At 44.7% G+C, this 228,589-nt stretch overlaps 3 protein-coding genes across 8 annotated transcripts; all 3 read left to right on the top strand.

The window, feature by feature from the left end:
* Positions 1 to 2,653: 2,653 nt before the first annotated feature.
* Positions 2,654 to 33,250, top strand: LOC144607381 (BTB/POZ domain-containing protein 2-like). 5 transcript variants are annotated; one of them, XM_078424187.1, is made up of 9 exons: positions 2,654 to 3,273; positions 10,681 to 10,897; positions 13,260 to 13,433; positions 17,984 to 18,089; positions 20,810 to 21,007; positions 22,291 to 22,483; positions 25,199 to 25,286; positions 27,094 to 27,240; positions 28,023 to 33,250. In XM_078424187.1, the coding sequence occupies exons 1-9, from the start codon at positions 2,831 to 2,833 to the stop codon at positions 28,182 to 28,184; spliced, it is 1,728 nt and encodes a 575-aa protein (XP_078280313.1). In that variant the 5' UTR covers positions 2,654 to 2,830; the 3' UTR covers positions 28,185 to 33,250. The 5 variants fall into 5 exon arrangements, with proteins under 5 accessions (XP_078280313.1, XP_078280314.1, XP_078280315.1 ...); XM_078424188.1 differs by having other exon boundaries at positions 2,655 to 3,273; positions 10,681 to 10,837; XM_078424191.1 differs by lacking the exon at positions 2,654 to 3,273 and adding an exon at positions 3,503 to 3,592.
* Positions 33,251 to 73,292: 40,042 nt separating this feature from the next.
* LOC144607002 (rho GTPase-activating protein 45-like) lies at positions 73,293 to 211,286 on the top strand. 2 transcript variants are annotated; one of them, XM_078423523.1, is made up of 23 exons: positions 73,293 to 73,417; positions 79,595 to 79,925; positions 151,991 to 152,134; positions 159,395 to 159,479; positions 165,333 to 165,405; positions 171,311 to 171,386; positions 172,936 to 173,073; positions 174,566 to 174,630; positions 175,922 to 176,032; positions 177,756 to 177,836; positions 179,522 to 179,701; positions 182,921 to 183,058; positions 184,167 to 184,357; positions 186,093 to 186,256; positions 191,537 to 191,638; positions 192,454 to 192,543; positions 193,452 to 193,615; positions 195,594 to 195,782; positions 196,468 to 196,605; positions 198,673 to 198,881; positions 199,929 to 200,184; positions 201,121 to 201,223; positions 203,074 to 211,286. In XM_078423523.1, exons 1-23 carry the CDS (start codon positions 73,328 to 73,330, stop codon positions 203,631 to 203,633), a joined length of 3,678 nt encoding a protein of 1,225 aa, XP_078279649.1. In that variant the 5' UTR covers positions 73,293 to 73,327; the 3' UTR covers positions 203,634 to 211,286. The 2 variants fall into 2 exon arrangements, with proteins under 2 accessions (XP_078279649.1, XP_078279648.1); XM_078423522.1 differs by lacking the exon at positions 73,293 to 73,417 and adding an exon at positions 73,626 to 73,751.
* A 7,699-nt stretch (positions 211,287 to 218,985) lies between these two features.
* On the top strand, positions 218,986 to 228,137 carry LOC144607191 (ciliary microtubule associated protein 1A-like). The gene is made up of 4 exons (XM_078423868.1): positions 218,986 to 219,037; positions 224,134 to 224,244; positions 226,131 to 226,244; positions 227,659 to 228,137. The coding sequence occupies exons 1-4, from the start codon at positions 218,986 to 218,988 to the stop codon at positions 228,135 to 228,137; spliced, it is 756 nt and encodes a 251-aa protein (XP_078279994.1).
* The last annotated feature ends 452 nt before the right edge of the window (positions 228,138 to 228,589 follow it).

The following is a 228,589-nucleotide window of genomic DNA, read 5'->3' as shown; positions in this document are numbered from 1 at the left end:
GCTCTCACCTATGTATACTAACTATCTCCCTCTACCCTTAGTTCCATTGCAGGGTTTCAACCTCTAACATAAACAATTCCATTCCTGCCACAGATGCAGCTGGACCCTCTGACTTCCCCCAGCAGGCTGTTTGTTGACTTTCATCGTGAATGCACATGTGCATGCAGTTAGACGTTTGCGGAATACTCATGGGGCTCCCCATCACATGTTTGACACAGTGGTAACAAACAGCTGTGTCCCCAGAACAAAAGAATGAAGGTTTCAATAAATGTAAGATGATTTTTGAAAAACTAAAGATACATTAAAAAAAAACATGCCAAGTAAACCAAAAATACAAAGATACAAAAATAGAAACTGTTGTCATGTTGAACTCCCAATTGCAGACAGAGTGTGACACGTAAACAGGACGGGACAGCGCCAGTCCCAAAGGTCCCAACCGGATAGACTTCAAGTAGGGAATCTCTCCTCTGGGAAATTTACAGGATTCATCTCATTACATAATCAATTTGAACTTATTAATACATATTTACAGCATTGGTCAGCACAGCAGCACGAAGTTGGGTGAAGATAGCCCCGTAGAAAGATCAAATTCCTATTACAATTTCAGGGCAAAATTGGATGATGAGGCCAACACTCATCATTGGCAAGAGCTTCTTGAGGGACTCCATCACATCTGCCATGAAACCATCTACATGTAGGTGCTTGGACTGCAGGAGATCAGTGATGACTGTCACAGTGTTTCTTCACAGATACCGTGGACTCGGGCTCCAAGACCATCTCAGTCAGAGCACACAGATGGACAGATAGGGAAAGCTCTCACACTCTGTCACAGATCGGCGCTGTTCACTCTCAGGCACTGATTGACAGATTGTGGAAGATATTTCATTGCTTCATTGCTCCTTAGTGATGGTGGTCAGGGACAATGGCTGGAGCAATTTCTCTTTCTAGTCCTGAAAGAGAAATTTATTTGGGGTTTGTTCTGACCCCTCTGTCCAATCACTGGCCAGGCACAAAATCTGCTTCTCCCACATTTCCATGACTGATGCACAGCTGTTTAGGCTCATGATCTACAGGCATCCCAGTGCAGCAGCAGTACAGCCTTTCTCCTCTGTTGGCAGCAAACTGCCAAGAGAAGCCAAGATATGAGTGTCTGAGCACTCAGAAAACTCATTTTCCAGGCAACTCATCTTGCAGAGTAACACAGCATTGTCAGGTAGCTGATATACTGGGGCATACTGATGATGTGGAGCAGTGTATATCCTCCTTGCTCTCCAGTTCTGTCAGGAAGAACATCATAGCTTCAAATATTGCAGTTCAATCTTGGTGACACATCTTTATGCAGTGGGAATGGGTTGCCCAAGTTCCTGGAAAGGATATAGTGGTCCAGGATAAAGGACATGATTATTATTCATCGATCCAGGTACCCTCCCTGGGCCATGGCATGAATTATTTCCACCAACATCTTCTTGATGGTGCAGTTGCTGTCCAGAAGCGCTGGTTTGAGACCAGCCACAATCCGAGCCTTGTTGCTCTTCAGCTGTGAGGGCACAGCCCAGATCAGGTGCCTGTGAACCTTCAGTGTTCCCAGTCCAATCTGTGAATCCTGGATGTCCAGCTGAGGCTGGAGAAATTACCCGAGTGAGTTGGCATCATGTTGAACCACAACAGTGAAGCAGCTCAGGATCTCAGTGCGGTTCTCGGTCGCAACTTGGTCATCCCTGTCCCCACCCTGACAAAGCCGAGCGTAGAAGTAGGAAAGAAGAGTATCCATCTTCAACAGATAATTTCTCTTGAACACTGGTGGTTGAGGTGAGACCTGATAGAAGTGCATAAAAATATGAGGGGCATTAGAGGGGGTACACAATCAGAACCCTTTTCCCAGGGTGGAAATGTCAAATACGAGAGGATACAACCTTAAGGTGAGAGGGGTGAAGATTAAACGAGATATGCAGGGCAAGTTTTTTTTTCATACGGAGTAATGAGTAAACTGCCCACCACCATGATGGAGGGAAATATAATTGTGGAATTTCGGAGATTTTTGGATAGGCAGATAGGTATGCAGGGATTGGAGAGATATTGATTATGTGCAGGCAGATAAGAGTTGCTCTTGGCATTATGTTTGATGCAGACATTGCGGGCCAAAGGACCTGTTCCTATGTTGTACCGTTCTATATGCTATCTTCAAGTTCAGACTGGGACAGCCATCCGTGACAGCAGAGGCTACGTTGTTGTACACATTCTGGATGATAGGTAAGTGATGGAATTGGACATGTAATAGAGCCAGAGTTCTGGAGTTTTATTATGGCAGTTCGAGCCCGTCTCTCTTCGGGTTAAGCCAGTGTCATACCCCAGGGCATTGAGGACTATGTTGGTCAACACACAACCCTCCATCACAAACCACATATTGATGAGAAAGTCAAAACCAGTGGTCACGAGGCTGGCAAATAATTATTTGACCCACCACTAGCTGATGGTCTTCCTCTTCACTGCCCTGTTGTTTCAGGATGTTCTTACTAAATGTCCCCAGAGCTGCAGCAGAGGCACATTTCTGAGTGTGTGGCCGTGATTGCTCCAGCTTGGGAAATCATGACTAACATGAACGTTCTTCAGGAGAGGAAAGCAGGGTTGTGAACAACCTTTATTAGGGTTTTCATCAAATAGTTTGTGGGATGCGAAGGTTTGCTTCCTGTCTTTCTTTGCAACCTCAAAGACTTACTGTGCGACCGTGCAGCGGGCATGAGTGGGGAGAGTTAACTACCTCAGCCTCCCCGCTGCCTTTAAGGAGGCCACGCTGCCCAGCTCGCTGTTTGTAAACAGATGCCACTTCAAGATGGCGGCGGGAGGGAGCAACCTCAGCGCCTGCAACAGAGTCAACGTTCCTAATGGCGGCGGTTCGGGCAGCCCGACACTCGGCACCGGCTCGTCGCCACCTCCCTCGATACTAGGGGCCGTCCCGGGAGGGGGTGCGGCGGCGGCGGCAGCGGCCGCTGCAGCCGCCGCCGTGGTGATTTACCGGGAGCCCATGTACAACTGGCAGGCCACGAAACCGACGGTGAAGGAGCGCTTCGCCTTCCTGTTCAACAACGAGATCCTGAGCGACGTGCACTTCCTGGTGGGCAAGGGGATGGGGACGCAGCGCATCCCAGCTCACCGCTTCGTGCTGGCCGTCGGCAGCGCCGTCTTCGACGCCATGTTCAACGGCGGCATGGCCACCACCTCCACCGAGATCGAGCTGCCCGACGTGGAGCCCGCCGCCTTCCTCGCGCTGCTGAAGTGAGTGCGGCCTCGGGACCGGTGCGGCCGTTGTGGCGGTTGACGGTTTAAACATTTAAACGGCGGGCCCGAGGCCTGGCCGGCCGGCTGCTCGGTCGGTCGGTCGCTCGGTCACCGGCAGCGAGCGGCGGCTCCGCTCAGCGGCAGCCATTCACTCGACTCGAGGATGGCGAGCTTTTTAATCTTTCCTCCCCACCATTGTATCGGGTCAGCAGGCAGCTTTGCCGTCTTGTTCCATTCGCCGACACTACTATTCTCGTTTTATTACTTTTAACGGTTACATTTTTCCCATTTTAAAAAAACCCTTTTTGTTTTGACGGTCAGTTTCTCTTGATTCCCATTGTTATGCTTTCTCCATTTTATTATTCGGATTCAGATAAATGTGTTCGTGTACAGTAGAATACAATGTAATTGCTTGTTTCGCATGGGCATTTTTCAATTCCATTATTATTTAAAAAATTAATCAATGGTCTTTCGTGCCAGGATTTTTCTCGACCCGCCGTTATTTAGTCTGCAGCTTTTTTTCTTGGAGAAAACCGCAGGGAAGAGGTAGTTTTCTCTCTGGATCACGCCCTGAGGCAGGAGGAAGGAAGGAAGGAAAGAAAGGAAAGGAAAGGAAAGGAAGGCGGGCGGTCTCTTACATCTCCAGCCATTCATTCAAGTGGTCCGCAAGAGATTGCAGCACTGTCTGATGCCGGGGCTCTCTAGACCAGAACTTTCTTGTTAGCTTACCAACCCCCGTCTTTTTTTTAAAAAAAGGTACTCCCATTAGATTGCCCAAACCTATGACTGTTTTTGTTGGTGACGAGGTATGCTTTTTGTTGGATAATGTATACAAGATTGAGCACTCTTCTGTGGAAACGGAGACATCTCATTTGATTTATTACATTCTCTTCTCATTTTATTTATGAACTCGCAGCGGAGCAACTTAAAGTGGTCCCCATTCGTCAATTGCATTGTTATTTTACAAAGCACTTCCTATTTTGGTTCTTTTCAATATAAGCTATCAATGTTTTGTTTCCCTTTTTTTCTTTTTCAGATTTTTCTGTTTAACGCCACGCCTTCTTTTCACTTGCGCTCTGATGTGGAATTGAACCTCCGTTCCACTGCCCTCCCTCCCACTGTTTTTAAACATTGTTTTGTTTCCCTTCTTTAAGCTTCATGTGCAGCCTTTTAAACACCGCTATCGCAAAATGCACAGCTTTACTGTGCTAAGCTGGGTTGGAGTTTGATCTTACATGTTTTATGTATATCTTGAACAGTGGAGATGTTGACAGCAATGTCTCAATTTTTCTCCTGGTTTCTTAATTATTATGACTTATTTACATTGGTATCTTTCAAAAACGTGCTTAAAAGTGTGGATGCAGCCTACAGTAGAGTGGTAGTTTTATTTGTACACGTATATTAGTGACATTTTATTTTATTTGAACCTGGACAGTGATGGTGGGTTACTCAACTGAGAATTATCACAATTTGTCTTGTTTGATGATATGTACACTCTCTCTGGAACTATTTGGTACAGAGTAGATACAACCCTGAATAATATTTTCTTCCAAAGATAGTTGCATCATAAAGCTGTGACTTGTTTCATTTATATAAAAGGCCATTGTTGTGCAACACAGACGGGCCCTTTAGCTTACTATGTCCTTGCTGACCTTTTTGTCCATAGGCACTAATCCCACATCCACTTTAAGTCCATAGCTTTCTATGCCTTGCATATGGATGCCCTTTACCTGCTAGGTCATTGGGAATGGACACAAAATGCTGGAGGGGGAGGGTGAGAGTGTATGTAGAAGTTACCTAAAATTAGAGAATTCAACGTTTATACCACTGGGTTGTAAACTACCCAAATGAAATATGAGGTGCTGTTCCTCCAATACTAATATGCAATACAAGAACAAACACACTGCTTTACTGTTCTGACTGAATTTAGAGCAGACTCCCATTTAACTGATTGTAAAATGTTTCTTTCCACATCTGAGGAATTTAAAGAAACATTACTGAAGATTTGGTAACTTTAGCCTGATCACACTTTTCTGAATCAGTTTTGGATGTTTAAGTATGTTAAACATTTGATAACAACAATTTGTTAAATACTTGAGTGTATTTTGGTCTTGGATTTGGCCAAGAGTGGATTTGATGAATCTTTTTCTTTCCAAATGGATATTAGATTTCATGCAATAAACATACAAATTGCGTCCATTTTAGGATTTAGAAAGCTTTTTAGGTTAGATTCATATGTGTGTGTTCCTGTTGGTTCCTTGAATAGAATAGGAATGTGACCATGGTTGCTCCAATAAATTGTTCAAGTGCAGTTTTAAAAGTGACTTGCTAATTGGTTGTAAAGTGTTAATCTTCACTTTAAGTGCACTTCCAAATATTTTTTGTAATCTTAGCATTGTATTCTTTTATGTTTAGTTTACTGCCGGCTATCTTTGTTCAGATGTCTTGCAACCAGGATTGGATGAAATAAAATGATTGGCTTTTGTTAGCATAGCTGTAGTTAAACTTTGTCTGATTAAAGGCAGGGTCTCAATTCTCATGGTACTCGGTAAAGTCATCCAGCTGCAACCACCTTGGTTTAATCACATAGATTGTCCTATTTTGTATGGTTAGTGTCACTAATTAGTCACAATATGACAACATTTTGTTGTACATGCAAGGCAACTAATTTGTGCGAAGCTCCTACAAGCATTTCTCTTAGCTGTAAATTCATGTGGACATTCAGGAAAAGGTAGATTTAGCCATCTTAATTGTGGTGGGCTTTATTTGTTAACATTTTGATAAAGACTGTTTTTGAAATGTAATGTACTCGAGGTAGCGTTGATGTGAGTTGTGATTTTATTACTGATAATATTCCTCCTTCCGTGAGACAACCTAGCATCGTTTACAGGAGTTGTTTTGCAATTCTTTTTGAGATTTTCCGATTGCTGTAAAACTTTCTCCAGCAGGCTTGGGATTTTGGTGGTGCCAGGCTGGCAGATTTTCTGGACTGGGATGTTATTCCAGTTAATATCTAGCACATTTAAACCATTTTTCTCAGATGTTGCATAGCATTGTAGTATAATATATTTTCTGGTGCTCTCGTATGTTTCAAGGAAGCAGGAGATACAGAACTAGGTGCGTCTGGAGGGAGCATGGGAATCGGCACTTGTTAAGGCACATGCCAAACCATTGGCATTTCTGAAAAATTGCCTAATGGATTATTAGACTTTTACTGCAACTACGACTTCCTAAAGTGAAATTTTGCATTTTGTTTTCAAAGAGTATTCTGGTAGTGTGAGGTGTTGTCTGAGAAGATGTTTCTATACAGGGTCCATGAGACCTTCGAAATTGATTTTTCTTAAGTCACAATAGACAATAGGTGCAGGAGTAGGCCATTCGGCCCTCCGAGCCAGCACCACCATTCAATGTGATCATGGCTGATCATTCTCAATCAGTATCCCGTTCCTGCCTTCTCCCCATACACCCTGACTCCGCTATCCTTAAGAGCTCTGTCTAGCTCTCTCTTGAAAGCATTCAGAGAACTGGCCTCCACTGCCTTCTGAGGCAGAGAATTCCACAGATTTACAACTCTCTGACTGAAAAAGTTTTTCCTCATCTCTGTTCTAAATGGCCTACCCCTTATTCTTAAACTGTGGCCCCTGGTTCTGGACTCCCCCAACATTGGGAACATGTTTCCTGCCTCTAACGTGTCCAACCCCTTAATAATCTTATATGTTTCAATAAGGTCCCCTCTCATCCTTCTAAATTCCAGTGTATACAAACCTAATCGCTCCAGTCTTTCAACATACGACAGTCCCGCCATTTCGGGAATTAACCTAGTAAACCTACGCTGCATGCCCTCAATAGCAAAAATATCCTTCCTCAAATCTGGAGACCAAAACTGCACACAGTACATCATTTGCGGTCTCACTAGGGCCCTGTACAACTGTAGAAGGACCTCTTTCTTCACTGCCTGCTGTACCTGCATGCTTCCTTTCAGTGACTGATGCACTAGGATGCCCAGATCTCGTTGTACGTCTCCTTTTCCTAACTTGACACCATTCAGATAATAATCTGCCTTCCTATTCTTACCACCAAAGTGGATAACCTCACACTTATCCGCATTAAACTGCATCTTCCATGCATCCGCCCACTCACACAGACTGTCCAAGTCACCCTGCAACCTCATAGCATCTTCCTCGCAGTTCACACTGCCACCCAGCTTTGTGTCATCTGCAAATTTGCTAATGTTACTTTTAATCCCTTCATCCAAGTCATTAATGTATAAATCATGGTTCTGTTTAAATCATGGTTTTGAGGTCAAGGTGATAGAAATAAAAATGGATTTGAAATCTAGAAAGTAGGCGCAGGCCATTTCTCCCTTTAAGCCTGCATCATCATTCAGTATAATCATAGGTGATCATTTACCTCGGTTACTACATTTCCAATCGTCCTCCAAGCCCTTGGATATCTTTTGATCAGTGAAACATATGAAAGAATGCGGCCTGCACTTAACCCTTGTTAAACTGATGTCCTCCACTCAACTTGTACAACACCACTCAATAAAGGTCCTCCGAGACCCTGGAAAATCTGGACCACTTTTTGCATGAAAGCAGACTTTGAAATTCCCATCACTTTTAGTGTGCCAGCTTTTAGCTGTGCAAGAAAATCAAGACCGTAAACTTCTCTCTGAACACATGGTCAAATGATCTGAGACAGTCCACAGTGAGCACTGCCAAAGCACAGGAGAAGTACCAACAATGCTTGTTCTGTAAACCTCTTCAAATCAACGCACAGGATAAGTGAACCACATTAGCGTCCTTTCACATGCCAAATTCCCAGCATAGAGGCCATAATTACACAGTTTGTAAATCCGACAAGAGATCCCCAATTGCTATTGTGTTTTGGCACTGCAATCTGCCACAAGGAAATGTCCCAAGGATGTTATTAGATCCTCCTGGGGAAAAAGAATGACTGGGCATCCCTGGTCCATGGCTGCTCAAAATGGAATAGTTGTATTTGGTCCAGCATTGGAATATTGAGTTCCTCAATCTTTTTGTAAAGGGGAGCAATGAATGATGTACCTTGTCGGGTCAACACAATGCCCAATAACATTGTATTCGCAGATATTGAAGCCGATGTCAGAAAATCCTTCATATGAGGCTGAGCCCAACAGAATCCATCCTTGATGGTGTATCTGATTCAGTTCTTAAAACCTGGAGTGTTTGCACATCTTCAGTCTATCATTGCTAAGGTCCAAGGTTCTCACCTGCTTTAAAAGGGTATCAATAATACCTGTTCTCAATGAGAGTAATGTGCGATGACTCTAACTACCCACTGGTGCAGTGATGAAGTGCTCAGAAAGGCTATTTATGATGTATATTAACTTCCTTTAATAAGGTCCTGGACCCATTACAAATTTGCCTACCACTATAATAGATCAACAGGGAATGCGATCTTGCTGGCTCTCCACTGCACTGGACTATTCGGACAATAAGAACATGTACGTCAGGCTAGACACAAAATGCTGGAGTAACTCAGCGGGACAGGCAGTATCTCAGGAGAGAAGGAATGGGTGACCCTTCTTCAGCCATCTTTCCTGCACTTGTACGTCAGGCTGTTGTTCAATGACTGCAGCTCAGTGTTCAACACCATCAACCCCTCTAAACTTATCAAACTTGGAGAACTGAGTCCCTGCTTATCCCTGTGTAACTGGTTATTTTGATTTCCTCACTGATGGACCACAATCAATGTGAATTGGCAGCAGCATTTCCTCCTCAATAACCATTAGCACAAGTGCACTTCATGGCTGTGTGCTTGGTCCCCTGCTCTAATCTCTCTATCAATGACTACGTATTCAGACACAGTTTCAATGGCATTTTAAAATTTGCTGATGATACCAGCATTGTTGGTTGAATAACTGGTAATAAAGTGTCGAAGTACAGGAGAGAGATTGAAAATCTAATGGAATGGTGCCAGAACAACAACCTTGCTCTCAACATCAGTAAAACCAAGGAACTGATTGTTGATTTTAGAAGAGGAAGGCTGAGGATCCACAAACCTGTCTTCATTGACAGAACAGCGGAGTAGAGTCAACAAGAAGTTCCTGGATGTGCATATATCTGCAAATCTGTCCTGCACCCAGCACATTGGTGTAATGACAAAGAAAGGTCATCAATGACTCTACTTCCCGAGAAATGTAAGGAGATTCAGTATGTCAACGAATACTTTATTGTACTTCTACAGGTAAATGGTAGAATGCATAATGACTGATTGCACCATGGTCTGTCTGGTTTGGTAACTCAAACTCCCAAGAACGAATGAGATTACAAAGAGCGAGGTAGATGCCACCTTGTCCACCACAGGTTCTGACCTCCTCACCACCAAAGAGACTAATTGGAGGTACTGCCTCAATCAGGCAGTCAATATCATTAAAGGCCCACCCCACCCTAGCCACGCTCTCATTTCGCTCCTCCTGTCAGAGAAGGGGTAACCGGAGCCTGAAAACTGACCACCAGGTTTAAGAATAGATTCTTCCTACAGCCATCAGGCTCATGAACATTACATGACACTAACTGCTGCAACAATGAACTTCTCTGGACTGTCTTTGGTTGTACTAAGTATTTTGGTATTATAGTTAATTTATTGAATTAAAAAAACATATAATTTGTGTCTATTGTTTTTATGGGCCTGTTAAACTGCAAGTAAAAATTTAATCGAGGTTTTGTTGGTACATATGACAAACACTTGACTCTCAACAAGAGCGCAGAGATGGCCAGCATAAATGGCGGTAAGCACACACCATGTACCCGCTATGTCAGGCACTCCTACCTCATCTGTGACACTGTTTGCAGGTCCCACATTATAGCCCAAATAACTGCTCATCCTTCATTCCAAGGGATTGCTCAAAAAGACATGCTTCTACCCAAAATCTAGGGGGGGGGGGGGGTATTATTTGACGATTACTGCATGTAATCATCAAATAATTGACCAGTGGTTTCAAATATAGATGCAAATCATGTCCAGTGACCGACCTTAACCAAGCATGTTCCCTACATTTTTTCCAGAATGCAGAATTTCAATATGGTGCACCCTATTAACAGAAAAGTACACAAATTGTGAAGCCCAGACCAACCTTCCAAACTAAATACTTTGGCGTACAAAATGAATTCAAATTATTTCAACATTTCCAAATCAACCTTTTGCTAAGTAATGCAAACTGTCACTATTGCTAATTTGAACTTGGTGAAAAATATTCTTGCAAATTATTTACACTTATGTACCTAGCCTCTTGCAGTGCATTTGCATAGTAAAATCATAGCCCACTTTGTCATAGCTCAATCAAATTCATGTTCTGCCTGTGTGTTATTTTCTGTTTTGGTCAAATAACTGACCATTGACATGCTTTATTTTCCACTCCAGATTCCTGTATTCCGACGAAGTCCAGATTGGGCCAGAGACTGTTATGACTACATTGTACACTGCTAAAAAGTATGCAGTACCTGCCCTTGAAGCACACTGTGTGGAGTTCTTGAAGAAGAATCTCCGAGCAGACAATGCATTTATGCTTCTTACACAGGTACGTTGGAACATTCATGTCGTGCATGATATCTGTCTGCAGAAGAAACTCAGAAAAATGGTAAGTGTTGATCCTATTACTCAAAGTTTATAAGCCTACAATTTTGATTTTGAGATGTGACCTCTGTGCTTAAAAAGCAAGATATTACAAACAGCCTCCAGAATAAACATGACGTTTTACAATGCTGAAGAACTGGCTTTGGTCCACCTTGCTGTTCCATTACGTAAAGGACATTTTCGTCACTGGGCTAATTTATCTTGGATGGGCTAGCTTTAAGAAAGAATGTGCTGGAAAGGAATTCATGATATTTTTTTCCCCCATCAATTTACTTAATCCAGTTCATTGTTTAACTGCTAGAATGTTGACTGACCGTCTCAAGATTGACCTACTTAACCATTGGCAGTGAAGCTGCCAATATTGAGTGTTTCAGAATTTACTAACCAAACTGATGTGTTGCATTAATTCTCATAAATCTTAAACGTCACAATGATGTGATCTTTCCTTGTCCAGTCTCCACATAATGACTTGCATTAGGACTCACAGGGTATCACGATTGGCACTCAAGTTTCCTCCCTTAAACTTGACATCTCTACTTGAGCCCAGCCAACAAAAAAACGAACCATTTCCCTAATCAGCCACTTGGTCTCTGGAATCATCTATTTTGTTTTCAGTTCCAGAAGGTTATTACGATCTAATACTTTTTCTTTCAAAAGTCACCTTTCCTTGATGTGCAAATGTAAAATGTTGTGAATGCTGGAAATACTTGGGTCAGACTTGGTTTGTGGAGGGAGACTTTCAAACCAGTGACCTTTCATCAGAACCTGAAAATATTCTCAACCATAGCCAAATGTCCTAATGGTGACTCTAATTACGTGATGGAGCTCAGACTGGGAACCAAATCTGTATGGCTCCGTATCTGCTGGACATGTTTATTCACAAACCACAAGTAAAGCTTGCCTGAACCTTTTTAAGTAAAGAGATTAGCAAATGTTGGATAAATGAAGAGTAGCTGGTAATTTATAAATTGAAAATACATGTTTTTAAATGGTCACAGCGGGATACACTTAATTTGAATCTGATCATGAACTTGTAAGGAAAGGTAAAAACAAGTTCCTTATCATTTTAAATAATTATACTTTGATACATATTGAATGGGAGGTTTTATTGGTCAAATGTACCTTTATATATCATTGATGTCCCATACCTTGTTTTAAACATAACTGAGATAGTGGTTCAGTTTGCCAATTCTGTTGAGTTCAAAATCTTTAAAGTATGGGGCAGGGAAAAGGTAGTAATTTTAAGTTGTTAATTCTTCCATGGGAGAAAACATAATCTAGGGGAAAATCAGTCTGAGTTGCTCTTGCATGTCATCGTGCTGCTGATTAGGATTAGGCCATGGAGTGGTTTGGTTGTGGTTAAGACATAATTTAAATAAACTAGGCAGAAATGCGAGGGATTCTGTAGGTATATTTCTGGGTTTGAATCATCACATTTGTCAGATACGTTGATTAAAGTAAGCAACTCTACTGGAATTCTGAACTGATAGTAAACTGATAGTTATCAAGTACTAGCTAGATTCTTGGGAACTGTAGTAGCTTGTGTCGATGTCATAATCTGAGCACCTTTAGACTATCCTGCTGTGTTGGGCCTGAGAATTTGAATTTCATTGTGTAAGATCCGATGCAGCATAACCTAGTATTAGAGTTTTTTAATATTGGTGAAAGCCTTGGGCAACTTTTGACCAAACACAAGTTGAATTTTTAACTTTTTGGAGAGTTGCCAAATATTTAAAAAAGCTTACCTCTGCATATCCTAGAGTTTTCTACTTTTGAAATTGCAAAACTGCGCGACAAGACTACCAGAATAGATACTATAACTTTCAAAATATCTGAACGGCAGCATGAAAAACACAAATGCTGTTAACACATACTTTAATGTATTTGAGAAATTGGGTCAGCTGAACATGTTAAAAGTATGGGGAAAGTGGTAGGTGAAACTGAGAAGAAATATGGATAAATGGGTAGATAAGGGATCAATCAAATCTGAAATCCAGTGGGGTAGGCTTGGGAAATTGCCACACAGTTGAAAGATAGGGATGATTTAAAAGCCAATTGTTCAATGGTGGATTCCAGGAAAAGTAGGTAACTAACTATTTTGGTTTAATAGGAAGGCTGGGAAGCTACTTTATTTTTGGAAAAGTCGATGCAGGATATGCTAGGAGTTATTGTATCAGGTACATGGAATACAGCAATGTCTTAGAGGGAACCTTGGGATAAAATCAAGCACAATTGATGTCTTGCAGCTTGATTTTTCTATGCTGAAATTATTGTTCCCTATCATGTGTCCTTTTTGTACCATACATAGCTGTGGTATTTAAATTTTAAAATTTCAGCTTTTAAAACTGTTTTTAATAATATTCCAGAGGCACAGAGCTATATGTGGTAATACCTGCATAAGGTCAGGTGAAGCATTCGTGGGACAGCCATCTGGATCCCAGGGTTCAGTTTCTGTATGGCCACGGAACAGGGAGGATCGAGAGAGAGAACTAAACGGGGACGAGGAAATTAAGGAAGGAGACCAAGTTGGAGAGGGAGAGGTAGGGCAGGAGAGACCTGAAAAGCAATCTAGTAGAAAATTGTTGGTGGATTTTTTTTTTGGAGGGGTAAAGAAGCTGCTAAATTTCCTGTGCTTTCTATTTATCACCTGTAATTATAACTGCATTTTTATTCATTTGTGGAAATTAATTAAACCAAAAAAACAGCTCATTGAAGATCACAATTATAGTATCTTGCATAAATGTATTCAATTGTGATGTGCTAATCTGTGTTATGCTGCATGAGATCACAAATCAATCAAAATCATTTCATCCTGATTATATTTTAAATTTTTGGATATCTGGAAAATAGTTGTTTAAAAATTGGTTGGCAATTTAGTCTGTTTTTTGCTTCAGTGATGGAATTATTTTAATGAAGCAGTATTAGAGACAAGCAGAAGTTTTCACGGTGGCTCATTCGCTTAAGGAGAATTGTTTAACCAGCTCAGTAGTATTTTGGAATGTGGAGAGGTGGACTTTAATTCAAATATTAATATTAATGGTCAAACTTAAAATATAATGACAATACTTATTATCCAGTTGCATTTTATATGCACGTGTATTTTTAGCCTTTCATTTCTGAGATTTAATGATCATATATTTTAATTTTGTCTGCTAGATTACATATTTAAAGAAGTAAGCTTTCAAGATATTTGGAGGGAATGAGTTAGAGTGAATTATGGGTGGGGGGGAATGTGACATGCAGACTTTTGAAGCGGAAAATGCTGGAAACACTCAGCAGGTCAGGCTCTATTGGTGAAAAGAGAAGGGCAAGAACAAGGTAGAAATTGGCAAGTTTTAAAAAAAATTAAAATGGAGAAAACGACATCAATTAAGTTGTCAATCCACCAGACAAGTATTGACTGAAATGAAGATTGATCCATTTATCTCACAAAATGACGAGCATAGTTTGGGCCCGTGAGAGTCCCAATACTTACCTGCACTTTTTGATTTTTTTTTTGAAGTGAGCAAAGTCGACAAAAGTTATTCATTGTGAAAATGAGTTCTTCCGGGTGGGAGAATGTGTTGTGGAGGGAAACTGGTAGGGCCTCTTTCAAGGAAGGACCTTTCAAGGAAGAAGTAGAGGACCTTTCCTGGCATAGAGGGATTGTGCATGAATGGTAAAGATAAACAGGTTGGGAAGAGGTATAGGAAAGTAGTGGACGGGATCAGAAATGTCACAATTGTAGGTGCGGAAAGACCGGACCGAAGGATAAAGGATAGTCAAGAATTGAGAGTGTTTTCTTGTATATCCTGAAACTCAACAATTAAATTTTTACTTGCTGCAGCATAATGGTTCTGTAAACATAGTACTCTGTAAATGCCATAATAAACAAAAAGTTTTGTTTTTATATTTATATATAATGGGGGGCGGGGGTTCAATTGTACAAGATTTTGAGAATCCTTTCCAGATGTGATATAGATTTTAAGGGGAAGAGACTTAAGGGAAAGTCTTTCAAAAAGCAGTTTCACACATGTTGTTAATGGCTATTTTTAACTCTCGGCTTGAGGAAAATGCATTTTAAAATTATTTCATAAAATTTGGCTTTTTAATCAATTCAGAATATTATTTTACAATTTGTTTTCAGCAATCTAAGCAGAAATTTTGATTTAATTGCTGGCATTCTGTACAGATCCAAACCCAATCCTTCATCTGCCATCTTAATGAATGGCCCTGTTCCAGTCGATATTTTGGAAAAATTATGTCCTCTGGATTACATCAGTGGATAACTAGGACTGCAGTATTATTTAGCACTCTTTTCTGATCAGTAAAATTTCAAAATTTCAGATAATAGCATTTGAAGGAATGACTCCATGTGAAGTGAGGTCCAGTGTGTGATGGTACCGAGCTGATTGACATTCTTTCATGTATGACACTGGCCAACATGTGTGGTATGTGAGATAGACACGTTCGTGAGATAGATATGAGATGTTGTTGGTGTTTGGTACATTGTGGCATATGGTAGCATCCAGAAATGATTTGGAGAATGCCCCAAAGGTCAGCATGTTTTGAGATTGATTATACTATCACCATCTTGAACATAAATCAGTACATATAGGAATAAAATCTTTCTCCCTTGAGTTATCGCTTGTGTCAGACTAGGCAACGTTCTTAAGTATTGGGCCTCTAGCTTTAGACTTGAGTTTGTGATCAATTATGAAAGCTTAGTCTACAATATCAAATACTTTAAAAAAGTTCTTTTAGCGAGTGAGTGGCGAACAGTTTTGAACAAGTTTAAATTGAAGTTACCTTATTTTGAACAATCATGGAAAAATTCATTAGCAATGATGCTGACCAACAAATGAAACTTTGACTGGTTCTGCTACGATCCAGTAAACTTACAGTAGTCAGGTTCAGGATATCAGGCTTGCTTCAGTTCATTGAGAAATTGCATATATTATAAATGGTGCATGTTTGGTAGAACAAAATTTAGCAGTAGCAGTCATTCTTATTTTATTAACTTAAAATTTGGCTCGATACAAAGTAAGATTTCTGGCTCTGCGTTAAGTACTGTTTTGATTATTATGACATGATTTCTATCATGACACTTTATCGCACTGAAAGCAAATGATTAAACAGCCAGCTGTTGCTTCCATATAAAGTTTATAGAAGCACAAAAGGATTATGTTGAGAACTATTTTATTGATGCGGGTTGTACATTGAAAATCAGTCCTGAGCAGTCCATTTACGTATCATAGAATAATTAACTGATTACAGTTTGATCTGATTAGCACACTTTTTTGATCAGCAGAAGTCATGTTATTTCAGATTTTTAAAATAGAGTAATTCTTTGAATAGAAATAAGCTTTTTGAATGTACAGTTCAAATTTGCCGTGCTAATTATTTGTGCAGCAGAGATCTGATTTTCTTTTAGTCTTTATTGTCAAATGGAGAACCGTTTCTTCCCAGCTGTTCTCGGGCAACTGAACCATCCTACCAACACTAGAGAGCAGTCCTGAGCTACTATCTATCTCATTGGAGACCCTCAGAGTATCTGTGATCGGATTTTACTAGACTTTAACTGGCACTAAACTTTACTCATGTTATACCCTTTGTCATGTATCTGTTTCCAGTGGATGACCTGATTGTAATCATGTATATTTCCGCTGACTGGTGAGCATGCAACAAAAGCTTTTCACTGTACCACAGTACATGTGATAATAAACTAGACTAAAGCTAAAACAAAGCTAAAATATTTAGTTGCAGAGTAACCTGTTAGTTGGCAATCTATATCCATAAGCCAACTCCAGCATTTACATTGCTGAACCTGGTGTTCTTTATTCTGTAACAGATTTTTAGACCTAAGGAAAAAGATGGGTTGATGTTAGGTCTGGTGTATAAGTAACGTATATGAAGGAAGGAATCAAAATGCACAAGGTGCTTAATACTGTACCCTGAAAGGCTAAGGAAGCAATACATCTGGTTTTAATAATGGTTTCATGTATTTGGCTTTCGTGTATCAAGACTAATCAGATTTTCCACAACTCATTTTAATGTAACTGTTGCAGAAAGGATGTGGTACTACTTCTTAAAGACGTAACTTGATCTCCATTCCAAATATTTTGTGGTAAAATACTGGTACAATTTTTCTTTTGGGTTGGTTAGATTTATAATATTTTCATTGTAGCAAGCTGTTGTAAAATCCGCATTTTCTGTTTATCTGATCCGGTTTACACTTTTCCATCAGCTCATAAGTGAAAAATTGAAGTACAGATCAATAGGGTGCCTCCTGAAATGTGTAATTTAGTTTCATTCTACATATCGTATAGAGGATGAGTAGCAATCTGTTTACTCTTTAACCAAATCTGATCAATTCCGCCCCACTTAATGTAAAGCCATCGTCAGATTACAACATTGTACAATTCGATAACTACATTCACTCGAAAGACCTGAAGTATCTCTGTAAAGTTTTTGCCCTGACATTGATGATTGAAATTAAAGGTGTTAACTTAAAAAAAAATAAGACTACATCAGTAGAAATATTGTAGTTCAGGACAGGCTAAAAAGTGTCAGTTTGGAGCCCAACTCCTTTGTCAGCATTCTGCACTAAGGAGCACCTAACTAACATAAAATGGCAAATGTTAACCAAGTACTAGAGAGATTGCTTTTCCCATGAAATTGTTGTGTTATTTGCCATTTTCTTAAAAGGAATGGGACAGTTTTTTGAGAGGGGGTTGTCGCAGGGTGGGTGGTGATGTTTTGTTTAACCTGCATTGCTTTTCTTTCTCTTCCTCCTCTCCCGATAATTTACTTTGTTTTTGTCATTACATCTGTAAAAGTTTGATCAGAATATAAATTATGCCATTTTGTATGAAACAATTAAAAATTGAATTCCAAATTGACGCCATAAACAGTGGGTTCAGTTGAGATATTTGTGTTTTGCCTAGATTGTTGAAAATGTAACATTCGAGGCTAATGGGAGATCGTTGGCATGGCATATATTTTTGACTAAAATTATTTTTGTCACCAAAACGGTTATTTGCAGAAGCCTTGCAGTGTGCTTGATTGTAAAGTCTATAAAACTAATCCACTTGTTTTATTTGCTTCTCAGGCTAGGCTCTTTGATGAACCACAGCTTGCCAGTTTATGCCTGGAAAATATTGATAAAAATACTTCAGATGCAATCAATGCAGAAGGTTTTACAGATATAGATTTAGGTGAGCATATGGTGAATCTGATATCTTTTAAAGCTTTCTGAACACCTCGGATTATGAGTTTCATAGAAACGTAGGAAAGTAGGTGCAGGCCATTCGGCCCATCGAGACAGCACTGCCATTCAATATGATCATGGCTGATCATCTAAAATCGGTACCCCGTTCCTGCTTTTACCCCATATCCCTTGATTCCTTTAGCCCTAAGAGCTAAATCTAACTCTCTCTTGAAGATATCCAATGAATTGGCCTCCACTGCCTTCTGTGGCAGAGAATTCCACAGATTCACAACTCTGGATGAAGAAAATTTTCCTCATCTCAGTTCTAAATGGCCTATCCCTTATTCTTAAACTGTGACTCCTGGTTCTGGACTACCGCAACATTGTGACCATTTTTCCTGCATTTAGCCTGTCCAATCCTTGTAAGAATTTTATATGCTTCTATAAGATCCCCTCTCATCCTTCTAAATTCCAGTGAATACAAGCCGAGTCGACCCATTCTTTCATCATATGTCAATCCCGTCATCCCAGGAATTAACCTCATGAACCTTCGCTGCACTCCCTCAATAGCAAGAATTCCTTCCTCAAATTAGGAGACCAAAATTGCATACAATACTCCAGGTGCGGTCTCACCAGGACCCTGTACAACTGCAGTAGGACCTCCTTGCTCCTAAACTCAAATCCTCTCGCAATGAAGGCCAACATGCCATGAGCTTTCTTCACTGCCTGCTGTACCTGCATGCCTACTTTCAGTGACTGATGTGCAAGCTCACCTAGGTCTTGTTGTACCTCCCCTTTTCCCTAATCTGACACCATTCAGATAATAATCTGCCTTCCTGTTCTTGCCACCAAAGTGGATAACCTCACATTTATCCAATTATACTGCATCTGCCATGCATCTGCCCATTCACCGAACCTATCCAAGTCACCCTGCAGCCTCATGGCCTCCTCCTCGCAGCTCACACTGCCACCCAGCTTTGTGTCATCCGCAAACTTGGGGATGTCACATTTAATTCCCTTGTCTAAATCGTTAATATATAGTAAATAATGGGCCCCAGCACCGAGTCTTGCGGCAACCCAGAAATTAAGAGGGGGGAATAAAAATTAAGGGGGGGCATTAAAAGATTAAAAGGCAGGTCCCATTAAACAATTAAGGCATGTATATAGTCAAATTGAGGGTGTCCCCCATTAGAAAAAATACCCCTTAATAGTTACATAGTTAATATTTCATGCTAATGACCTTGTATTGAGCCTCCAAAAAACCAGGGTATCTTTCAGCTCTATGATATGGCTCAAATATCCATAAAACTTGCGTCATGATGGAAGGTTATAAGCCTGAAATGTTAAGTTTTATTTGCTGCAGATGTTGCTTGTGGAATTATTGGCATTTTCCATTTTGTTTTACATTTCCAGCAACTTCAACTTTTTGGTATTTGGGTGGAAACAATTCAAATCTACTTTTTGAATAACGGATCAACGTGTTGGAATTTTAACAACAGTTGATTCTTCTAATAATCAGCTCTAAATTAGATTAGATCAATAACTGGGCCACCAAAGAAGTAATAATAATTTGTATTCTTGTAGTAATCCAAAATCAAAATACTGCTGATGCTGGAAATATTAAAATATAACAAACTGCTGGAAATTGGCAGGAAACAATGCCAGTGGACACCAGGTTTCTCCCTATGGACAGTGCCGGATCTGCTGAATATTTCTAGCATGTTATGGTTTATGTTGGTATCTATAAAGTCCCAGGGCCCTTGACAACCAAATTTGACAACAAGCCATGTAAAGGAACATGGGGTAGACAAAACATGTGGGTAGGTTTTACATTAAGAGAAGTGGAGAGATCTAAAGAGGGGATTGCTGAGTTTAAAGCTGTGGTCGCATTACAATTAGAATTACCAGTATTTTGAGAGGACAGAATTGGAGAACAAGGGAAAAAATATATAAAGGTATTTTTAAAATCCTTTGCCCAGTACTTGAATTGAATGTTTTTGCAGCCACATCATATTTGTGATCAATAGTACTTATGAGCAATTTTGTCCATCTGCATGCAAATTGGATACTTTTCCAGTGCTGAGAAGAACTGCTGATGGCTGTTATTTGCAAAATTCAGTTTTGGCAATCTTCTATTTGCTTAATCATCTTTGCCAAGTAGGATAGTAGTCGACTGCTTTCAGAGAAATATTACAGTGCTCCAAGTAGCCAGTTGGCTAGATACTTGGCATTTTTATCAATCTATGTTTCTGGTTTTTGAACTAATTGTGACCTTCACAACACAATACTAATTTAATTTTGAGATAGAGCATGAAAATAGGCTCTTCGGCCCACCGAGTTCATGCTGACCATCAACCACCCATTCACAATAGTTCTATTTTATCCCACTTTCTCATCCATGCCGTACACATTGGGGGAAGCTTTTTTTAAAAAACAGAGGCCAGTTAACCTACAAACCTGCGCGTCTTTGGGATGTGGGAGAAAACACACACAAATTCCACAGACAGTACGAGAAGTCAGGATTAAACCTAGATCCCTGGCATTGTGAGGCAGCAGCTGCAGCATTGTGTGTGCCACCCTGACATCAATTCTGACATTAATGTGAACATTCAGTTCCACAAACGGAGGACATTTTTTGGACACACTCTGAAGAAGTGCATTTGTTAAAATAGATGTATTTCATTTTGTAACTGTAATTGTTGGCCTTAATGTTGATTTCTGTTGCAGATACACTAATGGCGGTGCTGGAACGTGATACTCTAGGAATCCGAGAAATTCGGTTATTTAATGCTGTGGTTCGTTGGGCTGAAGCAGAATGCCAACGACAGCAGCTTCAACTCACTCCAGAAAATAAGCGTAAAGTATTAGGAAAAGCATTGTCGCTCATCCGGTTTCCATTAATGACTATTGAGGAGTTTGCAGCAGGTAATTCTGCAAATTTAAAGATACAAGTTAATTTACTACTTAATATTTAAATTTACGTTATTATAACTCAATGGCATTTTAGAACCAGCAGAAAAAAACTTTAAATTGTTTATTATTTTAATTGTTTTCTTTAGCTGTACATTTTGACATGCTTGGTTTTTGGCATATGACAGGCTAAAAGCCAAAATTTGATATCAACGCATTAGCTTGAAATATTGGAAAAACATGGTAACTTGTTATTTTCCATTATAAATATATTGGCTTGAACAAGATTAGTGATTTATATCTATTCGTTACCTCAATCTTTTGTTTTTATAGTAATGTCTATTTAAAAAAAAAAAAACAACTCTTCCCTCCACCTAGCCTTTTTTTATTGTCTGATTTGTCAGTCTTTAAACTGCACAGGTAGGTTGGCCACTGCTCAAAATCTTAATTGGGTTAATTGTGTGTAAATGTGGCATGAATCTTTTCAACAAATTACAAGACAATTATAAATTCTATCAAATTAGAAACTGACAGTGTTCCTCTCCAATTAAACTTCAGGATAGTACGTGGATCTAAAGGAAATAAATTTTGGATGCCACAAGTTCATTATCCCTCGACAAGTTGCTTACGTCTGCTGTGCATTAATTATCCCTCAGCAAGGTTATTTCTGCTATGCTTTGAGGCTTACATTCAAGATGCCTTTGAAAGAAATTCACATGGGTCACGTAGGGACCTGTAGACTGCTCCAGGTAGTCAAACTCTTCTAATGAGCAGGATGGGAAAATGAACAAAATAAAGCATTTATTGTACTCATGAATAATCTAAATGGTTACTTACTGTGACTATTAGTTTCACTCTGGCAATTTTTTTCCTGGCATTGTTTAGAGCAATCTTCTGATCAGCCGCAGTTGTCATTTTTCAATGATGCCTCTATCAAGCAATGCCATTTTTTTTTTGCTAGCCTTCCAATTCTGTCCTACTTAAATTTGCATGTTTCAACATTCTTTGATGTTATGCTACATTAAATATCCATTCTTGTGTAAATGTGGACAGAAACTACAAACAAGTTATTTGACTGAGAAATATTACAGACAAGCCCATCCAATCCTCAATGATATTCACGCACACATTTTACCATGAGAAAACCATTTTGTTATGTTAACTTCCCTTCAGTCCAGGTATCCTGAAGGCAATGGTCTGAAATTAGTTTCGCCTGAGTAGATGCTGGACAGGAAACTTGTTTGTCTAATTTTGAATTTCAATATAACGATATCAAATAACATGTATTCCCCCCACAGGACCTGCACAGTCAGGAATTCTAACAGACCGAGAAGTTGTTAGTCTTTTCCTACATTTTACAGTCAATCCAAAGCCTCGGGTAGAGTTTATTGACAGACCTCGCTGTTGTCTGAGGGGCAAAGAGTGCAGCATCAATCGTTTCCAACAGGTGGAAAGCCGTTGGGGCTACAGCGGTACAAGTGACCGAATAAGGTATTGTTTCTGTATAGGTTTGCTTCCAGTTTAGTTTATTGTCACATGTACCGAGGTACAGTGAAAAGCTTTTTTTTCGTGCTAACTAGTCAACGGAAAGATAATATATGGTTATAATCGAGTCATTTACAGTGATAAGGGAATAACGTTTAGTGCAAGGTAAAACCAGTAAAGTCTGATCAAAGATAGTCTAAGGGTCACCAATGAGGTAGACAGTAATTCAGGTCTGTTCTCTAGTTGTGGTAGGATGATTCTGTTGCCAGATAACAGGATTCCCTCAGGATTATGTGGGTATCTGCAAGTTGTGATGTAATACTGAGCACTACGGGCCATAATGTCTAAGGATCTAATCATTTTTAATTGAAACATACTGGTTAGTTAATGTTCTATAGACTCTGGATCAGTTCCTGTGGACTGGAGGGTAGCTAATGTAACACCACTTTTTAAGAACAGAAGGAGAGAGAAAATGGGGAATTGTATTTCAAAATTAGACAAACAAGTTAGCCTGACATCGGTAGTGGGGAAGATGCTTGAGTCGTTTATTAAAGATGTAATAGCAGCAGCAGCGCATTTGGAAAGCAGTGACAGGATCGGTCAAAGTCAGCATGGATTTATAAAGGGGAAATCATGCTTGACTAATGTTCTGGAATTATTTGAGGATGTAACAAGTAGAATGGATAAGGAAGAGCCAGTGGATGTGGTGTATCTTGACTTTCAAAAAGCTTTTGACAAGGTCCCACACGAGTTTAGTGTGCAAAATTAGAGCACATGGTATTGGGGGGGTAGGGTATTGACATGGATAGAGAACTGGTTAGCAGCAGGAAGCAAAGAGTAGGAATTAACGGGTCCTTTTCAGAATGGCAGGAAGTGACTAGTGAAGTGCTGCAAGGCTCGGTGCTAGGACCCCAGTTATTTACAATAGATATATTAACCATTTTGACGAAGGAATTAAATGTAACATCTCTAAGTTTGCGGATGATACAAAGCTGGGTGGCAGTGTGAGCTGCGAGGAGGATGCTATGAGGCTGCAGGATGACTTGGATAGGTTGGGTAAATGGGCAGATGCATGGCAGATGCAGTATAATAATGTGGATAAATGTGAGGTTATCCACTTTGGTGGCAAGAACAAAAAAGCAGATTATTATCTGAATGGTGTCAGATTAGGAAAAGGGAGGTGCAACGAGACCTGGGTGTCCTTGTACATCAGTCACTGAAAGTAAGCATGCAGGTATAGCAGGCAGTAAAGAAAGCTAATGGCATGTTGGCCTTCATAGCGAGAGGATTTGAGTATTTGAGCAAGGAGGTCTTACTGCAGTTGTACAGGGCCCTGGTGAGACCGCACCTGCTTTACGTGTGCAGTTTTGGTCTCCTAATTTGAGGAAGGACATTCTTGCTATTGAGGGAGTGCAGCGTAAGTTCACCAGGTAAATTCTTGGGATGGTGGGACTGACATATGATGTAAGAATGGATCGACTAGGCTTATATTCACTGGAATTTAGAAGGATGAGAGGGGATCTTATAGAAACATATACAATTTTCGGGGATTGGACAGGCTAGATGCAGGAAAAAAAATCCCCATCTCTACCTTAATGGTTCCCAGTATCATTTTCCACACCTATCAAGTTCCAGATCCTTTTGTGTCTCTGCTTATTGCCCTCCAGGAGCTATCTCCACCTTCAGCCACACCTATCTTTTTTTTCTTGACTGCTTCCCCCTATCACCCACCTGCCTCTAACTGACAATTCCACCCCTCCCCACCTAGATCCGTCTACCTATCTCTCACCACTCAGTCCACCTATCACCTATTGGTTTCTGTCTCACCCTTCCCCTCTCCCCTTTAAACCAGCTATCTTTCCTCTTCACTGTCAGTAATTCCTTCCCCTGCACAATGTCAGTAATTCCTTCCCCTGCACAGATGCTGCCTGGTCCACTGAGTTCCTTTGGCAGTTGTTTGCTCTAATACTTCACATCTGTAGTCTCTTGTGTCTCAATGATCTGGAATGCCCTGCCTTAAAATAGATTGGATGTATATTTATAAAAAGGAAATTGAATAAGTACTTTGGGGAAAATAGTATTGCAGCATTATACAGAAAGTAGTGATTGACTAGAGTCAGTCATATAGTGTGGAAACAGGCCCTTCAGCCCAACTTGCTCAGACCAACCAACATATCCCATCTACATGAGTCCCACCTGCCTGCGTTTGCCCCATATCCCTCTAAAACTGTCCTATCCATGTACCTGTCTAATTGTTTCTTAAACGTTGTGATAGTCCCTGCCTCAATTACCTCCTCCAGCAGCTCGTTCCATACACTGACCCCACTTTGTGTGAAAAGGACACCTCTCAGATTTCTTTAAAATATTCCCCCTTCACCTTAAACATATGCTATGCTCTCTGGTTCTCGATTCTCCTGCTCTGGGCAAGAGACTGTGAGTCTACCAGATCTATTCCTCTCTTGATTTTATACACCTCTGTAAGACCACCCCTCATCCTCCTGTGCTCCAGGGAAAGGAGTCCCAGCCTGCTCAACCTCCCCCTATAGCTCAGACCCTTGAGTCATTTAGAGTAGGTAGTATACCTTAGATCAGGAGTTCAGTGCCATTTGGGAAGTCTCTCGGATATTTTGTTTATAATTCCTTGGAATACTTGCCTTGGATATTATTTTGAAGAATATATTTAAACTGTATTAATGTATCCTATGTATTTTAATACCGCAGGTTTACAGTGAATAGGAGGATATTTGTAGTTGGGTTTGGCTTGTATGGATCAATACATGGGCCAACAGACTATCAAGTAAATATTCAGGTAAAAAATATGGATTTCGTTACATTTGAGTACCCAAAATGCGTTAAACTCTATATACTATAGTCATTGGTATATTGTTGGAAAGCCAGCAGGCAATTTGAGAATAACAATTCGCACTAACTGCATTGTGACTATATATATTTATCGACAAATGCTGGAGTAACTCAGCGGGTCAGGCAGCAGCTCTGGAGTGAAGGAATGGGTGACGTTTCGGGTCGAGACCCTTCTTCACACTGATGTCAGGGGGGGCGGGTCAAAGAAAGGATATAGGTGGAGACAGGAAGACAGTGGGAGAACGGGGGAGGGGAAGAGTGGGACAGAGGAGCTATCTAAAGTTAGAGAAGTCATTGTTCATACCGCTGGGCTGTAAGCTGCCCAAGCGAAATATGAGATGCTCCAATTTGCAGTGGGCCTCACTATGACACTGGAGGAGGCCCATGACAGAAAGGTCAGAGTGGGAGGGGGAGTTGAAGTGCTCAGCCACCGGGAGATCAGGTTGGTTAAGGCGGACTGAGCGAAGGTGTTGAGCGAAATGATTGCCGAGCCTGCGTTTGATCTCGCCGATGTAGAGAAGTTGACATCTGGAACAGCGGATACAATAGATGAGGTTGGAGGAGGTGCAGGTGAACCTCTGCCTCACCTGGAAAGACTGGATCCTTGGATGGAGTCGATGGGGGAGGTAAAGAGGCAGGTGTTGCATCTCCTGCAGTTGCAGGGGAAAGTGCCTGGGGAGGGGGTGGTTTGGGTAGGAAGGGACGAGTGGACCAGGGAGTTAGAGGGAACGGTCTCTGCGGAAAGCAGAAATGGGAGGAGATGGAAAGATGTGGCCAGTAGTGGGATCCCATTGGAGTTGACAGAAATGTTGGAGGATAATTTGTTGTATATGCTGGCTGATGGGGTGGAAGATGAGGACAAGAGGAACTCTATCCTTGTTACGAATGGGGGGAGGGGGAAGCAAGCGCGGAGCTGCGGGATACAGAGGAGGCCCTAGTGAGAGCCTCATCTATAATGGAGGAGGGGAAGCCCCGTTTCCTAAAGGATACCTTCGATTTGTACCAGCATCTGCAGTTATTTCCCTACATAAATATTTATCGCGTTAGTTGAAGAATAAATATTGATGGCTTACCAAACAGACATTAGTCAAAATACTGCTTCTGAGTCTTTTGCATCCATCCGAAGAGATAACTAGAATCTTTGTCCAACATGGCTGTGATACTAGCTTGGATTATACACCTAAATACTGAAATGGGACTCACCATTTCCTACTCTCACTACAATCAGTCTGAAGAAGAGTTCTGACCCAAAAAATCGCCTGTTTGTTCTCTCCATGATGCTGCCTGACTCGCTGAGCTCCTCCAGAATTTTGTATTTTGCTCAAGATTCCAGCATCTACATTTCCTTGTGTCTTCATTATCTGGAAGATTGGGGGAAGGAGATGTTTGCTACTTTTACTAATGACCAGCTGCAAACATTTTGCATAAGAAATATTATTGAGATGAACCATGATTGTAAAATAGCATAGAGCAAAGGAAATCCAATGAAACAGAAGAATCAATCTCTCATCAGTATTTTTCTTCTTTTGAAGTAGCTTGTTTTTTGGTGTTTCTAATATGAATTGTTGAAAGCACAGTGTTCTCTTACGTGGTGCAATTAACAATTGAGGCTTGTTCTGCTCTTCAGTCAATTTGTATCTGACTGCAAAAAATGTAAATTGAACCATTAGTCATACAAATCATCTTTAAAAGGTAATGTAAAGTTTTCTAGCAATTGTAAAGTTATGTTTATTGTAAAATGTTACATTTTTTAGATTATCCACACGGACAGTAACACAATTTTGGGACAGAATGACACTGGTTTTAGCTGTGATGGATCATCCAACACTTTCAGGGTTATGTTCAAGGAACCAGTGGAGATTTTGCCCAATGTTAATTATACTGCAAGTGCTACATTGAAGGTATGTCTATAGATTTACTTTAAAATAGTTTCCTGTTTAGATTTGATTCAGACAGAACCACTGTGGATTTTCATTTACAAAATTGTTGTTTAATGATCGGAAATCAATATACCCATTGCGTGAAATAATAGTCCAATAATCCCACCATGATTATCAGTGGCAACTATCGGTCAGAAAGAGGATAAAATTTGCACCACATGCAATTGTTTGTTTATAATATAAATTATCTCACTCTAATTTAGTTATGGTGACATTACTTCCTTTGTATATCATGAACAATGTGGTTAAATGCAATCTCTGATTAATGTATTTTCATAGTACCCATAGATGGCCTTGATTTTATTTAATCAAATCTTCTTTCGTCACGCCATAGAAAATGCTCTGTACTAATTTATTAAATCCATTAGATATCATAGTTCCATAAATCAATCCCGCTGTTCCTCCTGGCCACTTTTAAATATCACTTTTCCATAATTCCTTTTCATTGTCTAAATAAGAGAATGCCGACCCCTCGGCACGGGAATGGACTGGTCCAGGGGGGTGGCCCTTTGCTACGGGTATAAAGGACGGGGTTTTAGGCGCGATCACTCTGGCAGACTTGACTGGTCTAGAGAACCCATTAAACACATCGCTCCAGAAATACCCGGCTCCTCGCCTTTATTTCGAGCTTTATCGACGCGCCACATTGTCAGCATTCATTAGTACCATCATTTGTTATATAAAAATATTACTTGTTTTCCACGATCCATGAAACTTTATTTTTAAATTCTTTTTTTGTGTAGGGGCCAGATTCGCATTATGGAACAAAAGGACTTCGTAAAGTCATCCATGAATCTCCCACAACGGGCACTAAAACTGTCTTCACTTTCTGTTACGCTGCTGGAAATAACAATGGAACATCAGTCGAGGATGGGCAAGTCCCAGAGATCATATTTTATACGTAATCAAGCTCTGTGGGACCTCGATCTTGGTTGGTCTCTCAAATACAAACTGATTGTATGCTACTGTATATTTGAAATGACGAGTAATGTGCCTACTACTAGGCACAAGTTTTGAATATTGTGCTTTTAAATTTTTATTGGCTGACAATGTAAAAATGCTTTTTTCCCTTTTTTCTTTCCTTCTCCTCAGCTCTGTATTGTCACAGAATGTGGGAGTATTGATATTGTGGTGCCAATTCTAAGCAAATGTTTTGCTTAATGATGTGTGAAATGCACTTATGTAACCAGGGCTGTAGCAAAGCTGAGTGTTTAAGCCTTGAAGTTTCAGTTTAAAGACCCAGGGCATTATTACAATGAAAAAGGGTCTTGGTTATGGTTAAGGCCAAAGATGTCACACTGCATATGACAAAAGCTTCAAATAAGTGTATAATACATTACTCTGTAACAGCCTTGAAAACCTTGGATTGTACCAGCGGCTTAAGATACAAGAAACAAAATCCAGATCTTTTAACAGGGAATGTATTAACTTGTAATGTTTAATAAAGTGTATTAATAAATAAATCTTTATCAGCACCAAAATATAACTAGAAAGCTGAAATATGTCCAATCTATTTTCAGCTCTTTCTCTCCTTTAACATTTTGTAAATAGTGTAATCCTAACAGTAGAGTGGAAAATCTCTTTTAAACTATTACTGTGATAACATATGTAGCCAGTTATGTAAGGGTCCAATTTCTGGGGAAGTTAACTGCTTCAATATACTAAAGAGTGATGGTTTCCGATACTGGTATAAAATACAAGTCAATCAAATATACACAGCATACCTTTCCAAGTAAAAGGTAATTTTCATGCATTTAGTTTCAGGGACTTCCATTCCACATCTGCAATTTAGATTTTCATTAATATAGCAATTAACCTTTCAGCTGATTATATTGGCAAGTGCAGAACAGCTCACCCTGAGTTTTAATGCAGTTATACTGAGTTACCAGACCTTAAATTGTCTTTAGTTCAGATGATGTCATTTGGGAAGAATTCAAACTGAATAAGAGTAATGTCTATTATAACTTAATGAAACAGGACAGTTTAAATAAAAGATGTCCTCTAAAATATAGCAGGATTAAAGTTAGAGATTTTAGAAAATCATAAGGGTCTTTCTGAGTGATATATTGCATTCTTGCCTCCCTCGTGTAATATATTTGTAAAGACTACTTTATTTTCTTCATGAAATTATTTCAAACAGTTTGAAGAAAATATTCTATTCCTCCAGTCATTAAGGCCACATCTTACCAGCCCTCATGTTTTGTGGGTTTTTCCCCCCCGTTTTTTCAGAAATCTTGCACTACTTTCTTCCAGCCACCACTTTGATTTTGTGCGCACATTTTGTAATAATGTACTTCAGCTATATTAAACACGAGAAAGCATCAGAACATTTTTGACTTGAGGTACAATTTTGAAAAAACTGGTTTAATAGAAAAAACATTGTTATTGTGCAACTACGGAAGAAAGGTTTGATTTTGCTAGATATGTTTAAAGCTATCACAAAACAGTATTAATTTAAACAATGCGTGGATATTCACAATGAATTGTATAAATTTCAATCCTGAAATAATCAGTTCTAGTTCCACACTGGATCTTTCTGTTCAATCCTACTTCACTTGTGTTGTATTGTACCTTTAATTATAAAACTAATCAACTTGTATGTGTCTGGCAGTAATAAACCCAAAAAATTGTAATAACAGAAAAGGCTGGGGTACAGAAATACTCAGCAAGCTAGGCTGCATCTATGGAGCAAGGAGCAGTGTTAATGATTCATATCAATGACCATTCATGAGAACCCAGCAAGAGTTAGAAATCCAAACTGTTTACAGAGAAAGAGAGTAGAGGGAACAAATGGAACATCTATGGTAAGGCTGAGACTGGGAGGGACTGAATGACATGCAAGGGTAGTGATGCTGGCTGAGAAAGACTGGTGAAGACTTGACGAAATTTATATCCAGTGAAACCAAGGAAGTATGGTTTATGATTAAAACTGAAAAGTAATGCATTAAAGTTTAAAAAAAAAGATTCTAAAAGTTTAGACTCGCTACTATATTATATGTGGATGTTAAAATAATTTGCTATTGATTTTGTTCCTTTTATACTTGTTTGTTTTTCAAGGACATGGCTTTCACATGCGCCATTTAACTTTAATGAAATTTAGTCCAAATCTTTTTAACCAACATTGTAATTCATTATGATTAATGTAGTTTTATGGACAAGGCTGGAAAATAATGGTGCTAATTGGTGACCCATCGCTACTTGAGACTGGTGATTGTCGCCATTTTGAAATGTAAAAACTTGCCTTGTAAGTAATCGTTCACAGTATTTTTTTATCTTGCAATCAGCTTTGATGAATACATTTTGACTATTCCATCAAACACAGGATGGCCAAATTTAATCATGAAGTATAGTTTTTTTTCTTGCACACTGTCCAGCTTGGCCGGATAAATCTTCAACTGAAACATTTGTCATTTTTTATCTGCAGTAGGGACTTGCCAAAATAGTTAATTACGCACACCATTTGGTGTAAAAACGCAATTGAATCCTTGTACTTAAAACAGCTTTAGATTTTGTTTTGCTTAAAATGTATTGAACTGCAGCATTTTGTGATAGTAACTGACCTCCCGCACAGAAAAACCTACGATCTTTTCACTCTCATGGCTTCATTTTTGTTTTATGAATTATTTAACATTTTCTCAGGTTCAGACAATTTTGACTTAAATGCCTTTGAGGAAAAAAAAACATAAATCATAAGCAGCAAATTTCCCCCAAGAAGGTAATTAATCTAATTAGCTAATATGTGAAAAAGCAAAAGTGAATAATGGGTAAACATCTCGGTTAGCTAAATAAGTTAGTGATATTTAAATTAGCAAGATGTGGCTAAAGCCTTTTGTCCTTGTGCCTTAATAACCACTTAATTATGAGCCAATCTTTAAAAATGGGCCCACTTAAAAAGGCCATGACAGAAAAATCTCAATTCAAAATAGTGAATCCAAATAAGGACAGCATTTATTCTTTTTTTTCATTGTCGCCTTGAGAATTGAAGATAAATTTACAGTTACCCAGTTTGCTATTGCTTATTAAGTTTTCAGCCCAATGCAAGTTCACATTTTTTGTTAGGAAATGCCCATCTAAAATGTTTACTGATTCCAGGACAAATGAAGAACTGAAGATGTTACAATTGTGTGATACAGCTTAAACAACCAAGTAGGTGGACTAGCAGTCTGCTGTCAGAAATTGCAGAATTTTGTCTGATTCAAAGCTAAGGATCACCTTGGCTGTGATTTCTAAAGTGTCATTTATCTGAAAATTATAGACTAACTGCATGCACTTTAGGCGTTTGGAATCAGCTATTAAGTGCAGTAAACTTTGTATTTGGAAACTGGAATAAGAACACAATTATCTCCCCTGGTGCTGCACTGAAACTTGAAGGCTTGCTGACCAACATTGTTATGGCCCTTTCATCAACTAATACACAAGTCGTGGCATTATTTAAAGATAATTCTTTGCTTATTTAGACTATGAATGTATTGCAAATTTTATTGTAGAAACTCAGAATTTGCAAGTAAATATCATGTAAAATCTTAAAGTACTTAGAATCTTAGTTACAGTGGGATGAATGTATAAACTGATCAGTAAAACCTTATGTAGTAGTCTCACTTAAGCTTTCAGAGCTATCGTGTCAACATGTCTACAGCAATTCAGTTTCTTTGCAGTAAATATGTAGAATGGGAATCGGGCACAACTGTGTCAGTGAAGGTTCACAAAAGAAGAATATTTTAAAGTTGAGGGAGTTTACAAATCGTGGAACAAGATTTTGTTGCAAACTGAAATACATCTATCTACACTCCCAAAGGGACAAAAGGGCAGGATGGTTCAGGCCATACACAAGCATGTAAATTTAAACACAAACTAATTTATCTACGTTAAAACTAAAATACTAGCCTAATTATCATCTACTGGGCAAAACATTTTACCCCTCGTCACATATCTAGGAAAGGCACTAAGGTAGTATGATTCCATTTGTTGCAAATATGTGTTATTTTGAGTGACTTGCAGCTCTCTGAAGCACTTGAATGTTTCAAAAGATTGGAATTCAGTCCAGAGATGTACTGTAGGTTCAGAATTTGTTGGAGTAATTTGGAAAAATAACAAATCAGTAAGTGTAGTAATTCCATTAGTTTTCATGAACACTTAGAATTTTTGAAATAATATGATATATTGATATGCACTTTACAAATTTGCAGAATTACGAATTTAAAGATTGACGTTTCCATTAACGCCGTTATTTGGCCATTGCTGGCAGTGCAATGTTGTCCTTGTACTCCTTGATGACTTAGAACCACAGTGTATTTTTTTAATGTTTGTAATCTCATTTGTTTGTGTCTAACTACACTCTGGAATACAAAAGTTCAATGTTCATGGGTTGTACAGTAATCTAATAGCCCCTTGATGGAGATGGTGGGGTAACAAAAAATGATCAATGAATGTTGGATTGGGAAAGAAAATAAATTTAGGATATTTTGGGTAAAATATTGGATCATCTTCGTTGGCACTGGAAATTTAACCCTGTATGTAACTGAGCATTCAGCCATTGTGAACACTTGTATAATTTATTAATGGCATCCACGTGCATTAGCATTACTTCTGTTTGAGACCATGTTTGATAATGGTTGGTCTGAGGTATTGTACAGACTTAAATAATTAGTAGGAGAGAGTTATCCAGGCAATTAAAACATTAAGAGGATCTGAATGAGGCTTAAAGAACGTGTACACATTATCAGCCCCAGACTCTGCGCTGCACACCTGCTTATTTTGTGATTTTAAAAAAATACATTATTCATAAATGTGTATTAATCCCTGAAATCAAAATTACTTCAAATCCTTAAGTGATGTCAGTGTGTGCATGTTACATTTAAAGAATAACCAATTAGAAAAAGTCATTGGCAAAAATAGTTCCCTATGTATAATGGATGGAATCCAAACATTGTTTCACAAATCTACTTTGTTAAAATAAAACTTTTTAAAATATGTTTTTGTGTAATTCACTTTATTCCCTGTGCATCTTGTACATTGACGACCTAATTATTGCAGTATGTTTTTGTTATTTTGTTTTAGTCTATACTTCTTTCATAACTTTATATATTGTCAGATGAATGACATCTTTGCATTTGCATTATTTCCCCTTTCTTAGAATACATCAAGGACTGCTTCCATGTAAATTAATGTAGCTTCCAGTTTGCAGATATGGTTCTGCAAATAGCACTGAATGATTACACTAAAACTCCAAAGACATGCTATGGACCCTGGTGCCATACAGGCAGATTTTCCAGATTGTTGTTATTCCGCCAAATACCCCTAAGTGCATTTAAAAAACAATGTTCCATAGTATTACAACAGATTTTCCAGTGAAACCAATAAGATTAAAAGTGCACAGCAATTACCCTATTGTATACGAGTTTGTGGCACAGACAGCAGTAGACGTGATCTGATAAACATAATAGAAAGTGGTTACTATGTGATCAAGATTGATAGCTAAATATACTGGGGTTCTGGAAAGGATAGGCAGGTAGCTGTGAATAGGTGAGATTCATGGCTCAGGAAATACAAAATTGCAAGGAAAAGACAATGGGCGAAATAAGTCTTTTGGTCTGCTAGCAAAAGGAACAGCACAATCCAGACCATAATAAATAATGTGGGCAGTTGCAGGAAACCTGAAATAAAGATAAATATTGTTGAAAACCCTCAGCACATCAGACAACATTGTGGAAAGGAATTGTATGCAAACCTATGTTTCAAGGAGAAGAGTTTTCAGCAGAACTAGGAAAGCGTGAAAACAAATGTGTTTTCATTTGCTAAGGGATGGAGAGAACAGTGAGAATATCTGACAAGGTGGTGACCCAAGAGATATCGAAATGTGGTACTAGCTGAAAGGTTTGGGGGAATCTTGCTAAATTGCTATACGCTGACAATGCTGGTCTTTTAACTCTTCAAGCCTCCACCTGACATTTTAATCTCATCAACAAATCCATCTCTCCACACTGACTAAAGATGCTTCTCAATTTTGCATTGGATTTACTGTTTTTTGGCCCATTATTTGTTATTTCGCAGGCAGAAACAACTTTGCTACTTCAATGTTAGTCTATTACTTCAAGCTTTAAAAATAACTTGGTTCCTGTTTCACTTACATTTTTAAAGAAATGACCCATTGCATGTTGAGCCCTCCCTGTGTGGTGCACACTTTCAGTTCCTGCAATTTATGTGATTCTCTGGTGTTCTTTGACCAGCGCTCAGGCTGATCTTTCCTCATTGCAAAAACTGTGCCATACTTGGACTGCATCAAGAAGCCCAAAAATAAGGGACACAGGTTGGTGTGCTTTGCACGTTAATTTTTAAATTGCAACCTTTAAACATGAGATACATTTTTTTCATTTGTCTAAAATTTGGTGCTTTATAACATCATTCCTTTTACAATTGACGACTGGTTATTTCTCATGAATGGGCTATTTCCTTGAACGAAGTTAACTTTCCATTTTCTCGTTGGATAGAGTTGTGTCGCCATGTGGAAAAATATCACCACTATCCTTTTCATATCAGGTAAGGTACTCAATACATTGCATCAAGTGATAATAGAGATGTAGAGATAGATATTACTAATATAATCAGAGACTAATTAATCTTTGCGTACTAATATGCATGTAATAACTAATAGTTTCTCAGCTCGCATAATTCTCTAGAATTACAATAAATCTCAAATAATTTATACTTGGTTATCAGGATTCTTAATTATAAGCTTCACTTGTGTTTCTTTTCTCATGTAGGTTATCCCTATATTTCTGAAAGTGTAACCTACAAGTTTCAGAAAACTGCCAAATCATTTGAAGAAGCTAAAGGATATTGTACCACAAAATTTGATGGACTAGCTTATATCCACAATGCAGAGCAGCAACAGTCGTTATCACGGGTTGTACCTGCAGATGGTACTGCTTGGATCGGAGTGTCAAAATGTGGTGAAAATTGGTGCAATACTGGCTCATCTAGGAGGGTATCCTACACAAACTGGGCAGCAGGAGAGCCGAACAACCACCTCTACTTCATAAAGGGAAAGGAGGATTGTGTTGAGATGCTTAGTAGCCTTGAATGGAATGATGAAAATTGTTCTGCTAAAAAATATTTTGTCTGCCAGGAATGTAAGTAGTACTTTTCATAATCACAAAGACATGTTGAGGTATTACCAAGTGTTCCAGAGGTCTACAAGATCACGTGTCATTGGATTTTATTATTTAGTAACACGGTTAGGATTATTTTAGCCAAAGATTTTTCACTCATTCACAATGTATGTGCGGCATACCAAGAAGGTAAGAGATGATTCTGAGCACTTAACTGTGGTGAGCCCACAAGATAATTGGAAGTAGAGGTTTTTAAAAGGCTTTTGAAAGATCGCGATGAAATATAGCTTGTTGGAATAGTTCCAAAGAGTAGATTAGAGTAGAGCAACATTTAATAGGTAGTATGATAGGACATGCAATAAATAAGAATTGTAGGTGAATAGAGTGAATACAATAACTCAGATTAGGTGGAACAAAATTACACAGATTTTGAATAAAGTGTATGACATTCATAAAACAATGGTTAGAGATTGCAGACTAGTTGGGGAAGCAGGGTTAATGGGTGGGCAGAACCCTGTGCAGCTAATCCTTCTGTAAGTGACAGATATTTATGAAAGATAACATCCCAATGTAGATCGGGCAGATTGCCCGAAAAAGGTTGTACTGTGCATCTTTCTGATTTTAATACCACATAAATGCATGGAAGCAATATGATTTCCGCCCATTTGCGTAGCTGCAGATTCAGCAAATTCAGCATTGTAAATGATTGAGAAAATTGAGAGTTGATTTAGTATTTTTAACCAACTACTTTTTCAGTTCAATGTTCAAAGTTCCATTGAAGGGTCCAGTGTTAAACTGCGTCAGAAATTGTCCAACTTCTATTGAAGTTGTGAATTAATTGCATGTAGATTGCATGGGATCAGCATGTTCATTAACTAGTATCGAGTATCTATTACCACAGGATTTTGTGTAACAGCCGTTGTTCTTCACTATAGTTGTTATTAATGATTTAGATGGTTACTGTATATAGGTTGCTGATTATACAATGGAATGTTTGAGACAATGTGAACAAACTTTGGGGAGATTCCACTCCAGTGGGAGTAAGTCTGAAACATGCCCAATGGTATCAATAGATACATGACTTCAAGATTCAAGATTCAATTTATTGTCACATGTACCAATTATGGTACAGTGAAATTTGAGACGTAAGAAGTTTTATAAAATTCCAGATTTCTATATCACTTATTTTATCTTGTGCAGTAAGTTTGCTGTTTTTTCTTCAGTTGTTGAAAACTATACATTCATTGAGATGTAATGTATTAGGACTGGCTTTTGAGAGGTAGTAATAATAATAATAATAATAATAATAAACATTTATTTTATATAGCGCTTTTCCAAGTGCTCAAAGACACTTTACAAAAGCAGTCATGACATAAAAACAAACAGACGAACTGTCCTGATGGAGAAGCGGCGAACAAATAGCGCCAGCGTCCTCTCACGTCAGGGTCCGGCAGTAGACAATAAAGAACACAAGACACACAATTACAATTTTAACACAAACAGCCATCACAGTGATTGCTTCAGGCACACCCTCACTGTGATGGAAGGCAAAGAAAAGTCTTATCTCCTCATTCTTCTCCCGTGGTGCCACGAGGCGATCGAGGCTCCCGACTTTTGAAGCCCCCACCAGGCGATGGAAAGTCCCAGGGATATCTTCCAATGATTGCTCAGGATAACTTCATGCAAGCCATAAAAAGATACGAGTGCTGGAGTAACTCAGAGCAGCATTTCTGGAGAACATGGATAGATGACGGTTTGAGTCAGGACCCGGCTTCAGTCTGAAAAAGGCACTTTGTGTCTTTTTACCTTTTGTAAACGAGCATCTGCAGTTCCTTGTTTCTTCATGCAAACCATGTCTGAAATGGAATCTTCTGGCCCTTAGCTAAGTACATGCATTTTAAGTGCACATTACCAATCCAAACATTACTTCTGAAATGAATCATTTCAATTTTATATATTTACCTACACTTGCCTGATTACAGCAGATAGAGTATTTTGCATCCCAATTCAGCCAAGAAAGAATTTCATAGAATACATAAAGTCATGGCGGTGCAGCGGTAGAGTTGCTGCCTTACAGCGCCAGAGACCAGGGTCGTATGCAGACTCGGTGGGTTAAAGGTCCTGTTTCTGCGTTGAATCTCTAAACTAAACTTAAAAGCTAAACGAAAATCCTCATGTTTCTCTGAAATTTCTTAAACTTTTGTTTTAATTTTCCTGACTTATTTGCATCTCTGCACAACCCACCACACAACAACCCAAGGTAGAATCCTCTTGAGTTTGAAGTAGTGTCCAAACCCAAAATGTGGTATGTCCATTTCCCTCCATGGATGCTGCCTGACCTCCTGAGTTCTTCCAGCAGCTGTTTTTTTTTTTTTTTGCGCCAGATTCCAGCATCCGTGGGCTATTGTGACCCCCAGAACTAGAATGCCTACAAGAACACGAGGTCCTGCTAAAACTAGAAAACATCATTGAGGACTTTGCTGAAAAGTTGTGTGCAGTTGTACTCACTGCATTACAACACCAATGTAATAACATCAGAAAGGACTTCTTGCAAGAATTTTGTAATTGTGGAGAGTTGAGGTCAGTCTGAAGAAGGGTCTCGACCCGAAATGTCACCCATTCCTTCTCTCCCGAGATGCTGCCTGACCTGCTGAGTTACTCCAGCATTTTGTGAATAAAATGAGGTTAGGGTTGTTTTCTTTGGAACAATGAACACTGAGGGGGGGGGGGGGGGGGGGTTGTTGTGAAGGCTAATTAACACGTCATAGCAGACAGACTGTCTTTGAGGCCGTCCTTTTTAATTTCGAACTGCACTGCTTTCAATGTACATTAGAACAGACAATTTGAAGACTGGTTCTCGTTTTGAATTAATTGATGCCACTTCCACCTAATTCTTTAACCCCCAACAGGGAGATTTAAATGTGGCGTATAGAATTATGAGAGGCTGGGCTAGGGTGAACAAGGAAAATCTATGTCCTTTAAAAGAGGTTATTAATCTGAGGTATACATTGGTTGTTTGGTCAGAGCATCGGAAAAAAACTTAAGAAAGCATCTCACCAAATGAACAGTGGGGGCCTGGAATTCATTGCCTGAAAAGGTGGCAGTGGGAGAAATCCACACTCTTAAAGGGCATATGGAGCAGCAATTGGGAAAGGTTATATCCCTCCTATCCCTTTTTCATGTTTCTCCTTGCACTCTCTCCCTGCCACACACTATCACTCCAGCAGAGGGAATGATATAATATCTATTTTTAGTGGTCATCGTCTGCAGGGGTTGGCTGGCTTTCTTCTGTGTTATACATTTCTGTGATTCTATGATATTTTAGATATAATGTTTTGTTTTATATGGGAATATCTGACTATATACCAGAAGAGTAAGAGAATGTCAAAGGACTCCCCCGAACGGCTTCTACCCTCCCTAGACCTTTTTATTTCTAACTACCGGCGCGACATCAACCATCTCAACCTTTCCACTCCCCTTACCTACTCTGACGTCACCCCCTCTGAACGTACAGCCCTCTGCAGCAGCCCCGACATTATCATCCCAAACTACCCCCTTCCCGGTGTCTCTATACCTCCTCCCTCGACTCTGTCCAGGGACGACAGTCCTTTCAGGTTAGGCAGAGGTTCACTTGCACCTCCTCCAACCTCATCTACTGTATCCGTTGTTTAAGATGTAGAATCTTATACATCGGCGAGACTAAACGTAGACTGGGCGATTGTTTCGCCGAACACCTTCGCTTAGTCCGCCTGGACCTACCTGATCTCCCGGTTGCTAAACACTTTAATTCTCCTTCCCATTCTCACACTGACCTTTCTGTCCTAGGTCTCCTCCATTGTCGGAGTGAGGCTAAACTCAAATTGGAGGAACAGCATCTCATGTTTCGCTTGGGCAGCTTACAGCCCAGTGGTATGAATATTGATTTCTCTAAATTCAAGAAGCCCAAGGCATTCCCTCTCTCCCCATCCCTCCCCATCCCTCCCCCACCCGTCTCACCAGCTTCTTGCTCTCACCCAACAAGCAGCTAACAATGACCTGTTTCCTTTATCATCGTAACTTTTTTGCACATCGTTCATTCAATGTTCTTTATCTCTCTACATCATCTCTTGTTTCCCTTTCCCCTGACTAGTCTGAAGAAGGGTCTCGATCCGAAACACCACCCATTCCTTCTCTCGGGAGATGCTGCCTGTCCCGCTGAGTTACTCCAGCTTTTTGTGTCTATCTTCGGTATATACCAGAGGAGGTAGTTGAGACAGGTGTAATGGCTTTTAAAATTCAGTTGGACATGTACATGGATAGGAAACATTTTGAGGGATATGGACCAAATGCGGGCAAATAGAACGGCATCTCCAGAGAACATGGATCAGTGATGTCTGAATAAGGGTCCCGACTCCGAAACTAGCATCTGCAGTTCCTTGTTTCTAAGTTTTTGTTGGTTCCCTTTACGATCATTGCCAATCTACATTATTGTTTAACTAATAGATTCCCAGCAGTCGTTCGGAGGGTACAGTGTAAAATGTCAAGAGTCGTTTTATTATCATATGTCCCAGATAGAACAATGAAATTCTTACTTGCTGCAGCACAACAGAATATCTAAACATAGTGCACTGTAAACAATATAATAAACAAGAGAGAAAAAAAAGGTTCAGCGTGTGTATATATACACATACTCACAAGTACACACACATACGTACACACAAAAAACAAACAGTTGTAATGTAATAATAACAATAATAGTCTATTGTAGTTCAGAGCTTATTTGAGGTTGTAGTGTTTAATAGCCTGATGGTTGTAGGGAAGAAGCTGTTCCTGAACCTGGACGTTACAGTTTTCAGGCTCCTGTACCTTCTTCCCGATGGCAGGAGTGAAATGAGTGTGTGGCCAGGGTGGTGTGGGTCTCTGATGATGCTGGCTGCCTTTTTGAGGCAGCGACTCCGATAAATCCCTTTGATGGTGGGGAGGTCAGAGCCGGTGATGGACTGGGCAGTTTTCACAACCTTTTGCAGTCTTTTTCGCTCCTGGGCGTTCAAGTTGCCGAACCAGGCCGTGATGCAACCAGTCGACATGCTCTCTACTGCACACCTGTAGAAGTTCAAGAGAATCCTCTCTGACATACCGGATCTCCAAAATCTTCTCAGGAAGTAGAGGCGTTGATGTGCTTTCTTTATAATTGCATCAGTGTGCTGGGTCCAGCAAAGGACTTTTTAGTGAATATATAAAATCTGAATGTTAATGCTTTTGCTAATGTTGTTACAGTGCATTGTATTGCAACAACCTGCAACGGAAGAGGCACATGTTCTGAATTGGTTAATGGCTTTAAATGCAACTGTAAAAGCGGTTATTATGGAGACAAATGTGAAAATCTTAAGAAAAAAAATGAGAATAAAAATGTATTCAGAACAATAATCCAGGCATCATGTGATGTAATAATTCTTCAGTAGTAGATTCAATGAACATTGGTGCTACTCTGGTACCTTGACCTGCTGAGTTATCACACGCTTTGCTTTTTTTTCTCTTGAAAAGGAAAGTGCATCTGCACTTCCTTGTGTCTATTACCTTGGTGCAAGGTCAGAAAGCTAACGGTGATTTTTTAAAGTTCGGAAAGTTAGCAGATCAGGCTGAGGGTGTGAAATCATTTTGCAATGGAGAAGATTTGTATTCTAGATGGAAGTGACTGAGATTTTTGCATAAGTGGAAGGACTAGATTCTGTTCAGGTGAGGTACCGTTTAAACCAAATGGGAGAGGAGCGCTGGACATCATCAATATGTGAATGTTAGATACAACATTGATACGTTTTCTTTTCACGGAGGTCACTGCTATCAGGAATACATCAGTGTAGTGGTGAGGAATTTACTCCTTACCCTTAGAGGAGATCTGGATGAATTTCCATGAATGGAAGGCATATTGAGATAGTGAAAGTTAACACACCAAATGCTTCCACCAACTGGAGATCTCCGATCTTTAGGGATATGGGGATGACATTAGGAGATTAGAGAGATTTTTTTCAGAATCATTTTTACATCTCTGTTTCGGATAAGGCAAATTACCTGTTTTGGGAAGTATGACAGTGGGTTAAAGTTCCATAGATGGGATATGACATCTTGTCTGGATGGGATAAACTAAGGTGACTTCTCTTATTCAACATTTTCTCATACTAACACTTGCTGATCGGCATGGATTGAATGTTAACTCAATACAACTGCCTCTGCAGAGCAATGCAAAGCAACAACCTGCCACAGAAGAGGCACATGTACTGAATTGTCCACTGGGTTCAAGTGCGTATGTGAACAAGGTTTCTTTGGAGACATTTGTGAAAAAGGTAAGGTGTGGAAAGAAAAAGGCTGAAAAAAAACTTTTTAAATTAAGACTATGACGTCTTATTGGAGTATAATTTCATAAGCATTGGTGGTCTTTTGCATCAATGTCCAAATGGACATTCTTTAAAAACATTTCGACTGATACAGTTGATGAACTGTGTACAATCTCTTAATTAAATCTGGTCTTTTCCTGACACCCATGCACTATCATATTCTCCAGTGGTGATGGAAATTTGGCTCATTGTTATCCCCTTCTATAAGCTGGATATTTTTTTAACTTTTGCTCTGGCTAACTCAACACTGGGCGGCATGGTGGCGCAGCAGTAGAGTTGCTGCCAAACAGCGCCAGAGATGGGTTTCGATCCTGACTGCGGGTGCTTGGCTGTATGGAGTTTGTACGTTCTCCCCGTGACCTGCGTGTTTTTTTTTCCGAGATCTCCGGTTTCATCCCACACTCCAAAGACGTACAGGTTTGTTGGTTAATTTGCTTGGTATAATTGTGAATTTTCCCTCCTGTGTGTAGGGTAGCGTAAGTGTGCGGGGACCGCTGGTCGGCGCGGGCTCGGTGGGCCGAACGGCCTGCTTTCATCTCTAAGCTAAACAACCATAGAGCCCAGTCCCACAATAGGCAGAGTCTTTGCATGTGTAAGGAATTGACTCATGCCTTACACATGAGTCAATGCCTGTCATGTTCTGTCCACTAACTCAATATAGGACCCAAATTTAAAAATACTTCCCCTTTGTGACTATTGGGGATTTCACTCATTCCTATTTACATCAATGGCTTTAGCTTTTATGTATTTATTCTGTTTCCAAGCGAACCTAGAATGGATCACAGGGTTCACAAATTTCTATCTATGTATCATCAGGCACTTTCAATTATTGCCTCTCTAGTAGTTTATGATTATTTGGGTATGCTAATAAACAATCTTTTCTACAAAAAGCATTTTGCACCTAATTCCCTGGTATGTCAAAATAATTTTAAAGGCTTCACCATTCAATAAGCATTGAAACCTATCTGTTTACAGCAATAATTTGCAGTGCCTGGTATTACAACTTCATATTTTTGCTCTTTATGTTGAAAACAAGAATTACCTTACATTTCACTTCATCGATCAGCTATGCCTCAGGATTGATGCTATATTAGTCTCTGGGTCTCGGGACCTGACATGGGTGAATAGGATCAGTGTAGGTAGTTGCGACGGACATATTGGGCTGAAGGGCCTGCTTCTGTCTTGTATGAATCTTTGATTGACTCCATAACTCCGTGAGTCATTAGGTCTCAGATTGAAATCTGACTTCAGGAGACAAACACAGAACCTGAGGTTGATCACGTTCTCACACAGGATGCGGCTCATTGTTGGACCCGTTCATTATATGTGACATCAAAGTAAGATTCTGTCTGCTCTCTCAAGTAGGTGTGAAAAATTCCAGGGCACTCTTTCATAGAAAAGGACACGAGATCTCCTTTGTCTTCTGGCCAACATTAATTCCATTCTCAACAATACAACAAAAACTACATGTCGGAGGTTTAGGGTGGACTTGATGGAAGAATATAAAATTGTGAGAGGCATAGATAGGGTAGACAGTCAGAACCTTTGTCCCCAAGGTGGAAATGTCAAACACTAGGGGGTATAGCTGTAAGGTAAGAGGGGGAAAGTTGAAAGGAGACATGCGGGGCAAGTTTTTTTACGCAGAGATTGGGCGGTGGGGGTGGGGGTCTGGAACCCATTGCCAGGGATGGTGGTAGAGGAAGATATGATAATGGCATTTAAAATGCTTTTAGGTACATGGAAGTACAGGAAATAGAGGCATATGGATCAGATACAGGCAGATGAGATCAATTTAACTTGCAATCATGTTCAGCACAAACATTGTTGGCCGAAGGGGCTTTTTCTGTATCGTCCTGTTCTATGTTCCAAAAAATTAGTTATTGGTTGCTATATGGTGTTTACACTTTAAAATGGCTTAATTAGCTATGAACTGCTTCTGTCTGTGTAAAGAAAAAAGCCACCTTTTAAGTTTAACTGTTTTTTAACGTTTTTTTTCAGTTAAAATGTGTCCAGATTTAGTAAAACCAAACAATAGCAAAGTTAAATGCGAAGGCTTGCACGGAAAGAACTATTTCCAGTCAGTGTGCACGTTCACTTGTGATCAAGGATTTATTTTGAAAGGGACCAATTCAACCACATGCCAAGCGTTTGGTGTATGGACAACTTACAACACAGTCTGTCAAGGTTAGTGCGCTCGTCTGTTTAACACAAACTGTGGCATTTGACAGAGCGCAAGAGTTCAATGAAATTGAATAATTTACTGTGGAGTCATGAGGAGCTGTAGGCACTGGAATTTTGAGAAAAGCACAAAATGCAGGAGGAACTCAGTGGGTCAAGCAGCATGGGTGAATGGAATGATACTCGATGATGTATCTCAAATGATGTAGCCTGCTGAACACAACACTACTGAGCATAATTGGACCTTCTTTGCTCGGGAAGCTGGCCTGGGAGGGAGCTCTGACTTTGGTTTGCTTACCTTTCTAGAAAACTTGGGAGTATTTTGTGGACATTCCCTACACAGATGCTGCCTGACCCATTGAGTTTCTCCAGCACTTTGTGCTTTGAATAATTTACCAGTTTCCCCAACACAAACATTTGTACAAATACTGTCAACAATATACCCGCTCAAAAAAAGTGTAATTGCCAGCACTTGGAGGTGTCTGCAGACTGAAGCTTTCGATCCGGCATAAATCTCCTGGTCTACAATGCAACTGTGAACTCTACCCTCCTAAGAGACTGCTCTACCTATAGTTGTACGCAGTGCTGGTGAGGCTTCACTTTGGATACTATGCTCAGTTGGTCCTCTTATCTAGAAAAGCATAGAGCATAGGAGGCAATCCAAAGGAAATTCAGCAAGCTAATTCCTGAGGGATGAAAGGGTTTTGCTATCAGGAAAGATTCAACTTTAAGTTCTGTATTCCTTTGAGTTTGGAAGAAAGATGGGTGACTTTATTCAGATATACAAGATCCTTGACAGGGGAAATGTTTCCACAAGTGGGAGAATCATGAACAAGAGGAGATAGATACAAAATAATGAGCCGGTCATTTAAAACGAAGGTTTGTGGAAATTTATTTTCTCAGAGGACTGAATCTATGGAATTCTCTGCCCCTGAGGTTGGTAGTGGCCAAATCATTAGGTACATTTCAATTGCTCTGAAACATATATCTGTTATTTTCCAAGAACCATTAGTTCTTGAATTCAATTGCACAACCTTAATCCTACATTGGTAACAGAACATGATGGACCACCTCTTCAATGATTTAATGAATCTCTGGATTCCTCTGATTTCTCTGGAACATCGGAGGCTGATGGGAGACCCAACAGAAGAATATAAAATGATGAGAGGCATAAATAGGGTAGACAACCTATGGCGAGTCCGAAAACTTGTTGGTTGTAGAAGAAGTTTATTGCAGCCACAATATTCGAATACAGAGTTAAACAACAAGGTAAAGGACAACCATCAAAAACTTACTGTCTTCTTCGAAGACTTCGCCGAACTGAACATTTCGGGCGCCAAAAGCGCACATGACCACGCTGGCCAATCAGCGATGTCGCTCCCTGGACCAATCCCCATGGTCGCGTTCACACGTGACCTCTCTGGCCAATCCGAGGGTTCGACGACCTGGACCATTCTCTATGGTCGCTACATGACCCCCCCCAGAACCCGAGGTGCGGAACCTAGCAGGGAGCCGGATTTCGCGACCATAACGAGTACGGAGAGGGACAGCCTGAACCACAGGAGCCGGGGGTTCCGGACTTGGCGGAACTGCCGGAACGGGGGGTCCAGGAGGAACTGCCGGAACGGGGGGTCCTGGACTGAGCGGAACTAACGGAGGTCGGCCTCTCCTAGGGGTTTGACCGACCAGGACTGGTTGATCCGGATCCAAATGTGCAGGTTTGAGCCGGGACACCGAGACGAGCTCACTCTTGCCGCACATGTCTAAGGTGAAGGTAGCCGTTCCCTTACGCAAAACCCGGAACGGCCCTTGATAGACCCTCTGCAACGGGGCGCGATGGGAATCTTTTCGCAGAAAAACAAACTCACAGTCCTTCAGGGAAGGCGGTTCATGTACCATGGGACACCCATGACGTGAAGTCGGAACTGGAGCCAGGGAGCCCACCCGTTCCCGGAGAGATGCTAACACTGATGGGACTGTAGGCAGCTGGTCTGAAGGGTCCGGAAACAAATCTCCGGGTACTCGAAGTGTCGAGCCATATACTAGCTCCGCGGACGACGCACCGAGATCCAGCTTAGGAGCAGTCCGGATGCCCAAAAGAACCCAGGGGAGCTGGTCTACCCAGTCCGGGCCTTCAAGTCCTGCACTGAGGGGCTGGCGACCAGGATGTCGTCTAAATAAATAAACAAAAAGGGTAAACCCCGGCCCACACGGTCCATCAGTCGTTGGAAAGCCTGTGCCGCGTTCTTTAAACCGAAAGGCATACGCAACCATTCAAACAACCCGAACGGAGTAATCGTTACAGTTTTCTGTATGTCCTCCGGTCGCACCGGAATCTGGTGGTATCCTCGCACCAAATCGATTTTGGAGAACACCACCGCTCCTTCCAGCCCAGACGAAAAGTCCTGTAGGTGCGGTATGGGGTAGCGATCAGCCGTGGTGACAGCATTGAGACGCCGATAATCGCCACATGGTCTCCACCCCCCAGATGCCTTGGAGACCATATGTAACGGCGAGGCCCACGGGCTGTCAGACTGACGGACAATTCCCATTTCCTCCATCTTCCTAAACTCCGCCTGTGCCACCACCAGTTTGTCTGGCGGTAGTCTCCTGGCCCGAGCGAAAACGGGAGGGCCTTCGGTGCGGATGTGATGGACCACGCCGTGCTTGGCCGAAGACGTGTCAAAACGTTGAATGAGCAGCTCTGGAAACTCCGCCAGGATCTCAGCATACGAGTCAGGGGCCGCGACGACGGCCTGGACAGTAGGGCTGGGTGGGGAGGCGATTGTCGGAGCGACGGGCTCATCTCCGGCGGAGGGTCGGAGGTCGTTACCGCGGACATCAGGGACCAGTGAAAAAGCCCAGAGAAAATCTGCGCCCAGGATCGCTTGTCTGACGTCGGCTATGATGAATGGCCATTCGTACGTGCGGAGGCCTAACACAAGGGACATCTTCCGTATACCGAAAGTGCGAATGGGGCTGCCATTAACCGCGATGAGGGTGGGACCTGTCTTACCCGATCTGGTTTCGAGGTCGGTCGGCGGCACTATACTGACGATGGCTCCCGTGTCCACCAAAAATTCTGTGTCCGTGAATCGATCATGGACGTAGAGGCGTCGGTTCTGGCCAATCGTAACTGCCCCTATGTACGATCGGCCGAGGCATTTCCCGCGAAGGTACAAGGCGAGCGGCAGTTGCGGGATTCGCTACCCCATCGTAGGTGATAATAGCACCAGCCACGCTTGTGCGGATCTTTTTGGCGGGCTTTCGGAGAATTGGCGGGAGACGCGGCGCCATCTTGATGTCGCTGTGGCGTGGTCACTGATGTCGAGACCTTGTTGATCGAACCGCTTGCCTTGTTTTTAGCCGCTATGAGCGCGTCCGCTTTCGCTGCATATGCTTCGGGGTCCTTAAAAGAACAATCCGTGAGCAGCAGTCGGACATCCTCAGGAAGCTTCTCTCGGAATGCCTGTTCGAACATAGGGCAATCCGTATGCTCACCAGCTAGCATCATCATTTCGGACATGAGAACGGAAGGCCGTCGGTCTCCAAGATCCGGTAGGTGCAGAAGTCTTGCAGCGCAATCATGCTTATTAAACCCGAAGGTTCGCAGTAACACTTTCTTCATGGCCTCGTACTTGCTTTCCGCAGGTGGATTAATGATGAACCGCATCACGCGCGTGGACGTCTCCGACGATAGAGCGCTGACGAGGTAGTAATACATCGTGGAGTCGTCCGATATCTTCTTTATATGAAATTGAGCTTCGGTGTGGATAAACCAAGATTGCGGTGCATGCGTCCAAAACAACGGAAGGTGAACGCTTACCGCGCTTAACTCCGGTGTGCCCGGCGTGGCAATCAACAACGAGGCGTCGTGTTCCTGCATAGTTGGTGATCGTCCAGATCACGTCGGGGTCACCAATATGGCGAGTCCGAAAACTTGTTGGTTGTAGAAGAAGTTTATTGCAGCCGCAATATTCGAATACAGAGTTAAACAACAAGGTAAAGGACAACCATCAAAAACTTACTGTCTTCTTCGAAGACTTCGCCGAACTGAACATTTCGGGCGCCAAAAGCGCACATGACCACGGTGGCCAATCAGCGATGTCGCTCCCTGGACCAATCCCCATGGTCGCGTTCACACGTGACCTCGCTGGCCAATCCGAGGGTTCGACGACCTGGACCATTCTCTATGGTCGCTACAAACCAACCTTTTTCCCCAGGATGAAATTGTCAATGAATCATTGAATTGAATCATTAAACTGCACAACCCTAATTCCTACCTTGGTAACAGGACATCATGGACTCCCATGGACTTGATGGTGCTACTTGTGCAATAAAGTATTTTTCTTTATGCTATCTTGTAGAATTTGAGTAATTTCGGTCCAATATGGTTTTTGTTTGTTGTCTGAGTATAAAACAATTGCAAATCATTTAATCTCCAAATCATTGAAAACTATGATCTCTTCCATGCAAGCGCTATGAAGAATTTGGTAAGCTCGTCCCTGTAGAGTTTCACAACTTTCACAGAGTTCGCCATCAAGGCTTGAGACAAAAATGTTGCTTCCTGTTTGCCGAACTTTTATAACACAAATGAAAACAACAGTTCACTGGAGCTGTTTCCCCTCTCCCTCTTTCTGATTTCTTGCCAAATTATCCATGTTTGTGCCAAAAAACCCAACCATTTTTCTCTGGAACATCGGAGGCTGAGGGGAGACCCGACAGAACAACATAAAATTAGAGGCACAGGCAGAGGGGACTATCAGAACCTTTATTCCCCAGGATGGAAATGTCAAGGATTAGAGGGCATAGTTTTAAGGCGAGAGGGGCAAAGTTTAAGGGAGGTGCTCAGGGCGAGTTTTTATTTTTACACAGAAGGTGGTGAGTGCTTGGAATGCACTGCCAGGGGTGGTGCTGGAGGCGGGCACGATCGTGGCATTTAAGAGGCTATTAGATAGGCACATGGATATGGAGGGATATGGATCACGTCTAGGCAGATGAGATTAGTTTATCTTGGCATCATGTTTTTACGCAGACATTGCGGGCTGAAGAGCCAGTTCTCCTGTGGTTTCCTTTTCTATGTTCTATTTTGAACTGAAAAATGAAGTGAAAAGATTGATTAACACCAATTCTTTGAAAGGAGACGCCTCGCCACATGAAGAAATGACAAATGCAGTACATAGAAACATAGAAACATAGAAAATAGGTGCAGGAGTAGGCCATTCGGCCCTTCGAGCCTGCACCGCCATTCAATATGATCATGGCTGATCATCCAGCTCAGTAACCTGTACCTGCCTTCTCTCCATACCCCCTGATCCCTTTAGCCACAAGGGCCACATCTAACCCTCTTAAATATAGCCAATGAACTGGCCTCAACTACCTTCTGTGGCAGAGAATTCCACAGACTCACCACTCTCTGTGTGAAGAAATGTTTTCTCATCTCGGTCCTAAAAGACTTCCCCCTTATCCTTAAGTTGTGACCCCTGGTTCTGGACTTCCCCAACATCGGGAACAATCTTCCCGCATCTAGCCTCTCCAACCCCTTAAGAATTTTATATGTTTCAATAAGATCCCCCCTCAGTCTTCTAAATTCCAGCGAGTATAAGCCTAGTCTATTCAGTCTTTCTTCATATGAAAGTCCTGCCATTCCAGGGATCAATCGGGTGAACCTTCTCTGTACTCCCTCTAAGGCTAGAATGTCTTTCCTCAGATTAGGAGACCAAAACTGTACACAATACTCCAGGTGCGGTCTCACCAAGGCCCTGTACATTAGTGCATTGCAATGCTGTAGGTTCATGTACTGGTAATACTCAAACCAGTGGGTGATTAAGAACTAAATCAATGAGTGCAACTTAATAAGCTAAACTGACACAATGCAGTGGTGTTCCATCAGCTGCCTGAACTGTTAATGCCAAAGCTCATGTGAAATCTCATCGACGGGTCTCGCAATACTTATTCAAAAATTACAGCAAGGCTCAAGGATGAGTTTGAGTTTAGTTTATTGTCACGTGTACCGAGGTACAGTAAAAAACTTTTGTTGCATGCTAACCAGTCAGTGTAAAGACAATACATGATTACAATCGAGCCATTCACAGTGTACAGATACATGATAAAGGGAATAACGTGAATAACTTTTACCGCAAGATAAAGTCAGTAAAGTCCAATCAAAGATAGTCTGAAGGTTTCCATTGAGCTAGATGGTGGGTAGAGGTAGGTAGAATGAGGCTGCATTATCTGCCTGAGCCTTGCAGTGGTCTGGAACCACTTGTGGCATGGATTTGCTCAGCATTGACCATCACTGGAGCTGTGTGGCTTGACATACACCATGATGACATGCATTATTCTGAGCCCCACCTTTAGAACTCCATTGCTATGTTCTCTCCATGGTGGCCATAGTCTGCTGCTGTAATCTGAGAGAACTTGTTGAAGCTGGACTGCATGGTGGCGCAGCGGTAGAATTGCTGCCTTACCGCGCCAGAGACCCAGGTTCGATCCAGACTACGGGTGCTTGTCTGTACCGAGTTTATGTGTTCTTCCCGTGACTCTCGTTGGTTTTCTCCGGGATCTTCGGTTTCCTCCCATACTCCAGACATACAGGTTAAAAGGTTCATTGGCTTGGTATAGTGGTAAATTATCCCTAGTATGTGTAGGATAGTGTTAGTTTGCGCGGATTGCTGGTCAGCGCGGACTCGGTGGGCTGAAGGGACTGTTTCCGTGCGGTATCTCTAAACTAAACTGAGCCTTGCTTTCCATGATTCCTGGTGGGAAGAGAAGATAGAGGTGATTTCTGCAAACTGTTGCCATTGGAAAACTGTGGGTAGCATTTTTAGCAGCAGACAGGGTGAAGACCATCTGAATGATTTTTTTTTCACAGCTTAATTTCACCAATGTTAAGATTTATTGAAGAGAGTTTCCCAACTGGGCACTAAAGATCGCAACCAATAAAAAGTGATTTCCAAATTCCAGATGTTAGTCTTGCATTGATTTTACATGGATCTTGCCACCTGGAATGCAGTGTTGCAAACCCAATATTCTTGGTTTAACTTAGTTGAAATTTAGTTTAGAGACACAGCATGGAAACAGGCCTTTAGGCCTACTGAGTCCACGCTGACCATTGATCAACCGTTCACACCCAGGTTTCAATTTATCCCACTTTCTCATCCACTCCCAACACACTAGGGACAATTTTATAGATGCCAATTGACCTAGAAACACACACCTCTTTGGGATGTGAGAAAAAACCAGAGTACCCAGAGGAAACCCACGCAGTCACAGGAGAACGTGCAAACTCCACTCAGACAGCGCCCATGGTCAGGATCGAACACAACTCTCTGATGCTGCAGCTCTACCAGCTGCACCCAGTGCCACCCTTTCCATTTCCAAAATCCAAGGGCAGAAAATCCTCTGGAATCTGACTTTCTTTCTTGGTCGGTGTGGGCTCAGTGGGCCTAAGGGCCTGTTTCCATGGTGTATCTCTAAACTAAATTTAAATTAAGTTAAACCTTTCTTTCACTTAAAAAAACCCCCACAGAAGACAGTGGAGGCCAATTCACTGGATGAATTTAAAAGAGAGTTAGATAGAGCTCTAGGGGCTAGTGGGATCAAGGGATCTGGGTTACTGATTGTGGATGATCAGCCATGATCGCAATGAATTGCGGTGCTGGCTCGAAAGGCCAAATGGCCTCCTCCACCTATTTTCTATGTTTCTATGAACTCAGCAGTCAAGGCAATGCCCCCCTCCATTTCCCTCCACAGATGCTGCCTGCTGCTGAGTTCCTCCAGCATTTTGTGTTTTGCTGAAGATTTTGTTACCTGCAGTCTCTTGTGTATCTGTTCGTTCTCAAAAGCTGTGCTAATGCATTGGTTGGAAAAATTAATTGACCTAATGCTCATGTTGTTCTTTTGTTATGGAGCTCAAGGTGCTGCCAATCACCACAAACTCATCCTCATCGTTATTACCGTGGGGCCAGGAGCAGTGATTCTTTCAATAATATCAGTGATCATCTGGTGGCGTTGGAGAAGCCGGCAAGGTAACTTGTGTTGAGACCGTAATTAAGCTGCTTAAAATGCTTCAGTCGTTCAGAGTCAAGGGTGACCAGCTCCTGCTTACTGTGCAGTGCTAACACTGTTTTGCAGTTTAGTTCAGTTTAGAAATACAATGTGGAAACTGGCCCTTCCTCCCACCGAATCCGTGCCAACCGATGATCACCCATTCACACTAGTTCTATCCTGCACGCAGAGGGCCAATTAACCTACAAACCTCCACATCTTTGGGATGTGGGAGGAAACTGGAGCACCTGGCGAAAACCCACACGGCCAGAGGTACAAACTCCAGACAGACCGCACCCAAAGTCAGGATCGAACCCAAAGCTCTGGCTCTCTGAGGCAGCAGTTTCATAGCAGTGTTATACCACAATTTTTGTAGTTTCCGGACAGATGTACGAAGTTAATAGCACCAGTGCTTCTGGAACGTCCACAAAGAGGAAGTTGGGAGGTGGAATGACGCGGGGAGGGGAATGTTGAGAGTGGGACTCGACAACTGTCAATAGAAGCATAGTAATTAGGAGCAGGAGTAGACCACTGTTTTTTAAACTTATTCCATTGTTATGGCTGATCTGATTGTCACCTCAGCTTTGTATTTCTTGTCTAACTTGTCGAGAATCTACCTCGGCCTTAAAAATAACCAGACTCTGCAGCCCTTTGAGAAGTGTAAGAAAATAACTGCAGTTGCTGGTACAAATCGAAGGTATTTATTCACAAAATGCTGGAGTAACTCAGCAAGTCAGGCAGCATCTCAGGAGAGAAGGAATGGGTGACGTTTCGGGTCGAGACCCTTCTTCAGTGTTTCTGAGGGTCACAACTCTCTGAAAGAGAAAGAAATGCTGTGTTGCTGCCTCAAATAAATTATTTGTAGACAGTGACTCCTTGTAGCCCATTTGCCAGATCTTTGTGTGTTCTCTACAGGCAAGATCCCAGGGGATTGGAGAATTGCCAATGTTATCCCTTTGTTTAAGAAGGGAAGTAGAGATAATACAAAAGATTATAGGCAGTGAGGCTGAATACCTCAGTTATTTCATGTGGCCTGCTATAAATGGATGATAATTATAATATTTTACCCATGACAGACGTTAATCTCACTGGCCTGCAGTTTCCTGATTTCTATTTTCCTTTTTTTGCTATTTTCCCAATGTAATTGAACCTTCCCAGACTTGGGGAATATTGGAAAATTAAAAACAATGCATCAATTAAGGTGGAAAGGATGTTGCCAGGACTTGAGGGCCTGAGCTATAGGGAGAGGTTGGACAGGCTAGGACTTTATTCCTTCAAGTGTGGTGAAGCTGGGAGGAATAGACAGGGCAAATGCACAGAGTCTATTTCCCTGGATGGGGGGGATCAAGTACTTGCTTTAAGGTGAGAGGGGAAAGAATTAATAGAAAGCCGAGGGGCAACTTTGTCACACAGAGGGTATTGGGTATACGGAGCGATCTGCCAGTGGGTGTAGTTGAGGCAGGTACAGTAACAGCATTGAAAAGATATTTAGATATTTAGATATATTTAGATATATAGAAAAGATTTAGAGGAATATAGGCCAAATATGGTCAAATGGGACTAGTTAAATGGGGCTTCGTGGTCAGTACGGATAAGGTGGGCCAAAGGGCCTGTTTCCTTGTTGTATGACTCAACCTTACTTCTTTTTAAACCCTTGGATACATACAGCCCATCGGGATAAGGAGGCTTATCAGTCTGCAACACCATGACAGGGCAAAGAGAAGGGGTGTATACCGGAAGTTAACCAGGGTGTTGATATTTTTCTGGAGCCACTGAAATAAATACAGAGCAATGACATATTTTGACAAATATCAATAATTTAAGCACAGTAGGTTTGGAGTTTTTATTTTGATAATTAATTTATTTTGTTTTCTCATTTGCTTTAGAACAGGGCAACAGCACCAATGACCTGTGAGTATTGAAATATCAGTGGTCTTGGTTACTCCAGGATTGCTTGCTGTTCAAGAATGCTAAAACAATTGTCACTTTTATAGCAGCATCAAAACAATTTTAGTCTGATGTAAAATTATTGTGTGACTGATATTTGAAAAAATCAGAACAAATTCCTTTTTTGCTGACTTTGGAAGAAATCAGGTACTCTGAAAGTATTGACTTGTATCGAACTAAGATGTGGCGCACAATAGACTCCCAGCTCACGAGACCCGGGTTTGATCTTGACTATGGGTGCTGTCTGTACGCAGTTTGTACATTCTCCCTGTGACCGTGTGGGTTTCCTCCGGGTGCTCCAGTTTTCTCCCACACTCCAAAGACACGCAGGTTTGTAGGTTAATTGGCTTTAGTAAAAATTGTCCCTAGTGTGTAGTATAGTGCTAATTACAGGGGTGATGGTTGGTCAGCACGGACTCGGTGGGCCGAAGGGCCTGTTTCCACGCTGTATCTCTAAAGTCTAAAGTAAAGTCTAAAGCTGCAAATTTGTAAATTAAATGCCCAATTCCTGCTGGCTTTCTGCAGGATGTGATATTCAACCAATTTTTGACCTGTTCTTAATCATATTAATACGGTATAAGGGGAAAATGCGGGTATGAGAAATTTGGTCGGAAATCTGTTGGCTAAATCATTTACTTATGCTTTATGTTCCATGGAATGGAAGGTTAATGCACTCAAAGATCTTACAAAGGTAACAAGCAGAGAATATAAGTGTCAGAAAGTTACGTTGCAGCTTTATAAAACTTTTGTTAAACCGCATTTGGAGTATTGTATGCAGTTCTGCTCACCCCTTTACACGAAGTTGTGGAGGCTTTGGAAAGGGTGCAGACGAGCTTTACCAGAATGCTGCTTGGATTAAAGAATATTAGCTTTAAGGAGAGTCATGCAGTATAGAAACAAGCCCTTCAGCACAACCTTTCCTATCCATGGAGAGATTGGATAAATTTGGATTGATTTCTCTGGAGTTAGGGACTGAGGGGAGACCTGGTAGAAGCATGTAAAATTATAAGCAGAATAAATAGGGTTGATAGTCAGAACCTTTCTCTCAGGGCAAATGTCAATTACTTGAGGGGATAGATTTAAGATGGGAGGGGCAGAGTTTAAAGGATATGGCGATCGAAGTTCCCGTGTCGGGGCGATCGAAGCTCCTGCGATCGGGGCGGTCGAAGCTCCTGCGGCTTGGAGCTCCCGAAGTCGATCCCTGACAAGGGATCGCAAGCTCCACAATGTTAAGTCCACAGGCTCCCGCGGTTGGAGCTCCCGAAGTCGATCCCTGACAAGGGATCGCAAGCTCCACAATGTTAAGTCCACAGGCTCCCGAGTTTGGAGCTCCCAAAAGTCGGTCCCCAACAAAGGGACCGCCAGCTCCACAATGCTAGGCCGTAGCATCTCCGTCGAGGAAAGAGATAAAAAAAGTTTCCCACCCTCCCACATAATCCAAAACTAAAGACACTGTAAAATATACATATAAATAACAACAAAAGAAGAAAAAGACGAGATAGACTGTTAGCGAGGCTGCCATTGTGCGACCAAATAGGATAGTGATGTTTAGATAGGCACATGGATATTCAGGGATGGAGAAATATTGAGCACATGTATGCAGAAAGGATTAGTTTAAGTAAGTGGCCTGATCCTGTGCTGTTCTATGCCCCATGTTCTCTTGATGATAAACAATGATAGCAGCTTTAAAGTGATCTCTATTTGGAAGGAGCCAGTGATGAAAGCTTTAAGATTGGGTGAAAGAAGAGTAGCTAAATGGTTAATCCTAGAACTCATCACATTTGAAAGGACAATTGGGTCAGGAAATGTCGAGGGGAAAATAAAATAGAAAGAATGTTTCTGTGTGGACTGTTCAGGGCTGGAATGGAAGTTAGGATGTGGTTGTCGGTGCAGGGGTGGGAGAATGTTGATCCTTTAAGCATTAACATCCTTCAGCATCTCTCCAAGTGAGATTGGGAGGGGAGGATGCGGAGATCAAAAAGGGCGTATAGGGTAAGAGTGAAGGGTATGAAGATCTATATGCATTGCTTTAGTTTTTAGTTTTAGGGATACAGCGCGGAAACAGGCCCTTTGGCCCACTGAGTCCACACAGACCAGCGATCCTCGCATATTAACACTATTCTACACACACTAGGGATAACTTGCATTTATACACAGCCAAACAACCTACAAACCTGTATGTCTTTGGAGTGTGGGAGGAAACCGAAGATCTCGGAGAAAACCCACGCGGTCATGGGGAGAACATACAAACTCCATACAGACAACACCTGTAGTCGGGATCGAACTCTGGTCTCTGGCGCTGAAAGCACTGTAAGGCAGCAACTCTACTGCTGCGCCACTGTGCTGCCCAAAATGCAAAAAAGGTTTTCTAAGGGTTGATTAGTAAGGGTGTCAGGAGATATGGGGAGAAGGAAGGGGAATGAGGTTGAAAGGGAAAGATAAATCAGCCATGATTGAATGGCAGAGTAGACTTGATGGGCCGAATAGGCTAATTCTGTTCCTAGAACGTGTACTTAAATGGTCCCAATTTACCTTTTTCCTATTCGGATGATTTATGAAGATGCTTAAAAATGTTAGAAATGTTTGCATTGGATAAGATTAAAGTCCTAACCTGGATATTTCTGTCCACTTATTTTTTTCAAAGAAATTAATTAATCCATCTTTACAATTTAGTTCTAGCCCAGCACCACAGGAGATGCCGATATGCCCGAGTTCAGAGGTGTATGGTGTGATGCAATGGGATAACATATATGAAGACATGCATCAGAACGTGAATGCAAAAAGAATCAAGTAACAGTGGATGTTGTCATTCAATCAGTTTTCCTTATCAAAATTTGTGGCTTTTAATCGAAAATGGATCTTCGACACGCCATTAATGTTAAACTGCTGTTAGTGTTGCCCTCACTATTATTTTGACTGAGTCAGTAACCCAGTTAAATTATGTAATGATCAAATAACTTTGTTCAGGTAAAAGCTCGGGGACTGTCTTGGGAATAGGACAAGCATTTGTTAACTTTGCTCATTTCCAGCCTGTGCTTTGTAATTAAATAGGAAGAAAATATTGGATGAAAAATCACGCAAAAAGTCTTGTGGAGAGCCAACAGTTGGGATTTGATCCAAAGTAGGATATGTGTTTGAAGCATGTATGTAACAGTTTTATGATTACATCACAGCATGGCTATAGTTTTCATAGACTTAGAAATATATGTAGGCATCAGCCACGTCTTGATGCACCAGGGCAGCGCAGTGGTAGAGTTGCTGCCTTACAGCGTTTACAACGCCAGATTCGTGGGTTCGATACTGACTACGGGTGCTGTCTGTACGGAGTTTGTGCGTTCACTCCATGACCTTGTGGGTTTTCTCCGAGATCTTCGGTTTCCTCCCACACTCCAAAGACGTACAGGTTTGTAGGTTAATTGGCCTGGTATAAATGTAAACTGTCCCTAGTGTGTGTAGGATAGTGTTAATGTGCGGGGATCGCTGGTCGTCATGGACTCTGTGGGCCGAAGGGCCTGTTTCCATGCTGTAACTCTAAACTAAACTAAACTAAATAGGACGAGGTTCAGTATTTCCAGCCACATTGTGGTTTTCACTTCACCGGCATTTGATAGTGATTTCTCCTGACCGCTCACTACGTAACACAGTGAATTGTTAGGTCCACATACAGTATAAAGGAAGCCCTAGCTTCAGTCTGTATTCACTGTGAGATTACTGCCCTTGCTGGAGGGAGCGGGTCCACTGCTCTGAGCATCTTAGTTTCAGAAATGGTTCGTACATCGAAGAGAAACGCAGTCCACAGTGGTTTGTGCTGGGAGTCCCGCACACAGGCTGACTGTACGAGACTCGTACACGGATCAATGGGCACCCCGGAGTCATTGCTCCCAGTGGGTGTATAAAAGAAAGACGTGCACTAGCGGAGTGCCTTGTTGGGACTGGCTGTGTGGAGGTGAAGTGTTTTGCAGAGGGGAGAGTTGAGGCTTTCAATCGAGAAGCTTCAGCAAAGAAATTGACGGTGGGATAAAGCATGGTCTGTGTTCTTTCTTTCTTTCTTGTCTAGTGCAGCAGAGATGGCAGCTGGGGCAGTGGTAGAAGGTCATAAGTTATAGGAGCAGAATTAGGCCATTTGGCCCATCAAGTCCATTCTGCCATTCAATCATGGCTGATCTATCTTTCCCTTTCAACCCCATTCTCCTGCCTTCTCCCCATAACCCCTGACCCCTGACACCTGTACTGATCAAGAATCTATCTCTTCCTTAAAAATATCCATTGATGGCCTCCTGTGGCAATGAATTTCATAGATTCGCCACCCACTGACTAAATAAATTCCTCCTCGTCTTCCTTCTCAAGGTACTTCCTTTTACTCTGAGGCTATGGCCTCTGGTCCTAGTGGAAACATCCTCTTCACATCCACTCAATCCAGGCCTTTCACAATTTGGTAATTTTCAATGAGGACCCTCCTCATCCTTTGAAACTCCAGCCATATGCTTCTCCTGCAGCGATGTGGGTAGTCAGGGAGATGTCCAGCGTCACTGAGTACTACCCCTGTGGGAGGTAAGTTCACTTGCAGCTCCTTAGGGAACATGAGCAGCAGTAGGATGACCTCCGATCATCTGGGAACACAAGCTGGTTCTCGACAGGAGTTCCACTGAGATGCTCATGCCTTGGGTGCAGGCAGAAAGTTGATGGTTGGCCACCAGGAAAGGGAATAGACCAGTGCAGGAATCTTCTGTAGCCGTTCCCCTCAGCAACAGGTATGCTGCTTCTGTGGATACTGTTGGGGATAGTTGAACCACAATGTCATTTGTTGTTTGACTCATTTGTTATTGTACCGGATCTACCTGCTTGAAATTAGCTGCTGCATTAATCCGTGGGTCAGTAGTCATACATCTACCGGCATAACTCTCAAGTTGTAGTCCTGAAGAAAGGAGGTGCAATAATGAACTGTAGTTATCAATTTATTACACTGGCAACATTAATCCTTCTGCAATGATCCATAATGTGTAAGTGTAAAGGATTTTGAAGTTTTCAAACCTTATCTGAATTTCCAAGTCTCTGTATCTGAGGATCATTGCCCATCATTCTCCAGTGATTAACTATAATCTGTTCAAACCATAGTTTATGACCTTATGATTTTAATGTAACTTTTGTAAATCTATTAAGATAATTCTTTCTGCAATTGTATTTTGTTGCCTTAAATTAGTTTCTATATTTTGCTAGTTTTGTACTGAAATTTATAATATTTTTTTGTATTATTGCCGTCACTGTGACTGTGAAGGTTGGACAGCAGTTTTATTCTTGCTGAATGGATAAATGGTTTTCTTGGCCTAATTAGTTCACCAAATTAGTTTTTCCTAATTTAAGGTCTTCATTACTTATAAATCATTATTTATGCAACAAAATTACTTCTTCAGTCATATAAGCATCAAAATTTTTTTTTGTGATTGAACATAAAGAACAGTAAAGCACAAGAAGGGGTCCTTTGGCCCACAGTGTCCATGCCGAACATGATGCAATCAGCAGCAGCAGCAGCAGCAGCAGCAGTAGCAGCAATCAGTGTGCGTGTGAGAGAGAGCAGAGACCGTAGTATTGTGTGGGGATAGTAAGGAGTAAGACCTGTGTGATCTCCCGGACAAGTTTTGATCGCCTAGCTTGGGGTCGGAGAGGAATTTCCCAGATTTTTTTTCCCAAATTGGCCTGGGTTTTTTATCCGGTTTTTCGCCTCTCCCAGGAGATCACTCAGTTCTTTTGGGTGGGCGGTTGGAGCAGTTGGAGTAGCGTCCGGGCGGTAGTTTTTGGAAACCGAGCACGGGGCTTTGTTCTTACAGAGGCCCAGGAGCGGTTGGAGCAGACCACTCTGCAACGTTCCCAGTTAAGGGGGAGTATGAGTGCTAGGGCAGTTTATTGTTCTGGGTGTCGGATGTGGGGAATCTGGGAGTCTGATAGTCTTCCAGACATCCACATCTGCGCCAGGTGCGACGAGATGGGGCTCCTAAGGGACCATATTAGGAACCTGGAGCGGCAGATTGATGACCTCCGTCTGGTCAGGGAGAGTGAGGAGGTTATAGAGAGGAGTTAGAGAGGTGGTCACTCCAAGACCACGGGAGGTAGACAAGTGGGTCACGGTTAGGGGGGGGCAAGGAGCAGAGGCAGGGACTAGAGAGTACCCCAGTGGATGTACCCCTTGGCAATAAATACTCCTGTTTAGGTACTGTTGGGGAGTACAGCCTACCTGGGGGCAGTGACGGCGCCCGGGCCTCTGGCACGGAGTCCGGCCCTGTTGCTCAGAAGAGTAGGGAAAGGAAGAAGAGAGCGATAGTGATAGGGGACTCTATAGTGAGGGGGTCAGATAGGCGATTCTGTGGACGCAGTCGGGAGACCCGGATGGTAGTTTGCCTCCCTGGTGCCAGTGTTCGGGATGTATCTGAACGTGTCCAAGATATCCTGAAAAGGGAGGGAGAGGAGCCAGAGGTCATGGTACATATAGGTACCAACAATATAGGTAGGATAAGGGAAGAGGTCCTGAAAGGAGATTTTAGGGGGCTAGGAAGAGAGTTAAAAAAAAGGACTTCCAAAGTGATCATCTCAGGCTTACTGCCTGTGCCACGCGATAGTGAGAATAGGAATGGAGTGAGGTGGAGGATAAATACGTGGCTGAGGGACTGGTGCAGGGAGCAGGGATTCAAGTTTCTGGATCATTGGGACCTCTTCTGGGGGAAGTATGACCTGTACAAAAAGGACGGGTTACATCTGAACCTGAGGGGAACCAATATCCTGGCGGGGAGATTTGCTAAGGTAATTGCGGAGACTTTAAACTAGTACGGTTGGGGGGAGGGACTCAAACACAGATAGCTAATAGGCAGTGTGTGAGGCAGGAGGCAGAAAAGGAAAACACTCAGACCCAATATGTAGGAGAGAAAGAAGTGAAAAGAAATAAACTGAGAATAAGAAATGATGGGTCCCTTAAATGTGTATATTTTAATGCTGGGAGCATTGTAAGAAAGGTGGATGAGCTTAGAGCCTGGATTGACATCTGAAAGTATGATGTTGTGGCGATCAGTGAAACATGGTTGCAGGAGGGTTGCGATTGGCAATTAAATATTCCAGGATTTCATTGTTTCAGATGTGATAGAATCGGAGGGGCAAGAGGTGGGGGTGTTGCATTGCTTGTCAGGGAGGATATCACAGCAGTGCGTTGGCAGGACAGACTAGAAGGCTTGATTAGAGAGGCTGTTTGGGTGGAACTCAGAAATGAGAAAGGCTTAGCAACACTTATAGGGGTGTATTATAGACCGCCAAATAGGGAATGAGAATTGGAAGAGCAAATATGTAAGGAGATAGCAGATATTAGTAGTAAGCACAGAGTAGTGATTGTGGGTGATTTCAATTTTCCGTACATAGACTGGGAATCACATTCTGTTAAAGGGCTGGATGGTTTGGAGTTTGTAAAATGTGTGCAGGATAGTTTTTTGCAGCAATATGTAGAGGTACCTACCAGAGAAGGGGCAGTGTTGGACCTCCTGTTAGGAAATGAGACGGGTCAGGTGACGGAGGTATGTGTTGAGGAGCACTTTGGATCTAGTGATCACAATGCCATTAGTTTTAATATAATTATGGAGAAGGTCAAATCTGGACCAAGGGTTGAGATTTTGGATTGGAGAAAGGCTAATTTTGAGGAGATGAGAAAGGATTTAAAAGGAGTGAAATGGGACATTTTGTTTTATGAAAAGGATATAATAAAGAAATGGAGGATATTTAAAGGTGAAATTTTGAGAGTACAGAGTCTTTATGTCCCTGTTCGGTGGAAAGGAAAGAATAATAATTTGAAAGAGCCGTGGTTTTCCAGGGAAATTGGACACGGTTCGGAAAAAGAGGGAGATATACAATAAATATAAGCGGCAGGGAGTAAATGAGGTTCTTGAGGAATATAAAGAATGTAAAAGGAATCTTAAGAAGGAAATTAGAAAAGTGAAAAAAAGATATGAGGTTGCTTTGGCAAGTAATGTAAAAGTAAACCCCAAAGGGTTCTACAGATATGTCAATAGCAAAAGGATAGCGAGGGATAAAATTGGTCCATTAGAGAGTCAGAGTGGACAGCTATGTGCTGAGCCGGAAGAAATGGGGGAGATATTAAACAATTTCTTTTCTTCGGTATTCACCGAGGAGAAGGATATTGAATTATGTGAGGTAAGCGAAACAAGTAGAGTAGTGATGGAAATTATGAGGATCAAAGAAGAGGAGGTACGGACACTTTTGAAAAATATAAAAGTGGATAAGTCTCCAGGTCCTGATAGGATATTCCCTAGGACATTGAGGGAAGTTAGTGCAGAAATAGCAGGGGCTATGACGGAAATATTTCAAACGTCATTAGAAACGGGGATGGTGCCGGAAGATTGGCGCATTGCGCATGTTGTGCCTTTGTTTAAAAAAGGTTCTAAAAGTAAACCTAGCAATTATAGACCTGTTAGTTTGACGTCTGTGGTGGGAAAATTAATGGAAAAGATACTTAGGGACAATATATATAATCACATGGATAAACAAGGCCTGATTAGAAACAGTCAACATGGATTTGTGCCTGGAAGGTCATGTTTGACTAATCTTCTTGAATTTTTTGAAGAAGTTACCAGGGAAATTGATAAGGGCAAGGCTGTGGATGTTGTCTATATGGACTTCAGTAAGGCATTTGACAAGGTTCCACATGGAAGGTTGATTAAGAAGGTTAAATCGTTGGGTATTAATAGTGAGGTTGCAAGATGGATTCAACAATGGCTGAATGGGAGATACCAGAGGGTAATGGTTGACAACTGTATGTCAGGTTGGAGGCCAGTGTCTAATGGAGTACCCCAAGGATCTGTGTTGGGTCCACTGTTGTTTGTCATTTACATTAATGATCTGGATGATGGTGTGGCAAATTGGATTAGTAAGTATGCAGATGATACTAAGATAGGTGGTGTAGTTAATAATGAAGTAGATTTTCAAAGTCTACAGAGAGACTTGGGCCTTTTGGAAGGGTGGGCTGAAAGATGGCAGATGGAGTTTAATGCTGATAAGTGTGAGGTGCTGCATTTTGGTAGGACAAATCAAAATAGGACGTACAGGGTAAATGGTAGAGAATTGAGGAATGCAGTGGAACAGAGGGATCTGGGAATAACTGTGCATTGTTCCCTGAAGGTGGAATCTCATGTGGATAGGGTGGTGAAGAAGGCATTTGGTATGCTTGCCTTTATAAATCAGAGCATCGAGTATAGAAGTTGGGATGTAATGTTGAAATTGTACAGGGCATTGGTGAGGCCGCATCTGGAGTATGGTGTGCAGTTCTGGTCGCCAAATTATAGGAAGGATGTCGACAAAATGGAGAGGGTACAGAGGAGATTTACTAGAATGTTGCCTGGGTTTCAGCACTTAAGCTACAGAGAGAGATTGAACAGGTTGGAGCGTAGAAGGTTGAGGGGGGACTTGATAGAGGGGTAACATGAGGGGTAACTTCTTTACTCAGAGGGTGGTGGCTGTGTGGAATGAGCCTCCGGTGGAAGTGGTGGAGGCAGGCTCGATTTTATTATTTAAGAGTAAATTGGATAGGTATATGGATGGGAGGGGATTGGAGGGTTATGGTCTGAGAGCAGGTAGATGAGACTAGGTCAGAGAAAGTGGTCGGCGTGGACTGGTAGGGCCGAATGGGCCTGTTTCCGTGCTGTAATTGTTATATGGTTATATGGTTATATGATGCCAAGTTACGTTAACCTCCTGTGCCTGCTCATGATCCATATGTTGTATCCTTATTGTTTTGATGCGGTTATGCTTTATTTAGATTTTAGATTTAGAGATACAGTGCGGAAACAGGCCCACCGAGTCTGCGCCGCCCAGCGATCCCCGCACATTAACACTATCCTACACACACTAGGGACAATTTTTACATTTACCCAGTCAATTAACCTACATACCTGTACGTCTTTGGAGTGTGGGAGGAAACCGAAGATCTCGGAGAAAACCCAGGCGGGTCACGGGGAGAACGTACAAACTCCGTACAGACAGCGCCTGTAGTCAGGATCGAACCTGAGTCTCCGGCGCTGCATTCGCTGTAAGGCAGCAACTCTACCGCTGCGCCACCATGCCGCCCTTAATTCTTAATTGTTAACTGTATGTTTGTGTTAGACAATAGACAATAGACAATAGGTGCAGGAGTAGGCCATTCAGCCCTTCGAGCCAGCACCGCCATTCAATGCGATCATGGCTGATCACTCTCAATCAGTACCCCGTTCCTGCCTTCTCCCCATACCCCCTCACTCCGCTATCCTTAAGAGCTCTATCCAGCTCTCTCTTGAAAGCATCCAACGAACTGGCCTCCACTGCCTTCTGAGGCAGAGAATTCCACACCTTCACCACTCTCTGATTGAAAAAGTTCTTCCTCATCTCCGTTCTAAATGGCCTACCCCTTATTCTTAAACTGTGGCCCCTTGTTCTGGACTCCCCCAACATTGGGAACATGTTTCCTGCCTCTAATGTGTCCAATCCCCTAATTATCTTATATGTTTCAATAAGATCCCCCCTCATCCTTCTAAATTCCAGTGTATACAAGCCCAATCGCTCCAGCCTTTCAACATACGACAGTCCCGCCATTCCGGGAATTAACCTAGTGAACCTACGCTGCACGCCCTCCATAGCAAGAATATCCTTCCTCAAATTTGGAGACCAAAACTGCACACAGTACTCCAGGTGCGGTCTCACCAGGGCCCGGTACAACTGTAGAAGGACCTCTTTGCTCCTATACTCAACTCCTCTTGTTACGAAGGCCAACATTCCATTGGCTTTCTTCACTGCCTGCTGTACCTGCATGCTTCCTTTCATTGACTGATGCACTAGGACACCCAGATCTCGTTGAACTCCCCCTCCTCCTAACTTGACACCATTTGTGAGCGGAGCGCCAAGGCACATCCCTTGTATATGCACATACTTGGCCAATAAACTTATTCACTCATTCATTCATTCATTCATATCCCTTCATTCCCTGCATATCATCAAAACGTCTCCTAAATGCCACTGTCGTATCCGCCTCTACCATTAAACCTGGCAGCGCGCTTCAGCCACTCGCTACCCTCTACAAAAAAACACTAGCTCTGCACATCTCTTTTGAACTTTGGCCTTCGCTCGATCACTGAGGGAGCTGAACACACACCAGCCCCAGTTGGTGAGATCTTGTCGCACTGGTGACTGCTGTCAGCTTTGATTGTGGGTTGTACTGCCATCACCTGGTGGGACCAGGAAACGCCCAGCCCATCATTTCCTGGTTATTTCACTTTGTACCAACTGTGCCCTCTACCAGTGGCAACGCTCTTTACATGAGAAAGGACACAAAGTGCTGGAGTAACTCAGCAGGACAGGCAGCATTTCTGGAGAACGTGGATGAATGCCTTTTGCCTGGAAAGACGTCTTTTGCATTCTAAATGCATATTCCCAACATTGTATTGCATTGATTGCAACCACATCAAAACCGGATATGTATTTGAAAAATTATATGGCAATGGAAACTACAATTGTTAATTTTTAAGTAGAATTTCCCCACATATCAGATTTTTAAATTATGTACGTTCACAAAAATTGTGAGTTTCAAGTCGTTAATGAACCCCCTTTCCTCTTGCATTTGGAACCATGTGAACGGACAGCACACCAACACTTCCTCCAAACACACGCATCCATGACGACCGTGACGGCCATTCACGTTCATCCCATTTGCCCACATTAGGCCCGTATCCCTCCAATCCTTTTCTATCTCAGTACCTGTCCAAAATGCCTTTAAACAGGGGCGGCTCGGTAGCGCAGCAGTTGAGTTGCTGACTTACAGCACCAGAGACCCGAGTTCGATCCTGACTGTGGGCACTGTCCGTGCTGAGTTTGTACGTTCTCCCCGTGACCGCGTGGGTTTTCTCCGGGTGCTCCAGTTTCCTCCCACACTCCAAAGACTTGCAGGTTAATTGGCTTTGGTAAAATTGTAAATTGTCCCTAGTGTGTTTAGGATAGTGCTAGTGTACGGGGTGATTGCTGCTTGATGCGGAGTCAGTGGGTTGAAGGGCCTGTTTCCACGCTGTATCACTAAACTAAACATTGTAATTGTATCTGCTCCTAATGTATAGTGAATAAAATCGCTCCTAATGTATAGCGAGTGGATGATTAGCCATGATTACAGTGAATGGCGGTGCTGGCGTGAAGACCCAATGGCCTACCAAAATAAAATCGCTCCTAATCTATAGCGAGTGGAAGCAAAAGTGGGAGAACATAGAACTAGTGTGAACGATGGCCTGCATGGACCCAGTGGGCCGAGAGGCCTATTTCCATGCCGTAGCTTTCAATCTTTCAAACGTTGACTAATTTTCCTGCCTGTGGGTGTTGGGATGCTGCTTACATTGTATTTTAAGGCAATAGTCATTTTCCAGTGAGTTACATGAAATAGATGTCACTTAATAATTCCAATTCCTTTCCTAAATTTGTGCATGCCAGATACTTATGACTCCTTGTTTCCACCAGTCCTTACTTCATCTGAGATTTATGTAGTTCGGTATTGTCTCAGCATTAAAACTAGTCTCTTTATCAGTGTCAGGTGAGAGGATTTGTTGGACTGCATTAGAAACCACACTCAGAAACAATTAGCAGGGGAAGTCATTCACCGCTTGAGTCAGCATCACCATTCACTGAGGCCGTATTATACCTGTGCACCACCTGCCTGTGGTCCCATAATTCCCCTAACCTCCAAGTATACTCCAGTACTTGGGGTATTGTGTTCAATTTTGGTTACCTTGTTTTTAGAAAGGATGCCATTAAGCTGGAAAGAGGGCAGAGAAGATTTAGGAGGACGCTGCCAGGACTTGAGGGCCTGAGCTACAGAGAGAGGTTGGGCAGGCTAGGACTTTATTCCTTTGGTGCACAAGAGGCTGAGGGGTGATCTTACGGAGGTGTATAAGATCATGAGGGGAAAAGAGTTGAATGCAGTGTCTTTTACTCAAGGTAGAGAAATCAAGAACCAAAGGGCATAGATTTACGATGAACGGGGCATAATTTAACAGGAACCACAGGGACATTTTCTTCACTCAGAGGATGATGGGTATATGGAAGAAGATGCCAGAGGAAGTCATTGAGGTAGGTATAACAGCATTTTAAAAACATTTGAGATAGACAAAGTTTAGTCTAGAGATACAGCGCAGAAACAGGCCCTTCGTCCCACCGGGTCCACACCGACCAGTGATCCCTGCACGGTAAGACTATCCTACACACACTAGGTACAATTTACATTTATACTCAGCCAATTAACCTACAAACCTGTATGTCTTTGGAGTGTGGGAGGAAACAAAAGATCTCAGAGAACACCCATGCGTTCACGGGAAGAACGTGCAAACTCCGTACAGACAGCACCCGTAGTCGGGATTGAACCTGGGTCTCTGGTGCTGTAAGGCAGCAACTCCATCACCATGCTGCCCATGCACCCAGTGCTGGAGTAACTCAGCAGGTCAGGCAGCATCTCTGGGGAAAATGGATGGATGACATTTCCGTCCAGGACTTTACTTCAGACCAGCGTCTGGTGTTCCTTGTTTCTATTTTAAAAAACACTTGGACAGGTACATGAATAGAAAAGGTTTAAAGGGACATGGACCAACAACACACAAAAAGGGATTAGCTTATATGGGGCATCTTGTTCGGATGAACGAGTTGAGCCAAAGGGCATTTCTCTGTGCTCTATGCTTCTGAGTAGCAATTTGTTGCTTCTGCTGAGGAGGAGGTGGTGCTTTTCTGTATAAATCCAAAGCTTGTTTTTTTTAATTTTTAACAGTTGCTTTGATGTGGGTAACAGTTGCTTTTCATTAATCGAGATAACAATAAAGTAGTAACACTAGATGGAGTCTACACTGGTGGTAGACTGCATTAGTTTAGATGTTGAAAATGATTTAGCCAATGTAAAAAAAATGTTAATGAAGAAGGGTCTCCTATTCCTTTTCTCCAGAGATGCTGTCTGACCCGCTGAGTTACTCTAGCTTTTTGTGTCTATCTTCAGTTTAAACCAGCATCTGCAGTTCCTTCCTACCGAAAATATACTTTATTGATAAGATTTACGATTTTAAAATGCAGGACATCAAATTATTATCATTCACGATACCCATTTTATCAACATATTTTAGAATGGTTGGATTATTTTAGCACGGATTAATGGCCTTAATCACCCCAGAATTCAATTTTCCACATGTCAGCAGATTTCCTGAGATATTATCGAGGATGACTCTGAATAAAATACAGTGTAACAGTGGATGGTATTTGGTACGTAATATAGCATTGTAACATTGTCATTTACGTTGTCTAAATAAACCAAGTTCTGTTCCATCAAGACAATAATCAGTGATAGGAAAATTGTTACAGGAAGTAGGTGCGACACAGCAGGAAGTACATGCTGCTCTTACACTCCAACATACAGCAAGTGAAATTTACATAATCAAGTGTGGTTGTGCGGGCGTACACAGAGATTGAATTGGCCAAAATAAAGAATGAATGGGGATCCTCGAACATTAAATCAGCATGGAATGACTGTCCATTACGCCAGGAACTGATACAATCACAAGGGTGGAAAATAGGGCCATCTCTGGAGCAAAATGTCACGTTAAAAAAAAAAAAAGCAACTTTCCAAAGCAATGTCGATTATTTCTTTCTCACTCAGACCCATTGAAGACCTATTGCTACAAAATGTTCAGTCTTATCATGTGCTTTCATATCCAAATAGAGTCATGGAGTCATTGTGTCAAACAGCACAGAGACATGCCCCTCAGCCCAACTCATTCATGCTGACCAAGATGCCCCTTCTAAACCAGTCCCATGTATCAGTGTTTGGCCCATATCCCTCAAACCCTTTCCTCTCAATGTGCCTGTCAAAATGTCTTTTACATCTTGTTATTGTAGCTGCTTCGACTATTTCTTCTTGCAGCTCATTCGATACACTCACCACCCTCTGTGAAGAAGTTGGACCCCAGGTTCCTATTAAATCTTTCTCCTCTCACTTTAAACCTATACCCACTAGTTCTTGATTTTCTGACCTTGGGGGGGGGGGGGGGGGGGGAAGACTTCATCCATCCTATCTATTCCTCTCATGATTTTGTATGCCTCATTAGGATCACCTCTCAGCCGCTCAGGGGTTGATGGAATAAAGTCCAATCCTGCCCAACCTCTCCCTACAGCTCAGGCTGTCAAATCTTAGCATCATCCTTATTTATCCTCTCTGCACTCTTTCCAGCTTAAAGGCAAGTTTCCTTTAGCAGTTGCCCAAACATGAGCAAAATACGCCAAGTGTGGCCTCACTAATGTCTTGTAAAACTGCAACCCTATGTCCCAACTTCTGCACTCAATTCCCTGACTAATGAAGGCTGATGTACCATAGCCTCTTCACCACCCTGTTTACCTGTGATGCTACTTTGTACTTTTACTCCGAGATCCTCTACAACACTCCCCAGGGCATTGCCATTCACTTCACTGCCTATGAAGGTCCTACCTGGTTTGACTTTCCAAAATGTATCACCTCACACTTATCTGAATTAAACTCCATTAGCCATTCCTTGGCCCACTTGCCCAGCTGATCAAGATCCCGCTGCAATTCTGGCTAACTATCTTCACCGTCTACCATACCACCTATTTTAGTGTCAACTGCAAACGTACTAATCATGTCTTGTGCATTCTCATCCAAATCCTCAATATTGATGACATACAGTAATGGGGTCAGCCCTGATCCCTGAGGCACACCACCTAGTCACAGGCCTCCAGTCCAAATAACATCCTTCCACCCCAACCCTCCGCTTCCTACCATGAAGCCTGTTCCATATTCAAATGTACCAGGAATGGAAGACTGGAGATCAGGCAAGCTCTTCATGTTTCAGAAATAATTGCACTGCTTATTTTGTGCCTCTGTTATTAATGGTATATTTCTCTCATTTACTTGCTGTGAAGTTGTCTCACGATCGAAAATACTAGCCTATTCATCAGAGTTCATGTTTTTCTATTCTGCTGAATGTGTTGTGTGTAGGACTGTGCCGGCTTCAACCTCCTAAAAAACGTTCACAAAATTGGACGAGAAAAGCCCATTAAAAATAGCAACATGTCCTTTGGCGTGTGGATTCCTGTGCTGATCCGTATGAGCTTTTGTCTCCACGCTGGAGCTTGTATCTTCACCCACCCACTGCTGGGAAGCGAGCCTCTGGAGCTCCACGCCGGAGCTCCACGCTGGAGCTTGCATCTTCACCCACCCACTGCTGGGAAGCGAGCCTCTGGAGCTCCACGCTGGAGCTTGCATCTTCACTACTGGGAAGCGAGCCTCTGGAGCTCCACGCTGGAGCTTGCATCTTCACCCTCCCACTGCTAGGAAGCGAGCCAACATTTCAATAATTCCCTTCTTGGCAGTCAGAGGTTCAGCTGTCGACGGACTGGGAGGGAAGTCACGGCACTCTATCTGGGCAGCCTTCACGCGATGAACTGGCCCCTGTGACAGTCCGTGGGGGGGGGGGGGCTGATCAAGCAGTCAATGATCACCGAAGATCAACACAAAGAGCTGGAGCAACCCACGGGTCAGGCAGCATCTCTGGAGAAAAAGGATCAGGTGATGTTTTGGGCCAGAACCCTTTGCCAGTCGATGATTCCTGCCTGCATCATAAAATAGACTCGCGACTGACTAAAGGATCTCTCAGTGAAGGGCAAAAATATACAAAGTGCTGGAGTAACTCAACAGGTCAGGCAGCATCTGTGGAAGACATGGATCGGTGACATTTCCGGTGGACCCAAAACATTGCCTGTCCGTTTGTATAACCCAGAAAGATACAGCACAGGAACGGGCCTTTTGGCCCACAATGTCTGCGCTGAACATGATGCCAAGCCAAACTGGTCTCATCTGCCTGTACATGATCCATATCCTTCTATCCCCTGCACTTACATGTGCCTATCTAAAAGACTCTTGAATGCCACTACTGTATCTGTTTCCACTACCACCCCTGGCAGTGCCTTCCAGGCCCCCACTCCCCTTTGTGTAAAAAGACTTGTCCTGCACATCTCCATTAAACTTCCCCCTCTCACCTTCTTGCTATGCCTTCTAATGTTGGACATTTCCACCTGGGAAAAAAGGTTCTGACTGTCTACCCAATCTATTCCTCTCATAATTTTACATTCCTCTATCAAGTCTCCTCTGAACCTCTGACAATCCAGAGAATACAATCCGTCCATCCAAACCTCTCCCTGTAGCTGAAACCATCTGACCCAGGCACCATCCTGACTAATGGTGCTATCTGTTCTGAGTTTGTATGTTCCAAAGATGTGCAGGTTTGTAGGTTAATTGGCTTATGTAAATTGTCGCTAGTGTGTAGGATCTTGTTCATGGTCTGAAGAAGGGCTCCACCCCTCCCCTTACTTTCAGGCTGAAGAGGGGTCCCGACCTTAAATGTCACCCATCCTTTTTCTCCGGTGATGCTGCCAGACCAGTTGAGTTACTCCAGTACTTTTTGTCTATCTCCAGAGAGTACAGGACCAGAGCCATCAACCACTCTTCTTTCGTTAACCAATCGTGCCCGGGGTTATTGATGGCCCACTGAGTCCGCGCCGACCAATGATCCCCGTACACTAGCACTATCCTACACACACGATGAACAATTTACAATTTTCACTGAAGCTAAATAACCTACAAACCTATACGTCTTTGGAGTGGAAGGAATCCAGAGCACCCGGAGAAAACCCATGAGGTCACAGGGAGAATGTACAAATTCCGTACGGACAACACCCATACTCAGGATCGAGCCCAGGTCTCTGGCACTGAAAGGCAGCAACTCTAATGCCGTGCCACCCCAATTGTTCCTTGTTTCTACACCTCTACAATTATCTTTTGACACCTTCCTCCAAGCCAATTTTGAATAGAAGTATGGTTGGAAAGCAAAATAATGTAGGGGCATGGAGAAAGAGCAGGCGTTAATTGGATGGCTCCTTCAAAGGGGGAGGCACGGCAATGATGTTATCCGGCATCTGAACCATCCTACCACAACTAGAGAGCCGTCCTGAACTACTATCCACCTCATTTAGACAATAGACAATAGGCGCAGGAGTAGGCCATTCAGCCCTTTGAGCCAGCACAACCATTCAATGTGATCATGGCTGATCATTCTCAATCAGTACCCCGTTCCTGCCTTCTCCCCATACCTCCTGACTCTGCTATCCTTAAGAGCTCTATCTAGCTCTCTCTTGAATGCATTCAGAGAATTGGCCTCAACTGCCTTCTGAGGCAGAGAATTTGGACTATCTGTGATCGGACTTTACCGGCTTTACCTTGCACTAAACGTTACTCCCTTATCATGTATCTGTACACGGTGAATGGGTCGACTGTAATCATGTACTGTCTTTCCGCTGACTGGTTAGCACACAACAAAAGCTTTTCCCTGTACCTCGGTACACGTGACAATAAACTAAAACTAACCCAGACCCAATGGCCCTTTGTCGAAGTAAGAGCACTGGAGTCAGAGAGCTCCAGTGACCCAAGCCGCAAGTATCCAAGATAAGGGGAACATGTTGGGTGGATGTTGCCATAGAGGGAGTACAGAGAAGGTTCACCAGATTGATTCCTGGGATGGCAGGAATTTCATATGAAGAAAGACTGGATAGACTCGGCTTGTACTCGCTGGAATTTAGAAGATTGAGGGGGGATCTTATAGAAACGTACAAAATTCTTAAGGGGTTGGACAGGCTAGATGCAGGAAGATTGTTCCCGGTGTTGGGGAAGTCCAGAACAAGGGGTCACAGTTTAAGGATAAGGGGGAGTCTTTTAGGACCGAGATGAGAAAGTTTTTTTTCACACAGAGAGTGGCGAATCTGTGAAATTCTCTGCCACAGAAGGTAGTTGAGACCAGTTCATTGGCTATATTTAAGAGGGAGTTAGATGTGGCCCTTGTGGCTAAAGGGATCAGGGGGTATGGAAAGAAGGCAGGTACGGGATACTGAGTTGGATGATCAGCCATGATCATATTGAATGGCGGTGCAGGCTCGAAGGGCCGAATGGCCTACTCCTGCACCTATTTTCTATGTTTCTAATCTCAGTGTCTGGCTTCACAGGTATCATCAGGCTGAGCAGACGTTAGGTGGAGTAACGTGCTGAAATGTTGCAAGGAGAGGTGCATGTAGCAGTTTGGGAGCCAATGAGACGAGCGGCCGGGTGTCACATGCGAGGGGGAGGACAGAGTAACGGAATGCCCTGGCTGTCACCAGCAGCTCGCAGGGGCTGTGCCGCCACACTGCATGGGATAGAGGGAGGTGAGGGGCACTGCTGGAGATAGAGGAGGAGGAGGAGGAGGAGGAGAAGGAGACAGCCGCGGGGAGAGAAGGAGGGAGAGCTCGCCCTGGGTTGGAGACATGTTCTCTCGCAAGAAAAGAGAATTGATCAAAACGCCTTCAATATCTCTGAAGAACAGAACAGGAAGTCCCGTGCCGCTCTGCACATCTGTAAGTTGCAAGCATCCGAATGCGTTCAAATCATCTTGGGGGTGGGTGGGTGGTTGTTGCAAAATCATCCGCACTCGCAGCTGCGGCTGGATGAATGCAGGGCGCTGGTGGATGGAGCTGCAGCCCCGAGCCCCAGATAGTAACAGTGCAGTGGGGAGGTGGCAAGTGGGTGGGTGAATAGCTGAGTTACTGGGACATTGAGGGAAGGATGCTCAATAAGCGAAACGCCGGCAAAAGCAGCTACAGCCCTTACACGACAGGGCTGCGGGGCAAGAAAGGCAGGTCAAAGGCGGGGCTGGACGCGCTGCCAAACCGACCAAAGGTATGGCTCACGGTAGGTAGAAAACACCCAGGGGGGAGACCAACTCTTTGTGCAAGACGCCTGCTAAATGTTCCCTCTTGTCACCCACTCTTGGTGATGGACGCAGCACCATGGATAGGCAGGCGTGCATTAGTGGTACATCTACAGTGGTACAGTATCGCCATATCAATCGTCTTACGCTTTTCTTATTACAACGCTGAAAGTAGCTGGAAACGAAATTTTAAAAAAAAACTTTTTTTCTCCAGAGATGCTGCCTGACCCGCTGAGTAACTTTCTTTGGTATAAACCAGAGACAGCAATTCTTAGTTTCAACAGTTAAAGTTTCCTAAAGTTTGTCTACAACAGTTTTTCTCTGCAACAGTTCAGCCCCCGACACGATGATTTAAAGTGTGAGAAAATAACTGCAGATAGATGCTGGTACAAATCGAATTCACAAAAATGCTGGAGTAACTCAGCAGGTCAAGGCAGCATCTCGGGAGAGAAGGAATGGGTCTGAAGAACGGTCTCGACCCGAAACACTCGCCCATTCCTTCTCTCCTGAGATGCTGCCTGACCTGCTGAGTTACGCCAGCATTTTGTGAATAAACACCAATGATTTAGAGTGGACAAGACGGGTTGCCCGCTCTTTGATAGCTTCTATACTCAATGGCCCGGCCAGAAGACGAGTCGCTCCCATCTAACTGTGTTACAAACAGTGCCTTCAGCTCCCAGCGTGCAGTTTCTGGCTCAGGCCCGTTTAATTTTGCTAACGCAAAGAAATCGGTGGCATCAGGTCACACGCTCATTGCCTTTATTTGTTTCAATATCCATTCATTTTGCATTCCAGCACAATTCTGTAGGGACGATGGGGTGGACGGAATTGTGCAGTCAGTGGAGTAACTAACTGGTTGGGGAAAAAAAAAGATTGGTTAAAAAATAGTTGGTAGAAAGTTGGTTCGATAACGCGAAGAGTTCCTATGTTTGACCAGGGATCCCGGGACTGAAACGTTGACTCTATCTCCCTTCCACAGATGCCGTCTGATCCGCAGATGTTAACAAAAAATGTCCCTGTCTCTCTCTTTATTGCAGTTTAAAAAATATATATTATAATTTACTGAACGAAATGTGTGAGAGATACAATTTGCAGACGAGGAAGCATGTAGATGACCCGTAGACTAACTTTAGGAAACTTTAAGTGTTGAAACTAAGAACTGCTGTGGCTGGTTTATACCAAAGAAAGTTACTCAGCGGGTCAGGCAGCATCTTTGGAGAAAAAAAGGGCCTTTTTTATAATCTCCAGAGATGTTGCTTGACCCGCTGAGTTACTCCAGCACGTTGTGTCAAACTTTAACTGTTTCTCTCTCCACAGAAGCTGCTCAACTCGTAGTTCTGACATTTTCACCCTTTAATTTAGATCTGTACTTTTGTTTTTGAACCCATTGATGCACTCCTTTTAACCCATGATATTTCCATTTATCTTCAGACCAATGCATATTGCAACGGGAGCTTGTTAGATTGTTTGCATTTGCGTTTTTAAGCTGCTACATTTAATATTCTTCAAAATGAGAGGAAGGAAAGCAGCCTGAAGTTTGTAATGTGAGAAGAGTATCGCCTGTCGATCGCCTTCTTCTGTGCTTGACTGTGAGGACATTAAAGAAATATCGCCGAGAGTTCCGTTAGTTTCACAAGATGTTTATGAGCAGTAGTTTTAAAAAAAACCCAGTTTTGTTGAGTTTGGTTGTTGCAATTTCATCAAAGATGTGGAAAGAGGAATTGCCTGTGGTCCCATTTACTCAAGAAGATGAACTGGTAGCTTGCTTCTAATTCGGTTGCTGGTCGCACACAAAGTGTTAGTTACAGGGAGTGGCTCAGGTAGCAAGGCAGAGGGAGCCCTGTTTAGAGTTGTTGCAGAAATAATGCTTCCACCTCTGGGGAAGAACAGAACAAAGGAATCGCCAAAATCAGAAAAGTCACTGAGACACTGGAGGGGATTCAAAAGGAATGACAAAGAGGGACTGGAATGTGGAACTTGTCACTGTGGAGAATCATTGTTGCAGTTACTGTGGACGCATCTCAGGGGAGATGGACAGGCCCATGTGGGAAAATGGAAGACAGGGCCACATTTAGGGTGGCACAGCGGCACTGCTTGTAGAGTGCTGCCTCACAGCGCCAGAGACCTGGGTTCGATCCTGACCTCGGGTGCTGTGTGCGTGGAGTGTGCACGTTCTCCATGTGATCACATGGGTTTCCTGTGTGGGTTCGTAGGTTAAGTGACCTCTGTAAATTGCTCCTGGTGTGAAGGCAGTGGATGGGAAAGTAGAGCTATGTGAATGAGCGGCCGGCATGAACTCGATGGGTTGAAGGGCCTGTTTCCATGCAGTCTCTTTCAATCCAACTTGATGTTGATGAGGAAGTCAGAAGTAGTGGAGCATTAATTTGGCACATGCCAAATCTTGGGCTTGAATGGCCAGTTTCTGTATATCTTACGTCATCCTTTGTAAACCCATGAGGATGCTGCATTTCATTGGGATGGTGTTCAGCTGTCATCGTCCTGTGGGCAGCATCGTACCTTTGAAGCACGGCGCCATCCCTAGGTCACACACATGTGGGTTCACTGCCATAGGAAATTGACACCTGCGCAGAACAAGTTCGATAAACCTACGCTACGCAAAGAAAGGCACAGTTGACACCATTTAAGGGAATAATCTGACAGTCACTTTACTGGTCCTTATCTTGAAATCACAAAATTGTACTTTAACTGTTTGTGATTTTTTTATTTCGGACAAAAATCAGCCTTGGGAGGAATTGATGCATGAACTGCAATTCCACGATGTGCGGTGATATAAAACTTTCTTTAGCCGAGTCGATCTGCCTGTTTGTGAAGTCAGCTTCCTGTGTCTGTGTTTGAGTTGCGCTCGGTAGCTCAGCGTTGGCAGTGAGAAGTGAAAATCCATTTCAGATCCATGCGCCTGATATCACCAGGTACCAAAGATTTGGAACGTCTAACTCTGCGGCGTAATTAGCATTGAAAAAAAAAAATCGACTTTTAAAACACTTCGCTACCCTTCTGAAAACAGGAAAAGTGAAGAGAGTCAGTAACATATTGCAACATGACATCTGTGGAAATGTGGAACATGATACTGCAGCTGTCAACGAACATGAGAATGAAAATAAAACAATACGCAGCACACTGAACAATGTGACAACAAAGATGACATATTACTGCGTATATTTTCAACACAGTTGAACAAAATATCATTTATAGCTCGTGAAGTAATCAGGGGTGGGTGCTGAGCTCTGGGGTGCTGAGCTCTGGGGAGATTTTAACTTCAATCTCTCCACGTTCAGTTCCATCACCTGAGGTTAAGTAGCAAAGGCATCAAAACTCTGCTTAACCCTAAAGAGTGCATAGGGAGAATGTTTTATATTCTTGATTATTACCCAAAGACTGAAGATGCAGGAAAGACATAAAGTGCTGGAGTAACTCAGCGGGTCAGGGAGCATCCCTGGAGAACCTGGATAGGTGAAGTTTCGGGTTGGGACCCTTCTTCAGACTGACTGAAGATGCATTACTTTGAAAATGCATATTGGTGCCCATGGGGTTGGGCTGTGTGTTGATTGCCTTCCTGTGGAAAGTTATCAGCCAAAAGTTTTCACTTTTTCCCCTCGACGCTGATACCACCGAACCTGCTCAATAATTCTGGTACTTGTTTTTTTTCTTGGATTTCCAGTTTCTGCATTATTGGACAGAGATTGAGCAAGTTTGGATTTAGTTTAGGTTCGGGTTAGATTCACTTACTATCTGGGTTTGAGATGACTTTGTTGCCTTGTGTCTATCACTCTATGACTCTGTTGTGCCACTGGGCATCTTGGGACTCCACCATTCTGTACTTACCCCACTTTCTGCTGATGTATTTATACTCCACCTGAAGTTGCATAAAGGCGCACGCATTTAGAACTTATTAATAATGTTTCAAAGAGATTTCACTGAATTAGTACAAGTGGAAACACACAGCTTATCACATCGCTTTCCCTGCCTTAAGTTCGACATTCACAACAATGTTTTGATGGTTTTTAGTTGAGATAATCGTTCAGCTTCCAAACAGTCATGTCTCTTGAATGTTCATAATTTAAATAAACCAGGGAGCTTCCGGCTGCTGTCTACAAGTTAGTCTAAGGTGTGAATATGTGGTGAACTATTGGCAGTGGCAGAAGAACCAGGTTGGACAATCAGCAGTCCAACGTCAAGCATTTCCCTCAGTGATTTGTATGCCCATTATAATCTTGGTTTTAAGATGCTGCCTGACCCACTGAGGTTCTCCAGTACTTTGTGTCTTACTCAACTATGTTTAACTGTGACCGAGTGAGCTTCCTCCGGATGCTCTGGTTTCCTGAACAAATTTCTGTTAGTAATTTTCTGTTTTAAAAATTACTGTTTAATTACTAAGTTTAGTTCAGATGGACACCAGGCCCTTTGGCCCACGGAGTCCACGCCAACCATCGATCACCACTTCACACAAGTTATATCTTATCCCACTTGCAACAATGCAACAAGCTGTAGTTGATCCAAACTTGAACATGTGGACAGTGAAAATCCCTCCTTGGGTGGAGTTGGAACGTCAAAGGTTAAACTTTCACTCCACCTGGGACATCTTTAAATGTAAAAGTAAAGGCTAAAGTAAAGAAAGTGCCCACAGGACATCGGTTGTGGTAGCTGTGAAGACTTTGAACATGCATGTGATCTTAGTCAGCATGACTACGGGTGGTGCAGCTGGTAGAGCTGCTGCCCTGATAGCACCAGAGACCCATCCTGACCTCGGGTGCTGTCAGGAAGAAACCTTAACCGATGAAAAATCCAACAAGATATCATCTTCTTGGTATTTTTAATAAGTGTTTTAGTCAACACATATAATTGTAATATTTAAACTTAAACTCTGGCATGAAGGAAAATTACAAAAATTTAACATAGAAAAGTTTGAACTGCATTACATTTGCCTATTCCTTCCCCATATTCTTTCTCAACTTTAACAACGGACCAGTCAAGTTGACTTCCGTTACTGTTATTACTTGATATTTGACGTGGTGTAATCTTTACAGGTGTTTTTTCTCCTTTAAAAAAAATTACCTTTGAATCCTTTGGTTACCTGAAAATCGGTGCTGGTTATTACAAGATAGCAGAAGGTGGCATCAGAAATCTAATCATGATCTATCACATAAACTGTAGTTTGCTAAAAGGTACGCATTACATGTTCACCTGTACGAAGGGTCCCAACCTGAAACGTCACCTATCCATGTTTTCCAGGGATGTTGCCTGACCCTCTGCAACAGCATAATAGTTTTAAATAAGGAGATTATTTCTCCTATCTGACTTCTGAACAGTCCTTCCACCAACTAAGGTACATTGCCAATCCTCCAACCTACCTCATTGCAGACATTGGACTTTTACTGTTATGCTACAATGCTGAGGACTATATTCTGCACACTGTATCTTTCTCTTTGTTCTACCTATGTACGGGTTTGGCTTGATTGGATTCTGATTTGATCGGATAGTATGTAAAACAAAAACGTTTCCCTCTCCCTTGACTCAGTCTGAAAAAAGGTCTCAACCCGACCCGTCACCTATTCCTTTTCTCCAGAGATGCTGCCTGACCCGATGAGTTACTCCAGCTTTTTGTCCCTCTCTTTGGTGTTGTTCCTTCCCACACAAAACCTTTCAGTACCTCGGGACAAATGACAACAATAAACCTAATCCGAAAGCAGTTTGTGAAGTATGGGGTTGAATCAGGACCTGCCTCCTACAGTCGACGTTCATCCCATATTGATTTCTAGTCTTCTGATTATCATGGTTTGGTGACTCTTTCTTATTGCGTTGACAGGAGCTGCCTCGTAAAGATGCCGTCGAGGCACCGGCCTCACTGGCCGGCTCCTTGTCTGAACTATGTGCTGGGAACACCTCCGTGACCAAGCTCAGTTCGAGTCCGAGTGGTGTCAACACTCTCAAGAGGCCCAGCAGCCTGAGCAGACACTGCAGTGCTGCAGCTTCCTCAATCAACACCACCGGGACGTGGGGCAAAGGGTACAAGACCCCTGGCGCTGGCATTCCGGAGGGCAACGAGGGGCTCGAGGTGGAGGAGATCACCCATCTACTGAGGGACGTGGCCAGGTTCGCAGAGTCGGTGGAGACACTGAAGGACATTGTCTTAGAAGGTGAGTGGACATCTCCGGAAATGGTGGCCTGGCTTACCAGGTACCCTGCCTGTCAATGCTGATGGTTTGATCATTTTGCTTGATTACATTTTATTTGCTGTAAGTGGCCAGCTTTCTGCAGTCAGGTTTCAGACCTTGTTTCCTGCGTGCATTTTCCGTTTGCATCCAGTGATGAAATTCTCTCACTCTGTGTATTTGTTCTGAGTGCGGAGAGGGTGTGTAACATGCCACACATCGACAACCAGCTCTATTTAACAATCTCAAGTGGTTTAAGCAAACACGTGTTTAATTCATTATTTATTTTGCATGGTCTGGGTTCATAGAATGATGGTGTTATGTATGTTGCTTTACAATGGTATTGTTAGCTCGTCCAGTGAGACAGGTGGTTAAAGTTTCCACCAAATGTGGTCACAAGGCATAGAAATGAGAAATTCTTGATTCTCTCACTGTGTTCTGGTAGTGGTGGGGCATGGGAGGGGTGATGGTCGCGGGAGGGTGCATTTTATGGCTTAGATATGATTAGCCTCAACATGCCTGTCTCAGGATGGGCAGCTTGGACCAGGAGAAGGCCTTCGACAGGATATCGCACACGAACATGAGGGTCGTGCTCTCCTAAATGGGCTTTGGGGAGGGAATCAGGAATTGGATCCAACTGCTCTACACCGATATCTGTATGCAGTCCAAATCAAAGGGTGTGAATCAGACAGCTTCCCCGTGTGGTCTGGAGTCAGGCAGGGTTGCCCTCTTCCCCCCTGTCTTGTTCATCCGTTGTATAGAACCTTTTGCCGAGTCCATCAGGAAGGACGCGAGCATAAGAGGAGTGACATTGCCAGGCCTGAAGTGGCATTCACCACCATTGCCAGGAGTGACATTCACCATCAAGCCTGAGTTCTTGAAGGTGCTGGGGATCTGGTTCGGAGGGGCTGAGGTGTGTGACAAGAATTACTGGAGCAGACGGCCAAGGTGGGGAAGAAGCTGGAGCTGTGGAAGCAGTGCTGCCGCTCTGTAACGGGAAACAATCTGGTCATCAGGTGTGAGGTGCTCTCGGGGCTGCTGTACTTGGCACAAGTGTGGCCCGTCCCTCCCTCCTACGTCAAGGGGATCACCCGGGCCATCTTCCATCTGGGGGTCGAGGATGGACTGGGTGCGAAGTGCCACAATGCACAAGTCGTCAGACAACGGGGGTAAAAGCGTGCCCAACGGCACCCTCACCCGGATGGCCACCTTCGTGTGTGGCTGCATCAGGCGGAGCGTAGAGCCAAGGCACGTGGGCACCAAGTGCCACTACCTGCTGAGGTTCTACCTGTCTCCGGTGTTGCGAAGGATGGGCCTGGCGCAGATGCCACGCAATGTGCCAGTCAGCTGGACATTGCCGCACCATCTGTCATTGGTGGAAAGGTTCTTCCGGACCAACACCTTTGACCACAAGTCCATCGGGCAGTGGTCAGCACGGAACGTCCTGCAGGCACTGCAGGGGAATGACTCTATGGATCCTGTGGCGTGGTTCCCAGAGCAGACTGCCCTGCTTGTCTGGCAAAATGCCTCATCGCTAGAACTCACCAACAGGCACCAAGACCTGGCTTGGCTGACAGTGAGGGGAGCCCTCCCAGTCAGATCCTTCCAGCACCGCCGGAACCTCACTACCAGCGCACGCTGCCCTCGGGACGGCTGCTGTGAAGAGGAGACGGTTGCCCACCTCTTCGCAGAATGTGGATTTGCAAAGTGAGTCTGGAGAGGTTTGCAAGGGTCCCATGTCACGATTTATTTCGAACAGCTCCGTCACTGTGATTTATGGACTGTTCCCAGGGATGCATTCAGAGAGTGACATTGAGTGCTGCTGGAAGGTCATCAACTCGGTGAAAGACGCTCTTTGGTCTGCCCGAGCTTTGTTGACCTCCCAGCGGAGCGAGCTGTCCATCGGGGAATGTTGCCCTTCTGGCCCGCTCCGGACTACAGGAGCAGGTGCTGAGGGACTCACTGAAGCTTGGTGCAGCTAACGCTAAGGCTCTAAGGGTGAGGTCTGCAGTCCTTCTGCTGCTGGACATGGGGGGCAGGGTGTGGTGTAGACGCCCCTCAAAATAAGGCAAGGGATTCCACACCAGTGGGCCACATGAGTGGCAAGGGTCGGGGGTGAAATTGTGTGATTTGTATAAACAGTATTGAATGTATTGAATATATTGTAAACAGTATTGCCTCTGAGAATATTGGATGGAGTTTTGTAAGGATCATGTATTGTATATATTTATATCTCGAATAAAGTCTATTTTGAAACTAAACTAAATTAAACTAAATTAAATAAATAAATAAACAAATAAAAACAATAAATAAATAAAAAATAGGCAGAAAAATAAACAGATAAATAAATAGGTGAATGAATAAATCAAATTTTTGAAAAAGAAGAAAAAAAAGAACAAAAACAAAAGGAAGAGAGGAAAAATAAAATAAAAAAAGAGAAGACAGCACCCAACGTCAGGTTTGAATGGTCTTTGGTGCTGTGAGGCACCAATTCTACCAGCTGCACCAAAGTGTTGCCAATATGACCTAAAATACCTGGTTCTCGTGGAATCAGAGACCTGTTGAATTGGGCAACTGCAACAAAACTGGGTAACATGGTCCTGCTTACTTATTTGGCTGTTTTCTAATATATCTCTCTTTAAAACATCCAGTGAATTGGCCTCCACTGCCTTCTGTGGCAGAGAATTCCACAGATTCACAACTCTCTGGGTGAAAACGTTTTTTCCTCATCTCAGTCCTAAATGACCTGCCCCTTATTCTTAAACTGTGACACCTGGCTCTGCACTCCCCCAACATCGGGAACATCTACTCTGTTTTTTCCTGCATCTATCCTGTCATGTATTTGTACCTTGTACTTGTCATGTTCTGCACCAACCCATCTGTAGATCCTGGCCATATTGTTCAATACAATACAATACAATACAATATATCTTTATTGTCATTGTACAGGGGTACAACGAGATTGGGAATGCGCCTCCCATACGATGCAATAATTTAGTTAATTTAAACAACAGCAACCCAACGAAACAAATTGTAACAGTTTTAAGACAGAATAAAGTGCAGGTAGATCTGTGCCGGATCACTGTGCGATGTGACCATCCGGCTCAGCAGGACCGGTTCATAGCAGCTATGGCCCTGGGGATGAAGCTGTTCCTGAGTCTGGAGGTGCGGGCGTAGAAGGCCTTGTATCGTCTGCCCGATGGAAGGAGTTCGAACAGACTGTTGCAGGGGTGTGAAGAGTCTTTGTGGATGCTGGTGGCTTTTCTGAGGCATCGTGTGTTGTAGATGCCCTCCAAGTCTGGTAGCTGTGTTCCGATGGTCCTCTGAGCTCTATGGACTACCCGCTGAAGAGCTTTCCTTTCGCTGCTCAATGTTTCTCAATGAATCAGGATTTCTATAAAAGGGGTAAAAAAGAAACGTAAACACTTTATCTCTCAAATTGTTTTACAAACTATAAACAGTACTGCGCACAGGAATCAACACTAGGTAACATAAACCTAATGTCCCTTAATGTGGTGAAACAGCTAAACATGAAATATAAAGATCACTATGGGCGGCACGGTGGCGCAGCTGGTCGAGCTGCTGCCTCACAGCGCCTGAGACCAGGGTTTGATCTTAACCTCGGGTGCTGTCTATGTATCGTGTTTGGTCGCGTAGGTTTCCGGCTGCTCCAGTTTCCCCCCACATCGCAGAGACGTGCGGGTTGTAGGTTAATTGGCCTCTGTAAAAATGAGTGGGCAAGCAAATGTGATAATGTAGAACGAGAGTGAATGGGTGATTGAAAGTCGGCATGGACACAGTGGCCTGAAGTGCCTGTTTCCAAGCTGTATCTCCAAAACTGAACCAAACTTAACTACAGTACGGCTACACTCTGAAGATGTCCACCTACCTTGAACAGCAGTCACTAGAAGTTTTAAGTCCATTGCTTTTCCTTCTACAAAGTCCAAACAATCCTTTATGTGGCCATTCACTGAGTTTCCACTCACCACAAGTCAGGTGTTTGATAAAACACTCCCATCTTGCTCTCTTGAGTATAGCTCAAACAACTTTCAAGAAACTCAGAGCTTGATCAGAAACGACTCCAAATGGCTGATCATTCAGCAAAACACCGTGCTGGAGTAACTCAGTGGATCATCTTCCACTCTAAAGAAGAGTCCTGATCTGAATGTCACCTGTTCATGTCCTCCCAAGATGCTGCCTGACCCACTGAGGGTCTCCAGTACTTTGTGTCTTGCCCAACTATGTTTTACTGTGACCGAGTGAGCTTCCTCTGGTTTCCTGAACGATTATCTGTTAGTAATTTTCTGTTTTTTAAAATTACTCTTTAATGACTAAGTTTAGTCCAGATATACAACAGGCCCTTTGGCCCATGGAGTCCATGCCAACCATCGATCACCACTTCACACAAGTTGTATGTGACCCTACTTGCAGCAATGTAACAAGCAGTAGTTGATCCAAACCTGAACATGTGGACAGTGAAAATCCCTCCTTGGGTGGAGTTGGAAGGTCAAAGGATAAACTTTCACTCCACCTGGGACATCTTTAAATGTAAAAGTAAAGGCTAAAATAAAGAAAGTGCCCAAAAGACATCAGTTGTGGTTGCTGTGAAGACTTTGAACATGCATGTGATCTTAGTCAGCATGACTACAGGTGACACAGTGGTGCAGCTGATAGAGCTGCCGCCCTGATAGCACCAGAGACCCATCCTGACCTTGGGCACTGTCTGGAAGAAGTTTGTACGTTCTCCCTGCGACCGTGTGCGTTTGCTCCAGTTTCCTTCCACACCCCGAAGATGTGTGGGTTTGCAGCTTAAGAGGCCTCTGTAAAATTGCAGGGTGTGGATAAGAAAGTGGGATAACATAGATCTTGAAATCAATGGTCGGCATGGACTCTATGGGCCGAAAGGCCTGTTTCCATGTTGTAGAGCTGAACTAAACTCAGTCATTAAAGAGCAATTTTTTTAAGACAGAAAATTACTAGCAGAAAATTGTGGGGTTACCGATGATGATTAAAGTGAGCGATACCTGTTAACAAAAATTCAGAAGTAAATTCTGATGCCTTTAAACAAAAGTCTCCTCTCTTCCTTCCCTTAAATGATGTTTTTCTACTTGTGACAGCACAAACTTGCACAATACTGACCTTTAGTTTCCTCTCAGCAACGCTGTGGTCTGCCACAGTGAAACAGGAAATTCTCCTTTATTCGCCCTGTGAGTAGAGTCTCTGCAATAACCAGTTCTGAAGCAAACACCTTATCTAAAATGGTCGATATTTTACATCTCCACTCCTGGGCTGCTGCAGCCTTAGTATTTCTGTCAAATGCTTACAGTTACGAAGGGTGGGTAGGGCGCCATAAATTAAAACGAAAGTAACAGGGCAATACTTTTCTTGGAAGTTAATTTTTTGACGTAAGAGAATTGATTTTTACTGGTTTTGCTGTTTGGATGTTGCAGTTGTTCATTCAAGGCCTTCAAGAAGGCACCTCAACACCACCATTTTGTTTCCATGTGGCCTGACTCTTTGACTCTTGGTCTTTTGGACAAGTGCATGGATGGTAATTAATTAGAGGGATTTGGGACAGACTGGGGCAAATGGGACTAGCTAAGATGGGGCATCTTGGCCGGCATGGACACGTTGGGCTGAAGGGCCTGCTTCCATGCTGCATGAATCTATGGCACCCTCTCAAGAACAAATGAGAGATTTCCATCAATCACAAATTAAATTTAATGGAATGAGGTGCCTTTTGAAACACTGCAGTCCTGGTAGTGAAAATACTATCAGGGTGGGGTTGTGTATAACATTCCAGACTCTTTAACCAGTGATGAGAAAGGACCTGGTGGAAGAGGTGGCCGATGGGCTGGTGCTATGAGTTGTGGCAGTACATTTAGATGCAGTGGGTGCACACTATACTAGCAGAGTGGTGCAGTAGTGGTGGATGGAGTGGATGTCTAGGGTCGGTTAGTGAACAGAGGCAGGCACATGGGTTCCACAGTGATAGCGAAGCACATGTGTAGGAAGGAACTGCAGATGCTGGTCAATGTCTATGGTAATCCACCTGCCTGCATTTGGCCCGTACCTCTCTAAACCCTTCCTATTGATTTACCAATCCAAATATCTTTTAAATGTTGTTATCCCGAAGATAGACACAAAATATTGGAGTAACTCAACACCTCTGGTCAGACAGTTTCTCTGGAGAACAAGAATAGATGACACATCGGGTGGGGTCTGAAGAAGTGTTCTGACCCGAAATGTTACCTATTCTTTTTCTCCAGAGGTGTTGCCTGACCTGCTGAGTTATTAAATGGCCCTCCTTGTCTTAGATTATGTGTTGTTAGATGTGTGCTCTTCCACACCAGTGAAGATATTGCTTCATACTGCTTTCTTCGTGTTCCTTCACTTTGGAGTGCCTCCATGCTGGATTAATGAGTTAAACAAAAATTATACAGCACGGAAACAGGTGCTTGAGCCCAACCTGCCCACACCAACCACAATGTCTATGGGAATCCACCTGCCTGCATTTGGCCCGCACCTCTCTAAACACTTCCTATTGATTTACCAATCCAAATATCTTTTAAATGTTGTTATAGTACCTGTTAATGGTGTACAGATTATTAGCACGAGTGTGAAATGAGTTAAACCTATTCATAGCTGGTTCCTGTTGAGTTGGAATCAGCACTAAAGGCCACATAGATGAGAGGGAGTTGAATATGAGAGTTGTCCATGGATACGTCAAGGAGGGAACCTTCCCGCGATATGGTCTGATACATAGGGAAGTTGCAGAATGTGCTTAATATAAACAAGTGGGAGGGCAGTGCATGAAGGCCAATGTGCCGAAAGCCTTCTTGACTACCCTTACTACCTGTGAGGCCACTTTCAAGGAGCTATGTACCTCTGTTATCCCTCTGTTCTTCAACACTCCCCCAGAGTTGGAATAAAAACAGACAACGCTGGAAAGCTCCCAGGCAGAAACAGAGTTATCATTTCAGGTCAATGTTAGTTCACATTTCCAGCGGATTTTTGATTTTTAATTGCATGTAAAATTATATTTGGTTTCGAAGTGCAGAACTTCACAGATAAACCTGAGAATGTGGGATTGATCTCACTGGTTAAAGGAGATCTGGAGGGGACATAGCTGTGGTGTCGGTATTCTACGGCTCTGGGATTTGGGGTGACTTTATATTGGAAAACTGCAGCATCATAATGGATACGAGTCTCAGGTGTGGAGAAGTTAATTCATAGAACACTGAACATGAAACATCGAAAAGTACAACACAGCATAGGCCCTTTGGCCCGCAATGTCTGTGCTGAACATAATGCTAATATAAACTAATCTCACCTGCCTGCAAATGATCCAAATCCCTCCACTCTTTGCATCACTCCTGTGATGTCCAAATCAGATGGGATTTAAAGGAAACACTGCTGACTGGATACTGTAAGAAAATAACTGCAGATGCTGGTACAAATAGAAGGTATTTATTTTCACAAAATGCTGGAATAACTCAGCAGGTCAGGCAGCATCTCAGGAGACATGGGTGACGTTTCGGGTCAAGACCCTTCTTCAGACTGGAACAGCTCAACTGTGATTTGTAGCGGCAAGCTGGTAACATTAATTATATTTGATATGTTCACTCCCCATTCGTGCCAGCATAAAATGCCCTGCATTCTGTCTTGCCTTGGCTGCACCTAGATAGGGTGGGTGTAGATAGAGGGGATGTAGATAGATAGAGTGCATGTGGAGAGGATGTTTCCAATTGTGGGAGAGTCTAGCACCAGAGGACACAGCCTCAAAATAAAAAGACATACCTTTAGATTGGAGATGGGGAGGAATTTATTCAGCCAGAGGGTGGTGAATCTGGAATTCACTGCCACAAAGGTTGTGGAGGCCAAGCCATTGGGTATTTTTAAAGCTAGGCTCATGATTAGGTAGCGTGTCAAAGGTTGTGGGGCGAAGGCAGGAGAAGGGGTTTGAGAGGGAAAAATAGATCAGCCATGAGCGAATGGTATCGCAAACTTGATGGGCTGAATGGCCTAATTCTGCTCCTCTGTCGTGGTCTTACGGTCTCTGACAGCCCTTCCCAATGTGGCAGGATAAGGGCAGCAAGAGAATATCCCCACATGAGGCTTCCTTTCCGAGCTCCCCACAGTCCCAACCTGGAAGTGTGTTGCTATTCCTTGGGGGAGGGGGGGGGGGGGGGGAAGGAGGGGAGGGGAGGGGGGGCAGGCACTTCCTTCACCTAAAGGGTGGCAGTGGCTTTAGAAAGTAGCTCGCCATCATCATCATGGGACGGGCAGAAAATATTCTCCTTGTCAGTGATGCCTCCACCCACAAAATAAAGGGTAAGTTTATAAAAATCAGCTTCGATGTCTTCAAAACAATACAGTCAAGCACCGTGGCCAAGGTTGGCTAGAACAGAGAGGAGGGCAGCAAGGTAGTACAGCAGTAGAGTTGCTGCCTCACAGTGCCAGAGACCTGGGTTCAATCTTGACTACGGGTGCTGTCTGTACGGAGTTTGTTCATCCTCCTGGTGATCGCGTAGGTTTTCTTCGGGTGCTCCGGTTTCCACCCACACTCCAAAGATGTACATGGTTGTAGGCTAATTGGCTTGGTAAAAATGGAAATTGTCCCTAGTGTGCGTGGAATGGTGTTAATGTGCGGGGATCGGTGTTCGGAGTGGATTCAGTGGGCCGAAGGACCTGTTTCCGTGCTGTATCTCTAAACTAAACTCTAAGCTAAACTAAACTAGAGGAGGCTTGAGTACCTGTTTAACTCCCAAACAAATGGCCACCGAATCTTGGAGGTTTCTAGGGTGAAATGTTTTAGTGGGCCTGCCTCCTCATCTGAAGATTGTTACGATGATAAACACCCACCATGCATGGTTTACTCAGCACTTTCCTCGTGTGCCAGTGAAATCAGAATCTGTTACATACTAAATGAGCAGAGAATAATAGGAATAATAGGAATAATGTTGACAGATAGTTTTGATATGAAGAATTCTGTAGATCCTAGTGTTGGGATTATCTTTTTGGCTATCAGGATGCAACCGTTGGCTTTTAATAAACCAATTTTTTAAGTATCCATGGCAACAAATGGTTTCCTTTCTGGTGTGTTACTGGATGCTTCCATGAGTCATCAACTCACTGGCAGTTTATCTAACTAGATTGGTGTTCGATGCTACTTCCTGTTGGCTCTGTTCTAGAGCAGCCATGTGGTTTTTACCCGTTCACAATGTGTTTCTGGTTGTGCTACAGTTCAGAGCACTGAACAGAGCAAAGAAGATTTAACGATGGAATTATTTAGGAAGGAATTAAAGATGCTGGTTTAAACCGAAGATAGACACAAAGCTGGAGTAACTCAGCGGGTCAGACAGTATTGCTGGAGAAAAGGAATTGGTGACGTTTCGGGTTGAGACCCTTCTTTATTTTTGTAATCCAGCATCTGCAGTTCGCTGTGTCTTTAATGCTTCCTCGGATCTGATCACCTTGATGTGCCCATTCACATAAGTTGGTGGAAAACCTTGCTGGAAAACTATTATTTTATTCATTTTGTTCAGGTTTCTCTCCAAGTCTTCTTGTCACTGGAGGATAATTGTCAGAAGTCAGAGCCTCAAATAGCAAGACCAAGAGGCGTTTTTCATGAATGAGCCTAAAAAATGGCCATTGACTATCGATATCAGAGGCCAAACTCAGTCCAGGATTGGAAGCAATATACCGCAAATGTTGGCAATCTGAAACAATCCCTGAAAATGCCACAAAGACTCAGCAGGTCAGGCAGCATCTGTGGAGAGAGAAACAAAATATATTTCAGGTCCTTCCAGCGATGCCCATACCTGAAAGGTTAATTGTCTGAAATCATTTGCTTCTGGTTTGCGATCCTTAGATCAAGAGATCTCCCAAATTCCACATGATTTTCTATGTCATTTAACTCTGGCAAAATCTCTGGAGAACATGGATAGGTGACGTTTCGGTTCTGAACAAAGGTCCTGACCCGAAAAGGTCATTCAAAAAATTATCTTTTTCCTTCCAATGTATAGTAAAGATGGACAACAATTCTTTGGCAATAGTTCTTGAATTCACCTTCATCATTTTGCTTTATTCTTAAATATTTTGTAATCAAACCGCTCCCTTCTCGAGAGATTTAATGGTTCACTGTTACTTTCTTATCACAAGTACCTAGGCGCAGTGAAATTCCTTTTCTGCATACAGTTCAGTAAAAGTCTTACTATACAATGATGTATAAATGATGTAGGATAGTGTTAATGTGCGGGGATCACTGGGCGGCACGGACTTGGAGGGCCGAAAAGGCCTGTTTCCGGCTGTATATATATATGATGATGATATGATATGATGATATGATAAATGATTAAATTATACCCTTAATTATTTCCATCAGAATTATTAATAAGACACAGAATAGATTTTTAAAGACTTTTTTGGACCCTTTATAATAGTAACAAAACAAATTTGTTTTTATTATATTTTTAATTTTGAAAGGGAAAGGGACATTGAGGGTACTTGTAACTCAACATGTCCACCATGGAAGAGTAGGTAGTAACTGGTTCCCCATAAATTTCTGTAAAAATGTTTATTTTACTGAAGGCTGGAGGAGTTTCAAGTGGTGTCTGACTCCTTGTTCAGGTATCTGGGTAATGTCATGAAAAAGCCGTACCTGCAGGCATTCTGGGATGATTCCATAACAAACAGCGGGAGTGAATGTCTGAACCATTTTAGTCCTGAAACTCCAGCTAGTTTTAACGTAAAAATAGCTGAAGGCCAGAGTTGGAGAAGTCAGGTTAGGCTTACTTGCAGATACAGGCAGTTTCATTATCTGACGAGCTGTGAATGGGACTAAACGTCTTAAGGTCATAAGAACATAAGTGATAGACAATAGGTGCAGGAGGAGGCCATTCGGCCCTTCGAGCCAGCACCGCCATTCAATGTGATCATGGCTGATCATTCTAAATCAGTCCGTTCCTGCCTTCTCCCCATAACCCCCTGACTCCGCTACCTTTAAGAGTTCTATCTAGCTCTCTCTTGAATGCATTCAGAGAATTGGCCTCCACTGCCATCTGAGGCAGAGAATTCCACAGATTCACAACTCTCTGACTGAAAAAGTTTTTCCTCATCTCAGTTCTAAATGGCCTATCCCTTATTCTTAAACTGTGGCCCCTTGTTCTGGACTCCCCCAACATTGGGAACATGTTTCCTGCCTCTAACGTGTCCAACCCCTTAATAATCTTATACGTTTCGATAAGATCTCCTCTCATCTAGGAGCAGAATTAGGCCATTCGGCCCATCAAGTCTACTCCACCATTCAATCATGGCTGATCTATCTCTCCATCATCTCCTCGATCTCCTGCCTTCTCCCCGTAACCTCTGACACCCATACTAATCACAAATCTATCTCTGCCTTAAAAATATCCACTGACTTGGCCTCCACAGCCTTCTGTGGCAAATAATTCCTCAGATTCACCACCCTCTGACTAAAGAAATTTCACCTCATCTCCTTCCTAAAAGAACGTCCTTTAATTCTGAGGCTAGTCCAAGACTCACTCTTTTGTCATCATCAGTGAACATCATTATTTGTAACATTTTGAGGAGGACAAATCATTGACCTGGCAGCTGAAGACCTTTCAGTCTACGACTGTACCCTGAGAAATTCCCACAGCGATGCCTGGGACTGAAGGGTCTCGACCTGAAACGTTACCTATCCATGTTCTCCAGAGATGCTGCCTGACTTGCTGAATTACTCCAGCACATTGTGTCTATCTGGGGCTGAGATATTTAGTTTCTAACCATCAAACCTTTTTATTGTTAAGTATAACTCCAGTCCAATCAGTGTTTTCCATTGACTCTGGTAGACTGGAATCTCGTAGACTCCACCATAATCTGACTTTGTACAGAGGATAAGACTCTGACCTCATCTCTAGAATTAATGTTCTTTTTACAAAAGTGTTTGCACCAAACTGATGTTGAGATCTGATTGTTGGTTGTGGGATCACCGCATTCTGATTATAGCTCACTGCTTCCACTGTTTAGCTAGTCAAGTCAAGTCAAGTCAATTTTATTTGTAGAGCACATTTAAAAACAACTCACGGTGACCAAAGTGCTGTACATCAGTTCAGGTACTAAGAACAAACATACAATGGCACACAAACATAACAGCATATACATAAACAGTTCACAGAGGGCCTCAAACGCTAGGGAGTAGAAATAGGTTTTGAGCCTGGACTTAAAGGAGTCGATGGAGGGGGCAGTTCTGATGGGGAGAGGGATGCTGTTCCACAGTCTAGGTGCTGCAACCGCAAAAGCGCGGTCACCCCTGAGCTTAAGCCGAGACCGCGGGATAGTCAGTAGCCCCAAGTCGGCCGACCTGAGGGACCTGGAGATAGAGTGGTGGGTTAGAAGATTTTTGATATGGTGGGGGGGGGAAGCCTGTTTAGGGCTTTGTATGTGAATAGGATGTGAATAGGATAGACTTAGGATGAGGTGCAGACTTTTGCCAATCTGCCTCAGCGGGCACATTCTCCTCACTGAACCAAGGTTAAGTTGCTTGGTTTGAGTGTTGGTGGTATGGGGAGGGATAGACACAGTCAAGATATTACAGATTGCAATGGTGTCAAATTCCACTGTTTCAGGTGGTCCAAAGTACTTCATGAATGATTAGCTTCAACTGGTTGGGTCTATTCTTAATCTATCCCATTTAGCAACATGATAGTGACACAGAATCATCAGTATATACTATTTGACGATGGGACGTCAACTCCACAAGGACAACGTGGTGATCATCCCTGCCAGCAGCAACATGAGCCACACTTCCTCGACACCCTTCATCTCCCTCCGAGATGCAGAGAGGCGTGTCTTGTACGGGCTCCTCCTCCACACCCTGCACTTCCTTGCCCTGGTCCACCGTCCGGACACTAAGTGGCAGTCGGTGTTGCCTTCCGATCACGAAGGGGCCCCCGGTGGGGGTCCCCCTACGCAGGGATTCTGCCCCTCTTGATCGGGGACCTGGGGTGAAGGGTACTGCACCGAGGAGTCCCCTGCAACCTGTTTCTCTCGCGGTTCACAGACTCGCCAGCCGCCTGCCACTGTTGCGGGCTGGAAAAGTCTGTGTACCACGTGTACATGGAGTGTGTGAGTCTGTGTACCATGTGTATATGGAGTGTGTGAGTCTGTGTACCACGTGTACATGGAGTGTGTGAGTCTGTGTACCACGTGTACATGGAGTGTGTGAGGTTGCAGCCCCCGTTCCAATATCTAAAGGGGCTGCTCCTTGCCTTTTGGCTGCACTCCTCACCCACCATCCTCATCTTTGGACACCCTGTGCGTAGGGGAGAGGGTAGGGCCGAAGATGTCCTGGTTGGGTTGCTCCTGGGGCTGGCCAAGCTGGCCATCCATGACTCACGGCGCCAGGTGAAAGAGGGCTCTGCCCGAGCCAGCTGCCTACCCATTTTCCAGGGTTACGTCCGTGCGCCCGGTGGTGTTGGAGAGGGACTACGCGCTGTCCACGGGCACCCTGGGGATTTCAGGGACCGTTGGGCACTGCGGGGGATTGGATGCATCCTGGACAGGGATTGTAATATAGTTGTATAATAGTTTCATTTGGTATATTTGTTTGTATTGTATTCTGGCGCTGGGTTCTGTTTTGTTTTATTGCATTATAAATATTGTTTTTAAATAATTGAATACATTTTTTGATTAAAAAAAAAAGCAGTAATATTGAAGGATATATTTGCCACAGGTGCCACAGTACTCAGCCAGCTCAATCAATAATAGTGTTTCCAAGCTAATCTTGTAGCCTGTTCCAAGTAACATGCAACATGGAGGAAGATCGGTACAAAACCTGTTCATCCTTCCCTTGTTTGACCTGGGCTGAGTCTCTGTGTGGCAATGATAATAATTCCCAAGGTCATTGAACCTGACTGTTCACCACTGTGTCTTTGCCTCAGGTTAACTGTACAGTTGAGGTGGCCATAGATGAGAAATTAGATTTGGAAGTCCTATTCTTCTTCAGCCAAAGTAAATTTGATCTCAGTCCACCCTGTCTTCTACTCAAATGCTTAGAATTGTTTCCGGTCCAATTGTAGCCGTACCAATTTAACGACTTCTTCCCCCAAATGTATCTTGGTCCTTTTCCATTGTTATGCCAAAGCTGAGTGAATTATGGCCATTACCTTCTGAATGTTCTCCAGCTAATATGGTCCATCTTTGTTCGTGAAAGCTTAGCCACTTTGCAGCTCCAGACATGAACAAGTCCACTGCCATGCTGAACTTTGGGTGTTTTTAACTTCAACTGCCCACATTTTGGGAGCTTCACTCCGCTTCACTGCACATGGAACATGACAACAGATTAGGAGAAGGCCAGGCCTAGATGACAATACATCCTGTTGCTGCACTATTTTTGTTGTCACGGTTTCCTGTTTACCCCGTGTGAAGTGTTGCACATCTGACAGTTGGAATTAAATATGCATTTTTAAGCTCCTATTGAAATTTAACAAAAAAAAACAGCCGGAAAGAACTCTCATTGCGTATGCGTTCATCAATAAATTTGGCACCTGAAAAAGAAAACTTATCAATGCCAAACTGCTAATCTGGGTTCCACCAACCGAAACAGGAATTGGCTCCCTTCCTTTCTAAATATTTATGTTAGTAATTATTTTAAATAGACAATAGGTGCAGGAGGAGGCCATTCGGCCCTTCGAGCCAGCACCGCCATTCAATGTGATCATGGCTGATCATTCTCAATCAGTACCCCGTTCCTGCCTTCTCCCCATACCCCCTGACTCCGCTATCCTTAAGAGCTCTATCTAGCTCTCTCTTGAATGCATTCAGAGAATTGGCCTCCACTGCCTTCTGAGGCAGAGAATTCCACAGATTTACAACTCTCTGATGAAAAAGTTTTTCCTCATCTCAGTTCTAAATGGCCTACCCCTTATTCTTAAACTGTGGCCCCTTTTTCTGGACTCCCCCAACATTGGGAACATGTTTCCTGCCTCTAACGTGTCCAACCCCTTAATATCATATCATATCATATATATACAGCCGGAAACAGGCCTTTTCGGCCCTCCAAGTCCGTGCCGCCCAGCGATCCCCGTACATTAACACTTATACGTTTCGATAAGATCTCCTCTCATCCTTCTAAAATTGTGCTTGTAAAGATGACCTTTTGCTACAGATACTAAATAGAATAATGGCATATGTACTTGCTGTCAGTATAAAATTCCTTGTCATAGGGGCTTGATATATAATAGTTTTAGGCATTACTTGCGCATATATATTCGTGACTCTTGAATTTACATTAAGCAGCTTATATTTGTGTTGAGAAGGACACGTAGATTGTGTGTATCGTCACTTTCGTACCTGGTATTTTTTTGGTGTATGGGGGAGGAGAAACTGGAGTTAAACTAGTCAGGACCCCCTTTTGAGCAAATAATCCATGAGCAACTAGCTGACTTTCAAATAAAGCCAATGTGACAGCTCAAATATGAACCATTGCTGCATTCAAGGTGGCACAGCGGTAGAGTTTTTGCCTTATACTGCTTACAGCGCCAGAGACCCATGTTCGAAGGAGAAAATTGAGTTTTCACCCTGACTATGGGTGCTGTCTGTATGGAGTTTGTACGTTCTCCCCGTGACCGCGTGGGTTTTGTCTGAGATCTTTGGTCTCCTCTCACACTCCAACGACGTACAGATTTGTAGGTTGATTGGCTTGGTATAAATGTAAAAAAATTGTTCCTGATGTGTGTAGGATAGTGTTAATGCGCGGCGACCGCTGGTCGGTGCGGACTCGGTGGGCCGAAGGGTCTGTCTCCGTGCTGTATTTATAAAACTAAAACTAAAAACCAAAGATGATTCTTAAGCCTATTGTAGAAAATATTAGTTATTTTTTTAATGGGTATGTAAATTATCAGTTAGAGGAGAGACAAAGTACTGCAGGTGCTGATTTACAAAAAAGTGCTGGAATCGGGCATTGGAGTAATGCAGCGGGTCTGGAGAACATGGATAGGTGACGTTTCAAGTCGGGTCCCATCTTCAGACTGAATTTCCTTTTATATTTTGCTTAACACTCTCTACAAATCAATTTGGACATGCATTTGATGTCAAAGATTGTGAGTTATTTACTCACTAATTTCCCTCATTGATCACTCAACGAGATGACTTCCTAAACAGTGTATCGCCACCGCAACTTTCACCTCCCCCTATCACAGATATTTCCTTTGTCCGAAACATCACCGCCCTTTCTGCAACTTAAAACCAACTTCTTTTCTCTCACCACTGTTGAAGGCCCTTCGACCTCTAATGTTAGCGTTTTTTTTGGCCACACAGATGCTGAGTGTGTTCAGCATTTTCTGTTGTATCCCATGTTGCGTGTTAACAACTTTAAAACTTTGTGCAACAGATCGAAATTAATGATCGAGGCAATTTGATTGCGCGGTCGTTAAAATATCGTGCAGCTTAATGCTAAGAGCATTGAGGGCTTATCTCAACAAGTGAGCGGGAAGAAAACGCATAGATTGCAGGTTCTAGAATAGAGGCAGATCTCTCCTAGCTTGACTCCAAGTTTCTGATTGTCACCATTGACAGTAAGCACATGCAGATGTTGGAAACTCCCATCTAAGTGTGGCCAGCAAGTGAAGTCCCGCATTGTCCCCCACCCCCTCATTTAGCTGAAATGGTCCGTTTTTTACAATACACTTCGGAAGTGCGGAAATTGGCCCTAAGGTTGTTGCCTGGTTTATTTGGATTTGGAAAGTGGATTACAAGCATGACGTGGATTCCCTTTGACGTTTTAAAAATAAACTCCAATCTGCACAAACATCAGAGTTTATTTAGCAATTCATAAACAGTAGTTGAACCTCTTTTCCTGCGCTCCACTATTAGAATAGTGTGCTCTTTTTGATTGAGGAATTTGATGCAGTCAAGCACAGACAGCTTTGAATGACCCCCCGACTGTCACAGATTTGGGAATTCTGCTCCAGGGAGGATGGTTCTTGTAACACAAGGTCGTGGCATCTTTACCCGCAGGGGGTCGGCCTGTGTAGACAGAGGCGCTGCTCATTATGTGGAGAACTACCCCTCTGGGCACACCGTAACCCATGATCAAACTCGGCAGCTTCCTGCACTGTGAGGGGCTCTGAGTGTGTCACGCTGGACATTGGTTTTGATTTCACGCTGAGTTCATTGCAAGAGTTTGACATTTCCCACTGGGTTTACGGGTTATCTGGGGAGGGTGGATGATGCGCCATAGATTGATCACGCTGTTCGTGCCTAATGACATGATCAAAGTAGGAATGTCGAGACCAGGACAGTGGGTCCAGTGGGTGAGAAAATTACAGGGGTGGAGGGATGAGGGGGAGTGTGTGATGGGATGCTGTACACTGCCCTTATGGCCCCCAGGCTAAGAGGGAAAGCCCACTACAGTAGGTGCACCTTAGTGCTTCCTGGTGACTCTAACAGACTGAAGGACTTGAAGATCTCTGTACAAAAGGAATAGGTTTAGTTTAGAGGTACAGCGCGGAAACAGGCCCTTTCGGCCCTCCGAGTCCGCGCCAACATTAACACTATCCTACACCCACTAGGGACAATTTTTACATTTACCAAGCCATTTAACCTACTTACCTGTAGGTCTTTGGAGTGTGGGAGGAAACTGTAGATCTCGGAGAAAACCCATGCAGGTCACGGGGAGGACGTACAAACTCCGTACAGACAGCACCCGTAGTCGGGATCGAACCCGGGTCTCCGGCACTGCATTCGCTGTAAGGCAGCAACTCTACCGCTGCGCCACTGTGCCGCCCCTGCTAGACCCTCAGTCTAAACTCGCATGCACAACTGCCTCTTTGGAAAACTGTAAGCAAACAACTTCGACAGAGCTGTAATCCATCTGAAACGAGAGACGAGTGAAAACTGATGTGAAGATTTTTTTATTAAAAAAAATATATTTCCGTTTCGCTTCCTAAACCATTGGTGCAGCGGGTTGGACCGGTGCAGTGACCCAGGCTCCATCCTGCCCTCCGCTGCTGTCTGCGTGGAGTTTGCGTGTTCCCTCTGTGGGTTTAGCCCGGTAGCTGGCACATTCCCAAAGTTGAGTACGTTGGTGGGGTAATATAGCTCACCCCTTGTGGGTAAGTGACTGGTAGAATATGGGGGGGAGTTAATGGGAATGTGGGCAACATATAATACAGGGGAAATTAGTGTGGGGTGGGGGTGCGATAGGCCAGTGAGCCAACATTGGGTCAAAGGGACTTCCTTCTATATTGGGTGGAAGAATGCAAAACCTGAGATTTGCTTTTTTTTCAAATAAAAAGCATCTTCTGAGTGTATCTTGTACTTTGCTTTGCTTCACTTCCCCCGCTGGCTTCCTCAAGGGCCCCGATGCACAGATTGCTTTCCAACACCCTATCCAAGGGTACAAATAGGTAAATTGTTTCATATCATGGGGAAGGGAAGGAGAGAGAGGGAATGCAAGGGTTACTTGAAATTTAAATTTACTTGAATTTCAAGTAACCCTTGAAATTCCCTCTCCCTTCGTCCCTCTCCCACCCTAGTCGTCGTGCTAGTTTCACTGTTTGTATCCCTTCATTTTAAACCTCTTCTACAGCCAACAACGGACCATTGTGGGCTCCACATTTTCTTGAGTCATTGGTGCCGGCTGTGATTTGTTCTGTGCCTTTTCACACCTCTAGTTTCCCTCTCCCCTGACTCTCAATCTGAAGAAGGATCTCGACCTGAAACATCACCTGTTCCTTTTCTCCAGTGATGCTGCCTAACCCGCTGAGTTATTCCAGCTTTTTGTGTGTATTTTCGCTGACTATTTAGATTCTCTAATTATATTTGCCATTTAGTCAGGAAACATCAATTATCAAACAGGCAAAATAAAAATATCTATATACAATGCAAAGGAGGAAATAATCCAATGGGACTATTGGAAAAGTTTACAGCCAGGATTTTGTCCAAGGAAATTAAGTGATGCCTAATTATGTAAATCATACGTTATAAAACTATTAGTGCACTTGACTGTTTTGAGGAGGTATTATTCAAGAACAAAGTCTGAAAATACACCTGTTACTTTCATATCTTTAACAACCTCTATTAAAATAATTTTATTGATATCAAGTGTGCTTTGTTTTGTTCTTGAGCCTATGAAAAAAAGATATATATTTCGAAGTTAGTGGATGGATTAATGCAGATATCCGGTATTGACTGTAGTTCATGGATTTTGGCCGTGTGTATTTCAGTTTTCCTTAAGGGACGGATTTTGAGATGAGTAGGTTTTCGATGGTCAGTGTTTCAGTACCAACAGCGGAAGCCAAGAAGGGGAAGTGTTTGCAGGTGCCCTGCTGTGGGTCATTCACTTTGATCGATGTTCCCGCGAGGTTTACATGTATCACGCGAAATGAAACTCAACAATGAGTGTCAAGCACGACTATTTCCTACAGCCACTCTTATTAATCAACTGAATCACACTTCTTCGCAAGGCAATAATTCATGTTTTTGTGGAGGAGACCTCCATGATTCAGGAGAGTAATGCGCCTCCAGCAGGAATTCCTATGGGGCCCAGGAATGGAATTTTCCTCCCTCGCATGACAGAAATACTGTATGAGGAGGATTCCACCCCGGAACCAGAAATTGTGTCGTTGAATTGGTCCCAAATCAACGACGCGCACTTTACTGCAGAAATGGAAATACTGGAAGGATTTCCTCATGGCTTCAATAGCCACCTTCAATTCTGTGGGCCAGAAGGTGTTGGAAGTTAACTACAGATGCTGGTTTAAACCGAAGATAGACACAAAAAGCAGGAGTCACTCAGCGGGCCAGCCAGCACCTCTGGAGAGGAGGAATGGGTGACGTTTCGGGTCGAGTCTGAAGAAGGGACTCGGCCTGAAACACCACCCATTCATTCTCTCCAGAGTTGCTGCCTGACCCGCTGAGTTACACCAGCTTTTTGTGTCTATTTTCGGATAGTAGGTGTTACCAGGTTTGGTAAAAGCAACTTCCCCTGTAACAGAGAGTCGACAGAGAAAGGAAAGAGCTCAACATATTCAAGAAACCACATAGGAGAGCCCCTTTATTATTGTTTAAATCCCAGACTCAGCAGGGTGGGCCCAATGTTTTTCACTGGCAAGGCGTAGCAGATTTTTTTGTTTGGGAATGTGCCCCTGCAGCTCTAATCCGGTGGTGCGTTCGGGGGATTGGGAAGGCTCTTTGGGCTTGTGTAGAGGCTGGGCATGGAGGGACTGTAGGATGGTCGAGGAGTATTGGAATGTGATGATAATGGATAGCTGGGAGAGGAGGGAGATGGCAACAGGAACCAGACATTGTTGAGCGGGGAGGGGATGTCACTGGTTGGGGGAATGAGAGTCCAGGACTGAGTCCAGGAGGTTACTGATGCTTGACACTAGTGTAGGAGGGTAGAATTAACAGACACTGCCAGCTATGGGTAGTATCCCCGCCCACAGTCCTGATGGTTGGGCTATCAGGGCCCTCTTCAGACTGCTTCAAGAGGGGTCCCAACCTGAAACGTTACCTATCCATGTTCTCCAGAGATGCTGCCTGACCCAATGAGTTACTCCAGCACTTTGCGCATTTTTTTTGTAAACCATTCTTGTATACATAAGATTTCTGTGCATTTTGTCTTTATGTCAAATGTCATAGAGTCATAGACTCCTACAGCGTGGAAACAGGCCCTTCGGCCCAACTTGCCCACACCAACTAACATATTCCATCTACACTAGTCCCTGCCTGCGTTTGGCCCATATCCCTCTAAACCTGTCCTGGCCATGTACCTGTCTAATTGTTTCTTAAATGCTGCAATAGTCCCTGCCTCAACTACCTCCTCTGGCAGCTTGTTCCATACACCCACCACCCTTGAGTGAAAAGGTCACCCCTCAAGTTCCTATTAAATCTTTCCCTCTTTACTTTAAACCTCTGGTTTTCGATTGCCCTCCTCTGGGCAAGAGACACCTTGCGTCTACCCCATCCGCCAAACGGGGTTAAAGCGCATTTTGCTGGAGCCCTCTCATTGAGCATCGCCGGGCAGTAATTATGGAGGAGTCACTGTTTCTGCTTTTTTTCCACACGCCTCACCCCGACGCTGGGTATCTCAACGCCACAGCCTGCTCACTTCTCCCTATCACAGGAAGCGAGAGCAGAGTGTTGCAAACGGGCTGGGAGTTGGACGTAAGGGGACAATGTCACTTTTAAAAAAACCTCAAAGATAAAAATGAGATGTTTACAAATTTAGAAAATAGCTGCTGCCTTTCCTTTCCGAAATAGAATATTCCAAGTCAGTGGTGCTGGCTCCATGAGAACATCTTTTTTTTAACGTTGTCAGCTTCGTCTATTAAAGATACTGGTGCAATTTCTGATTCTGAAGCCAAATCTAATCTTAGGAGGTGAAGTCAACGCATTCAGTGCGTGGATGTCCAGTCTGTTCATCAGAGATGTCTTTGAGTATTATTTCAGAATTATAAATAAGTGGTTTGACATTTCCATCAAAATAGACAAAGGAATTGTGTCACAGTGCGCAGCTGGGAAAGCTGCTGCCTCACAGCGCCAGAGACCCGGGTTCAATCGTGACCTCGGGTGCTGTCTGTGCGGAGTTTGCGCGTTCTCTCCGTGACCACGTGGATTCCCAGCGAGCGTCCCACGCACATCCCAAAGACGTGCAGATTGGTAGGTTAATTGGCCTCCTCTAATGTGCAGGGAGTGAATGGGAAAGTGGGATAACATAAAGCTGGTGTGAACGGGTGATCGATGGTTGGCTTGGACTCGGTGGGCTGAAGGACGCATGTCCATGTTGTATCTCTAAAGAGAAATTCTACCCACACAGTGATCGCACATGGACATTGTGAAGTTACCACTGCACTCCAGAATATAAACGAACACGGTGGTTAGTGAAAGAAACTGGGTAAAATCGGAATGAATATGTAGAATAAGACTTTTCCCAATGTAGGTCTGAAGGATGGGTTATGGGGATGGGGAGGGGAAAGAGTAGGTCCATACTCTACATGTGGAAGGTGTCAGTATATACCTAATAATATGTACCTAATAATACCCCTAATAAACTCAACTAAACTAAACTAATTCAAGTCCCGGTGGCCCAGCACTTTAACTCCCCCTCCCATTCCCAGTCTGACCTCTCTGTCATGGGCCTCCTCCAGTGCCATAGTGAGGCCCGCCGGAAATTGGAGGAGCAGCACCTCATATTTCGCCTGGGCAGTTTGCAGCCCGGTGGTATGAACGTCGACTTCTCCAACTTCAGATAGCTCCTCTGTCCCTCCCTTCCCCTCCTCCTTCTCAGATCTCCCTCTATCTTCCTGTCTCCACCTATATCCTTCCTTTGTCCCACCCCCGACATCAATCTGAAGAAGGGTCTCGACCCGAAACGTCACCCATTCCTTCTCTCCCGAGATGCTGCCTGACCTGCTGAGTTACTCCAGCATTTTGTGAATAAATCGATTTGTACCAGCATCTGCAGTTATTTTCTTATAATCTAATTCAATCATTGGAATTTGCATTGTAAAGACCAATTAGATTAGGTGCTGTAAAAACTGCAATGCTGGATATCTAAATTAAATATAGAACATGCTGGGAATACACATCACATCCTTCAGCTTGCGTGTCTCCACCCGACAGTGGAATGTTAAGTTCATGCGCCCAGATCGCTAATCATCATTTCCAGCCTTGTTAGAATATCACAAAATAGACTGGTGACAACTCTGAGGTTGAGAGGTTGTAGTTCACTGGAGGTCTCTGCTGGAGGTCTGTTTCCTTCAGTCCTCCCGTTCCTCTTTGGCAAATGAAGTTAGACCGACTTTATTTTGGGCCATGCTGTATTTTTAATTTAAGTTTCCATTATTCACAGTGGAATAAAAGGAAATGAGGAGGAATTTCTTTATCCAGAGGATGATGAATCTCTGGAATTCATTGCCACTGACAGACGGCGGTGGAGGCCAAGTCATTGGGTATTTATAAAGCGGAGATTGATAGGTTCTTGATTGGTAAGGGCGTCAAAGGTTACAGGGAGAAGGCAGGAGAACGGAGTTGAGGGGGAAAAATAGATCAGTCATGATGGAATGGTGGAGCAGACTCAGTGGGCTGAATGGCCTACTTTCTGCTCCTGGGACCTATGGTTTTATTTGTAACTTGAGCAATATAACAGATGAATAACTACAAACTTGAGAAATTAGCAATCCCATTGTGCTGTTCCTAACTTTTTACATCAAATCAGAAGTTTAAGGCCCTTTAGCTACAAGAATATAGACACAAAGTGCTGGAGGAACACAGCGGGTCAGGCAGCATCTCTGGAGAAAAGGAATGGGTGACATTTTGGGTCAGACCAGCATCAACCAACATCTGCTGTCCCTCCCTACACATTTGAGCTACAAGAAGAGTTGAGCCAGACTGATGACACAAGAAACTGGAAATACTGAAATCTTGAGCAAAGCACCAAGTGGTGGAAGTCAGTTGGTCAGGCAGCATCTGTGGAGGGAATTATTCAGGCTGGGTCTGAAGAAGGGTCCCGGCCCGATAGAGGCTGTTTGGAATGTCGTGGTCATGCCAATGAAAATCCGATGCGGTCGTGAAGTGGTTAAATGATCAAACTCGTATCTCGCATCATTGATCCACATTAATAAATTGGAAACCCACCAAAACAGATGCAGATGTACATTTAAATAATTGACTAAAATCTGAATAAAAAGCTAGTATTAGTGGCCTCGGAGCTACTGGATGACTGCAAAAGACTGTTTAGTTCATTGAAAGTTTGAAGAAGGGTCTCGCCCCGAAACATCACCTATTCCGTTTCTCCAGAGATGCTGCCTGACTCGCTGAGTTACTCCAGCACTTTGTGTCTATCTTGTTCATTGATGTCCTTAAGGGAAAAGAATCTGCTGACCAATGTGACTGTAGATTCACCAATGTGGATGACTGCCTGCCAACCCAAAACGTCACCTGTCCATTCCCCCCACAGATGCTGCCTGACCCATTGAGTTATTCCAGCGCTTTGTGTTTTGCTTGGGATTACTGCCCTGTCAGGTTAGGCATGGGCAATAGATGCAGCACCCACACCCACCAGGCCATTGAAACAACAGCCTATTTAAACTAACCCCACTGATCACTAACCTTCTAAACTCATTCATGTAAGTTGTAAACACGCCAGACTTCCACAACTCGCTGGGTGGGAAAAAGTGTCATCACCCTTGTACAAAGCTCCCATCGATTATAGAAACGAAATGCTTGGAGTAACTCAGCGGATCATGCAGCATCTCTGGAGAAAATGGATAGGTGACGTTTCGGGTCAGGACCCTTCTTCAGACTGATTGTAGGGGGGGAGGGGGGAACTGAAAGCAAGAAATGTCGGCACCAGATGACATCAGGCAAGGTGGTTCCGATAGACCGATTGCTTGCTAGGGACGGTGTGCTCCCAAGACGGATACATCATTGTGAACTGTGGAACTGGTTCGCCATGCTTGCATAGAGTGGATGTGGAGAGGATGTTTCAACTAGTGGGAGAGTCTAGGACTAGAGATCATAGCCTCAGAATTAACGGATGTTCTTTTAGAAAGGAGATGAGGAGGAATTTCTTTAGACAGAGGGGAGGGGGTGAATCTGTGGAATTCTTTGCCACAGAAGGCTGTGGAGGCAAAGTCAGTGGACATATTTAAGGCAGAGATAGATAGATTCTTGATTAGTATGGGTGTCAAACCTATGGGGAGAAGGCAGGAGAATGGGGTTAGGAGGGAGAGATAGATCAGCTATGATTGAATGGTGGAGTAGACTTGATGGGCCGAATGGCCTGATTCTATTCCTATCACTTATGATCTTATGATAAATGGAGGAAGGGAGGAGGAGGGAGGGGAGTGTTTGTATGTTACTTAAAATTAGAGAATTCAACATTAAATTCAAGCTCCTGTGGCGGATCAGGCCACTCCTCGGGTCAGCCCCCTCGTTACGTGACGGACAGGTGAAAGGAGTTAAAAGCCAGACCAAGGGAAGGCGTGGATCATCCCTTGGAGAACTACGCTGTGGGCACCAGCTCACAGCCTAATAAAGCAATCTAACAAAACACTGCCTGGCGTCTTGCCTTTTCTCTGGCCTCCGCCAGGCCACTACACTCCTCTGAATTACCTTGAATCTGTTGGCACCTATCGACCAATAGAAAAAGTCACTTCCTGTTCACTCCAACCACTTCTCTCATAATTTGAGACATCTTGATTAAATCTCCCCACAACCTCCATCCAGAAGAAAACAACTCCACTCTGGCTGAAGAAACAACGTGTGGGAGGGGGTCAGCGGGTCAGGCAGCATTTGTGGAGGGAATGGACCGTTGTCGTTTTGGGTCGCATCCCTTCTTCAAACCTGACTCCAAAACATTGTCGGTTTATTTCCTTCACAGATGCTACCTGACAAGCTGAGTTCCTCCAGCACGCGGTGTTTTGTTCAAGATGACGGCATCTGCGGTTTCCTGCGCCTTTAGTCCGGCTGAATTCTTCCCCACCACCTCTCCATCCCAGGCAGGAACGGGGTACTGATTGAGAGTGATCAGCCATGATCGCATTGAATGGCGGTGCTGGCTCGAAGGGCTGAATGGCCTACTCCTGCACCTATTGTCTATTGTCTATTGTCTATCCCCAAACCGACTCTACGCAGAGTTACCACATCCTTCTTGTAATGTCCAAACAAGACTGCTGATGGAAGGTCTGGAGTGGCCCGGCTAGAGTTTCCCAATTCTTCAAGAATGACCCTCCACTCACCCATATCTTCTCTGAATCAATGAACTGCAACATTGATTTGGCTCCTTCATCACTTATCCACCCTTCCTGCCACCATCAAGGATCCTACCAAGGATGAGAGGGGATCTTAGAGAGACTTATAAAATTATAAAAGGACTAGACAAGCTAGATGCAAGCTAGATTTTTTCCCAATGTTGGGGGAGTCCAGAACTAGGGGACACAGTCTAAGAATAAAGGGGAGGCCATTTAAAACTGAGGTGAGAAGAAAACTTTTTCACCCAGAGAGTTGTGAATTTGTGGAATTCTCTGCCACAGAAGGCAATGGAGGCCAATTCACTGGATGAATTTAAAAGAGAGTTTAAAAGGGGCTAGTGGAATCAAGAGATATAGGGAGAAGGCAGGCACAGGTTACTGATTGTAGATGATCAGCCATGATTACAATGAATGGTGGTGCTGGCTCGTAGGGCCAAATGGCCTCCTCCTGCACCTATTTTCTATGTTTCTATCTATGTTTCTATCAAGGATCCAGGAGAATCCAATGTTCCTTCGCACTCACCAATATGCTACATTTATTGTGTCTTTTCTCTTTCCTTGTTCTCCCTCCCTGAATGCATTATCTTGTTCTTCCCCGGATAAATCTTCCATCTACCATTTTTCTCTGCCACCTCACTGGTCCGTTGATTTCCGCTTACAATCCATACCTTTCTTCAACGCAGTCAACCACAGGGACATTTCAGTACGTGTAGGAAGGAACTGCGGATGCTGGTTTACACCGAAGATAGACATAAAATGCTGGAGTAACTCAGCATGTCAGGCAGCATCTCTGGAGAAAAGGAATAGATTCGGGCCAAGACTCTTCTTCAGAAGAAAGGTCTTGACACAAAACATCACCTAAACATTTTCTCCAGAGATGCTGCCTGACCTGTTGAGTTACTCCAGCATTTTGTGTTTATCTACATGAACATTTCTATATCATCTATAAACATCTATATCATCTACAAACAATTTATCTTGGCTCCGTCAATTAAATTTGGGGATGTACAGCATGGAATGGGTAAGACTTATCAGTGAGGCTGGAGAACTCCCCTAACAAGTGGTCCAGCGGTAGAGTTGTTGCCTTACAGTGCTTACAGCGCCAGAGACCCAGGTTCGATCCTGGCTATGGGTGCTTGCCCGTACGGAGTTTGTACGTCTTCCCCATGACCTGCGTGGGTTTTCTCCAAGAACTTCAGTTTCCCCCCACACTCCAAAGACGTACAGGTTTATAGGTTAATTGGCTTGGTGTAAATGTTAAAATTGTCCCTGGTGTAGGATAGTGTTAATGTGTGGGGATCGCTGGTCGGCGCGGACTCGGTGGGCCGAAGGGCCTGTTTCCGCCCTGTATCTCTAAATTCTAAACTCTAAACTCTAAAAGAGAGAACTCTTATTAGGCCACTCCAGGAGTAGAACCATTCCTACCCCAGACTCTGTTTTGGATCCTGCCTGTGACGTTCTCTGCATCCCACGGGCTTTCACTTCACTGATCTGTCAGGCAAACACCTTGCTCAAATCCATATCAATTACTTCAAGTGCTCTCCTTGTTACCTCCTCCAATTAAAAAATAAGTTATTAATCAGATGTGACCATCCATGAACAAATCATTGCTGACATTTACAACCAGGGATTTTTTTTTAAAACACCACAAAGTGCTGGAGTAACTAAGCGGGTCTGGCAGCATCTTTGGAGAAGATGGAGAGCTGACGTTTCGGGTCGGGACCCTTCGTCAGAATGATTGTGGTGGTGGTGATGGGGGGGGGGGGGGGGGGGCTGGGAAGCTGGCAGAGAAGTAGGGGTGAGACAAGTCTGGCAAGTGATAGAAGTGGTATGGTAAGGTCTGGTACTTTACTTGTCACATGTACCGAGGTACAGTGAAATTCATTGTGCGGTGGACAGATGAGGGTGGTTTGGTTGGCGGATGGGTACAAATGAAAAGGAGATAAAAGGGTGTAAGATAAGGAGGAAAGAGGGGTGAGATGTGAACCCAGAGGGAGGGATGCAGGTGGAGGGAAATGGCGGAAGGAGAGGGGGGGAGCGGGATAGTGGGAGAAATGAGTGCATTCCAGGATGGGGCACGGGGAAGAGAGGGGGAAAAAGTGGAGGAGAGGGGAGGGGAGGTGCAACTTAAAATTGCAGTATTCAATGTTCATGCCAAATTTACAACCACAGAATGTTCCAAAATACCACAGCCAGCGAAGTAGTTTGGAAGTGTAATCACTGCTTTAATAGGAAGAGAGTCAACTGTAATGATTAATGGAATGAATGAGCTCCTGGGTGTAGTCAGAGTAGATTGGAGACACAAGAGTTGACGGATTACCTCAATAATTACCTGTCTTAACATCAGAGCATTTGTTTAGAGTCCCCCCTTTGGAAGATTTCCTAACTGGGTGGAATTCCTCACAGATTGAGCAGAGCTTGAGCAGGGACCAGATTTGAGCAGTCTTTTTCGAATTCTTTTATCCCATACGTTATGCAGTCCAAGGAAAAGAATGCCATTCAACCCGTTTCCCTGGCATTCCTATTTCAGACACATCGAGGATTCATGGGGAACTTTGTAGGTGATCTCAGCGTGCAATAAATAACAACGTCTGGAATTTGTAATTCTTGAATGAATTATATGATGTCAAGCTCTCTTTCCATCACTGTTGGGTAATTAATTTACCAGTGTGGAACTAAGTTATGTGGGTTATGTTATACCCAGGCTGCAACGTTATCCATCTTAACTGAACTATCATCAGTGCACTATAATTAGCCTCTCAAACTATGGAAAACCAGACTGAGGTCCCTCCCCTCACAGTTAGAGAAAGATGGCAGCTTTCCTTTTGTTGCAGCGGCCACTATTCTGAGACATTTCACGAGTCAAGAGTTAAGAGTGTTTTATTGTCAAATGTCTCAGATAGAACAATGAAATTCTTACTTGCAGCAGCACAACAGAATATGTAAGCATAGTACACTATAAACAATATAATAACCGAGAGAGAAAAATAAGTTCAGTGTGTGTATATATATACATACGCACAAATACACATATATATAGAGATCATATACACCATATGTGTAGGAAAGAACTGCAGATGCTGGTTTAAATCGAAGGTAGACACAAAATGGTGGAGTAACTCAGCGGGACAAGCAGCATCTCTGGAGAGAAGGAATGGGTGACGTATCGGGTCGAGACCCTTCTTCGGTCTTCGTGTATATATATATATATATATATATATATATATATCTATATATACACACACGCACACATATGTACACACAAAAAAACCCCAACAATAATAACAATAATAGTCTATGTAGTTCAGAGCTTTTTTGAGGTTGTAGTGTTTCATGGATTATTAATACCTGGCTCACCAAAGCTGCTATACCTCACAGTTCCAGCAACCCTAGCTCCATCCTGAATCTGGGGCTGTGTGTGGAGTCTGCGTGTTTCCCTGTAAACGCGAGGGTTTTACCCTAGGCAAACCGGTTTCCTCATTCCAAAAATGTGCTGATTGGGAGTTTAATTGTCTGTAAATTACTCCCCGTGTGGACAGTTAGTGGGAGTATCAGGCGTGTGAGTGAGAGGGTGGGGAGTTAATGGGCATGTGAAAAATAACAGGGAAAATAAGTGGGGTAGAGATAGGATTAATGGGAATGCTTTTAGAGCTGGCATTGTGTCAATGGGCTGAATGGCTTCCTCCCACATTGTAAGGCAATCGGAAATACAGGCGCTCCCCAATTTATGTAAGTCAGATTTTACACAAGTCAGAATCACCTTCCTCATCTCCTGTCTGATATACCTCACTGAGTATTAAGTGTCTCAGCAGGGTCCGGCTGATCCGGGGCACTTTCTGCAGTGTATGGCCTTCTGGGTAGGCACCACCACCATTGCCGGCCAGGTTCCGATGTAAACTTGTGTGATTGTACAGTGTTGTAGAAGTTACAAACGGCCTTGATTGCACTAGGGGATTGAGTATAGAAATGTTTACCTACAGTAAGTGCAAGTTTGCGTAAGACAGGAAGTGTCTCATGAAAAATCCGGGGTAATAGCGGTGTTATTGTAGTAGTCAAAGCCAGGAATATTGATCGAGAAATCTGAGCATGGAGGCTGGGGAATTCACATTCAAGCAAGTGAGTTTGGGCTAAAACGCGAGGATCAGTTCATGATACGCACCTGGTCTGGTCTACATCTGATGCCAGACCCACCAAAATAGTTACTTAACCAAACCAGTACGACATTCACTTTAAAGAGATATATAAAGCAGAAGTTAGTTCTTGGCCTTGTTGAAGATATTTTTGGCCTTGTTGAGGATAATAAGCCTTGAAGCTGAATTAATTGAAAAAAACCTTTTCTCTTGCATTCATTGAGCAGAGTATTGAAGGATAACATTTATTTCTGGTTAGAATTTCACCCCAGAGTTAATTGGGCTGGGCACATCCTGTTGCAACTCTCTGCCTGTTGGTGTCACCTCCCTGCCTTATTTTGTACGTACTGTACTTTAACGTCACCGATCATGTGTTTCAAACATATTGACAGAAATATACTCATGAAATCGCAACATGCCATTGTCACTCACGATGAAGAAAGAATTTGGGGAACTTTTCCAGACAACTGGGAAGTTGATTTTATTTTCAACAACTTTCCTGCCTTTGGGCTTAAATGTGCTGGTGTTCTGGACAGCACTGATATCACAGCAAAACAAAAAGACATAGAGTGCTGGAGTAACTTAACGGGTCAATCAGCATCTCGGGGAAACATGGTTAGGTGACGTTTTGGGTCGGGACCCTTCTGCAAACTGCCTCAGACTGATATCACAGCATCTGACTTCTCCATCTGTCCCCATCACACAACATCACACTGCCCTCCCCTCTCCTCTACACGATTCCCCCCAGCTCCGAATTCCCATCTGTGTGGTAAGCACTGTTTCGCACTGCTAGACTGTTTCCCACCTCAGGCGGGCAGTGAGTGAAAGAGATGGCAGCTGTGAGTTCAGCCACCTGTTGCCCCTTGTTGACCCATAGGTCACCTTCTGATATATTTAAATACACTTAAAATTATATATTTAAAAATCCCACACCATCACATTCCTAAAACCATCAGGTTCTTGAACTGACCTGCACAACCCTAATCCTATCTCAGCAATGGAGCACAACAGACCACATGTGTAAAAAGGAACTGCAGACGGTGGTTTATACCGAAGATAGACACTAAGTGCTGGAGTAACTCAGCAGGTCAGACTGTATCTCTGGAGAAAAAAGATGGGTGACATTTCGGGTCGGGACCCTTCTTCAGATTCACACTGATGAAAAAACGGCTCTATGACATTTGGATATTTTAAAATTCCCATAAATGGAGCTTTCAGCATCTGGTTCTGTATCCTGCCTCCCACGACTACTTCAATCACCTATCAGAAGTTGATATTTCTACAAGATTTCCAAGAAACTGGGGTCGTAGGTGCAAATCAAATTATTAAAAGTGGAAAATAGATTTGCTTTAAAACAATCTTAGAGGGAATGTGCTCCTAACGAAAAGTCTGAGGTGGCTACTGAAGGGAGTTCTCCAAGTAAGGATCTAATCTGATCCTTTCGCATCCCTTGGACCCTCAGGTCTGAGGCCTGAGATGCTCGTAGCTGAGAGACTTCGCCAATTTTTGGTTTAAACCTCATGGGTCAGTTGGAAGGCGATTGGCTGCACAGAGATCTTCTTTCTTGCTCGTTCGTGATATTTATTCTTGCATCACTGTAAGTTCTGAGCTCACTGAGACCATGTGGTGCAGGGCGGCAGAGTCAGAAGTGGGAACTTGGTTACTCGTAGGAACCTTTTTGCATATCTCGAGAGGGTATGTGGTCAGGTGGTGCCTGATGTTATCAGATGCCATTTTACCATTGACCTTGGTGGGATTTAAAGCCTGCATAATGCAAGGAAACAGAAAAAAACTTGAAGTCAAGGACCCAAGGAAGGATTGAGGGGGGGGGGGGGGGGGGGGCGAAGGGGGGGGAGGCACAATTCCATGGGAGATGATGCAGGGCACAGACATGACAATGTCTTTACCACCAGCTCATTCAGCTTAAATTCAGGTCTCCATGCGTATACAACGGTCTGGTGACGCAGCACTTGGGAATCATTGCGTACATTGGGGTACGGTGATCTTTCCCGTTCTCAGTGCCGCCACCAGTCCTATTTCCCCAAATACACAATTACAGGCACACTCCTTCATTTGTGGAATGTTGGTTCTGTGGTACAAGTCAAGTCAAGTCAAGTCAATTTTATTTGTATAGCACATTTAAAAACAACCCACGTTGACCAAAGTGCTGCACATCTGATTAGGAAAAAAAAAAGAAACATACAAGGTTTCCATCATATGAAAAAATCTGAACTACCAGCATTATTCCGGGATTATTTATCAACCAAAATAGATCATTCTGTTCTAGAAGATTTAAAAAATCTAATCTTTCCATTGTTTGGTTCATTTTAATCATTGGAAAATTGCAGGCAAGTTCTGATTTCTGAATGGCTGATTTAAAAAACTGCCAACCCAATTTATTATTACGTTTGCAACGAATTATGATCTGGCAGGGTTAATGCTGTTTGTGAATCTTCCCGTGACTATTCCTTGGCTGATATGAATCACCAGTGTCTTTACAATGGCTGCCTCCAACATTTCTGATCCGTATTCAGTCAACAATTTACCCCAACAACATACATTGACACCGATGGCTTCTGAGCACTGAAAGCGTGTACCTACACATTTCCTGTCCAACATATCTCATCCTGTTCATCTCACTTCCTTTCGCAAACTCTTCTTGCTGCAAGATTGGCTGCTAAACAGCAAGCAATTGGGCTGCATGGAGAATACTTTATAAAATACTGTCAATTAGTAAAAATTCCTAAACAGCAAAATGATTTAGTTTAAGGTTACGTGTAGGATGCATGTTTTTATAATATGTTGATACGGGTACATTGGGCTGATATCCAAAGGTCAATGATTCAGTGATAAGAGCTGAATTCTACCTCAACATTTGCATTTAAAGTCAATTAGTTAACGTCTGGATTTAAGATAATAATAATAACAGTATAGAAGTTTGAAAACGTACACCTCCAGATTCAGGGACAGTTTCTTCCCAGCTGTTATCAGGCAACTGAACCAACCTACCAACTACTGGAGAGCAGTTCTGAGCTAGTACATACTTCATTGGAGACCCTCGGACTATCTTGTACTTAACGTTATTCACATTATTCCCTTTATCATGTATCTGTACACTGTGGATGGCTCGATTGTAATCATGTATTGTCTTTCCGCTGACTGGTTGGGATGCAACAAAAGCTTTTCACTGTACCGGTACATATGACAATAGACTAAATGAAACTAAACTAAAGTTAACATTGCAAGTGAAGAAAGCACAGCAGTGATACCTGTATGTTCCTGTGCTCTCGCTGGAGAGAAGTAGTGCATTGAGTTGAAGTCTCAGTGAGGGTTCTCGTTGTGTATTGACAGTGCCACTGGGGATTGGGAAAAAGAGCTGTTGACAGAATCGAAAGTTCTTTATAAATGAAAGGAAGTCTCTGTGACCCAGAGTCAGCCTCGGACTCTCAGCCTTATTTTTTTAATTCCAAATTTGCGTGGAGCGAATGTTTTTTATTTCCATCCGGTACTCTTGTTATCCTAGTTGAAAGCTGGCGTCATGGAAACAGTGGCAGAAAGCAGGTGGGAGATTGATAGAAGTTTCTAAAGTTAGATGGCATCTCTTGTGTAAATCGTTCTGATAGTTATAGAGTCACACAGTGTGGAAATTGGCACTTCATCCCAACTTGCCCACACCGACCGCTCGACGCCCGATTGGCCCACGCCCCCACGTCAGGTCAAATGATTGGCTTCGACCTCCTCCTCGACGGCCGATTGGTCCGGGTCCCACGTGGGGGGAGCGGTTTCTTCCCGCTCAAAGCAACCGCCGTCGCAGTGGAGCTGACGCTGCTTCTGAATGAGGGCACAGTCTCCAGGATCTCCAAGAGAGGATTTTAACCATAAAAAGCAAAGACATTCCGGATAAGATTTATTTTATTTTTAAGAAAAAAAAATGCCATTTATTTTAAAGAACATAGATGTGTAGGCCAAGTGGCTTGTTTCTATCACGTATTAATCTACGACCTTACTCTGTGACTCTACTGGGGCTGTGGAGGATCGGCGGAGACGAGGAGTGTGGATGACAGAGGATGAATAAAGGGAGGAGGGCCACCCTGAGGACAGGTTCCTCCCAGGATGCAGTGTTTCCAAACTCTGACTGAATCAGGGGCGTTTGCCTCTGATCTCTCAGCGAGCACAATTTACAGTTTATGGCGCACTTGATATAACAAAAGTAATCCATCTTAAATTCATCTTTAGGTCATTATTTATTGATCTGGATGATTTGTAGAGCAGCAGTGGTGGATCTTTAGCCAATCTTTATCTATTGTCTAAAGATAAATGAATGCCAGTGCTCTTCTACAGTTGCTGCTCTTCAGGGAGTCAATTATGTTCCATGATAAACATATAGAAATGGGCAGCCCAGCTGGTCGAGCTGCTGCCTCACAGTGCCAGAGACCCGGGTGCTCCTGTTCCCTCCCACACTCTAAAGATGTGCGGGTTTGTAGGTTAATTGGCCTCTGCAAATTGCCCCTAGTGTGTAGGGAGTGGATGAGAAAGTGGGATAACATAGAACTAGTGTGAACAGGTGATCGATGGTCGATGTGGGCAGATGTGTCTGTCTCCAGCCGGAAGTGGTAGTGCATGTTGGCACAAACGACGTCGGGAAGAAGGGGAAAGAGATTCTGCAGCATGACTGCAGCTGAAAAGCAGGACCTCCAGGGTGGTTATCTCTGGTTTGCTTCCAGTTCCTCGTGCTGGTGAGGGCAGGAACAGGGTGACAGGGGATCTGAATGTGTGGCTGAGGAGCTGGTGCAGGGGGTTAGATTCTTAGACCACCGGGATCTGTTTTGGGGTAAGGGTGAATTATACAAAAAGGACGGGGAACAGCAATGGCAGGAATTTCTGGGCATAATCCAGAAGATGCAGGATCATTTCATTCCAAAGAGGAAGAAAGATTCTAAGGGGTGTAAGAGGCAACCGTGGCTGACAAGGGAAGTTAGGGATGGAATAAAACTAAAAGAAAAGGTGTATAACATAGCAAAGAGTAGCGGGAAGCCAGAGGATTAGGAAACTTTCAAACAGAAGGTAACAAAAAGGTCAATACGGGGTGAAAAGATGACCAAGAATATAAAGAAGGATAGTAAAAGCTTCTTTAGGTATGTTAAGAGCACATGCTATTGCGGGTAGGGTATTGACATGGATAGAGAATTGGTTGGCAGACAGAAAACAAAGCGTAGGAATAAACGGGTCCCTATCAGAATGGCAGGCAGTGGCGAGTGGAGTGCCGCAAGGCTCAGTGCTGGGGCTGCAACTATTTACAATATATATTCATGATTTAGATGATGGAATTAAAAGTAGCACTAGCAAATTTGCAGATGACACAAGCTGGGTGGCAGTGTGAACTGTGGATGCTAGGAGTTTGCAGGGTGACTTGGACAGGTTGAGTGAGTGGGCTGATGCATGGCAGATGCAGTAGATAATGTGAGGTTATCCACTTTGGTGGTAAAAACATGGGGCCAAATTATTATCTCAATGGTATCAGATTAGGAAAAAAGGAAGTGCGACAAGACCTGGGTGTCCTTGTACACCAGTCACTGAAAGTAAACATGCAGGTACAGCAGGCAGTGAAGAAACTAATGGCATGTTGGCCTTCATAACGAGAGGATTGAGTATAGGAGTAAAGAGTCCTTCTGCAGTTGTACAGGGCCCTGGTGAGACCACATCTGGAGTATTGTGTGCAGTTTTGGTATCCTAATTTGAGGAAGGACATCCTTGCTATTGAGGCAGTGCAGCGTAGGTTCACAAGATTAATCCCCAGGTTGGTGGGACTGTCATATGAGGAAAGATTGAAAAGGCTGGGCTTGTATTCACTGGAATTTAGGATGACAGGGGATCTTATAGAAACATATAAAATTATAAAAGGACTGGACAAACTAGATGCAGGAAAAATGTTCCCAATGTTGGGGAGTCCAGAACCAGGGGCCACAGTCTACGAATAAAGGGGAGGCCATTTAAAACTGAGATGAGAGAAAAAAAAATCACCCAGAGAGTTGTGAATTTGTGGATTTGCCACAGAAGGTAGTGGAGGCCAATTCACTGGATGAATTTTAAAGGGAGTTAGATGGAGCCCTATGGGCTAGTGGAATCAAGGGATATGGGGAGAAGGCAGGCATGGGTTACTGATTGTGGATGATCAGCCACGATCACAATGAATGGCGGTGCTGGCTTGAAGAGCCAAATGGCCTCCTCCTGTACCTATTTTCTATGTTTTCCACTGTGTTGCTAAACTAAACTCTAAACGCAACCCAATTTCAGGCACAAGAGGTTTAATCCACAATTTATTTTCTTGATCTGTTTCTTAAAGATGCCACATGAATGCAACAACCAAAGAGCCTGTTTCCTCGCTGTATCTTTCAATTAAATTACACTAAAGAAAACAAAATGGGGACATGCCGGAACAGTGTCTGATAGTCTGAAACCTCTGGGGCATGGGACTGTGTAAATGATATGAAATGCGATCCAATGCCAAAGGAGGTGTATAAAGTCATGAGAGGAATGGATTGGGTAGACGCACAGTCTCTTGCCCAGAGTAGGGAAATCGAGGACCAGATGGCATAGGTTTAAGGTGATGGGGAAAAGATTTTATAGGAAGGGTAACTTTTCCACACAAAGGGTAGTTCAGGAACAAACAAACGCGAGTTTTAGTATATAGATATATATTTATTGAGGATGCTGCATCTTTCATGTTGCTCTGGTTTGACTCTTTCACAAATTAGTTTATATTCCCTATTAAACATAACATTTGATTCAAGGGGTGAAAGAAGATATGACATTGACTCTTAAGTGTGCTGTGAGGTAAAATGTTTGCTCCACTTCACTGGACAGTCATCGGTTCCATTCAGCCGGATGAGAAACACCTAGTTTGTTCATCAGTGAAACAAAGCAAACCCAGATACTTTAACACTTGTGGTTTAACCTACGAATATAGCAACTAAAGTGGCGATCTACTTGTCACGGACAGGCACCAGAACCTTGCATGTCTAGCAGACCAGAGTGAGAAGATCAACTCTTGGTTTAGGTTTGCTTTACTTTGCAATTGCTGTGATTTCCTGAATCTGTTGCAATGTAGATGCAAAATGCTGGAGTAACTCAGTGGGTCGGGATGCATCTCTGCAGAAAGGGATTAGTGATTTTTCGGGTCGGAACCCTTCTTTAGACTGTAAAATGGTGGTGGGGGAAACTGGAGGCAGGAAAAGGTCAGAACAAATCAGGGCCGGCAAAAGATGACCTCAGGAAGGATGGAGTCCATAATGGCCCATTGTTGGCTGGGGACGATGTGATAACAAGAGGCATACAAGGATGCGATCAGTGGAACTTGTGGAGACAATGGAATGTACTTTCCCTGCCTTGAAACATCAGCTACTATGTTAACCATTGCACCACACCTTGCCATCTTTACCACTGCTAAGACTGAACACCCGAGCAGCCTCTTTTGTATCTGAATCTAAAGCATTAAAGTCTTGACATGATTTGGGGATGCGGCAGGCCCTGTACCCCTGCCCTTGTCCCCTGTCCAGATTCAGGATTTTAAACAGGATTCACTGCACAGCATCCAGGAGCATGTTCCTCTTACCTGTAAAAAGCTGCAATGGGGCTGCAACATGCCTGCATGCACCTGTGCCTTGCACTCCAGCATTGTCTTGGTTTAATCCTACCATTCTCCCAACCTCGTGCAGATGCTGGTTTATACCGAAGACCAACACAAAGTGCTGGAGTAACTCAGAGTGTCAGACAGCATCTCTGGAGAAAAAGGATGGGTGATGTTGCGGGTCGGAACGCTTCTTCTGATCCTGAAGAACGTCTGAAGAGGGGCTCTGACCCGAAACATCATCCATCCATTTTCGCCAGGGATGCTGCCTGACCCACTGAGTTACTCCTGCACTTTGTGTGTATCATTCTCCAAACTTTTATGGTCTGCTTTCTTCCATTCAACAACTGTGCGTATTTCTTTGAAGTTCTTTCGGAGCAGCCTGTGGAGTTCATTCTGTCTTCTGCTCAAAGAGAGGATGTATTACCAACATACTGGATCGCTTTGGTGTGGCCACTGTCTACAAAGGGGAAGGGGTGACTCACTCAGTAATGACTGGGAAGTGGTCTATGACTCAGAGGATCATGGGACCACAAAGCAAACAATGAGCCATTTAGCCCATCGTTCCTCTGCTGACCCTTTGAAAGGACTATCTAATGGGTCCCCAGCAACCTCCTATTTCCCTAAAGCCCCACAGTGTTTAACTACTCATTATGCCAAATGGCCCAATTCTACTTCTATCACTTCTGATCTTATGATCTTATGATCTTATGACTTATGATCATCATCTCTTCTCTGAATCTCTCTGACTAAATCTCCTTCCACTGTCCATTGTTGATCACTGCTCAAAAAATGTCTCTTCACGTCTCTGAACATCTGCTAACCATATCCTCTATTTATCAACTAGTGGAAACGATTTCTCCAGCGTTGCAAATAAAGCATAAAGAAGAAGTTGGCATCTGAGGAGGGAAATAGAGATGTTTTTCATAAGCTCATGTTCATAAGTTATAAGAGTAGAATTAGGCCATACGGTCCATCAAGTGGACTCTGCCATTCGATCATGGCTGATCTATCTGTCCTCCTCAAACCCATTCTTCTGCCTTCTCCCCCTAATCCCTAACACCCGTATTAATCAAGAATCTGCCAATCTGCACCTTAAAAATATTTTTATTTTTCTGGTCTGAAGTCTGAAGAAGGGTCTCCTCATCATCCTGATCCCTCCTCATCTCCTTTCTGAAGGTGCATCCTTTTATTCTGTGGTTATGGTCTCTTATCTGGACTTTTTTGGTGTGTACCCATTAACAGAACCACCACCTCTGTAGAAAGAAAGTTATGTTTACATATTTATCAACCTGACGCTTCCTCATTGATCCTGCCTGGACTGCTGTGTATTTCTAGCACTTTTGAACTAAAATGTTTGGTTTCGAGATACGGCATGAAAACATGCTTTTGGGCCCACCAAGTCCAAGCTGACCACCGATCACCCATTCACACTAGTTCTATGTTATCCCACTTTCCCATCCACTCACTAGGGGCAATTTTACAGAGGCCAATTAACCTAAAATCCCACACGTCTTTGGGATGTGGGAGGAAACCGAAACATCGGAAGGAATCCCATGCGGCCACAAGGAGAATGTGCAAACTCCACGCAGTCAGAACCCGAGGTCAGGATCGAACTAGTATCTCTGGCAAAGATACTAGAGGAGCAAGATGGACCACTCCGTTGAAATCGCCTATACTGAAGTGTAGTACGCAAAGGAGTGTAACGTCCGCCATTTTAGTAGGCAAAACCCGCCGTTCGCTATGCCTCTCGCAGTGTAATCAGTGTTTTGGGGGAACAGTATGTGTGATAATACCATTAAAATGCAGAATATATCTCATCTATCAATTAACAGATTTTTGTTATTTTTCTTTTAAATGTTTCTGTAAGTTTCTGCCTACTAAAATGGCGCCATGACGTACTACGGTTTTTGGGGTCGAGTGGTCTATCTTGCTCTGCTCTATTATCTTTAATCTGTGGTGCTGTGAGGCAGCGACTCTATTAGCTATGCCACTGTGCTGCACCTAGCTTGTTTATCGATAGGATTTATCTTTCCTAATTGCTGTGCCCTAATCCAACATTCAGTTCTATCGATAGACACAAAATGCTGGAGTAAGTCAGCGGGTCAGGCAGCACCTCTGGAGAACAGGAATAGGCGATGTTTTGGTCTGAAGAAGGGTTTCGACTCGAAACGCCACCTCTCCAGAGATTTTGCCTGACCCACTGAGTCACTCCAGCATTTTGGGTCGTTCTTCAGTGTAAATCAGCATCTGCAGTTCCTTCTTACACATTCAGTTCTATCAATTTAGTTGGTATTAGTATTAATTTACTTGTTAACTTTATCATGTATGCTATCCGGGACAATCATACCTCACGGTATTTGTGCAAGTGGCCTTCAGAAGGGTGTCATATTGTCAGTCTCGCCCACCTTACATAAATGTAATGCACCTGACAATTACTCTATAAATAAATGATCCTGCATAAAACTGTATCTTTTCTCTTTCTGCACTACCTGTTGTGAAAAGAAACAGTTTTTATGCAGGATCATTTATTATAGAGTAATTGTCAGGTGCACCACATTTATGTAAGGTGGGCGAGACTGACAATATGAAAAACCTCTGAGGGCCACATGCACAAATACAGAAACACACTAATTAACTTCCTGAGAGGAACTTCCTCCCCTTCCATCTCATCTGCCTTGCAGGAAGATCAGGGCAGAGTTTTAACCCCAGGACCAGCCTCTGCCACTGACCTCATGCTCCTTGCTTAACTTAATGGCCAAATGTCTGTTGCTCTCCATAAGAAGGCAGACAATTTATTTTTTCATCTGTTTTCAGGAATCAATCAAAAACACGTTGCTGTAATAACACTTTGTAGGATTCCCCCCCCCCCCCCCCCCCGCACCACTGCACAGCCATTACATTCAGGTACTGAATATTTCCCCCCCCCCACCCCCTCCGCCCCCCAATCTTTGCACATCCCCAATCCTTTCCACTCATCACTTTAATTTCACGTTTCATGTATTTTGTGTTTTTATCACTGTAGGCAGATCAATAAATAAAGTTCTATCGTATCATATCGTATCATATTGTATGAGGCAGATAGAGTTTTAGACCCTAAGGCAATTGGATTGTGAAGAATCGGGTGGGAAACTGGGTGAATTAACAGGTCAGGCGCAATCTTATTGCACGTGTTTGGAATGGTCCACTCTGGCCTATGGAGATTTCAGACTTCTCTTCCGCTCTGTCCGCTGGCAATCTGATCCCATCTCCATGCCAGCTCCTTCACACTGTCACAGCCTAACCTCCATCAACCTAACCAATACCAAGGGATTATGCTTGAAAGGTACTAGATTATGTGGAGAAAAAGACACAAAGTGCTGGATAAGTCAGCGGGTCTGGCAGCATCTCTGGTGGACGCCGAGGACATGTTTGAACAGGAAACCGATACCTCCTGGTCTGAAAGGGTCTTCACATAGAACAGACACAGTAGCCTCCCACTGGAGATCCAAGATCAAAGTGGATCAAAGATAGACACAGAGTGCTGGAGTAGGTCAGTGGGTCAGGTAGCTTCTCTGTAGAAAAAGGATGGTTGACTTTTCGGGCTGGGACATTTCTTCAGATTCGACCTGAAACTTCACCCATTCTTTTTCTCCAGAGATGCTGCCTGACCCGCTGAGTTACTCCAGCACTCTGTGTCCATCTTCGGTATAAATCAGCATCTGCAATTCCTTTCTACATGCAACTAGAGCAAGGGTTCTCAACCTGGGGTACATTTACCCCCCAGGGGGTACATGTCGCCTACCATTATTGGTATTTGAACTTAAAATAATAATGTTAAAAACAGTATTTTTAAATTTCCCCTTTGTCGGTTGCTTTATTATGGTAGAAGTGTAAACTCAAATTACTGAACAAAACAGGGTGGGGATAAATTTACTTTTGAAAAGTTGCCAGGGGTAAACGGGACGGAAAAGGTTAGGAACCCCTGAGCTGGAGAGCTACTATCTACTTCATTGGTGACCCTCGGACTATTCCTGATCGGACTTTACTGGTTTTATTTTACACTAAATGTTATTCCCCTTTCATGTATCTGTACACGAAGGGCTTGATTGTAATCATGCACTGCCTTCCTGCTGAATGGTTAGCATGCAACAATGGCTTTTCATTGTACCTCAGTACACGTGACCATAAACTAAACTGAACTTAACTGAACTGTCAAGGTGGATCATGTCTTTCCTGAGCTGATTAATTCCAAAATCTCCTGTTGGACGTTTCATGTCCTCTAGAGAAGCTCTTTTTTTTTTTAATATCAAGAAATACTTTATTCAAGTAATAAATATTTACAAAACATCTTCTTTTTAACAACCCCATCCGACATTTCCGGAGGTTACACATTCAATACAGGTATTCACTTCCAAATTTACAGACATTTACACAGTATCCCTTATTTGGAGGGGCGTCTCTCTCCACCACACCCTGCCCCCCTGTCCAGCAGCGGAAGGACCCTAGACTGTGGTCCTCCCCCACAGGGCCTTGGCGTTGGCTGCACCGAGCTTCAGTGCATCCCTCAGCACGTAGTCCTGCAGTCTGCAGCGGGCCAGTCAGCAACATTCCCCGACGGACAGCTCGCTCCGCTGGGAGGTCAACAAGAATCGGGCAGACCAAAGAGCGTCTTTCACCGACTTGATGACCTTCCAGCAGCACTCGATGTCAGTCTCTGAATGCGTCCCTGGGAACAGTCCGTAGATCACAGAGTCCTCTGTGACGGAGCTGTCCGGAATGAATCGTGACAGGGACCCCTGCAAACCTCTCCAGACTCTCTTGGCAAATCCACACTCTGCGAAGAGGTGGGCTACCGTCTCCTCTCCATAGCAGCCGTCCCGAGGGCAGCGTGCTGCCCGAACCGACACTGTGCCTCTTTTCTTTGGTAAACCAGCGTTCCCTGATGTCTAGACTGTATGCAGCGTGCTTCCAACACATCAATTACATCCAGGCTTAATCTGGGAATATTATTTCCTACTTTTGTGAATGATAACAGACAGGGAAACAATAGCTGGTAACCTGCTGTGACTTGTATCATTGTCTCAGCAGCCCATCGTTCCCTGAGGAAGTTTTTCCTAATGCCAGCTCCCACGTCAAAGTATTCCAAGTGGGTGGAATTTCCTGCAGAGCGCCAGCTATTGAGGGCGTGCAGCGTAGGTTTACTAGGTTAATTCCCGGAATGGAGGGGACTGTCATATGTTGAAAGACTGGAGCGACTAGGCTTGTATACACTGGAATTTAGAAGGATGAGAGGGGATCTTATCGAAACGTATAAGATTATTAAGGGGTTGGACACATTAGAGGCAGGAAACATGTTCCCAATGTTGGGGGAGTCCAGAACCAGGGGCCACACTTTAAGAATAAGGGGTAGGCCATTTAGAACAGAGATGAGGAAAAACTTTTTCAGTCAGAGAGTTGTGAATCTGTGGAATTCTCTGCCTCGGAGGGCAGTGGAGGCCAATTCTCCGAATACATTCAAGAGAGAGCTGGATAGAGCTCTTAAGGATAGCGGAGTCAGGGGGTATGGGGAGAAGGCAGGAACGGGGTACTGATTGAGAGTGATCAGCCATGATCACATTGAATGGCGGTGCTGGCTCGAAGGGCCGAATGGCCTCCTCCTGCACCTATTGTCTATTGTCTATTGTCTATTGTTGTGCCGCACCGACCGTCATTATTCAGAGAATCTTTGGCAGGATCCTCAGCGATTTGTTTTCAGCTCAGCGCGGACCCTTCTGAGACCGTCGTTATTGTGATGGTCGCTGTGAGCCAAGGCATTTTCTCTGGGTTCAGAGGAGAGGGATATGGGTGATGCAAGTGTTAAATTCCTTCTCTCCGGAGATGCTGCCTGTCCCGCTGAGTTACTTCAGCACTTTGTGTCTATCTTCGGTTTAAACCAGCATCTGCAGTCCCTTCATTCATGTTAAACCCTGCTGAGATGTATTATTGACTGAGTGATTATTGCCTGCTCTGTACTTTTCCCAATGTCATCTAACATCACATGATGTCGATTCCATTCTGGCCCAAGTGGAGGTCAGCCAACTCAAGGAAGACCTGAAAATAGACACAAAATGCTGGAGTTTCTCAGCGGGACAGGCATGGTCGCTGGAGGAAAGGCAGGGGTGATGTTTCGGGTCGAGACCCTTCTTCAGGCTGAGAGTCAGGGGAAGGGAAGGTACAGAGATAAAGAAGTGTCAGGTGTGAGAACGAGACATCAAAGGAGGTGGAGAGCAAGGAAAATGTAGAATAGATCAATGTTAGCCAGGAGAAGGTAACAACAAAGCAAACAGAGATAAATGTAATTGGGGACAGTCAGACTGGTTGGAGAACTGGGAAGGGGAGGGGCGAAAAGAGAGGGAAAGCAAGGGTTATTTGAAGTTAGAGAAATCAATACTCATACTGCTTGGTTGTAAGCTGCACAAGTGAAACATGAGGTGCTGTTCCTCCAATTTGTACTGGGCTTCACTCTGACAATGGAGGAGGCCCACGTTAGGAGATCTCTTCCACTTTAGAAATGAAAGTGGACCTCCAGTGTGAGGCTACTGTCTCAGTTGAATATGAAAACCCTTTCAAACTTGAGTTCAGCCAAAAGAGCAGGAGATTCAATCACAATTGAGCAAGTAGTTTAATAGGGGCGACACTGTGGGGGTAGGAGTGGAGTTGTTTCCTTGCAGCACCAGAGACCCGGGTTTGATCCTGACTATGGGTGCTGTCTGTATGGAGTTTGTATGTTCTCCTTGTGACCGTGTAGGTTTTCTCTGAATGCTCCGGTTTCCTCCCACAATCCAAAGGCATACAATTGGTATAATTGTAAATTGTCCCTAGTGTGTAGGATAGTGTTAGTGTATGAAGAGCCTGTTTCTGCACTGTATCTCTAAACTAAACTAAACGAAGCTAAACTAAACCAAACCAGAAATTCATGGTTCAAACTTCACCTCGGGTTGCTGTCAGTGTGGAGTTTGCACTTTTCCCTGTCTTTCTTTTTCTTTTTCTTTCTTCTTCTTCTTCTTCTTCTTCTTCTTCTTCTTCTTCTTCTTCTTCTTCTTCTTCTTCTTCTTCTTCTTCTTCTTCTTCTTCTTCTTCTTCTTCTTCTTCTTCTTCTTCTCCTTCTCCTCCTCCTCCTCCTCCTCCTCCTCCTCCTCCTCCTCCTCCTCCTCCTCCTCCTCCTCCTCCTCCTCCTCCTCCTCCTCCTCCTCCTCCTCCTCCTCCTCCTCCTCCTCCTCCTCCTCCTCCTCCTCCTCCTCCTCCTCCTCCTCCTCCTCCTCCTCCTCCTCCTCCTCCTCCTCCTCCTCCTCCTCCTCCTCCTCCTCCTCCTCCTCCTCCTCCTCCTCCTCCTCCTCCTCCTCCTCCTCCTCCTCCTCCTCCTCCTCCTCCTCCTCCTCCTCCTCCTCCTCCTCCTCCTCCTCCTCCTCCTCCTCCTCCTCCTCCTCCTCCTCCTCCTCCTCCTCCTCCCTCCTCCCTCCTCCCTCCTCCCTCCTTCCTCCCTCCTCCCTCCTCCCTCCTCCCTCCTCCTCCTCCTCCTCCAGGTGCTCTGGTTTCCTCCCACGTCCTAAAGACACGGGGGTTTGGAGGTTAATCGTCCTCTGTGAATTGCCCCCAAGCATGTGGGGAGTGAATGCGCAAGTGGGATAACATGGAACTAGTGAGAACCGGTGAATCGATGGTTGGCATGGACTTGGTAGGCCGAAGGTTTAAGCTGTGTCTTACAATAAATTAATTTATCAATATTCTTAGAGCTCAAATTAGGTCGGGTGGGATGGTGGGAGATGCTGTTTCTGAGTATGAGCACCATTGTGGGGACCACGATATAGGAAGTGCCTGGGGAAGGAGGAGGTGATCACAACACTAGGCTACTCATCGAGGTTAGAGGAGGGGTGGAGTTGTGAGAGGTCTTTGAATGCCCTCATGTGGCCTTCAATTCCTACCAAGTCAAAGATCTTCTAATTGTGTATAAAAAAGCTAAAGTAATGTTATAAACCCATTCCTTAGGTACCCTTTTCCCCAGTATCGCTGGAAAAATAGCAATTGGAAGTCCCCAGTTTTAGAGGCTGAATTGTGGAATTTTTGAAATGTTCCCTCTCTGTGTGGGAGGTAACTTGTAAAGCGGAATCGGTGGCTTATTCCTTTTGTGTCACACTGTGTTTGTATAATAATAATAATAATAATGTATTTTATTTATATAGCGCTTTTCATATACTCAAAGACGCTTTACAGAGATTTAGAGAACATAGGGAAATTAATAAATAGATAAATAAGTAAATAAATAAACGAACAGAGAAAGGAGACAGAAGGTGAGGTGACCTTCAGTGGTTGAAGGCAGTACTGAACAGGTGGGACTTCAGCGAAGTTTTGAATGTGGTGAGTGTGGAGGAGTCTCTGGAGGTAACCCTGGCCACCTTCTCACTTCACTCCTACCACCTGGAAGAAGGCACAGGAGCCTGAAAACCGTGACTACCTGGTTCAAGAATAGCTCCTTGGCAACACCCATCAGGCTCTGAAACACTACACAGCACTAACCACAACTGTGAACTATGGACTGCCTTTAGTTGCACTGAGGACTTAACGGGCTTTTCTTTGCACCAGTATTGGGAGTACTAGTTTATTGAATTTATATTTATTATATATTACATCGTGCACTGCTACAAGTAAGAATGTCATTGTAGAATGTCAAGGACGTACCTTCAAAATGGAGATGAGGAGGAATTTATTTAGCCAGAGGGTGGCGAATCTGTGGAATTCATTGCCACAGATGGCTGTGGAGGCCAAGACCTTGGGTATTTCTAATGCAGAGATTGATAGGTTCATGAATACTAAGGGTGTTAAAGGTTACGGGGAGAAGGCAGGGGAATGGGGTTGAGAGGGAGAAATTGATCAGCCGTGATTGAATAGCGGAGCAGACACGATGGGCTGAATGGCCTAATTCTGCTCCGATGTCTTAAGAACTTTATGAACTTATGGTCCATTGTCAGTACATATCACAATAATAATAATAATAATAATGCATTACATTTATATAGCACTTTTCAAACACTCAAAGATGCTTTACAGGGATTTCTAGAACATAGAGAATTGAATAAATAGATAAATAAGTAAACGTACAGAAAAAGGAGACAGAAGGTGAGGTGACCTTCAGTGGTTGAAGGCAGTGCTGAACAGGTGAGACTTCAGTGATGTTTTGAATGTGGTGAGTGAGGAGGAGTCTCTGACGGTTTGGGGTAGTGAGTTCCAGAGGGTGGGAGCAGCGATGGAGAAAGCCCTGTCCCCCCAGGATCTGAGTTTGGTCCGGATGGGGGGGGAACAGGAGATTGGCAGCAGCAGAGCGGAGGGTGCAGGTGGGAGTGTGCCTGTGGAGGAGGTCAGTCAGGTAGGATGGGGCCAGGTTATGGAGGGCTTTGTAGGTCATGAGGAGGATTTTGTACTGGATTCTCTGGGGGATGGGGAGCCAGTGGAGTTTGTAAAGGACGGGGGTGATATGGTCACGGATCGGGGAGTGGGTGAGTAGACGGGCAACGGAGTTTTGAATGTATTGAAGTTTTCTGATGATTTTTGAGGGTGCGCCATAGAGGAGGCTGTTGCAGTAGTCCAGACGGGAGGTGATGAAGGCGTGGATGAGGGTTTCTGCAGCTGTGGAGGAGAGGGATGGACGGAGACGGAGAAAGCAATATTTGAATTCCTTCAAAGAATGAGGAAAAATCTTTGTGCGACTTTCAGAACAATTCAGTGTTATAGAGTCACAGTCGTAGAGCGCGGAATCAGGCCCTTCGGCCCAACTTGCCTACACCCACCAACGTGCCCCATCTACACTGGTCCCACCTGCCTGCATTTGGCCCATATCCCACCAAACCTGTCCTATCCATGTTATTCTCAATATTATTTGTGTCATTTTCACCTAATTTCCTCCCCGTTTGTTGTATCCGATTTCATTAACTGCTTCCCCTTTCTGCAGCACCTCTTTGTCTTCCACATACCTGTGTTGCGCGTCCAGCCAACCCGTCTCCACAGTACCTGGAACAGCGGAGGATGCTTGCCAGGGACCCCACTGTGGCTCAAATGGCAGATTGGATTAATTGACTCTCGATTCCACACACATAGCTGTGATGCCGGGTTTCAAAGTAGAACGCTGACCCTTCCTTCCCTCCCTCGACAGATGATCTCGATCCGCTGAATTCCTCCAGCAGATTGTGTTTTACTAGGAAGGAAGAAGTGATTGTGTTGCAGGGAATGCAGAGGAGATTCACCAGGATGTTGCCTGGACTGGAGGAGGTTAGTTATGGGGAGAGACTGGATAGGCTGGGCCTGAGTGAAGGTGGCCTGGGGTGACTTGATAGATGTTTAAACAATTTAAAGAGACATACGTGGAGTATTCAGAATCTTTATCCCATGGCATGGATATCAAAATGAAGCAGGCATAAGTTTAAACCTTAGTAGAATCTCTACTTTGGGCCGAAGTAGAGATAGTTGAAAGCTTCAAGTTCTGAGGAATAAATATCACCAGCAATTTGTCCTGGACCAGCCACATCGAAACAATGGCCAAAAAAAGCATACCAATCCCTCTACTTCCTTAGAAAGCTTAAAACGTTCAGCATGTCCCCAACAACCCTCACCAACTTCTACAGATGCATTTGATCGGGATGCATCACAGCGTGGTTTGGCAACAGCTCCATCCAAGACCACAAGAAACTGCAGAGAGTTGTGGACGTAGCCCAGACCGTCGTACAAACCAACCTCCCTTCCATTGATTCTGTCTACGCTTCACACTGCCTCGGCAAGGCCACCAGCATTATCAAGGACCAGTTTCATCCCGGTCACTCCCTCTTCTCCCCTCTCCCATCAGGCAAGATGTACAGAAGTTTGAAAAGGCATACCTCCAGATTCAGGGACAGTTTCTTCAGTCAAATATTATCAGGCAACTGAACCATCCTCTCAGCAACTAGAGTGTGGTTCTGACCTCCCATCTACCTCATTGGAGACCCTTGGACTGTCTTTAATTGGACTTTACTGGCCTTTATCTTGCACTAAATGTTATTTTCTTTATCCTGTAACTGTACACTGAGGACGGCTTGATTGTATTCATGTGTAGTCCTTTCGCTGACTGGATAGCGCGCAACAAACAGCTTTTCATGGATGTTTGATTCGTGAAATAAGAAGAGGGAGAGATAGGATGAATGGAAGCAACCTGGAGACACAAGGAATTGCAGATGCTGGAATATCGAGCAAAACACAAGGTGCTGGAGGAATTCAGCGGGCCACGCAGCAACAGTGGAGAGAATGGATCCTTCAGACTGATTGTCGTGTGGGGGGGAGGGGGGTTAAAGGTGGAAATGAGAGGTAAGGGCAGGACAAAACCTGGCAAGTGATAGGTGGATACAGGTGAGGGGGCTTTGATTGGCCAATGGGAGGAGAACATGACAAAGGCTAGAGGTGAAAAGGAGACCAAAGGGGGTCGGGTAAGGAGAGAAGACCTGAATCGTCACCAGTCTATTTCCCTCCATGGATGCTGCCTGACCCGTTGAATTACTTCAGCACTTTGTACAGAGGGAATCTACCTCCTTCACTGGAAGGGAGTGGTGGAAACGGGTGGGAGGATGGGATTGGTTGCCTCAAAGATTAATCTTACCAGCAACTCTTATCACACTCAAAGTTGTGAAGTTGGGTCTTATTCAGATGTAATAATTCAGATGTTCATCATTGAAATATTAAGTGACGAGTAGCCTTGAAACCATTATTATGGGTGCCTATACTAAGCTCCTCAATCGGCAAAGACAAGTAACCATAAGCATTTTTTTACCACTCTGCCTACTTGTATTGCCACTTTCAGGGAGCTATGGACTTGCACCCCAAGATCCTTCTGTACACCAGTGCTTGTAAGAGTGCTGCCATGTACTTTCCTCTTGCATTTGACTCATTGAGTTATATTTTGTAACTCTGAAATTCCCATATGAATATTTATATTCTTGTCCCAACTTTGCTCTATTCCTGTTAGTATATTAATCTGATTATTTTAGACTGTGGGTTGGGGAAGGCCACAAAGTACCTTGTTAAATGGGTGTGGTCTTGCAATGAAAATACCCGCTAATTCTGCGCTAAATATAAGGCAGAGTGAATGTGACTAATCATTAGGCCGTCGTTCTACAGGCAGGGAGAGCCCATCTGATGATCATGAGATTGGAGTCTGTCACTGGGTCATTATGTAATCACAGAGTTGTTGCGGTCACACAGATGGAGGCTGCACTAGGACGTTGGCAGGTCTGGAGAAGTCTCAGACCCAACCCCGTCTGGGCGATGGAGATCTCCCATTGAGTTACCTCAGTCTTCAAAACCCATGAACTTCTCATGTTCAGGAAACACATGACGTTCCTTCACAAGTAGAGCCACCATGTGTGACCCTCCGTACAGATTAGCTTAGTTTACTTTAGAGATACAGCATGGAAACAGGCCCTTTGGCCCATCGGGTCTATGTCGACACGCGATCACCTCGTACACTAGTTCTATCCTACACACACAGGGACAATTTTACAGAAGCCAATTGATGCACAAAGTCTCTTGCCCAGTGTAGGGGAATTTAGGACCAGAGGACATTGGTTCATGGTGAGGGGGAAAAGATTTAATAGGAATCTGAGGGGTAACTTTTTCACACATAGGGTGTGGGTGTATGGAACAGCTGCCAGAGGAGGTAGTTGAGACTGGGACTATCCCAACGTTTAAGAAACAGTTTGATAGGTACATGGATAGGACAGGTTTGGAGGGATATGGACCAAGCGCAGGCAGGTGGATTAGGGTAGCTGGGACATGTTGGCCGGTGTGGGTAAGTTGGGCCAAAGGGCCTGTTTCCACACTGTATCTATGAATCTATGACTCAATTAACTTACAAACCTGCACGTCTTTGGGATATGGTAGGAAACCTGAGCACCTGAGGGAAAACTGTGGTGTGACAGAGAGAACGTGCAAACTGTAAGCACATAGTGCCGGTGTTCAGGATTTAACCCATGACCTGCAGCACCACTGTGTCACCCTTCCCAACTTGCTTGCCATCAGTCAGTGTGGCAATAGCATGGCGGCTGTGAGCTGTGCAAGCAGTTGCCATCAGGAAGCGCCCAGCCATAGATTTTGCCCAAAATTCGAACTAGCTAATGGTCCATTAAAATATCAACACATTTCTCCCACATATGTTAAATATTTCACATTAATACCCAGTTAAGCTTCAATGTCCTCTTCATTAAATGCCTAAAATATATACATTTTCTTAGATCTGTACTTATACGGTAATTTAATTCTGATATAAATGATCAGGATGCATCGGCCTAATTATACCAGTGTGTATATTTAAGTTTAGGGTCTCCAAACTTTTTGTTGGAATAGTAAACGTAGCTTGTCAAATCGTACTGCCCCAAATGATTAAAGGAAGCACCTTCTAGGATGAAAGGAACTGTCAAAAGAAAATAGCAAGGGATTTAATGACAGCAGACAAACGAAAAAGAATGCACAAATGTTGGAGGAACTCAGCGGGTCAGGCATCATCTCAGGAGACATGGAGAGGTGACGTTTCGGGTCGGGACCCTTCTTTGGACTGAAGAGTCTGAAGAGGAGCATCAGTCTGAAGAAGGGTTCCGACCTGAAAGGTCACTTATCCATGTTCTCCAGGGATGCTGCCTGACCCGCTGAGTTACTCCAGCAGTTTGTGTCTTTCCTTGGTAAACCACCATCTCTGGTTCTTTGTTCCTTGTTTCTAAATTTAAGAAATCTCGGGGTGATCTATGTGGTGCGACTGTAATGGAGGGCGGTTCCTGGCTAACTGGTGCCCTCTTGTGGGGATGAAGTGTTTTGAAATCCAGATCAAGTGGGGGAAGTGGCAGGGAGATAAAGTGGGAGCAAGGTGAATGCCAAAGTACGTTGTTAATGCAGATAAGGTTGTTTCTGCCATAGCTGTGACCAGACTAAATATTGGCAATTTTGTAAAATCTAAGCTTAACCAGAAATACGGTTGCTAAACACTTTAATTCTCCTTCCCATTCCCACACTGACCTTTCTGTCCTCGGCCTCCTCTATTGTCAGAGTGAGGCTAAACGCAAATTGGAGGAACACCATCTCATATTTCGCTTGGGCAGCTTAAAACCCAGGGGTATGCATATTGACTAGGCTCGGCGATCGTCAGCCTAAACCTACCCGATCTCCCAGTTGCTAAACACTTTAACTCCCCCTCCCATTCCCACACTGACCTTTCTGTCCTGGGCCTCCTCCATTTTCAGAGTGAGGCCCAGCGCAAATTGGAGGAACAGCATCTCACACCTCGATTGGGCACTTTACACCCCACCAGTATGAATATTGACTTCTCTAACTTCAAGTAGCCCTTGCTTTCCCTCTCTTTCCATCCCTCCCCTTCCCAGTTCTCCAACCAGTCTGACTGTCCCCAATTACATTTATCTCTGTTTGCTTTATTGTTACCTTCTCCTGGCTAACAATGATCTATTCTACATTTTCCTTGATCTCCACCTCCTTTGATGTGTCATTCTCACACCTTACGCTTCCTTATCTCTGTATCTTCCCCTACCCTGACTCTCAGTCTGAGGGTCTCAATCCAAAACGTCACAAATTCCTTCTCTCCAGAGATGCTGCCTGTCCCGCTGAGTTTCTCCAGCATTTTGTGTTTATCTTCAGTATGAATATTGATTTCTCTAACTTCAAGTAACCCCTGCATTCCCTCTCTCTCCATCCCTCCCTCTCCCACCCAAGTCACACCAGCTTTCATTCTCACCTAGCTACAGCTAACAATGGTCTGTTTCCTTATCAAAGGTATTTATTCACAAAATGCTGGAGTAACTCAGCAGGTCAGGCAGCATCTCAGGAGAGAAGGAACCAGCATCTGCAGTTATTTTCTTACATGGCCTGTTTCCTTTATCATTGTTACATTTTTGCATATCTTTCATTCATTTGTTCTATATCTCTCTACATTATCGTCTATATCTCTCGTTTCCCTTTCCCATGACTTTCAGTCTGAAGAAGGGTCAGGACCCAAAACGTCACCCATTCCTTCTCTCCAGAGATACTGCCTGGGCTGCTGAGTTACTCCAGCATTTTGTGTCTATAGAGAAATGATGTTGTTTAATCATAGAAACACACTAGGAACTGCAATGCACAACTCATTCTTGACCCCTCAGATCTTGGTGCTGGAGAGTTGGCAGTGACCCAGTTCATGGCCTTATCCCAGGCTCCAGATCAAGTGCAAGGGTTCCCATGAGTTTCTGAACACGACTGATTTAGCTCCTAATGTCAAAGACCCCCAGTTTAAAAAAAACTCTTTCTGGAACTGGTTGTTATTTTGACTTCTGTGGTGCTTCTCTGCAGCACAAACTTGGCTTGGTGCCCGTGTAAGAGCGTGGTGCTCAATAACTGATTTGTCTCGGATCACGATACAACATTGTATATCAACTTCCGACTTTGTGATCGCCTCCCTGGCTGATATACTGCACTTCCAATCATTTCATGTTGAAAGTTAAACATACAGTGTGTTGCCTCATTTCAGTGTAGTTTAGCTTAGTTTAGAGATATGGCGCGGACTCGATGGGCCTTTTCCCAAGCTGTATCTCTCATCCCCGCACACTAACACTATCCTACACAAACACTCGGGACAATTTACACTTGTATCAAGCCAATTTGCCTACAAACCTGTACATCTTTGGAATGTGAGAGGAAACCGGAGCTCCCAGAGAAAACCCACGTGGTCATGGGTGGAGGCTAGTCTGCATGACGTACTTTAAAGAAACAATGCCTTTTTTCAGCAAGTTTTCCTAGATTAAAGGAGTCTATGAAAGGAAAGCATTTTTGCAGTTAAAATCATGTTCAAAGAAGTTTAGTATGTTGCTCCTGTCTTGCGGGGTTTGTTGGACCGAATACCCTTTCATTTTAAGATAGCTTTCTGGTATTTGTGCTTCCTGTATTCACTCAGAGATTCAACTGTCTGCTGAAGGTTTAGGTTTAGTTATAGCTTAGCCATGTGACGGTTTAGTTAGGGTCCAAGTGGTTATCTGAGAGCAAGAACCAGCATTCCTATCACGTCCCTCTTCTGGTTTGTATGCATGTATCATGATGTTGAAGGCTGAGCTGTAGTCAATGAATAGCATCCTGACATATTGTGTTCGTATTGTCAAGCTGATCCAGAGCTGAATGTTGTGCAGGAGCAACGGCATTCCCATGGACCTATTTTCCCCTCATGGCAAGTTGCAAAGAGTGTAGATTACCCAGGACTGGCACAGATATGGGCCCTAACCAATCTTTCAAAGCACTTTATTATGGTGGTGGTACCACTATGTACTGGTCATTGAGATTGGCCAATTTTATTCTGTGGAGGTATTTATTCACAAAATGCTGGAGTAACTCAGCAGGTCAGGCAGCATCTCGGGAGAGAAGGAATAGGTGACGTTTCGGGTCAAGACCCTTCTTCAGACTGATGTCAGGGGGGCGGGACAAAGGAAGGATATAGGTGGAGACAGGAAGATAGAGGGAGATCTGGGAAGGAGGAGGGGACGGGAGGGACAGAGGAACTATCTAAAGTTGGAGAAGTCGATGTTCATACCACTGGGCTGCAAACTGCCCAGGCGAAATATGAGGTGCTATTCCTCCAATTTCCGGTGGGCCTCACTATGGCACTGGAGGAGGCCCACGACAGAAAGGTCAGACTGGGAATGGGAGGGGGAGTTGAAGTGCTCGGCCACCGGGAGATCAGTTTGGTTAATGCGGACCGAGCGCAGGTGTTCAGCGAAGCGATCGCCGAGCCTGCGCTTGGTTTCGCCGATGTAAATAAGTTGACATCTAGAGCAGCGGATGCAATAGATGAGGTTGCATGTGACGGTTGTTATTCTGTGGAGGACTGGAACACATTTTTTGATGAAACCAGTGAAGATTGAGGTATATTCATTCATTTTGGTTGACGTGATCTTGAACATTTTCCAGTCCACTGACTCCAAGCAGTCCTGAAGTAGACCCTCAGCCTCCTTGGACCACTGCAGGGTTATTCTCTTCGTTCATGCCTCACGCTCCATTCTCTGCCTGTACGCCGGGAGGAGCAGCACGGATGGGAGCTGAGACTGGCTGAAATGAGGGCGAGGGGTGGAGTGAGCGGCGTACCTGATGGTGGTGGGAGCTGAGGGGTAGAGATGTAACACCCTGTGTGAGGCAGGAGACACGCTGCTGCACAAACTAAAGCCAGTTGGGCAGGTACCTGGCAAACATCCGATGGCGTATTATGAGAGACATGAGATGCAACATGTCTTAGGTCAGAGGACCATCCAATCTGGTCCGTGTACCCATAGGACGTACAGGTTTTTGCTTAGGTTGAAACAAGGAACTGCAGATGCTCGTTTACCAAAAAAGGCTCCACATGCTGGAGTAACTCAGCGGGACAGGCAGCGTCTCTGGAGAACATGGATAGGCAATGTTTCGAGTTGGGACCGTTCTTCAGACTGATGAAACTGATGGCTTTGGCTTGCTTTCTCTCACATCTTCCTGTGGCAATCCTCCACTTCATCAGAGGCACTGACCTCCCCACCATCGAAGAGATCTGTTGGAAGCTCTGCCTCAAAAAGACAGCCAGTATCATCAAAGACCCACACGACCCTGGCCACCTTCTCACTTCACTCCTACCACCTGGAAGAAGGCACAGGAGCCTGAAAACCGTGACTACCTGGTTCAAGAATAGCTCCTTGGCAACACCCATCAGGCTCTGAAACACTACACAGCACTAACCACAACTGTGAACTATGGACTGCCTTTAGTTGCACTGAGGACTTAACGGGCTTTTCTTTGCACCAGTATTGGGAGTACTAGTTTATTGAATTTATATTTATTATATATTACATCGTGCACTGCTACAAGTAAGAATGTCATTGTAGAATGTCAAGGACGTACCTTCAAAATGGAGATGAGGAGGAATTTATTTAGCCAGAGGGTGGCGAATCTGTGGAATTCATTGTCACAGATGGCTGTGGAGGCCAAGACCTTGGGTATTTCTAATGCAGAGATTGATAGGTTCATGAATACTAAGGGTGTTAAAGGTTACGGGGAGAAGGCAGGGGAATGGGGTTGAGAGGGAGAAATTGATCAGCCGTGATTGAATAGCAGAGCAGACACGATGGGCTGAATGGCCTAATTCTGCTCCGATGTCTTAAGAACTTTATGAACTTATGGTCCATTGTCGGTACATATCACAATAATAATAATAATAATAATGCATTACATTTATATAGCGCTTTTCAAACACTCAAAGACGCTTTACAGGGATTTCGAGAACATAGAGAATTGAATAAATAGATAAATAAGTAAACGTACAGAAAAAGGAGACAGAAGGTGAGGTGACCTTCAGTGGTTGAAGGCAGTGCTGAACAGGTGAGACTTCAGTGATGTTTTGAATGTGGTGAGTGAGGAGGAGTCTCTGACGGTTTGGGGTAGTGAGTTCCAGAGGGTGGGAGCAGCGATGGAGAAAGCCCTGTCCCCCCAGGATCTGAGTTTGGTCCGGATGGGGAGGGAACAGGAGATTGGCAGCAACAGAGCGGAGGGTGCAGGTGGGAGTGTGCCTGTGGAGGAGGTCAGTCAGGTAGGATGGGGCCAGGTTATGGAGGGCTTTGTAGGTCATGAGGAGGGTTTTGTACTGGATTCTCTGGGGGATGGGGAGCCAGTGGAGTTTGTAAAGGACGGGGGTGATATGGTCACGGATCGGGGAGTGGGTGAGTAGACGGGCAGCGGAGTTTTGAATGTATTGAAGTTTACTGATGATTTTTGAGGGTGAGCCATAGAGGAGGCTGTTGCGGTAGTCCAGACGGGAGGTGATGAAGGCGTGGATGAGGGTTTCTGCAGCTGTGGAGGAGAGGGATGGACGGAGACGGGCAATGTTTTTGAGGTGGAAGAAGGCTGTCTTTGTGATGTGTTTGATGTGTTTGTCGAAGGAGAGGGTTTGATCAAAGATGATTCCAAGATTCCGGATGTGAGGGGAGGTGGATACTGGGAGACCATCAATATTGAGGATGAAGTTTTGGGTGGATTTGGTGAGCGTTTTTGGACCAATGATGATGATTTCAGATTTGTTGCAGGTGAGTTTGAGGAAATTTGATTGAAGCCAAGATTTTATTTCAGTGATGCAGTTTGTCAGTGTAGAGTGTGTGGTGGTGGAGATTGACTTGGTGGAGATGAGGAGCTGGATATCATCGGCGAAGCAGTGGAAGTTGAGACCATGACGGCGGATTAATTGACCAAGGGGGAACAGGTAGAGGATGAAGAGGAGGGGGCCAAGGACTGAGCCTTGGGGGACACCTTGGGGGAGGGGAGCGGTGGGGGATTTACAGTTGTTAATGGAGATGAACTGGTGCCTGTCAGAGAGGTAAGATTTGAACCAGGATAGGGCTGTGCCGGTGATGTTAAAGGAGGTTTCAAGTCGAGTGAGGAGAATGGAGTGATTTATGGTGTCAAAGGCGGCGCTGAGGTCAAGTAGGATGAGGATGTTGAGGTTGCCAGCGTCGGAGGAGAGGAAAAGGTCGTTTGTGATTTTGAGGAGCGCAGTTTCAGTACAATGAAACGCTCTTGACTCCTGGCCCACCTGTGTCTCTCTGGTCCTCTCTGTCTGTGCAGTGGGGGGTTGTTTGCATTTACTGAAGGTAACGCTGCTCTTATTTCGGTCTGCTCTTGACTTTCCACCACTGTGTTTGTACACGTGCACCTACAACTGAGTGAGGAGATGCATTCGTCGATGCCACGGAAAGCATGTACCCATTTGGGGCCCTGTTGTCCCTTTAAACTCACTGACTGTTCGAAACCCCGGTGCTGAGCTTGTGACGAAGCCACAAACCTGCGGCGGTTTGAGAGAAGTCTGAATAACAGGAAGCTGCAGAGAGTTTCACGTCGGATCTAATCGACACCTTGAAATGTTCAGAATTTTTAAGAGAAGTTTTGGACATTTCTTTTACCCTAAGATTATTCTGTTTCTCAAGCTGAACCTGAGAGTAAAACGTGTAGGAAGGAACTGCAGATGTTGGTTTAAGCCGAAGAGAGACACAAAAATAACTCAGCTGGACAGGCAGCATCTCTGGAGAGAAGGAATGGGTGATGTTTCGGGTCAAGAAGGGTCTGAGGAGGGTTCTTGACCCAAAAAGTCACCCATTCCTTCTCTCCAGAGATTGCTGCCTGTCCCGCTGAGTTACTCCAGCATTTTGTGTCTCTCTTCTGAGAGTAAAACCATTGGGCAGTAACTGATACTTTACCTGTGCATCAGTAAATTGTGATTTCAATTTCCGCTCTATAGACTTGACCCCAAAGTCCAAGCATTGCAGTACCAAGGGAGTACAGTATTGCCAATAGTAGCATCATGGCAGATCAATTTCCCTCCTGGGATAAATATAGTTCTATCTTATCGTATCCTGTCTTTCATATGAGATGTTAAACTAAAGCATCTTCTGCCCTTTCAGGTAGTTGTATAATTAGATGACAACCTGTTGCCATATTTCCCCCCCAAAGGTTCTTCATTAATAAAATGTACAGTAAATAGAGTCAGGATATGTCTTTCTGTATATTCACTATTGCATCAATTCAATGCAATGTGCTGTTAAACCCTCTCAAACGCGGTGGATCGCAGTAGACTTGAACCCATGTTACCCGGTACCCTGCCATTCCCCCTTGCAATTGTGATAACCCTTACTTTACTGAACAGTGAGGCAAAATGTCCCCTGTAGCTGGTCAGGAAGAAAGTTGCTTTGGTGCCTAGGGGAGCCTGTGGATCAATACAGTAACAGAGAGGCCTAGACTGACGATGCAGACCTATCACCTGCAGAGCAATGGGATTCATCGCCTACATCCAGAATTAAAACAACAGCCCTGATTACTGTGACCATGAAACCGGCAGTAAAGCTCGTCTGGTTGACTGCTGTGAACTGGGGACAGAAGTAGGCCATTCTGCCTCTTCAACCTGCTCCGCCATTTAATCGGACATGGCCTGATCTGATTGTAGTCATTTCTCCCCCCCCCCTTCCCTTGCTTATTATATTCAAACTCCCTGCTGCCACCCCCCTCTCTCCCTCCCCCCTTCCCAAACTTTGAGGAAGAGAGTTCCAAAGGCTCACGACCCCCCTGAGAGATGGTCTGTTGTCTCATTACTGTTTACTGTCTTAATGTGGACGCAAGGAACTCCAGATGCTGGAATATTGAGTAAAAAAACAAAGTGCCAGAGAAACTCAGCGGGTCAGGCAGCATCTGTGGAGGGACTGGAGAGACGACGTTTCGGGTCAGGACCGTTCTTCAGATCCTTCTTCTGAACGGTCCTTCCATAAATCAGGGTACTGTCCGATTCTCCTCTACCCCAATATGAATTCTATACTGCCATCGTAGAGTCTGTCCTCACCTTTTCCATCATGGTCCGGTTTGGCTCAGCCACCAACCACGACATCCGGAGGCTGCAACAAATTGTTCGATCAGCTGAGAAGGTTGTTGGCTGCAACCTTCCCCCCATTGACGAACTGTACACTGCAAGGGCCAGGAAGCGAGCGGGTAAGATCATCTCTGACCCCTCTCACCCTGGCCACTAACTCTTTGAAGCACTTCCCTCTGGAAGGTGACTCCGGACTGTCAAAGCAGCCACAGCCAGACATAAAAACAGCTTTTAACCACGAGTAGTAGCTCTACTCAATAACCAAAAGTCTGTAGCCTCTTTTTGCTCTGGTTTATTTCACTCACATGTTTAAATTATAATTTTTATTCTTACTCTTAAAATGTTTTATGCTTTATTCTTAATTGTTTACTGTATGTTCGTGTTGTTTACATGCGTGCAAAGCACCAAGTTCCTTGTATGCGTACATACTTGGCCAATAAACTTATTCAACTTCAACTTCAACTTCAACTTCAACTTTGGACCTTGCCTCTGGAAGTGTTGTGCTACTGTGCTGAGAACTGTATTTGCCCCTCTGTATCTTTCCCTTTGCCCTACCTATTGTACTTGAGTCTGGCTTGATTGTATTTGAGGATTGTATTCTCTGAAGAAAGGCCCTGATGCGAAACCTCACCCATCCATTTACTCCAGATATGCTGCCTGATCTGCTGAGTTACTCTAACATTTTGTGTATATCTTTGGTATAAACCAGCATTTGCAGTTCCTTCTTATTACATTGTGGAATTATTTGTTCGATTGGATAGCATGCAAGACAAAACTTTTCACTGTACCTCAGTACATGTGACAATAATAAACCTAAACCTAAACCTTAGCATCCCATCTGTTTCACATGCACAACTTTATGAAGCTGAAGGGCGAGGGTTCCCAGCTAACGGGACAGGCAAGTGTTTATGTAAGAATCAGGGTGGATTTGCAGTTGAATGCCAGTTAATGAGTTTGTCTCAGAATGGATGAGTTAACATGCCAATAGGGTGAGCAAGAGTTGACAGAGGTTCAAACAGTATTACAAAAAACATGGCATTAGTGCGCGTGAACTAGATCCTTGTTTTTCCTCTGAGGCTTTTCATAAGGAGCAAGTTCAAAAGTTCAAGTACTTTGTATTAATTTTTTCTAGGCCTCTACCCTCCCTCCCTCACTGAGGTTTGAGCAAGTTAAATGGGCCCTGGCCACCTTACTTTGCAGAAACAGACTGCAAGTTACGCAAGGGTCATGGAGATTCGGAAGAAAAATGGAGGTGGAAGAATGGATTGACTTTGATCTTGCTGAAGATCTGAGCAGGCCCAAGAGTGGATATGTTGTTGCCCTGCTCCTATTACTTAGGGTTTCCAGAATCACAGGCTCAATGACTGCCCTAAATAGGCAGCAGTAGCAGCAACATTCATTACTCACCGCCTCTGAAATTCGGTTCTGTATATCTCATATAAAAGGCTAGAGTGCGTGAGTGCACCACTCCCTCAGTCCCATACTAGGATGCCAGCTTAGGATTGTGTGCGCAAGTCCCTAGGCAGGGTTAATAGTAACTTGAATTTATTACCAGGAGGGTTGTTTTATTAACACTGTTAATTTAAGTCCTTTGTTGTGATTGACCTACCAACCCATGCGTCTTTGTGAAAAACAGAACACCTGGAGGAAACCGGAGGAGAGCTTGCAAACTCTATGCAGGGAGATCCTGAAGCCAGGATTGAACCTGGGTCTCTGGCGCTGTGAGCCAGTGGGTCTACAAGCTGTGCCACTGTGATGGCCGCATGGTTCAAAGTGCATAATGTTGAATTTGTTGAGGATTGGCACCTCATTGAACTTGGTGATCTGACATCCCTGAACTCAACACAAGCCGACCGAGGCTGTGAATGTGGACTCACGAGGTGAAACTTTGGAAACATAGGACAAAGAACAATGAACGGAACAGCACTGGAACAGGCCCTTCGGCCCACAATATCTGTGTCGAACATGGCACCAAGATAAACTAATCTATTGGAGTCACAAGGAACTACAGATGTTGGAATCTTGAGCAAAACACAAAGTTGGAGGAACTCAGTGGGTCAGGCAGCATATGTGAAAGGAAATGGACAGACAACGTTTCATGACCTGAAATGTCGTCTATCCATTTAGCTTCACAAATGCTGCCTGACCCGCTGAGTTCCTCTAGCACTTTGTGTTTTGTTTAGTTTAGTTTAGAGATACAGCGTGGAAATAGGCCATTCGGCCCACCGAGTCCACGCCGACCAGCGATCCCAGCACACTAACGCTATCCTACACACACTAGGGACCATTTACATTTTTACCAAGCCAATTAGCCTACACGTCTTTGGTGTGTGGAGGAAGAAGAAAACCCACGCAAAGACACAAAGCACTGGAGTAATTCAGCAGGTCAAGCAGCATCTCTGCAAGATATGGTTAGGCAACGTTGCTTTGGGTCGGCACTCTTCCTCAAACTTTAAAACACGGTGATAAACTGGAAGAAGGGTCTGAAGAAGGGTCCCGACCCGAAACGTCAGTCCGTAGAAGGGTCCCAACCCGAAGCGTTGCCCATCATTTTTTCTCCAGAGATGCTGCCTGACCCGCTGAGTTACTCCAGCACTTTGTGTCTATCTTTGTGATAATACCGGAAGACCATTGCAGTTGTTTGCAAGCCTTGCAGGCTTAATTTGAAGACAGTGATAAGTGGGTGAAGCTCACTGGATAGAAACTGCAGCAAATGTGACTCCGATTGTTGCTTACTCTTAAATGAGCAAACTTGCTGTAAAGCTGATGGCTGGAGCTAAAGTTGAGAGGTTGGAGGTGAATTTAGGAGAACCTATTGTGCTCACTTGTATTTTTGGAGAGTGTGTTGAAACAGAAGTTTGGTCAGCAAAGAACTAAAAGAGTATGACCAGCTTTCTAAGTTGTTTGGATGTGCACAGATTCCTCTGGATTTATCAGCCGCAGTACCCATGTATTAGTTACAGTTTGAAGAAGGGTCTCGACCCAAAACGTCACCTGTTCCTTTTCTCCAAAGATGCTGCATGACCCGCTGAGTTACACCAGCCTTTTGTGTCTGTCTTCAGTTGCAGCAGCTCGTACGACTTTCCTGTCACCTGCATTTTAATGAGGTGAACCTTTTTAAGAAGCCAGGAGCCAGTTATCTCCTTCCTGTCCTCGTTATTCCCAGCACATTAGCCTGCAGAGTGTGTTGCTCCAGGCAAGTCCAGCATGCCAAGCTTCACCTCTCCTCGGCTGATTCTGTGAGCCTTGGAACAAAGAGCAGAGACTCCAGACCTCTTCACAGTCCCGGTCTCTGCTCCTCAGTCTTAGTGGCATTGATCCGGATTGGACTGTCAGCCGTGCAGCGGCTTGCTTTGGCGAAGATGTGCCTGTGCGATGTGGTTAACTTATTACTGAATGACCCTGAAGAAGAGAAACAACCTTCTTGGCTCCATGCTGCATTGGGTAAGATCCACACTCACTTTCCTTGCAGAGAACTCTGAAAGACAGAATGCATTCCTGGTGAGCTGCTGCCTCTGATGTGTGCATGAAGTTTCAAATTCTGTGGGGGACTCACAAGACAGTCCCCATGGAAAGTAAAAACGGCGGTGCTTTTTTTGATGTCATGGATTTTGTTATTTTATAGATATTTCAAAGCGTGTAATTGTTGCTTATTGAATTAGCGGACTTGCTTTAAAGGAGGAACAAGGAACTCCAGACGCTAGTCTATAAAAAAGAACACAAAGTCAGGACAGGAGAAACTCAGTGGGTCAGGCAGCATCTCTGGAGAACATGGATAGGTGACAATCCTGCTCGTGACTCTTAACGTATAAGATTATTAAGGGGTTGGACACGTTAGAGGCAGCAAACATGTTCCCAATGTTGGGGGAGTCCAGAACAAGGGGCCACAGTTTAAGAATAAGGGGTAGGCCATTTAGAACTGAGATGAGGAAAAACTTTTTCAGTCAGAGAGTTGTGAATCTGTGGAATTCTCTGCCTCACAGGGCAGTGGAGGCCAATTCTCTGAATGCATTCATGAGAGAGCTAGATAGAGCTCTTGAGGATAGCGGAGTCAGGGGGTATGGGGAGAAGGCAGGAACGGGGTACTGATTGAGGATGATCAGCCATGATCACATTGAATGGCGGTGCAGGCTCGAAGGGCCGAATGGCCTCCTCCTGCACCTATTGTCTATTGTCTATTGTCTTCTTCAGTTTAGCGTAGTCTAGTTTATTATTGTCACGTGTACCAAGGTACATTGAAAAGCTTTTTTATTTTCTGCTATCCAGTCATCGAAAAGACAGTGCATGATTACAATCAAGCCGTCCGCAGTGTACGATACAATACAATATCCTTTATTGTCGTTGTACAAGTACAACAAGATTTGTGAATGTCGCTTCCATATCGATGATACAGGATAAAGGGAATAACTTTTAGTGCAAGATAAAGTTAGTAAGGCCTGATTAAAGGTAGTCCAAAGATGTCCTATGAGGTAGAAGGCAACTCAGGACTGTTCTATAGTTGGTGATAGGATGGTTCAGTTGCCTGGTAATAGCTGGGAAGAGACTGTCTCTGAATCTGGAGGTGTGCGTTTTCAAACTTCTGTACCTGAGGGTGAGACTTGTCCTTGATTATGCTGCTGGCCTTGCTAAGGCAGCATTAAGTGCAGATGGAGTCAATGGAAGGGAGGGGAGGTTGGTTTGCGTGATGGTCTGGGTTACTTCAGTGCTTTAGTGCAGTTGGCTGAAGCTAAAGGATTGAAGTTGGGGTTGAATTTTGGAGAATCACTTTGTATTTTTCGAGGACATATTGGTGCAGAAGTGTAGTTAATGAGAAAACATCGAGAGGCTTGTTCTGAAAGGGGCTGCAGGAACACATCAGGTATGTCAATGAAAGCTCCAAGTATTTGAAGTGTAGTCACAGTTGTAAGGCTGGCAACGTCAGCAGCTGTGTTGTGCACCGCCAGATTGCAGTTACATGAAAAGGGCACAAACTGTTGGAGTCATTCAGCGGGTGAAGCAGCATCTCTGGAGAACATGGATAGGTGACGTTTCGGGTTGGGGCCCTTCTTCAGACTCCCGAAACTTCACCTGGCCGCTGGCCCCGTTCTCCAGAGACGCTGCCTGACCTGGTGAGTTACTCCAGCATTTTGCGTCCTTTTGTGTATTAATCAGGTTCTTTATAGTTACCTCGGTTAAGAGACAAATTATAGACAGAGTGCGCCAGAGAGAATCTCCTCCATTATTCTTCTAAACTGTCCAAGAGAATCTGTTACACAATGACTCGAGAAAGCAGGTGATTGCCCCTGTTTAACAATTCATTCAAAATACCTACCTGGTGCAAGCAATCATTTGTCCAAAGGCATTCAAGTCAACACAGTATTGGGGGAATTCATCCCAATGCCCTGTCCAACAGATACCACTGAATAGCCACCTTAAAACAGATGACCTGGCTACTTATTTCATGTTCATGTATGGGAATTGGCTGGTGCATTTCTGAAGTTACTGCAGTTTCAAAAGTAGCTTTTCCCTTGGGACCTCCTGCATCTGTGAAATGCATCGTTTGAATGCAGTTTGTAAAACATTGTACTGCTCTTGTGTGTTTTTGTAAATGCTTTGGAATGGTTTTGCTACGTTGCGCAGATGGCTGTGCGAGAGGGTTGAGAAATGCACTTGACAACGGGATCACTCGCTGAAGGTGTTCACAGGTGAACAGAAACCTAGTGTCGACTAACAGCCAAATCTGGGGACACAGGTGCTGGAATCTGGAGCAAAAAATAAAGTGCTGGAGGAACTCATCGGGTCAGGCAGCATCTGTGGAGGGAAATGGACAGACAATGTTTTGGGACAGGATCCTTTTGCGGGTTGAAGATGGGTTCAAATCCTCCGCTATTTCTTTATTCCTTATTATCACTTCTCCAGCATCATTTTCCAGTGGTTCATGCCCACTCTTGACTCTTTCTTACTCTTTATATGGCTTAAGAAACTTTTGTTATCCTCTTTTATATTATTGGCTAGCTTACTTTTGTGATTCATCTTTTCTCCCCTTATTGCCTTTTTAGTTACCTTCTGTTGGTTTTTAAAGGCTTCCCAATCCTCCAGCATCCCACTAAACTTTGCAATGTTATCTGCCTTCTCTTTCAGTTTTTGTGCTGTATTCGACTTCCCTTGTTAATCACGGCCGCCTCATTCTCCCGTTAGAATCTTTCTTCCTCTTTGGAATGAAAACATCCTGCATCTTTCGAATTGTTCCCAGAAATGTCTGCCATTGCTGTTCCACCGTCATTCCTGCTCGGGTCACTTTCCAATCGACTTTGGCCTGCTCCTCCCTCCTGCCTCTGTCCTTGAATCTGGAGGGATGCATTTGAAAACTTCCGCACCTCCTGCCTGATGGGAGAGTTACAGGATTCACAAAAGTCATAAGTTGCTGCAATGACCTCATCACATGTGAGGAAATACAATGAGGAAATAAAACCACTGCGAAGGGGAATCACAAGTCAAAGTGCCCAGACTCATTTCAATGAGGTGGGCACTCTCCAAAGAGAGGGCAGCAGCAAATGTGCCAATTTTCCAAGCATGTGGGCAGGGTGGGGGGAGGGGGAGGGGGAGGTGGGGCAGATGAACAGTAATGGTCCTGATCCAGGCTCCTTTTACGCAGCCCCAGTCCCAGCCTTCTGAGTCGGAATGGCTTAGGGGCCAGTCCCTCTCCATAAACAAAGATGTTGGCTGACATCCCTGTGCAATGCCGGAGCAAAACTCTGTTATTTATTACCCATTAGATGTCAAACCACAGCCCGATTGCTCAGTTGCATAGAACAATCCGCAGCTCGATTTCGAAGCTGCCCTGAGAAATATTAGAATGGGCACTAGGGTGGCATGGTGGCATGGTGGCAGAGTTGCTGCCTTACAGCACCAGAGACCCAGGTTCAATCCTGACTATGGGTGCTGTTCTGCACGGGGTTTGTATGTCACGTTGCAAGTGAGAATGTCATTGTTCCGTTTTGGGACATATGACAATAAAACACTCTTGACTCCATTTCATTGCTGGGATTCTCACCGGGGAAAGCTGAGAAGAAGGATTCCCACCACGAGTCATGGCAAAGGTTAAGCAGTCATACTTTTGGAACCAAGGCCCCGAGTTTTGTCCCAAGTACAAAGAAAGACCTGGAAAATACCTTCACTGGTTAAAAACAGGGGAGAACTGTGCAGTTCCGCAGGCATGTGCCGTAGAAAGTATTTTATTCAGATGCAACACAGCTTGGTTCTGGAACAGCTCCATCCAAGACCGCAAGAAATTGCAGAGAATTGTGGACGCAGCCCAGACCATCACACAAACTAACCTCCTTTCTATTGACTCCATTTACATCTCGCGCAGTCTGGGCAAGGCCAGTAGCATAATCAAGGACGAGTCGCACCCTAGCCACTCCCTCTTCTCCCCTCTCCCATCAAGGTGTAGAAGTGTGAAATCGCACACCTCCAGATTCAGGGACAGTTGCTGCCCAGCTGTTATCAGACAACTAAACCATCCTACCAACAACTAGGGAACAGTCCTGAACTAGAGAACAGTCCTGAACTACTATCACGGTGGCCCAGCGGTAGAGTTGCTGCCTTACAGCGAATGCAGCGCCGGAGGCTCAGGTTCGATCCTGACTACGGGTGCTGTCTGTAAGGAGTTTGTACGTTCTCCCCGTGACCTGTGTGGGTTTTCTCCGAGATCTTCGGTTTCCTCCCACCCTCCAAAGACGTACAGGTATGTAGGTTAATTTAATTGGCTGGGCAAAATGTTAAAAACATTTTTTTTAATTGTCCCTAGTGTGTGTGTGTGTAGGATAGTGTTAATGTGCGGGGATCGCTGGGCGGCGCGGACCCGGTGGGCCGAAGGGCCTGTTTCCGCGCTGTATCTCTAAATCTAAATAATTGGAGACCCTCAAACTATCTTGGATCGGACTTTACTGGCTTTATCATGTACCAAACATTATTCACGTTATTCCTTCCATCATGTATCTGTACACTATGGACGGCTCGATTGTAATCATGTATAGTCTTTTCGCTGTGGTTAGCACGCAACAAAAACTTTTCACTGTACCTCGGTACACGTGACAATAAACTAAACTCAGTTCTGCAAATGCTGCCTCAAAGACTTCACCTCCATGACCCACCAGCGTAGCACCTGCAACTACTAAACATTTGGGACTGCCCAGTCAACGTTGAACATAATTATTTAAACTAACACTCTCAAACTAAGAACTGACGATAATGGACATAAACTGCTTGAGTGACTCAGTGGGGCAAGGCCGCATCTCTGGAGAGAGGGAATGGGTGACGTTTCAGGTCGAGATGTTGCCTGTCCCGCTGAGTTACTCCAGCATTTTGTGTCTATCTCCGGTTTAAACCAGCATCTGCTGTTCCTTCCTACAAACTCAAGAACTGCCCATTTGTTCCTTTTTTTCCCCCTTTTGTGAAACTCCAAACTCGATGTGAATTACGGTGATTGTGCTGAGCACACACCCACTCGTTTCACTCATGGCCCGGGATTAAAAATGTTAATGAGGGCAGGGTTGTAGCCAGATCGGAACTGTTTCACGTTCGAGTAAGTGTGAGATAATTATGTTAAATTGACCAAAAACAGTTCAATGTAACAACAGTTGGATGGCAGCTTGATGCTGTGCCTGGAGGGCAAATTCCTGTCCAATGTTATTAGCAGCTGAATGGGGAACATATCCGATAATTGCAAAATGTTGGCACCCAGCGGTCTACCACCAACAGGTGTGACTTCTTTCTGCAAATTGAGAGAGCCATCCAGCACAGAAATAGACACCTTCAATGCACTCTGTGCATGCTGGCCTGAAATACGGTCCGACGAAGGGTTATTTTCTGCTTTGATAAAACTAATTATTTGGTTGAAAAGATTTTCCAGAAGTCACATCTTCCCATCTCCACCCCTTTCCGTTTTCTACAGAGACAGTTCCCTCCACAACTCCCTTGGTTAATAGACAATAGACAATAGGTGCAGGAGTAGGCCATTTGGCCCTTCGAGCCAGCACCACCATTCAATGTGATCATGGCTGATCATTCTCAATCAGTACCCCGTTCCTGCCTTCTCCCCATACCCCCTGACTCCGCTATCCTTAAGAACTCTATCTAGCTCTCTCTTTAATGCATTCAGAGAATTGGCCTCCACTGCCTTCTGAGGCAGTGAATTCCACAGATTTACAACTCTCTGACTGAAAACGTTTTTCCTCATCTCCGTTCTAAATGGCTTACCCCTTATTCTTAAACTGTGGCCCCTGGTTCTGGACTCATTGGGAACATGTTTCCTGCCTCTAACGTGTCCAATCCCTTAATAATCTTATATGTTTCGATAAGATCCCCTCTCATCCTTCTAAATTCCAGTGTATACAAGCCTAGTCGCTCCAGTTTTTCAACATATGACAGTCCCGCCATTCCGGGGATTAACCTAGTGAACCTACGCTGCACGCCCTCAATAGCAAGAATAGCCTTCCTAAAATTTGGAGACCAAAACTGCACACAATACTCCAGGTGCGGTCTCACTAGGGCCCTATACAACTGCAGAAGGACCTCTTTGCTCCTATACTCAACTCCTCTTGTTATGAAGGCCAACATTCCATTGGCTTTCTTCACTGCCTGCTGTACTGTACCTGCATGCTTCCTTTCAGTGACTGATGCACTAGGACACCCAGATCTTGTTGTATGTCCCCTTTTCCTAACTTGACACCATTCAGATAATAATCTGCCTTCCTATTCTTACCACCAAAGTGGATAACCTCACACGTGTCCACATTAAACTGCATCTGCCATGCATCCGCCCACTCGCACAACCTGTCCAAGTCACCCTGCAACCTCATAGCATCTTCCTCACAGCTCACACTACCACCCAGCTTTGTATCATCTGCAAATTTGCTAATGGTACTTTTAATCCCTTCATCCAAGTCATTAATGTATATTGTAAATAGCTGCGGTCCCAGCACCGATCCTTGCGGTACCCCACTAGTCACTGCCTGCCATTCTGAAAGGGACCCATTTATCCCCACTCTTTGCTTTCTGTCTGTCAACCAATTTTCTATCCATGTCAGTACCCTACCCCAAAATACCATGTGCTCTAATTTTGCCCACTAATCTCCTATGTGGGGCTTTCTGAAAGTTGAGGTACTCGAGGTTAACTCATCCCTTCCCATCCAAACCACCCCCTCCCCAGGCCCCTTCCCCAGCAACCACAGGAGATGCAACACCTGACCCTATACGTCCTCCCTCGACTCTGTCCAGGGACCCCGACAGCCCCTTCAGGTTAGACAGAGGTTCACTTACATCTCCTCCAACCTCATCTACTGTATCCGCTGTTCCAGATGTGGACTCTTATATATCGGCGAGACCAAGCGTAGATTGGGCGATCGTTTCGCTGAACACCTTTGCTCAGTCCGCCTTGGTCCCACGTGATCTCCCGGTTGCCAAACACTTTAGCTCAGCGGACCGGGCAGCATCATTGGAAAACGTGGATAGATGACTTTGCTGGTTGGGACACTTCTTCAGATTTTGACCTGAAACATCACCTATTTATTAATAATAATAATAATGCATTTTATTTATATAGCGCTTTTCATATACTCAAAGACGCTTTACAGAGATTTAGAGAACATAGGGAAATGAATAAATAGATAAATAAGTAAATAAGTAAACGAACAGAGAAAGGAGACAGAAGGTGAGGTGACCTTCAGTGGTTGAAGGCAGTACTGAACAGGTGAGACTTCAGCGATGTTTTGAATGTGGTGAGTGTGGAGGAGTCTCTAACGGTTTGGGGTAGTGAGTTCCATAGGGTGGGAGCAGCGATGGAGAAAGCCCTGTCCCCCCAGGATCTGAGTTTGGTCCGGATGGGGGGGGATAGGAGATTGGCAGCAGCAGAGCGGAGGGTGCAGGTGGGAGTGTGCCTGTGGAGGAGGTCGGTCAGGTAGGATGGGGCCAGGTTATGGAGGGCTTTGTAGGTTATGAGGAGGATAACCTCATTTATGTTCTCCAGAGATTCTGCCTGTCCTGCTGAGTTACTCCAGCACATTGTGTCTTTCTGTGAAAAAAGTGATCACATCATCTCTGAATTTTTTTGCCTTATCTTAACCCTATACCCTCTGATTATAGATACCCCTCTCATAATCTTGCATTCTTCAATCGGTTTCCTTCCTCAGCATTTTCCACTCCAAGTAAAATAATAGAAGATTTTTCTCCCCCTGAGAAGCAACTGTGAATGAATAATAGATGGATAGAAGGAACCGCAGATGTTGGTTTGCAAAAGCACTACATAATGTGCTGGCGTAACTCAGCAGGACAGGCAGCATCTCTGGGGAACATGGATATGTAACGTTTCATGTCGGGGCTCTTCTTCAGATTGATTATAAGGGAGTGGGGGGGGGGGGGAGGAGCTGGAAGACAGGAGGGGTAGAACAAAGCCCTGTGAATTAATTAATCCCATGTAACTGTATTGAGGATCAGACTGCTTACTAACTAACGGATACAAAGCAATTCTTATTAGTACCTCAAGGGAAGAAAGCACCAGTCTCTGGAAACAACACAGGTATAATTATTGCAGGAGGGTGTTTTTGTGAGAAGGCCCACTCTCACCTGCATTGTTAGTGACAGGGAGGTGCCCAGTTTCAGTCGGGATAATTAAGAGGGTCTGCACTGTAGTAGACATTGCCATGAGCAGTCTGGAAGATGTGAACATGCCACATCACTGCAGGTCTTTCTTCTTCGACTGTTCAACGCCTAGAGCCGACCCAGGTGGAATATGAACGTGGACTGTCCAGAGTTAGTGGAACAGGGACTGCAACATTGGAGAACGTCGGAGAGAGCGGAGGGAAAGGTCCTGGAGACGGTGGAGAAGCGATTTACTGGAACAAACCCAGGGATGAGGGAATTCAGCTGTCAGGTTAGAGTGGAGAAGTTGGGATTGTTGGAGAGCAACTCTACTACCACCTCCACTGTGCCGCCCCTTTTAAGCAATAAGTGTGAATCATTTGTTGGAAAACACAAAAAGTTGGCATGTTTCCCCGCATTTAAAAGGGTTATCAGCACCTGCTGGAAGTTACAATAACGTGCATTTGAACAGAAAAGGAAACAGAAAATGCTGGAAATATTCAGCAGGTCTGGCAGTGTTGATTGATAGAGAAACATTTAGTATAAGAAAATAACTGCAGATGCTGGTACAAAAATCGAAGGTATTTATTCACAAAATGCTGGAGTAACTCAGCAGGTCAGGCAGCATCTCGGGAGAGAAGGAATGGGCGACCTCTCGGGTCGAGACCCTTCTTCCCGAAACGTCGCCCATTCCTTCTCTCCCGAGATGCTGCCTGACCTGCTGAGTTACTCCAGCATTTTGTGGATAGAGAAACATTTAATCATTTGGCCTGCTGGCCCATCTCAAGAATTAGCATTAACCTGATATGTCAACTCCATTACAATCTCCACGGATGAAGTCCTGAGAGACTCAGCCTGACATGTCAACACTCCTTTCGCCTCCACAGATGCTGCCTGACCACTGAGTTCATCCAGCAGCTCAGTTTACTGCTCCAGTCCCCAGCATTTGCAGTCTCTTGTGTCTCCACAGTTGCTGATTGACCTTCTGAGCATTTCTAGCACTTTCCATTTATAATTATTTTAGATTTCCCACCGGGTTGCCACAATGGTGCAGCAGTAGAGTTGATGTCTTACAGCGCCAGAGACCCAGGTTTGATCCTGACCACGGGTGCTGTGTGTCTGTATGTTCTCCATATGACCGCGCGGGCTTTTTCTGGGTGCTGCGGTTTCCTTTCACATTGCAAAGACGTGCAGATTTGTAGGCTAATTGGGTTCTGTAAATTGTCCCTTGTGTGTAGGATAGAACTATTGTATGCGCGATCATTGGTTGGTATGGACTCGCTTGGCAGAAGGGCCTAAACTAAGTGAAATGTGCCAAGGAGGGTCCCGACCTAAGACGTCTCCCATCCATGTTCTCCAGAGATGCTGCCTGACCCACTGAGTTACTCCAGCACTTTGTGTCTATTTGTGGTAAACCAGCATCTGCAGTTCCTTGTGCAGCTATTTTTCTTGCTGTTCGTCGCTAACGTTGGGCTGTCTTTCCCTTCCAGAGAAAACGGAGACGCGGCGACCGGTGGCCCACGAGTGTCTCGGGGAGGTGCTGAGGATACTACGGCAGGTCATCAACAAATATCCACTGCTGAACACCGTGGAGACGCTGACGGCCGCGGGCACTTTGATTTCAAAAGTGAAAGGTACGACTGAAGGGGCACTAGGCTGCTATTAACATGGGATTCGCAAAGTGACCTCCGGGGGAATTCTCAGCTGCCGCACCTACTGAAAGGGGAAATGTAGTTAGGGGGATCTTCATTGTTCAGCACCTGTCGTCTCAGCCTGCGGGGAGAATACAGGTGGATTGTAGATGTCCGAGGTCAGAAGTTCAAATGCCGCTGAGTAAAAGGTGAACTTAACTGCTTGCCTCAGGCAGAGGACCGGTGGAGCAGCGGTAGAGTTGCTGCCTTACAGCGAATGCAGCGCCGGAGACTCAGGTTCGATCCTGACTACGGGCGCCGTCTGTACGGAGTTTGTACGTTCTCCCCGTGACCTGCGTGGTTTTCTCCGAGATCATCGGTTTCCTCCCACACTCCAAAGGCGTACAGGTTTGTCGGCTAATTGGCTTGGTATGATTGTAAATTGTCCCTAGTGCGTGTAGGATGGTGTTAATATGCGGGGATCGCTGGTCGGCGCGGACTCGGTGGGCCGAAGGGCCAGTTTCTGCGCTGTATCTCAAAAGTAAACTAAACTAAAAAGCATCAGTCATGCAATTGAAAATGGTGATCAAACTCTCCCGGGAAGGGCTGCCTGTCAGGAAATTAACTCTACTCCTATCAAGCTCTGTACGCGGAACGGTTGGGTGTGGTGGCCAACGAACCGCTGTGTCACGCCACCGGCACCCACAACAAATCAGAAACAAGCTTCAACTAACCCTTGTAACAGGGGAATAAATACTGGACCAAATATTTCCATGAAATCGTCTCGTCCGGTCAGTGCACCTCATCAACAGGAGACTGGGCTGGTGGACTTGCCCACAAGAAGCCCGGCTTTTACAAAATACTGCAGCTGCAGGAAACCTGAAACAAAATTCTCTACCAATACTATACCTCTACATCAAGGCAGATTATAATCTCAGTCTAGGAGATTCAAGTCTACAAGAGTTAAATGAAAACACTGACTGGACTGGAGTTATACTTAACAATTAAAAAAAAATGTAATGATTATAGACAATAGACAATAGACAATAGGTGCAGGAGTAGGCCATTCAGCCCTTCGAGCCAGCACCGCCATTCAATGCGATCATGGCTGATCACTCTCAATCAGTACCCCGTTCCTGCCTTCTCCCCATACCCCCTCACTCCGCTATCCTTAAGAGCTCTATCCAGCTCTCTCTTGAAAGCATCCAACGAACTGGCCTCCACTGCCTTCGGAGGCAGAGAATTCCACACCTTCACCACCCTCTGACTGAAAAAGTTCTTCCTCATCTCCGTTCTAAATGGCCTACCCCTTATTCTCAAACTGTGGCCCCTTGTTCTGGACTCCCCCAACATTGGGAACATGTTATCTGCCTCTAATGTGTCCAATCCCCTAATTATCTTATATGTTTCAATAAGATCCCCCCTCATCCTTCTAAATTCCAGTGTATACAAGCCCAATCGCTCCAGCCTTTCAACATACGACAGTCCCGCCATTCCGGGAATTAACCTAGTGAACCTACGCTGCACGCCCTCCATAGCAAGAATATCCTTCCTCAAATTTGGAGACCAAAACTGCACACAGTACTCCAGGTGCGGTCTCACCAGGGCCCGGTACAACTGTAGAAGGACCTCTTTGCTCCTATACTCAACTCCTCTTGTTACGAAGGCCAACATTCCATTGGCTTTCTTCACTGCCTGCTGAACCTGCATGCTTCCTTTCATTGACTGATGCACTAGGACACCCAGATCTCGTTGAACTCCCCCTCCTCCTAACTTGACACCATTCAGATAATAATCTGCCTTTCTATTCTTACTTCCAAAGTGAATAACCTCACACTTACCTACATTAAACTGCATCTGCCATGTATCCGCCCACTCACACAACCTGTCCAAGTCACCCTGCAGCCTTATTGCATCTTCCTCACAATTCACACTACCCCCCAACTTAGTATCATCTGCAAATTTGCTAATGGTACTTTTAATCCCTTCGTCTAAGTCATTAATGTATATTGTAAATAGCTGGGGTCCCAGCACCGAACCTTGCGGTACCCCACTGGTCACTGCCTGCCATTCCGAAAGGGACCCATTTATCCCCACTCTTTGCTTTCTGTCTGTCAACCAATTTTCTATCCATGTCAGTACCCTACCCCCAATACCATGTGCCCTAATTTTGCCCACTAATCTCCTATGTGGGACCTTGTCGAAGGCTTTCTGAAAGTCGAGGTACACCACATCCACTGACTCTCCCTTGTCAATTTTCCTAGTTACATCCTCAAAAAATTCCAGTAGATTTGTCAAGCATGATTTCCCCTTCGTAAATCCATGCTGACTCGATTAGAGACCAATCATCTCAGCCACAGGAGGACACAAAGTGCTGGAGTAACTCAGCAGGCCAGGCAGCACTTCCAGGACAGGCAGCACTTCTGGAGAACATGGAAAGGTTTCGTTTCAGGTCAGGACCCTTCTTCAGATCCAAAATGTCACCCATCCATGTTCTCCAGAGATGCTGCCTGTGGTCTGTCCCCTGAGTTAAAGCCAATAAACAAAACTGCTGAAGGAACTCGCTGAGTTACTCCAGGACTTTGTTTCATTTTTTGTAAACCAGCATCTGCAGTTCCCCTGCATCTCTTGAAAATGCTGGAAATCGTCAGCAGGTTGGGCAGTATCCTGAGAGGGAGAAGCAGTGTTAACGCTCCAGCATTTCCAGAATCCAGTTTTTACTTTATCCTGTGGTCTGTCCCCTGAGTTAAAGCCAACAAACAAAACTACCAAAGGAACTCGGTGCAGCATCTGTGGAAGGGGGGGGAGGAATGGTCAACGTTTCAGGTCGAGACCTTGCATCGAGTCATAGAGTGATACAGTGTGGAAGCAGGCCCTTCGGCCCAACGTGCCCACACCGGCCAACATGTCCCAGCTACACTACATGAGTCCTGATGCAGAGCTGCAACCCTGCCTCAACAATTTCCACCCCCCACCTCCCCATCCCACAGATGCTGCTCAACCTGACGAGTCCTTTCAGCAGTTTGTTTTTCTTGCACCAGATTCCAGCAATCTCTCGTGCCTCCAATTTGAAGCCAATGTTTGCACCTCAAATTGATCGCACATTCAAGGCAGCTCCTCCTTTGAGCTGTGAGAATGGCCCCTGTCTGCTGGCCTAAAGTTGAAAACAAAACTGCCAGTGTTCATTCAGACGTGAAATGGACTCTTTGTGATGGGCGTCCTGCTCCCGTCTGAGCCCTGGTAACTTGGCTTCAATTCCCTAACCGTCTGTGGCACAGAAAGAGGCCACTTGGCCACTGAATTGGTGCCAGATCCCATTGGCACAACCATGCCAGCCTCTTACCCGTGCCTTTGCCCCATCCCTCTGTAAATTAAAATCATAGGGTCATACAGTGCGGAAACAGCCCCTTCATCCCAACTAGTCTATAAGACATAGTGGCAGAATTATCCCATTCGGCCCATCAAGTCTACTCTGCCATTCGATTATGGCTGATCTATCTTTCCCTCTCAACCCCATTCACCTGCCTTCACCCCATAACTTTACATCCTCACTGGGTGGTGAAATCGAGAGGCTTCAGAAACAAACTCTAATGCAATCAGTAGAAACAAGACACTGCAGATGCTGGTTAACTAAAAAAAACACAAAGTGCTGGAGTACTCAGAGGGACAGGCAGAATCAGATGCTGCCCGATTCACTGAGTTACTCTAGCACTATGTGTCTAATGAAACCAGTCACAGCTTGTATGACAGATGTTGCGCTGAACAATTGTGCTCGGTGCACTGAGCCCTGCTTTATCTCCACTTCCCATTCCAATACCGACCTATCTGACCTGGGCCTCCTCCATTTCCAGCCTGTCCGACCATGTCAACCAAGCACCCATCTAAGCTAGTCCCATTTGCCCCCCATTTGATCCATATATTCCTCTAAATCTTTCCTGTACATGTACCTGTCTCAAAGTCTTTGAAATGTTGTAATTTGCTCCAATTCATCGGAATTTAGTGGAATAGGATAAAGGTAAAGAATTCTCTACTTATATTCCTAATCTTAATTCAAATATTTTCTAATGACATTTGGCTGCTGGAATCAGTGTTAATATCTGATGATCCCATCAATCTCACCTCACCCTCAGCCCCCTGTCCCCACCCCCGTAACTGATTCTCTTTCATGTCCATTAACATCCTTGAATTCCTCACCATGCGCGGACACATGCGAGTGTTTACAGTGACTAATTGACGCCTCTAGGACGTGGGAGTGAACTGGAGTGCATGAGGGGAACCCACCTGGACACAAACAGTGCCGGTGGGCAGGATCGAACCGGGGTCACTGGAGCTGGGAGGGAGCAGCCTCAACTGCTGCCCTGCTGGGTCACCCAGGCAACATTCTGGGGAGTCTGAAGCTGGTTATTGAATGAATGGCAGATGCACTTTAATGTGGATAAGTGTGAGGTTATCCACTTTGGTGGTAAGAACAGGAAGGCAGTTTATTATCTGAATGGTGTCAAGTTAGGAAAAAGGGACGTGCTACGACATCTGGGTGTCCTAGTGCGTCAGTCACTGAAAGGAAGCATGCAGGTACAGCAGGCAGTGAAGAAAGCCAATGGAAGGTAGTTGAGGCCAGTTCATTGGCTATATTTAAGAGGGAGTTAGATGTGGCCCTTTTTGCTAAAGGGATCAGGGGGTATGGAGAGAAGGCTGGATGATCAGCCATGATCATATTGAATGGCGGTGCAGGCTCGAAGGGCCGAATGGCCTACTCCTGCACCTATTTTCTATGTTTCTATGTTTCTATGGAATGTTGGCCTTCATAACAAGAGGAGTTGAGTATAGGAGCAAAGAGGTCCTTCTGCAGTTGTACAGGGCCCTAGTGAGACCGCACCTGGAGTACTGTGTGCAGTTTTGGTCTCCAAATTTGAGGAAGGATATTCTTGCTATTGAGGGCGTGCAGCGTAGGTTTACTAGGTTAATTCCCGGAATGGTGGGACTGTCCTATGTTGAAAGATTGGAGCGGCTAGGCTTGTATACACTGGAATTTAGAAGGATGAGAGGGGATCTTATCGAAACATATAAGATTATTAAGGGGTTGGACACGTGAGAGACAGGAAACATGTTCCCAATGTTGGGGGAGTCCAGAACAAGGGGCCACAGTTTAAGAATAAGGGGTAGGCCATTTAGAACGGAGATGAGGAAAAAGCTTTTCAGTCAGAGAGTTGTAAATCTGTGGAATTCTCTGCCTCAGAAGGCAGTGGAGGCCAATTCTCTGGATGCTTTCAAGAGAGAGTTAGATAGAGCTCTTAATGATAGCGGAGTCAGGGGGTATGGGGAGAGGGCAGGAACGGGGTACTGATTGGCGGATGATCAGGCATGATCACATTGAATGGCGGTGCTGGCTTGAAGGGCCGAATGGCCTACTCCTGCACCTATTGTCTATTGTCTATGATCGTAGCGCAGGAGAGCAGTGGGAAATACAGTGGGGGAGTAGGGAGAGAGGGTCTCACAGAACTCCCGTTGAAGAGAGGACAAGAACCTCTTCAAAGTCGGCACACTTTGAGGAGATTTTGCAGTGGAGCAGACAAAATGTAGCTTTTTGATTATTAAGGGCGTCTAAGGTTACGATGAGAAGGCCGGCAAATGCCAATGGAATAGTCCAAGTCAAACCTAGTCATGACCTTCGTGGCTGCAGCCTCCCCTCTCAGCTGCTTCAGAATTTGTGCCATTTCAACCCAGCCCCAAGAGTCCAAACTCATCTTGACTCGCCAACAGTTACCATTTAACCCAAACTGTTCTGAAATCAATAGGACAAGGAGAAAAGAAGGGAAACAAGGAGGTTCGTGTTCTGGTCAAAGTCTTTAGTCACAGATGCAGAAGCTGGTGTTTCTCTCAGATGTAGGATAATGTATCTAATAGGATAGTGTTAGTGTGGAGGGTGATTGCTGGTCAGCGCGGACTCGGTGGGCCGAAGGGCCTGCTTCCACGCTGCATCTCTAAAGTAAAGTATTCTAAATCCCATCAGTTGGATTGAAATCCTGCCGAGGTTAACAGTCACAGCACAGTGCAGCACGGGGCGGCACGGGGCGGCACGGGGCGGCACAGTCACAGCACAGTGCAGCACGGGGCGGCACGGGGCGGCACGGTCACAGCACAGTGCAGCACGGGGCAGCACAGTCACAGCACAGTGCAGCACGGGGCAGCACAGGGCGGCACAGTGCAGCACAGTGCAGCACGGGGCGGCACAGTGCAGCACGGGGCGGCACGGGGCAGCACGGGGCAGCACGGGGCGGCACGGGGCGGCACGGGGCAGCACAGTGCAGCACGGGGCGGCACGGGGCAGCACGGGGCGGCACGGTGGCATAGCGGTAGAGTTACTGTCTTACAGCGCCCGAGGCCCAGGTTCGATCCTGACTACGGGTGCTTGTCTGTACGGAGTTTGTACGTTCTCCCCGTGACCTGCGTGGGTTTTCTCCGAGGTCTTTGGTTTCCTCCCACATTCCAAAGATGTACAGGTTTGTAGGCTAATTGGCTTGGTGTAAATGTAAATTGTCCCTAATGTGTGTAGGATAGTGTTAGTTTGCGGGGATCGCTGGTCGGTGCGGTCTCGGTGGGCCGAAGGGCCCGTTTCCGCGCTGTATCTCTAAATTTTAAACTCTAAAAGAGAGAGCTCTTGTTAGGCCACTCCAGGAGTAGAACCATTCCTACTGACTCTGATTTGGATCCAGCCTGTGACTTTCCCAGCATCCCGCGGGCTTTTACTTCACTGATCTGTCAGGCAAACACTGTTTCCATTCTGTATTTCTAAACTAAACTAAACTAAACAGCCCTTCCAGTGCTTTAGATTCAGATTTTACAACACAGAACAGTATAGCACAGGGACAGGCCCTTCAGCCCACAATGTCTGTCCCAAACATGAGATCAGGTTAAACTAATCTCCGCTGCCTCCACATGATCCATTCCCTGCTCATCCGTGTATTTTTCTCATTTTGCTAAAGTATTTTGTTCGAGTGTGCGAGGGGTCTCTTCTGTGCTCTCCGACTCTGTGATCTGCGGCATAATTATTGATGAAATGTTTGGAGCAAAAGTTTTTTCTTTGAATGTAATGATAATGCAATTAATTTTCAAAGGCATCACTGCAAGGCCTCGTGTGTGACGCCACCCAGAATTAAACTGGACCATTTATCGTCTGTCTCTTAAATCTCATCAGTCTGCTTTTAATGTGAGCTTTGCAGAGGGTTTTGTCCCCATTAAGACTTTTGTTTCTTCTTCCTTCAGGCTTCCATTATGAATCCAACAATGAAAATGATAAAAAGGAGTTTGAGAAGGCAATTGAAACGATGGCCGTGGCCTTTAGCAGCAAGTAAGTATATCAGTCCCTCGAGACACTGGGTCCGAAGAAGGGTCCCGACCCGAAATGTCACCCATCCTTATTCTCCAGAGATGTTGCCTGAGCCGCAGAGTTACTCCAGCACTTTGTGTCCATCTTTGGTGTATATCAGCATTTGCAGCTTATTTCTACATATCAGTCACTCGTCTGGATGGAGGGAGCATTAGCAGCAACAACATGTACGGAAAATAGAGAGCACAGTGTCGGAACACAAGGAATGAAACCAGCCTTTCATGTTTGACTATTGAAACCCTAAGTTTGTAAAGCTGCCTCGTGACTGCCTCTCATCAGCATGAATAGCCTCAAGAGTCTTTTGGGGCATGGCAGGACGGTGGTGAGGGCAGCAATGTGGCAAAATGGTAAAGCTGCTGCCTTACGCGCCAGAAACCCGGGTTCAATCCTGGCTAGGAGTGCTGTCTGTATGGAGTTTTGTACGTTCTCCCCATGACCACGTGGGTTTTCCCCTGGTGCTCTGGTTTCCTCCCACATCTCACTGACATACAGGTTTTTGCAGGTTAATCGACTTCAATAAAGATTGTAAATTGTCCCTAGTGTGTAGGATAGTGCTCGTGTACGGAGATCGCTGGTCGGCGCAGACTCGGTGGGCCGAAGGGCCTGTTTCCGCGCTGTATTTATCTACTAAACTAGACCGTGTGGCTGGGGCATTTTGTGCCTCCATTTTGGGCACTGCCGACATTATCTTGGGTGCCGAGGACCCACAGGTAAGATTGTGGTTCGGAAGGAATGGGTAGAAAGCAAGGAGGTCTGTCAAAGAGGCGCACAAAACCAAGAATTAAACCTTCTTTATTCAGAGAGTGTGGAATATATGACCATATCATCATAGATAGACACAAAATGCCAGAGTAACTCAGTGGGACAGGCAGCATCTCTGGAGAGAAGGAATGGGTGATGTTTTGGATTGAGACCCTTCTTCAGACCATATCTTATACAGATGCCTAGAAGGTGAGACTAAAAAAGTACAGAAAGGAGACAGGGTAGTCCAATAATAGAAAAGCAAGAAGTGCTTGAGACGCTCAAGGGAGTCAGGAAGCATCTGTGGTTTCGGTCTGGTACGGTCCCAACCCACTCCATCGCCTGTCCTCCCCTCCACAGACGCTGCCTGGTCTGCTGAGTTCCTCCAGCACTTTGTTTTTCTCTCGATGACACGATTGCTGGGTTTTTTTCCGCTCTGTTTTCCCCCCCGCCTGTCTGACTGGCCCAACCCGTCACCTTGATCCAACTCAGCATGCGTCTCTTTGGCTGTTAAGTCTACCCGGGCATTTTTTACCCTCAAGATTTGAATCCGCAGCAGCAGGTTCACCCACAAGTCAAATGATACCCAACGTTTAAATAACACTGAAAAAATCCGTCGGAGCGGATACGAGCAAGTAAACAAGAGGAAGTGCCTTTAGGACACAAGTGTGGTTAATTTTAGCAGACAAGATCGATGCTTGCATTAGGTCCACCTGCAGATTGGATAGGAGGCAGGTCCTTCGAGATGATAACCCTACTGACGCAATCAGGAACAGCCTGATAACAATGAGGCCGCATGCATCCTGGACCACTGGGCCTTGCACGAAGAACTCACCAGAATGATGGATAGGAAATAATGTCGCAGCAAGGTTGCAGGGAGGGGGATGACATTGTTGCAAAAGGTAAGTGGCTGCCAACCTGTCCACGGTGCGTTCTTTAAAAGCACAATTCTTCTTTGTTCAAATGCACACTTCGTGTTTTCAATTTGGCTGCAGGAAGTGGCTGGTGAGATCTAATGGCTGACATGGAGGCAGGAAGTGGAGTTTGTGTGGGCAGGTTATCAAGTGCTGGCTGTCAAAAGCGAGGAGGTGCATTGAGGGATGGGGGAGGTCTTCAAGTCGTGCGCAGTGTCAAAACACAGCCAGATATCCAGCTCTCTTGGGATCGTGACCTCTGTGGTGCAAGGATTGTGATGAGAACGGATCACAATATTCCCATTGAAATACTGAGCCCATGACCGAAGTGTCCACAGATAATGAAGAAGTAAAACCGATTCTGACGTAAGCGATTGAGTCATACAGGTTTCAGCGCAGAAGCAAGCTACCCTGACTCTCCACTTCATCTCTTTATCCTTGCTTCCCTACAGCGATGAACGTGGCTCTTTTCAGAGAACATGGAGAGGTGATATTCTGGATCAGGACCCTTCTTCGAAGAAGTGTCCCGAATCGTCACCTATCCACGTTCTCCAGAGATTCTGCCTGATCCGACGAGTCACACTAGCACTTTGTGTCTTTTTTTTGTGAACCAGCATCTGCAGTTCCTTGTTTCTTCATGGTTCTTTTAAATTAATCTAATACCTTTTTTAGATGCAATCAAATTATTTTCAGTAAACTCTTCTGACAAAGCTTTGCGTAGCCCAAGGACTTTACATGGAAAGTGATCTTCTGAACTGAAATAGTGTGCTTTGTTCATGAACACTTCAAATCCACTCTGGTGGATAGCACAAAGCTTTTTGACAGATCAGTTCAACATATTGGGTGTTAACATCACATGGTTAACATTACTTTCCTTTCTGACTTGGTCACTTCACCCGCATTACGTTCTTTAGCAGAAGCCTCAGTTCCGCTAACAGCATTTCCCAATGATCAATCATGCTTTAAGCTCTATTCCATTGGGGAAGGAGTGGATGAACTACCCCCGGCTCCTGATCAATATTTATCTCTCTGCAAACGTCACTGAACCAGATTAACTGATCAGGTCCACCGAGCTGAAACGAGGAACTGCAGATGCTGGTTTTCAAAAGAAGATGCGAAGAGTTGGAGTAACTCAGCGGGTCAGGCAGCATCTCTGGGGAACATGGATAGGTGACATTTCGGGTGGAGCTGAAACATTGCTTTTCCATGTTCTCCAGAGATGCTGCTTGACCCGCTGAGTTACGCCAGTACTTTGCGTCTTGTGTATGCCCACCTTGCTGCTCTGAGCAAATTGGCAGCTGCGTTAGTGGCCCAATAGCGAAGGTACATGCCAAGCTCCTCGAGCGGTTCTGATGCAGATGTAAAAGACACCACCAGAGTGCAGCTTTCTATCTGCGTTCTCGCTCTCTTGAACCAGGGCCAGAGTTTAAGAATAAGGGGTAGACATTTGGAACTGAGATGGTGAAATGGTGCAGAAATGCTACTGTTGCTTTTCTCAGTATGGCCACAATTGCAGGGTTTACATTGTACATAATCACATGAGGAAAATGCCCTGGTGGTGACAATACTGGAAAACTGAAGACTATACCAGGTTGAGCTATGGATCCATGCAGCTTCATCAACTACCAGCAACCATGGGGCCATTAAGAATGACTATGGGGGGGTGCAATTGAGCAGTCTATCACTGTCCATTACTACAGTACACTAGGTCGAATAATAGAGGAGCCAAAGCTATTTGACAGATCAGTTCAACATATTGGGTGTTAACATTACATAGATACATAGATACAAAGACAATAGGTGCAGGAGTAGGCCATTCGGCCCTTTGAGTCAGCACCGCCATTCAATCTGATCATGGCTGATCATCCACAATCAGTACCTCATTCCCGCCTTCTCCCCTTATCCCTTGATCCCGCTAGCCCTAAGAGCTCTATCTAACTCTCTTTTGAATGCATCCAGTGAATTGGCCTCCACTGCCTTCTGAGGCAGAGAATTCCACAAGTTCACAACTCTCTGGGTGAAAAAGTTTTTCCTCATCTCAGTTCTAAATGGCCTACTCCTTATTCTTAAACGGTGGCCCCTTGTTCTGGACTCCCCAACATCGGGAACATGTTTCCTGCATCTAGTGTGCCCAATCCCTTAGTAATTTTATATGTTTCTATAAGATCCCCTCTCATCCTTCTAAATTCCAGTGAATACAAGCCCAGTCGCTCCATTCTTTCATCATATGACAGTCCCGCCATCCCGGGAATTAACCTCATGAACATGGGCTGCAACATTGTTGTCGTTTCCCCCTCATCTCCTTTCTAAAGGTGCGTCCCTTTACTCTGAGGCTGTGCCCTCTGGTCCTAGACTCTCCCACTATGGCTCGACCTTTCCATTATATTCTTACTGTTGCCTCTGCCGTCGTAGCAAATGGAGTCCAGAACCAGGGGTCACAGTTTAAGAATAAGGGGTAGGCCATTTAGAACGGAGATGAGGAAAAACTTTTTCAGTCAGAGAGTTGTGAATCTGTGGAATTCTCTGCCTCAGAAGGCAGTGGAGGCCAATTCTCTGAATGCATTCAAGAGAGAGCTAGATAGAGCTCTTAAGGATAGCGGAGTCAGTGGGTATGGGGAGAAGGCAGGAACTGATTGAGAATGATCAGCCATGATCACATTGAATGGCGGTGCTGGCTCGAAGGGCCGAATGGCCTACTCCTGCACCTATTGTCTATTGTCTATTGAATGGAAAATGCTGGAAACACCCAGCATGTCAGACAGCATCTGTGAAGGGAACGGTAGCGCAGCGGTAGAGTTGCTGCTTTACAGCGAATGCAGCGCCGGAGACTCAGGTTCGATCCTGACTACGGGTGCTGCACTGTAAGGAGTTTGTACGTTCTCCCCGTGACCTGCGTGGGTTTTCTCCGAGATCTTCGGTTTCCTCCCACACTCCAAAGACGTACAGGTATGTAGGTTAATTGGCTAGGTAAAGGTAAAAATTGTCCCTAGTGGGTGTAGGATAGTGTTAATGTGCGGGGATCGCTGGGCGGCACGGACTTGGTGGGCCGAAAAGGCCTGTTTCCGGCTGTATATATATGATATGATATGATATGATATGATATGTTAATGAGTTTCACATTTTCAGCATCTGCATTATTTTGCTTTGGTAGCATTTAAACTTTGCAGGTAGAAACAATGAACTGAGTTACCCCTGCACTTTGCGTCCTTAAACCTTGCATTTTGCCCTTGACTTTGGACTGGTTTATTGTGGGGCACTGAATCAGCAATCTGCGGAAAGAAAGCAGTCAATGTTTTGGGGCTGAGAAGCCCTAAAGAACTCTCTAATGAAGGGTCGTGGTCCGAAAACATTGATTGCTTTTCTTTCCACAGATGCAGCCTGACCTGCTGAGTTTTTGTTGCATTTTCTGTTTTTATTTTCTTTCAGATTTCCAGCATCTGCATTTTTTGTTCAATTGTTTTAGACTGGGGCATCATTTTCAGAGGAAGTAGTTGAGTGAAGAAGTGTCTACCTCTGTGGAATGGGAGGATTGAGGGGGCAGGTCAGCAGGAGTTGCTCTGATGTAGCTCCCTGATGACTCTTCACGAAACAATGCTGTCAGCCTTGGAGTAAATGTTTTAGTTTTAGTTTTCGAGGTTGAGCGTGGATACAGGCCTATTGCCCCACCGAGTCCATGCCGACCATCGGTCACCCTTTCACACCAGTTCTATGTGATCCCACTTTTTCGTCCACTCCTCACACACTAGAGGCAATGTACAGCAGCCAATTATCCCACTTGAGCATTCCACTCCCTACACACTTTGAACAATTTGTACAGAGGCGTACTAACCTACAAACTCACACGTCTTTGGGATGTGGAGTGGGGGGGGGGGGGAAACCGGAGCACCCAGAGGAAACCCACGCAGTCACATGGATAACGTGTAAACTCCACACTGACCACACCCAAGGTCGGGATCGAACCCGGGTCTCTGGCTCTGTGAGGCGGCGGCTCTACCAGCCGGGCCATTGCACCGCCCCAACTGTGTCTTTCTGAATTCCAGCTGGAGTTTAACTGAACGAGCATAAAACGTGCAAGAGGGGAACTTTGACTTTGAAAGTAAATGGAGATGTACAAGTTGAGGTTTGCCGAGCGCTCTAACTGTGATTTCCTCTCTGCCAGTGTGTCGGAGTTCCTCATGGGTGAAGTGGACAGCAGCACTCTGTTATCATTGCCACCGGTGGACAAGTCCAGGGTGAGTGGATGGAATGGGCCTGGGGGTGACACAGGAGCGTTGCGTGCGTACACTAACCACTGCCGGAAAGCTCCAAGTCAGTCTAACCTTTATAACTCCTCACTCACCACATTCAAAACATCACTGAAGTCTCACCTTTATTCACAAAATGCTGGAGTAACTCAGCAGGTCAGGCAGCATCTCGGGAGAGAAGGAATGGGTGACGTTTCGGGTCGAGACCCTTCTTCAGACTGATGTCGGGGGTGGGACAAAGGAAGGATATAGGTGGAGACAGGAAGATAGAGGGAGATCTGGGAAGGAGGAGGGGAAGGGAGGGACAGAGGAGCTATCTGAAGTTGGAGAAGTCAACGTTCATACCACCGGGCCGCAAACTGCCCAGGCGAAATATGAGGTGCTGCTCCTCCAATTTCCGGCGGGCCTCACTATGGCACTGGAGGAGGCCCATGACAGAGAGGTCAGACTGGGAATGGGAGGGGGAGTTGAAGTGCTGGGCCACCGGGAGATCAGTGGCGTTAATGCGGACCGAGCGCAGGTGTTCGTTACTCCAGCATTTTGTGAATAAACTGAAGTCTCACCTGTTCAGTACTGCCTTCAACCACTGAAGGTCACCTCACCTTCTGTCTCCTTTCTCTGTTCGTTTACTTATTTATCTATTTATTCACTTCCCTATGTTCTTTAAATCCCTGTAAAGCGTCTTTGAGTGTATGAAAAGCGCTATATAAATGTAATGCATTATTATTATTATTATTATTATTATTATTATAACTTGTCTCCTTGGGGGTTGTGTTTCTGCCGCCAAGTCTTGGAAGCCTGAGGATGGTGAACGACCGAGGCAAAGATGGCATTCAGCTCTAATCAGATCTATCCAGTCTGCCTGCATTACAGTGCCATACATTATTCATTAAGCAGGATTATTCCTGGGGCAACGTCTTTAGTTTTAAAACTCGCTGACCCATGGGATTTAAAAAAAATGTACGTAAAGCAATTAAATAGCAACATATTTATCTAGGAAATGATGGGTCAGTGTAGGGTCATATTTCACAATTAGATGTGGTTTTTATTCGACAGAAGTTTTAGCTATCTATTTTGCAATTCTTTTTGGTGGCGACATTTTATTTTACCTTTGTCCCGCCCCCCTGACATCAGTCTGAAGAAGGGTCTCGACCCGAAATGTCACCCATTCCTTCTCTCCTGAGATGCTGACTGACCCGCTGAGTTATTCCAGCATTTTGTGAAATAAATACCTTTAATTTTACCTTCCTCTTCTCACAACAATTAAACATTAATTTAGGCTGGTCGTTGAATGGACTGTCCCTTTGCCTCACGCATGAAATCTCCTCTCTTGCCATCCTCAATAACGTCGGATAGATCCCATCAGGGGGCTGATCCACCTTACTGCTCTTCAAGAGCCTCGACACCACCTCCTCCTTGATCTCAAACTCCCCACGTTTATGAGTCTCCCCCCACACTGATCTCGCTGTCCTTCTCCTTAGTGAATACAGATGCAAAGTAGTCATGGAATGTTCGAGAGGGGAAACAGGCACTCTGGCCCAGCTTACCCTCACCAGCCAACATGTCCCCTCTACAATAGTCCCACCTGCTTGCATTTGGCCCATATCCCTCTAAACCTGTCCTATCCATGTACTTGTCTAAATGTTTTGGGGAGAAGGCAGGAGAAGTGGGTTAGGAGGGAGAGATAGATCAGGGAGAGGGAGAGATAGATCAGCCATGATTTAATGGCGGAGTAGACTGAGAAGATTGAGGGGGGATCTTATAGAAACGTACAAAATTCTTAAGGGGTTGGACAGGCTAGATGCAGGAAGATTGTTCCCGATGTTGGGAAAGTCCAGAACAAGGGGTCACAGTTTAAGGATAAGGTGCAAGTCTTTTAGGACCGAGATGAGAAAGAGAGTGGTGAATCTGTGGAATTCTCTGCCACAGAAGGTAGTTGAGGCCAGTTCATTGGCTATATTTAAGAGGGAGTTAGATGTGGCCCTTGTGGCTAAAGGGAGCAGGGGGTATGGAGAGAAGGCAAGAACGGGATACTGAGTTGGGTGATCAGCCATGATCATATGAATGGTAGTGCAGGCTCGAAGGGCCGAATGGCCTACTCCTGCACCTATTTTCTATGTTTCTATGTTTCTATATTTCTAGACGTGATGGGCCGAATGGCCTAATTCTGCTCCGACAGCTTATGATCTTATGTTTCTTAAACTGCCTCCTCCGGCAGCTCATTCCATACACCCTCCACCCTTTGTGTGAAAAAGTTACCCCTCAGGTTCCTATTAAATCTTTCCCCCCTCATCTCAAACCTATGTCCTCTGGTTCTTGATTCCCTTACTCTGGTCAAGAGAATCTGTGCGTCTACCTGATCTATTCCTCTCATGATTTTGTACACTCGTTTGGTACCTCGCTTACATTCGCAGATTCATAGCATAAATTCCTTCTATTGTCCTTGAGTTTGATTTCCCTCTTCTTTTTTATGTACATGTAAAAAGCCTTCGGTTATTTTTAACATTTGCCTCACCACTGACATTTCATGGTCACTTTGGGCCCTTCTAATTGCCCGCTTGAGTTCCTGCAAGTTTGCTTTATATTCCTCAGAAGCTCCATCTCATTTCATCTTTCCAAACCCTATATTCACTTCCTTTCACTCTGTGGCCAAGTTTAGAACTTCTTTGGTCATCGAAGGTCCCCTTAGCTCGCCGACCTTCCTTCCTCCTTACTGGAACTTGTCAGTCCTGAACTTTGATCAACTCGCCTTTAAACGTCTCCCACATCAAATGTGTTCTTACTCTATAATATCTGCTCCCAAATGACTCTCTCAAGTTCCTAACTAATAATTTTATAATCTGCATGACCTCAATTTAGTGCCTTTCCCCCCAAATGCAGACTTAACCTTATTCATTACTGCCTTAAATGTTTTGATCACGGTTCCAAAATACCCTTCCATTGAACACTGGTCAGTTTGACAGACTCATTTCCCTGTACAAGGTTCAGTGCTAATGCTACACTTGGCCCCATTTCATTCTCCCTTCAATCTCCCCCACATTCCCCTCAATTCAAGGCATAGAAGTGTGAAAACGCACACCTCCAGATTTAAAGACCGTTTCTTCCCAGCTGTTATCAGGTAAATGAACCATCCTACCAGCAACTAGAGAGTAGTCCTGAGCTACTATCGACCTCATTGGAGACCCTCGGACTATCTTTAATCGGACTTTATCTTGCACAAAACCTTATACCCTTTATCGTGTGCCTGTACACTGTGAGTGGCTCGATTGTAATCATGTGTTGTTCTTCCGCCAACTGGATAGCACGCAACAAAAGCTTTTCATTGTACCTCGACAATAAACTAATTCCCTCCGGAAGTTTCTATTCATCTTTTCACGGGGGGGGGGGGGGGGGGCAATTTACAGTAGCCAATTAACCTGTCAACCTGCACGCCTTTGGGATGTGGGAGACCACCCAGGGGTCCCATGAAGGAGCAAATTCGAACAGAGGCCAGGATTGTGAGGCAGCAGCTCGACTAGTGGCTCCACCGTGCCACCTGCCTGCGTTCAGTAGACGTGAACACTGAAACACGGTGCTAATTTGGCAGTCGGGTGGTTCATTTGCTGAGATTATTACCTGCAGGACCACTGATCTAGAGAGATTGTTTCCGAAACCCACCCTGGCAGCTGAACAGCTTCAGCTGTTAAATAAATGGGAAACAAAAAGCATTTATCAGTGGCAGCAATCACAAAACTACCGGATTGTTATGGAAATTCATTTGGTTCTCTGGGGTCTTCCGGGGAAGCTAATCCATCGTCCTTATACAGACATGGTCCTGACCCATCAATGTGCTTGATTCCTTGGTTCCTGCTCAACCCAGGCCATGACGGGTGGACATTAAATCCAACACTACCTGTGTGTCCACACACTGCAGTTGAAGAAATAGTTACTGCAAAGGAAGCGGAGAGGTCCTGGGTCACCTTAATAAACATTTGGACAGGTGCATGGGGAAGATAGATTTAGAGGGGTATGGGCCAAATGCAGGCAGGTGGGACTAGTGTAGATGGGGCATGTTGGTCGGCATGGGCAAGTCGGGCCGAAGGGCCTGTTTCCACGCTGTATGACTATGACCGCTTCAGAGATGGAGTAAATGATTCCAGATCAGAGAAGTGGGGCAAGATCCAGCAGGTAGTTGGATGAGACAGCACTGGCTGATGCCACTGAGCGTGGTTGGAAGTTAAAGCTGAGAGCTCCGGATATGTAGAAACCAAAGATGGACACAAAGTGCTGGAGTAACTCAACGGGTCAGGCAGCTTCTCTGGAAAAAAACGATAGGTGATGTTTCGGGTCGGGACCCTTCTTCCGACTAAAGACTTCAGACTGTCTGAAGAAGGGTGCTGACCTGGAATGTCACCCATCACTTTTTCTCCAGCGATGCTGCCTGACCCGCTGAGTTTCTCCAGCGCTTTGTGCCAAGCTCCGGATATTTTACTGCCTTGCCTAAAATAGTTTCTAAGAATTGTTTACTCTGGTGTCCTCCAGCTATTTGACACAGTGACTTTGCAACGTGTTAAACCTTCACGACTGAATCGACAAAGTGTCCTACTCAGCAGGCTGACTAACACGGTTACATAGCCACATCTGAATGACACTAATTACAGTTTGTCCCTTCACAATCTTTTCCTGAGGCCAGAGCAACACAAAGTGAACGACATTCTGCTTTGGCCAAGATGTTCCGCGAAGGTGATAAAATAGTCACTCCCCGTTGGTTTGCCTTCCCCTCCATTTCCCCTTGGGGCTCGCTGCGTGCGACAAAGCTCGCCAGTGGCGACTGTATTCTGCTGCCTCACCCACCTGGCTGTGGATCTGTGTGGGAACCGATCCCCAAAACCCGGTCTTCTCCAGCGACCTCGCTGGGCGTAGATCGGGAGCAGTCGGTTTACTCGTTCCTCTTGTTGGGGCGTGGAGCTCGGTACCAACACCACAAGCAGCTCCTTGGCTGTGGCTGGCTGACTGCATACTGCACCAGTGCCTCAACCATGCATGGTTCCAATTCGATGTTTCCCCCCGGATGAGACCTCCCTCTGTTCACTGAGGTGAGGAATTTGCAAAGGATTGTTGTTGCCGCTGATAGATTTCCATGTTTATTATGGGTCTTACCAGAGTAACATGTTTACATATCTGTTGTGCAGCTGAAAGTAAGAATTTAATCGTGTAGGAAAATAACTGCAGATGCTGGTGCAAATCGAAGGCATCACAAAATGCTGGAGTAACTCAGCGGGTCAGGCAGCATCTCCGGAGAGAAGGAATGGGTGACGTTTCGGGTCGAGACCCTTCTTCAGACGAAGCCAAAGTGTTTTGGCTTCAGGAGGGTTTACTCACTGAAGATAAATGAATGCCTTTGATGCTCATTTATTGCGAGCAAAAATCTGAACAGAATAGGATGGCACAGCGGTGTAGAGATAGAGTTGCTGCCTTACAGCGCCAGAGACCCGGGTTCGATCCTGACAACGGGGGTTGTCTGTACGGAGTTTGTACGTTCTCCCTATGACCACGTGAGTTTTCTCCGGGTGCTCCGGTTTCCTCCCACGCTCCAAAGATGTACAGGTTTGCATGTTAATTGGCTTTGGTAAGTTGTAAAATTGTCCTTAGTACACAGGACAGTGTTGGTGTATGGGGTGATCGCTGATCACTGCAGGTTGATGTGCCTGTTTCCGTGCTGCATCTCTAAAATCTAAAGTCTAAATCCTAGTCCAAAATCGCCCCTGTGCTGCTCGACTTGGCATCTTGTGATAGGGTTCAACAACGGGTTTATTCTGGCTTAAGCTGAAGGTTTGTTTAAGTCACTTGTCCAGGACGTTTGGTTTATTCATCGATGCATTCATGAAATCTCATTGTTATTGTTTCCCTCCAGTCGATGGAGAATCTGTATGGCGGGATTGCTGGACAGGGTGACGCTGTGCTACTGAAAGATCAGTTCAGCGATGGAGGTAACCAACCTTTCTGTGCCACTTTGTCTGCACGAATTAAATAGTGAGGCACTTTTAAAACATCATACAAAAATAACTGTTGAAGAATGGCGTTGGGGTTTGGAATGAGGGAAGATATCCTGAGGAGCATCTGTGGAGGGAATGGAGAGGCGGCATTTCGTGTTGAACTCTTCTTCAGACTGATTGTGGTGGGGGGGGAAGAAAGAGGTAGGGACGGCAATGTCTGGCAAGTATTAGGTGGATGCACGTGCGGGTGGGGGGGGGGTTATTGGCAGACGGGTGGAGTAGGTGACGAAAGCTAAAGATGAAGCGGAGATAAAAGGGTGTCGGATAAGGAGAGAAGAGGAATGAAATGTAAAGCAATGGGAGTGATATAGGCGGAGGGGACGGGAAGGGAGGAGGGAGAGAGGGAAGGGTGAAAGGGGTTACAGAGACAGAGAGGGAATATTTTTCATTTGATAATCCTCAGGGACCGCCTCTACATGTTTGAAAGAGGGTGGTGGCGCGGCGGTAGAGTTGCTGCTTTGCAGCGCCACAGGTTCAATCCTGATCACGGGCGCTGTCTGTACGGCGTTTGTACGTTCTCCCCGTGACCTACGTGGGTTTTCTCCGGGATCTCCAGTTTCCTCCCACACTCCAAAGACGTGCAGGTTTGTAGGTTAATTGGCGCTGGTAAAAATAGTAAATTGTCCCAAGTGTGCAGGATATGTGCGGGGATCGCCGGTCGGTGCGGACTCAGTGGGCCAAAGGGCCTGTTTCCCTGCTGTGTCTCTAAAGTGAAACTAAATCCCATCACTTGGATTGAGATCCGGCCCGTGATAACAGTAACAACACTGCCTCTCCAGAGCTTTAGATTCAGACTTTACAACACAGAACAGTACACCACAGAAGCAGCCCCTTCAACCCACGACTCTGGCTTCCTTCATAATCGAGGATGCATACCATCTGTCCAGATGACGTATATCAAGCCCTTCACACAACACGTCATCAGGTTTTAGCCCAGACTAAGCTTAGTCTGGAAATTCCATTTAAAAATAGTTGCAGTGGGGGTCCCGAAACACAAAGTCTCCCTTCCTTTATTGTCTGTGGCCAGGACCAGAGTATTCCCGTCAGAGAGAAAAATAGCCCTAACGTTTCAGGGAACCATTACGATGGCACGGTGGCGCAGCGGTAGAGTTACTGCCTTACAGCGCCAGAGATCCGGGTTCGATCCTGACTACGGGTGCTGTCTGTATGTACGGAGTTTGTACGTTCTCCCCGTGATCGCGTGTGTTTTCTCCGGGTGATCCATTTTCCAACCACACTCTGTAGACGTACAGGTTTGTAGGTTAATTGGCTTTGGTAAATTTGTAAATTGTCCCACGTGTGTAGAATAGTGCTAGTGTACGGGGTTGTAGCTGGTTGGTGCGGACCCAGTGGGCCAAAGGGCACTGTTTCCATTCTGTATCTCTAAAGTCTAAAGACTAGGCGTGCATCTCCCGTGATCCTGCCTGAGGAACTGGATCAAAGTGTCTTTGTTCTCAGTTGGCCTTTCATGTTTGGATTGCAGGCTGCCCGTCCACGGAAGAAGTGGACATCATTCTTCAGCGGTCGGAGGGTGGAGTTGAAGCCGCTTTGCAATACGCCAAGACCGTCTCCAAGTACATGAAGGATCTCATTACTTACCTGGAAAAGAGGATAACTTTGGGTGAGAGGCTGCCGAGTTTATTACAGTTGTAGTCATTGTCATCAAAGAACACAGTCATCAACGTCAGCTCATTCCATGCGGATATTTCAGACATCCATGCTGTTATTGGACAGTTCCATAATAATAGTCTGAAGAAGGGGCCTGACCTGAAACTTCGCCCCCCATGGATGATGGCTGACCTGCTGAATTCCTCCAACGGTTTGCTTTTTGCTTAGGATTCCAGCATCTACAGTTCCATGCATCTCTATCATAATAGTGATTCATTGCTTGCTCCAGCCAGCAGCTTGCCACCACACCCCATCCATAACCCCCACCCACCCCCGCCCCGGTCATGCCTGTCCCGCACCGCACCGCCCCACTCCTGATCATCTGCCCTACCCCACTAATCTTTTGCACCACATCTCCCCTGGACCGGCCTCTGTCCAATTGTCCCCCACCCCACCCCAGCCCCACCTTCAGTTATTTGCCCTGATTCCACTTCTCCCCACCCTCCCACCAACCAGCTTGGTAAATCCCTTGGGAAATTTAAAAGACAAGGTACTGCAGATGCTGGAAATTCCACTTTAAAATAGTTGAGGTGGAGTCCTCCCAAAAAAAAAGACAAAAAGTGCACAAAGTAACAAAGTTACTTACACTGAGTGGAGTAACTCAGCAGGTCAGGCAGCATCACTGGAGAACATGGATGGGTGACGTTTCGGGTTGGGATCATTCTTCAGGGTGGGAAATTTATGGTTGCACTAATACTTGTTGTCGTTTTTGTGATCAGGACTTTGTTGGCAAGGCCAGCATTTATGTCCCATCCCTAAATGCCCTTGGAGCAGTGGTGCTGAACAGTCCTTCTGATGAAGATGTCCCACAGCGTTGCTGGGGATGGAGTTCCCAGGTTTAGACCCAGATATTTATACCCACAGTCTGGATTATGAGTGCAACTTAGAGGGGAACCCATGAGTGGTGAGGGCGGAGGTTTCGGAGATGAGCAGTCTGTGAGTAACTAGTGTGCATTTTGTAGATGGTGCACTCTGTAGTCACTGCACTAGTGACTAGTTTGAATATTGGTTTTGAAAAATGTTTCCAAAAACTTGCTACGAACCCCCTAGAAATGATTTGTACAGCAGAGATTGTGAACTCCCATGTGTAATAATCTAACAAATCTTGATCAAGTGCTGCAGGAAAGTTCCAATACCTGTAGATGTTTGTAAGGTGGAGATTGACAGATTCTTGATTAGTACGGGCGTCAGGGGTTACGGGGAGAAGGCAGGAGAATGGGGTTGAAAGGAAAAGATAGATCAGCCATGATTGAATGGCGGACTAGACTCGATGGGCCAATGGCCTAATTCTGCTCCTGGAGCTTATGATCTAATGAATAATGGGCAGTTTGATAGTGAATGCTTCCACGAGAAATCGGCCATGTTAAAGTGACAGTAGATACAAGATCCGTTATGTGATTCTTCCAGTTTTATAACAATGGTTTTGTTGGTTGTAATTTATACAGAACTGGACTTTGCCAAAGGTCTGACAAAAGTGATCCACACGTGTCGGCAGGCCATCACTCACGAGGTAAGGAACTACGGTGAACTATTGCAGGGTGATTAAACGGAGTTGTGCTGACAAACACCACCATATTGATTGCTGAATCTAGTCATCAACACAGGGATTCATTGTCATGCAGCAGATGGGGATGTTGACCTGTACTTACTCATGGTGTGTTCCAGTTCACTGGGCTGCGTACATGACTGCTTTACCCACAAGGTGTATGATAAATGCCAGTTCTATCTTGAATCCAGGTGTCCAATAGCATATACGGATTTAAGAAGAAACTGGGTACTTAGATGAAGGGAAAAAAAAGGATGGAGGGATGCACTGACAGGATTAGATAGAGAAAGTGGGAAGAGGTCTGGTTGAAGCATATAAAGACGTGCATGGAATAGTTGGTACCAATCTCCCGCTTCCATGCTGTGCACTTTATGTAGTTCCATACAATTGAGAAATCTTAACCAAGCTCGTCTCAGCTGCACTCTCTCGGTCTACGATCCTTAACACCAACAGGCCAAGAGCTACACTGTCACATCCAAGGTTAGGGATGTGGTCTCAACCAGATGTGGTACTTTTCTTGGATGGTGTTGAGTTCGTTGAGTGATGTTGGAGCTACAATCACCCAGGTAATTGGAGAGTATTCCATCACAATGCTGACTTGTGCCATGCATTCGGTGAAATACAGAATTTCTCATGTCCCAAGACTAACTTAACAAACGTAACAAATAAATTGATCATATTCCAAAATTAGTGTAAGAAAATAACTGCAGATGCTGGTACAAATCGAAGGTATTTATTTCACAAAATGTTGGAGTAACTCAGCAGGTCAGGCAGCACCTCAGGAGAGAAGGAATGAGTGACGTTTCGGGTCGAGACCCTTCTTCAGTCTGAAACGTCACCCATTCCTTCTCTCCTGAGATGCTGCCTGACCTGCTGAGTTACTCCAGCAGTTTGTGAAATAAATATTCCAAAATTCGGTCAGAATTGCCAATGCCGTTGACGCTTAATTCGGTTAGTGTTTAATTTCCCTGTTCCAAGTAGACACTACATTTCAATGTTAGTATCTAAGAATAATCCTCAGCTTCTATCCTTCTATTTCCTACCAATAGAAGCACTAAAATTAACAAGAGTCAGTTCAGCCAGTCATAAATCTGAGCTTTGAATGCAAGCACCAGTGAGCAGCCGACCACACTGCGTTATACCAGAGGTAGAGGAAATGTGCCTGTGTACAGCACTGTACATCACTGTGAGTCTTTGAGTGATTCATTGTTTCCCTTCACCTAATGTTTCACGTGCATTCATTGTGTCCTCTTAGCATCAAGTGCCATTTCTGTCGATCTATTCACTGGCACTGGAGCAAGACATCGACTATGGACAGAATGTGGTGCATGGGGTTACCATCCTCCAGAATCAAACCTTTATCCAGGTAAATGAAAGTCCCCCAAAACATCCACAGCCCGTAGAAATTTGAAATGAGCTAGAGAATGCGGGGAAAAGCTCAGTGGAGATCAACACAAAATGCCGGAGTTACTCAGCAGGTCAGGCAGCATCTCTGGAGAAAAGGAATGGGTGACTTTTCGGGTCGAGACCCTTCTTCAGACTGAGAGTCGGGGGAGAGGGAAACTAGAGGTAAAGCTCAGCGGATCAGGCAGCCTCTGCGGAAAGAGAAACAATTAACGTTTCAGGTTCGGGATGTGATCAGAAGTGAGAAAGAGAGAGACAAGCTGGTCTAAGTAGTAGCGAATATAGGGAGGCCGATTGTTGGAACAAAGAGAATTCCTCTGATGGGGTGAACTAAGGTGACTGTTATGGGGCAGATAAAATTATTTGCGTGAGACTTTGCTAATTTTGTATGTTGCTAATTTTATATAACGTCAGTAATGTTGTAAAGGCTAGCACACTTCTAATGTTTCTCCAAGATAGTGGTGTTTAACAGGCTATGAGATAGGCACATTTGGTCCACAATGTCTGTGCCGAACATTATGCCAACTGATCTCATTTGCCTGCACATGATCCACATCCCTCCATTCCCTGCATATCCATGTCATAGAGTCGTACAGCATGGAAACAGGCCCTTCGGCCAGAACTTGCCCACGCCGTCCAAGATATCCCATCTACACTAGTCCCACTGTCTGTGTTTGGGCCATATCCTTCTAGTCTTTTCCTATCCAGGAACGTGTCCAAATCACAACTTTTAAAAGAGATTCGGACAGGTACATGGATAGGAAAGGTTTAGAAGGACATGGGCCAAACAGAAGTTGAGTGCCACCTTTTGAAGCTGTCCATGCCTGTTTTTCGAAAATTGATTTCTCTGTTAATTTACATAGCAACATGGAAAATAGGTGCAGGAGAAGGCCATTCGGCCCTTCGAGCCAGCACCACCATTCAATGTGATCATCGCTGGTCATCCACAATCAGTACCCCGTCCCTGCCTTCTCCCCATATCCCTTGATTCTGCTAGCCGTAAGAATTCTATCTAACTCCCTTTTGAATAGTTCCATACAGTCACCACTCCATGGGAGATGGAGATGTTTTACTTATGATTGTTACTTGAAGCTTGGCACTTGTTTATATTTATAACACAACAAGGTCATTTGGTCCATCAGATCCATGTTAGGTCCTATTTACCATCTCTTTAAAAACCACAGGGAGAAGAGGATTAACATTAGCCATTCAGTCCTCTTATTTCCTTGTACCTCTACAACATTCTCTCTCTCACACATGCCCATCCACTCTCCTACAATTCCCTCTCTTGGCCATGAACCAAGAAAGTTGGTTACGGAAGTTGCTGGAGGAAGTCAGCGGGGTCAGGCAGCATCTGCGGAGGGAATGGTCAGGCAGCCTTTTGGGCCGGGACGCTTCTTCAGACTGATTGTGGTTGGGGGGGGGGGGGGGGGGTGGGGGAGGAGAGCTGGAAAAGAGAGGCCGGTGCGACAGGACAGTGTTTGGACTCTGGTAGGTGAGGAATGGAGCTAAATGTGGAGCGGTGGTGACAGAGGGGGGCAGTGGAGGGAGGGGGGATTCAGTGGGAGGAGGCGGTGTGGATTACTGCCTGCATTAACTGTGTGCGTGTGCGCGTGCGTGTGCGTGTGTGCGCGTGTGCGTGCGTGCATGTGTGTGTTGTTCACGCTGGTTTTGTGTTTGCACAGCCGCTGGCTGGAAGAAGATTGGATCACGAGAAGCGCAGAAAAGAAATTAAAGAGCAGTGGCATCGAGCACAGCGGAAACTGGTATGAGAATCTACCCTGAACATAACTCTCTGTTGTCGGACCAAAGCTAAAACTCCGCTCCATTGCTGATATCATGAACTGAAAACTGATTGTAAAATTTACTGTTGGCAGCGTCCTGCACAGATACTGTGGGCTGAAGGGCCTCCAGCATCAGAAATGTCAAAGACCACGATGCTTTGACCTTAAACGTGACTCAGTCAGTTTTGTTTTTTAATCAGAGTCAATAATGCAATTGATTTGGAGACTCACGAGACCGCAGATACTGCTATCCTGAGAAAAGAAACAGTGTGTTGGGGAACGCAACCGGCTAGGAGGGAATAGTCAGACGATGGTCTGAGTCAGGACTGACCCATTGGGCTTGCCTGCCCCATGTGACTTGAAGGCATTCATGTTATGGGATTAGAATCCAGACACGGTCCAGCAAAGAATCTGAAATTCTGCAGAGTTTTGATTCATCAACCTTTCTTAATTTTAACTTTAGAGGCATAAAACACAAAAACAGATCCTTTGGCCCGACTCCTCAATGCTGACCAAGTTGCTCCAGATAAGCTAGCACCATTTTTCTGCGCTTGGCCCACACTACTCTAAACCTTTCCTCTTTGTGCACCTGTCCAAATGTCTTTTAAATGTCTCCACTCTCACCATAAACCTATATCCTCCAATTCTTGATTCCCTTCCTCTGGATAAAAGATGCCGTGCATTCACCTTATCCATTCCCCTCGTGATTTTATACACCACTATAAGATAACGCGTCAGTCTCCTGCGCTCCAAGAGATAAAGTCCTAACCAGCCCAACCTCTCCCTATAGCTCAGACCCTCGAGTCCTGGCAACAGCAGTAGTTACTGCCTTGCAGCACCAGAGAACCGGGTGTGATCCTGACTACTGGTGCTGCCTCTGCATAGTTTATATGTTCTCTCTGTGACCGCGTGCGTTTTCTCTTCCTGCCCCGGATTCCTCCCACATCCCAAGGACGTGCAGGTTTGTCGGTTAATTGTGAACACTTTATTTTAAAGAAAACAAAAAGGAATGATAACATTTCATTGCAAATCAAAATGCTGAGGTTTGTACAGAAATAATTGCCTGGGGAATTTAATAAAATGGATGTATGAACGACGGTAGGTGGCACCGCGGTAGAGTTGCTGCCTTTTAGCTCCAGAGACCCGGGTTCAATCCTGACCACGGGTGCTGTTTGTACGGAGTTTGTACGTGCTCCCTGTGACTGCATGGGTTTTCTCTGGGTGTTCTGGTTTCTTCCCACACTCCAAAGACGTACAGATTTGTAGGCTATTTGGCTTGGTAAAATTGTAAATTGTCTCCTAGTGTGTGTAGGATAGTATTAGTGTGCGGGGATCGCTGGTCGGTGTGGACTCGATGGGCCGAAGGGCCTGTTTCCGTGCTGTATCTCTAAACTAAACTAAACTAAACTCACAATAGAGTCAGACCTATGAACCTTTCTTGATCAGGTGCATGCACAATGTAAGGTAAGTTTTGCTTTTCACTTCACCTTATTTTGACGTGAAATGTAAGATTTCAGATCCTAAGATTGAAATCTTGCTTCGCGGTGTTGAAAGAAATGTCTGAGTGCATTTGGTGAATTAACAGAGTTTCTTTCATCCGATCTGTGTGACCTGATACCTGATAATTGCCCAGTAAATCAGTCAGCCTCTCTGTTGCCATCTTGCAGCAAGAAGCTGAGGCCAACCTGAGGAAGGCAAAGCAGGTGTACATGCAGCGGTCCGAGGAGCACGAGAAGGCCACGCTGCTGACGGTGAAGGCAGAGGAGGACCAGCAGAGTACCAGCAGCAGCAACACCAGCAAGACTCTGGACAAGAAGAGAAAGACGAAGGAAGATGCACGCAATAAGGTACGGTCCAGGAGCAAGGCTTCTGCAGCGAGCTGGAGCTGAATGTAATCATCTGTCTCTTTATACAAAGAGAAGGGTGGCCCAGCCTTACAGCGCCAGAGACCCCAGACTTTGAAATCGGTGCGTCCCTTTCCCCCTCCTCCAGTTTTAGTAAACAACAGAGGCAGAGACAGAGAACAGAGGCGCCAGATTGATGCAGGCTGGTCAGACATTAGCACATTCACCTCAGGTTGCCTGGGTTCTATTCCACACAGAGAAGGTCTGAAGAAAGGCGGCACAGTGGTGCAGGGGTAGAGTTGCTGCGTCACAGCGCCAGAGGACCAGGTACGATCCTGACAATGGAGTGTGGCTGTGCGTACGCAGATTGTACGTTCTCCCCGTGACCACGTGGGTTTTCTCCGGGTGCTCCGGTTTCCAAAGGTGTGCAGGTTTGAAGGTTAATTGGCTTCTGTATATTGTCCGTTGTGTGTAGGATAGAATGGTGTATGGGTGATTATTGGTCGGCACAATCTTGATGGGCCGGAGGGACTGCTGCCATGCTGCAGTTTAGTCTCTAAACTAAACTAAAAATGATCATATTTTGGTGGAAAATCTGTCCATGGTCACTATGGGAATATTCTCTGCTTGTTCTTGCACCGTCTCATTGGGTTCTGTTGACTTCAGTTGAGCTGAAATTAGGATAGAAGGTGAATCGCTGGCAGCAATCTCAAACACATCGAACTGTCGAATAAGTTGAATTGAATTGAATAAGCTTTATTAGCCAAGTATGTGTACTTACAAAGAATGTGCCTTGGTGCTTTGCTCGCACGTAACAACACGATATACAGTAGACAATTAAAAATAAAACATTATAATTTAAACATGTGAAGAATGAAGTAAAATACCAGAGCAAAGACAAACTCCTCCTTTATTTGAAAGATAAACAGAAAGTGCTGGAGTTACTCTTGAGTGCAGCACAGTGGCGCAGCGGCAGAGTTGCTGCCTTGCAGCCTGTGACCACATGGGTTTTCTCCGGGTGCTCTGGTTTCCTCCCACACACCAAAGACTTGCAGGTCTGTAGGTTAATTGGCTTTGGTAAAATAGTAAATTATCCCTTGAGTGTAGGATAGTGCTAGAATACGGGGTGATCAGTGGTCGGCACTGACTTGGAAGGGCCGTGCTGCATAACTCTCTAAAGTCTCTAAACTGAACTGTGGCTCAGGCAGCAGTTCAGACCCGATGCGAAACGTCACCGATCCGTTTTCGCCAGAGATTGTGCCTCTCTTTGGTATCAACCAGCATCTGCAGTTCCTTCTTATTACATTCTCCTTTACTTGCATGGTTTTATTCAGCAAAGAAAGCAGAGCGGTGTGGCATTTGCTTTATACTGAAGATGGTGAGCAGGCGAACATAGCATTGTAAAAATTTCATCTGTCAAATTACATGGCGAGATATCTTTAGGTTTAGGTTTATTATTGTCACCTGTGACCAAGGTACAGTGAGCAGCTTTTGTTTGCGTGATATTCAATCAAATCGGGTAATACTTTGCATGAATACAAACAAGCCAAACATACATACAAAAGTACAAGGGTGAATAAAAAAGTACTAGAGTACAGAATCTAGTTTCTCAACATTGGTTTATGAGTGAGAGGGAGAGAGAGAGAGAGAGAGAGAGAGAGAGAGAGAGAGAAACAAGAGTGTTCTACTTTGTTATGTCCTGGAAGGAACAATGAAATTCCTATGTGCAGATATGCTGTGCTATTACAAGGACTATTGAGCAGACCGATCCTTAATCAGAGTGTGGCTGGTGTTAAGAGATGTGCTGGGATTTTAATAGGGCCCAGGTGCGTTAAATGTCACCACGGGAGGAATAGATCGGGTAGATGCTCAGAGTCTCTTGCCCAGAGTAGGGGAATCGAGGACCAGAGGACAGAGGTTCAAGGTGAAGGGGAAAAGATTTAACAGGAATCCGACGGGCAACTTTTTCACACAAATGGTGGTGGGTGTATGGAATAAGCTGCCAGAAGAGGTAGTTGAGGCTGGGACTAGCCCATCATTTAAGAAACAGTTAGACAGGTAAATGGATAGGACAGGTTTGGAGGGATATGGACCAAACGCAGGCAAGTGGGACTAGTGTAGCTGGGCCATTGTTGGCCGGTGTGGGCAAGTTTCCACACTGTATCACTCTATGACTCTATTCAGTGAGATCATTCAGACCACAAGCGAGATTAAAACTGTTTCCTGGGGTCAATGTGACACACAGGCAAAGTATTCCTTTCACTTCCTGCTTCATATTGAAAGGAAGATGAACCTGTGTATTCCTTCACTGTGCTTCATTCGTCAGTGTGGAAACATCAGTACAAAATCAGTAGCTGTGAGAAAACACAGCCCGTTTGAGGTGATAGAAAAAGGTGGAGGCCGTTCAGCCCATCTAACCTGTCCGCTGTTCGTGGGTAATCTGTGCCGCATCATGAAGTCTGGCCCAATGAGAAATTATCCGTCTCTTTTCAGAATCAGGGGATATGGGGGAAAAGCAGGAACAGGGTACTGATTCTGGATGATCAGGCATGATGATATAATGAACGGCGGTGCTGGCTCGAAGGGCCGAATGGCCTACTCATGAAAGTAGTTTCTATGTTTTGAAATTTCGATTTGACCTCACCCACGTTTTGGGGGCAAGAATTCCTGTTAATCTTTATGTACTAACATGCATTCTGACATTGGTGGTTATATCTTTAATCCCTTCAGCTGATAGAGTCATAGAGCATGGAAACAGGCCCTTCAGCCCAACTTGCACATGCTGACCAACATGCCCCATCTACAAGTCCCACCTGCCTGCTTTTGGCCCATATCCCTTTAAACCCATCCTACCCATGCACCCGTCTAAATGTTTCTGAGATGTTGCGATAATATCTGTCTCAACTACCTCCTCCGGCAGCTCATTCCATACACTTACCACCCATTGTGTAAAAAATAGTTACCTCTCAGGTTCCCATTAAGTCTTTCCCTCCTCATCGAATACCCGACTCTGGGCAAAAGATTGTCCAACTTGTCCATGCCCACCCACAAAGCCACATCCAAGCGAGTCCCATTTGCTCTTCCCTGGGCCTTACCCCTCTAAACCCTGATGCTGAATGTAATATTTCACTGCATTGGATAATCGGCACAGGCCCTTCGGCCCAGCTCATCCATGCTGGCGTTACCCTCCTCCTGACTGTCTTCATCTCCTCTGTTCTGCAGGCAGACGAAGCAGAAGCAACGTACAGAACCTGCATCGCAGACGCCAAGACGCAGAAACAGGAGCTGGAGGACGTGAAAGTGAACGTACTGCGACAGATCCAGGAAGTCATCCGGCAGAGCGACCAGACGTTGAAATCGGTGCGTCCCTTTCCCCCTCCCCCCCGGCCTCAGTCAAACAAAAGGGACAGAGAGCAGAGAGACATAGGATGGATGAGGGCTGGTCAGAGGTTGACACACATACTTCTGAAGAAGGGTTTCGACCCGAAACGTCACCCATTCCTTCTATCCAGAGATGCTGCCTGTTCCGCTGAGTTACTCCAGCATTTTGGGTCTATCTTCGGCTTAAACCAGCACCTGCAGTTCCTTCCTACAACACTTCACCTCACGTTGCCTGGGTTCTATTCCACACATGGAAGGTCTGAAGAATGGCGACACAGTGGCGCAGCAGTAGAGTTGCTGCTTCACAGCGCCAGAGACCCAGGTTTGATCCTGACTATGGGTGCTGCCTGTACGGAGTTTGCATGTTTTCCCTGTGACCGCATGGGTTTTCTCTGGGTGCTCCGGTTTGCTCCCACATTCCAAAGACGTACTGGTTCGTAGGTGAATTGGCTTTTGTAAATGTCCCCTAGTGTGTAGGATAGAAGAATTGTATGGATGATCGTTAGTCGGCATGGACTTGGTGGGTCGAGGAGCCTGTTTCCACACTGTATCTCTAAACTAAACTAATTTAAACTAAACTAAAAGACAAATCTCCCTCTCGGCAGTCACCCTACACTGGGTCCTCCTTAGATCAAAAAAATTGTCCCTAGTTGGTGTAGGATAGTGTTAATGTGCGGGGATCGCTGGGCGGCGCGGAACCGGTGGGCCGAAGTGCCTGTTTCTGCGCTGTATCTCTAAAAAATCTAAAATCTCTTTCTCAGTGATTCCCCCCACATCGGGCCCTCCTTAGATCTCCTTCTCAGCGATTCCCCCCACACTGGGTCCTCCTTTGATCTCCTATTCGGTGGTCCTTAGATCTCCTCAGCGATTCCCCCCACACCGGGTCCTCCTTTGTTCTCGGCGGCGTGTCCGACCTCTGGCACTCACATGGCCCACCGTTAATTGCCGGATCCCGTGACCTCGACCGCCTTACTCCAGCACTTTGCGCTCGTGGGGATTGTTGCCGTTCAGTTCCGATCACTCCTTTCTTCAAGATACAATCCAGGTTCTGCCTACTTTAACCAAATCTCTCTGTCGGAACTTGCAGGCCACCATCTCCTACTTCCAGATGATGCACATGCAGACCGCGCCTCTTCCAGTCCACTTCCAGACCCTGTGTGAGAGCAGCAAGCTCTACGACCCTGGCCAGCAGTACGCCTCCTATGTCAAGGACCTGCAGATGGAGGCTGAAACAGAAGCACATTATGATTTTGAGGCGTATTCACCGCAGATAGCCTGGTACGTTGATTCTGAACTCGCTCGCGATTCGTTTCTTTGACTCTCCCCTGTGATCGGAGCCATTTGTGTGAGAGTCGGTATGAACAGCCCCAGCACACTTCATATTATGAACAGCCCCAGCACACTTCATACTCCCGTACACTTTGCTCATCATAAGACCATGTGATAGCAGCAGAATTGGGCCATTCAGCCCATCAAATCTACTCCACCATATAATCATGACTGATCTATCTCTCCCTCCTAACCCCATTCTCCTGCCTTCTTCCCATAACCTCTGACACCCGTACTAATCAAGAATCGGTCTATCTCTGCCTTAAATATATCCATTGACTTGGCCTCCACACCCTTCTGTGACAGAGAATTCCACGAATTCACCACTAAAGAAATTCCTCCTCGTCTCCTTCCAAAAAGAACGTCCTTTAATTCTGAGGCTATGACCTCTAGACCTCTAGTGGAAACATCCTCTCCACATCCACTCTATCCAAGCCTTTCACTATTCTGTACGTTTCAATGAGGTCCCCCTCATTCTTCTAAACGCCAGCAGGTATAGGCCCAGTGCCTATAATCGGGGATCATGCTTAGGTATGGCGATACTTTACTGGACTGTACATAAGGAAAGAATCACCCTTAATCACTGAGAGTCAGAATGACCAGCCACAGCATTCTTGTTCCTTTCACACCTTCTCTGCGTGTGGTCAGAGCTCATCATATCAACAAACTGGGCCTAGATAGAAAGTTGGCACGGAGAGGATGTTTCCATTAATGGAAGAGTCTACAACCAGAGGGCACAGCCTCAGAATAAAAGGACGTACCTTCAAAATGGAGATGAGGAGGAATTTCTTTAGCCAGAGGATAGTTGATCTGTGGAATTCATTGCCAGGGATGGCTGTGGAGGCCATGACATTGGGTATCTTTAAGGCAGAGATTGATAGGTTCATGATTAGGAAGGGCGGCATAGGTTACGGGAGAAAGCCAGAGAATGGGTGTGAGAGGGAAAAATAGATCAGCCATGATTGAATGGCGGAGTAGACTCGATGGGGAGATTCAGACCTTGGCAGACAGGGAGCAAGTGTAGAGAGGCCACATTGGGAGTACTCAATGCTACAGATGAGGTTTAAAGAGGGGCATGTAACACCTCTGTCTCTCCTGGAAGGGCAGCTGGGGTCCCTGGATGGAGGTGAGGGAGGAGCTGCAGAGATAGGTATTACATCGCCTGCGGATACAGGGGAAAGTACCTGGGGAGGGGGTGGTTAGGGTGGGAAGGGGTGAGTGAACCAAAGAGTTACAGGGGGAGTAGTCCCCGGGGAAAGGGGAAGAGGATGCGGGAGGGAGGACGGGACGGGTGGTGTGATCTCGTTGAAGGTGGTGGAAACATCAGAGGATGATGTGTTGGATGCGGAGGCTCAAGATGTGAATGTTGAGGACCAAGGGAACTCTATCCTTGTTTCGTCGGGGGGGGGGGGAGGGGAAGCGAGAGCTGAACTACAGGACACAGAGGAGACGTGGGTGAGGGATCCAGCCACAACAGCAGGGGGGAAACCAGGGGAAAGAAAGAGGACATCTTTCATTTGCCCTTTCATTGTTGTTATAGTGGAACTCAATAGTGTACATTTGAAAGCCCAAGTAAAAGAGAGTTCTCCACAAATAGTGAATTGTGTCCCATTTTACTCTTTACGATGCCGGTGTAATAATGTATTAGATTCTACAAATTGCTGTGAAATTCCTCCCTCCCCAGGTCTCCCTATGTGAGAACCCGTAAGGGAAGCTTCAACGCTCATGACTTTCCTCCTCACACGCCAAATGAGTTACAAAGCCAGGCGTCCACGGAGGAGCCCAGCGCCCATGAGGGAGGACTGGTCCAGAGGGAAGCGCGGGCCGGGGGTATCGCTGAGAGACGAGGTGAGTCTTCAAACCCAGATGTCAAGAGAGAGACAAGAGTCAAGAGTTGTAGGAAGGAACTGCAGATGCTGGGTTAAACTGGAGAGAGAGACACAAAATGCTGGAGTAACTCAGCGGTACAGGCAGCATCTCTGGAGAGAAGGAATGGGTGACGTTTCGGATCAAGACCCTTCTTCGGACTGACTCTCAGTACAAACTCCGTACAGGCAGCACCTGTAGTCAAGGTCTCTGGCACAGTAAGGCAGCAACTCTACCGATTCGCCACACATTGTCACATGACCCGAGAAAGAACAATGAAATTCTTGCAGTGGCAGCAGAATTATAGGGTCCATAAACACGGTAGTTTAGTTGACTTTATTATCACATGTACCAAGGCAAAAAGCTTTTTTGTTGCATGCTATCCAGTCTGTGGAAAGACTATACGTGATTACAATCAAGTCGTCCACAGTATACAGATGCAGGATAAAGCGAATAGCCTAGTTAGAGTAAGAAATGCTGTTGTTGGGGTGAGTGGTTTAAAAGAATGGAGCGAATGTCATAATGATCGCAGATCTGCTTCTGGGACCAGCAGGCAGAGAGAGTCACCTGGCTTGGGCTCCATCCTCAATCGATAACATAATAAAGCAACAAAAAAAGAAGTTCAATAAATAAATAAAAAGTCCCTGCCTTGGTGGCACTGAGTAGTAGAGAACTGATAAAACGCACACCTGGACTACTGGGGTAGAGTAATGTCTCAGAGACACAGGAGATCCTAGGATCTGGAGCAAAGAAATCAGGTGCTGGAGAAACACCAGAGACCAAGGTTCAACCGTGACTATGGGTGCTGTCTGTACGGAGTTTACACGTTCTCCCTGTGACCGCGTGAGGTTTTTTTCCGGTTTCTCCTGCTCTGGTTTCCTCCTACACTAAAAAGACGTACATGTTTGTAGGTTAATTGGCTTTGGTAAAATTGCAAATCGTCACTAGTGTGCAGGACAGTGCTATTGCAAGGGGGATCGCTGGTCGGAGCAGACACGGTAGGCCAAAGGGCCTGTTCCCGCGCTGTATCTCTAAAGTCTAAAGAAAGGTAGAAAGGCACGAACAGATCTCCTACAGTTGAGGTGCTGTGCTGCTTAAAACCCTCTGAACATGATGATAAGGGAGTGGCTGCTGCAGGTGGAGTTTAATCATCCGCTGCATTAAGCAAGTGTAACTTCCCCTCACCCCTCTCTCTGCACAGTACTGATCAACAAGACCTGCAAACTTTCTCATCGTTTTGTTCATTGTTTTTATTTGCAATTGCAATCCCCAAGGTTAACTCAGCTCCTGATCCCTACAAAGTGAAAAATGAATATATGGAACGTATTTGAAAACACTGTAAATAAGTACAGCTGCATTGCTCCAAAACCACACGTTTGTGTTTTCATCGTGTGAAACTTCCACCCCTTGCGGTGGCCAATGAAGAGGGGTGTTTTACTAGATGTGCTTGTTTTGTGGTCTTGCCTCTCTGTGCAGTTTATCTGTGTAAAGGGGCAGATTGGAACTGCTAACATCAAGCTAATGTATTCACACCTGTTGTGAGTCTAAAGTTTAGGTTAACGATTTTTTTTGGGGGGCTATTCATTGACCAGTGTTCAAATCATTCCTTCTACGCAGTAAGTCATAAGTAAGTTATTACGATTATAATTCCAATCCGTTCCTAAAAATAATTCCCATCGAACTAATTAATGTTTGAAAAGGAAGAAACCTTGGATTGGCTTGGGTTTTGTGGTGATTGACCCTTCTAGATTAATTGAATTTACTTATGTTTATCTCATACCAACTTTGCCAGAAGGAGCATTTTCGTGCCTTTACTTTAGATACTTTTAGAAATACAGCACGGAAACAGGACATTCGGCCCACCGAGTCCACACTGACCAGTAATCCTCCCATTCACCAGCAATTCACAACTTACAATCTTTACTGAAGCCAATTAACCTACAAACCCGCACGTCTTTGGACTGAGGGAGGAAACCAGGGCACCAGGAGAAAACCCACGTGGTCACAGGCTACATACAAACTCCATACGGACAGCACCTGTTGTCAGTATCAAACCCATGTCTCTGGCATTGTAAGGCAGCAACTTTATCGCTGCACCACTAAGATTTCCTCTTCCTAAAAAAGTCCAGTCAAACTAATAAATGTTTGAATGTTTGAGAAGGAAGAATCGTTGGATTGGCTTGGATTTTGTGCTGAGTGACTCTTCCAGATTAGTTTAATACCAGCTTTGGTGAGGCTTTGGTGAGGCTTTGTAAGTCCCATCACTTTGATGAGGAACAAGTTCTGCCAACAAACTGTTGGGAAAAATATCCCTGGGCATTCCACCTCTCATAGCCAGCTGTTAAAAACTAAGCATGATTCCAAATATCTATAGAAACATAGAAAGTAGGTGCAGGAGTAGGCCATTCAGCCCTTCGAGACAGCACCGTCATTCAATATGATCATGGCTGAATTTAGAAGGATGAGAGGGGATCTTAATGAAACATAAAAGATTATTAAGGGATTGGACATGCTAGAGGCAGGAAACATGTTCCCGATGTTGGGGGAGTCCAGAACCAGGGTCCACAGTTTAAGAATAAGGGGTAGGCCATTTAGAACGGAGATGAGGAAAAACTTTTTCACTCAGAGAGTTGTAAATCTGTGGAATTCTCTGCCTCATAAGGCAGTGGAGGCCAATTCTCTGGATGCTTTCAAGAGAGAGTTAGATAGACCTCTTAATGATAGTGGAGTCAGGGAGTATGGGGAGAGGGCAGGGGTTCTTGTGGATGATCAGCCATGATCACATTGAATGGCGGTGCTGGCTCGAAGGGCCGAATGGCCTACTTCTGCACCTATTGTCTATTGTCATCCAAAATCAATACCCTGTTCCTGCTTTCTCCCCATATCCCTTCATTCCCTTGGCCCTAAGAGCTATATCTAACTCTTGAAAACATCCAGTGAATTGGCCTCCACTGCCTACTGTGGCAGAGAATTCCACAGATTCACAACTCTCTGGGTGAAAAAGTTTTTCCTCATCTCAGTCCTAAATGAGAATAACCCCTTATTCTTAAGCATTTGAAAATAATCTAAAAGCATCAAATATTTATTGAACTTTTTTATTTTTTTGAAAGATTGCATGAAAAAATGGTAAAGCATAGACATTTTAAAACATTGCAATTAATACGAACCTTCCAACAGACCTGACAACAGACCTTCATGGTCAGATCAGGATCCCTGCACTTACTACAACTGGGACTTGAAAATGGCGCCAAACTGACGACCCAATGTATACTGTCCCAATGTGTTACTGCTGTACACTTGGACTGTATCTGAGATGCTTATCTAATAGGAATCTTAAGTGCTTATGTATAGTGATACTTGTACTGAACTGTATACAAAAATGAATTTCACTGTACCTTGGTACACGCAACAATTAAAAATACCATACCAAACACATTTTAAAATACCGCACACCTTAATTCCCCGTTGATGGGGAAAATCAATGTCCAAATCCTGTCTTGGAGACACATACCCAGCATGGAGGCCCAGGTGACTCTCGGTCCATTATGATGGGCTGACCACGTCACTGTCTTGCCGAGCTCAACACCAGACTCCTCAAACAATTCCTAGGAACCTCTGGCCCATGATCGCTTGCACTGGAACCAGCTTCACTTGGAGTTTGAGTTTAGTTTATTAATAATAATAATAATAATAATAATAATAATGCATTTTATTTATATAGCGCTTTTCATATACTCAAAGACGCTTTACAGAGATTTTGAGAACATAGGGAAATGAATAAATAGATAAATAAATAAATAAATAAATGAACAGAGAAAGGAGACAGAAGGTGAGGTGACCTTCAGTGGTTGAAGGCAGTACTGAACAGGTGAGACTTCAGCGATGTTTTGAATGTGGTGAGTGTGGAGGAGTCTCTAACGGTTTGGGGTAGTGAGTTCCATAGGGTGGGAGCAGCGATGGAGAAAGCTCTGTCCCCCCAGGATCTGAGTTTGGTCCGGATGTGGGGGGATAGGAGATTGGCAGCGGCAGAGCGGAGGGTGCAGGTGGGAGTGTGCCTGTGGAGGAGGTCGGTCAGGTAGGATGGGGCCAGGTTATGGAGGGCTTTTTAGGTTATGAGGAGGATTTTGTACTGGATTCTCTGGGGGATGGGGAGCCAGTGGAGTTTATAAAGTACGGGGGTGATATGGTCACGGATCGAGGTGTGTGTGAGTAGACGGGCAGCGGAGTTTTGAATGTATTGAAGTTTATTGATGATTTTTGAGGGTGCGCCATAGAGGAGGCTGTTGCAGTAGTCCAGACGGGAGGTGATGAAGGCGTGGATGAGGGTTTCTGCAGCTGTGGAGGAGAGGGATGGACGGAGACGGGCAATGTTTTTGAGGTGGAAGAAGGCTGTCTGTGATGTGTTTGATGTGTTTGTCGAAGGAAACACATACACGTTTATTGTCACGTGTACCGAGGTACAGTGAAAAGCTTTCGTTGCGTACTGACCAGTCAGCGGAAAGACAATGCATGATTATAGTCGAGACATCCACAGTGTACAGATACATGATAAAGGGAATAACGTGAATAGCATTTACTGCAATATAAAGGCAGAAAAGTCCGATCAGAGATAGTTGGAAGTTCTCCAATGCGGTATTCCATTCTTCAGATCCTTTTTCTCCAGAGATACTGCCTGACCCTCCAGCACTTTGTGTCTACCTTCGGTGTATATGCCAGCGTCTGCAGTTCCTTCCTGCACATTTTGGCCTGCTGTTGATATTTGAATGGAAGTGTTGGAAGTGCGGCACGGTGGCGCAGCGGTAGAGTTGCTGCCTTACAGCGAATGCAGCGCCGGAGACTCAGGTTCGATCCTGACTACGGGCGCCATCTGTACGGAGTTTGTACGTTCTCCCCGTGACCTGCGTGGGTTTTCTCCGAGATCTTCGGTTTCCTCCCACACTCCAAAGACGTACAGGTATGTAGGTTAATTGGCTGGGTAAATGTAAAAATTGTCCCTAGTGTGTGTAGGATAGTGTTAGTGAGCGGGGATCGCTGGACGGCACGGACCCGGTGGGCCGAAGGGCCTGTTTCCGCGCTGTATCTCTAAAATCGTTCTAAAAAAAAAAGATAACTCTGAACCATCTCAAAGCAAAAGACGTTATTGTTTCTCACACATGAAAGGATTGAGAGATAATGATTTCTTCACGAGGCTGCCAGCTGGTGGAGGAGTCAAGTCTTTGAGTGACTCAGTCAGTAAAATGTGACCCTGTCTGGCCCTTTCAGGAATCCAAAGTCATCAGGTACACAAATCCTGGCCCACGACCATGAGTGATACCGACAGCGTCGGAGGAGGAAACAGCCTGGACTCACCCTCTTCTGTCACAGGTAGGATCAGCAGACTCGCCGTTCGTGTAAGAACAATAGGAAAGGTGACTGACGTGACATAATGTCATCAATTGTTTTTTTTTGCTTCAGATGGGAGACTTGATCAAAATGTCTAGGATCCCGAGATTAGAGTGCGGAGGAGATTCTTCCTGTTCAAGTATCTAAAAACGAAGGGTCACTGCTGGCAAAGAAGCAGAGATGAGGCCATTTTTTGTAGCCAGATGGTGGTGAATCCGTGGAACTCGTTGCCACAGATGGCTGCGGAGGCCAAATGACTAGTTATTGTTAAGGCGGAGATTGGCAGATTCTTAAGGGTGACGAGGGTTATGGGGAGAAGGCAGGAGAATGAGGTAGATTCAATGGCAGAGACTTGAAGGGCCAAATGGCCTAATTCTGCTCCAATGATCTATAAACATGCCTCAGCCAAGGGACAGAAGCTGTCTCTCACAAATGTTGGTTCCTGTTCAGTTATCAATGGCATCTAGTATGATCAGGCCAAGATTCCACCAAAGACGTTAAAATCACTGTGACAATGTTAGCAGAAATGATCTTTCAGACAAGCGGACAAAGTGCGATGATTTGAACAACAATATTGATATATAACCCATACCATCTATAGAGCTGAGTGCTGGAACACTCTCAATTTCTCTCAAGACCACAAGCCCACAAACATCTAGAGATGCACAGCATGATAAAGATACAACTCTGGACTTCTCAGTTGCATCTTTTTATCTGCCACCCTTGACTGAAAATGTAAATGAACAAATAATGAACAGTTATCAGCAGTGTCTTACCTCTGATCTCTCGATTGATAGGTGATTTTACTCAGAAGTTGCCCAGGATACCTTCTTCCGGAACCATGACTGCTACTGACGACAAAGATGGCAGCTCCAACTTTGAGCAAAGTAAGTCAAACGATGTTCGCTTCTGAGGCCTGATGCAAAAGTCTGTATCATACCGTATTTGTCAAAAAAAAGCCGGAGCATTCGGCAGGAGCTGTCAGTATTTAAGTTTAGTTTTATTATTGTCACGTGTACAGTGAAAAGCTTCATTTTGCAAGCTATCCAAGGCGATCAGATAATGCCATACATAAACACAACCACGTCAAACTCAGGTACAATAAGTCGAGTGAAGGGGAGCATGCAGAGGGCAGAATATAGTTCTCAGTATTAGACAATAGACAATAGACAATAGGTGCAGGAGGAGCCCATTCGGCCCTTCGAGCCAGCACCACCATTCAATGTGATCATGGCTGATCATTCTCAATCAGTACTCCGTTCCTGCCTTCTCCCCATTCCCCCTGACTCCGCTATCCTTAAGAGCTCTATCTTTGCAGTGTGATAATTGGATAGACACATGCCTCGTTTATGCATCTCATCCAAAGGGCAGGGCCTCCAACACTGACCCAAAGGGACCTGCAAAACACGTGAACCATTCCCCCAAATCTTTTGAGGATTGATTCTGTTGCAGCACCAACCCAGGGAGGGGATGCACATCATCACAAACATTCGATTGTCAATGCAGCTCCTAGTTTTAGACCTGCCCTTGCAGAATGATCAGCACCAAGGCCCCATTATACGTCAAGGTGATTGGTGTTCCAGTGCAGCTTGATCAGTTGTGACATTTGACTACGGGTCTGAAGAAGGGTCTTGACCCAAATGGGTCTCACCCATTCCTTCTCTCCAGAGATGCTGCCTGTCCCGGCGAGTTAATCCAGCGTTTTGTGTCTATCTTCAGCATTAAACCAGCATCTGCAGTTCCTTCCTACGCGTGTTGCTTCTGACTGTACGTCCCGAAATGTGTTTCCGAGCAGGTATTAACGGGATGGCTCCACAGATGGTGGGGTCCACCGGCCCCTTCAGGAACGTCGGTCTGTCGAAGGCTGCCCAGACGCACCGCCTGAGGAAGCTGCGTACGCCGTCCAAGTGCAGGGAGTGCGACAGCTACGTGTACTTCCAGGGGGCTGAGTGCGAGGAGGTAAATAGCACGGAGGAGAACGAGTCGTGTTTTACTCCTGGTTCATTGTGATCCACTGAGGCTTGTCAGAACATAGGGAACGTGGAACGTTACAGCACGGGATCAGAGTGGCGCGGCAGCACAGCAGTGGAGCTGTTGCCTCACTGCGCCAGAGTCCCAGGTTCGATCCTGACCACGGGTGCTGTCTGTGCAAAGTCCGTGCGTTCTCCCTGTGACCGTGTGGGTTTTCTCCGGGTGCTCCGGTTTCTTCCCACATTCCAAAGAAATGCAGGTTTGCAAGTTAATTGGCTTCTGTAAATTGCCCCTGGAGTGTAGGATGTGACAGTGGGATAACATAGAACTAGTGAACGGGTGATTGTTGGTTGGCATGGACTCGGTAGGCCGAAGGGCCTGTTTCCACGCTGTATCTTTAAACTAAACCAAAAGGAACAGGCCCCTTCAGCCCACAATGTCTGTGCTGAACGTGAAGCCAAGATAAACTATGCAACTAACCTCCTCTGGCAGCACAAGATCCATATTCCTCCATTCAGTGCATTTCCATGTAACTATCCAAAGGCTCCCCCCTCATCTTAAAGCTATGCCCTCCAGCCTTTGATATTTCCACCCTATTGACTCTATCTATGCATCTCATAATTGTACATGCTTATATCAGGTTTCTCCTCAGCTTCCAGCAGTTCAAGGAAAACAATTCAAGTTCTGTCCAACCTCTCCAGAAAGTTAATGCCCCCTAATCCATGCAGCATCCTGGTAAACCTCTTCGGCACCCTCTCTAAAACCTCCACAACCTTCCTGTAATGGGGTACTGCACTAATCAGATTCTCCTCTAATTCTGTGATTGTCACCACATTAGACTTTGCACCAGCAGAACCGCCCCCGTTTTGTACCAATTCTAATGGGATTTTAACAGCAGGAGACTACTCTTTGATCTTTTCTTTTAGTGCCGGTAGGATGAGGCATCGAGACAAAACCTCTTAATTTTAAAGGGAAGTACCCCCATGGACAACGACAGGGGCCACTGCCTCACCAACAACTAGAGGCATTGATGTGTTTTCTAGGCTAGGGATTCCAACCAGGACCAAGCTTTCCTCTGTCACCACCAAGAGGAGGGGGTGGGTCAGGGAATTGCCCACTGTAAACTGCCCTTAATATGCAGGTGGTGGAACGTCTGTGGGAAATGATGGAAAAGTGGGAAGTGGCACCATGTCGTAGCGGTATAACCACTGCCTTACAGCGCCCAAGTCCCGGATTCAATCCTGACCTTGGCTGCTTGTCTGGACCGAGTTTGTATGTTCTCCCCGTGACCTGCGTGTGTTTTCTCCGAGATCTTCGGTTTCCTCCCTCCCTCCCTCCCTCACTCCAAAGACGTACAGGTTTGTAGGTTAATTGGCTTGGTATAAATCAAAATTGTCCCTCGCGTGTGTAGGACATTGTTAGTGTGCGGGGATCGCTGGTCGGTGCGGACTCGGTGTTTCCGCGCTGTATCTCTAAACTAAACTAAAAAATCAAAATAGGATTAGTGCAGATGTGGTGTAAATGGGTGGTTGATGGTGAGTGTTAATTCAATGGGCCGAAGGGACTGTTTCCATATTGCATGACACTGCTGTATGCTGCTGGCCTTGCCGAGGCAGCGTGAGGTATAAATAGAATCAATAGAATGGGACGTTGGTTTGTGTGATGGTCTGGGCCGTGTCCACAATTCGCTGCGATTTCTTGCAGTCCTGGATTGGAGCTGTTCCCAAACCAGGCTGCGATGCATCCTGATAAAAAGCTTTCTCTGGTGCATCTGTAGAAGTTGGTGAGGGTTGCAGGGGACATTCCAAACTTCCCAAGCCTTCTAAGGAAGTAGTGGCGCTGGATTCATGGCAATGTTAATTTTAATGAAGATATTTTACGTCGGGTGAAGATTAGTGCAGACTATTCCCGCGTGAACTCGGTGTAAATGGGACCGAGCCCTGACCAAGGTGTACTTGCCCCACAGTGCAACTTGGCCTGCCACAAGAAGTGCCTGGAGACGCTAGCCATCAAATGCGGCCGCAAGAAGTTGCAGCGGAAGCTGCAGCTGTTTGGCAGAGAGTTCGCCCAGACGGCACACGACAGTCACGATGGCATTCCCTTCATTATCAAAACCTGCATCTCCGAGATCGAGAGCAGGGCTCTGAGCATGAAGGTGAGTAAGTCCCCAACAGCCATCGAAACCTTCCCCAACACAGCGGCAAGCAGCAGAACCACTGGATTCAAGAAAGGATGATTTAAAATAATTAAACTCTGATAATCAGAAAGGTATTTAGAAGGATGAGAGGAGATCTTATCGAAACGTATAAGATTATTAAGGGGTTGGGGAGAAGGCAGGAACGGGATACTGATTGAGAATGATCAGCCATGATCACATTGAATGGCGGTGCTGGCTCGAAGGGCTGAATGGCCTCCTCCTGCATATGTTGTCTATTGTTTACGACAGTGTAGGATAGTGCGAGTGCACGAGGTGATCACTGGTGGGCGAGGACTCGGTGGGCAAGGGTCTGCTTCCACGCTGTATCTCTAAAGTCTAAACTAAAGGCAATTCTGTCTGTGGCTGTTAAGGTTTGTTGTTGTCATTCTTTCCCATCCTTCCTTTCCTCACACCTCCCAGCCTCATCCACTCCTTGTCTCTGAGGTTACGCTTTCTGCCTCCTCTTAAGGCGGGAGAATAGGGTTGAGGGGAAAGATAGATCAGCCACGATTGAACGGCAGAGTAGACTTGATGGGTCAAATGGCCAATTCTGCTCCGAGAACTTGTGGACTCTTTGCGCGGGGGCTGCCTTGTCCACCTGCACGTCTGCCCGCTGTTGATCTTTGTGCTGTTGCGTCTGCAGGGCATCTACCGCGTCAATGGTGTGAAGACTCGAGTCGAGAAGCTGTGCCAGGCCTTTGAGAACGGCAAGGAGCTGGTGGAGCTCTCGCAAGCGTCTCCGCACGACATCAGCAACGTGCTCAAGCTCTACCTGCGGCAGGTGAGGAAGAGAGGGGGGGGGTAGCGCCATCAGGTCTCACCTGGTCAGGAATCATCCGAGCTGTCCCAACAGAATAATCTCCTCCTCTTATAGATTTCAATGGTTCAATGTGCTTTTATTGTCACGTGTGCGAAGTGCAAATGCACAGTGAAATTATTTTCTTACAAACACTCCAGTGATATATTGCCATAACCAAGCAAATCCCCGATTGGCAAGTGTACAGAAATAGTGCACTGCTCTCACATGCAAGAGGCACCATTTTTTTGGCGCCATTTTGAAAGTCCAGTCGGAGCTCTATTGTTATGAGCGTTGCCTGCTCCAAGCAAGCCCCAGGCTGCTGCAGGCCTACAGCCATCGCCTTCCTTGGACATCTGTATCGACCAGCGAACAGTGGTCCCTCTCCTCGCCCATCCACCTTTGTTCCCCGGGTGCCTCCCGCAGATAACTTCGAGGGTGCGGTAAGCCAGACCCTTGTTCCCCGCCCCTCCTGCCGGCCCTGCTCCTCACCCGTCACTTGAATGTTCCTTTAGGTATATTGGGAGAGCTTTCCTTGGCCAAAGTATAAAGCCTGATGTTTTATAATCCTGAATCTCATGCAAATAGAAACTTTGGATAAAAAGTAGGTACATGGAGCAAGCTACCAGAGGAGGTAGTTGAGGCAGGTACCATCACAATGTTTAAGAAAGGTACATGGATAGGATAGGTTTCGAGAGATATGAGCCTAATGCAGGCAGGTGGGGCTAGTCTAGATGGGACATGTTGGCCGGTGTGGGCAAGTTGGGCTGAAGGGCCTGTTTTCACGCTGTATGTTGGGGAGGGGATGAAAGCACAGGAGATCCATCCCAGCGATTGGATTGGAACATGCTACAGGATGAGGTTGTAGGAGGGTATCAGCGAATGGACCAGGGAGTGGTACAGCGAGCCATCCCTCAAAATTTCCAAATGGGATGGAGAGGGGAAGATTGATCTGGCGGAGCTGGTAAAATTATGATGAATGTTCTGTTGAATGTGGACACCGGTGAGGGTGGGGGTTGGGAGAGTGGGGTGAGGACCACGGAATGTTGCTCTTACTTTGTGCAGGAGTAGAGCGGGTGAGGGCAGAGTTGTGGGAGGTAGAGGAGATTTGTTCAAGAACTCTGTCCACGAAAGGCATAGGGGCAGCCATGGTTCAGAAAGGAGGAAGACCTTTCAGAAGCACCTGTGCAGAGACTCCTGCCATCAGAGCAAGTACAGTGGAGATGGGATGACTGAGAGAATGGAATGGTGTTCTTCCAGGAGGTAAAGTGTGAGGTCATACAAATAATATAACTGTGGAGGAGAAATGACACATACAAAGTATGTTTATAATTTATACCTTAATCCCTGGGATCCACCGAGTAGATAATGACCCACTGCTGCCCTAACAGGTGCTTGCAGATGTATGATCATTTCTAAGCTATTTCACTTTGATCGGCGTAGGAAGATGGTTCGAGAATGAATTTGTCTGAAGGCCAGGGGTAAGTGTGAAGGTGGGGATGAATGGTGGATAGTGACACCAGGAGCGTGCCCAGCTAGAGCGGAGAATCCCTGACCTTTGCACATAAACCTGTCAGAGAGACTGCTCATGTCTGAAGAATTAGACCGGCAGAGAGGTAGAGTTGCTTCATTACAGCGCCAGAGACCCGGGTTCGATCCTGACAGCGGGTGCTGTCTGTACGGAGTTTTCACGTTCTCCCTGTGACTTGCGTGGGTTTTCTCGGGGATCTCCAGTTTCCTCCTCCTAAAACTCCAAAGACGTGCAGGTTTGCAGGTTAATTGGCTTCGGTAAAATTGTAAATGATCTCTAGTGTGTGTAGGGTAGTGCTCGTGAACGGGGATCGCTGGTGGGCGCGGACTCGGTGGGGCAAAACGCCTGTTTCTGCACTGTATCTTTAAACTAAACTACACTAAACTAAACTAAACTAAATGAAGTCAACTGATTTCCCTGTCTCTGGTCGAAGACCATTCCTTCCCTCCTGGGATGCTGCCTGACCTGCTGAGTTACTCCAGCATTTTGTTAAATAAATACCTCCCTGTCTCTGGTGTTAGCTTCCAGAACCCATCATGCTCTTCCGCCTCTACCATGACCTGATGGGCCTGGCCAAGGAGAGCTTGCAGGCCAGCGGGGACAGAAGGAACAAAGCAGCAGCCGTCGACAAAGAGGACATGCTTCTGGCGACGAGGCTGAAGGAGCTGCTGAAGGAGCTGCCCCCTGCGAACAAGACCACTCTGCGCTACATTGTCCGACATCTCAGCAGGTGAGTTCAGACAGGCAACCGACCTACGACTCTGCCGAGCAATTGCTAAGTGCATCTTCACGTTGTGCCTTTGGCGATGAGGAGAATAGGGAGGAGTCTGTGTTTTGACCTTAACTATATGCATGTGTGAATACTTGCCATTGACGAAGCAAGTATTGAATGCAAATGGGAGGAGCACTAGTTCTCATGCGAAGGTTTTAATAGACAATAGACAATAGGTGCAGGAGTAGGCCATTCAGCCCTTCGAGCCAGCACCGCCATTCAATGTGATCATGGCGGATCATCCACAAATCAGTACCCCGTTCCTGCCCTCCCCCCATACCCCCTGACTCCACTATCCTTAAGAGCTCTGTCTAACTCTCTCTTGAAAGCATCCAGAGAATTGGCCTCAATTGCCTTATGAGGCAGAGAATTCCACAGATTTACAACTCTCTAAGTGAAAAGGTTGTTCCTCATTGTAATTATTCAATATCATTGCAATCAGAATTAGCCAGGGTCAAGCTGGAAAAGGTACAGAGAAGATTTATGAGGATGTTGCCAGGGCTCGAGAGTCTGAGCTTTTGGGAGAGGTTGAGGAGGCTGGGACTCTTCCTGGGAGCGCAGGGGGATGAGGGGTGATCTTGCAGAGGTGTACAAAATCAAGAGAGGAATAGATCGGGTAGTTGCACTGAGTCTCTTGCCCAGAGTAGGGGAATCGAGGACCAGGGGACATAGGTTTAAGGTGAAGGAGAATAGGAATCTGAAAGGTAACTTTTTCACACAAATGGTGGTGGGTGTATGGAACAAGCTGCCAGAGGAAGGAGATGAGGCAGGAACTATTGCAATGTTTAAGAAACAATTTTACAGGTACACGGATAGGACAGGTTTAGAGGGTTGTGGGCAAAACGTAGGCTGGTGGGCCTAGTGTCGCTGGGACATGTTGGCCAGTGTGGGCAGGTTGGGCCGAAGGGCCTGTAATCACGCTGTATGACTCTGTGACTCTATGATAAAAAAACTGACCCCACATATCTTCTGGCACTGTGTGTAACTTGTATCTACTATGCTTAGAATTTCAGCACTTGAGCAGCAAAACAAGATGTCTCCAAGCAACCTGGGTATTGTATTTGGACCGACGCTGATGAGACCCAGACCAACAGAGGCAACGGTTTCCTTGTCTTCACTCGTTGACTATCCTCATCAGGCCCGGATTGTGGAAACTTTAATTGTCTGCTGCTCAGAGATATTTGAGTCTAAAGCAGAGTTTAGCATGGCTTCAGATGAAGATACTCGCGATGAACAGCCGCCAACCGATATCTACAATGAGGTAGGACCGTTCTCCTAAATATGACGGCTGTGAAGGTCAAGGCACTGGGCATTTTTAAAACGGAGATTGTAGAAAAAACCTGCAGAGGCTGGTTTATATCAAAAATAGACATAAAATGCTGGAGTAACTCAGCGGGTCAGGCAGCATCTCTGGAGGAAAGGAATAGGTGACGTTTCGGGTCGGAACCCTTCTTCAGCAAGTCCTTGATTAGGAAAGGTGTCAGAGGGAAAAATAGATCAGCTGAGAGGGAAAAATAGATCAGCCATGATTATATGGTGGAGTAGATTCAACGGGCTGAATGGCCCAATTCTATGAACTAGTATTTGTTTTTCTGAGTAGTGGGTGTTGTTGATAGGGTTGCCATTCATTGCCCATCCCTCATTAACAACTCCTTGAATGTGGAAGTCTGTTGGATTAAGGTCTCCAATAGTGTTGATGTGTAGGGAGCTCTGGGATTTTACTCTTAATAGCTGAGAAGAAATGGTAATGTATTTCCGGCTCTGGTTTGAGAGTGGACTGGAGCGGGGACTTACTGGCAATCCTGTGTTTTTCTGAGTGCTGGAAGTCAATTGCAAAAGTTCATTGGTACAAATCATCTTTTTACTTGAGTTGTGAGCTATTGTGTGGCAGGTTTTGGCTTCTCAGAATAAGTTGATCATTCGACACAAATCGAAGATGTGTTCTTTTCTGTTGGATTATGGGACTCTAATAGTGCAGTCTATTTTATTGCCACATGCACCGAGGTACAGTGAAAAGCTTTTTGTTGCACGCTATCTAGTCAGCGAAAGTGATCACATCTAGTGTTCTCATCAACCCTTCTTGCTCCTCAGAAAATTCAATCGTTAGTCAGACACAACCTTCCCTGTATAAACCAACAATCTGTGCTGGTTCATCTTGGTTAATCGGTGTCTTTCTAAATGAAGGTTTCTGTTTCAGAGAGGGCCTTCCGTGGCAAGAGTGGGACTGGGGAGTGATGTCCCCGACCTCGATGGGACTGCCGAGTTTGACAGAGTGCGACTGGACTCTGATGCACATCGTGGTAAGTAAACGAGGAAGTGTTGTGTAAGAAAAAAACTGCAGATGCTGGTACAAATCGATTTATTCACAAAATGCTGGAGTAACTCAGCAGGTCAGGCAGCATCTCGGGAGAGAAGGAATGGGTGACGTTTCGGGTCTGGAGTAACTCAGCAGGTCAGGCAGCATCTCGGGAGAGAAGGAATGGGTGACGTTTCGGGTCGAGACCCTTCTTCAGACTGATGTCGGGGGTGGGACAAAGGAAGGATATAGGTGGAGACAGGAAGATAGAGGGAGATCTGGGAAGGAGGAGGGGAAGGGAGGGACAGAGGAGCTATCTGAAGTTGGAGAAGTCAACGTTCATACCACCGAAGTGTTGTGGTTGATTTGATTTTAACAGATTTAACAGGGTGGAACGGTGGCGCAGCTGGTAGTGCTGCTGCCTCACAGCGCCAGAGACCTAACCTCTGGTGCTTTCTGTGTGGAGTTTGCATGATCTCTCCCCGTGGCTGCGTGGGTTTCGTGCGGGGGCTCCGGTCTCCTCCCATATCCCAATGACGTACGGGTTTAAAGGTTAATTGGCCTCTGTAAATCACCGCGAGTGTGTGTGGTGATCGGATGTGAAAGTGGGATTACATGGAACTAGTGAGAACAGGTGATCGATGGACAGCATGGACTCAGTGGGCCAAATGACCTGTTTCCATGCTAAACTAAACTCAAAGCTCTCGATTCCAGTAGCCTTAAAGAATTGTTTACGTAAGTGCAAGTTTACATGTCGCCAATGACATATATCGGGGAGTGCCTATGCGATAAGATAGCGCAAAAATCACTTTTAAATCTTTTCCCCCTCACTTCACCCTGTGCCCTCTAGTTTTTGACTCCCTGCGCTGGGGAGAAGTCTGTTGCTGTTCACCTTATCTATGCCCCTCTATACCTCTCTAAGGTCACTCCTCAGCCTTTGTGGCTCCAGGGTAAAAAGATCCAACCTTCTTACAGCTCAAACCCTCCAGATCCGGAAATATCTTCATTGATCACCTCTTAACCCGTTCCAGTTTAGTGACATCCTTCCCATAGCAGGGTGATCAGAACTGGGCACAGTTGTCCAAATATGGCTTGGCCAACGTCATGTACAGCTGTAATATGATCTCCTAACTCCTGTACTTGGTGTCCTGCCCGATGAAGACAAGCGTGCAAAGTGGCTTCTTCACTACCCTGTCCAACTGTGTTCCACCTTCAAGGAACTATGTACCCGCACCCTTGTTCTACAATACTTGCCAGTGTTTTATCATTTACTGTGTAGGACCTGCCCAGGTTTGGGTTTATGCCACACACCAAATACGAAGTTGAGGGGTTTAAATTGGGAAGCATTTTGCTTCATATTGGGAAACTCTTTGTGTTTCTTGGGTGGTTTGAACGGAAGAGATAGCTTTGTGGTAAAGGGGTAAATGTTGATGTTTCTAGGGTGAGCGTATTAGAAATGATGTGCAATGGATTTCAATGCTATTGCTAATTTTGTCACACACTGGGTGGCACGGTGGGGTAGCGATAAAGTCGCTTCCTTACAGAGCCAAAGACCCGGGTTCAATCCTGACTACGGGTGCTGTCTGTATGGAATTTGTACGTTCTCCCCGTGACCTGCGTGGGTTTTCTCTGGGTGCTCCGGTTTCCTCCCACACTCCAAAGACATACAGGTATAAAGGCTAATTGGCTTGGATTTTTTTTTAAATTGTCCATAGTGTGTGGAGGATAGTGTTAGTGTGCAGGAATCGCTGGTTGGTGCAGACTCGATGTGCTGAAGGGCCTGTTTCCGCGCTGTATCTCTAAACTAAACTAAATTGCCTCAGGGTGTTAATAATGTGCAAATTCTTCTTACAGAAAGTTCTGTAGGATCAGAAAAGTCGTCAGAATCACGCGAGCGTTCACTGGGCTCTGACTGTGAGCTGGAAGATACGACGCCGGAATTGAGTACGGGATCTGAGGAAGGGGCGCAGAGAAATCGAAAGGGGAACTTGCAGAAACAGGGTAGTGTGGTCAGTGCCGATGAGTCTGCACTCTACGACAGTGCGGAAGAAGAGCCTGTGTCGGAGCGGGCCGAGCGGGGTCAGGCTCAGTGTGTGGGCAGCCAAGTGGCGCAGGCTGAGGGACCAGAGAGCGAGAAGGTTGAGGAAGGTTCGAGATCTCCACCTCCACAGGCGGAGAACGAGAGGCAGGATCTGACCGGAGCCGACAAACAGGACCAGCCCAGTAATTCCAACCAAAGCCTGGCAGATTTCAACACAAACCACTCAAACAATGTGGACAGAAATAACCGGCGGCCTGTTCACTTCAGGGCGCAACTCCACATCAGAGAGCAGCGGGGCCCGTTGCCATGGGTACGGATGCATCATGGAAAAATGGACATTGGTCTTGAAAATCGGGACCCGGAATTTGTCTAATTGCATTTTATCGCAAGTTGCTTATAGAGTAGGGTTTTTCCACAAGCAAATGCTAAAATACTCTGCACTGGGACAGAGAAAGGACTATATTCAGCCTGAAAATGGACATCATGTATACTGCATCACGTGGCCAGACAACAATAGTATGCATCTTACAATGTGGCAAGCAAATATGTTTTGATGCAGAACTATTATGTTCTATTTAAAGGGTGTAAGATGCATATAATTAATTAACTGAAGCCAATATATGCAACACCAAGAATGGATTTATAAGACCTGGTTTATATTTTTTAAAGTGCCCTAGACTTGTCCATTTGTCAAAGGTGTTACTTTCACTATGTGCCATTGCAGACATCTCTAAGGCTGTGTGGTCACAGCGAACATCACGACATCCCAACAATCCCATCACCCACATTGCAATGTACTTCCAAAGAAAATTGGTTCAGTTAAATGAAGAGAACGAACCTGGAACTGGACTGGCTTTGCAGATGGATGCGATTAGGGAGAGGAAGTTATCTTTCATCACTGGATTGACTTTAATTAGTATCAGCCACAGGTTTATATTCAATAGAATCAAACATTGGTCATATCTCTGGTGGCCAACACAACGGCTCATATTTAATGGCAACAGATCGAAAAATCAATGGCAGGAATTAATCTTCAAGCATCTGGCATAACAGAAGTAGAGACTTAGAATTTACATTGAATGTAAGAGTCAGTAAGTCTTGATGCAGCTCAATAAGATTTTAGTTTCGAGTATTTTATGCACATTGGAGTATTGTGTGCAGTTCTGGTCGCCCCCATTACAGGAAGGATGTGGAGGCTTTGGAGAGGGTGCAGAAGAGGTTTACCAGAACGCTGCCCGGATTAGATAGGACAATACAATACAATACAATATATCTTTATTGTCATTGTACAGGGGTACAACGAGATTGGGAATGCGCCTCCCAAACGATGCAATAAATTAATTAGCTAGTCAGTATTAATTTAAATTTAAACAACCCAATGAAACAAATTAGAACAGTTTTAAAACAGAATAAAGTGCTGGTTCACTGTGCGATGTGACCATCCGGCTCAGCAGCTATGGCCCTGGGGATGAAGCTGTTCCTTAGTCTGGAGGTGCGGGCGTAGAAGGCCTTGTATCGTCTGCCCGATGGTAGAAGTTCGAACAGACTGTTGCAGGGGTGTGAAGAGTCTTTGTGGATGCTGGTGGCTTTTCTGAGGCATCGTGTGTTGTAGATGCCCTCCAAGGCTGGTAGCGGTGTTCCGATAGTTCTCTGAGCTCTATGGACTACCCGCTGAAGAGCTTTCCTCTCTGCCTCCGTGCAGCTGAGATACCTGTAAGGAAATATTACAAAACTTGGATTGTTTTCTCTGGAGGGGAAACCTGATGGAGGTAAATAATATTATGAGAGGCATAAATAGGGGAGATAGTCAGAACTTTTATCCCAGGGTAGAAATGTCAAAGGTATGCCCCTCTCACCTTAGAGGTGAGAGGGAAAAGGCTTAAAGGAGATATGTGGGGCATTTTTTTAGGCAGAGAATGGTGAGTGCCTGGAACGTGCTGCCAGGGGTAGTGGTGGAGGCAAATATGATAGTGGCATTTGTAAGGGGTTTAGAGAGACACAGAGATATGCAGGGAATGGGGCGAGCTCGATCATGTGCAGGCAGATAAGAGTTGGTCTTGGCATCATGTTCAGCACAGAAGTTATGGGCCTGTTCCCATACTGTAATAAAAAGGAACTGCAGATGCTGGCTTGTACCAAAGATAGACACAACATGCTGGAGTAACCCAGCGGAGAAAACTCAGCGGGTCAGGCAGCATCTCTGGAGAAAATGTATAGATGTTTTTTCGGGTCGTGATTTTTCTTCAGACTGTTTTTAGGGGTGGCGGGTGGGACTGGAAACAAGAAAAGACCAGAACAAATCAGGTCCAGCAATAGATTGCCTCATAGGTCAATTCCCTGATAGGCCAATTGTCGGTCAGGGACGGTGCGATTCCAAGAGGGATCCATCGTTGTGAACGGTGGAAGTGGTTAACTGACTTTTAATGGAGGAAGGGGGGTTGGAGGGAGAGCGAGGAGGAGGGGGAGTGTTTGGAGAAGTTGCCTAAAATTAGAGAATTCAATGTTCATACTGCTGGGTTGGAAACTACCCAAGCAAACAATGAGGTGCTGTTTGTGCTATTCTATATTCTAATAGAGTGATTTGGCATCAAGAGGGATTGGTTTTAAAGCAGGAATAACCAAAGCAGACGTGTGGTCAATGCTCTTATCAGACCAACTTCCACTAAAGAGAAGATTGGAAGACGTCCACATGCATAAAGACAACTCATAGAACCAAGGCAAAGCACGAAATCAGCTCAGGTGACATTCCAACCTGTTCATGTTTCCCAGAGACGGTGCCTGACCTGCTGAATTTCTCCAGCACTTAACGTCTTTTTTGTTTGTAAACCAGCATCTGCAGTTCCTTGTGCCTACATGGTATCAGTTCATCTGTATATGAGATACTGTAGCCTATATGCATTTTGGTCTGATGTTGTACACAACCGATGAATTATTTTGCATTGTGAGCTTGGGGTTTGTTGACGTGTGTGGAAAGCAATGGCTGCTTATTAAATGAACTGTCTCCAAGCAATGAGACATTGCTTAGCCTGCAAGTTGGGATCTAGCGATGGTTTACCCGGGCACAAAATGGAGCAGGTTTACGATGCATGTGTAAGCTGAAATTGGAGCCGAGTATGAGAAAGGGAAACCATGTACCTATCATGTGTGCTGGACGTCACTGGAATGTTTATCATGGGAGAAAAAAAAGATGACATGCACCAGTAAAATTATTTTCACAGGTTTCACTGCTTATAGTAGCAAATGTTATAAAGGTGCTGAAATTATGGTGCAGGAAATTGAGTTTGTTATGTCCAATCTGCTGCGCTTTCAGAAAAAAATAATCCTTTGTACATTCTAAAGTATGGGCATTGGGAACACTATTAAATGGAACATTGCCTTTCAATGCAACCATTTACAAAAAAAAAGATATTTTTATCCCACAGGTTTTGTTCCCAGCCTGTCACCTCCCCTGTGTGTAATAGCAGTCCCATTGGCAGCGAGTGGCAATCAGAAGTCCGAGTGATTCCCTCCATAATAATTTGTCTTTTCCATAGAACAATACCCAAAGGCATCTCGCAGGAGAGGCATCTCATCGGAGAACATTTGATAACAGGCCCCATAAGGAGACCTTGAGACAGATTAGAGACTTAATAAATGAGAAGAGGGTAAGAGAGATTTAGGCAGGGAATTTCATACCTCAAATCCTGGATACCAGAACTTGTGGTCTCCAATTGTCAAGGGTTAGAAAGATAGGTGCAGGAGTTGACCATTCTGCCCTTCGAGCCAGCACCGCCATTCAATATGATCATGGCTGATCATCCTAAATCAGTTCCCCGTTCCTGCTTTCTCCCCATATCTCTTGATTCCGTTAACCCTAAGAGCTATATCTAACTCGAAAACTTCCAGTGAATTGGCCTCCACCGCCTTCTGTGGCAGAGAATTCCACAGATTCACAACTCTCTGGGTGAAGATTTTGTCCTCATCTCAGTCCTAAATGGTCTATTCCTTATTCTTAAACTGTGACCCCTGGTTCTGGACTCCCACAGCATGGGGAATATTTTTCCTGCATTTAGCCTGTCCAATCCCTTAAGAATGTTATATGTTTCTAGAAGATCCCCTCTCATCCTTCCAAATTCCAGTGAATACAACAAGCCCAGCCGTATAACCAATGGTTACCATTGAGGTTGCTTGGGCCATCGGTACAGCAGTTTTCAGGGATTATTAAGATCCTGAACTTTCCTGTGACTGCAAATGCTATCATTTTGTGTTGAGAGTACTGGAGTCCTGGATAGTATTTTTCTGAGGTGGTTTCACCTCCGGTGATTACCTGTCTCTCCACTTCAAGGATGCTCATCCAGCTGCCGTGCCTTCCCAACATCTGTTCCAACTTCATATCAAAGGGACTACTTTGGTGCCAATACAAAAGGGAGAGTCAATGTGTTACACTTCTCATTTGACAGAGTTTCCAAGTTGCTCGTGTGCTTACATGGTCCGGTGACTATTAGAAGTGAAAGCAAGGGGCAAAATCATTAATCAGTATCACGAAATAATCCATGAAAACAAATGACCACACACATGCTGTACAATAAATGGTGAATGAATACTGTGTTTTAATACAACCTTTAAGCTTTAATGATATGGCACTTCATTTTTAAATGCTTATATATCAGGTCGTCAGCAGGACTTGGAATGGATGCTTTATTATTACAATTTTTTTGCCACTTTGCTTCAAGGTCATTATGTTTGAGCAAACGAGCATCGGTGCAATGGTAATGCATTTGTAAGCGGACAAGTGCAGCCTCGCGGTGTTCCAGGTCTCTGCTGGTTCAGCAATGCTGGCTTCATCTCCAGCCACATATTGTTCAATGTGTGTATGTAATCAGAATAATGTTTGGATTTTAAATGTAAAAGCAATTGTTCCGTGTCAGAGTTCTATGCATTTTTATTTGACGATGTAAATAGACGACGTTTCCTTCTTGGATGTTATGGGAGAAAAATGAGCAAATGAATTTATATTTCTGATACTATATTTCACTGTTTAATAATGGATGTATCTGTCATTATTCCCACTGTTATTTAGTAATAACAAGGAACCAGATGCTGGTTTATATCTAAGATGGACGCAAATTAATGCGCTGTTATTAAGACTGGAGAGCATATTGCACACATATATTAAAGACCAATATATATCGCCACAAAATGCTGAAGTAACTCAGCAAGACAGGCAACATCTCTGAAGAGAAGGCATGGGTGACCACTCATTCCTTCTCTCCAGAGATGCTGCCCGTCCCACTGAGTTACTCTAGCATTTTGTGTCTATCTTCGGTGTAAACCAGTATCTGCAGTTCCTTCCTACACAATAGATATTGCCATCCCAATTTAGTCAAACTGATGTTTACAAAATAAACTTACGGTATCCCATATTTCAATCCTGGCCTCTTAATCAAGCCCATTGTTAATCATTTGACCATTGGTCCCAATATTTCATGCAGCTTGTCATCAAGTAATATTTTTATTTCCTCTTGTTGAGTCTCCAGGAATGTTTTACTAAATAACAGGCAATGAGTGAAAGATGGTTGCCAGTGGCTGTAGCGAACGCTTCAAATAGTCCCACCTTTCAGGCACATTTTACAGAAACAGTCTTTTCAGCTCAGAACAGACGTCAAATTCTGATCAGTTTCGGAAAAAAATAAATCAGAGAAAGCTACAACATTAAAGCTACAGCCAGGATCACCTTAACCTACCAAACAAAGTCTCCAAAACCAGATTGGACGGTGGAGGTGAAATGGAGTTCTTCAAAAGAAAGTAACAAAAATGTGATCTAACAATGGGTCAAAAATTAGGATGTGATGATGATGATAAATAATTAAAACCTACTGATACTTGGCAACTGTTCATAAGTTATAGGAGGAAAATTAGGCCATTCGGCCCGTCAAGTCTACTCGGCCATTCAATCATGGCTGATCTATCTTTTCCTCTCAACCCCATTCTCCGGCCTTCCCCCCCCCCCCCCCCATAACCCATGACACCCGTATTAATCAAGAATCTACCAATCTCCACCTTAAAAGTATCCATTGACTTGGCCTCCACAGCCTTCTGTGGCAATGAATTCCAGATTTTTATTTGCAGCCACTAAAATGCCTACAGGTAAGCAAGATGAAATAAGCAACAGAGTAAACATAGAGCACAGGGAAAAACTGAGGGACTGGACATTTTTAAGAGCCAGTTAGAGTCATCGACCTTTTCAACACAGAAACGGGTCCTTGTGCCCAACTCATCCATGCTGACCAAGTTGCCTAATTTAGTGAGCCAGCTTCACTTGGCTGCACCTGGCCGTATCCCTCCAAACCCTTCCTATCTATGTACATGTCCGAGTGTCTTTTAAATGGTATTATTGTACCCACCTCTACCACTTTGATACATGGATACATAGACAATAGGTGCAGGAGTAGGCCATTCGGCCCTTCAAGCCAGCACCGCCATTCAATGTGATCATGGCTGATCATCCACAATCAGTAGTCCGTTCCTGCCTTCTCCCCACATCCCTTGATTCCTCTAGTCCTAAGAGCTCTCTTTTCAATGTATCCAGTGAATCGGCCTCCACTGTCTTCTGAGGCAGAGAATTCCACAAATGCACAACTCTGTGTGAAAAAGTTTTCCCTCATCTCAGTTCTAAATGGCCTACAGCTGATTCTGGACTCCCCCAACACTGGGAACATGTTTCCTGCATCTAGTGTGCCCAATCCCTTAATAATTTTATATGTTTCTATAAGATCCCCTCTCATCCTTCTAAATCCCAGTGAATACAAGCCCAGTCGCTCCATTATTTCATCATATGACAGTCCTGCCATCCCAGGAATTAACCTGGAGAACCTACGCTGTACTCCCTCAATAGGAAGAATGTCCTTCACATTAGGAGACCAAAACTGTACATGATACTCCAGGTGTGGTCTCACTTTGACTGCCAGCTTGTTCCACCACCCTCTGTTATCAGGTTCCAGGGAGCTTCCTGGTGAAGCACAGGATTGTTTGGACCATTGTGATTATTTAACGCGATGCATAAACCATGCAGTTAATCCAAAGTCCACACATTTACCCACATCAAGAATTTGCTATTATTGACTCCTTTTCCAAAGCACTTTCAGTCACTCCCCCTTTGGAGCACAACAAGCACAGTCTGAGCAGTGCTTCATTCTCATCGTGCCTGGATCTTTTCCTGAGTTGTTTTAAATACATCTTTGGTGGAGCCAATAAAGTGATCAGACTTATAATGTAATAAAACGGAACTGCGGATGCAGGCTTGTACCAGAGATAGAAATAAAATGCTAGAGTAACTCGGTGGGTAAGGCAATCATCCCTCTCTATTCCCTCCCTCTTCCCAGTTCTCCCACTAGTCTTCTTGTCTCTGACAACATCCAATCTGTGTCCCTCCCCTGACATCAGTCTGAAGAAGGGTCTCGACCCGAAATGTCACCCATTCCTTCTCTCCCGAGATGCTGAGTGACCCGCTGAGTTACTCCAGCATTGTGTGTCTAACATCTCTGGAGAAATTGGATAGGTGACGTTTTGGGTCAGGACCCTTTAGAGTGATTGTAAGGGGGGGACTGGAAGCAAGAAAGCCAAACAGAACAAATCAGTGCCCACACCAGGCCTGATCAGGTTGCCTGATAGGACGATCATTGATTAGGGACAGTGTGATCCTCAAGAGGGATACATCGTTGTGAACTGTGGAACTGACCTTTAATGGAGGAATGGGGAGAGGGGAATGTTCGTAGAAGTGACCTAACGTTAGTGAATTCTCAGTGTTTACTGGGTTGTAAAGTACCTTATAATCAGCTCATCTGGGGGATTTCTCCTGGAGTACAGTCTACATTTTCCAATGCTCATGTCCTGCAGTTTGAATGGATTCCGCACCAATTGGCAACGGATTCAGAGGCACAGCCTGATTTACGAGTCCTCGGTCTGTTGCTCAATATGTTATTAGTTTACTATGTGATGTTGTTGACAGTGTTTGTGGTAACACCTTAGCTAATCAATCGCCTGCTAAATGCTGTAAAAATGAGCTGCTACAAACTGCAGACTTGGAATAAAATGCTGCTAATTGGAAAGTGGTCCAATTAGAGTTTTTCTGTTGCACATCAAATTGTTGAATTGGTAACGACTTACAAATCCTGTAAATGTTTATTGTATCCCGGTATGGAAAGCATCATGTTAGGTGAGCACAGCGCTTTATAGTTAGGTCTGCACTCATCGATTCTCTAATTCTACTTGGGATATTTGTTAGAAATTGTCCAAAACCATAAGAATCATGATCATAATCAGGGTACTGTTGCTATATCGATTCACATAAGGTCATAAGCAGTAGGAGCAGAATTAGGCCATTCGGCCCATCAAGTCTACTCCGCCATTCAATCATGGCCGACCTATCTCTCCCTCCTAACCCCATTCTCCTGCCTTCTCCCCATAACCCCAGACACCCTTTTCCCCTACCCCCCCCCTCCCTTTTCATTGCTACTTTGCCTTAATAGGAAACCTCAATGATAAAGTCCAGAAGGATGCAAGAGATTTGACAGTGAGTATTACTGAGAGAGATGGGACTATTGTACATGGGACACGTTGGTTGGCGTGGGCAAGTTGGGCCGAAGGGCCTGTTCCCACGGTTTATGACCCGAAACGTCACCCATTCCTTCTCTCCAGAGATGCTGCCTGTCCCGCTGAGTTACTCCAGCATTTTGTGTCTACCTTCGATTTAAACCAGCATCTCCAGTTCCTTCCTGCACATAATGTTCACTATGTTTTGATGTAATTGTATTTTTAAACACATTTGGCACAGTGAAATGCAAATACATAGATAACCAGACCATGGACATTGAATGCTCTAAATTTAGGTAATTTATCATACCTCTTTACCCCCCCCTCCCCTCTTTTCCCTGTGCCTCCTCTGGACTCACACACATTTCTCCTCATCCCCTTCCCTCCACCTATATTCCTTCCAGTGGCTTCACAATTTACCTTTTTATCCTCATCTCTGGCCTTTGTCCAACCTTTTTTATCTCTGGCCTTTGTCCAACCATCTGCCTCTCTAAACGCTCCCTCACCTGTAGCCACCTATCACTTGCCAGACTTTCTCCTGCCCCTTCTTTCTTTTAACTTGCTTCCACCTTCCCCCATCACAATCATTCTGGAGAAGGGTCCCGAACCGAAACATCAGCTGTCTGTTTCTCCAGAGATGCTGCCTGACCCGATGAATTATTCTCGCACTTTTCATCTTTTTATTTCACAGCGAATTGCAACCGGTTTTTATTTATAGCTTAGTAAAGGGAAGTTATTGTGACTTTATAAATGAGCAATACGGTAGACTAAATGCTATTCCTTTCAAGATGATATTGACAGGAAAATAATGGCTTTGCACATTGCCAATATGAAACAGCCATTTAAAGTGCTGTAAGGTTGATAAAAATCAAACACAGGCACACTACGAGTTTCCAGTGACAGATTTTTTTAAACCAAGTTGAAATTTCAACTGAGGTGAATGTTTCCAGTATTTATTCACAAAATGCTGGAGTAACTCAGCAGGTCAGGCAGCATCTCAGGAGAGAAGGAATGGGTGACGTTTCGGGTCGAGACCCTTCTTCAGACTGATGTCAGGGGGGCGGGACAAAGGAAGGATATAGGTGGAGACAGGAAGATAGAGGGAGATCTGGGAAGGAGGAGGGGAAGAGAGGGACAGAGGAACTATCTAAAGTTTGAGAAGTCGATGTTCTTATACTGAATGTTTCCAGTGTTCTATTATCAATTTCCAGTGTTCTATTAAAATTTGCAACATTCCTATCACCACTTTATTTTTTTTCTTATTCATTTACATTTCCCATTCAATTTGTCATGCACACATTTGAAGGTATTAAATGCGGACTGGGCATTATTTCACTGGCACCAGGACAACCTCACGGACCTGGTCTATTCGTCTAAAGATCACAGCAAATGCCATGCTGCCTGCAGCTGACCTGCGTGCATGCCTCCCTCAGGGGTGAGGAGAGGAGTGGAGGGAGATATGGGAAAAAGGGAGCTCCACTTGACAATGATGAGACACAATAACTCAGCAATTTTATTTCAACTCGTCCACGTTTGGATACTGAAGTTATTCCAGTTTAGATAGACACAAAATGCTGGAGCACCTCAGCGGGTCAGGCAGCATCTCTGGAGAAAAAGGAATAGGTGACGTTTTGGGTCGAGACCCTTCTTCAGACAGAGAGTCAGGGAAGAGGGGAACTAGAGGTATGAAAAGGTACAGAACAATCGGGGCCAGCACCGATAACTCAGGAGAGGTGGAACCCACATTGGTCCCCTGTTGTTTGTGGATAAGGTGATAACGACGCCTAACCCGTTGAGTTACTACAGCAATTAGTGTCTATCTTCGATGTAAACTAGCATCTGCAGTTCCTACATATTACTCCAGTTTAGATCAGTTACTGTAGATGTACACTTACTGTACAGTTACTGATCTCCAGTTTAGATCAGTTACTGTAGACTTGGCTTCAAGCTTTGGACTTCCTGCAGGATCTGGTTTCTCACTGCATGAACTAATTGAATCATTGGAGGAATCCTTAACATCTTCATCCTAAAATGCGCCATGATAGTTTGCTTTTCCATCAGGGTCACCTTGCCTTACTTGTTGCAGAACAATCTTTCCATAAATATCGAGAGGCTTGGAAACCATCAAAGGCAGTCACAAAACCATAGCCACAGAGTTATTCAGGACGCCAAAAGGCCCTTCAGCCCAATTCGTTCATGCCAACCAAGTTACCTACCTGAGCCAGTTCATTGTAAAACAAGATGAACTGCCATAGATTATCTTGTTTTACAAAAACTGGTGACTAATCAATCCAGGTCTTTATAAATAGCGATATTAAAAAAATGGCAACATGTTAATGATTTATTTATGGACTTTGTTAAGAGCAAAAAATAAACTACTGGAGGAACTCAGCCGGTCAAACCTTTATCTGGACTTGTGCAGCATATTTTAGACCAATTTTATCCATTTCCTTGCAAGCATCTGTAATTCAGCATGAAATGGTATTAAATAATTCAACGCCGTCTCTTTAATTGTGCAAGGTTCAACTATTTGCACCATACAGAACATCAAGCTCACACACTTCAGAGTAATGCAGGAACAGGAGTTGTTATGTCAATCTCTCAAACCTGTAGCACCAATCAATTATATTGCAGATGATGTCTACCTTGACTCCGTCTACATGCATTTGTTAAGCCATTGTGACTTTCAGATGTGAGACACATGTTGCACTTACCACAGATGGGTTTAAATATATAATAATAATAATGCATTACATTTATATAGCGCTTTTCTAAACACTCAAAGACGCTTTACAAGGTTTACTAAAACATAAAAGAAAATAAATAGATAAATAAGTAAACGAAGAGAAAAGGAGACAGAAGGTGAGGTGACGGTCAGTGGTTGAAGGCAGTGCTGAACAGGTGAGACTTCAGTGATGTTTTGAATGTGGTGAGTGAGGAGGACTCTCTGACGGTTTGGGGTAGTGAGTTCCAGAGTGTGGGAGCAGCGATGGAGAAAGCCCTGTCCCCCCAGGATCTGAGTTTGGTCCGGATGGGGGGGGACAGGAGGTTTGCAGCAGCAGAGCGGAGGTTACGGGTTGGAGTGTGTCTGTGGAGGAGGTCAGTCAGGTAGGATGGGGCCAGGTTATGGAGGGCTTTGTAGGTCATGAGGAGGATTTTGTACTGGATTCTCTGGGGGATGGGGAGCCAGTGGAGCTTGTAAAGGACGGGGGTGATATGGTCACGGATCGGGGAGTGGGTGAGTAGACGGGCAGCGGAGTTCTGGATGTGTTGGAGTTTGTTGATGATTTTTGAGGGTGAGCCATAGAGGAGGCTGTTGCAGTAGTCCAGACGGGAGGTGATGAAGGCGTGGATGAGGGTTTCTGCAGCTGTGGAGGAGCGGGATGGACGGAGACGGGCGATGTTTTTGAGGTGGAAGAAGGCTGTCTTGGTGATGTGTTTGATGTGTTTGTCGAAGGAGAGGGTTTGATCAAAGATGATTCCAAGATTCCGGATGTGAGGGGAGGTGGATACTGGGAAACCATCAATATTGAGGGTGAAGTTGTGGGTGGATTTGGTGAGGGTTTTTGGTCCAATGACGATGATTTCAGATTTGTTGCAGGTGAGTTTGAGGAAATTAAATTGAAGCCAAGATTTTATTTCAGTGATGCAGTTTGTCAGGGTAGAGTGCGTAGTGGTGGAGATTGACTTGGTGGAGATGAGGAGCTGGATATCATCGGTGAAGCAGTAGAACTTGAGACCATGACGGCGGATTAATTGACCAAGGGGGAACAGGTACAGGATGAAGAGGAGGGGGCCAAGAACTGAACCTTGGGGGACACCTTGGGGGAGGGGAACGGTGGGGGATTTGCAGTTATTAATGGAGATGAACTGGTGCCTGTCGGAGAGGTATGATTTGATCCAGGATAGGGCTGTGCCGGTGATGTTAAAGGTGGTTTCAAGTAGGGTGAGGAGGATGGAGTGATTTATGGTGCCAAAGGCGGCGCTGAGGTCGAGTAGGATGAGAATGTTGAGGTTGCCAGCGTCAGAGGAGAGGAGAAGGTCGTTGGTGATTTTGAGGAGTGCAGTTTCAGTACTGTGGTTGGAGCGGAATTCGGATTGGAATGTTTCATACAGGTTATTGGTAGAGAGGTGATGTTTGAGTTGAGAAGCTACAGCGCGTTCCAAAACTTTGGACAGAAAGGGTAGGTTGGAGATTGACCTGAAGTTGTTTGGGGTGTCAGGGTTGCGTCCAGGTTTTTTCAGAATAGGGGTGACAGCAGCGATTTTGAGGGATGGCGGGACGATGCCAGTGGACAGGGAGGAGTTTATCATATCATATCATATATATACAGCCGGAAACAGGCCTTTTCGGCCCTCCAAGTCCGTGCCGCCCAGCGATCCCCGTACATTAACACTATCCTACACCCACTAGGGACAATTTTTACATTTACCCAGCCAATTAACCTACATACCTGTACGTCTTTGGAGTGTGGGAGGAAACCGAAGATCTCGGAGAAAACCCACGCAGGTCACGGGGAGAACGTACAAACTCCTTACAGTGCAGCACCCGTAGTCAGGATCGAACCTGAGTCGACGGCGCTGCATTCGCTGTAAAGCAGCAACTCTACCGCTGCGCTACCGTTGCAGTGATAAGTGGAGAGAGAGTAGGAAGGCTGGCCTTGACAAAGCTGGAGGGGATGGGGTCCAGAGAGCAGGTGGCAGTTTTAAAAAATTTACAAACTTTTACAAAATGCCAAACAAAGCACAGATGAGCAGATATAGGATGCACCAAATAACATTAGTTAATTAGTTAAACAAGGAACCATGAGACTGTTCCTGATACATTGTTTTAATGCTGTTATTGTCTCTGAATCTCATTAGTCCAGATATAGTAATGCGAGTGAACTCAATGCCGGTGAAAATATTTGTGTTCACCAGACACCTATGTCTATCAAATCGCAGCGTATCACATTTCCAAAGCTTGTAAAGTGATGATCTTCCTCAGCAGAGAACAGCTCACTGCATGGACCAGGCCGGAAAGTTCCTAGACCTGCTTCAGCGATGAACTGAAAGTCTCCAAGAGGCCAAGTTGAGTTCAGAAGTGGAACAAACACACATACGCACGACAGCTTTGTGTGTTGAGTGTTGGAGAGGAGCTGGAGAGGAACTTTAATCCTTGAATATTGACAGCGAATGCAAGAATTTGCCCTTTGCAAGACTCCACCCGTTTGCTGCCATCTTCTTATGCCAAGCAATGCATTCATAGAAGCTTTAAAGCCAAATATTAATTTTATATCGCAAATATTAAGATCTTTGACAGCAAATAACAACTGATATATAAATATTTCTGTCCATGAATTCCTGAATGGTCCCAGTCTCCCCCCCATTTTCTCACTCATGTTAAGGATGAATCCCCTGGTTTAGCCTTCAAAACCAATATCCAGGCCTTGACCTATATGATACAGTGACTAAACCCTTCACTAAATCTGTGCTATTTGCATTTAAAAGTCCCGGATTCCATTCAGATTGCGCTGACATAACTCATAGAAATGTACAGGAGCATCATTCTTTCGTAAGAAAGTTTTACATTTTACCAACACTGCTCAAGCATCAACAATTTGTTTTTTTTGGCTTTAGGTTCCAGCATCAACAGCCCATCGTCGTTTAATGTCTCACTTTGAGATGTGGAATTAGAGGCTAACTCAATATTAATTGCCCATCCTTGAATATCAGAGTCTTTTCAAAGTGAACTAATTAGAGGCCATTAGAATTAGCCCCTAACCCTAACACATGCCTGTAACACTAACCCTAATGTGTGGCCGTGACCCCAACACTAATATAGGACTATGACCATAACCGTAATATAGGATGGATCCCAACCCCAATACAAGGCCATAACCCTAACTCAAATGCATGACAATAACCTAAACCGTAATACAAGACCATGACCCTAACCCTAATAATATATGATTATAACCCTAATCCTGATATATGACCATGACCCTAACCCCACACATCTTCTTGCGTTTGAGGCAGCAGAAGTTGTGTAGCGCCCTCCAGGCGCTGTAGCCGGTTCAATGTGCTGTTGTCGAGGGCCGTGAGGTCTACCCCTCCACCAGGGGGACGGAGGACAGTGCAGTCGAACATAACATGCTGCGCTGTTTGCTGGTCTGCTCCACACACACAGGCTGCTAATGAGCGCAAGCCCCAACGATGCATGTTGGCGTTGAACCGGCCGACCCCTGTACGGAGCCGGTTCAGGGCGACCCACTCTTTGCGGGGCATGTCCAAGCTGGGTGGGGCTGTGGTGTTCGGTGCGACAGTGAATTGAGGAGGTCGTGAAGTCTGTTCCCAGCTGGTTCTCCATACCCTACACATGCATATCAGCAACTGATTAGTGCAGAACTGAAGTCATATATGTTAAATCTAATTCCAATCTTTCATTCTTAAAGTAACATTATAGAATCAGTGGATTTCCACAACTTAACAACAGTCACGGTGGCACAGCGGTAGAGTTGCTGCTTTACAACGATTGCAGAGCCGGAGACCCGGGTTCGATCCTGTCTGTACGGAGTTTGTACGTTCTCCCCGTGACCTGCGTGGGTTTTCCCCCGAGATCTTCGGTTTCCTCCCACGTTCTAAAGATGTACAGGTTTGTAGGTTAATTGGCTTGGTAAATGTAAAAAATTGTCCCTAGTGGGTGTAGGATAGTGTTAATGTGCGGGGATCGCTGGTCGGCGCCGACCCGGTGGGCCGAAGGGCCTGTTTCCGTGCTGTATCTCTATTTTAAAAAAATCATGATCACCTTTACCGATACCCGCATTTTATTTCCAATTATCTTGCACAGAGTTCAAGCCGGCATGAGGGCAATTGATCTGAATGACTAGTGCAGTAACATAAGTAGACTCCGCATTGTGCATCTGTCGACTGTGCTCACCGCATTGAATAGAAAAGTCAGTGTCGTCCGGTAGAATAGTGTCCGTCTCACGAGAAATAGATTGTAACTGAATGCCTGGATGAGCTAACGCAACTGCTTCCATGGCAACATGGTGGTTGTTAAAGACAGCAACCCTTGTATCATTGCTCCCTCCGACAGGATTGCATTTCAGCGTGCACTTGGCCTCATCGACCCGAGCATCGGCAAATTCTGAGGACGGTTCTGGCCCAGGAGAATGGACAACAACACCGAGAAGGCTTATGCCCCAATTGCAGCTCGGGAGCGAGGTAACCCTCTTTCCTGATAAACTTTTGCTTTTGGTCATGAAGTTTTAATAACAACATTAAACTGTGACTAGAATGAAGCAGGGACGGTGCATGCAATAAACTCAACACAAATACGTAAAGTACATTTGCAAGTGTGGAGGAAGGAACTGCAGATGCTGGCTTGTACCGACACAAAGATAGACACAAAATGCTGGAGTAACTCAACAGTTCAGGCATCTCTGGAGAGAAGGAATAGGTGATGTTTCGGGTTGGAACCCTTCCTCAGACTCAGAGTCCCCAGAGATATTTTTCTCCAGAGATGCTGCCTGACCCATTGAATTACTCCAACATTTTGTCACTACATTTCAGCATCGACTGGAAAAGGCTACAGCAGATTGGAATTATAGTTGGACACAAAGAGCTGGAATAACTCAGGCAGCCTCTCTGGAGAGAAGGAATGGGTGATGTTTCGGGTCGAGACTGGTTGGGGATAAGGGAAACGAGAGATATAGACGGTGATGTGGAGAGATAAAGAACAATGAATGAAAGATATGCATAAAAGTAATGATGACAAAGGGAACAGGCCATTGTTAGCTGTTTGTAGTTTATGGTTAATGCATAATATATATATTTTTTAACTCTTTCATCTCTCTATGTGAAATGGCAAGAAGAAGGTCAGAGAGTATAAATTTAAATTGGCTGGAAGTGAATTAGGGTGTCAAGATGACTAGACTTTTATTTACACTGTGATCTGTCTTGATCTGGAATACAATTAATTGTGGGTTGAAGGGCCTATTCCTGTCTGAATGCCTGCAAGGGTGGTGGAAATAGTCTCGGGGGTAACCTCCAAAAGAGGCAGCACAGTGGCGCAGTAGTAGAGTTGTTGCCCTACAGCATCAGAGACCCGGGTTCGATCCTGACTGTGGGTGCCGTCGGTACGGAGTTTGTATATTCTCCCTGTGACCTGCGTGGGTTTTCTTCGGGATCTCCGGTTTCCACCCACACTCCAAAGAGGTACAGGTTTGTAGGTTAATTGGCTTGGTATAATTGCAAATGGTCCCTGCTGTGCGTAGGATAGAGTAAGCGTGAGGGGATTGCTGGTCGGCGCAGATTCAGTGGGTCGAAGTGCCTGTTTCCACGTTGGATCTCTAAACTTAACTAAATTGACAGAGAAAATGAGAAATACTTGATATACTCTATAAAGTTTTGTAGGGCCGTAAGGAAAGAATGAGGAACTGGGACTGGGATTGAAGAATAGACCTTCTGATGTATCCCTATAAAATGAACCACAAAAAGGTTCTGACTGTCTACCCTATCTATGCCTCTCGTAATTTTATATACTTCTATCAGATCTTCCCACAACCACCAGCATTCCAGAGAACCCAATCCAAGTTTATTTAACCTCTCCCTGTAGCTAATAACCCCCCTAATCCAGGAAACATTCTGGTAAACCTCCTCTGTATCCTTTCCAAAGCCTCCATTATTACGGGATTAGTACAGCTGAATATTTGCTGGTTGGCAGAGGTCCAAAGTCTTAATTCTCTGCTCTCTGACTCGATAGCACAAAATGATATCATGCGCATATTTATTTCCCAGATTGCCCCAGATCCAGTGGTGACCCGAAAGATCAACAAGAATTGTTAGATAAATACTGAAGAAATAAGTGTTGCAAGATACTTAATGTTAGAGAGTCATAGAGTCATGCAGCTTGGAAACAGGCCTTTTCATCCAACTTGTCCACACTCACCAACATGCCCCATCTACACGAGTCCCACCTGCCCACGTTTAGCCCATATCCCTCAAAACCTTTCCTATCCAAGTGCCTGTCTAAATGTTTCTTAAACATTGCATTAGCACCTGCATAAATTACCTCCTCTGGCAGCTCATTCCATACACCCACCACCCTCTGTGTAAACAAAGTTACCTCTCAGGTTCTCATTAAATCTTTCCCCCCTCACTTTAAACCTTTGGCCTCTCATTCAACAATGAGATATCGATTAGCAAGCCTGCTACTAAACTCAAAAACGAAACCACGTTCCAGAAGGTAATACTCTGACTGAGTTTATACTGCATACAAGAGTCAGAACAAGATTCAACTTGATGGGAGATTTGAGGGGCTGTGGTTCAGTCAGAAGCTTCTTTATATAGAATCAGTCTGAAGAAGATTCCTACCCGAAATGTTGCCTATTCATTCCCCTCCCACATTCTGCCTGACTTGCTGAGTTACTCAGTACTTGTGTTTTGTACATATTTATAATTCAATAAAGTCACTCAAAGAACAGGACAGATTCTGTGTGCTAAAACCAGCTGAACATCTGCCATTCAGAGTGGGAGTCTGATGTGAATCTGATACAGAGACAGCTTGTGAAAATAGGAGATAAGATCAGAAACGTAGATGTAAATCATTTAATTCCAGCAAGTGAGGCAGTGAAAGGATGTGCAGAAGATTCCCCTGAAATGAGTCAAGTAGCATCATCGCTTTAAGAAGAAAATGGAACACCAATGACACAAGTTCATCTGACTTGATCAAAGTGACTCAGGAAATCTATCAACAGGTTGCATCTGCATCGACATGCATTCATCACGTGTACAGATTTTCAGAAAGGAGAAAGCAACATCCTGAGGTGCTGCAGCAGTAGAGTTGCTACCTTGCAGCGCCAGAGACCCGGGTTCTATCCTGACTAGGGGTGCTGTCTGTACGGAGTTTGTACGTTCTCCTCGTGACTGTGTGGGCTTTCCCCGGGTGCTCTGGATTCTTCCCACACTCCAAAGACCTACAGATTTGTAGGTTAATTAGCTTTGGTAAAAATTGTGAATCCTAGTGTGTAGGATAGGGCTAGTGTGCGGGGATCACTGGTTGGCGTGGACTAGGTAGGCCGAAGGTCCTGTTTCCGCCCTGTATCTCTAAACTAAACTAAAAAAGTGCATTAGATGCCCTGGTGCCATTTGTTAGTCAGAGAACACATTTAACTGAGAAAGTATCAAATGGTTCGCATTACTTCCTTCTCATAAACTTCTAAGGGATCTTTGCGAATAGAGTATTGTTTGAATAGTGAAAAATGTTCAAAGCCCCACTGCTCCCTGTGTAGGATGAACATCTCTGGGCAGAGTGTTGCTCCAATCTCAGTTTGCATCAAACCTAAATTAATGCGCAACCATCTCTGGAGTCTGAAGAAGGCTCTCGACCCGAAACGTCACCTATTCCTTTCCTCCATGGATGCTAACTGATCTGCTGTTACTCCTGCTTTCTGTGTCTATCATCGATTTAAACCAGCAGTTCCTCCCTACACACGCATCTCTGGAAATGTATTCTCTATAACTGCTGCATTGGTAATATGCACAACTGCTGCATCAGTGTGGAAACTAAAGTAAGACCTTTCCCTCTGAAAATTATAAATGTAACTCACCATTAATTATCAATCGACTGACTGTTTTCTTGTTTCCACCAAGGACTTTTTGGCTCCTGGGGATAAAAGTCTTGTCCTGTCACATCTATGAGAGACCTCCTGTAGTGCAGCATTGCTGAATCCAGGTTATATATTTATCAACAAATTACTTCAGGCAGCCCAGGCATGATCTGGCACACACCCAGTGTCAGGCTTTGAAACCAATGAAGGCTAATAATTAAAGTGAGCACGAGTGTCTGCCAAGTTTATACACTGTCACATTTAAAAAATAAAACTGAAGACACACTGATCCTGCCTTAACACAAGTCGCATGAGGCAGCGAATCAATCCACAGTGTAGGAACTCACAGGTAGGTCATTAATGAGAAGATCTGAGCCAGTGTGAGATTCGTATCAGGAGTTTGATGGGTGGCAGTGCTCTCTGCATTTCTCAGTCAATGTCACTCCTACAGGTAATGTTTGCCTCCATTATGCCATGGATGCCGTCTCACTCTTTGCCCTATGGTATCACTGCATTAGATCAGAAAGTTATCGAGTCATACAGCACAGAAACAGGACACTCAGGCCAATACATCTGTGCTGACCTTTTTTTTTGGTCATAGAGTCAATAGCATGGAAAGGCCCTTCGGCCCAACTTGCCCATGCTGACCAACATATGCCTTATCTACACTAGTCCCACCTGCCTGCGTTAGGCCCATATACCTCTAAACCTATCCTATCCATGTACTGATCTGCTTTAAGATTCTTTCCTCTTGTGGTCAGGTTTGGGGGGAGTATAGGGAGGACGTCTTTCAACCAGAGGGTGAAATGGTGAAATTTTGTACCATGGAAACACTACAGGCATTCAAGAATTTTCTAAGGACATAAGGGATCATAGAGTCACCGTGTTTAACAGTAGTAAGACGCAGAAGGATAGAATTTAGGAGCAGGAGTAGGTCATCCGTCATTTTGACATGGGACAGCACAGTGGTGCAGCGATAGAGTTTTTCACAATGCATCGGTGTACGAGACAATGACAAATCTAAACCCAGCCTGGGTTAATCCATGCTCACTGGGCGAAGCTGTCCAATGTGAACCATCCTGTGATCCATCCACTAGTCCACACTATTCCCCAAGTCAAGACAGTATAGAAACAAAAATGACTAGACAATTTCATCTGAACTATTTACTGTGCACGTATACACCGATTGACAAATAGTTTTTTTTAAAGGTACAGCACGGAAACAGGCCCTTCAGCCCACTGAGTCCGCACCGACCAGCGATCCCCGCACATTAACATTATCCTACACACACACCAGGGACAATTTACAATTAGACCAAGCCAATTAACCTACAAACCTGTACGTTTTTGGAGTGTGGGAAGAAACTGTAGATCCCGGGAAAAACCCTTGCAGGTCATGGGGAGAACGTACAAACTCCGTACAGACAGCACCCATAGACAGGATCGAACCCTGGTCTCTACCGCTATAAGGCAGCAACTCTACTAAAACCTTGCAATTCCCTCTTCCTTCTGTTTTTTGACCTCCGCTCACCTTCCACCAACCCACCCCTTGTTTCCCACAGTCGATCAAGGGTAGACTATACAGGGTACATCGTAAAGGTCCCTGCTTTATGGCAGGTGACAAGGAGCACCGTTTGATGTACTGTCTTTCATTCAAGAGGTGTCTTTTCTGCAATTGTCTTCAAGAGAGTATTTATTCTGTGACTAAAGGGCCTGGACCAGGGAGATACCGATTGCCACCCACCATTGGGTTTATGGGCCACGATCTTACCAAGCACATGAATCCAGCCTACACCTTTGGGAGAAAACACAGTGGAGCATGTAAGTAATCATTGCACAAAAAAAAAATAAGGGAAGTGTGACATAGAGTTTTTAACGCAGTCAACAATATGCTGCAAAGAGGAATGCATAAATACTCTGTTATTGCATGCCAAAATGATTAACAAACAATCTCTACTGCTAGTTATAATTTTTGATTAGTGGTTTTGTTTTGCCTCTAGTTTATTTATTTGTTATCTGGCAGCTAATGGTTGCTGGAAACATCTCCTGATATTGCAATGAAAAGGGTAGGCACAGTAGCACAGCTGTAGAGCTTCTGCCTTAAGGCCCCTGAGACCAGGGTTCAATCCTGACTATGGGTGCAGCCTGTAAGGAGTTTGCACGTTCTCCCTGTGACCACGTGGGTTTTCTCCGGATGCTCCGGTTTCCTCCAACATTCCAAAGATGTGCAGGTTTGTAGGTTAATTGGCTTCTGTAAAATGCCCCTTGCGTGTAGGATGTGAAAGTGAGATAACACAGGACTAGTGTACGGGTGTGATCGTTGGTCGGCATGGACTCGATGGGCTGAAGGACCTGTTTGCCGCGCTGTATCTCTAACTAAACTAAACTGATTGCAGTTACAAAGCACAGAACAGACAGAAGCAGTGGAACTCTTACTGTGTTCTATTGACCATATCTAAAAATAAGTTGTTAAATGAATCTAACATATTCAGTCGGGCTGGTTGTGTGTGTAACAATAGATTATGTCCTTTCTTATAAGGCATTTCAGTCTTTAGAAAAATATTTACCCTGTAAATTAATGTAAATGCTTGGCATTAATTTTTACTGTAGTTTGAAGGGTGTTTTAGACACAGAGATGTGTATATTTCCCAGACAGTACTTCCTACAGCTGGACAAATGATTGGTGCTCAATGGGAAAACACATGCTCACTGCAATCGTAAGATCATAGGAGACAGGAGCAGAACTAGGCCATTTGCTGAATCTGTCTGCTCCACCATTCGATCATGGTTGATCTATTTTTTCCTCTCAACCCCATTCCCCTGCCTTCTCCCCACAACCTTTGATGCCTTCACTAATCAAGAACCTATCAAGCACAGCTTTAAAAATATCCACTTGCCTGAATAGAGTGGATATGGACGTTTCCACTAGTCGGAGAGTCTGGGACCAGAGGGCACAGAATAAAAGGGTGTTCCTTTAGAAAGATGAGGAGAAATTTCTTTCCTCAGAGGGTGGTGAATCTGTGGAATTTATTGACACGGACGGCAGTGGAAGCCAAGTCATTGGATATTTTAGATTGACAAGTTCTTGATTAGTAAGAGTGTCAAAGGTTTAGGGAGAAGGCAGGAGACTGGAGTTGAGAAGGAAAGATAAATGAGTCACGATTGAATGTTGGGGTAGACTCGATGGGCCGAATGGCCTAATTATGCTCCTATGACTTATGAACATGAGTTATACTGTGATATGCATAGAGTTTCCAGGTTTATATCCATGAAGCTGCATCATTTGAAAGCAGATCCTAATGCTGGTGTCAAAATTAGCTCAGTCTATGTACACAGAGCCAGAGATTTGGGTTCGATCCTGATCTCGCCTGCCATTTGTGAGGAGTTTGCACGTTCTCCCTGCAACCACATGGATTTCCCCCAGTTGCTTGGGTTTCCTCCCACATCCCAAAGGTGTGCAGGTTTGCAGGTTCATTGGTCTCTGTAAATTGGCCCCAGTGGGGTAGAATCTGATGAGAATGTGTGGAGAATGAAAAACGTGATTAACGCAGGAGCAGTGTTAGTAGTTGGTTGATGGTCAGCATGGACTCGGTGGGCCGAAGGGCCTGTTTCCCTGCTGTATCTTTCGGTGAATCTAAGTAAATGGGACTGGGACGAGGGTAAGTGAACAAGAAGCCTTTAAATGACGCCGCACTTTCTCTTGTCAGTGTATTACAACAGCTGCAGCCCCGGACCCCGGTACTACGTTGATCCAAAGATCACTCGATTCGGCAGGAACGGAACTCCATCCCACTCCATGGCAGCCCGAGTGAAGACCCGCGGTGAGTAAAGTGGCACCCGGAGGAAACCCACGCAGTCACAGCGTAAACTCCTCACAGACAGCACCCGAGGTCAGGATTGAACCGGGGTCTCTGGCGATATGAGGCAGCAGCTTTACTGTCTGTGCTACTCCACCACAAATTCAATGGTTCTTTATTGTCAAGTGTGCACAGCACAGTGAAATTCTTTTGCACAACCCAGTAATGCACAATGGCCTTATTTTGCCGCCGTTTACAAAGACAGAGAAAAAGTCTGAGGTCCAGTACTAATGCTGGAAGTACTGGAGCACCCCTGGTTCAGGTAAGCCCAGGTAAGACCAGGTAAGCTCAGGAAAGCCCAGGTAAGTCCCAGGCTGCTGCAGGCCCGCGATCCGACGTACCTCTCCTCACCCAACTGCCTCTGTGTCGTGGGAGGGGGTGGGGGGGCCGGCACCTCCTGCAACTGACCTCGAAGACGCTGGAGACAATACCCTCTCCTACAGGCCCACTCCTCATGTCCGTGGTCGCCAGCAGCTCTCTCAACTCTCATGACTCCAATATAAATGCAGCAGAAACTTTGTTGGTTGCCTGTACTTTGGTAAAACACATGAGTTGTGCAGTATTGGTGGAATTATTAATTGAGGAGCCGAGAGTTGAACAGAGCACAATCCTTCAAACATCCCAAGGATGTCAATTAGTGAAGTGACTATAAGCCGCGATGGAAGTGCCTTTGACCGTCCTTTAGGCTGCTTGATGTGAGGTTCGTACATGCTGCATGTATTGCTCATGAGCGCCTCCTAACCTCTGTGATAGTCTCTGATATAATAACAAGGCTTCCGCCCCACCAACATTCCTAGCAGAACATCCACTCGCACATTTCAAGAGCTTCCATCAACGTGGTTGGAACATGGACATCAAGGGGAGGAGGTCAGGAAGAGAGTGGTGGTAGTGATCGCTGGTCGGCACGGACTCGGTGGGCCGAAGGGCCTGTTTCCGCGCTGTATCTCTACGTCTTTAGACTTTATAAAGACCACTTTTCATCATCTTTCTTATCCTATGCATCACAAATGGTCAGCATTTAGAGGGCCAAGGCAGTCAGAGCCCCTGTTCCATAGAAACATAGAAAATAGGTGCAGGAGTAGGCCATTCGGCCCTTCGAGCCTGCACCACCATTCAACATGATCTTGGCTGATCATCCAAAATCGATACCCCGTTCCCGATATCCCTTGATTCCGTTAGCCCTAAGAGCTATATCTAACTCTCCCTTGAACACATCCAGTGAATTGGCCTCCACTGCCTCTCTTAAGAAGAAACAGCGAGAAAAATGGAGGACACAAAAATGAAACAAAGATAACAGAAATATTTCAATCTGAGAAACAGCCCCAGCTTCTATAGTCTTATTCCCTGTTCAACTAGAATTTGTTTTTGGATTATTTAGATCTTTCCCAGATACCAGGAACACCTGGACCAGGAGCATATAATCCGGAGTGCACGCCCCACCTCAATGAACACAGGTCGCCAGCTTACACAATGGGATCCCGAACCAGATACCGCAAGCTGGACACAGTGCCTGCTCCAAATAGCTACACGCTTCCATCCCTGATGGGACCAAAGGTTCCTACCAAGCCCTCCAGTGCTTGTTTTTCGGTTACTGGGAGAACAAGGAGAGAAGATCTGTCCAAAACCCCCGGCCCTGGCAGGTACAACCGCACTGACCCCAATATTTACCTCCGCAAACAGCCAGTGTACACAATGCTGGGTCGACACGACTTGCCCACCTACTGTACTCAGACGCCAGGACCTGGAGCACACAGCCCGGAGAAGGTGACCATCACTAACCCCAATGTCCCGGCATTTTCACTGGGAATGAGGCACTCAGAGTACGTCACCCCTCTTATCATTGACATTTCAGATTGAATTGCAGCCCTGTGGCTGCAACTGGAACTTTAAAGCTTAATCCCATTTTGAAATCTATGCTTGTTTTAAAGTTCTGTAAACCAATAAAGCTAATATTTTGATTTTTATATTATTGTATTATATTTTTATTGCGAGATTATATGAACCTTTCTGTCAAGCTTTACATTTACATGAAGTGATTAATACATTCAAATACAGTTTAATGTCAGCTGCATAAGTACAGTGAGTATCTTGCTTGCAGCAGCAACCCAGGCAGATTGGTTCAGACAAAAACATAAATTATGGGTAAATTACACATAAATTCTACAAGACTGTGATAACAGAGACTGTAAAAAACGACGTGAGTGCAAAACACAGTTAGAAAACAAATCCCATGGTGCAAGTCAAGTCAAGTCAATTTTATTTGTATAGCACATTTAAAAACAACCCACATTGACCAAAGTGTACATCAG

This window comes from Rhinoraja longicauda, chromosome 28, assembly GCF_053455715.1.
Source record: "Rhinoraja longicauda isolate Sanriku21f chromosome 28, sRhiLon1.1, whole genome shotgun sequence".
Taxonomy (NCBI): Eukaryota; Metazoa; Chordata; class Chondrichthyes; order Rajiformes; family Arhynchobatidae; genus Rhinoraja; species Rhinoraja longicauda.
This window is presented reverse-complemented; position numbering and strand designations above follow the sequence as displayed.

Coding starts and splice junctions, on each gene's coding strand:
- LOC144607002 (XM_078423522.1), top strand. CDS start 73,626: ATGCTCAATAAGCGAAACGCCGGCAAAAGCAGCTACAGCCCTTACACG. Junction 176,033..177,755: donor AGAATCAAACCTTTATCCAG/GTAAATGAAAGT, acceptor GTGTTTGCACAG/CCGCTGGCTGGAAGAAGATT. Junction 191,639..192,453: donor CTCACCCTCTTCTGTCACAG/GTAGGATCAGCA, acceptor CTCGATTGATAG/GTGATTTTACTCAGAAGTTG.
- LOC144607191 (XM_078423868.1), top strand. CDS start 218,986: ATGGACAACAACACCGAGAAGGCTTATGCCCCAATTGCAGCTCGGGAG. Junction 224,245..226,130: donor GAGAAAACACAGTGGAGCAT/GTAAGTAATCAT, acceptor TTCTCTTGTCAG/TGTATTACAACAGCTGCAGC. Junction 226,245..227,658: donor AGCCCGAGTGAAGACCCGCG/GTGAGTAAAGTG, acceptor TGGATTATTTAG/ATCTTTCCCAGATACCAGGA.
- LOC144607381 (XM_078424187.1), top strand. CDS start 2,831: ATGGCGGCGGGAGGGAGCAACCTCAGCGCCTGCAACAGAGTCAACGTT. Junction 13,434..17,983: donor ACCAAGTTGGAGAGGGAGAG/GTAGGGCAGGAG, acceptor TTTGCTTCTCAG/GCTAGGCTCTTTGATGAACC. Junction 27,241..28,022: donor CTGCAAGTGCTACATTGAAG/GTATGTCTATAG, acceptor TTTTTTGTGTAG/GGGCCAGATTCGCATTATGG.